This window comes from Lycorma delicatula, chromosome 2 (genome assembly GCF_047948215.1).
Source record: "Lycorma delicatula isolate Av1 chromosome 2, ASM4794821v1, whole genome shotgun sequence".
Classification (NCBI taxonomy): Eukaryota; Metazoa; Arthropoda; class Insecta; order Hemiptera; family Fulgoridae; genus Lycorma; species Lycorma delicatula.
The window spans coordinates 93,166,192-93,454,549 of record NC_134456.1 but is presented as its reverse complement, the minus strand read 5'-3'; the positions used below and the strand labels follow the sequence as shown (position 1 = coordinate 93,454,549).

The 288,358-nt window shown below is 30.5% G+C and overlaps 4 protein-coding genes across 10 annotated transcripts in view; 2 read left to right on the top strand and 2 right to left on the bottom strand.

Annotated features, from left to right (window-relative positions):
• The window catches only part of LOC142319002 (solute carrier family 23 member 2), a 130,016-nt gene extending 62,525 nt beyond the window's left edge, over positions 1-67,491 (top strand). For both annotated transcript variants that reach the window (XM_075355786.1, XM_075355785.1), the window contains exons 2-15: positions 5,007-5,147; positions 10,457-10,614; positions 17,552-17,757; positions 24,600-24,726; positions 27,747-27,867; positions 32,988-33,129; positions 35,840-35,953; positions 39,828-39,967; positions 43,735-43,882; positions 47,966-48,045; positions 50,036-50,177; positions 53,142-53,265; positions 56,170-56,376; positions 67,355-67,491. In XM_075355786.1, the coding sequence (XP_075211901.1) occupies positions 5,007-5,147; positions 10,457-10,614; positions 17,552-17,757; positions 24,600-24,726; positions 27,747-27,867; positions 32,988-33,129; positions 35,840-35,953; positions 39,828-39,967; positions 43,735-43,882; positions 47,966-48,045; positions 50,036-50,177; positions 53,142-53,265; positions 56,170-56,233 (1,707 nt within the window). In that variant the 3' untranslated portion in view covers positions 56,234-56,376; positions 67,355-67,491. The remainder of the gene's footprint in view (positions 1-5,006; positions 5,148-10,456; positions 10,615-17,551; positions 17,758-24,599; positions 24,727-27,746; positions 27,868-32,987; positions 33,130-35,839; positions 35,954-39,827; positions 39,968-43,734; positions 43,883-47,965; positions 48,046-50,035; positions 50,178-53,141; positions 53,266-56,169; positions 56,377-67,354) is intronic.
• Fib (rRNA 2'-O-methyltransferase fibrillarin) lies at positions 67,195-91,176 on the bottom strand. Of its 2 annotated transcripts, none has more exons than XM_075355787.1 (6): positions 91,085-91,176; positions 86,748-86,981; positions 78,191-78,342; positions 74,792-74,962; positions 70,590-70,835; positions 67,195-67,505 (listed from the first exon to the last, which is right to left on the bottom strand). In XM_075355787.1, the coding sequence occupies exons 1-6, from the start codon at positions 91,095-91,097 to the stop codon at positions 67,332-67,334; spliced, it is 990 nt and encodes a 329-aa protein (XP_075211902.1). In that variant the 5' UTR covers positions 91,098-91,176; the 3' UTR covers positions 67,195-67,331. The 2 variants fall into 2 exon arrangements, with proteins under 2 accessions (XP_075211902.1, XP_075211903.1); XM_075355788.1 differs by having other exon boundaries at positions 86,760-86,981.
• Positions 91,177-110,811: 19,635 nt separating this feature from the next.
• On the bottom strand, positions 110,812-126,034 carry Ntmt (N-terminal methyltransferase). The gene is made up of 4 exons (XM_075355784.1): positions 125,733-126,034; positions 117,480-117,663; positions 114,790-114,895; positions 110,812-111,162 (listed from the first exon to the last, which is right to left on the bottom strand). Exons 1-4 carry the CDS (start codon positions 125,922-125,924, stop codon positions 110,913-110,915), a joined length of 732 nt encoding a protein of 243 aa, XP_075211899.1. The 5' UTR covers positions 125,925-126,034; the 3' UTR covers positions 110,812-110,912.
• Positions 126,035-126,542: 508 nt separating this feature from the next.
• Positions 126,543-280,486, top strand: Ge-1 (Enhancer of mRNA-decapping protein 4 homolog Ge-1). 5 transcript variants are annotated; one of them, XM_075355778.1, is made up of 22 exons: positions 126,543-126,651; positions 137,577-137,655; positions 145,274-145,479; positions 152,137-152,360; positions 164,168-164,299; positions 179,250-179,435; positions 180,827-180,936; positions 189,706-189,895; positions 191,405-191,570; positions 193,381-193,539; positions 195,503-195,681; positions 200,828-200,932; positions 201,285-201,406; positions 213,962-214,084; positions 221,330-221,441; positions 229,256-229,484; positions 239,667-239,782; positions 243,705-243,870; positions 255,098-255,236; positions 262,901-263,075; positions 269,616-269,779; positions 279,157-280,485. In XM_075355778.1, exons 2-22 carry the CDS (start codon positions 137,594-137,596, stop codon positions 279,338-279,340), a joined length of 3,249 nt encoding a protein of 1,082 aa, XP_075211893.1. In that variant the 5' UTR covers positions 126,543-126,651; positions 137,577-137,593; the 3' UTR covers positions 279,341-280,485. The 5 variants fall into 5 exon arrangements, with proteins under 5 accessions (XP_075211893.1, XP_075211896.1, XP_075211897.1 ...); XM_075355780.1 differs by lacking the exon at positions 126,543-126,651 and adding an exon at positions 126,658-127,059 and having other exon boundaries at positions 279,157-280,486; XM_075355779.1 differs by lacking the exon at positions 126,543-126,651 and adding an exon at positions 126,658-127,064 and having other exon boundaries at positions 279,157-280,486.
• Positions 280,487-288,358: the final 7,872 nt, after the last annotated feature.

Sequence of the window (288,358 nt, the reverse complement as noted above, 5' to 3'; positions counted from 1 at the left end):
CTCCTCAAGTTAAAATTGTTACAAAGCACTGTCCTGTATCTACCGGTGAAATGATAGTGGTTTCTATTACTTCGAACAAAGGTGAACATTGTTATACAAATTTGAAATTCGTATTTAACCTGATCATTAGGTTTGAATACTATTTTTTTGCTTGTACTCAGCTTATCCCCCTATGCGAGTCGTTATACCGGTTAAATCTAGGATAAAGTTCTGAGCTGCATCAGGATCTCTGTACAATGACGATTCGTGAGGTAGTACCAGATAAAACTGGTACTACCCCATGACCGATCTATGAGCCACAAAGTACAGGCCACAACTCATAGGCTCAAGTTCCTGCGTAACGTGTATATGATTCGATGTAAATGTAGGATGATAGGGTACAGACTTCAATATGCATTCGAAGTCGGTGATGAGACAGGGAAAATACTTTCATAGTTCTTAAATCTCAGCATGGATGATCCATCGTTTCAGGTTGAGGCATTCTAATATTAACCAGCTTGTTTTGTACGAATCTCACAAATGTTCTTCCATTTTTCTATTAGTGTTCCGATGTTTACGGAACAATCAGAAATAGTGCTTATTACCTCATGATTATCCGTTGTCAACTACGAACGAACAGACGTGAGAAATCTTTTAAATAGCAGTAGTAACTATCGTTTCAATCTTAATGTATATTAAATCTTAAAGATTTATTTTTTCAGCATCGCAAACAAAGGTTTGCGATGCTGAAAAAACAATGAAATCAAGCCGCTAAAGAGCGGCTTGATTTCATTGTTTTTTTAACGTGTATACATTTACCGACATGTCATTAGTTTTCTCGAAATTTAAAACGTCTTTGATTTCAGCTGGAAATTTAACCATGCTAAAGTAATATTTATCTAACGCTCAGTATCGCTTGTCTAATCACTGCTTGTCTAAACATGCTGATGATTCCGTCCGGTTGGACGGAATCATCAGCATGTTTAGATGGTATACCTCACGTAAAGTAGTAACTGTGATAAAGTTTTAATCTGATAACTGTTTTCTTTCATTTGTGGCGGTTCGGTAAATCTATTTACGTCAAACTGCGCAAAGGAAAGTGTTTGTTCACACGTATAAACGTTTAGATGGTTATCTCCAGACAGGAGTTTCCAATCGCTCCCTTTGATAACGAATTCCGTTTCTTCATCGACTAGTTTATTAATACTCTTGTGGAGTGCTTTGATAAAGTCGTTTTTACTAGGAACTGAAATGTGTTGTGCTTTAAAGTTTGTGTCTATCGTTTCGTAATCCTGATTTGCATTCACCATTAGCTGAAATCTTTCACGGGTACATTCCAAGAACAGGTTGAACTCTAGTGATTTCTCATCGTTAAGCTTTTCGCCAAGGAGGTCTATGATATTCTCTTTTAAACTGCGCATGAAAATGTACATATCGTTTACTAAATCATGTTTGTTACTGCAGTAGTATGTTATCAGATTGAGAACGAAAGTGTTTTCAACAACGGTAAATAATATAGGTTCACATATTTCCAGTCTGATTTTTTCGATTGTCGCACGTTGAAGCTATCAATTTACCGTTCTCAATTTACCATGATCCGGTAAACGCACCCTTTTACAGTTTACGTTTATTCGGAGGAGTAAGCTATCTAAAATAATAAGATGAAGGTTCTGCCGATCTAAACCCTTATCACGAATTAAGCGGAATACATTTATAACCGATTCAATTAAACCGATTTCGTTTTTCGTCTCAATGTCACCCGCCACCGTTATCAAATTCTATATCTCCTTGTTTCCATATACGATTTTTGTTTTAAACAAAAATTGTCCTTTTAATTGAATCCATCAGCGGTTATTTGATATTCTTCCGTATATTATTAAGAAAGGTAACAACATCTTATTTACCGATAATGAGGTTTTTGTACATGTATCTTTCTAAGTTACACTTCTGAGGTGTTCTTGCTTCGTAACTGTGTAATTTCGAATCACAAAGCTCTAGTCCAGCCCGTTTACTTAGGGATGTATCCAGTAGTAGTAGGAGCCCACTTTTAAACTTCATGACTCATTATTATCGTTGGATGAAGATTGCAACTAGCATAGGGTATTGTAATATACCTCGTCATTCGGTATCGACTCTGATGACGTCACAGCGCAGCAGTGTGTCGGTAGTAGCACAGTTTCAAAGTCATATGATTTCACTACAATCTAACCGCTTCTTCACTGCATGGAGCTCGCCGGTGGGAGGGGGGGATCTGTGTGAACTAACTCAAAACCAGTCACGATCCCTTACGCACTTATATAGACTAAGGTATCGTCCGTGTCTGTCTTTAACTCTGATTATACCAGTCGTCCTTCAGTCATCCTTGACCTTTAAATACTTGCTAACAGCACTAAACATGGTTCCTAGTGTGCTAATACCAAAATTAGACGATTTCCCGCACACCTTCACTTCCACTAAGTAAAGTCACCAACACAGATCAAACCGAATCGACCCTGTGACCTTCAAATTTGAGCTAGAAGCGGTCTGTTGTACCAACTTAAACAAAAATACGCCTATATCGAATCTGAAACTTGCTGTCGGGTGTAATCAATCTTTGTCTATTTAAACTTAACTATCGAACAGACTTCTCGTCTTAGACGATCGTTTAACTATCCCTCGGTAGCTTACAACTGACAGTGATAGTAATAACACTAATAAAAACATTATGAAACTATTCATTTACTCATAGGGTTTTTTTTGTAAAAAAGCTTCCATGCAAACTAAACTACAGAATAACGGATTCACAAGATTAAATATATCTATCTATTCTAAACAATTTATTAGATTAGATCTACTATCTTTTTACTTTTTTTACCAATTTCAAAAGAAGAAAAGATTCGTTTTCCGATTCGAATATAATTCACTATATCCTTTTCAAGTAATCAAGTTTTTTTATCAAGCAGATTAACCGACTTCGAAAATAATTTTTTATCTTACGCAGAAAAGTTTAAGCCGAATCATTTAATGATGTTTTTAATCGAAAAAATACATAATCTATATAGGTAATTCTAAGATTTTTTTTCATCACTGCAAATTTTTTTTCTCTTTAACCTCCGGGTCCACCGTTAGATTTTTCTGTATTCCTTTTTATAATTTTATCAAGATGTTGATCTTTCGTCGTTATCAATTTTCCATTAAGCAATTTATTTAATCTCTAATTAAAAATGAAACTAAAAAAGTTTAAAATAAAATTAAACCTAACAAAGATAAAACCTACTTCAAAAAATGTTTAAATGATTTTTTCAATTATTTTTAAAATGTTTAGTTTTTAAGTCGGTGACAAATTAACAATACTGTATATTGATTGCTGCTATGTTTTAATTTGGTAATGACTCAAAAAAGGCCGGCCTCAGTGGCGCGAGAGGTAGCGTCTCGGCCTTTCATCCGGAGGTCCCCGGTTCGAATCCCGGTCAGGCATGGCATTTTTACACACGCTTCAAATCATTCATCCTTTGAAACAATAACTAACGGTAGTCCCCGGAGGTTAAAAGTACATTAAAAAAGACGCTAAAAAGTATACATTTTTATTCATAAAAGTGGTAAAATTCTTAAAAAAAGAATTAAAAAAGTTTTTTTTTTTTATTTATAAAAATAAACAGACAAGAGTTCATATTTAAGAACAGCAGACGGTAGCAAGATCGAAAATTCAGTTTAATACTAGTATTTAGGGTCTGTATAAAAACTATAACATTTAATTTTTTTATAGTATAAAGAAAATCGCGTATGAATATTAATTAGTTTAGGTTAGTTATAATTCATTTTAATAAATAAGTATTAATAAATAAACAAATTTATCTTTTTTCTGACCGGAGCATAATACATTATGTACGATGACCACGTCAATATAAGATAAATTATATACATACAAACAAATTACAAGATAAAAAATATATTTTTTTTAAAGTCCGTATCGTATATGTATTTGAATACAAACACTTACAATAAATACAAAACTTACTACAAATTAATTCACAATTAGAAACCGCTAGACCCTATTGAATCCCGTTCAACGTGTTTTATATACACGTTAAACGGGATGCAGATAAATCATGATTTTTTTTTTTTTTTAATTTTATCGATAGAATAATATTGTCTCCGTAAAAGAAAATATTTTAATCGCATTTTATTTTAAATAAATTGGTGGGAAGATTATCCAAATCGGTCGGAAATTTATTAAAAATGGCAATTGTGACATAATAAGGCTCTTTCTTGTAAGTAATGTGTTAAGCGAAAACAGTTCCGTTGCCTGTTTGCTAAAGATGGATATCATAATTTTTTTTAAGAGTAACTGATATTCTTTTTAGCAAAGATTGTACATTCATAAATATAAACATAAAGATAAGATAATATATTAATTTTTATTAATATTCAATTTTCTTGATTCACTTTTTATCTTAAAAACTCGTTCTGAGATTTTGAGGAAGCCCAAGATATGACACATTATACTCGTACTTTATACGAGAATATATGTAAACATAACAAATATTTAATAATGATGACAAGTTAAGCGTTTTATTAAGGTGCTTCAGAACAAAACAGTATGACTAGACTTTGTTACAAACGAATTCAGTTTGATTTTCCCGCGAGAAAATGTGCATCAAAAAATACACAGAAATTTTGCTTTGTTGCTACAGAATACTATCGACATCATTAATAGGAATTCTATCCACTTGATCAGCAATACTACATCTATTTGAAAAGCATAAAATAATTTAATTTACTATATCCATCTAAATTTTTTTATAATAGGTGATTTGTGACTTTTATTAAATTTCTCAGGTATAATTTTGAATACAACATCATTAATTAATTATGTAATAATATATATATATATATATATATATATATATATACAGTTAACTCCCTCCCTAACTATGCAATCTCATATTTTTTTTACGAGTAACAAACTTAATTACAGTTTTAAATAAGATAATGTTACGAAATTATATTTTTTTATAAAAAAATTATTGGTTTAAATCTCATTTCAGACTCTTCAACTGGTAGAAAATGGAGCAAACACAAAAGATTCAATGAAAAAAGAGGTTAAAAAAGCTACTAATCAATCCAACATTACATATGGTGTTAATGATATTCCTCCTTGGTATTTATGCATCTTTATGGCACTACAGGTATATTTTATTCTACATAAAATAATTTAACTTAAAAAAATGCCAAGTGTTTTATGTGTGTGTGTGTGTGTAAAAAATGCCACAGTGAAAATTCATCCACTAATAACTTCTGATAATAAAGAAAAAGTTTTTAAAAAAATAATGAAATGAAAAAAAGCAATTGCATCTTTTGTATCTTACACTACAATTGCTCATGATCTTAAATTTCATTCCATGAGGTTAAGATCATGCAATGTTTTATGGCGTTTTACCACTTACATGAGAAGAAAAGAATCTCCCATGCTATATCTTGTCAAAGTTTAGTTGTTTTTGAGGTATTATTTTCTTATATGGTATTATTCTCTCATAAATCTGTGGTGCCAATGCATATAATGCATAAATTATCTAAAACTAGTACCTATTTTGATTTTTAAACAATCATTATCAGTAAATAATTAGGAATTATATTTAAAAAACAAATAAAGGAAAAAATAATAATTATTGTTACCTATTTTGATTTTTAAACAATCATTATCAGTAGATAATTAGGAATTATATTTAAAAAAACAAAAAAAGAAAAAATAATAATTATTGTTAACAAATAAAAAATATTACCAAAAAGTGTAAATAACCTAAAAACAGTCTACCACAGAAAGTTTCAATGGTTTAGATTGTTTTTTTGGCTAACTTTATACTTTAAATTACAATAGATTATTTACTTGCTAATGTGCTGTTATTATTATTATTAGGTCATTACGTACATTAGGTACGAGGTCATTAGCCGTCGTCACATTCTTTAAAAGAAATTAGTATCACCATCGGGATCGTCATATATAAGGGTGTAAAGGGCCCTTACATTTTATTTAAAAGCACAAACTACACAAAACATTAAGACACAAAAGACAAGTACCTCACACAACACTTACGGGGTGTAAAGGGCCCCAATATTAAAATTTGAGATAAGGTTCTCAAAAGACCATGAAATTAAAAAAAAAAAACAACTTATCAATACCATTTCTTTCTTTCTTTCTTCTACGAGTCTCGTTTATAGTTTGTTTAAGCACCCTCGGGGCGACCAGAACCGCCGTTTAGCAGTATATCAGTCGCGCCAGGGTGCCGTGGCAATTGACTCCTTATAAACAGGCTACAGGCATGCACCGCGCACACCCATAGCCTCGCGCCCTCAATCCACCCTTGAGGGTCCCCCTTGCCATCACCGGACACACCCAGACTCACTTCTCTTGAATGCTGGTGAGCCAAAATGGCCTAGGCAAGAGGGCTATCTCCCGTTACTACACGTGCCACGCTTCGAGACTTCCACATTTAAATGAAACTACCTCTTAGAGATTCTTTAACACAGCTTTAAATTTTTAACTTTTACAGACTATTTAGAAGTCCACTGGCGTGTAAAAATGCAACTATCTTTTCTTCATTTCCATTATCCAGATCAGCAGTAATATCATTTCTAAGACGGAACCTCTTTCTGAGGTCCTCATATATGGTACACTCTTCTATTAGATGCTTGATTGTCAGTGTTTTATTACAAACACCGCACATTGGTCTCTCTTCGCCGGTTAACAAATATGAATTTGTCAATCGCGTGTGACCGATTCTAAGTCTGGTCACCGCTACTTGTTCACGGCGAGTCAAGTTAAAGTCGCTTTTACATTTATATGGAGAAGTTTTTACTGAGTTTAATTTTGTATTTAAACTCCTCCATTCAGTATTCCACTTGTTTTTTACTACGTTAGTTAGACAGTTTTTAACATCTGCCACTCTTACAGGAAATGCATACAAATCATTGCAGACTGTTGCCTTTCTGGCAGCTTCGTCTGCGCTCTCATTACCTGTAACACCAGCATGCTCTGGAGTCCATACAAATACACATCGCTGTCCTCGTTGATTTAGAACGTATAAAATGGACAGGATGTTTGCAATTAGGACATCCTTAATGTTCTTGTTCCGAATTGCGACAAGTGCACTTAAAGAATCGGAACATATTAGCACTCTCTCTTCGCAATAGTTTTCAGTGTAGCGAAGAGCTTGCTGAATTGCAGTAAGTTCTGCCGTGTAGACAATGGCCACATCTGGCAGTTTCCAAAAGTGGGCTTCTCCATTTACATATATGGAGCATCCAACACCATGTTCGGTTTTAGAACCGTCAGTATAAATTCTAATATGTTCTTCGTAACTACTGACGGTTGCCAAAAATTCCTGTTGGATGATCACTGCTGGTTTCTTTTTTATTTCTCCTTGAGAGAGATCCAACCTTGTATTTACCGCTGGCAAGAGCCATGGCGGTATTTCTCTAGTAGAAATTGCTAATGTATCTGGAATGGCAATTTCGTATTTACTTGTTAATTCGTGGTACCTAATTCCGGCTGGTCTGGAATAGGTAGCACGACGTTCGTATAATGCAGCCATGGGATGATTCGTAAACAATTTATTATTTATATGAGCAGGGAAAGCCCATATATTTGCTGCATATCTTAACAAGAGGATCTCTCTTCTATAATGTAGTGGCATTATTCCGGCTTCAGACATCAGACTAGCCGCCGGACTTGTGCGGAAAGCACCTGTTGCGTATCTTATTCCGCTATTATGAACTACGTCTAACTTTTTTAAATGCGACTTCCCAGCGGATGAATATACAATACATCCGTAGTCTAGTTTAGATTGAACCAATGCATTATACAATCTCAATAATGTCTCTTTGTCTGAGCCCCAATTTAAGTTCGATAAACATTTTATAATGTTTAGGGCTCTTTTGCATCTATCACTCAAGTCCTGTATATGTAATCCCCACGTAAGGGATTTATCCAATACTAGTCCTAAATACCTTACGCTGTCTTTATATTGTATTGGATTATCATCAATTGTCAACGCAGGACTTTGATGAGGAATTCTCTTCCTACAAATGTGTACACAGCACGTTTTTTCTGGTGAGAATTGGAATCCATTACTCCTTGCAACTTCGTTTAGAGCATTGATCGCTCGTTGCAATTTGTATCTCACCATAGCAGTCTTGTTGCTGGCATATACGATTGCCAGATCATCAACATAGACGCTTTTGCTGATTTCTACTGGAATGGCTAATATCAATTTATTAATGGCAATGGTAAACAAGGTACCGCTCAACGGCGAACCTTGTGGTATGCCATTTTCCAAGATTCTTTCACATGAATATTCATTGTTGACGCGTACTTGGAAGGTACGGTCATTCATGTAGTTGCTGAGCAGTATAGGCAGATTGCCACGAATGCCCCATTCATGTATCTGGAGCATTATACCATGACGCCAGGTCATATCAAAAGCCTTCTGAAGATCAAAGAAGACTCCGACACAATGTTTCCTTTTAATAAAGCTGTTATATATAATGTCCTCTAAGCTGATCATTTGATCAGTGGTAGAATGGTATTGCCGAAAACCTGCTTGATACGGTGATATCAGGTTTTCTTTTTCCAAAACCCAGACGAGTCGATTATTAATCATTTTTTCCAATATTTTCCCCATAGCACACGTCAGAGAAATAGAACGGTAGCTATTGGGGTCTGTTAAATTTTTATTTTTCTTTGGTACTGGAACAACATGAGCTTTTTTCCACTGCTGCGGGTACATTCCATCCCGGCATATTTTATTATAAAGTTCTAATAATCTACGCTTTGCAGTGGTATTCAGCTGCCTGATCATATTATAGTGGATTTCATCTGGACCAGCAGCTGTGTTACCTGATTTTTCCAACGCTTTCGCGAATTCTTCCATTTTAAATGGTACATTATATGAGTAATTATACTCAGTTCTAAAATTTAGTAGACCTTCGAGTTCATCTTTTTTTGTTCGAAAACCTTCCTCGTAGTTGGCCGTTTTGCTGGCCTTTTCGAAGTGATTGGATAACAGCTCTGCAATTTCATATGGAGTATCTTTTATTTCATCTTCATCTTGAAGGCTAGTTATGGGAGCAAAATCATTACGCCCATAAATCGCCTTCACTTTCCTCCAAACATCTGATGCAGTAGTAGTTTTGTCGATGGATGACACGTATTGCTGCCAGGATCGTTTTTTCGAATCTATCATAAGACGTTTTGCATACGCCCTGTATTTCTTAAAGGCAACAAGATTTTCTATACTAGGACGCTTCTTAAAGGCGTTATACGCCCTTTTCTTTCTTTTTGTAGCTTCACTTATTTCATCGTTCCACCATGGAACGGGTTTCTTTGTAAGTTTCCCAGATGTTTTGGGAATATATCTCGATGCCGACTGAATTATTGCATTTGTTATGGCGTCGACATCGTCTCCGATAACTCCAGTTGTTTCTGGGAGTATCGTTCTAGCTGTGAAGCTCGTCCAGTCTGCCTTATCAAATACTTAAATTTACTCTGGTCTCTTTTCATTACGCATAAATCTTTCGCCTTTTTATTATTATTATTATTATTATTATTATTATTATTATTGTGGCTTCATAATAATTTTTCATTTACTTATATACATTGCACACCTGACGCAAGACTATCAAAACTCAAAAATTTACGTATTACAATAATTCCTTAATGTATCTTCAGTACAACAGTATTGTATCTCTACAATTATTTAACTTCATTAAGAAATATAGGTGCAAAATACATTTCTGTAGTTTAGTAAATGAGATTTGCAGAGCTAAACTTATGAAAAAAACTTGTTTTTTTTCATAAACAAAAAACACTGTTTTCTCAAAATTCAGTTTTTATGCTTACAAGAGTCTTGCAAAACGTATAGAAATATTAATTTTTTACTTAAATAGGTAGTAATTTCTCAGTATCTATTGAAGATAACTGTTTAACCATGTAAAATGAACATCTAGTTTTAGATTTCAAGTTATCGTTTTTCTGTAAATGGTTTTAGAGTACAGTAACTCTTAGTCCATAGCTCTTTGTATTATTTCATGAATTACATAAGAATTTTAAGCACTTCTAATTTTATTAATTTACTTTTTGAAATTAATTGTGTATTTTATAATCCAGCTCTGGTCAAGGTTTCTCCTTGATTTACCTAAGTAAATGCTTTGACAGTTCCATTTTTATCCAAAGAGTAGCACCTGCCCCTTACTTTATGTTACTAAATGGTACATAAAAATAAATTTAAAAAAAATACAAAATTTATAATAGAACTGTGCTTTCAGAAAATATTTTCAGAGCTACTGTGCAATTTCTTAGTCAGTGTTATTAAAGATTGTACAGGTAATACATAACAAGTTATAATTTTTTAGATTAAACTGTTTAATGCTCATGAATAAATTTCACAATAATTTATACAAACAATTTTTGATTTGTAATTGATTTTTCTATCTTTTTAAGCATTACCTCACAATGATTGGTGCCATTGTTTCTATTCCATTTATACTGACCCCTGCTTTATGCATGAAAGAAGATGACCCTGCACGAGGACATATCATTTCAACAATGATATTTGTAACTGGAATTGTTACATATTTTCAGGTCACATTTGGATGTAGGTAAGTTGAAAAACAAATTTACATATTATATAAATATATATATAATATAAAATGCATATTTACATACTCATATATTACTGTGTGTGTGTGTGTGTGAGAAATCACAAAATATGATGACATGTAAAACTAAGTTGAAGTAAAGCAAGTTGGACACCAGTAGTTTCAGATGATTTTTTAAACTTAACCGTGCATTCCTTTTATTTTTCAAGTATCTGATTACTACCATTTAGAAATATTTTCAGTTTTACTTTTTTGAAGTAAAACCTTTCAATGCTGAAAAGTTTGGAATATACAAATATAAAAGAATATTAATTTTTATCAACCATAATTTACTTGTCAGTTTATTCTGAGTCCCATCATCAGTTCTTGTGAGTATATTGTTAAATCAAATAATTATAAGCAAAATAAAATTCCATTTTATTTTCAGATTAAACTTTAATTGCAGACTGCATCAAAAGTATATTACACTACATTACTTCAATAATGGAAAGTTTCTAGAATAATCTATATATCAGGTATAATAGAGAGACAAAAAATCTATTATTCATTCAGGTTTCTTATCTTAGCTTTTAATTATTCCAGTACTTTGCAATTAAAATTTTACTTGAAGAGTGTAATTAATTTTCTTACATAATCAACTAATTTTAATTACTGAAATTACTTTTATAAATGACAAAACACATGTTATTTAGATAAGATAGTACAGTGTTACATAATGCCAATACAAATAAATTAAATAAAATATTCGAGTGATCCTTAAGTTAAATGAATTTGTTAATGAAGTAATGAATCAATTCATAACAAGTTAAGCAAGATAATAAAGTATTTACAAACAAAAAATGTTACATACATATAATTAATCATGAGAACTATCAGTTTTTATATGTAATAATGTTAAAATATTATGCGATATAAAGTACAAATGATGAATTCATGGATTTTAAAAGATTTTTGTATAAATCAGGGATGTATCCAACTCAAAACGGAAAGGAACAGCTTTCTGAATTTAATTTCTTTCATTCAGGAAGGGTAGTCCACGAGGAAGTGCTATGCAATAATACACAATAACAAAAGGAAGAATAAAATATTTATTTAAAAAATAAATAAATTTGTAACAATAGTTTTCAAGGATTAGATGAAAATTGTCTAACCACAGCTTCAACTAATTGCTCCTTGTTACAGGAAAGCCATTGTCAGTGAATGTTGTCCCATATAAACTGTTTTCACCAATGGTGCTTCTTAGCCATGTTTCAATTCCGCAAGGAGGTTAAATGAATGCTCGATAGTACTTGTTGTGCGGGGCTGTGATAGCAATATCAGAAGATCTTTCTAATAGTCAGGAAAAACAATTAGCTCTTTTTTAAAACTCAATTACGTCTGGCGTTTCCTGTACTCATTTCACATTTTGAACCACAGTTCCCTTTCTCTATCAATGCCTTGTACTCTTTACGCATTACCTCAGAATAATGCGTAATAATAAGACCTCAAGAGGAAATGTTATCACCAGCGGCTCGATGAGTATTTACCATGGCTAGCTTACTCAAGACGAATCAAAGATGCTTTCTGTAAATATTGTGCACTGTTTCCACCATCAGCCACAACAATGAGAGGAGGTTGGAGTTTTTTCCGTCAGACCTTTCACTAAGTACAAGGACTTGCACGATTATTGTAAAGCACATGTGCAATACCAGGGACATCAGACTGATATGAAATCTACAAAATCGTTCATGCAGGTCATTCCAGTGGACATCCAACTGCACCAGTATTCATGAAAATTAATAAAAAAACAAAAAAAAATGCTGTCCTTAATTGTTTCCTATGTCATCTTTTACGGCATACATGATATACCTCTCGTAAGCAAAAATCTGGATGAAGGTGTACTTATCAACTTAGACATCGAAGTAAGTGAATCACAACTAAAAGACTATTTAGTAGTAATGCTTAATTGTAAAAAGTTGCACAAGAAGAAGAATTTCATTCAATTATTCTAATGAAACACCTATCATGTTACTTGGATGGAAATTTATCAATGAAAATACAGGCAATTTATCTGGAGAAAATCCGACTTCTAAAGATGATAAGAAATAGAGAAATAAAATATGAATAAATTTTTATATGGATGATTGCTTTTATTCTTCTGTCGAACAGAAAGGAGAGTGACGGTTACATCAACGTTCAAATGCATTGCAGTGTCGCCTGTTTCTTTAAAAACGGCAGTCGTGACGTTCTCCGCATCTTCCCGATGAACTCATAGCATGTCAAGAATAGTTTGAATGTGCTGGTCGGCTTTGACTGTATTGAGATGTAATCGCCACAGCTTCCAGTATGGCGAAATACTTAGTAGCAATTAATGTTACAGACACAATAAATGAAGATCTGCAAGCCGCTGCATGCATTTGATAGCATTTGTCTTGTTACTTCATTTCCCTCTTCAGCCAAGGTCTTTTTTAATGCATTAACAATATCAATGAAGTGATGCTTAAAAACAGGGTTGCTTTTGTTTTTCTCTTACCACCTATTCTTACACAATTTAAGAATGCCAGCAATAAGCTTGTGTCTAAAACGGACTCGCGAAAAAGTGATTATTTCCTTGATAGCTCCAACGCAGTTTCGAATTTCTGGAATAATAATTAAGTCGTTCACGACAAGGTTAAGCTTGTGAGAAGTGCAATTTAAATAGAAGGTTTTTTTTGTACTTTTGTCTCAAGATCGCCTGCACATCTCCTTCTTTCCCAAACATGGTGAAACATCCGTCGAAGCCTAATCCCACACACTTATCAGGGTCTAGGTTTAAGTTTATCAAAAAATCTTCACTGGCTTTGGCAATATTCACGGCAGTAAGTACTTTAAGCTCTACAAAACCTAAAACTCTTTCTTCATTTTTGTTGACCTTTTCATCGAAGAAACATAATCCAATAAACTGCACTGCTGTTCTTTGCCAGAAATCTACGGTTTCGTCCGCTAAAATTCTGTAAACGCAAGCTTTTTAAACCCCTGTAATGATGTGTTTCCTGCAGCGCTACATAGATCAATTATTACATTTCAGATGATAGGTGATCGAAATGATGTGTTTTTCGATCCAGGCCCAAAATAGTCTTTAAGTTGTGTCACCTGCTTCAATGCGTATGTTGATAAGTACGCCTTCATCCAGATTTTTGCCTCCGAGAAGTATGTCATGTGTACCGTAAAAAATGACGCAGGAAACAATGGACATCACTTTTTTGTTTTTCTATTAATTTTCGTGAATACTGGTGAAGTTGGATGTCCACTGGAACGCTCTCCATGAAGGATTTTGTAAATTCCATATCAGTCTGGTGTCGCTAGTATTGTACATGTGCTTTACAATAATCGTGCACGTCCTTGTACTTAGTGAAAGGTCTGACGGAAAAAGAACCCCAACCATCTCTCATTGTTGTGGCTAACGGCGAGAACAATGCACAGCAATTACAGAAAGCATCTTTGATTCGTCTTGAGTAAGCTAGCCATGGTAAATACGCGTCCAGCCGCTGGTGATTGAATTTCCTCTTGAGGTATTTGGCATCTGCCGCAAAATCGTAGTAAAGAGACATTTTTTTTCTTATTAACCGGCATAGTGCTCGCCAGGCCAACGAATTTACCAATATCACCTTCATGAAAACCGCCGTCTTCAATTTCACATTGGTTTCAACCGTAGAAAAAGACCCGGCAGTCGCAGAGTTTGAACCAAAGGGTGGATGTATTTCCTTGCCCTTATCTTCGTCGCTACCGCTGGTATGTTTTCGTTTTAAATTCACTGCAAATAACATTAATTTAATCTGACAAAACGTTGATGTAGACACGGGCATGGCATCTCGCTGCGTTGGTTTGACAAGTGAGGTTCTAACTGACATTTTTGTCATAATTGAATTTTATAAGGCATATGACTATACTAGTTGAACTTAATTAAAAAGCGATTCTTATTATAATATTGAAAACTTATGGAATTATTAAGTATCAGACAAACAGACTTTTTAAAAACTATTTTTTTGACTGAGGGACCCAAAAATGGATATTTCCATATTATAATCATAAATTTGTAACAAGGTCTTTACTGACGAAGTCAAGATAAACTAGAATAGAACTGATTTTACATATATAAAAACCGAGGAATTGCCAAAAGCAATAATGGTAATTAGGCCACGTTTTGAATTATTTTTAATTGCTCATCAAAAGTATTGTATTGAATATTTAGAAGATAATTTTTGCTAATAACAAAAAAACTATAAAATTAGCAAAAATTATAATCTTAAATGTGAAAGTTTATCTTATGTTGAAAAATCCTAAAGAACCCCTAATGATACAACTCTTGCAAGCATAGAAAGATAACTAAAAAATAACAAATTTTAAGTTACATGCTTTTAAAGCAAGAGGGCAAAGTGCTGCGTTTATGTAAATTTACGGTACATAAATTGAAGGTTAAATAAAAGCATTTAATAAACATCACAGTAGGCTACTTACCAAAATAATGTCCTAATAGTCATTCGTTATAGTAAAGTGGATGGCTGGTGGCCGGCATGAAAAAATAAACTTAGTCGTAAAAAATTGCATACACTACTTACACACTTGTGTAAAAGCAAAACTGCACTAACAAAAAATACGTGCCCTCATCTACTTAGTAAGTAGCGGTTGGAATATTCCCGTCGTTTCGTGAAATGAGACGAGACTATTCTAGAAAACTGTTGTTGCCGAAGTACGATTAAAATAGCGTAATGTAACAGTAAATGTTCTCACAGATGATCCGAGTATCTCTATTTTGTAATTAGTGTCTTTCTAAGTGTTGTTTAATTTTAAAGGTTTCAAAAAATTCTTATTTATATACATTTTTTTCAAACTTGTAAAGGGGGGGGGCAGCTGTCTCACCTCTGCGCTCTACGCGCATGGTATAAATTGATAACTTTATATTAAATCTGCTATTTTGATGTAGCCATTTGCAACTTTATTAATTAACAAAAATCATTTATGAACACACAAAAATATCAATATATGTAAATCAATGAGAGCTTAAAATAAATTTGCAAATTTATACAAAACTTACGTTCGGTTGGGTACAAGTGTTAGGGTTTTGGTACCCCAATATAGATTTATAATGGGGTGCTTTATAACTAGGCATCAAGGAATGGCGGCTCTGCAGGAGCACAAGAATGGCTTTTAATACTGTAGATCCTAAAAATACGATAGACTTCCCACTGAATAAAATGAAGGCAGTCAAAGACAATTCAATTAGCACCAAAAATTTTTCTGTAAAAGCAGCTTTTGAGTGACGTTAGTCATTTATATGTTAGTCATTTGTTGCATCATATTTTTAATATAATTCAAAACAAACAAAACACATGAATGAGTTTTTTAAACATTTATTATTTCATGATAAACATATACAAGGGATTACTAGATCGTTTAGCCAGTATGAGAATGTTATCGTTTGGAATTAATCATTCATGTTATTACACTTCTGATCTGGATTTTATTTTATTTTAGCAATTTTTTAAAATTTACATTCTGTGAATTTTCAGGGAGCCTTGAATTATAAAACAGAATTTATGAAAAGGAAAATATACAGGCTTGTCAAGTTTCCTTTGCCTAATACATTTGAAATCAGTCGAATCCATTATTGTAGTGCAAAATTGAATAATTAGTTTACTACATAGTTAAACACTTTTTCCAAGCTATGCACAATCTATTTCATTTACATCAGCTTTAACGTAAATGTGTTAATTTATAAATGTAAACAACTTCAATGCGGGTACATTTTTGACGGATTGAGTAGTGCACAGTATTTGTTACACAGGAACTGAAAATTTACAATTTTAGTGTGCAATTCAAGGAAATGGATAGTACTGGTAGATATGGCTGCAGGGGTAGATCTGAAAACAGTGCCTAGGATGGCAGCACCTCTAAAGCCAGTTCTCCATGATGATGGATAATTTATGTACAATATTCATTTACTGCATACTAATTGTTATTTTTATACAATTAATTTTACTTGTAATTATAGGATATCATTTAAAGGAAACTTGTTCTAAATCTATTTTTAAATTAACATTTATTTTTTCTTTTGATATAAAAGCACTTATCTGTAAGGTTAAAATAAAGGCATAATTTTTTTACAATTAAGTCTCTACATAACCTTGAAGCTTATCATGGGAATATGAAATGAAAATTTTGTAGCTTATGAAAAATGCCATGCCTGACCAAGATTTGAACTCGGGACCTCCAGATGAAAGGTAGAGAAACTACCACTCTGCCATGGAGACTGGTGACATAAACATTAAAATAATATTTTAAAAATTCATAATTATAAATTAGCAGCTCAGCGAGAAGAAATGCTGACTGACTGAGTTTCTGGCTGAGAAAAGACTGACTGATATCAGTTCTGGCTTTGAATTTTAATCTATATAAGAGGATTTTTTTTATATAAACTTTTTCATTTAACTATTTGTTTAATGAAAAACAAATAGTTTAAAATTAATATATGCACATCCGAAGTAACTGAAAGATTTTTGTTTAGATAGTATTGTTTGAAATTATAAATATTTATTATCAAAAGAATGTGGGAACCTTTTATATACTGTTTAGAATATGAAGTTAAAATTTATAAATTATAATTCAGTGCTCTTTCCAACATTTTGTATGATAATTTTTGCAAATGAAATTCTATAAAAATTTTTTTATCTTTCTAGTAAATGAATACTCCTAAAAAGTAAAGAAGCAATTAATAAGGTGTGACAGACAATTATGAACAAAATTATTATTTACTACAATCTATTCATTGAAAATATCACTTAATTTGAAAATAAACTTACAACTTATTATTTTCCTTTTGTATTTTATTTAATGTATTTTTTGTTCTGTTTTTCTTAATTTGTTAAAGCTACAAACAACATATGAACCGATCATTATGTTTAAAAATGATTTATTTTAGATTACCAATAGTACAAGGAGGAACAATATCATTCTTAGTGCCAACACTAGCTATTCTCAGTTTACCGAAGTGGCAGTGCCCTGCTCCAGAAATCTTGGATGCTATGAGTCTAGAAAATAGAACAGAGTTATGGCAAGTACGAATGAGAGAACTTTCAGGTGCAATATCAGTCTCAGCCTTACTTCAGGTTTTTATAGGCTACTTTGGTACGTTATAAAATTATTTTTTTTTAAATAAAATACACTTTCACCTTATCAATACATCTTTTGTACATAATCATTTATTTTACTCGCACAACTTATTCAGTTCAGTAATTTCTTAAATGTAAAGAAATATATTTCTTTAAGGAGTCTTTTTTAGCAGTTAAGACTTTCTTCATTAGTGGTGTCATAGGAAAAGTTATATTTTTATAGTTCAACTGTAGTTAATATATTTAACATTAATCAATTCTATTTTTTAAATATCCGATATATTGTATTTATCATTCATCATATTAGTAAGAGATCTTACAGAGTTGGTTAGAAAATCTCTCTAGTTTGTAGAAATATAATAAAACACCTGTGAAAGATTTATTTTTCAAAGATGTCTATGTCTAATAACTGTTTGTAAGTAAATTTTATTGTTCTTCTACATTTGTAGGTCTTTTTTCTTCGTTTTTGAATAGTACCTTCATCTAATTTGTCCAGTCATTTATTACAATTTTTGGGGTTCATTTGCAAATTTATTCTTCAGTTATATTATGTGGTATGTCTTAAAAAAAACAACAAAGTGATTCTTGTTTCTGAAAATATTAATAATACTATTTAGTTATATATACTGAGTATTTCAAGAAGTTCTGCCATATTTTGTGACCATATTACTCTCATCAGAATAATGAAAAAAAAACATATATATATATATATATATATGTAAATATATAAATATTTTCATATTTATAAATTCTTATATTCAGACTTATAAGACTGGAAATCAATTGTTTTCAAGCTACATCTAGTGAAAGATTTTGTCCAGAATTCTGTTCTAAAGGTCAAATAACGCTACATTAAAACTCACAAATTATTAATTTTATGTTTAAGTTTACAAGAAATGAAAATTTGAAGAAAAAAATGGTTCTCAAAACTCTATCTCTAGTAGTTTCAAAGAATATTGTAAAACTCAAAAAATTTGAATCAATAAGCTTTTAAGGTTTTGTATAAATTAACCTTATTAAATACCCAATAATCACACATAAATAAAACTTCAAGACAAACTTTGTTGGGAATCTAATTCTCAGAAAATTGATAAAATTAAAATTAGTAAAAACTAAATACAATTGTCAAAAAAAATCCATTTTTATTGAAAACCAAACAAAATTCTGAAAATTTTTTTGTGGTATCAAATTTTTTATTTGTACATAATACGTTAACTAGCACTTAATGGTTTTAAAGAACAATTTAGGTACAGAGTAACAGTACAAGGTGAATAGATAAAGATGCTTCGAATTGCTGATGGTATAGTAATTCTCGCCGAGAGTAAAAAAGATTTAGAAAAAACAGTGAATGGCATGGATGAAGTCCTACGCAAGAACTACTGCATGAAAATAAACAAGAACAAAATGAAGGTAATGAAATATAGTACAAGTAATGTAGATGAACCACTGAATATAAAAATAGGAAGAGAAAAGATTATGGAGGTAGAAGAATTTTGCTATTTGGGAGGTAGAATTACTAAAGATGGATGAAGCAGGAGCAAAATAAAATGCTGAATAACACAGGCAAAATGAGCCTTCATTCAGAAATATAATTTGTTTACATCAAAAATTAATTTAAACGTCAGGAAAACATTTTTGAAAGTATGTTTGGAAGGTGGCTTTATATTGAAGTAAAACTCGGACAATCGGAGTACCTGAGAAGAAAAGATTAGAGGCTTTTGAAATGCGGTGCTATAGGAGTATGTTGAAAATCAGATGGGTGGATAAAGTGATAAATGAAGAGGTGTTGCGGCAAATTGATGAAGAAAGAAGCATTTGGAAAAATATAGTTAAATGAAGAGACAGACTTATAGACCACATATTAAGGCATCCTGGAATAGTCGCTTTAATATTGCAGTGACAGGTAGAAGGGAAAAATTGTGCAGGCAGGCAACATTTGTAATATGTAAAATAAATTGTTAGGGATGTACCGAATTACATTTATTTCAGGTATACCGAAATAAAATAACTGGCACTAGATAGGGAATCTTGGGGAGCTGCATGAAATCAGTTAAGTAACTGAAGACAAAAAAAAAAATGTTAATTAGGTCATATCAGGAAAGAATAGTTATGCTACTATTAACTCTTTTCTGTCAATTTAAACTTTAAAAAATATCCTCTTTCAGTCTGCCTATGAATTCTGTAATTTATTTATTTTTGGATTTATAATGTAATATTTTTTCAATTATTCTAATTCACTAATATTAATATTTACTCCTAAAATTGATATATTTTTTTCTGTGTTATTTATAATGAGTTCTTTATGAGGTGATAAGTTATTTTGTATATTTTTATATATTCTTTTGTATGACCTCATTTGTTCTAAAAGTCGTGTTTGAAACTTATGAATTTTCCTATATAAATATATTTAACATTAATCAATTCTATTTTTTAAATAACCGATATATTGTATTTATCAATCATCATATCAGTAAGAGATTTCAAATAATGTGGTTATTAGGTTTAAATGCCATACTACAAAGTTCTTTATTATATATACTTTAATTAATAACGTTTCTGTTTTTTATTAATTATTCATATTTAAATGTATATATATTTTTTTTCTTTACTTCCAGCATTTTTCAGTTGTATTTATTAAATATGTTTATATACTTTCTGTGCATCATGCTTATAAATTTCTTGATGTAACCATTTTATTTAGAGGTTTATTTTAAGTGTTGTTTTTAAAAATTCTAATTTTTTTATTTATGTTCTATACAACATGTTGGTTATATGTTAATATAATATTAACATATAATATTAATATAATATTAAATCAAATTAATTTGTTTATTATCAAAAGTGGTCTCACACACACAAACACAAAAGATAAAGATTACAATAAAAATTCAAAACTGGAGATGATCTCAGGACTGACAGATGTCTCTCAGTTTGTGATTTCTGTTCGTTTAACTTATTTGGAATTAATTTGTTATTTTTTTATTGATTGTGATAACCAATAGAACTAAGAGGATAGTTTATTTAAATTAGTTTCAAAATTAAGCTGTATATTTTCTGACAACAGCTGTCTTTTGATTTTGTTCTGTACATATATACAAAATGAGATTGTCTAATAGTATAGTTATGTAGTTATTACTAGGTATTTCTTCGTGTTGGATTTATAATTATAGTCATATACTTGTAATGGTAGTGATAAAAATCTCAAATCATAATTTTACCACAACTGTAGTAATTCAAAACTAATTAATAAATAACACTAAATACTACATTCAACCAGGCTTACTTATGTAAATTTATTTCTAGCCTCCTTGCTAAAGCATTTTTATACCAATTTGAAAACCTGTTTGTTCTATATAGTGAAGAACATACTGGTATAATATTTTATTCTTATAAAAGAAAACATATATCAATATTGTCGCGTGTTTCTGTGGCTCGATCAGGATATTGAGAGGTTACAATTTAGAATGTTGATATAATTACAGTTTATTGGTTTAAAATGTTTATAATTGAAACCAGACAAGTTAATAATAATAACAATATTGATAATATATAATAATAAGTGACAATAATAAATAATTAATGAACATAAATATTAATATAGTAATTACAACCACAATAATAATTAGGATAATAATAGTAAATGATAATAATATTACATGTCAGAAACAACAAATCAAACAATTAATATATGACATAAAACATAACATAATCAAAATAGTAAGCATGACATAAAAAGAGAGCGTAATCAACAAAGATTAGGAATCAAAATATTACACATCAAATAGTGATAAATATCATTAGTAAATAATAAATACAGATTACACACAAGACAGAGTTCAAAATAAATAATCGTTCAGAATTTATTCTAGGTAGACAAATAGAAAACTAGACCCATTAACAAAAGAAACCGCTAATCTTAACCCTTTTTAACCACTAGTCTTGTATTAACCATATAGTGTTCATTTATTTACCTTTGCTATCAGTTTATTGCATTATTTCTTTCATTTAGTTTTACTGTAACTCGCCGATAGTATTTCTGGTTTACTGCAATTGCTCTTGGCATCATCTTACTCTTATTGAACGGGATTCAAGACTGTCCTTGCTGGACTGATGTCTCGCAGATTCACACCTGTGACTCTCTGCGCTGCACTAACGTCATAACTCTCGCTGGATTGGTTCGCTGAACTCCAATGAACTCACAGCCTCTCCTCGCTGAACTGCCCTTGTGGGACTAACGTCGTAACACCTCCACACTGGTTCTAATAGAACTCTTTTTTAGGTGGTCTTCTCCTGACTATTTATACTTCTAGCCTCCTTACCTACCGGAGCGGATCTAAGTCGAAGCATGAGAACAGTCAACCAAGGCTTTTGTTCTCATGAATTCAAAACCTGGTCTCGTTTCACCGTACAACAGGTGTTCATTGTGTGTTAGCGGGCAGTATAACAAAAGACAATTGTAAAACGGGCCTATTCTTTACAAAAAGGGTTCTCCTTTTTGTCCCTTTCTGTATTCCTCCAATTATTATATTTTATATTACTTTCATGTTAATTGGTAGAAATCCGTTACTCAGGCCTGCTATACCGGTCTTGCTACAATATCATACAGCAGATGCTGCATCATCTAAAATACTCACTCCGTAGGTAACGACTCATATAAGTACTTAATTTTGTTTTTTTTTCAAAAACCACACTTCAATACATTAAAAAAAATTAACTCTAAATCTTACATTTTTTTTTGTAACAATTTCTCCCAGTTTTCTAGCAAAAAATTTGTTTGCGTTACAAAAAAATTTTTATGTTCCTTATTTATACAATTAATTTAATTTTTATTCAACCAAAGAAGTAAGATCATATAAGTAAGAGATAACCAAACTCAAAAGATGCTTCTTAAAAACGTTTAAACTCAACAAGTAGAAAAATATATCAAAGTATCTATGGTCCACTTTAGGATGATTGCCTATCTAAGATTAGATGTATTGCAAAAATTTATGAATAAATAAACTTATTGAATTGACACTTTTGCTCTTTCTTTAAAACCAAGGAAACCTCAATAGAAGCATTAAATTTTCTCTTAAGTTATTGAATAATGTGCTAAGTATCATCTGGATCAGTCTATCTGTTTTCAAAATATTCATGGCCAAACAAATCATTTATACCATAGTCGTTCAGAAAGTTCTTGGTTTGACACATAGATGGGGCAAGTATGACCAAATAATTATGACATTTTCATCAAGCATGATGAAAAGTTTCACACGTATTAATTACTTGTTTATGGTGATCGAGTGAAGCAAACAAATTTTGACATTTTTTGTAAAAACCATAAAATTAAAGTTTGAGCTGTTATGAAGCACTTTTTTTTTAAAAGGTTTAATTCAGACAGACATAAAAAAGAATTAGATTGTACTATAAAGGATTCTTTCCCTTCATTTTCAATGTTAAGAAAGTAGGCTGCTGAATTTAAATATGGTAATATAGCACTATTCAATATGATGAACACTCATGATACCCAAAAACTGTATAATTAATGAAATTGTCACAAAATTCTGTAATGACATTAAATGATTGTCGACTGAAGGAATGCAAGCTTGCTTACATCGCAAACATCTCGATAGACCATTTCCACTAAACATGTTTGTTAACAGCTGACCAAAAAGGCATTAGATTTCACAGGAATGACTTATTTAAATGGGATTACACTGAGTTTCTTTAACGTTTTGTAACTGTAGATGAATCATGGATTCACCAATGTATGCCAGAGAACAAACAATGGGTGGAAGCAGGTGAAAGGGGCCAAAGAAAAAACAATTTCATCTGAAGGAAAAGTTATGGCTAGTTTTTTTTTTTTTAATTCTTGTGTTGTGATGCTCATAGACTACCTGGAAAAATGCAAGACCATTACTGGGGAATATTACACTTCACTCCTGTGCCAGTTGATGGATGCTATTCAGGCTAAACATCCACATCTGGCCAAAAACAAAGTTCTCTTTTACCTTGATAACGTGCCTATACACACATATCTCAGATTGTAGCTCCAAAACTCCACAACCTAAGCCTTGACGTGCTTCCAAATGTACCATATTTGACTCCCAGTGATTACTTCCTTTTTCCAAACCTGAAGAAATGGACCCCTGGGCAAAGATTCATTTCAAATGATGAGATCAAAAAAATCTTTTTTTAATTTATGAAAAATCTTGTATTTTCTGTGTCAGACTGAGTACTTTCATTTTTCTGAAGTCTAATTAAAAAACAAAGCAAGATCTAGATGCAATATTAATATGTGGATACTTCAAACTGACTTGTGTGGTAACTTAATTTTGAGAATTGAAATATATATAAATACTTAATTAATTAGAAAGAAAGTTTAAAAATTAGAAGAAATTTTATAAATAAAAATTTAGAATAAAAAATATTTTCTTTTAAAGTACTTCGTACAAAAAATAAAAATGAGCTTAACTTTCTTCAACATACATTGTCTCCTCCTCAGTTTTATTTATTTAGTCACTTATTCATTCTACAGGCATATGCCCAGTTACAGTGATCATTATTCTTTTTCAATTCATGAAAATAAAATAATTAAAAAATACCAGACTCTTGCTAGATATCACATCCAGAACCAGTTTAATTAAAAGCCAGTACGCTGATTATTACATCAACTGAGCAGTCATTTAAAGCAGATTTATATGAGTACCCTATTTTATTCTTCTTCAGAGTACACCATAGTAAATAATCAATAATAGTAATTCTCACAAAATATAACACTTTTATCTTTTATAAGCTTGAGATTTGTTTTAAGCTTTATATGCTACAATTACTTCAGAAATTTATTTTTTAAATAATTAATATTGTGTTTTGTTACAGGTGTTATGGGAGTACTGTTACGTTTTATCACTCCATTGACTATAGTGCCAACAGTTTCACTCGTTGGTTTATCACTTTTTGAAAATGCTGCTGATGCTGCTTCTCAACAGTGGGGCATTGCTATAGCGCAAGTATCTACCTCTTTTTTTTAAATTACAAAAAATCTACTTATTTTGCTCTTATGGTTTCAAAACCTACCTAGTACCATACTGTATATTGCATATACTGCAATGTTGAACTGAAAAAAAAAAGTTTACTAATTGGATAACTTTTAATTTTAATCTCTTGACAGAGAAATGAAATAGTTTTTGCTATTATAGTATAATTATTAGAATTATAGTATAAGAATAGAAAATAACATATTACTACAATATAAATCTTATTTAAAGAGCAGGTTAAATGAATATTTTTGTATTCAAAAGAAATTGTAAATCAAAATATTTAATTTCTGTGATCAGATCAGACAATCTCTAGTCATACCTGATAAGTAAGTCTAAACAATTATGAATGGGAAATATATTTATTTCTGACATCTAAGGAGTAGGTTGGAATAAAATAACCCAACTAAAGTTTTTTTTTCTTTTAAATTATTCTACAGGAAATGTAAACTTGATAGAAAAGAGTTAAATTTTCAACAGATGATTTAACATGTCACTCTGTAACTAATACAGCTACAGTGAAATAAAAATAAATTTTATCATGGGACACATATGTTTTATTTGCTCAAGGTTCTAAACTGAACAAACCGGATGCAAATTTAAGTCTGCAATGAAGAGGCACCTCACAATAATATACATTCAGCTTTTATTAATATCATAATACAATAGCACTAAGAAGTACTTATATATTTTAACTAGCACCCCCATTGTGTTGTCTTCATCTGTACTGTATGGTTAGTTGCATTTCCCATTGCAGTAAATTTTTTTTATTTTATGTTCTTTCGTCATATAACCAGAGGCTATATGACTACAGAGACTATATTTTTTATATATACAACCAGTCGCATTGCACAGTAGCAGTGGCAATGGGACTGTGTTGGTTGAGCCACCATTGCACCCCATAAAATTTGAAAAAACGTGAAAATGGTTTTTAAATATTTATCTTAAGAGTATTTGCAGGCCTAAATCTACTGAATTTCTCGTTTAGAATAGCCAGAAATGTGGAAAATTTCTGATCATAGTTAAAAATTTTTTTACCTTTCTTCACCCTTTTCAAGATCAAATTTTGAAAATCTAGAAAGTGGTTTTTGGATATTCACATAAAAATTACATACACCAAAAATCAAGTTGATTTTATCATTTGTTACAAAAAAATTTTTTAAAATAGTCTGGTTTCAAAAAAGATTCAAAAATCCATTTTAACACTTTAAGCACACAATTTCAAAAAATCCTTTTGTATGTGCACATAAAAATACGTATACAGATTTTCATCAATTTATCTTCAGTAGTTTTTACTGGGCGTTGATTGTGAACCAGTCACAGGTTGTTTTATATACATAAATAATATCTAAAAAAAAGTCTACATCTGAGTACATTTGAATAATAATATAATGTCTACCTGTCTTGGTAAAAAAAAAAAACATAATAAATTTGGGTGTAACCACACTGAAAAAAAATGTGGTGCTAATGTTACTGAAGATGATCTCATTAATAAACTTATACTTTGCTTAGCTAAAAGTTATCTAATATGCTTGCTTATAATAATGAAAAATACTGCAGAATACATGATTTTGATAATACATAAAGGTACAAGGTGGCTCACCTTTTTATATTTTGACTTAACTGATACAATAGCTTGCTCATTATAACAATTCATGTAATAAATTATTTATTATACTTTAAAATTTTATTTTAATTTATCATTCAATTATGTCACATTATTAAAAATAGACAACTGAGGCTATTTATATTTTACCACAGTACTTTATAATCTACAAGTTAGCTTTTATTCAGAGTGTAGTATAATTGAAAACATTTCTACCCAAGTGAAAAGTGGTTCTGTTAAGTCCAAAAAATGTTTCCGCTATTCCAGTTTTATAACATAATTAAATATCTCAGCACAAAATATTCAAGCTTACTCATTTAGAACAGATCAAAAATCATTCTGGTGTTCTTTTCAAGCAAAAGAGTCATTAGATATTAATGTAATTGTTACACAAAACAATATATAGTGACTAATATTATGACAGATAATGTCAGATGTATTGAATATATGGATATCCTGTTTTTTATTATTAAATTATGTAATAATTCAATCTCATCCTTCTTTATTTGTAGATGTTTATTTATAAAACCCTCTAACAAAAAAATGTAACAATTCATAGGATAGACCCATCATTAGTACTCTCATTTCTTGCAAGAAAGATTCCGTTCTTTTAATAAATTGTAAACATCCTTGGTACAACAACTGTAATTGTCAGAACGCTGCATCAGACATAACATGAAATAACCAAAAATGAAAACTCAATGTACTCCAACAGATTCAGTGAAATGAATGCATTAATTTCTTTTACATTTTCATTAAAAGTTAATCATTCATAAGTCATAAATTGTCATAGATTAATTACTTAAGTTAATCAGAAAGGCGACTCTAATAACAACTTTTTTCAATAAATACTATTCCTTTAATTCTGTATCAGATAATTTTTATCTATACATTCTGTATTAGTGGCATGTATTATCATTCTAAAACTTAATCAAGGATCTAATATTAAAAAAAAAAAAATCAGAATAATAAAAAATAAATATTACATGTAATTATTATTAATTTTTTATCATAGTTTGGTTAAGCTATTGCAAGGAAATAGGTTAATTCAAATGTATACCTACATTTGAGTGACACAACCTACACAAATCAGTAAACATTTAGGTATTAGCAATCATTAAACTTTATAGATTAAAATAAACATCTTGTTGTTCTAAGAAGTAATATTTCAAACAAATTTTTGGTTAAGGCATGAGTAAGAATATAATTTAGAAGCCACTGCAACTGAAATGGTTCATTCATAGAGCAAGACTAATTCATCAAAAATATGTAACATTTAACATTAAACTACATACATCAATGAAGCTAAATTATGCTTATAGAAATCACAAAATTAATATTATTTTCTGATTTGATAAGAAAAAAAAATTATTCTTGTTTCAGGACAATAATAATGTTGACAGTATTTTCACAGTGTTTGACTGAAGTAAAGGTTCCTGGTATAAATTACAAAAAAGGAGTTGGTTTTCGTATAGTATGGTTCAACCTTTTCAAATTATTTCCGGTCAGTTTTACTTCAGCATTTTTATTATTGTTTAAATATTTGTACTTCTATTCAGACTAATTTAGATTAAAAAATCAGCTCTAATTTGAAGTGTATTTTTGTTATTACTTTTAGACTTAGCTAGTTATAGTAGAAAATGTTTACATTTATTTCAATACTCAATCCAAAGACATCATAATCAGCAGTAAAAGCCAAGGCATTTATAAGAGGGTGGATGTAAGATTTGCCTAGAAAATGTTATAAATTTAAAAATGCAGAATTATGTGCATAATAAGTTCTATTATGAACATTAATAACATCTGCTGATGAATATTTTTAATTAATGTAGTATGTCAACATTTATCAACCACTCCATATACAAACAGACATTAATTACAAATCCTTAAAAATTGTAATATTCCACAAACACATAAAAAAGAACTACATATTAATACATTTGAACATTATAAAATAATGTTAATGTTATATGTAATCTTACATATTTGAAGATTATAAAATATATAAACATACAACACTATACTTAATCAACAAACACAATTCTAATTAAACACATTTTTCAATGTCATTCTAAATATATGTCTATGTAATTACAAAAACTGACAGCAGTAACATCAGCTCATGTTGGTAAAGAATAACTGTACCAGTTACAGAATATTTTTTTAAGATTGCTACAAACATTTCGTAATAAGTTATTAAACAATTTTACTGCAAAATCTATTCAGTTTGTCATTGAAAAAGTTAAGATTTTAAACAATAATCTTTTAAATAAGAATTTATATTGTTTAAACATTCAAATAAAATCTTAACTAAATCTAATTATATAGTTATATTTTTCTTAAATATTATTTACATTTGCATAACAAAAATTGTTATATTGCACCTTATACTTGTATCGTTAAAAAATTATAAGTTATAAAAACAAAATAGTTTTATTTGTTATCACTACTTATAACATTTACTTTCTGTATTTTTTACTGTAGTTTACAGGATAACTTTTTTTTTATAAGTGTTAATGTTCAAGTAACTTAAGTAACACTGAGAGAAACTAACAATTAGTTAAATTTAAATATTTATTAACATAATTTCTAATTATGTTTTATATTAACTATTTAATTTAATATAGTATTAGTAACATAATAACATTGGTAAAATGTAATAGTAATTTTGTAAAAACATAAAATACATACTTACTGATTATTAGGCAACAAAAAATAATAAGATATGCACATTTTACACTAATTGTTGCTTACATATCTATTAACTACTTAAATAAATGCAGACATGTATAAAAAAATAAAACATTAATAATAATTTATAAATAATAATATAATAAACTGTCAATAAATTCAAACAAAAATCAACCACACATAATCCACAAAAAAGAAGCAAGGAAAGCCTCATGTTAATAATGCAAAACAAATTACATTAAAAAATCAGAATATATAAAATTGAACTAGAATTCAATCCTACATGGTGGCACATGAAATGTTCCAACATTTGGTTTTGCTAAAAAATATTTATTTGAATGGCAATACAGAAAAGTAAAACACGAGTTTACTATATACCTGGAGATTATGTTCTGCTCACATGTTCAATATGACTACCGTCATGTCTAGCAACTTCTTCAACACGAACTCCTATGTTGTTAATCACTTGATGACACACATCCTCGGTTATCTTGTTGCACGCATCCATGATCAATCAGCACTCATAGTTCCGTCACTGTATGAGGATGTTTTTTTTGGTTTGCTTGGAATTTCTCCTTCTACCACCCCATTCAGTCACCCTAAAGTATAAGACTGAATGTCTGTGCCACAAATGGCTAATGAGCCTCTAAACACTTTAGCAATCAGTGTCCTAAATAGCTAATAGAGCTTACCTAACAGCGTGAGCGGACTAACATGGTGCCATACACCACTGGCTTACATGTCCCAACCGCTCACTTGTCATATATAACTAAAATGGGTCGGCACACCCTATCAAATACTAAAAATATATATGACTTCAATAAATAAATTTATATCATCAAGACAGCAATTTGCTGCCACGCCTAAGTCGCTGAATGCCAGCAAGTACCTGTCCACCATTTTATAATGCTTGGAGCCATAATAATTGACTGGTGGTCAGCCATACTCAGGGTTAGCTTCCCAAGGCAATGCGGTAAATCTTTCCCTTAAGTAAACTACGGGTCCCAGTTGAACAAAGCAACCACTCTAGGAACTCCCACACGGTCCAACAATGCAGCTCTCACCACATTGACTTGCTGCTTGTGAGTGGCTAATTTTCCCCTTGACCTCTAAGTTTCAGGGTGGCTTGGTAGGGCAGTCAAACATCAGGTGTTCATTTGACTGGACCATCCCACAGATGCACAGGTCATCAGCTGCCAGGCAGAATCGAAAAAGATATTGGATCAAGTTAGCGTGCCCGGGTGAGCACCCGGGCAACCGTTGCTTTAAAAACGAGCTCGAGGCATACCATCCCCAAATCCTGAATGAACATACAAGGATCATCCCTTAGTCGTGGTGTCCCATTCCAGATCCCATGCTTCCACCGCGAGGCTCTGCAGCTTCTGTATGAGGATGTTTAGGGGAAATCTTTTCTTTAGATATCCCCAAGGAAAATAATCACACGGATTCAAATCAGGGCTGTTCGGGGGCCAGTTCTGTCCAAACGCAAAACGATTAGGAAATCAGTTTGAAATGACGTTTGCATTAAAAGTTTCATGCAGAAAGTCTAAAACATTACCCGTGTGCGGTCTGGCTCCATCCTGAATAAACCACTCGTTTTCTAATTGAAACCCTTTTGCAAGACGCAGAGGAGCAAAATTATGGTACATTATATTTGGATAAATCCACTGTCTGTTCAAAAAAGAATGGCCCTATTACTCTATGAATTGAGATAGCTGCCCGTACCGTAATTCTTGGAGCGTGATGCACCTTTTCATGAAGACGTGTGGATTTTCTGAAGCCCAAAAATGCACATTTTGTTTATTAACAACCCCGCCTAGGTGAAAATGTGCCTCATCTGAAAACCAAACATTGTTCAACAATACGTCATAGTTCTCAGCCCGTTCAGCGAATGCCATTCTTTGAAGTTTGTTGTCAACAGTTAATTTAGACAGCACTGTTATTTTGTACACATAAAATTGCAAATCAGTTTTTAAAATTAGCTGCACAGATGACCTTGAAATCCCAAGTCAGCTGCTGCTTTTCTTGTTGATTTGCCCGCAACACTGCTTTGGCAGCTTCGACATTCTTTGGAGAACAAACATCGGCAAGCCGTTCGCGCTTAATCTTAAATACTGAATCGTCACTAATAAATTTTTCGTTAAGTCCACGTAGTTTTAAATGAGGGAGACCACCGAACCTGAAAATGTCACAAAACCGTCTTTGTGTAAGCACCACACTTTTCGTTTCATTAAAAAACAACACAGTCTTTACGCACTGTTCGTCAATCTTTCTTTGTCAGCCATCTTGAAATGATACACAAACAGCGCACTCGGAAAGAAAAAACTAATATTCATGAACTGCTGTTCATTCTGCCAACATAAAACACAATAATTATTAACCTAAACAATTATTGCCAAAGAAAGTGTTGGGTTATTTTGTGTGTCACTCTGTACATTAAAATAAAAAAAAAAACATAATAAATAATACTTAATTGTTTAACAACTCAAATATTTAATTAAATATACCCTTGACATATACAGTAGAAGCACAACTTAAATACCACTATGAAGACACACCAATTAGATTGTCAGAATACATCACTGCACCAATGCACACTCTTAAGTCAGCTTTACAGATCAATCAATTAGGTCATATTTAAGCATTTGAATTCAGCTTGTAGACAAATAATACAAAACAACTTATCTCACAAAATTATGAATGTATACATATCACACAACTTTACATTTGCATTCTACGATGATCTAATTTTACATTATAATTACTGTACAATATAATACCAACATATTACTGAAAAACTGCTAAATACTACCACCACCAGAATTCTTAACTGAAATCATAACCTTAACACAATCCATAACAAAACAAAATTACTTCACATACAATAACAAATATGCATTCAACCACCAATCAATACAATAATTGCTACTCCCATTGCTGAAAAAATTTTACAATACTTTGAAAACACTTACATACTGTACAACTAAATAATGTTGATAATATTATATATTAGCACTATTACATTGATAATAATACCTCTGTATAAAGGAAACATAAGAAAGACAGTGTTGCACATCCCCTGCATCCATCTGGTGAAAGATGTGAAGTTATACGTTGACCTGTTAATGGACAGGATACAGCTTTTAAGTTATATTCCGGTTTAACTTTTAACTATAGAATACGATTACAACAAATTTACTTTATTAACCTCATTTTGTCTAAAATGTACTCATTTAAAATACACTCATTTTACATTTTTTAACTGGAACTTCTAGACAAATCTAGAATTTTCAAAATGTTTGTACAATACTCTTGAGCGGAAGACAAATTAAAATCTAGGAAAAATCTCTTCAAAAACAGTTATTTTAATGTTTAAAATACTCATGGTCAAAACACCTTTAATAAAGTCTAAATGTCAGAAGAAACTTCAAATGAAAAAAAAGTTTATTATTTATAATATTCTAAGCATTTGGCACCGATGGTATTAATACAATTTGTATAAACTAATGTCTCCATTTACCAACAATTTTCACTGTATGTGTCCTAGCACTTTTGGAGTCACTTCTCCATCATCAGGGAGTTTATTGAAGTTATTAATTTAATATTCATATGTATAAATTCTCTATGTATAATTATAAATAAATTTAAGTTAAAATTGTTATGTTCATAATAGTTGATTGTTGAATAATAAAATAATTTATTCGTCAATAAGATATTAAGAGAATAAGATGTAATATCATGTCCGTAAGATATTTGCAACTATTATCTAGATAGATAATAGTAACAAATAGTAACTGAATATTAACTACTTTAATAAAATCCATGATGATGGAGAAGTGACTTCAAAAGTGCTAGGACACATATATTTAAAACTGTTGGTAAGTGGAAACATTAATTTATAATAGTGTGTTTTTTTTTTTTAATCTTTTTAAGGTCCTTCTCACAATTCTTATAATGTGGGGTATAAGTGGTTTATTGACTTACTATGATGTTTTTCCATATGGTCACCCAGCTCGAACAGATGTCAAGATATCAATTCTCAGAGATTCTTCATGGTTTAGAGTTCCATATCCAGGTAAAAATATAAAATTATTTGTATCAACAGCACTCAAATAGTTAAGAAATTTCTTTAGAATTTATTCATTTAACATATTTATTCTATGTTGTTTTGTCAAATTTACAAATACATTAATTTAACACTAAAAACATTATATTAAATCCTAGATTGATATATTAACTAAACTAACTGCATACCAAGAGGATTTCCTGAGCTTTTCAATTAGTAATTGTGCCAGTTACAACAACTACACCAGTAATTCCACTGAAACAGAATCTGCATAATTAGTTTTAAATGTTCCTTTTAAAGAAAGACTCCCATGTAATTTGACAGTATTAAATTACTAATATGGTGTTGCACAAGGAAACAGGAAATTTTGAAGTAACTTTCTCAAAAGTAAAAAAATGAATTTACAAGTTTTATTGTTGAAAACCAAAAGTAAATTACATGCCGTTAAATGTCCCAACAAAAAAAATTTAAATTTCTAAAAACAATGTCCATAAAATGATAGCCATTCGAACGTATGGTTTCCTGGAAGTGAATGCTTTGATTTTGCATGGCACTTTGAAATACTTCAATGGGAATTGCAGTGATTTCTTCTCAGGTCCTCATTTTCAACTCGGTGATTGTCAATGGGCAAGTGGTGTACTTTACTTTTTAGGTGCAACCACAAGAAAAAATCCCACACCAATAAATCTGGTGATCTTGGGGACCAGTGAATGTTGCCAAACGATGAGATTACATGATTACTAAACAGCTGTTGAAAGGCTGATATTGACATTCTCGCAGTACAGGCTGTGGCTCCATCTTGCTGAAAACCAAAGATTATGAAGATCAGGAAAGTTTTGAAGTTGTTCTCAAAAAAATTTCAAGCATATCAACATGTCATTCATACATTACTGACACTGCATTCCCTATCTCATCCTCAAAGAAGTAAGGCCCAATCACACCTCGCATTGATAGGGCACACCAAACTGTAACCTTTTGGCTGTATATGGTCATTTGTGCAATCGACAAAGGTTTCAGTTGCCCAATATCTGCAATTCTGCTTGTTTACATACTCCCTGATATAGAAATGAGCCTCATTCAACATGGAAAGGTTGTTAACAAAATTGAGGTCATCATTAATCTTTTCAATCAATTTATCACAGAAATATTGTTGCACTATGTAGTCTGATGGTTTCAATTCCTGTACAACTTGAATTTTTTAAGGGTGAAACTTCAAATCACTGTTGGAGTATTTGGCGGACAATTGTTCGGTCTAGATTCAGTGCTGCTGCAAGTTTCCTTGCCGATTGTCATGGGCTCCTTCCAATCGAGACCCAAACTGCTTCAATGTTTTCTGGGGTTCATTGAATTCATTGACCTCCTGGTGGTTTCTTTTTTAGTTTTGAACCTATCTCCTTGAAATTCTCAACCCATGTCTTGATGGCATGGCAAGATGGAACGCAACCAGACGTCCTAAATTGTAATGATGTCAGAATTCCTGATGAGCAGTACTTATACTATCATCGTTCTTGTAAAATGCCGTCATGGCAAATGCATGTTATGTACCGACCCACTGGTCCATAATACTAAATGGCAGGTAGTTGTGCACAGAAGAATGCCACTTCCACCTTTCTACAAGCTCTTCAAGGCTGCCATTACTATCAAAATTTCCTATTTCCCTGTACCAGTTTGTATTACAAAACAATGAAAAAAGATCACTGAAAAAAGGAAGGTATTTCAACTATTTATTTATTATCTCCATAAAAATAAATATGTTATAATTATTTTTTAGTTGAACAGTTTTATTTTGTTAGTATTTCAAAGCCATTACTACTGCGGTCTTTTATCACCAAAAAAAAGTCTACAGAAATCAGAAAACTTCACCAGCATTTCCAAACTTTGATAAAATCACTTATGGAAACCAGTTATTGAGTATGACTTTGCTATCGACATTTTACCTTACTTCACCTTAATTTTCTAGAATGGTACTTCTTGATATGTTCCAACTGTTGCAAAACCATCAATTGTAATTGTATGTATAAAAAAAGTAAATTACCATCTTATCCAGGATTCTGTATGTTTATTTTGTTTTGTGTAGTATGAGAAGTCATACATAAAATTTAATCATTTTGTGATGTTTGGTAATGAAAATGAACAAGATGCCATATGTAGTTTATTATGATTTAAAGCTATAAAAGCTGTTATGATTTAATAGCTGGTTTTTGTTTTGGTTTTGTGGTTATGGTTTTATAGCTTTGGTGTTGTTGAACATTTTTTTAAATGTTCAAGAGTGCTTAAATCTCATCACATTTAATGGTAATATACAACAAAAATGAATTAATAGCCATTTTAACATTTTTTTTTTTTAATTCCAATTGCAAATTTTACATTATGGCTAGTTTTAAGATCATTTTTATGAGTCTACATAAAGCAAATGTTGATTTTTAATAAATGCAAATTTTATCAAGGAAAAACTATTAATACATCCTCTACCAGTTTATATGAATATGTGCTGATGTTACACATGTGAAAAGAGGAACAACTCTGATCAACTGCAGTAAGGAAACTGATGGGTAGAGAGTGAAGCAGGCAAATACCTGATAATCAATACTAACTAATACACTCAAGAATTTTAAAAAGTTATCTGTGTATAAAAGTTTGGTGTCTACAAAATAATCTCATGCAAGTAAACGTATACTGACTTTCAGTGTTTCATTTATATTCTCTACTATTGTTTCAGGTCAATGGGGTATTCCTACTGTTAGTGCATCTGGTGTTCTTGGTATGCTAGCTGGAGTACTTGCTTGTACAGTTGAATCCATCAGCTATTATCCAACAGTTGCCAGGATGTGCGGTCAGTAAGAATAATGGATTTATGAATAACAAATTATTACTCAATTAATTTTATTACTTACACACAATTTATTTCTGAAGATTCCATTTTAACTTTCTCAAAATATTTTTACTATGGGTGCAATAGAAATAATTCAAGATAACATTTTAAAAGTATGAGGCATTTTTGTCAACAGAAGGTCTATATTACATTTTTGTTTGATTTTATCTGTAACTGTAATTACACTGTAATTACAACTGTGATTACTATCATTACAGCGATAATAAAGACTTTATTTCCTTAAGAGTAAAATCCAAAAGAAAGGAAACTGAAATTCTCAGTTTTCCTTATAAGTTTGCTATAGGATGTTTATTATTTTTAAGAATGGCTGTGCCATTTTCAAATGTGACATACAGACACCTACTTATTAAAAACATCAGAGCAGTAATTTTTAATTTTCCCATTTTTGCATAGTTATACTGTACAGATAGCTATACAGTACACTATAAAATGGAAAGTATGTTAATTAGGTCAAAAATTTGCCTGTGAGGTTTTTGTAGATCTTGATGTTCTTATCCTGCTTTAACCAAAACATACAATTTTAGCTTTGAAAAATTTCTGAAGTATGCATGTTGGCTTGATATCCATACTGGATGGTTCAATTTGAATGAAATTTGGCATGATAATTTCTTTGTGTAATTGATTCCATGGAATTTAGGTTACAATTGATCAAGGGGACAGGGAAAAATGGACTTCATGGCTTTCATATCTAAAATTAAACTCAAAGTATAGGTAAATTTTTTCCATAATTTGATGTCCTTAGATAATTAAGATACTTTCTGATGGTGTCTGGTCTTATTCAAACCCCCATAAAAGTATAAGAGAAAAAACAGATTTTTTGGTGGTTTCTGGATTTAATCGCATTCTTGTAGTAATTAGATGATTCCATTAGTGTAAATTTGGTTATATTTGGATAATTTTATTTAGGATGAGGGATAATAAGCCAACCTTTTTGCTTTTTTCTGTCAGTTATTGTTTTGCTTAATATCTTCCGAGTGGTTAATCAATTTTTATAAAATTTTGTACAGTGGTTTCTGAATACAGGTCATTGATGACATTTAATTTTGGTTACAACAGGTCTAGAGATAGCAAGATAAGTCATCATGAAAAAATTTATTGGCTAAAAAAAGTCACATATTAAAAAAAGATTGTTATATAAGCTAACTAGCAGATCCGGCAATGCTTCGCTATTGCTAGATTTGAGTATACACAGCAAGTTTCTCGAACTAAATTTCTGTAGTCGATACAAGTAGCGCCATCTCTCGGATAATCAAGGAACTATGTAGCACAATGTCTGACGAGTGTATGGAAAAAATTTCATCACGTTTCGTCACTCCAGTCTCGAGTTAAATTCGGCCGCGTACTTTGTGTTCATGGTTCATGTGACCTTTTGTAAGCTTGCGACATGGAACGAGAAGCGCGATAAAATTTTGTGTTCGATTTCAAATCTATCGTTGAAACTTATTCTATAATATAGCAATCATTCGGTGATGAACTGCATCTCGTACCACAACATACACATGGAGGAGAGGTTTAAGACGGTAGAGAATCGTTGAATGACGACGAACGAAGCGAGAGACCATCAACAGCTGTTCATGACGAAAACGTTGCGAAAGTGCACGCACTCCTGCTCGAACAATCTCATCTTATCCTTCGAACCATAGCAGAAGAGCTAAACATCGGTAAAGACGCGGTACGTACTAACAGAAAAAGTGAACCGCGAAAGGTGTGCTCCTGTTTAGTTCCACAGTTCTTGACCGAATAACAAAAACAGGTGTGTCTTTCTTGCGCTCAAGACTTCGTTGAAACTGCCGATAGCGACCCGAATTTTTTTGCAGGCAATTGTAACTGGGGTTGAAAGCTGGTGCTTCATGTATGATCTACAAAAGAAGCGTCAATCCACTACTTGGTTGAGTCCTGGAGCACAAAGACCGGCGAAAGTCAGGCAGCAAAAATAAAGAGTGCAAACGATGTTGACTGCATACTTCGACTCAAAGGGTCTGATTCATCATGAATTTGTTCCAATTGGTCAAACCGTATATATATAAATTCTATTTGGAAGTAACGAAATGTCTGATGCGTCGCATTCGTCGAATCCGGTCCGAGTACCGGAAACCGGGAAGTTGGACTCTTTTGCACGAAAATGCCCCGGCACACATGGCAATCGTTTTAACACGTTATTACGGTACAAATCAAATAACCGTCTTATAGAACTTGGTTCAGAAGACTATTTTCAGTTCCCGAAACTCAAGTTGAAGATGAAAGGCCGCTTTTTCCACGACATTCTGGCCATCCAAAGGGCCTGCACTTAGCAGTTGAAGGCGATCCCACAAAATGATTTCTTCAGAGCGTTTGACGCGCTCTACCGGCGCTGCAATTAAAGTATAACTAGGGAAGGATTCTATGTAGAGGGCTGATGTGAGTAAATTCGTTTATCATTAAATCTGTATTTTTATTTAATTTAGTTAGGGAAATTTTCTGTCTGAAAATTGATATATATATAGATTAAATGAACACAATTGAAAGTTTTGATAAAATATTAGAAAACTGAACATTACGGAAATTCACAAAATTTAAACTTTCACTTTATAAAGGTCAGAATGTACATAAATCCAATTGTCAAAACGTTACTACCTTTCGGATTTAATTCAAACTACTCTCTAAACACAGTAGTTGATTCAAAATAACCTTAACTATTTTTCTACTGGTCAGATCCAGGATTTCAAATGCTTTAAACCTGTACCGGACAACGCGAACTATTTTGCAAAAACCCGCCCGTAAATCGGTCCAGTAGTTTTTCAGTCAATAGCGGGCACACATACGAACATTGCCTTTTATGTATATAGAAGAAGAAAGTCTGTTTGTAAATTTGTTTGTTTCGTATCTCGACACCGGCGCCACCGAGCGGGTATAGTTTTTGCAAAGACTTTTCTTTTCTCGTAAATAATGTATATTCTGAATATGAGCCACATCGGACCATAAATTCAATTTTTCAAAATATCTCAACCGCAACTTCATCCAGCGGACCCAAACTAATTCAGAAACCTCGAGGGCGTGCGCACAACAACCTACAAAGTTTCATCGCCATTGGACGAACGGTATAGGAACGCAACAACAAACAGACTTTAATTTTTATATATATGAATAATGTCACTAGAGGAAACATACTATTTTTCAACAGGGTCAAGACTGAAAGTGTACGGATAAATCAGTTATGAATTGCCTTAGTGATTAGGAATTTAGTATTTTATATTGCAACCATAAAGCCTAAATCTTAGTCCCATATAAAATTAATGTCCTGTTAAAAAAAAGCTATTGCTTATGTGGAGCCACCAAAATTGATTAACATTCTTTGTAAGAAAATCAGAGAGAAATGGGATTCATTAAGAAAGATTGTAAATTAGAATTAGTCAAAAGTATGCTGAAGCAAATATATAGTTATTAGAGCTACAGGCTTATTAATATTTTTCCCCCTAATTACCTTAAGTATTAGCCGAAGTTGCATAACTTTTAAGTAAAACTATTTGGCAGATTTTTTTTTTAAGCAAATTTAGTAAATTCAAAGAATAATAGAAATAATGAAGCATATAGAGAGATAAAAATTTACTGAGATAGGCACTACATCTCAATTATTATAAAACATAAAATCATTTAATTTATAAAATGTAGGTAAAAATGTTAAGTTAATTAAATGTAGGCTAAATGTTTTTATTATAGACTTTTAATGGCAATTAATATGTTAGAATCTATTATAAAAAAAAATCAATTGAATCAAATAAATTAATTTTTTCCATTAATTATTTATGTCATTTTATAGTTAAAATTATTTCTTTAGGAGCTCCACCACCGCCAGTGCATGCAATCAACAGAGGAATTGGTACAGAAGGTTTAGGTACTGTACTTGCTGGACTTTGGGGCAGTGGTAATGGCACAAATACATTTGGAGAAAATGTTGGTGCTATTGGAGTCACTAAGGTACAAAATAAGTAATATAATGATACACAATATTTTTAAAAAACAAGTAATTAAATGAATTGTTAACTAAATACGTACAATGTTATATTGAGTACTATTGAATGCATAACACTTCTATCTTTAAATGGATATTTGAAGTCAACAGTACAGTAATTCAATCTATCAATTTTTAGTAAATTTCAATATTTATAACATTACATCAGGTACAAATTATATATAATAATATACAACATAAGAATATAAGACTACATAAGAGAAAAACATTAAAATTACAGAAAAGATAATGTTAAAGTCAAAGTTGACAAAGCAACCTGAGTAAAATGTCACAAGATTTGCTGTTTTTGTCCTTGTTGGCCAGCAATGATATTAGTTTAAAAATAAAAATTTCTGCAATGACAAAACAAATGAAATTCTATAATAAATGTTTTTAAAAACTTATTTCAAAACAATTTTACTCATCTTTGCCAACATCTTAAGTGAGTGGTTAGGTACTATTTATTATTTTCACACTAGCATCAGCTGATGTTCTTACAGGTTATTTTTTAATTAAGCAGACGGATATTTAGAATGTGGTCAAAAAGTGGGCTGGATTTGATTCGTGTCTTATTTATAAGTTTCATGGAGATTCCTATGTCCTGTATAACTTCATATAATTTTGATCTTAAATATTGTCGTCTTCTTCTTCTTCCTATCCTGGATAGATATTAAATCTGTACTAAAGTTAAGCAGAAATTTTTCCTCTTGGTGTATAATTAATTACTTGTTTAACCCATCTATCATTATCCAGTCTAGATAAATGCTGAAGCCAATTCTCCTCAAAATGCACAGTTCATTCATTAAGAGAAAATATATCTAATTCTTGTCTTATATCATCGTCCTTAATTCGGTTCCGTCTAAGAGATTACATTTACCAAACTAAGAAATCACATCTTTACTGCCTGAATGTTTGACTCGGTCCTCGTGTAATCAACCCACACCTCTCTTCCATACATTATCAGAGGGACAGCCATTACTTTGTATAACTTCAATATTGTATCTGTTTTAACTTTATTGCGAAAGGATCTTCTTATTCTTACACATATTTTGAATTTTATTTTCTACATCTATATCTGATCTGAAGCTGATATTGCATCCTAAATATTTAAAATGTGAAACCTGTTCAATCAGTTTGTTTCCAAAATTATTTTTGATCTTATTGTATATTTGCTCCAGAAGGCCATAACCTTTGTTTTATTCACTATATTTTTAAATTATATTGACTACATATGTTATTCAATTTATATAAAGATCTCTGTAAATCTTCTTCTGAAGGCTACACAATAAGCTGATCGTCTGCAAAGAGTAATGTATTTTAAAACAGAAATCTGTTCCTGGATAGAGCAATAAATATTACTTTGTCATTGTCTCCCAGTGTTATTAATGTAAATATTAAAAAGTGTAGACGATAAACTACACTTATACCTGTGTTAGTATCTACCAGTCAATTACTGTTAAAGCTATCATTTATTACAATTTTTATTTTAAAATATAAACCTTTAAACGCTTTTATAAGGTAGAGCATATAACACCTTTTTATCATAATTTCCCAGACCTTCTGCCTTAAAACATGATCAAAATCTTTTTCATAGTCAACTAAATGCAATGTGTGATTCCAACAAACTCTCTCCTCTTTTCAATCACTTGATTATAATTACATTATCATTGCAAGATCCATCTCTACAAAAACCATTTTGTTCCTCACCCAACATTCCATTAGTCAACATCGATGGAATTTTCAGCTTGTGAACTGGGAGTTTCGGAAGAGTCTTGATAATTCTGTTCAGTGGATTCCCCCAATTCCATCCAATTATGAGCGATTTGTGGGTGCAATTAAAGTTAAAATTAAAACAAAACTTCTTTTCCTATCTTGTCCAGACCTGTGATCAGAACCTATATCTTCTCCTCGTCGCTTCAGTACAACATTTTCAACTACTGACCTCAACTTATCATTCACAATAATATAATTTATCATTGATCTAAGACCATGAACCGACCAGGTATATTTATAGATATCCATTTTCCTGAAAAAGGGGTTATTTATCTTAAATTTGTTAAAGCTAGAAAACCTTCTCAGCTCAACCCCACTACTATTCTGACAACTCTCCTCAAACACTAACACCTTCAACTGGTTGGTTTCTGATCCTTGCATTGAAATCTCCATAGAGAACTAAACTATCACCCTTTAAATTTATCACATTGTTTCTGTAAATATTTATAGAATATTTCTGTACCCGACCTTCTTCTGGAGCATATATTCCTACAATAATTATACTATAATCTATAGTGGTTACACCATTATAGATTATATATATGATCATATAGTGGTTATATATAGATATAGATTATATGATCTGTAATGGTTACACCACTATAGACCATAGTATAATCTCCACATTCTATAATTCCCCAAAATTTTGTTTTTCTTTTGGTACAGCAATATCAACTTCTCATCTTTTTAATATTTCAACTAGCTCACTGTCTTTGATTCTGAAGCTGTGTACATTCCAAGTAATTAACTTTATTTATCCGTTATCCCTAATCTTTTATTTTTACATTTCTGGTTATTGTTATTGCCAATAATCCTGTCCTGATTTCTGCTTGAAGGTTGTGAGTAAGAAAAGAGTTCCTCTCAAAGTGCTATTAATGCTTTGTAGAGCAATACTAATGCTACCGAAGAGCTTCTGGAATCACTCTGGGTTTCATTTGGAGACCCTCTAACATCGGGAATTTCTTCCTCATCCACCTTCAAGGCCATTGACCCTTAATTATAATAATTGGCCGTATCAGTCATTCCTTATCCTTGCCAATGTATTTCCTGAATGACTAGTATGTCATTCTTGTACCTGGTCATTTCATTTCCTACTTCCTGCATTTTCCCCAGTACTCTCATTGTCCTCACATTCCATGAAGCTGCCATTATATTCTGTTTTATCTGCTGTCCATAATTCATATCAATATTTTTATTCTGGTTCATTTCTGAATAAGGCAGTCCACTCCAAGGCTTGTTTATTGGTATCATGAGCAACATTTTACTTGGTTGGATTGTTGGTCTGACACATAACCCTTACGGTGGTTAAGGGTTTTAAACAAAACCCTTAACTTGGAGGACCAAGTAATTTTTTGTATGGGTTTTCCCCCTACCCTTTGAAGAACCAACTTCTAAACGCAAGGCAGCAGCCCTGATTTTAGTCCACTCTGGGTCTTTTATTTCCACTATATCTAGTAAGCATTCCCTAATTTAGCACCTGGGGAGGTGCTGATGGTAGATCAAGAACTCCACATGAATTTAAAATCGGTTTTTTAATTATCTAAAATTGATTTCTATTTGTATTTCTAAACTGATTTGATCGATTTAGAGTAGAACAACACTCATTTATATTTAAATAAACCAATGATGTACTTAAAATAAAAATCTGTCAAGGACGAAGCTTTAAAGTTATGAAACCCTTTGTTGCCCTTTTTAATTAAATAAGAACTCAGATTAATCTATAGACTGTTAACATATCTTGAAGTGTCCAATATCTTCCAGAAATTTTCTTAAGAATATGCTTAAAACCTGAATTGCATGCAATCATTTCAATTATCACTGCATGTTATTTATATTGCACCATTGTCATGCAATCAAGTAAATAATTAAAATTTTGTTTTATTAATTGTTAGTTAAAACACTTTTTTTCATAAATGCTTAAAACTTTGTAATGAAAGTCTAAATCATCATTATGTTATAGGTTGGAAGCAGAAGAGTAATCCAGTTTGCATGTATACTGATGCTTTTACAAGGTGTTATCAATAAATTTGGTGCAGTCTTTATAATTATACCAGAACCAGTTGTTGGAGGAATATTTTGTGTCATGTTTGGTATGATAACTGCCTTTGGTAAGTAAAATTAGCAAATTTATTGAAAACAGCACGTTACAGTATAATTGTTAATAACATTAGCCTCCAAATTCAAATGATAAAGTAATTATTATTAACACAGTATTGCTCTTGGCGACACCCTAATTATCAGATTTATATACTTAAAGTAGCACAAAAATATTGTACATTACTATGAATGAAGTGTATTGTCAAATAAGTAAAAACTCTTCCTGGACATGTTAATATATACAGTGAAGGTTATATTCAAATATTTCTTTATATGGTTTATGTTGTTAGTTATGTCAGTTTAAAGCAGGATACTCCAAAATTCTCTTCGATAGTTCATTAATTTAATGTACTTTTAAATTTATAATATGAAAAAATGTATTGAATGAGCTAATTTTTTAATATTGCTGAAACTTCTAGTAGATTTAAATTATTTTCATATATGGTAAATGTATGTATTTTTCACACAAATTTTATACCACATTGGCAAGTTGTGAAGAAATTAAAATATAATTTAAGTTTGTAGCAATGTAAACCTATTTCTTTAGTTGATAAATTTTATGGATTATAAATGATAAAATAAAAATAATTAATTACTACCAGACAGAAGAATTTGAAAGTGATGACCTGCTTAAACTGACATTGTTGACGAACATAAATTCCATAAATGACTTTTTGAATGTTGCTAAAGAAGCATGTTCCTGAATAAAGGGCTACTGATAGTCCACTGTCACCCTGACATCTGTAAATTTCATATAGACTCTTCAATTTCACAAGCACTTGTTTCTTAGCTCTGATAAAGCTTTCAGTATGAATCAACATAAGTAATCCCTGTGCCTGATTCCAAGTTACAAAATTACAGGAATTCTTTGATAAACTTCTTCAATTGAAGATATATAGAAAATTTGCAAGGACACATCTTTAGATTTAATGTCTATACTGTATTAATCCATACTGGTATTGTGAGGCACACACATGTATCCAGTCAAAGTAAATGTATGGGCAGGTACTGTTGGTGGATTATTGATAGGGCCTATATTTATTGTCGGAGATTTAAACGCAGTAAAGTATGAGGGATTGCTTCTCAACCGTATCATTCCAAACATTGTTGGCTCCAAATTCCAAAATATTTGATTTCAACAAGATGGTGCCCTGTCTCACTTCGGTCTTCAGGTACATAACATTTTGAATGTATTTTTTCCTGGAAGATGGATTGGTCGAAGGGGTCAAATAGAATAGAATGGCCAGTGAAATCACCCGAATTGTTAATGTTGGATTACTTTCTATGGGCCCACTTATTGTTCATAATATGCCCCACAAGATATCAATGATTTACAAAATAAAATTTGAGAGTTAGCACAAAATATCACTAGGGAATCATTGAATAATGCAATATCATCCTTTTATAACAGACTGGGATACTGTCAAACAGCACAGAAGGAGGAAATTTTGAACATTTATTAAAATGAAATGCAAGTAAATAAGCAAACATAATCCTTAAAAAATTATTTTTTTTTTTTAAATAAAATTATTTGATAATATCCATTTAATCAATTTTTATAAATTTATTTATTTGTGATAAATAACAGTTCCTTAAATTATCAAGGTAATTTTTTTCAAAATCCAAACTTTATCCTGTCGCCATTTTGGGTATAGACATCGTACCAACATTTTATTTACACCATTTTTCTTGTCTTCAAGAGCCCTTTAAAATGATTTATCACACAAACGATGTTATCATTTAAAATATCTGAGTTACAACCCCTGGGCCATCCTCCAAGGGGTTGAAATTCTGTTTTTTGTTAAAAGCTAAAGAAGTTGACTGATACCTTTTCCTGAAACTTAAAATATTCTGTCTGGAACGTTTAAAGTTGTTGAGGGATTTCCATACTTTTGACTTGCTGTATATATATTTTTTTATTAATTACTGGCTCCTGAAAATACTTTCCATCAGCTCTCAATTATTCATTAACCAGATGTAGTCTCCTCACTATGATATGGCCTCATATCATTGCAAGGACAAATAGAATACAGAAGAGAATATTTTAATATAATTTTTACTACTGATTATATGAGCAGGAACAACTTTTAATTACCTAAAAATTCTCTTTTTTAATAGTACAGTATAGTATATATATATATATATATATATATATATATATATATATATATATATATATATATATATATATATATATTTAATTTAACTAATGATAAAGCTTCCTCAAAAGCAGAATTAAAATAGATTATGTAAGTGGTAATAACACTCACGTTATTGCTCTACTGTGATGGTTATATTAATTATAAAGTTTCAATAATATTTTAAAACTTTATATAATTATATTTTATAAAAGTATAAAAATCTAACAATTTTTTTTTTTAGTTATTTGATTATAAAAAATTAAGCTTCTAACTTACTTTATTCATCACAAAGAATATAACTAAGACAATTCAAAATAAATGAGTTACTAGTAAACAAATAATTATATGAACAGCTGATTTATACAAAATATTAATTTTTTTTTGTCTTCAGTCATTTGACTGATTTGATACAGCTCTCTAGCTGGTTTGATGATTCTCTATCTAGTGCTAGTTGTTTCATTTCAGTATACCCTCTACATCCTACATCCCTAACAATTTGTTTTACATAAAAAAAATATTAATATTTTCAGTCTATTGTTGTGACGAAAGACGTAAACAAATTTTTCATGAAACAAGTTTTTGTTGTGAGTTACAAAAATGAGTGAAACTAATTATAAGTAACGTTGTGCAATCAAATTTTGTGTTAAACTCAGTGAGAATGCTACTGAAACTTTTTCAAAATTGAAAAGGGTGTATGGAGATGACGCTCTGTCATGAGCCAAGGTTTTTATGTGGTTTAAAGCAATTTCAGCTGGCTGGGAATCAGTTGCAGACGTGCTCTGGAAGACTGTTAATGTCAAAAAGTGACAATGTTGAGTGAATCAGACACTTGATATGGTACGAATGGCAATTAACTATCAGAATGATAGCAGAACAATTGAATTTGAACCGTATCATAGTCCATCAAATTTTGACAAATGAATTGGACATGAAAAAAGTGTGTAAAATTGGTCTCAAAAACCTCACTGCTAAACAGAAAAACAACAAGATTTTTCTGTTCAAATGTGTTATATAACACATTTGGAAAGGTTCTTCCAGGGCAAATTGAAACTGATCCAGATTTTCCAAAAAAATGTTATTACTGGTGATGAATCTTGGATATTTGAATACAACCCAGAAACAAAACGCCAGAGCAAGGAGTGGCACACTCACCATGTCCCAAAAAAGTAAAAATGAGCAAATCAAAAATCAAAACCATGCTAGTTTGTTTCTTCAACAGCAATGGCATTTTCCATAAGGAGTTTTGCCGACTGTAAATCAGTATGTTTAACGAGAAATTCTTGAAGGACTACGGAAAAATATTAGTTGCTCATGTGAGACCAGCCATCAAAGAAAACTGGATGCTGCATCATGATAATGCACCTTATTACACTTCACTCTCAATTAATTAGTTTTTGGCAAAGAAAAACATTCCTGTAGTTCCTCAACCACCTTATTCATTAGACTTGAGTCCCTGCGACTTTTTCCTGTTCTCGACTTTAATAAAACACCTCAAGGATACCACTTTGGAACAGTGAAAAACAAAAAAAAAATGTAACCAACCATCTGAAGGATATTCCAATTTTTGAGTTCCAACACTACTAAGAAGAGTAAGAAAACTGTTTGAAGTGTTGCATGGCTTCCCAAGGGAACATTTTGAAGATAATAGAGTCCATATTTAATTGTATTGTAAATAAAAAGTTTTTCTGAACCAGTCTCATTACTTTATTTACAGACCTTTTATGTGCATATATATCTATATATATATATATATATATAGATTAGTGATATACTATTAATAAACTGAAATACATTATAGAACCACAAAATTATATTTTTTTAAATACTTTTAAAAACACTTTCGTTATTAGTTAATTTATAAACTTGCAGATTGAACTTTACTCAACAGACAAAAACTGAGATTTTACAATTTTATCTTACAGAATTTTTGGTTAATCCTTTTTTTTATTCCAGGGTTATCTGCTTTACAGTATGTTGATCTGAATTCATCACGAAATCTATACATAATTGGATTTTCCATGTTTTTCTCTCTGGTAAGAAAATATCTTTAAATTTAACTCTATTACTTAAGTGATTCCATATAGAATCACTGATTATGATGTACAATAATTGTGAAGCAGAACTTAAAATTATGTACATCTCTTCTTCAACAGGCATATAAAATAATCCTAAAAAAATTATAATAAAGAGCTTGAATAATTAACAATCTTTCATATTATTCAGTTTATTAAATGAGTAATTAATTGAAAGACACTACATGTGAAGCTTTTAAATGGGTTTACATAGTATCAGATATCACAGTTCATAAATAGTGAATTTCTATGAAATCATGATATTCAATAGCATTGAATGCATTGAATAGCTAATGTGATTTGGATGACATATTGACCAAAGGAAAAATAATGTAAAACTAACACTGATGAAAAAATTTTAATGTTTTTTTTGGTCAATATTACTTGTATTTAAACATTTATTCTTACAATGTAGTAAATAATTCTTCTTTAAAATTTAGTATTATTGACATATTTATAATTTCAATTTATTTCATTAACTTGGAACTAGCATTAGTAATCTCTTAACAATTGTTAGTAATCTCTTAACAGAGATACTTTGCTATTATGAAGAAATGTATTTTGTTTATAAACAATTCCTTTACTTTAAGAATCCATCTAAGATCTCAATCTTAAAAAAAGATAAAATGAAATTTAAAAATATACTTAATTCTAAAAGCGCTTGAAACTAGTGATTGTTGATAAAACATAAAATTCACTATTCCCTAAGTCTTTTTGTAATTACATAAAGGTATAATAAATGTACTACTGGAGATGTATACATTTTGATGTTCTAAAACTAATTTTACCAGTTTCTTTATTGTGGGTTGGCTTAACCTAAGTAAGAGTGTTCTGTGTTCAATTATAACATCCTAAGATCCAGAAAAGACCAGTATATTGTGTGGTATCATGAAACAAGATCTACAACAGCTCAATAAAATATCTAGACCAAGTACTGAATAGTCTCACAGATGTGAAATACATTTTAAAATGGTAAATAAAATATAAGATGAAAAACATCTATGTTCATAAAAACATCCATAAAATGGGTGAACTGAATGAGAATGCTAAAGCAAAACAGGTTACATTTATACGGTTAAAACAGGTATTCAGACACAAAGTGCAAGTATTATTTAAATTTCAATTGCCCTGTTCTGAATTTTATAAAGTTTTTTTAGATGGTTATTATTACAGGCATACAATCTAAAATAAAATCATGCGATCAATTGTACCAGTTACCTTCAACATTATTATGACTGCAATTTAAATTTTGTCATGAACTTATAATTATAATGGTTATCTGAAGTATGTTTGCTTTCTGTATGAAGGAAAACCTCTCATCATTGTTATGGTGGGCATAGATAACATACATGTATGAGAATCCGAGATATCAGAACGGTGTTGGGAGACCACGGACAGCCTAGAAGTAAATGTTTGTATAAATAATTGGGTCAATCTTTTTTGCTGAATACAGTACACAACACGGTCTGTTTTATCTCAATTGTTATTGGATAACTACACCTATCCTGATGGTGCCTTTTAAGGCTACTGGATTAGATGGAATAGTACAACAATATGGCTAACCGGAAGTTAATCAGTTTAAAAAATTCGGTAGTAAGTGGCATACTGGTAAAAAAAATAGACACTTTGAATCACATAATAATTTCTAACCATAATTCTGCGTTAATTTATTTATTTTTTTATGAAATATACACATTTTTTCAATAAATTGTTCTCAAAGAATTTAAAACTAAATAAATTCTATATTGATAATAATCTTTAAATTATTACAGTCACTGATGGATTGTATTGCATAATATTATGAATATGCTTGGACTGCCTTCATTTTAAAAGTAATGAAAGTTAATATCATTAAAAGAATGTCTTAAAAAAATAGTGCAATATTTTTAAAATGCACATAACTAGATTTTTCCTCTAAATTCACTTTTTTATAACTAAAAATTCTGTTTAGGTTCTTCCAAAATGGATGGTAGCTCATCATGGGATAATAAACACTGGAAGTGAAGTAGCTGACAGCATTATCACAGTATTGCTAAGTACAAGCATCCTTGTTGGTGGTTTAACTGGTTGCATACTAGATAATTTAATTCCAGGTAAACAGAGTTGTATTTCTAAAGAAAAGACTATCTTTATTACTGTAAAGTAACAACAAAAGAAAATTTATGTATTGACTAAGCTACAGAATACTTCCATTGCTTTAATACTCTGTAATGGCTCATCAATTTAACCATTTTGGTTAAAGTAATTAATCTTTAATCATATACTTTAAGACTAATATTATCTTTCACTGAATCATTCCCTCGACACAATATGATCAAAGCCAAGATGTATAAGTAAGTAGTTTTAGATATTAACACATTTTCTTCAGAATTTCAGTCAAACATTTCACCTACTGGCATTTTTTACATAATTATTAAAATGTTTCTTTAAATCTAAAAAAAATTAAAATTACCACAACAGTTAATTTGACAACCTTCTAGATTTTGAACAATGGCTTAGTGTAACCATGCATTGCATTAAATAAAGAGATAATAATAACCAGTTTACAAATATTTCACAATAACATCACAAATTTCTCCATATAAAAATCAAAACTTCTGTTTTTAAACCCATAAAATAGTAAAGGAAATAATTTTGAAAAACAATGTGTATTTTCACATTATATAATACAGGATAAAAACAACATACAAGAAAATAAATCTATAAAAAATGTAAAACCTTTTAAAATTACTTGTAATATTATAATTAAAAAACTGGCAAAGTATTGCATGACTTTCCTGGTTACACCAGTCAAGTCATACAATACTATGCACACATTTATTATAGCTTTTTAACAATAAAAAATAAGAGTAGAGTTAAAAAGCAGAAGTAATTTAGGGGTGGAGTGAAAAGATTTTTAAATAATATTTTCTAAAAATATTTATACACAGGTTAGGCTTAACAAATTTTCTTAAGTAAAGTATTCTCTAAACCTAACACCCCCTTTGAAAAAGGCTAAAATGAGAAAAAGAAAATTTTCAAAAAACTTTTCTGTGTTTTAGTTTTGGGATCTATATAAAAAATAAACAATAATATCACAACAATAACAAAAATATCAAGTAAAAAACATTGTACACATTTCTTGGAAGCTCACTCTCTCTCTCTCTCTCTATATATATATATATAAATTAATTTCAATTAAATTTTTTATAGTCCTTTTTTACATTTAGACTTCAAATTATAGCTTTTTACTTTTATTTTGTAAAAATTGTTTATTGATAAAAAATTTAAAAACATTTTAAAATTCAGACAAATATTTGTTCAGCCAAGAGAATGAAAAAGTATTACACTAACTATTCAATAGCTGACTGAACAAATATTTGTTCTGAATTTTAAAATGTTTTTAAATTTTTTATTAACAAACAATTTTTACAAAATAAAAGTAAAAAGCTATAATTTAATGTGTAAATGTAAAAGATAAGAATTATTAAAAAAACATCAGTGAAGATTGGCAAAATGTTTTGAACATGAAAAAGTAAAGGTAAGAGTGTTCTCTAATTCTGTACTTTGTGGAGGCTAAAAAATGTTATATATTATATATATATATATATATATATATATATATATATATATAATATATTATTTATATTATTTTTCAAACTTTTTCTGAAAGTCTGTACATATAATTTCAAAAAAACTTGAAAAATACTTAAACTGAAGGGAGAAAGAGCAAAAGAACAAAAAATAAATTTTCAGTTTTAAGAGATGGAGTTAATTTTTTGAAAACTTTTTTTGATTTATATATGTATTATAAGTAACAAATTTTCTTCTCTAAAACAACTCTGAAAAAAAAACAATATTGGTTTTATCACGATATTCCCCACCCCTTAACAAATTTTCAAAAAAAAATTAATATGATTAATGACTCATATATAGAAATATTTAAGCCAAATTTGAAGAAAATCAGTATGGTCAATACTGAGAAATGAAGTCAAAAGCAGTGCAACATATATGTATGCACATACATATACACATGCTTTTTGGTCTAGATGAACTAGTTGGATCCTAAAATGTAAAGATTTGGTAAAACCATGATATCCCATTTTTGACATTAACACACACTGTACTTTTACCTTTAATATAGCTTCTCTATATAGCTATATTCATCAGTAAAGTAAAAATATAAGTAATACATATATTCTTTTCAGTTTTTCAGTAAGTAAATTAGTATATTTAAATTACATAATAAATAAATTTTTAATAACACAATGGACCTCTTGCAATTTTATAGTCCTGCAACACTTAAACATATCAGCAACACGGAAAATGAAAAATGTGAATTAAGGATATAATTCAAGTGGTCAAAGCTACGTTTAATATGATTTGCTTTAAACAACTGAAATTAAAAGAACACTGGATGCAAAAACACTGTATGCAGATGGCATTTTGTAGTAGCTAATGCTCATAGCCGATGATGCTATATTAAATAAATAAAACCATGTATGAAATGCAAATATAATGTACTTAAGAGTTGATAAATATCTTGAAATACAATTTCTATTACAATTTTTTTTTAGTAAAAGAAAAGTCTGCCAAAATAAATTTCAAATTCTCTACTTTTCTTTTCATTCCATAATAAGCTTACTTCGTTATGTTCAAAGTATTATTAATCAACGTAAAGCATAAATCAAAATTATATAAATTTAAAAGAAAAAATATACATTTGAAGGTCACAAATTTCAGAAAAAATAATAGAAAGAAAATTGAACTGAATTTCACAATTGAACTTTGAAGAATATAATAAATACTACATCTTTTTCCGAGTGCCCTATGAATTAGAATAGCTGCATAAATAGTACAACAATCTACAGGCCTTTATAAGGGAGAATACAGATTGATATGAATGGAAATTACAGATTGGCTATGATTCACACTAGTGTTGTGATTAATTATTACAGTTAATTATAAATTACAACAGTTTATTACCTTATTATTGTTATTGATATTAAACTTCTAAAAATCACTAAGTAAACTTAGAATGGTAAAACAAATAATGTAACCGCTTTTTTATTTTTAAGGAACACCAGAAGAAAGAGGACTCATAGCTTGGGCAAATGAGATGAAACTAAGTACAGAACCTGGTGATGAAGACAATGATGACGACACTTATAATTTTCCTGTTGGAATGGGTTTTGTAAGAAAGTAAGTAATTTTAATATTAGCTGACCAAATAATACAATAATAATTTTGGATAAATACATATAATCATTTATATATGAACAGTTAAAAGGAAAAAACACAAAATTTCAGGAACATTTCACTGTAGTTATATGAAATTTGTCAGAAGATTTAGCAAATATTTCAATAAAAAAAAATTTTTTGGCAAAAACTCAGAGCATATCATAAGTAGTTAAAGTATTATTGTAACTATTTGAGACTATATTGTTAATAGTCTCAAAAAGTTGTTACAGGCAGAAAAAAACTCTAATTTCATCTTAGAAAGGGAAATTATTAATAACATTAAATTTTTATAAGTTAGTCTACAGTTTAAAAGAATCATTACAATTTATTGTTACTGCATCCTTTTACAAGAAACAAATTCATAAAAACCCAATGATGAATGAAGTGATAACTTTGGAAAATATTTCCAAAAACCCTCCTTTCAATGAAATTAGTTAAGATTTAACCATTTTGGTGATAAACTTTCCTAACCAATAAAATATTAAAACTGATAAATGAAAACAATTATCTGATATTTATATATTTTTTTAAAATACCAGATTATTCATGCCAGACCTTTCATGGAGAGTTATTACATTGATTCTAGACCAACAATAACATGAAAGACAGTATTTAATACTGCATTTATACAGATCCTGTTTAAGCTACAACATTCAAACAATACAAATATTGAATTATCTGGTTCAAAATGTGTTAACATTAAAATTTATCTTCATTCATGACTGAAGTATAAAGAGCGAAATTATTCTAAGCAAAACTAAATTACCAAGAGGATAATAAAACACAAAATAAAAATGCTTTCACACCATTCAGAACAGTTGCTACTTTAAGTACAGTACTCTAATTTTACAATAGTTTTGCTTATGTTGTGCTAGAGATATTCTTATAAAAAGAGATATTTATGCGACATACACAATTAGGTTATGCCTAAAAAAATTATAGCAATAAATAAGAATTTTTGTCATGCAAGATTAATTTTTATGGTATACTGTCATTATTTTTCATTTATGATGTAATAAATTATAATTTTTCTAATAAGTTAAATTTCTAGCTAGTAGTAATTAATATCTACCTCCACATTGGTCTACTGGTGAATGCATCTTCCCAAATCAGCTGATTTCAAAGTCGATAGTTCTGAGGTTCAAGTCCTAGTACAGTTAGTTATTTTTACATGGATTTGAATACTAGATCGTGGATACCGGTGTTCTTTGGTGGTTGGGTTTCAATTAACCACACATCTCAGAAATGGTCGAACTGAGACTGTACAAGACTACACTCATACACATGATTTACACTCATACAAATCATCCTCTGAAGTATTATCTGAAAGGTAAATACCAGAGGCTAAACAGGAAAAAGAAAGTAATTAATATCTAAGGACGGGGTAGGAAAACAACATGATTCTTGATTGATTTTTGTACATGTGGTGGGGGTATTTGGGACTCCATTTCTCACTAGCTCCCATTTCAGTCACAATGGAACCATGTAACACTATGCACATTTTCACAACAAAAGTTATCAATGTTGTTACAGTAAACGTTACACCAATGTTGGCCACCATGGTCCTGTACCTTTTCATAACACAATTATATTGTTGGAGAACTACAGGACAGCATCAGCATTAAATAGAAAACCATTTGGAGGCCCTAGATCTATATGATTACTGGAGAATATTGAAGACATAAGAAAGGGAGTTGAAGGTAACTCCTGGCATTCAGTGCATCAATATTCATTCACTCTGAACTATCAGAAGAATTCAGCAATCTGACTTCAATTTCCATCCCTACAAATGGGTGGTTGTTGAAGTACTCAAAACTGGAAATGCCGAGTTTTCCCAGAGATGTTGAAAATTATGACAAAAAACAAAACAGTAATCCTTATGAGTGACAAACCCTGTACTCACTTCTTGGCTTGTATTTAAAAACAGAACTTCTGGTACTGATTCAATACAAATCCAAGAGAACTACATGAGCGTCCATCCACTTCATACCCAGTGGTTACAGTGTGGTATAGGGAGGAAACATTTAGGGCTATTGGCCTGTATTTCTTTGAAGAATTTGATTAGTCACACTGAATGCAGAATGGCAAACTTCAATGCTGCACAACTTCCTCACTCCGGAACTTCACAGAAGGTGCATAAACAGCGATTCCAATAAAGTGGGACAACTATCCACATTGGTAGAGTTTTAATGGAAGTATTAAGAATATTTTCACAAAACGGCTGTCAAACAGATATGTGCTGGAAAATGTAACAAGAAGTTTTGGCTACAAACTCTCTAGCTGTGTATTGATCAAAACAGACATTTGCGAGATTATTCTCTACACTTAATGTTAGTAGTGTAAATAAAAAAATCTGTTTTTCAACCATAATCGAATACATGTGGCTTTAAGTCTAGCACATGAATAAAAACAAGCTCTTTATAATTATGTTATACTATTCTAAAAAATGGTTAGTTTTTCTGTCTCACCATGTATTATGTACTATTATTATTGTCTCAATAATAATAATTGCTTGTAACATATAAATAAAAACAAGTTTTGTTCACCAAGTAAATTAGTTTGCCACTTGGACCATCTACAATGCTGTTGTGACATGTAAATAAAAATCTTACCATAATAGAATAGTATCAACTACTCAAAACATTGAGCAGCCAAAAGGTATCACTGGAACTGTGTGAAACACTGTATGTATGATGCTTAATATTAATGGATGGCCAATGGCAAGCAGTAATATAAATAAAAGTTAATGGATTTAGAAAATTCTCTGTAAAGAATTTTGAAATCCTATTTCAAGTTTAATCTTCTTAATTATATAAATAACAAGTGTTATTATGACTTACATAAAGTTATGTTTTACTGTTTTAGGTGCAAAGTGTTTTCATATATTCCATTTATGCCAACTTACAAGACTGGACGACGACGCAATTGAATGAATATAAATAGAACACTTTAATATACACAAACTATGTAAAAAGCTACAAAAGTTAACACTTTCAAATGTGTAATAACTAGTATAGTATGCACATTCTGTTAAAATAAAAGATTTACGAATCGGACATGGATTTCTTATAGGTATATTTAAAAAAAATATTTATACATTTCTTTTGACCTTCATAAATTTAAAAACGTTAATTAAATAACATTCTTTTATTAGTTTATTATATGTAAATTATAACTATTTTTTTTTTTTAAATTAATAATTAATTTTAAAAAAATTAAATTAATAATTTTGAAAACAATTATGAAAGAAGAGTAAATATAGTAATATTAGAAAAGGAGAGGAATTTATATTTAAATTAGAAATTGTTAATCACCGTAATGGAACATGTAGACCAAGAGAGAATAAATATTACAATTTACAGTGAAAAGATTGAAGACTTGTTTCACATAATTTGACATTAAACTTGTACCACTTTATTTTGTAAAAACAGCAGAACCATGTTCGTGATACTATTATAAGTATGGCCTATTATTTATTGTTTTCACAGAAAGAAAAGTTAAAACAATATTCTACTAAGTTTTTAAATACATTGACTAATGTTATACTAATGATACTTAAGCATTTCAATTTATTGCTAAGTAAATGAAACAGGCTACCTCTTATCAGATCACTTTAATGATGAAAATTAGAACAAATATTGAGATATTTGATTCAAACAAATTCAAGCATTAGATCTATTTCAATTTCAGGTTCTAAAATTATGATACTCACATTATATTCTTTAAAAATTATACATGTATACATATTTTTTGTACTTTAAGTTAAATAATTTATACATGTCGGTGTTTTATGATGACAGTAAAAAGGTTTTAATATACATGTCGGTGTTTTATGATGACAGTAAAAAGGTTTTAATATACCTAAAAACAAAGTATGATTGCAACTGCTACTAAACCAGAAGTTCAACAATCCAGAACTTGAAACTACTAAAACAGATAAAAAACTACCAGTAAAAAAAAAACATTGTTCAATAATTATTTTTACATTGAAATTCTCAAAAATAGCACGCACTTAATTAAAAGTAAAAATCATCACCACTGTTCATTTAATTAAAAATAATTATGTAAATATGCTATATGTTAGATATAAGAATAAAACCCAATATGGTAATGGGTATAATGGTATAACAATATTGTAAATACACCTAAACATATGTAATTTATGAGGATAGCAGTGAATCATTCCCAAAATTAGATTTCAATTATCTCTTGGTGTAGTTAATAGTTTACTATATATATATATTGTATATAATTGAAATTTACTTACTGTATAATATTTTAAAATATTGATATAAATAATCGTTTTTGGCTTATTTACTTTCTTTCCTGCATAAATGTGAGTTTAATCAGAGCATATAATAACCTATATACGACTACTTATCCACATTTTTGTCACAGATTTTAATTCTTCCCTAAATATTACTAATTTAAAAAAATGAAACTTACCTACCCACTTGTTTCCTGCATGTCTCGGACCTTAACACTTTTTTTTTTTTTTAAGATTTTTATTCAAACCATTTACCTGTGGCAGCCACTTTTGTTATGGTGCGTACATCTATTTTTGTGATTGCAAGTGTTTACAGAAAAAATCATAACTAAAATCGTAACGGAAGGATGAAACAAAAACCAATTTATTCATATTTTTTCAAGGTAAAAATTAGTCCAGTGGTTTATTTACCTATATCTCTTCTTTCTATTAGAAAATTACCAATAAAGTTGAGCATGAAAAACAGTGAAATTTCACTTTTGATAATTTTTTTCAAGAGGCAGGGATGGCATACATAGTTTGAATTATTTTTTTATATGTAGGTATATATATGCTTTAATAAATAATATTAATGGTAATATACTTATCCCTAAATTTTTATGAAATTTTGAACTCATTTTTTTTCAAAAATTCAAATTTTGGCATCAAATAACTCTGATGGGGCTGGTGATAAAAATCTCAAATTTGCACAACTTGCAGTGTTTTTGTAGATGTTTATGGCAAATATAAAAGTTTCTTGTATACTGTGCTAATTAGAAAGTTATAACGTCTCAAAAATCAATGAAAAACCTGTTATAAGTGATATCATTTCGACTCGCTAAATAAGTGCTGCAAGGGGGTTTCTTGTCTTCTTGGCACTTTAATAATTTTATACTTATTACTATAATTGAAATGGACTTGTTTGAACCACTCAATCGCAGTGCTCATGTTTATAACAATTGCTTGAAGTCACTTCTAGTCATCAGGAAAATTCATGTTGTAACATGCTCATTTATGGTTGTTTCATCAATTAGCTTTGCAGTTACAGACTGGTCAGTCTGATATCAGTCAGTGACCTGTTCACAACTTTACAGAGTGTCTCAAATTTCATCCTGTGTTTGGAAGTGTTTATTAAATAAATAATTTTACTTAATATTATATTTGCAAATTTTAAAATCAGTTAAAAGTTTACATTATTTTCAGCTAATTTCACATAAAACAATGTTCCATAGGAATTTATGTGAATGAAGAGCATCATAAAACAGTGTATTACAGTGTCAAAAGAACTCATTAAAATTTGTGGATTTACTGATGAAAACCAACAACTTATTTTTTTACTGTTAATTCAGATGTCATTAGTCAGTAAATATCGTGAAAAAATGTTTTTGTCAAAATGCAGACACCTGTATGGGCAGTACTGTTGAGGCCCTTTGAGAATTCATATAAAACAGTTAGGAAAAATTTTAGACAAATAACATTAGAGCAAGCTCTTAAAGAACACATTTTTTCAAATTTAAATTTAGTTCCTGTAAAGTCTCTTTGTTAACTGTTTCAAAAGATTTTTTTTCAGCATAACAAAGAACTATATCAATCATTCCATTTTTCCACCCAGCTGGACCACGTACATCATTTCAAAAGAAGGTCCTAGAAAGTTGACATCACTTGAACTAACTACAGTGATGATGTTAGCACACAATTTCAAGATAATTATCACAAGAGATAGCACAGCTGTTGGTTAACCACACTAAATAATAAACTTTCATTGCTACAAAAACAGATTATTTTTTTGAAGAATAATTAAAATTTTGTTACAATTTATTTTTTCTTCGATAGTGTTTGCAAAAAACAAATCAATATAAAAGTAAAAATGAATTCTTGAAAAAAGATATAGGCTACTAACTGAAATCTGTTTGGGTAATTTTACAAGCATTTTTGAACCAAAATTGTGTTAGGTTACTGGTATTGGTTAAGTTATTAAATTATGACCTATCATTAATAATTAAAAAAAAAAAACTATTTTAATAATATAGTGTAAAGACAAGAAACCCCCTTGGAGCACTTATTTAATGAGCATTTAATATAGTATCGCGTTTAACATGTTTTTTGAGAGGTTATAACTTTTTTATTTGTACAATACACAAGAAAATTTTCTATTTCCCATAAACATCCACAAAAACACTGAAAGTTGTGCAAATTTGAGATTTTTATCGCCAGCTCCATCAGAGTTATTTGAAGCCAAAATCTGAATTAAAAAAAAAATTTTCAAAAATTCATAAACATTTAAGGGTAGGTATATCATCATTAATATTATTTATGGTAAAACTACTAACATATACCTACATATAAAAAAACTGTATATGCAATCCCTGCCTCTTGTAAAAAATTACCAAAAGTGAAATTTCACCATTCTTCATGTTCAAATTTATTGGTAATTTTCTCATAGAAAGAAGAGAAATAAACCACTGGACCAATTTTTTACCTTGACAAAATATGAATAAATTGGTTTTTGTTTCAAGTTTCCAAGACCAATGGTTTTTTAGTTATTTTTTCTGTAAACCCTTACATCACAAAAACAAGTGTGCGCACCGTAACAAAAATGGCCGCCACAGGTAAAGTTCTTAAATAAAAAATTAAAAAAAAAAATAGTTTTAAGGTTCTGAAACATGTAGGAAACAAGTGGGTAAGTTTCAACTTTCTTTGAATTGGTCAAGCAACCAGCTAGTTTTTTGAGATACTTCAAATGGATTGATCCACTAACGAAAAAATATAACAGCAAAAACCAAAATAACAGACATGAACTAATTGTTAAATAACTGAACTTACCATTCAGTATTCATGACAGCAATAAATATTAGTTATTAAGTTGTAAATCAGCAGAAATTACAAGTAAGGGTTAATATCTGCTATAGGATCTGGGAATCATAAATGCTTCTTCTTCATAGTTCAATGATTATATAAGGTCATCATTTTGTATGATTACAATTGCATGTGCCATTTACCTGACCCACAAACAAATGCAATGCTATTTTTACAATCTTAAATGTTCTATTTTATGCTATTATAATGAAATCAAAAGATAATTATATCATGTTTCAAAGAATGAAATAAAAAAAAATCTGCAAAAATACAGAAAAAATATGAACAAATAAAATAAATGCTCTCTAAATGGATACTGAATATATTACAAAACAAGAAAACAACATTTATAAAAATTTTACTATAAAACTGGATGACCATTTCAACTATTAAACAATCAACAGTACACACCAAGGAAAAATTATATATAAGAAAATAAATCAAATGAAAAATTAATAGTAATACTATTAATAGTGTTGTTAGACATTTCAGTTATTAATGTCAATTTAGGTATTTCAATCAAAAAATAGATTTACCTTAGACATCTAGATCACTAAAACCTCCAAATTCAGATTGCCTACTACTATCTTAAGTAATTTCCAGTTTCCAGAGAATTAATTATGTTATTGGAAATGATAGTTTTAAAATGTGTATATAATAAACAGAAATTTTATATAGCTGAGAAATTACTTATTTTGTCAATGTGATGATGAAACTTCGTTGTTGAATAGAGGAAACCAAAATCTAATTAAGTTTTCAATTTTCATAAAATTCTGTTTATGGAAGGGGATCTCTCGTTTAAAGTGCATGCTACCTCTACTTGTAATCAATTTTTATCTAATTATATTACAAGTGTGTGCGTGCATTAATTTGTGATGGATTATCCGAGTTGGAGATTTTAATGATTTATATATTTTTAAAAGTTAAACTTAAGTTTTTGACAAGTACACTTATTGGCAATATTTTTTATAATTACTTACTCCTTTTACATTTATGAGTATTTATTGACTTTTATGTATGTACCTTTTTCTTAGTGTCAGCTGAAGATGACCGTTTTCAACAATCAAAATGCCCATCTAGTTTTATATTTTCTGGTGTACAACAGAATTCATAAAAACCAAATACTTATCAAAATTTTCTCTAAGACTAAAGAAATATTTTGATGTAAAATAAACAAGTCACTTTCACTGCTTAAAAACTGAATTACATTTCTGTGAATTTCTGACATTTAAAAAAACAAAATAAAATGATAAACAACCATTTTTCTTTTAATAACACTTTCAAAAAAAGAAGAGCGTTATAATTTGTCCAGATCATCATGCGTTATCTTAACACAGGAGCACCATCTTCTTTTCACATCAGTATCACAACAACGCATATCCCAATGTACTTGAAGTCTATTTCTTTTTTCATTATTTAGCTTGCACTAGCATTTACCACCTAGATCCAGTAAGATTTCATTCATTAATATACACTGGACTATCTCGAGAATATCCTAGATTTCTTGCTGGGTTGCACTTTACCCTCCTCTTTCGCAACCATAGATTTTAAAATTCTTGGAGACCTTTTTACACCCCTATTAAATGACTTAAAAAAATTAGGGTTCAAATACAGAGATAGAAGAACAATTGCTAACATGTACAGGAACCAAACAGCAACAATAACAATTGAAGAACATAAGAAAGAAGCCCTAATAAGAAAGGGAGTCTGACAAGGATGTTCCCTATCGCCGTTACTTTTTAATCTTTACATGGAACTAGCAGTTAATGATGTTAAAGAACAATTTAGATTCGGAGTAACAATACAAGGTGAAAAGATAAAGATGCTACGATTTGCTGATGATATAGTAATTCTAGCCGAGAGTAAAAAGGATTTAGAAGAAACAATGAACGGCATAGATGAAGTCCTACGCAAAAACTATCGCATGAAAATAAACAAGAACAAAACAAAAGTAATGAAATGTAGTAGAAATAACAAAGATGGACCACTGAATGTGAAAATAGGAGGAGAAAAGATTATGGAGGTAGAAGAATTTTGTTATTTGGGAAGTAAAATTACTAAAGATGGACGAAGCAGGAGCGATATAAAATGCCGAATAGCACAAGCTAAACGAGCCTTCAGTAAGAAATATAATTTGTTTACATCAAAAATGAATTTAAATGTCAGGAAAAGATTTTTGAAAGTGTATGTTTGGAGTGTCGCTTTATATGGAAGTGAAACTTGGACAATCGGAGTATCTGAGAAGAAAAGATTAGAAGCTTTTGAAATGTGGTGCTATAGGAGAATGTTAAAAATCAGATGGGTGGATAAAGTGACAAATGAAGAGGTATTGCGGCAAATAGATGAAGAAAGTAGCATTTGGAAAAATATAGTTAAAAGAAGAGACAGACTTATAGGCCACATACTAAGGCATCCTGGAATAGTCGCTTTAATATTGGAAGGACAGGTAGAAGGGAAAAATTGTGTAGGCAGGCCACGTTTGGAGTATGTAAAACAAATTGTTGGGGATGTAGGATGTAGAGGGTATACTGAAATGAAACGACTAGCACTAGATAGGGAATCTTGGAGAGCTGCATCAAACCAGTCAAATGACTGAAGACAAAAAAAAAATTAAATGACTGTCTATGACATACATCAATCGCTTCATTACTTAGTTGCAAATCCAAAGCAGTTCCCACCTTCTTGATCACATGCAAGATATTCTTACCATTCTCATATGGCACTCCATGGATTTCAATTGTATTCAATCAAGATACTGTTCAATATCATCCAATTTATTTTCCAAAGTCTTAATTTTGTTTTTGTCCAAAAACCATAATTTTGTCTGAGATACAAACATATTACAGGAAATAAACTTTTATCACATAATTATTAGTTATTTTCAAAATGAAATAATTATAGAACTGGATGTTTGGTTGTTTAAATTGATAAAAGATAGCTTTATCATTTGAAACTGAATTAAATACAGTTGACATGTTAAAAATTATCAAGATATGTGCTTCCATCTCATTGACAGTGTAATCTGTATACAGGCTCAGTTTTTGTTCTAACAATATTTTTATCAGAGAGTTAGGAAATATTTTGCAAAGTATATTTGATAAGAACTTAATGTTAGTTGGAGTTTGAGATTATATTTGTTGAAAAAATCAAACGTATTAGACAGATACCAACAATTACTTTCTTTTTATGCTTTGAAATAAATAGGAAACAAAATTACTACAGATAAAGGAAAAGATGAACCTTCCTTATGCACTGATAATTATGTTTTTAAAAGTAATAATACAAAATATATGTCTTTGATTCTGATATATCTGATCATAATTCGACTATGAGGAGTTAAATTTTGAAAAGAATGAAGTCAAAAATTCTGATATAGAGGACAAAAAACTATAACAATGATTATAAATTCTTTGGATAAAGGCCTAAAACTTATCTAAGTAAAGTTTTTTGATATCACCAACCGTTAGCCCAGGGAGGTGGAAAAAGTGGGGTTTTGAAGACAAAAAATCATACTTCCCTAATAGGCACAGAATCAAATCGGTTTAAAGTGTTTGTTAGTCTTCTAAACATTACCTAAAATTTTTGTCTGAAACAATTTTTGATATGAAAAACACTTACGGGTAGAGATGACCAAAATGTTGTTGAAATTGTAAGAAGATGGGGCTTGTCATATGCTAAACATGTGAAACTTTCTTTCACACGCAACCATTGTCATATTGAATAAATTTGAATTTTTTCTTAAATTTAAGGTGGAAATCTTTTTTATGCCCAACTTAGCACCAGTGAAATCTAACTCCGCCATCCAGCATGCCAAAAGGGATTTTTTTTAATTAAAGGAGATTTTTTCAAACAGTTCAGATTCAGAGAGTAGGAATATAGGTATCTACAGAGAGTAGGTGCTCTTTTTGATTTTACTACAAATGTTAAAATTTGAATGAAAACAAAGTAAATGGTGTGGTATTTATTGACATTAAAAAGGCATTCGATACAGTCGAATGCCTTTTAATGACTTCTTTTTTATTTTTTTTTGTATTTAACATAAAATTTTATTAAATTATATGTGGAGGATAGGCATTAGGTATTCCCTATTCTTGGTTTAGAAGCTATTTAACGGGAGAGGCCAAAGTTCGAGTGGGTTCAGCTGTCAGTATATTGGAATTTGTGACTTGTGTTCCATAAAGTTCTGTTGGGCAGTCTTGTTTTTGGTATATGTAAATAATTTATGTGTGAAAAAGTTTGAGGGTTATCTGATAGTCTTGAAGATGATATTGCTCTTATTTATGAGGCAGATTCTGTGATCTTAGAATTAAGATGCTAAGAGACCTAGACAAACTTAAGATATTGGTTTAATGCTAACTGTATGGTACTTAGCAACAAAACAAAATTTTAAGACTTTCAGTATAAGTAAAGATATTAAATTTGATGAAAATTATATTACAGAAATTAAAATGATATTGTAAAGCATGTAGCTAATCATGTTAACTGTATTGTGATAGAGCAGGTTGAAAACATAAATAAAAATTGAGGGTTAATAATTGATCCAATATTTTCATGGATCAATCATATTAAGAAACTGAAAATCAAATAAATAATAATTTTAGAATGTTGTATTTTTTTATATTTTTACATACCAGAATCAGTTAAAAATGTTCGTATCACGCACTCATACAATTGCGACTGCAGTATGTAATTGTAAGTTGGGGTGGAACATATTTAAAAAGAAACATATGGTGAAAGAACATAAGGTGGCCAAGTATAATTTGCAATCTGAATTTCATTGTCTTTTATGAAAACCTAAAAGAGAAATGTCTAAAAGAACTTACTCTTACTTTGCCAAAGTTATATAACTGCTGGTGTATATAAAGGAAAATAGACATTGTTATTTCATCTAGTCTTAAGGACTGAATTTTTAAATTTTCTGATGTTGAATTTCTTTTTAATACAATAGATAGAATATGTTTTAGCAATTTTGATAACTGAAAACTGTGATGGAGTAGGATTAAATGAAGTTTCCTGTCTGAAGGAAAGCTACTAGTTAATATCTTATGACAGTAACAGATCTTTACTCTTGAATATAGAAGTAGTTAATCTACTCATACAGAGTGAGGAAACATGAAAGTGACTGTAACCTCAACTCTAGGATTTCCTTTGGGATACCTAAAGTCCAAAGAATTTTTTATTTTGTTTTTTTCTTTGTAGACGACTAAATGTTGAATAGTGCAAAGTTTAGTTCAGATGTATTATACGAATGAATTATCTTAATGTAAAAATACGTAATATAAAGTGTAATTAATTGTATTATTATAATATGGAATTCTTTAAATATATAGATTTTAAGTAACATTTCTGTAAATGGTTATTCAAGATTTATTCCCTACATTATTCAATATATATGTGGATATGTTTTGAATAAGGAATTTTTTGGTTAACTCAGATATTCAGCTCTCTAGACATATTTACAGATTCATTGATGTACACAAATGGCAAGCTACAATACAAGAAAATGCAGATAAGTTGCAAAGAGTGGTATTTAAACTGTGTTGCACAGGACTATAATCTGAAAATTTCATTGGAAAAAAGCAACAACACCTTTTCAAGCAAAGTATCTAAGAACAAAGATATTATTAAATGGTAAACGTAATTGAACAAGTCAAACATTTTAAATATCTTGGAAGTGATACATCTTACACTTCTGATAATGATGCATCTGTCAGTTTCCAAGATTCTGTCAGATTCCAATATGGAAACATATACATTTTAAAATAATACAATTAGAAGGACACAAGGATTAAATTTTATAACAGTTTTGTTCCCTTGTTTTTATATGGTAATGAATCATTGTCCAAATGGTCTCACAAAAAAATTGATAGTAAGATTCAGTCTGCTGAAATTAGGTCCTTAACACAGCATGTATGGATGTACTATAAGAGATGGAGCAAGAAACGATAACATCAGAAGAGTAAATATATAACAACTACATAAATAAAGCAATAAAGAAGGCAAAAATGGTATAGTAGTAAATTTTTATTGTAATATATGGCTCTATTATAGGCACAATTAGAAAAACCCATAGAATTATGTTTAAACAAACTGAATCTTATCCGATAAGTTTAACATTTTTATTCAATACACTCTACATTATGGACTCAATATTGTCTATGAATCTTGAAAATTTTGGACTACCTGATCTTCTGATACCTGCCATTGTCTAGTACCTTCAAATTTTAGCACCATTATACAGTTTGGTTGCATCACAGAGCGAGTTCCTAGTAAAATAAAATCTGAATTTCATTTGTGTAAAGGAAATCATCCTCTGACTTTTAAGATAAAAATCTCTATTTTAAGTATTTTGAGCAGTGTGTGTTTTATATATATATATATTTATATACATACACAAAAACAAACTTTTTCTTAGGTTAATAATAAAAAAAAATTATTAACTTATTTTGATAGGAAGGGCCATCTTATTATAGCTAGGACATCAACGATTATGTTGCAATGCATGTCTCTGAGGGAGAACTGTTCACTGTAAGTAATGGACCATGAACACTTATAATGCAAGCTAGATTTTCTACAGCATCTAATAATAATAAATTTCAAGCAGAAAAATCATTCTATAAAACTATAAACAAATAAAGTAAAAACATAATTCTGTAAAAAATTTTGTACTTTTTTCAATAATCATACAAAATTGTAGATTACAAGTGTTAACAACAGATATTTTTTCCCAATGATACGAAAAAAAGACATCACTACTTTAAAAGATTGAATATATCACTCACTAGAAGTATCTCCACGAAAAACTGTTTAATGAACAACAAATAATAAAATATCTTGGCGATACATAAAAATTATATTTAATGTAATTAATCACTCTCTAAAACAATAGAAAATATAAACATAACAAAATTATTTTAACATTTCATTATTGTCCTTTATTTTTTGCAGGTGGCCGATAAATCCCCACCACAACTGCATGGTCTCTTTCATAAGGTTCTAATGTCAACTGTTCTACTGGTTTTAAACGTTCAGATTGCATTTTTTTTACTTCTCCAGCAAATACAGCTTCTGGCTGCGCTGTTGAATCTATGCAGTTAGCCTACAAAAGAAACAAAACAACTAAGTCAATACTAATAAAAATATACATCTTTTTTACCGATTGTACATAATAATATATTATATAGATAATCAGGAATGCATTAATATATATGCTGCTTAGTTACTAATTAAAAAAAGGAAAACATGACTGCTGAACTTAAAATCCTAAAATATAACAATGTCATTCCAATATGATTTCCTTCATATTTTTTGAAAACAAAATTAAATGTAAGTTATTGCTGTCAACAAAATAGGTATAAACTTACAAGTTATGAGAAGTATTGGCATCCTACGATTGCATATATCCCCTCAGGAGATCCCTTCAGGAAATTTTACTTTATCTCGAACCCATTTTTTCTAAAATTTCTTTGTTCTAAACCATATCCTGATGTATAGAAGGCTATACATCACCACATACACCATAATCATAATTATCATTATGACATCCATCATTATAACTACATATAAAAAATTCTATATATAAAATTTCTGTAAAAAAAATGCTCTTAAGGGATCACCAACCTATCATAAGGTTAAACAAGTTGACCTTGTGAATCAGAATAATAAAATTAACTAAAAAAGTAATATGTGTAAACTCACAATGCAACATTAACACATCTTATAATTAAAAAAATCCTGAAAAAATTGCAATTGTGAATTTCATGTAATGTCCCTGATTTAAGCTTTAAAAATAACTACCTTGTCAGCCACATTCAAAATGTCCTATATAAAAAAAAAACATTTCATCCTATATAAAAAAAAACATTTCATGGAAAAATCATTAATCACGTTTAAAGAAAATAGGTTCATTTGTTAAGTTACAGCAGGGAATAAATAAGCAAAAATGTTGTAATTGACACCTATATCAATGATTTCTTCTTACCAAAATCAATCATATTAGTCATCTGAGGACCAAAGGAAATAATTACTTAACATCTTGTTTTGATAGTACAATCGTTCTTCAATTAGGAGATAAAAAATATGTAATTATAAAATGTAGGTACTCTACTAAATCAATAACTTGGGCTAGGGCTAATTTGCTTAACAGAAAAGAAAATTTTTACATGGATAGTACCTTCAAAAAGTGCATTCATTGAAACCCATGCCTGCCAGTTTATATTTACATTCCATAGCATTTTATGAATCAAAATAAATGATATATTCATATAATCTACTCAGTAGTTCTGTGCTGACTTGAAAACAAATCTTGAACAAAAAACAAACCCTTACAAAGTATTAATGATAGGGATTCTACAGGTGTTAAAAAGCAACTGGAAAAATGAGCGAGTACGTTACAATAGTAGTTAAAAGTGGCCTCCATAATGAGATTCACATTTTTTAATATCTTACAACACATCGTACAACATTTGTTGAGGAATTGCAGTGAAACATTGTTCAATTTCGCTCTGCAATTCAGAAATGGTATGAGGATAAGTTTAGTATGCAGCATCCTTAAGGTATCCCCATAAGAAAAGACAGGATAAATCAGGAGACTGAGGTGGCCACAACCCCTTCGAAATCAATGTTTATGAAAACACTGATCCAAGAAAATCAGTTTGTTGGCTGAATGAGCTGTGGCATTGTATAGCATTTACATACTGTTGCACTATCTGTATGTAGCGTTTAATGTTCACTGTGCTGTGAAAGAATGTCTTAAAGATTCGCCGACATGATATTGCAAACAACCACTCTTTGTTTGCAGAGGAGTCTTGTGCAGCTGATGTGGATTTTCGTACACCACATGTGAGAATTCTGTGCATTCATGTATCCATCAACGTGGAAACATGCTTTGTCAGACCAAAACCTATTCCCCATCTGGTTATACATCTGATGACATGAACCTCTAACAGAAAGCTACAGTCTGTAGGTAACACGAATTCTCTACGAATGCATACTTGAACACTTGTGCTATGCCGTGTGGGCACAAACAATGGCAAGAACAGGTTGACTTGGTAGGCGTTGCACTGACTTCTTGGGACTAACAGAAAATGCAGCTTGCATGTCGATCAACTTTCATGGTGTAAGAACTTTCGATCAACTACTTTTGGCTGAATCTGCCACATTCCCTGTCTCTTAAAACTTGTCATACAAGTGACAATCCGCTTGATGGATTTGTTTGGTGCATCCAGACCATACTTTTCTGCGGAGGCATTCTGGGTCAGGGCATATCTGGCAGATCTAATATATTGGGAGACAATGAATGTTGTTTAACCTATTTTTCCTCAATTAAACATGCAACAAAAGAAGGAAATATTCTTCCTTTAGGTCATGTCACTTTCTGAACAATCTGTATTATACATTTTAAACACAGACAAAATAAAAAAATTAACAAGTTAATTTCAGATCAATTTTCCAAGTGTATTGGGCATTTTTCCTCAATCAACCCAAGAATTAACAACATATCCCTTTACCTTTGAAATATTCTTAATCCATATAATAAGTGTCAATGGAATTTAACAAATAGTATAACTTTTCCTCTTTTAAACAGAAGTTTGTTTACAAGGTTACAATTCTAAAAACATTCTTTTTTTATAAATCACAGGAAATAATTAAATTAGTAATTCTTTTTATACTTAAGTTTTCATTGGCTACAATCTAGGTTCTGCATAATTTTTAATATTAGGTTTAAAGCATAGCTCATTGAAGACTACATCTCCAATGTCATGAAATTTTAATTGCAGAACATTCTAACCTAACAGTTTGATTGATATAACATAAATTTTAATAGATTGCATGATCACCAAAGCTGTGCAGCAAATCCAGCCAGACTTTTCTACAGATTTATAATCGACAAACACGAATAATTCTAGTTTAATTTGAAGAAATTATTACTATTACTATTATTATTATTAGTTCATTATCTGAAAGTAAGTACTACCATCTACTGAAAAATATTTACTTTTGCAGTGTACTATGGTTCTGGGGGGAGGTCAATTAACAGAACCAGCTCAAAAATGGTTAGCCTTGTGGGAAAGAATAATGAGTTTTCTGTAGTAACTTCAGTCAGATAATAAAGTGTAAAAATAAAAATAAATAATACGCAAAATTACTTTTTTAATTTAAAAAGAGTAAAATATATACTAACCTTAATTGATATAACAAAATGACCACTATTTTTCAAGAAATGATGAGCATTAAGTGCTACGATTCTAGCTTGATCTGGCTGAGCAACATCAGCAAATATTGTGTCAACCATCCCGACCAACATACGATACTTATGTGGGTGTCTGGCATCTTCAATTATTGGAATGATGTTAGTTCTTTTCTTAGCTACGTTTAGCAAGTCACGCCCTGACCTATGTGAAAATTCTACTGCATAAACCAGTCCCTCCTGCAGACAGAACCAATTTGCAGAATTACAACAAAATCACAAAAATTAAATAATGAAATGAAATTAATATGAACAATTAACAGCAGAAGTATTCATAAACTTTACTACTAAAGAATAAAACTACTAATCCACATCCTGGGTACGAATCCCAATCAGGTATGGAATTTTCATATGCTACAAATTGTCCGTCTCACCCTCTGAAGCAATACCTAACAGTGGTCCTAGAGGTAAAAAAAAAAAACAAAAATGAACTACCCACCCCATAAACTCTTTACCAGTGTAAATTTTTATATTTTAAATTTGAACCAGCAGTAGTCAGATTATAAATATTTTCAGTGTTACAAACCAAACCATTATTTTATCTGAAAATGCTGTTTTATTTACACATTTAACTGTAGTTATCAATAGTAACTTTTAACAGTTTCCAGTCTGTTATTATATAAAGATTTTTTTAATAGGATATATATATATATATATAATGGAAATAATTAAAAGAAATGTTACAAAAAAAAATTAGAAAACCATAATTAAAATGAAACAACAGAATTAAGAAACATAACTCCCTCGATTATAATAAAATACCATAAACTGAATAAAGCTTGAATGTTCAACTTTACCTGAACACATTGAAAGAGTTTATAGCCATTACAATCTTTTTTTTTTTTTTTTGAGGGCAAAATCACTTTTGCTTTATCATCACCCGGAACAATATATATATATATATATATATATATATATATATTAAAAAAATATTTAATTTTATATATATAAAATATATTAAAAAACTAAATCTTACACCAAATAACACAGATAACATATCACTAAAAACTAATATCACAATCAAAATCTTAACAAGATGAAAATATAAAAAATTTAAATAAACACAAATAGAATTTAACAAAGTCTAAGAGTGATGTAAGAGTCTCTTCTTGGATAATAGAAAAATTAAATAACAAAAAAAGTAAAATACACTAAAAAAAGTTAAAAAACAAACTATGTACACAAATAACAAAAATGAATGTTTTATATAACGAAAGAAATATTAAATTTTACGCGGAATACTAATACTTCATAGAAACAACACACCCAGTCTAAAACTTACTTATCATTGCCCAGGATTCAGCATTATGTTTCAGGACAATTTAAATTTACAACGCAAGTCTGCATAACATATGCTATCCACAAGGATGTAGCGCACAATCAACAGGCAGTCACATAGTACACATAGTGGTGCATTTTCTGCTGAATTCAGATACCCGTGAGTGTCTCTGGTATGTCCTATCCGCAATCAGCAGAGGACCACTTCTTCCCAGTGGATTTTTTTGAATGAAGAGTCCTAAGGCAACACAGTATCTTTAATGTAACATTTATTATCCACTGTAGCAGTCCAATCACCTGGCCACTTAGTGATTTTATTAATGATTCTGCTGCATCTTTAGCAGCAGAATTTGCATGTTCATTACCTGGAATTCCCACATGGCTAGGAATCCAGCAGAAACTCAGTTGTGTGTTGCAGTGGTTTAACTCGGCAATTGAATTATAAATGTCAGTGAAAATAGGATTTCTAGAATACAAATCTTCTATAGCTTGGAATCCATTTTATGAGTTGCTACAAATACGGATATGAAGGTATTTTGGGTGAATGATATTCAAAGCCTTATTGATAGCGTATAGTTCAGGAGTACATACACTTGTAATACTAGGTAGACCAAACATATAGGTTCTGTCATTAACAACAAACACGCATCCAACGGTATCATTCTGTTTTGATCCATCTGTGTATACTACTGTGTCTGGGTTTGTATTGGAGAATAATTGGTAAAACATTTGCTGACAGACAAAAGAAACTGTTGATTTTTTGTGTATGGTAAGACCAAAATTAATATTTACAGGGTTCATTCTCCACAGATATGAACAGGGATAAGCTGGAAAAATAGGTGTCAAAATTTAAAAGGTGTAATAAACACCAGGTATGAACACCCATGGGTGCTGTATAACATGGATGGTCCTCATACATTTGTAAATAAGTCACCACAAGGACTGCTTTAAAAATCGGGTGATTCGGTTGTCCTTTAAGACAGGCAGAGTAAGATGCTAGAAGTTAGTCCCATCCAACACAAAGTGATGATGACTCACTGCAGTCAACAAGTATGCTTGTGACACATACGGCTTGATCTAAAGGCAGCTGTAGGAAGATGAAGGAAAGCATGATGTACAGCATCCAGCATTTTAAGCTCTATACCATTACAATCAATTCTTAAAGTAACACAATCTGTTATTAAAAACATTACTTGACAAATTCATCACAGCTGATTCACAGGTTTTTTCCCCATATTCTATTGTAGTCCAAGGGCAGTTGTTAATTTACTTTCTAACTATTCACTATTAAAAAAAAAGGTGATATTAAACATACAGTGTATGTATTATTAGAAATAGAGCAGTAACAAAACAGAAATAAACTTGTACAATTTCAAGTAGCCTGTCATAATCACAGTTTCTCACAGAGAGGTGTATGTAAATTTGTTGCTTTACACTATCTGTTTTTATTATGACTGATACACATGAAAAGCAACTGATGTCTAAGTGAAACATCCCAGGTCTAAGTGGAGGCCCCGGGTTCAAATCCCAGTCAGGCATGGCATTTTCACACACTACATTTTCATGCATCTCATCCTCTGAAGCAATACCTAACGATGGTCCCAGAAGTAAAAAAAAAGGATAATAATCAGAGTTTTGTTTTTTTCCACAAGTAAAGTGTTTATTACAGTCTACCCCCTGTAATGAATTTGTAGGAGTGCGTATCATCTTGCACATATTTGACACATGTAAGGGCAGTGCGAAACACTTCACTCCTTACTTTATTTAGTAACAGGATCTTGTGTAATAACTGATAATGATAACACCATATCTAGGAGCGACTTGTGATTTGTGTCAAGTCAACCACAACCTGATGTATGTATTTATGTTTGTTAGGTTACAACACCTAACACGCATATACACGATTAGAAATTATTTTTAACATGCAGTTATAAATTAATTATATAAAAATACCAATGCTTTGTCAGCATAAATTTTATCTTATTTCATAATAATTACTAATTCTTAATCCATTACATAACTCAATAGTTTAAATACAAAGGAATTATAACACGTTTTAGTGGTTAGTAAACCCAACACACAATGAATATCAAACCAAAAAACAACTGCATAATAAATTGTAAGCTTTTTTATTAAATGATAGGTAGGATTAAAAAACCATTAATCATTCTAACTCCAATAACATAAAAAGAGAGACAGCTATACAGAACAGTAGGACTAAAAATAACAGAAATGTTGCAAAATGAAAATCTAAAAAACTGAAAACAACAGGTTACCAATAAAAGTTACTTTCATAAAGCACAAGAACGTTTCCTGCTGTATAAGATGAATGAGCATGGTTAAGTGTGTGTGTACCTAAAGAACCAATTACACAAAATTATAGTTACTGTGAATTATTTACTCTATTGGGCAATTATGCAGGAAAGAAGTTGGTAAACTGTGTTTTTCCATAGAACAGACACTTCCATAATACATTTTAATGAGATTGGCACATTCTACTGTATATTACTTTTATGACAAATTATAATGATCAACAAGTGACAAATGAACACAATCGAAAATTGCTGCCATACACAACCTAACAGATGTGGTAGCTATTATTGGAAAACACATTGAAAGCAAAGTAATTTCTAAAACCTACAATAAAAATATCAAAAAATGATACTGAAGCTTTCTGAGAAGTAATTTAAAAATGACATTAGTTAATAAAAGGATCAGAAATTAACTGTGTAAGTGTTGGCACTGTGGGAAAATTATTTAAAATTGATGGGTGTTGTATACCATTTTCCGTTTGTCAGCCACTGTTAATAGAGACTCTATTATAATGAAGCTATATTACACTATTTTATATTACTTACAGGTCCAACAATATCTGAAACATGTGAAACAGTTGTTCCAGATGCTGCTCCAAGATATAAAACTTTACTTCCTGGTGGCATATGTATCTGATCAATACCTCCTAATATAGCAGCAGCTAATTTTGAACGGAAAGGATTCCATACTCTATATTCAAGTTTTTCCCCTTCATTCTGAAAAAGAACAGGATAGATGATATTTATTATTAAAGCAATTTTAAATTAATTTACTCCTTTATTTTAATTTACAGATTTCTTTTTTTTTTTATAAAGCGAGTCAAAAATTATCTACTTTGCATTCTAAAATTTTTTTTACACAAAGGTAGGGAAGGGTCAACATATACATCATTTTTCTACCTAGTCACCATCCTTGTCAATGCAGTTGGTCTAGCAGTTCACAAACTTGCATATTCTTTCCAAGAAGATTTGCAGTTGGTTGCTAAGCCACTTTTGCACTGCTTCCTGCCCATCTTAGTCTGTGTAAAATCAACACCTTGCAAAACATCCTTGAATGCCCCAAACAGATGAAAGTTAGAGGGAAAAAGATCTGGGTTGTAAGGAGGGTGTTGCGGTACATCAAAATTCAACTTTTTGATAGTTTGGTGTGGCGAGCTGTGTATGAGTAGTGTTACTATGCAACAACAACACTTTCTTTGACAATAGACGTTGACGATTGTTGCAAATTACTGGCTTTAGTTTATTTTCCAACTCACTGTAACTTGCACTGCTGATTGTAGTCCCCTTTTCATAAAAGCTTCCAGTACAGGACCTTTTGCATCCCAAAAAATGCTTAGCATAACCTTTCCTGCCAATGGCTCAGTCTAATTTTCTCTTTGCCAGAGATTTCGGGTGTTTCTCCAGTTCATATTCTGGTGTTTCAACCCTGGTTCATATTGATAAACCCACATTTCATCACTGGTGACTATTCTGCTCAAAAAACCTTCCCTGTTAAAGTGATCAAGAAAGTGTTGGCAGATGTCAACATGTTTGAGCTTGTGTTCTGCAGTAAGCTGTCTAGGTATCCCCCTGTGCAGACTTTTTTGGAAGCCAAGCTTATCATCATGGATGATTTGATAGGCAGAACCACGACTGATGCACAAAAAAGATATCTTATCGATGGTAATTCGCCTATTCACCAGAACCATCTCTCAAGCTTGTACAATCTTGTCGTCCGTGATGGAGGTTGACGGACAACCTGATTACTCCCTCTTTGTGTATCATAGTTGTTCAGCCGCTTTTAAACTTCTCAATCCATGAAAAAATAATTTTGTGATAAATGAATTTCAATCACTTTCCCACCCTCCAACCAGAGAAATTTAATCACTGCTCATTGTTCCTCCTTGGTGCAAACAACTAGCAGAGCAGACATGTTTTCACTGTAACAGAAGGCAAATGACGTGATCAAGATCAAATTTCACATATAAGACTGCAGTCATATCAATTCTAAGCATGCATGCACAGAAGACAGTAAAGTCTTTCCTGAAGGCAAACCTGTAGATAATTTTTGACTCACCTTTATAAGTTACTAACTTACAAATCCTACATTTTTAATGTACTGCATTTATTAATAACATACTTAAATTTGCTGCTGTTTAATTAATATTTTAATGGTTTCACAAAATAAATCATCCTACGCAAGTTTAAAATGAATTAAACAATTGTAAAAAATACTAATACTACTTTGATTAAACACAGATTATTTCTTATTTTAATTTAAAAAAAGAAAAAGGAGAAAGCGGTCCATTAGCTCAATAAAAAAAGTTAGAAAAAAGATATTATTATTATTATGTGACATACACAAATTATCCAATTTTTGTGGTAGTCATCTATCAAACATTTTTCTATTCATTTTTCATACACCATTAATTTCACAAAAAACCAGTAAATTACCCACAAAACCTGTAAAAAAACTTCTAAATGAATATCACGAAAGAATATAAGCATACCAGAGAACATACATTTAACTCCAAAATACAGATTTCTTAACCATTTTCAGACATGAGAATAAGTTTTTTTTTTTTTAAACAAACTACATGAGTGTCTTAAAAAGAAAATTAGAATGAAGAGTATCACACAGAAACAAGAACTAGTACTCACAAAAAACACAAAACATGAAGATTAAAATTAATTGTTTATAAAGTCTGAAATGCAATAGTTGTCGCAAATGCAACATTATAGTCAATATTACCTACAATGCTTGTATGGTGTTTCCACAAGTAGGATTATGTAATTTACACAAAATAAAATGTCTCAATAGTAAACATTACAATTAATCTGAAACCAGTTTAATAGTTACTACACAGAGGAGGCATTATAAATAATAATTCTAAGAAACTTTAAAATAACAATATAATTCAGTGTGAGTCCGGACAGATCTGCAAGTAGCCACTCACTAAGCCTTGAAAATACTAAGAACATATAACTCAACAAGATCCTCAAAACTTTAATGTATATTTAATAAGCAACTAGCAAAGAGCAACTGAAAGAGAAAAGGATTACTGAAAAGTAAAAGAGAAAGATAGTGTTATAGGGATAATATTACCTACAATGCTTGTATGGTGTTTCCACAAGTAGGATTATGTAATTTACACAAAATAAAATGTCTCAATAGTAAACATTACAATTAATCTGAAACCAGTTTAATAGTTACTACACAGAGGAGGCATTATAAATAATAATTCTAAGAAACTTTAAAATAACAATATAATTCAGTGTGAGTCCGGACAGATCTGCAAGTAGCCACTCACTAAGCCTTGAAAATACTAAGAACATATAACTCAACAAGATCCTCAAAACTTTAATGTATATTTAATAAGCAACTAGCAAAGAGCAACTGAAAGAGAAAAGGATTACTGAAAAGTAAAAGAGAAAGATAGTGTTATAGGGATGATCTACTTGAAAGGAAACCAAAAACTTAAACAAAATACCTCATCCTAAGGAGTACTACGGGCCCTAGTAGGCAGTGAGCATCCACCCCACCCACAATCTTAAGCAAAGCGTGAGAGTAGCACATCATTGATCAAAAATTTTGTGGAGACCAGCTTAAAATAAATGCTGTGACAAATTACTTTTCTTCCAGATTCTGAAGAATCACCTTTGATGCCACTGGCTCCTGGAAAACCCTCAACCATACTCAAAATTGTGACATGATAAAAACACATCTACAATGGAGGGTTAATTTAATAAATATTTGAAAAAATTCCACATATGATTTTATACAAAACATATTGAAAGTATTAAATTGAGTAAATTTAATAGCTCGCTAAATATTAATTCAGATGAATTCAGAGAACTTAAAATAATAGATAATTAATTATAATGAATCAAAATATTTGATAATAGTATATAATTAAACAAAAAAAGTAATATAATTAATATTAAGCACAAAATAAAACAAATTACCTCAACTGATATCCTCTTTTCACCATATACAGCGTCTCCAGGAGCCATATTACGAGTAACAAGTGCATCTTCTTTACCCCTAGCAATAAAAACTCCAGGATGTCTATGAGGTTCTATAATAACATTACTACCACCTTTCATACGCCCTCCACCTATCACAAAAACAATGCCAAATTGAGGTATGTAAAATTTGATAAAAAAAAAAAAAACAATGTAAAATTAGTATTTAAATGTTATAAAGTTAATATAAAAAAAAAAAACTGGATACCTGAAAATCATATGCACTTAACTTGTCAGATGTTGGGATAAATGTTAGGATTTTATTTAATTATTGGCAAGCATTTTGAATAACTTTCTATCTACTTAGAATGTGAGAGGACTTAGTAAAAAAGAATGCAAACGTTTTTAGAAGATGAAACAGAAAATATTAACATATTGGTAGCAACGGAAACTAAAAAGAAATAAAAGGGAAGCAAAACACACAGAAACTACAGTACGTTATTTAGTGGTGTTCCTTTGTAAAAAAAAAAAAATTGAGCAAGTGTTACTGTAATAACTGACAAAATATGGGAATCAAAGCTTGATAAATTGTAATTATGTAAATGAAAAAATTATTTCTTGTAGATTTAAAATATATAGGGACCATTTTATGGTTAATTATGTTAAACTAAGACATTTTATAAGGTTACAGAAGAAAATAACAAGTACAACAAAAGGGATGGTTTAATGGTAGAAGGACACTTAAATGCCATAATAGGTGACCAACTGATCAATTGATGGGTCCTGTTGGAGAGACTTTTTAATGTGGTCATCATTTGGATGTTTTTCTTCTGCAAGAATAGGGAATTTCTTCTTTTGGAAAAAACAGATTTATTAGTGCACATGGAGTATAAGGGATCAAGATTGATAAGATTATTTTTTATTAATTGGCACCTAACTTCTTTTTTTCAATGATGGATGTACAAGTACGTAATGCGGAGGTTCTAAAATAGGTCTGATCATTTCCTTTTGCTTGGAAAATTTCGTCTTTTCTGTAGGTGGAAAAAGGTTAAGCCAACTTCAGGTGATGGTATTGGACTAGTAAATAAAATATTTTGTTGCAAGATGAGATATCTTTATCGAAGGTTGGCAGGTAAAACGTTATGTAGCTCAGTATAAGGAAATGTTGAAGATGAATGGAAAACCATAAAAAGGAGATGTTACATGAAACAGCAAATAAAGCTCTGGGCCAAAAAAGGAAATACAGATGTTTGAGGGTCATAAAATATGGAATAATGAGATTGTAGATACAATAAAAAGAAGGAGGTATAGCTTACATTTTTCAGGGTGGTGCTGATGAGGATAGGCTGGAGTATAACAGGAAGTGGAATTTCACGGTAACTAAGTAAAAGTGGTTGTAAGGGGAGCTTATCAGGAAAGTTGGGACTGTTTTGTTAATTTTGAGGAAAACCTTCACGAGAGGCAATCATTAGTTTATAAGATTATGAAAAATTTTGAAAAATCACAGGATTCTTTAATATTTAATGAAACTTAAGCTTGGCTAGAACATTACAATTCTCTTTGTTGTAGAATGGATGAGGGGGATATTGAGGAGGATGAGCGAGGTGGCTAATTATGGAGCTGATGAATTATGAACAGAGGAAGTTACAAACGTGATCTGTTCCATGAGGAATCGAAAGGCTACAGGGGTGGATGGATTAAATATTGAATTTTTCAAAAATGATGGGCCTGTGTTTCTGAATAAGACTACGCAGATTTTTTAATCAGTGTTAGGAACAATGTATGGAATAGTAGTACCATTGTTCCTAACAATGTTAGGAACAGTAGAATGGAATCAAGCTATTGTAAAAAAATGTTTTCAAGAAAGGTGAAAAAATTGCAAAAATTACAGGGGAATTATTATGTTGAATAGGTGAGATGGCATTTATTTTAAAATTTTAAGCAAAAGATTCACAAATATTTTTGACGCAGTTATGGGTGAAGAACAAAGTGCTTTCAGACCTGGGAGGTCTCCCATAGATGATATTTTTACACTGAAATTGTTAGTCGAAAAAAGATATGAATTTAATTTAGAAACCAACTGTGTTTTTGGATTTTGAAAAAGGTTTTGATAGGACTAATTGGGCCCTTATATGGATAATTTTGAACAAAAGAGGCTTTCCAAAATAATTGATCGCAACAGATCAGAGCATGTATAAAAGAACAAAAAACTGACAAAACAGTTGTAGGATTTTCCTGTTATGCAGCTTAATTCACATTCCAGGAAAGTCCTACAAGTGTGGGTTGTTTCTGACGCACAGCTTACACATACAACTTAATTTAAAATATTTATCATTTTATTTAAATATACTATTTTTTTGTTTATTTAATTCAATGATTCTTATTAAATCATACGGTATTTAATTCACGGTGTGGCGGTACTAGCAGCGATAGTCAGAACTAACTAAACTAATGTAATTTCTCACTACAACATTTCTCAGTACAACATATTTCGCTTGTGCAGCCAGTAGACTGGTATAGTCGTGAGGCTTAACGCACTAGGTACTGACTCGACCAGGCAATGGAGTCAAGACCCATCCAGACTGAGTTACTTTTTTACACTTTAAATACTACTCGTTTATTAATTATATCGCTCACCTGTGATGTCACAACAAAGCAGTAGCTTACAGCATTTTTTGAGGTGACGGTGCAATTTTGCCCCCAATATCATCATTTTTTTAAATATTATTTTTTTTAATTGTTAACAAATGTGCATAAGAAAAATATAACCACAATTAAATGAAGTCTTGAGATACTGAGGGTGACCTTGCTCTAAAGCCTCACCCCAGTGACCTTTAAAGTTGAAAATTTAATGGCATCAGTGCCCCATATATAGAAGTAATCTGACCAAGTTTGATCATCCGGAAAATTTTCATCCAGTTTTTTGAGTTCCATAGGTGTCAACAAAATATCAAGATCCAGTGAAAACTGTGTATTCCTAAACTGGACTGATTACAATCAGTCCCTTATGGAGCTGTAGCACTATCAAGATGGGAAAGAAAAAACTGACGAAGACATAGGTAAGAAGTTGCTGAGTTAGGCAAGGTTGCATTATGTGCCAATCCTTTTTAATTTATATATTGATGAATTTTAAGAGAATAGAAAACACAAGATAACAACTGGTATTCCAGTAAATGAAAATTTTATTACTATCACAATCCTGTTTGCAGATGACCAGCTTCTAATTGCGGAATCTAAGGATGATCTGCAGGGATCAATTCACCAACTTCAGCTCCTATGTAAGACATGCTTAATATATCAACAGAGAAAACTATTATGCTAATTTTGGGGAAAAAGGAAGCTGAGAGTTCAAAGATAGAACTGAATGGAAGTGTTATAAAAGAAGTTAACAACTTTAATTATTTAGTATGTGAAATCAGTAAGAATGCAGAGACAGATATTACAAGAAAGCTAGGTAGATATCAAAATATATGTGGAACAATAAGAAGAATCCTATGAAATAAGACCAGAAGAGATATCCAGTTGAAACAGTATAATGTTATGGTCATTCTAACACTGCAACATGGTAACGAGACATGGATACTCAATAAAAGACATGGGTAGAACATAAAAGCTGCAGGAATGAATTTTTAAAAGCAGTTAGGGATGTTACTAACCAGATCACCTTAGAAATGTGAATATTCATAATGAGTTGGAAGTAACTAGTATCCACGACAGAATATAAAGATACCGAGAGAGATGGAAAAATCATTTTCAAACAATGGGGAGTGATAGAATTCCAAAAAGGTCATGAATTATAAGTCATTAAGCAAAAAAGTGTGGGTCGACCAATTAAAAGACGGGAGGAGAATTAGCAATGACGAAACAAGGCCTAAACTGAGAAAGGCAAAAGATGAAAAAACCCAATTTTGATAAAAACTTGATGTCAAGCAGTTTAAAATTATACGTACCCTACATCCAATATTAAAGAATCTGCACAATATAATGATTTTCAAATGTAATAGAACTGGTATGAAAAAGAAATATAAATATTCTATAATTAAAATGTCTTAACCTAAGATGAACTGGCATTTAGCAAATCAAACCAACTGTAATACAGTTTTAATGAATATAAATGATTCTGCAGAAGAAAATTGTATATCAATCTAATTCAAGAAGATTTTTAATTAAAAAAATAAAAAATGTTTAAAAAGACCTATTTAGTTTTTAAATGTAAAAAGGGATCTAAAAATAGGCCTATCAAATTTTAAGTGAAGTGATATGACTACACACCACTAGCCTTGCATAAATTTCTATAAAAGTTACAGGAAATTAAAATTTCATTAACCTAAGTGGCAATTGTATATTACTACAATGTCTTAAAAGCAGGCTTCAGCAGAACTCCTAGGAACAAAAGAAGTTAGTATTCAGCACCTGCAAGTTACTATTTTTACTTGCAGCTTTCTGGCTTGGTTAGCCTTGACTATTTCTCAGTGTTGTAGTGTAACACAAATCTGGCAACAGTAATTTTCTCTCGAAACCTATCTGACTATAAAATATGGATCTATACCATTTGGATCTACAATGTTTTTCCGTTAAGTAATCAAATTTTATCAAACTACACTGAATTTGGATACACTTTTATATTTTTGTTATTACTTTTAAGTGTTATACTTAACACTCAGTGTGCTTTTTTCAACAACTGAATAATTTTTTTTGTTAAAAATTCTGTAATAACACACCTTCATGGATGATCCATCCTGATAAGGTATGAAATTTTCTCAATTACCTTCAGTGATTTACACAGCAAGTGATAAAATTTAATAATAATAATAATTCCCAGATAAATTATGTGCGTACTTTGAAATAAATTTAATTACTATTTATTTCATTACCATATATTTGATAAATTACACAAAAATATTTTTTTTTTGTTAAACAGGTAACAGGTAAGGTGTTAGCTATAATAAATCTTAGGTTTGCTTGTTGGCAACTCTTTGTTGAAAATAAAAAAACAATGTTTACAATATGAAAACAAAATATTGAAAACTACTCTGAAAATTATGGAAACAAAAAACTAATACTAAAAAATATTGTTTTTCTACAGCTGTATAATGTTTCAATTACATGGCTGGAACCTGTATCACAATAAGGGCCATTATGAAACAGATTTTCATTATAATACCAGTGGTATTCAACCAATCAAATGCCCACTCTTTTCAATCACTACCAATCAGAAGTGGGTATTGTTTAATGTATCAGCTGTTAATTTTGTTAATTCTGAGGAAAATTACTTTAAAACCGACCAATATTAAAGAAAAGGCAAAACTTATGTCTAATAATCCAATGCCACAGAATTAAATTGTTTAATGTACTTTTTGAAAAATTAAAAAAAAATATCTGGTAAACAATGTATTCTAACATTGTTTTAAATCAGTAATCCCAATGTTTTCTCAGCTACAGAAAAAATGCAGTATGCAACTCTTAATAATGACCACTAATACACTCTTGCATAGTTTACAACACTTGCCAAGGCTTTTGTCATAACTTAATTCGCATTTGTGTATCAATGACTATCATTAAAGGATTGCTGCATGATATACGGTTATAAAACATGGAAATGAAGAATGCAAAATTAACAATAAAAGTTCAACAAAGCAACTGGTTACCCACAACATCCTGTCTCAATGCAGTATCTCCTTCACTGTAGTATTAGCAGAGATAATACTATTTCAGATACAACTACTGCACATCTATGTATTTACACTTTCTAAACTTTCAAGAATAATGCAAATTTGTAATGATATGATAAAAACCGAACATTTTCTAGAGATCAAGAACTGTACATAGTCAAATAAACGTTAAAGATAATCAATCAATGTGCAAATTAAACATCTTAAAATACTGAGTTGTACAGCGTTGATTTAAGGCTCGAATCGAAAAGAAAAAAAAGGACATATTTAGTTGTGCAGATGGCTGCAGACTGATTCCCTGTCTTTCAACTGACAGTACCACTAGCAAAACGGCAACTCCTGAACAGAAAGCCTTCTGTGTTTTGACGTTTGCTAGATGTGAATCTATAGTTAACCTTCTCCCATCACAATGATCTGTGCTTGATTAGCGCTCCGCGAAAATATGTTGGTATCTGATTGCCTCCCTTCATAGTCTTATGCTACCCCCTTGTGAAAAAAATTTCAAAAAATTACAGTATATTAAAGAGATTAAACAGATTCTGACAAAAAAAAACTGTTATGATTGGATATTTTTTATGCCTGTAACAAAAAAAAAAATTGAAACAGTATAAATTACGATAATTTAATTGCAGAATTTTTTTTCGCATTTCTACCGCATTTTTTATTAGCAAAATTTTTTTTGTTTTGGGTTTATGAAACATAGTTTGCTGATTTTAAAAATAATACTTTCAAGCAAATCGGTTGAAAATTGGGCAAAATATGATGAAAAACCCGTGTCATAAATCACAGATTAGTAACATATGTTAGTATAAGTGAAAGTATATTCAGAAAAGTACGTTTTATAAAAATCCCCACCACTGAAAAAGGTAATCAGATTGACAAAAAACAATTTTTACTGTATAGTGTTATTCATTACGAATCGTTGTGTTACATGTTTACCGATATTATTTGTCAGAAAAGATATTTATAGACCTCAAGTAAAAGTGACGTATTTATAACCACAAATTCCTTCTTTTTTTTGTGTGCCGTATAACATAATTTATTATCTGTTTCAATACATCGATATGTTGCTAATATAATAAGCTATTTTTTTAAATAATAAATAAATGCGTAATCCTCATAGCAATTATAAAACACAAGTCACACACATACACACACACACAAGCACATTTCTGAGAAAAAAATGGTCATACTCTTTCTAGTCTAAATAAAACATTTTACATCGTATAAACGTCGGTCAAATTGTGTAATAAAACTGATTCCTTTGTGAATACAAAACAAAATAACAGATGCCATATAAAATGATTTTGTAACAGCGTTTCCAGTTTTACTAGAGAGCTTAAATTAATGAGTTTTTTTAGATGTGAAAATTTAACTGTAATCCAGGTTTCTTATAACCATGGAAGATAAAAGGGCTATTTTTTAAGTAAAGTCCAATTGGTTGTAGATATGTAAGTTTTGAACAGCTCACCAAATGCGCATGCATACCGGCTCCCAGAATGCGTTTGACAATTGCAGATGTCATTTGCAGTCGTAACATCATTGTGTACGGTTTATAAATGTAATTGAGCAGCCCACATATTGTGAAATACAATTTGTGAATCGATTTTTGACTGCAGGGACCATGTCAGTAGTGACTCTGATTGCCAGATATGTGAGGTTTACAGGCCTAATTAAATCAGTGACAATAAAGTGCATAAATGGGTAAGACTGTTCAATGACAGCCGAGACAGTGTCCATGATGAACTGCAATCAAGCCAACCTTCTGTAATCACAGATAATTTGTTGCGCGAAGTTGATGCAAAAAGACCAGCAATTCATGATTTTCACTTTGTCACTAATACTCCCACAAGTTTCAAGGTCAGTGTTATACAAAATTGATTCTGAAATCTTGCAGTTCAAAAAACTGTGCTCACGATGGGTTCCCAAGTTGCTTTCTGAACACCAAAAAAGGAGAATGGCTAGTGCTTTAACATTTTTGATCTGATAAAGTGAGGAAGATGAACTTTTGGACTACACTGTCAAAGATGATGAGACATGGGTTTCTCACATTACTCCAACATCAAAGTGACACACAACATCTCCAGTCAAAGTGAAAGCCAAACAGACAAAGTCAACACCGTAAGATTATGGCAGGTAAGATTTTGGGACAGACATGGTGTCCTATTAGCTAATTTTATGCCCCAAGGAACAACAATAAACTCGGCGGCATACTACGAGACCTTGATGAAGTTCTGCGTGCCATACAGAATAAGCGACGTGGCCTATTGTCTTAAAAATAGTTTTGTTGCTACATGACCTCATTCTGCTGCTCAAACACTAGAGTTAATCAGATTTTTTGGTTGGGAGCAAATGCACTACCCACCATATAGCTCAAACCTTGTGCTGAGCGATTACCACCTGTTCTGCTACCTGAAGGAGTTTTTCAGCAATCAGCAGTCTGACACAGATGAAGAAGTGAAAACAACGGTTGAAGACTGGTTCTCTTCATAAGTAGCTGATTTCTATGATGTAGACATACACAATTTAGTAAAATGCTATGATAAATGTTTAAACAAACACAGTAACTGTGCAGAAAAGCAGCATAAAGTGTAAAGAGTGAAATAAAAAAATGTTTTTAATGATATCTTTACTAGTTTTGTTTGTATTAAAAAATGGACCTTACTTAAAAAATAGCCCATGTATATTTATTATGAAAATTTACAATTATATTCTTCCTACACGAACACCAGATAAAGTATTATAAATTTATTTTGTTCTATTTTTAGGTTGAATGTTTAGATAGAATTTAAGCAAGGTAGATAAAGATTTTTATTTTAATGCAACTCTATAAATGGAAAAAATATAAACTATCAAAGCCAAACACTACTAAATAAAACTGTTACCTCCACGCCCACCTCTACTACCACCTCCACGACCACCCCCACCTCTCTTGAAGCCACCTCCTCCTCCTCCTCCTCCGCCACTAAATCTTCCACCGCCACCACCTCTGCCTCCTCCACCGCCACTAAACCTACCACCTCCTCGACCACCACCACCACCACCTCTTCCTCCTCCGCCACCTCGACCGCCTCCTCTGAAGCCACCTCCACCACCACCCCCACCTCTTGGGGAAAATCCTGTAATTCAGAACATACAAAAAGCAACATGATTAATTTTTATGTTTACATAAAGTAAAAATACTGATATCAATTGCACAAACTAAGAAAGCAACAAAGTAATAAATTAATATAAGGGATTCAACATAATTCATTTTATTTTTCTAAAATCCTTGAATGAATTCCGAATATTTTATTAACATCACAAACAGTAGTTCTGAACAAAAAAAAAACAACACCATTTTCCAATAAAGTATAAATGCTCTAACAATATATCAAAAATAAATCAACTCACCAGAAAGGTCACTTTACTTGAAAAATATCAAACTGTAGATTTTTACAAGGCTGCATTAAGAAAAATAAGGTAGAGAAAATTACAATTGAAATAAAAATTAGACGTCATCTGCAAACTACTACTGGATAGTAAAGTAAATATTCTATATTTAACAGAATATTATTATCACTACTACACTCATCTTCACTTTAATACAATCAGTAGCAATTTAAAATACATTTACTTTAACTGCAATATATTCAAAATTTACCTGACTTGTAATATTTATTTACCTTCAATATTTTTTAATATAATTACAAGCATTAGCTACATAGCTAAATTTATAAACAGAAAATATGCAGGTGTTTTAAGTCTGTGCAGGATAACAACCACAATATCTTTTGGGTTACGGCAGAGGAAGATTATTTTCCTACAGTTATTTTACCACATGAATTACCATAAATAAAATGCATTATGCCCATTGCAGGAACAAAGATGTAAGATTTATGTTTCAAAATTACTAGCAAAATTACGTTATTAATGGTGCTGGAAACAGTTAAAATTTAAAAGTCATTTACAAAATAAAAATATAATGTAGATGAAACACTACCAAACACTGTTTAACAGAGTATAAATAAGCCTAGAAAATTTGCTTGATTGCCACACTTGACCACAACCATAGATTTTAATGCCACTTATTGTATAAAACATGGCACTGTGAACCACATTTGTCCAATAGGTAACATGTATACCACAGTATATATCACACATAATATAATCATTATATAATAAATTGTCATCATGAGAATTCCTAAGCCCTATTTCCAAACAATCACAAAATAATGAAAGGTTAAGGAGATCTGTTGATCTCAAACAATAGACACTCTGATGTTAGATAGTAATCATCTGAGTTCTTATTGCACAATCAGCTCAAACCTTACACTAATCTATTTGATGTTAATTTACACAACATTGCTGTCAACTGAACTCCTGCAAAAGTACGACTGATTTAGTTAATACATCAGTTATAATTTACAAAAATACAATCAGTATTATGATAAACATGTTATACATTGACAAGTATAAGCCATTACATTATTACTGGGGCTTCATGTATGTAATAAATAAATATGCTAAGTAATAAATCTTCTCCCACAATCTAAACAGGCTATTACAGTGAGTGTAATGTTTTGAATCTGTTTCAATATTCTCATGTATTTGCATTTTAAATCAACCAATTAAATATTTAAGGTTAATTAGACAAAGTTGGTGAACAAAATTATTATTAGGTTATGTTGATATTGTATGAAGTTAAGTACACAGAATTTTTAGTAACCTAACCTAACCTTAACTAATTTATAATTAACTACATAATTTTTTGATTACAATTATGTGACTTCAGTTATTATTGATAGATTGTAGTAAAACATTAACACGATTAAATTACAAAAATGTAATTAAACAACTTTCTCGACTTCATATGTATCAGCAAAAAAAGCCTAATGCTCACTAGTCTTGTCTAATTAAAAATGGACCTTTTCCATTATATGAAAGCATTTGTGTTTTTGTTTATAGTATAAATGTGCCTCAATACAGGCTGGAATGACATCATCGTTGCATAATCCACTCAGTGCTTGGCCAGCTGGACACAACTTGGTGGCGGAAAATTATTGTCAGAGTAATAATGATTCAGTATTCTGTTTTCTGTATTTTGTACTGATCACAATATTATTGCCTTCTTTAAACTTTTTTTTAAATGGTTTTTTTCTTGCTTGATGAATTAAATCACCCACAACAGAAACTTACAGAAAAATGAAAAAGTTAATAAATACTACTTACTTTATTTAATAATAAATGTACACTATAAAATAAAAATCAACATACACTATACAAAAATAAACATAGGAATGACAACAATGAATGAAGGATTCAGCTCATATGAATGTTTTCTGAGGAATGGAATATTGTAAATAAATTAATTATGGCATGATAGCAAAAGCAATGACACGCCATGCAACCATGATGTTATTCCATCCCTTTTCAAGACACATTTACACTATTCCCATCAAAATGCAAATGCTCCCACATAACGGAAAACATCCTTAAAAACTATGGTAGTGACACTTTTTTCTTGTTTACTGATAATTGACCAAGATATTTAACAGGTATGCCTAGATTATTGACTTTTAAATGTGCATCATCTTTCTAAATAATTACTTACTATTGTACTCACAATTCCGTAATGCATAGTTAAGAGTACTGCTGTGGAATTCACTGAAAGTGATGTAATCAAGCTAAATCAAATTAAAATTTGTAGACCAACAAATTTCAATGCACTTTAAGGTTAAAAAAATCCTAAGATGCAATAAAAATCTAAGACAAATATAATTATGTTTGAATCTCTGATTTCACAAAATAATCTACTTCCGAAAACTGTTTAAACATTACAAACTAACTTAAAAATATACAAACACTTAAAGTTTTACATGGGAATTAGGGATGGTCTATTAAAATATGAACTATTTTAATTTTGGTTAATGGGTCTGGCAGTAAGGAATGCACAAACTTCTTTGTACTGACCCCAAGACCACACATTTAAACTTTACATGCATTAAATTGACTAAACATTTAACTGACTACATGCATTAAATTCTCTTCCTGATAATTTCTGAATAAAACTAATAAATTCTGACACAATTCTTGCACAATTGTAGAATGACTAGCAACCCATTCTCTACGGAATTTAACCCAATAACTATATATATATTTGCTTTCACTAATACTTGCACTCTGTTTCATCTGGAAAATGATGGGTTTGTATCATGCCACGGCTTGGCATTTTTCCATCATTTATCATTAAAAAAAAGGATTGGAGTAAGAAACTGAATTGGGCACAGGCCTGCGGTTACTGGTGAGAAAATCAAGTAATACTCTTATTCCATAACGGTGACTCAAAGCCAGCCAGCCAGCCAGCCAACAGTGGCTGAAATTTCACTTCATATAAATGTCTTATTATGAGATACGACATATTAGAATATCATAACTGGCTGCAACGTTATAAGTTTACACCTCAGAGAAACTAGCTATATGCCTGAATGTGCCTAATTTCATAATTATTTAAAAACTGGATCTACTTGGCAGTCTTTTATTCGGGTTTAGGAATTTTATTCAAACCAGCTACCAGAAATTCTAGAGTAAGGTTTGAATCAAGTTGTAATGCTGACCAACTAATTTCTTGATTAATTCTTTTACATTACATAATTATTTAATAAGAAGTTTTGAGTAATCAACCAAATGGAGTAATTGTGAGATAGTACTTAATTACTAGGCTAAGCAATTTAAATTAATAAAATAAAAAACTGAAATTCTGAAAATCCAACATTTTCATAAATCCCATGTAAATAATAATAAATAACACATCAAATACACATCTTAATCACAAATTGGTGATTTAAATCTTTAATTAAACCAATACTTTATTATTTGCTCTCAATCTAGTTCCACTCTTGCAAGCGTAACGTAAAAGTCCACTACAACTTGTTTACATTACGACCAACAACTAACCTGCTGCTATACGATGCTACCTTCTACATAAAATTTTATTGTAAATTAAAAATTATGAAACACAACATATAAATAACAAAAATATACGTAATAATAACAACAATATTTTTATTAACTGCAGTAAATTTAGTTATAAAGAAAAAAAAATATATATATATATATGCGCACGTAGTTGTTTTCATGCTACACTTAAAATTAAAAAAATTTAAACAGAATATTATTGCTCCAACCTTTTTAAGTAATCGGATTGAAATTAAAAAATAGTAAATAAATGAATTTTAATTACCTGGCTTACCCATGTAAAATATTTAAAAACACGTGAACACCATAAACGACGCCGTGCTCCGGCAAACTAAGAGGTTATGAACGGAAACAAATATTGTCCTGCTAGTGACGTCACTTCAGTTCCGTTCTCCCCTACCATTACTAAGATTTAAACCTAATACTAAACGTAGCTAAGTAAATGTTTGATCTTTGTGAAAAACATATAGAAATTTAATTCATAAAATAGTTCACTTTTTACTGGTTATTTAATAATCATTGATAATGTAGAAAATCTACCGAATGTCATTACATCAATACATGCGAAAATGTGCAGCATAGACATCCTTGGGGAGGTCATTGTTATAGTGTCCCGGGAGGATTCTGCTGAACTTCATAAACGAAATTATCTCATTAAAATAATGAAAAATGTTCGTATAAAAATGGGTCCAAAAACGCTTCGGTAGCGAGTTCCGGCTAATGAAAGATTTCTGATCCTCCGCTGAAATGAAGCCCTACTGAGATTGTGGGAAGGTAAATTTAGTGGTTTCTTATGGTTTTTGAACCGAAAAATTTAAAAAGATTGGTTCCACAACTGTATCACCATTATTTTCCACGAAATAAGTATAATAAGCAAAAAATTGAGTTGAAAAGTTTGTTAGCTTTGGTGTAAAATAACTTTGTTAAATTGTCAATAAACAAATAAAACTTATTGGCTAAATTGATAGAAAATTTAATTTTGAGAAAATTGATGTAAATTATCTACAGTCATCCCACAACAGCAGTTTACTTTCATGTGAGACAATAAGAGAAAAATTACACTAGATAGATTAAAAACCCAGTTTTCATTTCCTCCTGAATAAAATTAAATAACAAGATCTGAACTGAAATAATTTATATATGTTATCATATAAGAATTATATTAATAAATAATGTTGACAGTGAAAAATAATTTACAATAAAATAGATGTTGTAATTAACAAGTCATTGTTGTAAAAATAACTAAAAACTAATATCGTTTGTATTTTACTACTTGCCGTTAATCTAGTCACTTCAAGAGATTTTGTCATAACTTTGTTATTTATGAACGGATTTGAATAAACAAAGTGTCATGATATTGATTGAATAAATGATATGATTGAATAAACTTTCTTTGTCATAAAATGCTTAACATTTTTTTGTAATAACATAACCAGCAGTTATATTAAATGTAATAACATTTAAATAAACCAGCGGTTGCAAAAATATTAACAATTAAGAATTTTATGTGATTGCCATTCTGAAATCAATTGAGAAATCAGGTTCATTATTTTTGTACAAGTAATCCTTTAGGTTTAACCTAGCAGTTGTGAAATTACAGTTTGATATGATTAACCATTCCTGAGAAATAAACTTTTATGTTAAAAATACAAAATGGCAGATAGCTAGTAAACCCAATGTTTCCAGTATTCAAGATATTTTCAGACAAAAATTCAAATAAATTGAAAATCAAGAAATTAAAAACATATTCCTTAGCATTAGAGATAGCTTTAGCTCAAACCAGTAGCACTTTCTTTATAATGTTTCTGTTTCATTTTGTATATGTTTTCTTTTCAAGATTCAGGTTCTTACCACTGTGGTTTTTGCAACAATTTTTTCCTTATGAGAATCAAAATAAAATAGTCTTAAAAAATTAAATTGGCGAAAACTTATTTTAAAAAATGTTACTTTAAATAAGTTCTATTAACATTGTACTTTATTTAGTGGAACTGTAGTTGTAAGACATGGTGAGATAATTTAATTGTTTTAAACTGGTTAATAATTAACAGATCTCTATCTCAAATACGTACATATCAATATTACTAAAAAGTATTACTAAAATTTTAAAATTTCTAAAAGTAGCTGAAGAAATATATATGAAAGTGATATAGATGTAATTGTCAAATTAAATTTAAATTCTTAAAGTAATTTTGCTCCTAATTTCAATTCATAGTTTTTTATTCACAAATCTTTGCAAAATCAAATGACTGACCAACCTCTTTGCTTAATCTGTCTTCTAGGAATTTGAGTAACAGTTAAAATACTAAAGTTAAGGTAACTGTATAAATATAAACCATTGATGTGTAACAGTTTTTCAAATATTTATTGAAAATTGTTATTTAGTTTTTAGAAATTTTAGCAAAAAAGATGACTTTTCCAAAATTCCCTCCACCTCTTAAACATCCTAATAATTGAAGAAATATTTTATTATTATTAATTATTAATTAATTAGTTAGAATTTTATTATACACACTAAAGTAGTAGAAGACTTAGTTATGGAGTTGTCTCCACCTTTCATATAATAGTTTTGGATACAAATCCATTCAAGTTCACCATTCTTCACAAAATCTATATTCACAGCTACCTTCACAAATCTATATTTCAGATTTTGTAGAGAATTATTGGATTTAAAAATGTGAATATCTCAATTTGGATATTTTTTTAAAATGTATTTTGTTGCTGTAGCTTTGCTTAACTCTAAATTCAGTGTATTAAATTTTCATAATAAAAAAATTTGTAACTACTTAATATTATAATTACTAAAATAAATAATTACCTAAAGTTATGGCTGTAGATGCTAAGGAACTGGCAAGGCTTTTTTCTTTAATTCCTAACAGATATAAAAATTCAGACAGAACAGGTGACTGGGGAGGATTGGTAACTTATGTATTCAAAGATTTTTGGATAAATAAATAAAATGAAATCTTTATTCTGATCAGAAGATAGTGATAGATTATATAGATCACATCAACATTATATAAATCATAACCATGAAAACAAATATTATAAGATAAAAAATGATGTATTTGAAGTCCATATTAATTATTTAAATAAAAATACATGAAATAATATTAAGGTAAGTACATTAAAAAAAATAAAAAATTACTAAAAAATAATTCACCATTCGGAAGTAGCTATTGAAAGTTATTTTGATCACCTATTTATGTACGTGTTGAATAGGATGCAAATAAATATTTTTTTTTATTATTATTTAAAAATTCAAAAGAGTAATATTGTTTCCATAAAATAAAATCTTTTAATTGTATTTTAAATAAATTAGCAGACAGATTTTTCTCATTGTTCAACCATTTATAAAAAATAGTAACAGAAGCATAATAAGGCCCTTCCTTTCTCATAAGCTGAAATATTATGTTGAGTTATATGAAACATTTCGCTCTCTGGTTGATAAAAAGGGATATTGTTAATTTTTAAGAATAAGTGGGAACATTCTTTTTAGCAAAAGACTGCACATTCATTAATTTAAACAAAGGATAGGTTAAAATATTTAATTTTCTAAATATTTTTATAGGTCTACACAATTCATACTTGTGGGTGCCAGATAATAATCTAACATGCCATATTAGAGATATGCCTAAAGAGATGACATTATACTTTGTATGGGAATTTCTATTGGGATAGTTGATGAAAAACTTAGTTTTATTAAGGTGATGGAGAGGAAAACAGTATGGCTTGATTTTATTTTTAACAGAATCAGTTTGATCATTCCCATGAACATTAAGTAAAATACCCAGAATTCTCACTTTGTGGACAACAGAAATACTCTCATTTTCATTAATGGTAATTTTACCCATTCAATCAGCAGTTTTGTCAACAAAAAAAAATTCCATACTTAAAGGTAGATGGTTACAATCCACCCAGTGAACGATTTTTTAAGCTGCTATCATAGAATTTTTAATTTCTTTTAAGTAATTATCTCCAGATATAGATGCAGTTATGCCATTTGTGAAGAGGGTTATAATGAATGGCTTAAGATTTTGAGGCAGGTCATTAATAAACATTGTAAAAAGCAAGATGCTAGAGAAGAGAACACTTCTCTAGGTCACATCACATTCTACATCTTGAATTAAGGACCTAAATTTCACATTTGTATTCTTAAATAAATATGAAATTCCAACTATTTGTTTATAGCTGGTAAAAAATGATTTTAACCAATTGTAAGCAGCTCCTCTGATACCATAGTTTTTAAGTTTTTCGTCAGTAAAAAGATGTGGAACTAAATCCAATGCTTCAGCAAGATACAAAATATTGAAAATGAAATTTTTTATATATGGAATTTAAAATATTTTCCAACAACTGATAAACTATTATTATCAGTAGAATTTCTTTCCTAAAACCATTTTGAAAGTTTGTTAATGTGTTATACTTTTCAAGAAATGTTAAAAGTAAAATTTTCATAATTCTTTTTAAATACAGTCAAAAACTGGTTTAAAATGTTGTATAGCAAGTGCTGAACCTTTCTTAAGGAGGGAAATAACAATATAATTCTTAAAGCAGTTAGGAAATATTATAATTATTATAACAAGTGAGAATTTAAAATTGCACTGTGGATGTTAAGAAATGTGCTTGGCTGTTTTAAAATTCATAAAAAAAAGTACAAAAATGGAAATAAATTGGAAGCAGTTGACTGTGAGAAGGAATGGTAACTTAGAATTCAAACAGTTTCAGATGAGCAAGTAAGAAGATTGATGATTTGAAGAAGGAAAATGTAAACTTAAAACACTTTACAAAATTAACAATAGGAATTAATGCAATTCACAGGCAAAATAATTTGACTTTTTATGTAATTAATGAGTTAGTAGGGTAAATTTCTGAAAGTATGCAATACTTTTTTGAAAATTTTTAATATATTAATATTAGTGCTATTGTCTGTAAATGATCTAAAGTAATGAATGGATCAAGACTAGGTATTGTATTTTTTTTCTAATAAATGATTTAAAAAATTAAAATTCTTCAGAACTTTAACAAGAAACAAAGATTTTTTGTTGGTGAAGAATGTGACAAAAGAACATGGAATTATTAAAAGATACTTAAGAAAGTTTCAAATAAAAGTAAGGGTTCAACCATAATAATAAACTGAGATGGACTGGTCTGATAGCAGAAGGAAAATGTATACTGATTATTGTTTATAAACTAGCAAAGAAAGAAAGAAAGAGAAGTATTAGAATAAAATAATATAAAGTCCAATTTTAATTGAACATCCATTCACAAATACATATTTAATTGTTAGCTGAACGAACTTATTGGTAAAATAATTACGTTAATTTAAAATGCAGTAATGTTTTTAAGTTAAATTACTGAAAAAAGCATTACCAAGAATTTGCAGAAGTACTACAATAAATTTATTTTTTAAAGTAATTGCACAAAGTTTTTTTGGTTCTTTATTGTCAAAAAGTCTGTTGCTGAACTTTCTTGAATTTTTTCAAGATCTTCCATTTTCCACACCTCATTCCTCAACGAAAATGAGTGTTGTGAGATGAAACGGCTTCATCACAGCTGTTGATGAATTCAATCACTAATGCCTGCTTTAATACTTGACTTGTGCTTTACCCTACACTCACTTCTTCAATAATTTCATGGTAACTAATATCAGTATTTGTGCTTTCAAGAAACAATATAAAACATACAGTGAAACTTGTCATTAGACTTGACTTAATCAGCATTGATAATTGCCTTTGATGTTGGAACTTATTAAAACTAAAGAAATTTCATTTTTTAGTTTGCTTATATGTCAATAAAAAGATGTTCTTTTTTATAATCTCTTCATTATTTTGATAATAATTTGATTTAGTGGTTAGATGAAGGGGATTTGTATTTTTTGGTTAAAACATAAACTTAGTGTTGTAAAACTGTGCTTCATTTCTCAACAAAGAAATCTTCATTTTATCAAATAAAACAATTCAATAAATTTTCCCCCCAACACTCGCAAATGCGAATATTTTTGATACAAAATTGACACCCAACCATCCCACTTCCTAATCCAATAATAATAATCTGTATGTCTTTCTCATCAACGGAACGGAACGGATCGCAAGGATAACGGTTGTTTATTATATTCCTAATAATCGCAGAACAAATATTCCTTGCTGCTGTGTCTTTCGTTTATCGGGCGGGTCATTTATTTAGCGGCAGTTATAGATTTTATGTGTTTTATTTATCGACGGATTTGGTATTTGCAATCTGGTCCTTTAGACGAGTAAGAAATAATTGACTGGGCTGATCGTGAGAGGCTAGGCGCTTATGAGCTTCGTACTCCCGGCGTCCGTCCCCTGAAGTCCTTTCGGTGCTAACGCCTTTCGGCCAACAGGAATACACCTTCCGGTGGCCCTAGTGTTTGGAGGAAGCAATGCGCTCCCCTTTCCGGAGGGAGTCGCATGTGCTGGCTGGGGCTATAATTGTAAGAATTAGGTGAATAGGATGGTGAGTGGTAAGCGAGTTGAAGTCTTCCTTTGCTGCTGGGTTCCGTCGTGCCGGATTGCTCTTCGAGCTGGCGAGCTGATTTTAATTCTTCTTTTCTTCTGTAGCCTGCCTTTTCCGTAAACCGGCTGTAAATTTACAAACCGTAAACCTTGAATAGTCCGTGACTCGGAAAGAGCAGCCCCTTGCTTCCGTCGGGTGGCTGATGGGCTTTTCTTCCACAATCTTCGCTGTCTGCCGGCTGTCTTCTTGGATTAGTAAATGGGATGGTTGGGTGTCTTACAATTTTGCATCAAAAATATTCGCGTTTGCGAGTGTTTTTGGGGAAAATTGATTGAATCGTTTTACCTGATCAAGTGAAGATTTCTTTTGATAAAAATTTAATTTTAAAATCATTCAGACATGTGTGTCCGGGAAGGGTTTGGTGAGACCGCGTAGCCGCCGTCTTTGATCTGGTTTACCTGTAACATAGCTGAGACGAACAAAACAAAAAAGCATGTCCTGCATTGCAGGAAAGATTTGTATGTTGTTTTATACAACATAGGATAACAAACCTCATTACGGACAATACGACAAACCTCACACGTAGCCTCCAAAGCGAAATAACGCGGTCATGTTTTAACCTTCCTACGTATTGGGGTTTCATAAAGTTTAGCTTGTAAATTTTGTAGGATTTATATTTTGTAAGGCATCATATATATGATGACAACCTTGTACGTCCACTTCGTGCTTTGAACGCTCTGACTCGAAAAACCGAACTGTCGTAGCATATTTGAGCCAAAATGTTCCCGCACAAAAAAACGTATATTACCTATAATACCGAAGAATACTAGATAAGATAGTATTGTATTAAATACAGATTCAATAATTTTGAATAAATGCTAACAACAAAAATGTTTTTATTTAATTTATCTTATTTAAGAATTAAGTGTTTACTAATAGCGAACACTAGTCAAAAATACATATTACCTGTAATATTAAAGAATACTAAAATAGGAAGGGATTAAATTAAATACTAATTCAACGAATTATGAATAAAAGGTTTACAAAACAATTTTTATTTAGTTTATCTACTTGATGAATTCTGCTTATGTGAAAGTAGTGACAATGAAAAGGGTTCGGACAGATAGCGGCGTCTACCGGTTTCCTGTTGAGGTTACCTGCAGAGCACAATACAAAACAACCAAATGATTAATTATGTTAAGTACTATACAGAATATTACATTTTATCTATATCGATATTGTAGGGCATTACAGTGGGGTAGATATAATAAATACTGGTTCAAATATTTATTTGAATGAAAGGGATAAAAGAGAATAAAATTAGTTCCGTCAAGTAGCGGCATCCTTAACGGGTTCCTGTTGAGGTCACCTGCGGAACACAGCACAACACAATTAATCCCACCCACTGATATGTATATGGAGAAAAAAACGCAAAACTATCTGTGTAGATAGAACTATGCATCTGTTATAGGTATAATTTAGGAATTTAACATTTATGAGCATCGTGAATCCTACCATCTTCGTATATATAGGCCATATAAATACCATACATCGGGATTAGACCGGACAGTCCTGGTTTTTTAGTGCTGTCCGGGATTGCGAAAATGTCTGGAGTTTGAGAATTTAATGATTGCGAGGATTTTTTTTAATTTTAGACCTATATGTTGGATATTGCGTTTTTAAACATTTTCTTACGGCCGTGCATCTCTCAGTCGACCTTGGAGCAAGCGCAACGTCGATTTTGACGGAGGCGTGGCTACAGAAGAGTCTCGCCACAACTTTGTCTTAGTCATTTGGCAACAAAACAGGGGCAGGCAATGTGTTTATGTTGTTTTCATGTGTGAAGTAACTTGTCTACACGTTTTTCATCATTTTGTCTCATCGTCTGGCAATGGGCAAAAGTTTAATGTTAACCTGCAACAGAAATACAAATTTTTGAAACTGTGTAATGACAGTAACAATGAACGTGTTTGTTGCACACTGTGTACGGGAGAATTTTCTGTTACACATAAAGGAAAGGGGATATTGAAGACCACATGAAAACAGCTAAACATAGAAGTGCTACTAATGCTACTGCTTCAGCAAACATAAGAGATTTTTTTTAAAGCCAAGTATGGGACTTACAATAACAGTGATCTGGAGTGTACTGCTAAAGAAGCTACATTTTCATACCACACTGCTAAACACGAACTCAGTTTCAAAACATCAGACTGCACTTCTAAATTGGTTAAAAAGTTACATGACCCAACATTTTCATCCGCTAAAACCAAAACCGAGGCAATTATTGTTAACGTTATTTCGTCATTTGTATTTGATAATGTGTTGCGTTCTTTGGAAAACATTAATTATGTAACAGTAATGACAGATAGCTCAAACAGAAGTGAAGTAAAACTTGATCTGATTGTTGTAAGATATTTCAGTCAGGAGGAGGGAATTCAAGTTAAATTTTTAAGTTCGATGAAGTGTCAGGTGAAACTGCTCAAATTTTGACTTTGTATCTATTGCCGTGTGTGAAAATATACAAACATGAAGAAAAGTTGGTTTCCTATACTGCTGATAACACTAACAATCATTTTGGTGGTGTTAGAGAAAAAAAAATTTGTGGAAACAGATTTCAAAAAAGTATTACTCATAGAAACACAAGGTTCTTTAGTTTGTTAATTGCAATAGAAAGAATTATTTCCACTTTTGTTGGTCTAAAATCATACTTCTTGTCTTGCGACAAATGCCCAATAATTATTTGATTTTTTTTTAAATCTAAAAAGTAAACTGATTTTGAAATTTCTATATTGTACTCTACAGTTATTTAATAATGTAGTTCTGAAATCGGAAGCTAATTCTATAACAGCAACAGAAGCATTTCAAACATATTCTGAACTAATTTGTCAGCTTCAGGAAAAAACTCACAAATTTATACAATCTTCTGCCAAATTGTTATGCATTCTAAAAGAAAATAATGATCAAGAACAAAAATTCTTCTCAAGTGTAGACAATTTTTAATATTCTAGTATCTATCACTTAAAATTGTGGAGAACCAGTTTTGATAAAGTTAGTAAGTTTCAGTGGATAAATTTATAAACTGAAATTGTCTGGTCTGATTTAGAAGAGAATGCACAAGTTTTTAGTAAAATTATAAAAGATTCCATAAATATTGATGACCTATTTGATGAATGTACGTTGTTGAACCAGGTAATTCAAAACCAAAAGGGTAAGTTGTGGTTCAAGTTCTGAAAAAGTACCAGATACTATTGAAGAGAGTGGAAAGCAATTTTTAAGATGATTCAAAAGACTGATATTTCATGTTACAACATTTCTGAAATAGTTGAGTTTGTAATGTCTTTGCCTGGGACATCTGCTCCAGTTGAGAGTGTTTTTTTCAATTACAGGGAACGTTTGGTATGCAGAAAGTGGTAGACTTTCAGTATCTACTGTTAAAACTTCTGCTAAATATTAAAATTAATTCAGAACTTTGTTGTTGTGAGTTATATGATATAATTAAAACAAACAAACCATTTCTGGAAAAAGTCATGTCTAGCAAAAAATACAACTGAATAAATAAAGTTTAATGTTTTAAGTAAACTGTTAAGACTTTTAAGTAATTTCTAAAGTATGTCCTGCATTGAACCCACAAAATATGGAGAGCCTACCTATATTAATATCTGAAAGGGAGATGTTCCCTTTATATTGTCTCATTCTTTTCAAACTGAGAAGCACAGGGCTAATTCAGTTCCTGTTTACATGTAAATCTAATTACTTGGTCATCAAACAGTCTAATTCATGTTTATTACATGCAAGTGATAAGAATAATAACCTATAAGTTGTTAACCTGTTCTATGATGGTGCAGGACACAGATTCAACAACTACTTTTAACTGCGACTGAATATCAAAATAGTTAGTAGTTGGTGTTGCAGTACTGAAAATGGTAAACACTATCGGCCTGAGACTGAGTAAGAGCAGCTGCCATACTGCAGTATCAGGTCTGCAGATTGTTAAGGAATAGTGAGATTTCAAAAAAACAAAATTTTGCCTGACTTTCTGAAATAAAGGATTTGATGTATTTTGTGAATACAGTACACTTGAGGCCCTAAGCGAAAATTATTTTTCATTATTAGTTTAGAATACAAGACCCAAATACCAGTAAATCCAAACATTTTATTAAATCAGAATTTAAATTGTAAGAAAACCAAGAGATAAAAGTAGTGTGTAAACTTTTTCTTATTCATTACTAATAATAAAAAATTGTTAATAATAGTAATACATTTTAATGAATAAGAGTAAACTAAAAAATTGAATAATAATGTTCATAAAAATATTCAGAACCATGTAACTTGAATGGGTCTGGCCATTTAAATCTTTGTTTACTTAAAGGTGCCCTAGGACACAGGCAATATGAAAAATTACTTTAATAAAAAAAATGTTAGAAATATAAAACGTTCATCTAATTTGATCACATCACTCCCCTATTTCTGTGTTACTTTAAATCTCTAGTTCAGTGCTGCATAATGCGAACCTCTACAGCATAGTGGTATCATTGATATCTTTTATTTAAACAGTTCTTGGTTTGAATACTGGTTGAAACAGGCCATTCCAAAAATTCATCTCCCATTAATGATAACTGTAGTTAGAATAATATGTATACAGAATACTATGTTGAAATAATATGTGTATGTAATTAATAAGTGTGTTGAAATTTTGGATTTAGGACTGTTGTAACATCTAGTTATGCACCCCCCCCCCCCCCTTTTGGTTGTAATCGACTGAACCAAAATTGTTCAAAAACCCAAAAATAAAAAAATTGGATTTTGGACTCTTTCTTAACTGCAGTAATAAGCTCTCATTGAGAACTTTTCAACAATATATCATAAGTAGTACTTATTTTCATTGGTTCCAGAGTTATAGCCAAATAAAATTTTAATTAATGAAATATTTGTATCTTCCAAGGGGAATACACATCAGTTCGAATCAGACTTCATCTCATTGTTTTTTGTTTTTTTTTAATTTAAATATATTGATATATTAATAATTATTAGCCTCTGATTGTAAACAAGTTTTACGATAAATAATATTTCAATAATAACAATAAAAAAAATATATGAAAAATTATCAGAAGTTACAAATGAAATAAAATTTGATGTACTTTCCTTTTAGAAAAGATGTGTATATGTAACTTAATGGGTGTACAAGTAAGTAATTCGTGTGGTGTCCACATCAAATTTTTCATCCTAGGTAATGCATTTGCATGAATTAACACAGAAATAATTACCGATATCAATTCATCATGAATTCATTTTGCATCCACTAAATTTTAGTTTTCCTGCCAGAGGAGAGAACATGCAATGCTGAAACTATGTAATTGTATTTAGAATAATAAAAAAAAAAAACGTTAATATTTTTATTAAATATTTAATTAAAAGTTTTGGTTAATTAAAATTTTTTCTCATCAAATTCATTCAACAGGTATGAGCTTAACCTGATTTGAACCAAAACACACACAAAAAAAATAATATTACTGAAGATGATGACTGCAGAACACTGGTCCCTGCTGACTGGGTAAATAGGGACAAGGTGGATATTCCCCCCCTTAATGATAAAGTATTAATTCTTTTAATAATATTAAGAAACTTTTATATCCCTTTTGAAAAAAACTGTATTTCCTTTATGATCTAAAAACTAATTACATAAAATTAAAAATTAAAGCAACTACTATGGTTAATAAAATTTAAAAATATACTGAATTTAAATGACAAAATTAATAAAAATACTTGTTAAAACTTCAACTAAATTTATCATTAAAACTTAAATCTTAATAAAATTAAATTACTATTTACTAATGAAAGTGCACAAAATAGTATGATATTAATATAGATCAAATTGATATAAAAAATAATAAACATACTAAAATAAATTTAAAATTGTAATTTTGAAAAATAAGCAATATTTTTAATTTTGGATGTGCAGGGAGGGATTGAAGTCAAAGTTGAAGCTGTAAACTGAAGTAAGTAGAAGGCTGATGAAAAGATGACTGTAGGCACCAGATAACAAGGACCAAGAAGTACTTCCCCCTTAATTAAAAATATATAAATGATTCCCTTCATTAAATGAATTAATATAATCAATAAAGAAATAAAAATGAATTTACACTTATAAAAATAAACTTCTTCTTAAATAATTAAAAAGTATTATATTTTTATAAAAAAAATCTAAAAAAAATAATTTTTATTAATATATGTATATTAATACAATGAAAGATTTATTTTTAAATAATTAATATATAATTTTGAAAAAATTGTTTAATTTCTACCCCCAATGGGTGGACAAATGGGAGGACTGCTGCTAATGAAGCTGGAATTATACCTACAAAGAAACAACACAAAAATACATATGGGTGTTAACATTAGCAACACTCATCTTATACCATTTCTGTATCCACATTACAAATTTATCCAAAAGTCACATTCTAGAAAAACTTAATTTTTATTAAACATGTCAAATTCATTTAAAATGAATAAAACTCATTTCACTGTATAACTCTATCAAAGCACACACACACACACACACACACACACACACACACATATATATATATATATATAAAATTTAAAGAAATAATACAACTGTATTTTATAATTTTAGTCAAAGACATGTGCCACGTGTCTACTAAAACGCAATAACCAGTTATGTTAAGTTTTTCTTAAATTATTAAATTTGGAGTACTTAAAACTATATAATTACTTTATTTCTCGCATAACTAAGCTGGCTTCGGTAAGCTTACCCTAACTTTATCTTAAAATCATGGTCAGTTTACATTTTATTATAAAGTAACAAAGGATTTCATTGATGTTAACAGTTCGGTAGTCAAGACGAAAAAGTGATGTACGTAACCGATTTACGTGTATAACTAGATAGTGGTTATCATATCTTTAACTTATTTATTTTTTCTTAATTGAATCTAAATTTAATAATTTTATTTATTTAGGAATTTATATTTAATTTTCACCCAACACGGTTCTGCTTATTAACCGTATCATAATTTCTTTTACAGGAATGATATTACTCTGTTGATGAATTTTTTAATAATCTAATTTAAAAAAAAAAAAAAACTTTCGCGCAGTTCTGCGCAAGAAGACCGATTTTTCGTTATTTTATTTTGATTGCGCCGCTCAAATTTTTTCAACCTTAGAGCGAGCGTAACTCAATAACGCTCAAGCAATCTTCGTCATACTAAATTTAACGAATTTGATCCAGTAGGTTTGAAGATTTTCGAGGTACAAAATTTTATACACAGGCCTATATATAGATATATAAGGAAACCCCATTTGAAGTGAATCGTATTTTCATACTGTCATATTTTAAAACGCAAAAAAAACATTATTTTTTATCTTATAGTTTGATTTTGTATTTATCTTATATTGACGTGACTTTATATAATGTATTTTTATGTTCCGATCAGAAAAAATACTAAATAAACTGTATTATAAACTGTAAAATATTCCTAAAAAAGTTTATTAGAATTTGTATTAGGCTTCGCAAGGTTATTTTTTTTAACTGTGATATTTCGTTTCTAGATATAACTTCTTTTTAAATGTTACACTAAATATATTATCAATGGGTACGAAGAAGTTGATTTATTTAAAAATTTTCCAGTACCTAACCCAGAATCGAACCCGAGACCCATCGGTTTAATAAATTCGGCACGCTTCTATCGAATCGGTTATTTAATCTTTGTGATTTTTATTTTACATGATGCATTACTATACGAAATTTATTAAATATAAAATTTTCAATCATTTTTATTCATTAAAAAAAATTAAAGATTCCGCTCGCTGGTAATTGTTATCTTCGTATAAAACTAACATTTTTCGTCATTTAAAAGCTGGCAACGAATTTCCTACATTTTTTAAGTAGATTTCATAAGAAGTTACCTATTGTAATGGATACCATTTTTCGACTTGCGGAAAATTTCGACATATTTTCGCGTTTCACATCCTCCAGACCCAAAAACCATCGTCAACTCATAAGTTTATATATACATTTCACTTTCTTGTGGACACGGTAACTGTTGTAATTTAGCGGCAATCACTTTCAAATTGTTCTTTAAAAATAACTCGTTCCAAAATCTCGGTCGAGTTCGTTAACGGCCAAAATTGGACCATGGGCGTGGAAATAAGGGGGCTTTTTCGAAAAAAACAAAATATCGCTATAACTTAATTATTAAGTAAAGTTTTTTGATATCGCCAACCATTGGCCCAGGGGGTGGAAGATGGGGTTTCGAAGATAAAAAAAAAATCATACCTTCCTTAATAGACACATTATTGAATCGGTTTAAAGTGGTCGTTAGTACTCTAAATATTACCTAAAATTTTTGTCGGAAACAAATTTTGATATGACCAACCGTTACGGCAAGGTATGACCAAAATGCTGCCGGAATTCTAAGAGTATGGGGCTTGTCGTATGCGAAACTTTTTTTCACATGCAACCTCTTTCGTATTGAGTAAATTTGAAAACTTTAAAGTGGAAATCTTTTTATCCCCTACTTAGCACCGGTGAAATCTACCTCCGCAGAAAGGGATTTTTTTTAATTCAATCATTTTAAGTTCTATTCGTATTTGTATGATAAAATTCCTTTTAATCAATTTAATCAAGAAGTTGAGATAATAAATTTAAAAAAACTTTTTAAAATCGTTTAAAAAATTTAAAGATTTTATTCTAAGTAAACATAGTTGTAATTTACTTTTTAAGATCAACATAACTGGCTAATTTTTTTTTTAAGACTAAGATATATAAAAAATTTGAGATTTTTACATTTTAAATGCAACGGGTAGCTTACAAGATGACTAAATAAAAAAAGTAATTTTTTATTTATATATCAATTTAAAAAAATGTTTTAATTAAAAATATATTTTTTTGTTTCCACAGATCGTTGGAGTGGGATGGATAAAACATTTTTATAATAGTTTGAAGGCCTGTTAATATAGAAAATATAAATTGAAAAAAAACGCCCATTAACTAATTTTCTGAAGCAAAATATAGCTGAAAAAAAATATATAGTCATTTTTTGAGAAGGGGTGAATATTAAATAAAAACTTTTGGCAATTTGTGATTTTGAAAAAGACTTCAACTTTCATAAGGAAAATGTTTTGCTAAAGTGCTCTAGTAAAGATTTGAAATTTTATTCGGCCACAACACCCTCACCCGATTTCCAACTTTTGTAGAAATTGAATACATTCTTTCCCTCCGAAGGTAGTTCCTGTGTACTAAACTTTAAGAAAATAGGTCAACAGGGTCCAGAGTTATAAGACCATATACAGGTTAACACACACATACATACAAACGTTCGTCAGACAAAATTTTTGACAGATTTTTTTTGGACTTTGTAATAAAACTTTTATTCGCAAATTATTTAAATCTATTCTTTTGTTAAAATCAAAAAGACATGTCTCCTTAAGTCGCAAAACTAAAAAAAAAAAAAATTTTCTTAAATTTTTTTTTTTTGACCGATCTATATACGTTACTTTCCCATTATACCTATAGCCGGAAAAGCAAAAATCGAGTTAATTGAATTAAACACTGTTTTCTACATATATTAAAAGTTTTTAAAAAACTGTTCAAGGACCAGGGGATGGTTCACCATATTGAAATAAAGTAAAAACTATATATCAACATATGTCTGGAAACACTTAGTTTACTGGCTATCAACATTTTGTATTTTTAGGAATGCGTTACTCATATCCAGCTGATATTTCGTATACTACTTTGGTAACCTAGAGATTTTTTTAAAATAAAAACAATTATCCTGACTTCTCGATCAATTTCAAATGGCGGCCACTTAAAATTTTTAATTGTTAATACTTTGTAGCTGCTGACTTAATTACAGAAAAATGTTATGCGTTTTATAATAACGCTCTAGAAGCATGATTGCATGCAAAATAAATGAATGTGTTATTTCAGCAATCGAGACGGCGTCTCAGAAGCAAGCAAAAAGTTGTCCGCAGAGTAGTTTTTGAGAACACCGTGCTCTGGGTTGTTGAATTCTATTCTTTGATGCGGTTGGGGTTACCCAGTGGATGCCGAGTGATCGCGTTTGCTGGTTAAAGGACATCGAATTCAGGGCAGCACAGGCTTGCAAGATACTCCATTTGTGAAGTTTTCAACATAAGATGGTGTTTAGCCCAGAGAAAACAATGATATTGCTCAAGGGCAGACTAGCTGCTACATGACGACTTCATGTATCAGTGGCAGGTTATCAAAGTTGGTATGCCTCGTTGCAGAAGTATCTAGGTATTATGCTTGATGAAAATGTATGATTCAAGGGGCACTTTCAATATGCTGTGAAAAAGGCTTGTTCTGCTTTCTTCAGTGTTTGGAGAATAGTTCACCCCGACTGGGCGCTTAAATTCGGAACCATGTGTGTTCTATATAAGGATGTATGCAAAGCTGTAATGCTGTATGCTGCACCTATCTGGGCTCATCAAATGAGGTACAAATGTTATAGGAATAATTTGTTGAGAACCTAGCTTCTTCTATTGTTAACTGTGATTAGTAAACCACAGGAATGTCTCTCCAAAGGCAGTTCTTCTTATTTCTACAATCATGGTATGATGCTAAAAAGCATCATACCACTGGGTACATAAAAGAAATAGATGATCTGGGTGTTTATTTATGGGAGGTCAGGTGGACTAAATCGCCTTTACATGGATGGAATTCCTGAAGTAGAAGTATTCTGGTAATTAGGTGGATTTCCCCCAAAAGGCATATTAATAGTTTCTTCCTGGATATGATGCTTTTCGAGATAGGTTAGCCAGATTTGGTTTGATTAATTCAGGCCTTTTGTCCAGAGTGTTAGGCCATTGATGATGTGTGCCAAGTCTTATATTTCTGCCCCAAGTATGAATTACTTCAAAACATTTTCAATTGCCTTTGCAACTGGTAATGCTGTTCTCATCCCAGTGTTATTGTAAACAATTTGTTTTTTAATTAAGCACACAAATTTAGAATGTGGTTGAAAAGTATGTTGCATTTGAATTATATCTGTTAATTTTATATAGTTTTTCTGTGTTTATATAATCATAATGTTCCAGTTGTTAAGTTGTAATCCTTTTCCATGTATATTTAAAACATTAATCTTGTTATTAATATAAATGTATGTAAGATGGTTGACAAACATTATGTTATTAGGAGATTTTTTGGGTTCATTGAATTTGTTTTAGCCTTTTTTCTGTTTGATTAATTTAGAACATATGCAGTCAGAACAATTCAGTTTAAGTATTCCTGGATTATAATATGTTATTTATATAGCAATTATTTTATTTTTGTTGATTTGAAAGTTACATTTTTCAGAGTTATTTTCTCTCAGGTTTTTTTTACATAATGTTAAGAACAAAACAAATTAACAATCTCTTAAATTTTTTTATTTTCTGTTTCTAAATGAGTCATTAACAGAATGGAAATAGTTTTCAATCTTTTAGGGGGAGGGTTTATTTAAAAATATTTTGAAAACAATTTTTTTTAGCTAGTAACCCAATATATTATAAAATGTTTAATGACATCTTTACTGCTACTTTTAAGTCACAGTTCCACTACGTGAGCAGCCAGGCACAATTAGCATTGTGCCTATTGCATATAGATGCATAAAGGTCAAACATTATGTGCGTTGTTTTGTGAGGCATTTTATAATTAACCAGAATTGGATCAGATGGCAGCAATAAATAACTGAAATAAAAAAAATTTGAAAAAATAACCTTTATATGATTCCTGTCAAAACTTCATGACATACTGTAGATTAGCTTTTATCTTTAGTCATTCAAGAAGTGATTTTTGATTAAGAAAAAAAATTGTGCAGCGATTATATACTTATTTCTGAAAGTTTTAACAACTTTTTTGATAATGTGTGATATAATTACAAAAGATGAAATACATACTGGTTGTTTAAATAATATAAAAAATCCAAATCATTTAGAATTGTTTAATAATGTGTGATACTACTGACATTGTTAGATCTCAGCTGATTGTGTTTACAATATCTTATGTAAACGTCTTTATTATGAAAAAAACTACCAGTAAGATAGGTCCCACATTTGGTCACAATTAATCAAAAACACAATCAAATAATCACATCTAAAGCATTTTTTAATAATGTTAAAATATAATCTAAATAAATTTCCGTAACAATGAAACATGGAATCATCACTAAATACTAGAAATCAAAGGACAGCTGAAACAATAGGTAGTTGCTTCATCAGAAAGGTTATAGTAATTCACAAAAGCCATAATATTAACTGACATTTTAGAAAAGGAAAAACTATTACAAGAGAATGATACGCAGCATTATTAGATTGACTGAAAGATGAAATCAAGCAATAATGATAGTTAAGAAAGAAATAAGTGCTTTTTCGTTGTTTCAATGCACCAACTCATGTTACACAAACAAAATTAAATTAATTATGCAATGAATTTCTTGCATATTCACCATATTTGGCACAGAGAAGTTTTCTTATTTCCATATATTAAAAAAATGGCTTCTGCATAAAAAAGTAATCAATGAACAAACACATATTCACATAAGTGAATTTTTTAGAATTAAGTTTGATGAATAAACAGTTGTGACAAATATTTCTGTGAAATTGTATTCAGTTGTGGCAAACATGTTTTGTGAGATATGAATGTAATAGGTACAGATTAATAAAAGAAAATATGTATTTTTTTTTGCAAATTAATGGTCATGCAATATGACAATGTCTTTTTGATGATTTTTTTATGAAGCTACTAAAAACTATAACATATATTGGACAAAGTGTATTACGGTATGTACTGATGATGCAAAGTTATACCAGGAAAGAACAATGGATTTCTGAAAAAATTAAGATTCTTTTTAAAGGTAGAATGGACCACTGCTTCCTTCACAAACATGCTCTTACCACAAAAAATATGCCATCTCAAACAAATTCTTTGTAAAGCTGTAAAAATGGTTAATTTTTTAAAAATAATAGTCTGTTTGCTGAACTAAGCAATGAAATAGGCAAAAAGAAAAAATCTCTTCTTTTCTATATAGAAGTAAGTTGGTTATCACTTATGGAAAAGTGTTAACCTGGTTATAGGAATTGAGAGATGAACTAATATTTTTTCATGATAAACAAACACCATTCTCAATTTTTTTACAAAATATTGAGTAAATGTTGCTATTGGCTTAATTAGCTGATGTATTTTTGAATTTAAATGACTCGAATGTGAATTTACAAGGATGTGATAAAAATTTTTTATTAACGACATGTAAAGTTCATGCTTTCATTAAGAAGCTTGATATCTGGATTATTTGCCTTCAAAGTAAAAATTCTGATATGTTTCCACTCACTTCTGATTATACTGAGAAAAATTTGGATAAGACACTATTTACATCACAATATAATCTAAATTGTGGTCTGGAAATTCTCCAAACTGTCTTCAGTACTTCACAGCCCATTGTGTATTTGCTAATTATATTATCTGTGTACATATATACATATATAAACACACACAAATAGAGAAAGAAAACAAACAACAATTTACTTTCAATATTTACATATTTTTATATCGATTATTTGATAAAACAATTTTAATAAATATAAATATGTATTAATTTTTATTGTGATGTTGCCTCATTCTGAAGAAGCTTTGTTGGTCTTAAAGCAAACATATCAACTCTATATAAAAATTTTGGAAAGTTTTTTTGCTTTGTTTCGCAAATACATGTTAATCCAGCAGCAGTGAACAACTTCTGCATTAAAGAATAAGGCCTAGTAACACTAGAATCTTCTTCATCCATTTCTATTGAATCACTTGATGTAAGATTTTCTTTCACTACTATCACACCGCCAGGCATCAAATGATCTCTGAAATTATTTCAAAGAAAGACTATAAAAAAATATATAGTAAAATAAATATAAGGAATCTGTAATAAAAATATATATTAAAATAATTTATGTAAGGTCAACAAGAACACTGACTGAAAAACAATATTTATACAATAACTCCCCAAATCTACATTTTTTAAACTAAATAACAAAATTCAGAATTATAAGTTATAAAAGTGATATTAGTTAAACACAATAATATTTGTACCACCGAACTATTACAATACCCTGCAAGAGAAATTCTTTTACCTCTTGTTTTATTTACACATTAATATAATAAAACAGGGGGGATACTGGGCCTTCAAATGATTTTGTGAGATTTGGGGCATGATCCTGACACAATGGTTTTTTGAGTTATATAACATCTGAAATACTCAAAGAGCAATATCTCGGAAAAATACAGTAAGAGAACAAGGAATTAAAATGTCAGCAGCCAAGGCCACATTTAATGAAATGGTTCCTGCATATCGTCAAAGTTAAACAACACTACAGGTAAAGAGTGGATTAAAGAAAAGTGTTCAGAAGTGGAAAGAGAAATGAAGATTGGTAAAATAGACGGAGCATACAGGAAAGTTAAGGAAAATTTTGGGGTACATAAATTAAAATCTAATAATGTGTTAAACAAAGATGGTACACCAATATATAATACGAAAGGTAAAGTCGATAGATGGGTGGAATATATTGAAGAGTTATACGGAGGAAATGAATTAGAAAATGGTGTTGTAGAGGAAGAAGAGGAAGTTGAGGAGGATGAAATGGGAGAAACAATACTGAGATCTGAATTTAAGAGAGCATTAAAAGATTTAAATGGCAGAAAGGCTCCTGGAATAGACGGAATACCTGTAGAAGTACTGCGCAGTGCAGGTGAGGAAGCGATTGATAGATTATACAAACTGGTGTGTAATATTTATGAAAATGGGGAATTTCCATCAGACTTCAAAAAAAGTGTTATAGTTATGATACCAAAGAAAGCAGGGGCAGATAAATGTGAAGAATACAGAACAATTAGTTTAACTAGTCATGCATCAAAAATCTTAACTAGAATTTTATACAGAAGAATTGAGAGGAGAGTGGAAGAAGTGTTAGGAGAAGACCAATTTGGTTTCAGGAAAAGTATAGGGACAAGGGAAGCAATTTTAGGCCTCAGATTAATAGTAGAAGGAAGATTAAAGAAAAACAAACCAACATACTTGGCGTTTATAGACCTAGAAAAGGCTTTCGATAACGTAGACTGGAATAAAATGTTCAGCATTTTAAAAAATTAGGGTTCAAACACAGAGATAGAAGAACAATTGCTAACATGTACAGGAACCAAACAGCAACAATAACAATTGAAGAACATAAGAAAGAAGCCCTAATAAGAAAGGGAGTCCGACAAGGATGTTCCCTATCTCAGTTACTTTTTAATCTTTACATGGAACTAGCAGTTAATGATGTTAAAGAACAATTTAGATTCGGAGTAACAGTACAAGGTGAAAAGATAAAGATGCTACGATTTGCTGATGATATAGTAATTCTAGCCGAGAGTAAAAAGGATTTAGAAGAAACAATGAACGGCATAGATGAAGTCCTACGCAAGAACTATCGCATGAAAATAAACAAGAACAAAACAAAAGTAATGAAATGTAGTAGAAATAACAAAGATGGACCGCTGAATGTGAAAATAGGAGGAGAAAAGATTATGGAGGTAGAAGAATTTTGTTATTTGGGAAGTAAAATTACTAAAGATGGACGAAGCAGGAGCGATATAAAATGCCGAATAGCACTAGCACAAGCTAAACGAGCCTTCAGTAAGAAATATAATTTGTTTACATCAAAAATGAATTTAAATGTCAGGAAAAGATTTTTGAAAGTGTATGTTTGGAGTGTCGCTTTATATGGAAGTGAAACTTGGACAATCGGAGTATCTGAGAAGAAAAGATTAGAAGCTTTTGAAATGTGGTGCTATAGGAGAATGTTAAAAATCAGATGGGTGGATAAAGTGACAAATGAAGAGGTATTGCGGCAAATAGATGAAGAAAGAAGCATTTCGAAAAATATAGTTAAAAGAAGAGACAGACTTATAGGCCACATACTAAGGCATCCTGGAATAGTCGCTTTAATATTGGAAGGACAGGTAGAAGGGAAAAATTGTGTAGGCAGGCCACGTTTGGATTATGTATAACAAATTGTTGGGGATGTAGGATGGTATACTGAAATGAAACGTCTAGCACTAGATAGGGAATCTTGGAGAGCTGCATCAAACCAGTCAAATGACTGAAGACAAAAAAAACAAAAAAAAAAAACAGGTAATTATCATTTATTCTGTTGGGTAACAGCACAATGAAGGAAATACATATAAAGGAATAATTCAATTTTAAAGTAGATTGCTATTTCAGACAAAAAAATTATTACAATATTTGTTTTCAATGATTCTATATCTGTGAGATGGTTCCATTATATGTGAGCAAAAAGCCAAAGAATGTGATGAGCAGTGAATTGGAATGAATGAAGACTACATTCAGATTCTGTTAAAATCAAAGTTCATCTTAAAAGGTAAATAAATCAATCAGATTAAAAATGGACTTATTTCAGATTGAACACCTTGTATAGTAACCAATATTACTTATCATAAACAGATCGCTAAATACAGTATTACTGCAATCATTTTACTTGAATTGAATTCACAAACTAAGATGCATATTTCAGTATTTAGGTCACCTTCATTCTTGATTTCTTGTTATATATAGAGATTATTACAAGAAATATTTCTTTACCTATTCATGATCTGAAAAAAAAAATTTAAATAATAGTTCAGTTAATTTTTTTACAAAATTAATCAATAAATTACTGATTTATTGTTTGGCGATTGGTTTGGGATAATTAAAAACCACGTTACTGCATTTAATGAGCAAACAGAAGCAGCTAAAAATATTTCTTTTACATTGAAATCAGAAATTCTTACTCATTTTCTTCAGGAATGTATAAATGAATGATTAAATTATTAACACTTATTTTTCCACTAACACTATTAATGGTCAATTCATAGATCGCATTATTTACTGTCTTCAATAACTTCAGCTATATTAAATGATTCTATTACTAGCAGAAAAAGTAAAATTTAATATTTACTATTTATTGAAACCATTAACAATCCCAATAGTTGGTATTTTCTACCGTAAAAGTATATCCACTAATATGATCCTTTTAGGGAGTGAATTTTGTTTTAAAATTAATAAAAAAATTGTTTAACTGAATGATTCATCCCATAAGTTAACATTTTTTTTTATAAATACTACAACATTATATAAAAATATATATATAAACTTTACTAAATGTTTATAAAATTATAAATATTTATAAATTTACAAGTTGTAAAAATTGTGGCTTTCTTTCTGAAACCAATTACAATATAAATACAAAAATACTTGTTTTAAAGAGAACGAATTAATCTGGGATCAAAAATGACTTTTTGATTTTTCTGGAATATGTTATTTCCTTTTGAATGGACAATTAAACTAGCTGCTTAAGTTAGATAAGCAGTAAGAAAAGTGTGCACTATAAAAAGCAACATCTGATAAATATTTTAATTTAAAGATGATTAATAAAAATGATGCAGCCACAAACCTGCATTTTATAAGGAACTCAATTAAATCTTCATCCCTGAGATGTCCCAAAACCCACTGGGACCAAATAACATCATACTGTACACTCGGTTTAAAATTTTGCAAGCCTATTTGAAAAAAAAAAAAAAAATAGAAAATTAGTTTACTTGTAAAAACAAATTACATCTGTATCTGGTACACTACCTAGATAAATACCTTTTATCTAATCTATTGCTTAAAAATAATTTATTTAAAATTACCAACTCTTTTTAACCAATTAACTGTCTTGGTAAGAGGTAATGGTACGACATACAATGATAAAAATTATGTTTCATTGCTGAAATTAAACAATAAAACTGACTGAAAGTAAGGTTTTTTTCAACTTTGTTCAAATTATATTAAATTGATTACACTATATTATTATTATACAAAATTGGTTACACAAATAACAATCACTCTGATCTATGTCTTGAATAGATCAGAATGATAAATTTAATGTTACATCTACGTAACATATCTTAAAATAAGAAATCAACATGCAGCAGTAAATCTAGAGTGTATGAAAAACCTTTAACAATGTTCTTTAGGAAACTTCATGGATAAATAGTTTGTTATAATAAAAGTTGAGAATAGTAAATGATATCCCCCCCCCCCCACCTACAAGTAAGACAGTAAACTGCATCCATTACAACCTCATGATTCTAAAAAAACCTGCAACATCTCAGGATCCTGGAAAACTAAAGATAATGGATAAGGATATCAAACCTTTTAACTATCTTTATTGTGGTGGTATATTTTCATATACCTAAGGACAAAATGACAATGGCTGAGCTATTGCCAAGTTTAATAAACCATTTCCTATAACTCATCAGAGTTAAATAACACTGGTTGCAGTGCAATGTGAAAATTACACTAGTAATTTGGTATTATCTAATAAATAAAAATGGATGCAATTCATTAAATTTTTTGGCAACATATTAGTTCATAGTTTAAAATTGTGGTAGGATATTCAGAACCATGTGAGTTTTCCCCATTTTGCTCTTTTAGATAAATGATTAATTTAATTAACTGTTTCCTGTTGGGAAAAAGTTATTTTCTAGTTGATAACTCGTTTTTTATTCATGCCATCACTTCTTACTTTGTTTCTTGCCTTCTTTTTGTAGCCAAACTCAATAATTTCATTGCTACATCATTAATGAAGGGGAAAAGTACTTGTAATGTTAAACATGTTTATATTTAAAAAAAATAATAGTATCAGTTTTTTAATACACAGACTTTCACAGCAAACTTTATAATATTAAATAAAGTATTTTTAATATAGTTAAATTGCAATTTACAACATGAAAAAGGGTTATGTATGCTTTGATATAGAGAAAGATTTGTTATTTCAGAGAATGATGCATATAAACTTTCAAAGCAATTAAAATTAAGCAGTAGTCATTATCTGTATGGTAAGAAGATAGTAGGGCAAAATTTACCTGATAAGTTAGAATTTGTTGCAGTTAGTGATGATTGTTAGCAGTAAATAAATAGTTTAGAGCAAGTTAAACTAAAAAGATATGAAGTAAGAAGAAAACTTCTTTCACCAGTCACCTCAATTGGGGAGGAGAATCCTTTCAATAATATCAAAGTAAAAAAGTCTTGGTGTTGTTTTGAAGAAAGGATAAGGAGTGTTATGAGCAGAGAAATGCTCTACTATTTATTCTAAGTATCCACATAAGCTGTACTTGATAGCACACATGCCAGACATGTTTTATTTTTATCATTTTGGTTACATTATATAACTGGCTATATGTATTTATTTAAGACTAAGTTAAAATTAGAAGGTGACAGCCTATTCAAGTTTATGTATTTAATACATTTATATCAGTTTGGTTGTATTATGAATGAAATGATATGTCATAAAAGAAACCACAAGAATATAAGTTAGTGAACACTTCTTTTTGAAAAATATATTGCAAATATATGCTGGGTATTAAACCATAGTGATAAGCTTTAATAAGACAAAACTGAAATCCTTGCTTGTTCAAATTTCCATCTCATTTACATTCTGTCAAACAAACCTGACTTGATACATTTCTTTTTTGGATCATTTATTACATTATTAGATCAAAATTTGCTAAACAGTTGGATATTGAGTAGGTTAGTATAATTTTGATTGTGCTGATAACTTAAGAATAGTGGTAGAAACAAATTAAATTAAAATTCACAGGGAATTGTATCACAAACAAGGTAAGCAGCAAGACCTAAAATTTACTGCAAGTGAATGTCGTAAAAGCAAGTTTAATAAACCATTTCCTATAACTCATCAGAGTTAAATAACACTGGTTGCAGTGCAATGTGAAAATTACACTAGTAATTTGGTATTATCTAAGACAAAACAGGAAACCAGCTTTATGTGAAAGGCACTTCAGTTTAATGTGTAGCCACTTACTGGAAAGGCTTACACACAAACCTTCTCACCAGATCATGCCTAAGACCTGTTGTAATAGTTTAATGATGCAAAGCTCTTTTATATACCCACTAACTTACAGTAGTAAAGATGTGAGAAAAGATCATCTACCCACATAGAAATTGCAGCATAAAGAAAACAACCTCATGCAGAATATCTGTTCAAACCCCTATTAGCAGCTGATACCTTTACAAACATTCACTGCATTATATTCCTATTAGACTTAACAAAAATAAGACAGATTGCTATAAAATCAATACCTATATTATAAAAATTCCCAATTCGTTCATTTTGACCAATATAAGATTTGGCTTCTTCAATAAATGTTCTATTTTGTTCTACCAAATCCACAATATTAAAATGTTTAGTCAGCAAATTCTTTGAAATTCTGCCAATTCCAGCTCCACAGTCAAGAGCTCTTTCTTTTCCAGGAGGAAACTGCATCTGGAAAAATAATTAATTTAGATAACCTATCCAATAACAAGATTTGTTTTAATAACCAAATTAAATGCAGAAGTTTTTCTGAAAATTCTTTTATTTTATTTTTATTCCAAATTCGTTAGTATTTTTTTTTGGATTTTTTATGAAAAATTGTCGAATTTATCTGATGTCTTTATCAGTTATATTTAACTGATGGTTCCAATTGAAATTACTTCATGCTATCTTTGTCAATCAACTGCATGTATTTAGGATGTAGGTAAAAAGTATGTGATCTTCTTTTATTTAGCTATATTTATCTTTCCCTGCAAGTAACTCCCATAAAATTTAAAATAGATGGCCTATTGTTTATTCAGTCTTTTAAAAAATCTGGAAAAGTGTGAAAAAATTCCTGATATAGCCAAGAAGTTCAGCTATCAGTAATTTTTAACACTGTCAAAATATTGTTCTTTATTGACATTTCTATTCTTGGAAAGAATAAGAGTCTGGTGAATATAATGAATAAATCAGTTATTTTTTTAGGAAAAAGATTCTTGAACAAGCTATAATGTGCAAGCTGGTGAAATTTTCAGGAAATATCTTTACATATATCTGCCAGGGAGAGGTCTTTGCAAAAACTAAAATACTTAATTAGTATTCTTTATTGGGAGTAGGTATCTTGGCATAAAAACTTAAATTCAAAATAACTTGATAATTTTATAAGGCAGTAAAAAGAACTAAACATTTTATTGAACTTAAGACATATTTTTTTTCAGTTTTCCCTTATCTAGAAACTTTCATCGAGATGACTGAACCAATTCCAATGTTGTAGCCACACATCCAAAATTTTTTGAGTTGACGTGTTTCACCAATACTGGGAGGTTAATGAATGAATTCAGCAATTTCTTCAAAATGCCATGATCTTTTAAAAAGTAGCCAAAACTTCACCTTTAGAAAAAAGATGCATTGTTCTGCAATTGTGTTAATTGCCCAAACATAACAGAAAATTTTCTACATGGATGTTACGAAATACTCTAATTTAATAATATGGATTGTTTTCCATTTTTGGGATTAACTTCCCAAAGATTGATAAACAATTTGCCATGAATTTCCTTTAAAAAAATAACATTTTTTTCCAATTTTTAATGGTCACTAATGTAATTCAAATGATTCATTTTCACCTTACTCATGAACATCTTGGAAATATTTGTACCAATGAGAAACCGGCTATTTTTTTTATACCACACTTGACAAAATCTTGTTGCAATATTTAAATCATTTTAGAAAATGTTATTTTATATTTCTGATTATCCATTATAAATGATTAAAGAAATAACTTAATACAAGAAAATCAACTTACTTATTTGTCTATCAAATCTAAATTTGTTTCCACTAAGGCTACGGACATACAGAAGTGCAGTGAGCATCAAAGCGATAAAATGTAAGTGGTCCTACAAACATACTGGTAAGCAACAGAGCAGCAGTTGGTAGCAGCATTTCCATTCAGTTGCGATCATGCCACTACCTAGGTGGGTTAGATGAGAACTTCTATGGGAAAATTGTTTGAAATATTTTAACTTAATACACCCTGAAAATAAAAGAAGATATGGAGTTCATCCCATAAATAAGTCGCTCTATCTATGGAGAAACCCAATGGTTTAGCCTAGTGGTTAAACTTGTTACTGCAAAATCGGCTGATTTTTGAAGTCAAGAGTTCTAAGATTCGAATCCTTGTAAAGGGAATTCTTTTATGGGGATTTGAATACTAGACTGTGGATACTAGTGTTCTTTGGTGGTTGGGTTTCAATTAACCACGTTGGGAAGGCAATGGCAAACCATCCGTAATAACTACCAGGAAAACTCCTACATGGAATTGCCAAGGATCACGACCAAATGGCTAAATTTATTTATGGAGAATACCATCTTTATTGTACTCTTTGTAATTTTCCAGGGGATTTTTTACTGTACTTATGTGTCGGTGGAATGCTTTGATTCACTACTAGAAAAGTGAAAAGAAAAATTGAGAAATGGCACACAAGCTGGAAAAGACCGATCTGTCCTGAAGAATGACTATTTATAAGGCAGGTAAAACAATTTATAATAAACACATTTGAAATATTTTTAAATGCATTTTTGTTGTTGCTTTGAAAAAACTCTTTATCCAAAACAGCTAATTACAAATAAGTAATCAGTGTAAAGTAATAAGTTTTCAATATGAAAATAAGACAGATACATTCAATTGGAAAATAAATTAACATTTACAATAATAAAAATGAATTGTTGGTTCATTTGCATACATGACGTCATTTCTTCATTCATTTGAGTGACATTATTGCTGTTCAAGTACATTTGTTTATATTACAGTTTGTTAAAGACGAATAGCTGAATATCAGCTTGTAACTCCAACTTTTCTATTTCTGTAAATGACTTCATATATGGAAGTACATTCTTAAAAAACTGGAAGTTGGCGTTCTCAGCTTCTCTTTCTTTTTAGGGTTATGTAATAACCCTAATAGCTTTTCTTCTAGTTCTAAAAATTTTTTCTATCTGTTTCTCTGGTATTTGAATTTTTAATTCTCTTTTGTCCGTGTAGAAATGGACATGCTAGAAGGAAACATTGAGGCTGAATTATTTCCTTCTGTAATCTCATCTGCTATTTCTGCAAATAGGAAACTTCATGATCATTGAATAATTCTGGTTCTTGTAAACTTCCTTCACTGAAGATAGGAACAACATAGTCCTGAACAAATGACATCAATTTAAAATAAGGCCATTTTATTGTAATTTGCTCAGCTGCAGGCCCATTTTTGCTTACTGGTAACTTCTGTAGTTTTTTCTTGTAGGTATCTTTCAAATTTTTCTTTCAATTCCTTCCCTGGAACAAATATAAATAGAACCTTGTTTAAGTAACATTTAATATAGGCTACTATATTTTATTTTATTCTTATTACCTATTTTATTTATTTAAATAAAGTAGACATATTTTTATGAAATCATTTAATTTTTTAGTTTTATTTATTGATCCCATTTCTTGCTTGTTCTATTGCAGATATCTCACAATTGGATATGCCTTTCATTCTCTAGCTTTTGCTTTTCGAGTTTGTAAAACTACAGGAAGTGACATTGTACTGGAGAAGTACTACTATTTGGGATGAACTAAAAGATGAATTCATGCCTCAACCAATGACAGAACACCTGCAAAATATTTTAACAGCTACTGCAAGTGATGGAAATTCCCAAATTGCTTTGGAAGTATTGATGGCAAGCATTGTCAAATCAAATGCCCAAATACCAGATCGAAATATTTCAACTACTTATGTTTTTATTTGATATTCATGAAGCTGTAGAAGATGTAGGTAAGAAATTTATTGCTATAGAAGCTTGTGGAAAAGGAAAGCAAAGCAATAGGGGTACATTTATTGCACAGACTCTTTTTGACTTTTGGAAAGCAGAAAGTTCAATGTTCCTCCTCCACAAGTGTTACCAGGGTCTGCCACAGCCCTACCCAATGTTTTAATACCTGATGAGGCTTACCCAATTAAGCCGTATTTGATGCATCTATATCAAAGAAGTTTTAACTGCTCAGAAAAAATTTCAATTATTGATTCATTCTGCCAGGAAATGCATTGAATGTGCATTCAGAATTTTTTACAGTAAATGGCACTTGCAAGAACGACAAATAGCAATGGCAATTGGGCGACCAGTCAAAGGGGAAACAGTATTAACAACTACAGTCAAGCAGTATCTACAATTTGAGATGAATTTACTAAATATTTTTGGGATCACAGAGATTAACTAGACACAAACTTAGCTGATAGTACAGAATTTGTAATAGAATATATCCACTGTACACAATCAGAATTTGTAATAAAATACATCAACTGTATACAATATTGCATTATGTTTTGTACATAATTATAAAGATTGTAATAATGTAGATGAAATAATGGTATGGTGTAATAATAAATACAACATATATAAAAATAAACAAACTCACCTGTACAAGCCAGATCAGTTTTTCTTCCACTTCATCACACAATTTGTCAGTCACATTTTTGTTTTTGTATTCTTTTCTATAACTTTGCCACAGAACTGGTTGTGACTGAACAGCACACATCAGAGCTTCTATAAATTAAGTTTTTGTCACACATGTTTACTATTCGACACTAAACTAAAACTAAACTAATTCGACACAGAACTAAAATAAATTTTTCTAAATCTATAAATAAACTAATCTAAATGTTTTCATTATTTTCTAACTGTAGTAACCAAACTTTTGTCACACATGTTCACTATTTGCTGCTCACGAATGAACTAAAATATCAAACAGAACCTGCAACTCTCTGCCTCTTATGTCCAATATGCCACTGAAATATTTTTCAACACGGTTTGAAATATTTTCTTGATGCTCAGTTGCTTAGTGCTCATCGCTCTGCCACTTGCCACTCATCTGTATGGGCATAACCTAAGGCTGCACATGTAGGCATATATCAAACACAGGTATGTATTAAAACTGTTTTTATTAGCACAAAAAATTAAAAAGTTGTAAAAATTTTTTCTTAAATCAAGTTTTGCACAATATATAGGTATTAAATATTTTCATATTTTTATATTTTATAATGTTTAAGTTGTTATATATTTCTATGAATACAAAGAACTTTTTATAAATGGTTTTTATTTGAGGCTGCATTTATTTGCCAAACAAAAATTACAATGAATACATAAAGTGTAGCACAATGACAAACTACATTTGCTAACCACCTTAGGGGATCAGATACATATTAACATTAAAAATATTTTAAATATTCTTAGGTTTTGTTTGATATAAAACCAACTAAAATGTTACCAGGTTTTCATATCACACTTCTACAGTTTTATATTACACAAAATTTTATTTATATAACATCCCTAGGTCTTAAAGAAAGAAAAATCTGAGCTAAAACATCTACATTAACATAATTTAAAGCAATTACAAAGCAATTACTAAAAAAAGGTATAAATTAAAAATCATTTAAAATTTCATTAGACATATTAAAATTAACAATGATTTTACTTTATCCATTCTCTAATAAAACAAAAGATGTTTAAAAAAATAATAGAATCAAATTTTGATAATGTGCATTGAATAATCTTTTCACCAATAAAAGACCAAACTAACAAAAATATTCACATTACAAACAAATTTAATTTTACAAGGTTGAAAAGTGATTTTTTTTTCTAATCTACATACAGGTTCTAATCAATTTCCAAGTATTTGTAATAAAGTTTTTTTAATTTTATTTTCAATATTTAGTTTTCAGTTCAAAAGACAAAGATGGTTCTGAAAAACTATACTTTTTAGATGTAAAATAAAATATGGTACGGTGTATGGCAATCTTTGTGGCCAGAAATCTAATGTGATCAAGCAAGCATCAAAGAATTCTTGCAACATATCTACTGATTCAACAAGAGATAAATATTAAAAAAACATGATTGCCAAATAATGTCCATTTCTGAGTATATTAGTTAATTTTTTTTCTGTTTTGGTTCTAATATGATTTTGTATTAAACTAGCAAATACCCCATTTGAATTTTGAAAATCAAAAGACTGGTTGTGAAGATATAACATTTCCGAATAACCATGATCTGCTAGATCGAGAGTGTACCTTATGCATGCAAAAGTTAGCCTTCAACCTACTAACAAATACCCCATTTCAATTTTGAAAATCAGATGATTATTTGCAGATATTATAAGAACAGCCCATTGCACCTTCCAAAACAGAGCCCCAGGAGTACCTTGTATCTTTACCAGTTGATGGTGATGATTGTCTAGTTTTGCACGAGGTGCTTGCATTACTTCCCACTCTAACCTCACTCACAGTACATGGGAAGCCCATTATTATTAATTAGAAATTTTTTTTATTTATTAACATCCATACCGTGAGATAACAAACCAAACACCAATATATATATATATTGCAATGATTTGTCATGAAGTGTGAAATTTTCGTCACTCTGTATTCAACTATTTAACTATACACACAGCCATTCAGATAAAACTAAGCTTAAAATAAATATAATTCAAATCCCTCAATCCCATTCTCATTAATTATCACTATGGATTATTTCATCATTTTGGAAACTGGTCACCGAATTTACTTTATTACAAACAAGAGTTTAAAAAGATTTATGTAATTAACAGGAGTTAGACAGCAGATAAACTTAAACTATTAATTTATTTCCGTTATGTTGAATATTTTTAAGTGAAGGGATGGATATCTCTTTTAACTGATCTGAAACGCTATTTTCTTGATTCATGCTCTACTTTACTTGAAATAAGTTTTTATTTAAAAGGCATGAATTAAGCTGCAGTGGGCAATCTAAGACAATGTTTCAATTGTTTAGATGTTTTTAAGTTATATTTATGCTTTTGATTAAAATTACCAAAAACAGTATCAGTTTGTATTTTACTCTATTCAAAATACAGAGTCAGGTTTTATGATATTATGTAAATATTGTTTATTTTTCAATTATTTATTATTTTATTCATTAACTCGTATGTACTGATGATAATTATTTAACAATCAAAATAGACATCTAATTTTAGATTTTGAGTAAGATTTTTTGTTAACTGTTTTCTTGTTTTCCAATATTTCAAAAACTGATTAACATAGCTTATTTTTTATAAATATGTTTTTATTTAAAGATTGCAACAATACAACCTTGTACACACAATGAATATAACAGGCATTAACTTACTCAACAAGAATGAACAAAAATAAAAGAAATATAAATAAAATGTATTCATAAAAATTCAAAGAAAACTGTTGAAATTTGTAGGTCTTGCAATATAATCTACAGAACATAAATACAAGACACAATGCATCTATGATAATAAAACTGCTACTCCAATTGCATAATGTTCTACATTGGACAAATAAGATACAAATTCAAAAAATATATAATTAACACTTAGTAGTACAGTAGATGGTTGCAATCATTCTTAGAGGCATATAAAAAATTCCACCACCATTAACTAGGCTACCTTGATTAAAAGGTAGCCTATAAATTATATTATAATACATATTTTAATTTAATTATATTTTTTGTATAAAAAAGTGTAGGCTACTTTTACACAAAAAAGGACAACTTCTTAACATGCTCACACATTAATACACTGCATATAAATATAGAGAGTGTATGATCCACTAACGAATGATCAAACTCAGCACTTTTGAGTAGGTTCCTAAATATGTATCTTTTTATCTAAAAAAAAAAAAAAACTGCTGGTAATAACATCAACTGCTACCTTCAATCATTGAAGGTAGCAGAAAAAGCAAATATATGTATTACGAGATAAGTTTTGTGATTTTTAAAATATATATAAAATAAACCTATTTAAAACAGTTTTACAAAATTTTCATCTGTGATCTTCATGGACGAAAATGTGTAAAATGAATACTTACACAATCAATACGAAATATAGTGTCTATGCAGCATAATGGTGTTTTTTTTTTGTGTAAATAACTATAAAATATCTAGATTGCTCTTAATTTATTTTGGTATGTTTCTTTAAGAGGTCAATATAAGTCTACATTATTGGGGCTTTTAAATGCTAACTGAACCTTTTGAAACTGTGACCTATTTGAGCTGTTGAGTTTGTAATCTTCTGAATGTGCTTTCAGGGTGATGCTTGTTTAGTTTTGGATGTTATATTGTATACTGTTTTACAAAATTGGTAACACATTTTTTACCATAATCTTTATCTGTATGCAAAATATTTTCTGACCTGGGTTTAAGTTCGTCTAGAAGTAAAGTAGCTCGTGTAAAACTACTTGTGAAGATTGGTATCAAGTTCTTTCATTTAATTTTTTGGTCACAAGGGTATTGAGTAGGTTATGTTTAAAAAAGATGGCAGTTTATATAAGGCTAAGGTTATTGGAGGAGATAATTATAAATCTTCATTAGAACAATTAGCAAGATCTGCACGTAAACAATAATACGTTGAAAATATAATTTAAGCGAAATAAAGTAACAGGTACAGAATTGAACGTTACAAAGGCTGAATTTACTGTAAAACATCGAATTTTTATTTGAAACATAATATAAAAACCCACCTGGAATAGCGACTTTAAGAACTTATCAGAACCTTTTATGTCAACATCCGAAACAAATCCAAATCCAACAAGCATACCATCGACTGTTGCTGGTATTTTTGACCAATATTTTGCTGCCCTCTCATAATTTGGAACTTTCTCTGAATTAGTCGAAACGAATGTCTGGACTTTAATAGAATCACTATCAATCATTATTTTACACAGATATGCAGAAAGGTTATGTGGTTAAAAACATGTGTGAAAAGAGGCATTAAACAACATGACATATGGTAGGCCGCTTGCCGCGCTTCTGCTTTCCGACCATCGAACTTCAACAAAGAAGAATACAGTTATGAAAGAAGTATATAATAATACCATAATTAAAATATATCTTTTAATTGTATATTTTGTAGTTTTCTGATAATGACGGCATTGGTGCTTAGGGAATTTTATTCGGCTGATCTCGAATTAGTATTCTAAGCAATTTGAGTTGTTCATATAGAAATATGAACAGTTTTACTAATTTATCAAAAATATGTTTCAAGTGACACTTATGTTATAAAACTACAACCGATTAGCAAAATGTTTATCCAAGTTCAGGCACGGTTAGTGTTGTATTCACTTTACATTCATGTCATTAAGAACTGCTTCAGTGTACTTAGTAAATTACTTTTTACCACAATAATGTTTCTTCACTATTTTATGACAGAAAAATAAAACTGTTCCTTATTTAGTGTTTTGTTAATCTTTTTGGTGTCGATTGAAATTATATTATTAATTGAATTACAACTTCTTAATAGCCTTTTAAAGCTAGTTCTTGTTTTAGTTCAACAGGAAACCGCTGCAATCGTGTTGCCGAGTCTTCTTGATTTTCCGTGCAGCGTTAGTCGTTCTAGGAGAGTACCTGTTTTGTCGTTTTTAGGTGGCACTAGTTATTTTTGTAAGTTTTTGCAGTATTTGTTTTAGTTGCACTTAACTCGGTTATTGATAATAAAAAAATAATTTGTTTTTCATCGTTATGAGCATGTAAAAAATTTGTTACTGTGATATTTTTATTTTTGTGTGTTTCGTACGTTACATTTTTTACTTGATGTTAATTTTTTTAAAATTGCTGATTACGAAGTGTGTCTAACTGAATTATTTATATTGTTTACTGTTATAAAATAAAATATGGGATTAACTGTATTATGATAACGTGTTCGGGTGTTAGGGTTAAGTAACCGGTAGTTAGGTTTCCTGGTTTGATAAAGGTTTTTCACTCTGTGATGTGTTTTGATATAACATTATTGTGTACCCACTTCTTTGATCCCAAGTTGTTTGACGGAATTCGGTCTTAGTTTTTAAAAAAGTAAGGTGTGTTAACCTTTTATCATTTAGTTATTGTTTTGATGTATAAGCAAGGTAGTATATTTTTTAAGTTGAAGTATTGTTTATCTTATTGTATTCTAATTTGTGTATCTGATTCTGTAACTCATTTAATTAATGCCTATAAATTCCGTAAAAGTAAATTTCTGTTAGGAATGCAGTATTAAATAAATCTAGAAGAATTTAGTGTAAGTTATCCAATGATTCTGGTAGCTTCTCTTGATTTGCATAATTTTGTTTTGAAAGGTAATTGATATAAAAATATTTGCCAATCTTTTATATTATTTGAATAGTTATTCAGCAAAATTAGTTTAGATTTTATTCTTGTATTTACGTTTTGGATTATGGTCTGGTGTATCTTGTTTGAAATAATTCTGATGAGCTAGTTTTGAACTATTGATAAGTATTCTGGTGCTGTATATAATTTAGTGCATAAGTGAAATGAATTAGTATTACTTTGTATTAGTAAGTTTGTTCAGTTTTTTCATCAATTGTTTCTTTGTGGCAAAACTAAGCTTATTTTTCTGTAAAATATAGTTGTATTTTTTGTCTACATCTTTGACAACAGTGCTTGATTTCTGATGTCAGTTTTTGAATTTGTGTTCAAATCTATATTTAAATGTTCGCAAGAGCAAATTTTTTCATGACTTCTGAAAATGAATGTCAAAACTGTTGTGAATTTACTAATTATACCCTACTGCATATAATAAAAGAAAAACACATATTTTAAAAAGTGTTATCTTTGCTGGTCAAAGGAAGTAATTTTTAACTTGTTACTCATAACTTGCAAAACACAATAGTAATTGTTACGGTAAAATAATGCTAATGTGCAGTAGCATATTTATTTACAGTTGCCCTTAAAGCTTTAAAGGTCATACAGAACTACTGTTTGTTTAGATTTTATTTTTAACAATTATGTGATTCTTATTAAATATCTTTATAATTTTCCTCATTCATTCGGCCAAATGTTAATAATAGCTAGAGTTACAATGCAAGACTGTGTCAAATCACATAAACAGTAAAAATTGTTGTGAACTAACATGTAACTTGCATGGTAAAACAGATGATAATTCCCAGAAAAGCATAATAATATACATAAATGGTTATAATCCAAATTTCTCATGAGTGACAGGGCTTTTTATAATATATTACAAATTTTAAGTCTACAGATCCTGACATACACTGCTGTTCACCATGTTTGCTCCAGGAAATAAGTTAAATAATCCTTCACCTGATATCTAGTGTGAATATATTTCCATGCTGGTAGTATGAATGGATAGTTGCGCAAACTTAGATTATTTTACTTATTAATTATATACCAGATAAGATGTTTACATTTTAGTGTAACTTGGCCAACTAAACAATCTTAAAATGAAAAATAATTGCTTTCACACTGCAACTGAAATAGGTAACATTTATATATTTCGGGTAAAAAAAAAAATTGCACATTATGTTTGATTTTAAGATGCCAAAAAATTTATTTGCAATTAAATGATCAGTTGCAGAAGTTCAAGGGATCATTTTATTTGATATGATTATTAAATGATGATATATTAAACCCAAGTAGAACAAGCATGAAACAAACTTTGGTATAATATTCCAATTTCCTATTATTTACTAGTAAGAGTTCAATAATACAGTCACCAGTATTATTAAGTTCAGTAAATTAATTAAAAAAAAAAAAAAAATGAAGTGTATTAAGTTTGATAAATTATTGTACGTTCATTAAAAAACAAATAATTTTTTTTCTTGTGCACCTGAATAAAACTGCATTATTCTACGTTGTATTATAACCTCTTATAGCTTAAACTGTCTACTCGATAATTTAATAATAAGCAATGTAAAACACGTTTCTTTTAGCACTGAGTTATTTTATTTATAAACTACAAGATGATGTCCAGTTACATCTACCTTCTGCAATTTTTTTTTTTTTTTTGTAATGAAATTCATTTTTTAGTGATGTGTTGACATTTGGATTACGTTTTTTTTACAAAAGTGTAGGTGTTACATTTAGGCATTATTTTATGACAGTTTACTTGGTGAAGTAAGCTTTTAAGCCTGGCTGATATTAACTAATTCCAGTTAGTCAATTTGTAGTTGATGTTTAGTGAAGTAATAATATTTTAAAAGGAAAGAAATTGGCAATGAAAGAGCAGTAATAAACAATCACTAACATTATTTTTTTGAATTAATTTTTTTTACATACTGCTTTATTCATAAAACCGCTAACAAAATTCTAATACAATCCATAGAGTTTAATTGTTGATCATCTGTTATTATAAAATTTTGAAATGAAAATATTTTCAGATTCTATTTTAGCATTATGAAAAATATTCTATTTAAAATTATAATGATTTTCTTACAAATTTTAGTCTTTTTTTGTTTTGAATTAAAGTCAAATCCTTGAATTTTGTGTTTGTTTTCTATTGACTTTCTCAAATTTTTTTGTAATTAAAGCCTCTATGAATCTTGTTAGAAATTTTTATTAGTTTATTCATAATTTATTCAGATTAATTTATCTCAAACCTAAGAAGTGTTTTTTTTTCTTTTTTTTCCCCCAGTTTTTTGGGCTTTGCAATAATTTTCTTCTAAGCTACCAGCTATACAATTCTGAGACCTGTTGGTTCAGTTTTCAGATCTAAAAATTTGAAACTACCAAGTGTCCTGTAATTTTACTTCTAATGATTTCAGTTTAGCTTCATTTTATGTTTGTAACAGAAATCTGTATGAAATATTATAAATATTTGTATCTTTTAAGTGGAAACAATATGTTTATGGATACTAGTTCTAATGTAATTTGGTTTGTAGATTGTTATTCCAAGAGAAGATAATGAAAGGATTAAAAATTTACTTAGCTATAATTAAATTAGCTGTTATTAAATTATTAATTTACTTAAGCTATGAACTTATTTCAGTGCTGATTGTTTAAAAAAAACAACATAAAATTTGAATATTTGAAAATATACAAATTTTCATCAGTTTTTTTTTTGTTATTTTTGAATTTAAGAGTCAATTTCAGAATTTAGTTATAGATATCAGTAAATGAGTTTACTCTCCAATTTATCCTTTTAATTTTATACCTGGGAGTCAGATTCAAGATAGAATTGAGTTTGCTGGGCTGAGCTGATTGAATCCTGCTTAGAATGGTTAAAATTTGTTACCTACTGGATGAATCCCCAGTTAATTCAGTTGTAGTTGGTGTCTAAAATTTTTTTAATGAGAGAGATTTAAGGCAGTAAAATGACTGGTGATTCTGTGATAGTTGCACATGTAACAATTACATACATATCAAATTTGAACTTACACTGATAAGGGAAACATGTGAACCTTGCCTTATCATTCAAATATAAAGAGTAAGATTTTACTGTTAAAATATAACCTCAAGTAAATATAAATTAATTTAAAAATATAAAAAATTAAATAGAAAGTAAAAAAAAACCCTTAAAATATTGCATGATCCTATCAAGAAAAGCAGGTTGAGTCTGCTAGACAATAACTGTATGTCTAATTATCACTGTGCACCATTCATGTTATGAGAATGTTAATCACAACACCTGCTTATATCTTATTGGCTGTGAAATGTGGTTGCTTCCTAGTTTCATCCCAATACTTCTTCATTGGATAAGAGTATATTAAAAAAAAAAAAAAAAACTTAATGTTAATTATATTTGCTGTTAATGATATTCTGTCAGTATTATGTCTGATAAAACATAGCCTATTAGTTGGAGTAGCTTTATTTTAATATTATTTAATACTACTTATACTTAAAACAGAGCTAAATTACTATGTCTTCATGTTTAATTTATGATGTAATAGCCATTATTATTGTTATTACTATTATTTAAATATTAAGTACATTATTGCTTTATTGATATGTTACATAGTTATGTAGTAGAATTTCAAGGATTTTTATTATCACAATATTTTGGACTGAGATAAATATTATTTATTAAAGATATTATTTTTAAACGTCTATTATTTAAATCATTTAATTAATAATTTACTTCAGAATATTTCAATTTATTAATCTTAGATATTTTCTCTTCATTATTTCGTTGTAGTTCTTAAATGTCAAAAATTACAATGTTCTTTCATTTTAAAAGAGAAACATTTGTGAGATAAACCTGTTACAAAAAACTGGTTTATTTCTTTTTATTAGGAAATTGGTTCAATTTTAAATTGATTAGCAAGACAGTATTTTTATATAATCTTTTAAATCCAATATTTTTTGTCTTAAAAAGGTTGCCTTATCAGACTTGATAGTTTAGAATGTTATATTTGGAAGATAGTAGTTACTGTAATGTTAGTAATATTTTATATCTTTTTTATTTTCGGATGTAAAATAAAAATGGATGCAATTCATTAAATTTTTTGGCAACATATTAGTTCATAGTTTAAAATTGTGGTAGGATATTCAGAACCATGTGAGTTTTCCCCATTTTGCTCTTTTAGATAAATTTAATTAACTATTTCCTGTTGGGAAAAAGTTATTTTCTAGTTGATAACTCGTTTTTTATTCATGGCATCACTTCTTACTTTGTTTCTTGCCTTCTTTTTGTAGCCAAACTCAGTAATTTCATTGCTACATCATTAATGAAGGGGAAAAGTACTTGTAATGTTAAACATGTTTATATTTTAAAAAAATAATAGTATCAGTTTTTTAATACACAGACTTTCACAGCAAACTTTATAATATTAAATAAAGTATTTTTAATATAGTTAAATTGCAATTTACAACATGAAAAAGGGTTATGTATGCTTTGATATAGAGAAAGATTTGTTATTTCAGAGAATGATGCATATAAACTTTCAAAGCAATTAAAATTAAGCAGTAGTCATTATCTGTATGGTAAGAAGATAGTAGGGCAAAATTTACCTGATAAGTTAGAATTTGTTGCAGTTAGTGATGATTGTTAGCAGTAAATAAATAGTTTAGAGCAAGTTAAACTAAAAAGATATGAAGTAAGAAGAAAACTTCTTTCACCAGTCACCTCAATTGGGGAGGAGAATCCTTTCAATAATATCAAAGTAAAAAAGTCTTGGTGTTGTTTTGAAGAAAGGATAAGGAGTGTTATGAGCAGAGAAATGCTCTACTATTGATTCTAAGTATCCACATAAGCTGTACTTGATAGCACACATGCCAGACATGTTTTATTTTTATCATTTTGGTTACATTATATAACTGGCTATATGTATTTATTTAAGACTAAGTTAAAATTAGAAGGTGACAGCCTATTCAAGTTTATGTATTTAATACATTTATATCAGTTTGGTTGTATTATGAATGAAATGATATGTCATAAAAGAAACCACAAGAATATAAGTTAGTGAACACTTCTTTTTGAAAAATATATTGCAAATATATGCTGGGTATTAAACCATAGTGATAAGCTTTAATAAGACAAAACTGAAATCCTTGCTTGTTCAAATTTCCATCTCATTTACATTCTGTCAAACAAACCTGACTTGATACATTTCTTTTTTGGATCATTTATTACATTATTAGATCAAAATTTGCTAAACAGTTGGATATTGAGTAGGTTAGTATAATTTTGATTGTGCTGATAACTTAAGAATAGTGGTAGAAACAAATTAAATTAAAATTCACAGGGAATTGTATCACAAACAAGGTAAGCAGCAAGACCTAAAATTTACTGCAAGTGAATGTCGTAAAAGCAGATGCCGCCATGCTGTTTCAGAATGTAGTAGTTTTTGTATTATTTAATTAGTGTTTATAACGAAAGTTACAGTAAAGCAGGTAGATTGTGGATTGTGGTGTTCTTTGGTGGTTTTTCCCCCTACATCCCTGGGCCGGACATCCACTCAAGTATACACGGCCCAGGGATGTGTCCTTGTGACTCTAAGGGGGCCTCCTCACCCACCGGCTGTACGTCCGGCACGGCAGATCAGGCCTCCCGGTTCTGGATCTTTTCTTATTGCTGCCCGTCTCTAATCCTCTACATGCAAGGGAAGGTCTGGCTATGCCGTCCCCCCTCATACGCAGAGAATCGGGTCTCGGGCTTTACTCTTTTATGCTTGCCTCAAACCGGCGGCACCAGCCCCAGCAAGCACCGAAGCGCCCTCAGGACCGACACCGCCGGCCGGGACTCGGTCTTTTATTTTTCCCTTTCAAGCAACCCTAGGAGTTCCCACCCCATCACCGGAACCGCATACCTAAGCATACGGGCCCTCCAGGGTGGGACTGCCCTCCCTGCCCTATCCTCGCACCTATCGTCTGTGATGCCTCTCCTCTTCCTCTTTAGATTTGAGGACGGTGCTCGCAAAATTGGAAAACCAATCCCAGTTGTTATTGGATTGCATTAACCAGCTAACCAGGGTGTCAGGTTATTATGCCTTATTTCATGTCTGAGACCCTCCCATCTATAGCAGATGAATACGGTGTGTACCACGTCGTCTTCTTCCTGACAGTACGGACACCTTGACGTCTGCCTTTTCCCGATTCTATTAAGGTATTTCCCGAACGACCCATGTCCAGTCATCAACTGAGTGGTGTGGAAATTTAGTCTGTCTTTCTCCCTACCCAACCACTCTTTCAGATTGGGAATAAGTCTCCTTGTCCACTCACCTGCTTGAGCGGATGACCATGCGGTTTGCCAGTTGCTAACGACTGTGTCTACCTCGGCTCTTGGCACACCTGCCGCCCTCATGCTTCAGCCTTTTATCTGTAATTCAATGGGAGGCGTTTCTGCTAAGACACATAACGCATCGTAAGAAATTGTTCTATATCCTGAGACAACTCGTATTAGTGCTACTCTGTGCACGCTTCTAAGTTTGCGTTTATTGCGTTGTACATTCATTGCAGTGCCCCAGGCTGGTGCCGCGTATAAGATAGATGACATCGTTGCCATTGTGATCAACCTTCTGACCACTAGTTTCGGTGCACAGTGGTTATTAAATAGAACTCTTAGAGCCTTAATTGTTGGGGCAACCTTTTGACAAATCATATCTATGTGATAACCATACTTTAGACTCTTATCTATGAATACGCCCAAGTATTTGACGTTACTGACTTCACGAATAATTTCCCCCCTTATTTCTATATTTATTCCTCTGACCCTTCTTCTACCAGAGAGCAAAATGCATTTTGACTTAGCTGGGGGCTACTTGGAGTTGGTTGTTATCTAACCATTCGTCTAATAGTTGTAAGGCCTGATTTGCCATAATTTCAAGACGGTCCACTTCCCTATCTTCCACCAGTACCACAACGTCATCTGCATAGCCGACAATCCTCACTCCTTCTGGATAAGGAAGCCTGAATATTCCATTATAGAAATCATTCCAGAGTATGGGTCCTAGAACGGACCCCGTGGAACACCACCAAACATCTGAAAATTTACCGTGCCCTCAACAGTCTTGACCTCAGTATGTCTATCGTGTAAGTGCTGATTAATCTGATTTACAATTTAATCACTGATGTTCATGTTTATTAGAGCATCAATAATCGCCGGCCACGGTACAGATTCAAATGCGTTTTTTTACATCCAGTAACACAAGTAATGGAAGACTTCTAGATCTCCAAGTACCGCTTCTGGCTGCTGTTGCCCATTCCGTAATACTGTTTCCCATCCTCATTCATCCTCTGAAGTAATACCTTACGGTGGTTATGGAGGCTAAACAGAAAGAGAGAGAGAGAGAGAGACAGGTAGATATTAGATAACAATTGTACAAAATGATATTATATGGTGCAAAAACTGTTATCAGGTAGGTCAATATCATGAAGATTAGACTCTGCATGAGAAGCAGTTCAACATGGATTTATAACAGATATTTAATAATTTTAGATATTATGAAAATACATACTGTATTTATTTAGAGCAATTTGCTATTGAAGGTTATACAGATAATATATTAATAGATTACATTGATAGATCTCCAAACTTTGTGTCAATTTCTATTGAGTTAAAGGCTGGAATCAGGAGTGGCAGTTCTAAAGAGGCTCTTGAACAAGTTAAGAAATATGCAGCAGGAGTAAAAGCAAACCATAAGAAAGTTCTGACTAATAACATTGACATCATGTAGGAATGAATATGGATTATCCTACTCGTACATTTATGCAAATGAAGTTGGTACAGCATGATTGAAGTGATACCAATAGTACAATATATTGTAGGTTCATTGAAGAACTCATAGCAAACAATTATGATAATTTAGATGATTGGTCAACCAGTAACAGTGCACCACAATACTAGCAGTTTTAATAGGCGAGTCTAATAATTAAGGAATAGACATATTTTTGTATATAACTGGAATAATCACATAGAAACAGTAATAATTACAGATTCTCATTATACACATAAGACCTAAAAATCCTGTATTTTTTTCAGTGTAATTTATAATCCAGTTTTGTAGGAGTGAACCCATTCTTTGTAAGGCTTGTGTTATGAAGGTGGAGATTGCTTGGCAACTTGAAATATTTTTTTTTTTTTAGTCATATGTATTTTCTGTTACTCGGTGAATGAGTAAACTCTATGTAATCAATATTTGTGATAATCCACACAGTTTACTCAATAGTTCCTGAACTTCTGATTTTTTATGAAATTTTCTTTTAAGCATTTTCTCATCAATACCTTGCTCAATTTGAAGATGAACTGAATTCACTCAGCTTTTAATGCTTAATTAAATTATATGTACTTATAAAATATTACTTTCTCTTTAAATTAAGTTAAGATTTAAAATAAAAATAACAAATCTGACTACCTAACAAGATATTCCTCTCTTGCCCATCCTCTCTCTTTCTCACTCACTCTCTCTTTTTTTTCTGAACTATTCTATAGGAGAGTAGCCTCAACACGAGCCACAATGAAATAATAATCTGCCTTGTTGGTATTTCAAGATGCCGGAACGGCATCATAGAAGGAGCCTGGGTAGAGGCTAATATTTTGCACATGTACCTATCTGATAAAGAGATGAAGAAAAAGAGTGGTAGTGGAGAGGGTTCAGTAGTTGTAATTATTTTAGTAGTATCTTATTTCTTACTGTATAATTATAATTATTTGCTGCATAATTATTTAATATGCAGATGAATTTAAATGGAAACACCTTTATTCAGGTAATTTCATTAATATGAAATTAGTGCAGCTATTGAAATTCCTTCTGTTTATTTTTTCTCTTTTGTTCTTTCTTTTTACAATATTGCTTTTGATGTTAACAGTAAATAGTAGTACTAGTATTCTGATTATGATTTATTGAAAAACAAATTGCATAATGCTGCCAGGTAACTATATTAATTTAGTTGTTGATTCACAACAACTAACTGATGCAAGATCCGATAGCTGTTTCAGCAGGTATCTGTTTTTTTTAATAAAATTCTATTTAAATGAATGATTAATGATAATTTAATACATTACTGCCGGGTTGCTTAGAAAAAATTAACCACAATTAACTTTAATTCAATATATTGTAATTAATCTATTTTAATGAATTGCAACTATATTTTTTTTAAGCGAATTAAATGTCATTTAAAAGAAAATGATGAGAAGAATGTAAAAAAAAAAATGGTTACCAGTGTTCAATCAGCTGCAACCTCCCAAGTTGCCAGGTGTAAACAGGTATGTTATTGTTAATTATTTACGCTCATTGTGTTTTTCAAAAACATTATGTACAAAATTGAAGTTCAATTTTTTCTGTACACGAATAAACACATGGTTGCCCATAAAAAAATGGCCGCAAGTAGTAGTTGCCATTATTTGAACTAATTACTTTCAGTCTGGACGAGTGTGAACAAGAGAGAAGGAATGCGTGCGCTGCTTCATGTTGTAAATAAAGACGCAGTATGACTGTCATGTACAGAAGAAATTAAACTTCAGTTTTTTTTAAAAACATGATGACTGTAAATAATTAAAATTAACATACCTGTTTACACCTGGCAACTTGGAGATTGGCATTTTCTTTCAAATGATGTTAATTTACTTAACATAAAATATGGTTGCAATTCGTTAAAATAAATTAATTATAATATATTTAATTAAAGGCAATTGCGGCTAATTTTTTGTAGGCAACCTGGCAGTAATGTGTTAAATTATCATTAGTCATTCATTTAAATTGAGTTTCATTAAAAAATTATAATTATAAATTATGCCTTAACTTCATTTGTTTTTTATGATATAATTCATTAAAATTTATTTTAGGGTTTTATTTAATAGATTGTTTCATATTGGGATGATTTGTTTTAATTAAAAACTTAACTATTTTTAGAAAGCTATGTTTATTTTTGGACTAAATTTTAGGGTATGTCTAGTCTTAAAATTAGTCACTGATCCTGCTTGACATAGTTAAATGTCCATTCAATTTTAATTCTTTAAAAAAAAATATATTTTTTCATCTTAATATATATTTAAAGTATTTTTTTAAGCTTTACCAAAAGCAGATTCTAGTTTACAATATTTACAAATTCTATGTAAAGGTCAAAATTATAATGTATATAAATTTAATGAAATTTGATACATTATTTACTTCATATGTTTATTTATTTTTTTTCAGGTTTAATAATTGTATGAATGCAAACAAGCACTATGCAAGCAATAGTTGATCAGGAGCAATCTCCTAAGTACCAAAAGATGTAAGTTTTGATGAAATTTTAATTAAGATTTGTTAATTTGAACCTTTTTTATTTTTGTTATTATTATTTTTTAAATATAGTTTTTAGTTGTAGCTTATTCACATTAAAAAAGTTTTATAATGAGAATTGGTATCTAGATTTAATTTTTAATCAGTGAGGTTCATACATATTGTTAAACTCATTATTCTACTTTGAGCATAATATAAGATTCCCTCTATTTTAGTGTAGAACTTATTTGTGTTTAGTTGATTTTTTTTCTAAAGGCCAATTTATAAATAGTTTTATACTTGAAAAAAAATTTAAATAGATCATAAAACACTAAAAATAACTAGTTGATTAAATTGTTAAAATATATTGTATGACGTGAATTATTAGAATATTATTTATAATAATATTACTCAAACTTATCAAAAATTAAATGTTCAGTTTAAATTTTGTGCTAAAGGTATATACTGGGTTATAAAAAATGAAATCTATTAAAAAGTTATTATTGGATTTTGTAAAAAAAAAACTGAATAACTTTGTGAAAAGTACGAAAAAAGTGAAAGTATATTTGTTTATTAATGAATCAAGACCTTAATTGTTTACTATGTTTAATTTATAAAACTCATGGAACAACTTATGTGGCCTTTTGTAGAGGAATTTTAAACAAATTATCAAATACAATACTTTTTATCATATTTCCACCCACAATCCTTCAAGCTTATCTGATGAATTATTTATAAAAAAAATCCTGTTTTAAAATTGTCGTTAGGAAGACTGAAAAGAATAGCTAGAAAAATTGATACTGATGCTACTGGCTTTCCACTATTAAATGAGGATGAAGTTATAAAATCCATAAAATAAATTTTTGCTGAGTGATGAGGAGGTAGATACATCATAACAGATAAGTGTTAAAGCGCATTAGAGACTTTGGTTAGCTTGTCAATCTGAACCTTGACCAACATATCAACACAAATTTTGGCGAAAATGTGAGATCTTAAAGCTTAGAAACATTGAAACAATATTAGTGCTATAAAGTATTAGCAGTTATTTCAAATGTTAAAACATTTTTCATTTATGTACAGCCTATTTTTAATTAGTCTATTGAAAATTATAGAATAATAAAACCTATTTTTATTAATATAGATTAAAAACAATAAAAGAACTAATTGTAGATGTAAAGACAGTTTTTACATAGATTGCTTTGATCATTTTGTCCTATGAAAATGGACATTTTTCATACGCTAATGTATGAGAAATGCTATCTGAGTGGGATTCAAACCTGGGACTTCTGGATGAAAGGCTGAGATGCTATTACTCCACCAGAGATTGGCTGTATCAGATTTTAAAAATAAATAATTTTAATTTTGTGGGATGAATATCTTTAAATTATACTGAAAACTATGTTGGCCCAAAGACAAACCACAAGTTTATATTTTCATTATCAGTACCATTCTCAATTTCAGTTCACTATCTGCATTTATTTATATATTTTTATTAACTTAATTTCATTTGAATTAAAATGTCAGCAGTGCAGTGCACTGGTATAAAATTTATCTATGTTTCTTTATTGAATAAATAAAGTTTCTGACTTTTGTCATTTTTCTTTAAATAGTCTATATAATTGTAGCTTCAGTATACAGATGAAAATGGGAAAACATTATTTCATAACTCTTTCTTTCTTTTTATTTGGATGTTTATGTTTTTCTTTTGTCACATTATTATAAGTAACAGGATGCTGAAAATAAAGTAAGCAGTATGTTGTAGTTAATTATCAAAGAGAATTGCTCAAGAACTGTTTGTAAAAAATAAAAAATTTAAACCTGCTGTACATTTCAATCTTGTAAGTTACAAGTAAACATACAGAAATTGATGAAAAAAATTTCACTTTGTATTTATTTTTCCAATTCCTCTACTGATAAATAGAAAAGTAATATGTGTGTAGTTTTAGATTTAATTATTTGTTTTTTTTTAATAATGAAGCTTGTGCATAACAGCATGAAATTGAAGTATTGTTTTATTATTTCACTGTCTAATGCCCGGCATGTGTTGCAATGCCACTTAAAGAAAGAAAGTGTTTGTGTTTTAATTCTGTTTATTGAAGTGCTTTTGGATACACAATATTTTTTATTTCTTCCGTCTGGTGTGTAAATGAATAAATCAGGTTTTCTGATGCATGAACAGGCCACATACAGCTGTTCATGTGAGAAGCATAGATTTTCCAAATTTAGTCCACACACTTGTAGCGATTGTCCCTGTGCTTTGTTGGTGGTCATTGCAAATGCAAGTTGCATCTGAAACTGCAAACATTTGAATTTGAATGGCATATTTGTGTCTGAATCAGTGGGATGCGTGGCAACAATACATTTTCTTTAAATATTCCATTTAAAATTGTAGCTTTGATGATATTTTTCATTATCTTTTTCACTGAAAGCCTGGTACTGTTGTAAAGTCGTGGTGGATTGATATTTTGGAGAAGAATGATAGGCACACCAATTTTCAATGTTAAAATGTGCATTGGCATCCTGGGAAATCAAGAATTCAGTTACATAATTGACAACTTCATCTTGATTAATTACAGTGTCAGTTGACTTATACATTGTTGCTTGGCCTGATATTTCATTTTGAATACTGCAATTGATGGCATTGACATCATTATTTTTGGCTGCTAATATAGCACATGCACTGAGCCACTGATGATTTTTGTAATTCTGTGCAGTATTTGGGAAAACTTTGTGAACCAATTCATCTGTGGTTGCCATAATTTTATACAAGTTTGTTGGCAATGTGATACATTTTGTCAATTCATTGATTGTCATTTTCCCAATATCCAATAATTGTTTTGTGAAACATTCAGCAAATGCATCATGTTGTAGGTATGTATGCATATTGGTCTTCAAAGTCAGTTTTTGTACATGTCGCCATAAAACTGATGATATGAGACATGCATTAAGTTCATTAGTGGGTGTTGAATGTGTTATAGGCCGTAACTGGTAGAGTTTGTTGAAAATCACCAGACAATAAAATGAGTACGGCACCAAAGAGCTGTTCATTCTCTCTCAAATCTTTTAGTGTTTGATGAAGCGCTTCTAATGCTTTTTTGTGTGCTATATAGTACATTCGTCCCATATAATGAGTTGACATGATTTGAGTAATTTACCCATTCCAGAATTTTTGTTGATATTGCATGTTGGTGTCTCAGTGATTTACATATTCAACAGTAATTTCAGTACTGAATGCACTGTTTGGCCACCATCCAAAAGAGTTATCGCAATTCCAGATGATGTGATTGCCAGTGCAATATTTTTTCGTGATCATATGTTTCAAAATAAGTGAAATGAGAGAAGTTTTATCTGTGCCTCTGGACACATCTAGGATATCCGCCGCTTTGGCTTGTAATTACATGCATAATTCTGTCATATGCTATGCGTTGCTCTGGAACCAGTTTCGGAAGATTTGTTTGAACAAATGTACGCAATTTGTTGACATTGAAGTGTGTTTCTTGTGGCAAATCATGATCGAAATGGTTGTTTGTAGATTAATTCAGCGCAGTCATTCCCAATTGTACCAGTGCTTTGTTAGCGATTGCCAAACATATGTCCTCAATCGAAACCAGTGCCTCATTACATACGTTTGGTGTGAGTTGAATGTCCAGATTTTGAGTTGTTGCACACACAACAATGTAGGATGTCTTCACTCATGTAGTCTTTGTATTTTTCCCAAAGATATTTTGGATTGGATGGGAAACACATTCCAAGTGTGTTTGATTGCAAATAATGTGTGTATTTGCTGTGGTTAAGTTATATTCGATGCATTATCGATTGAATTGTCCCAATTTGTATCATTTCCAAGGTTTAATTTTTGACAAGCTTCACGATAAATTGCACATACTTGACCATTTACTGTTCTCAGTTCTTGGAAGGATGTCGGTCCACATACATTAATTAACAGTAATCGCAAATAAAAGCATTCAACATTCTATGGGTGAACAGTATACAGACAGCCTAACACATCAGTCGAATATAAATTGGGATGTCCTTCAAATGCTTTACCTTGTTTGCGATGTTGAAACTTTTCCGCTGATGCATTCCATGTGTAGTATGTTGGCACTTCAGAGTAAAGTAGCATCTTTGCAAACATATCATCCCTGCACAATGAGAAAAGTGCAGTTAACATTGTCGGCAGTGGTGACAGTGCTCTTGCATGTGCATTACACATTCTTGCATGTGAAGTACACATGTTGTCCGTTTTCAAGTTGCATTGCCAAATGAACAACTGTTGGATGTTTTTCATAGACTGGAAATGATAAAACGTGCCATATTGCTTCATTGCTACTAATGTAGTGACCCAGTTGATATGATCAATTTCATCGATAGTTATAGTTGCATTTCTCACTCCAAAAATTCAATATTGCTTTTTTGTTGACATGTTTGCAATTGTACTTGATCTATTTCACAAAATTGCAGTACTTGACATTGATGTGTGCTTTGTATATTTTTGTGAATAACTGTGAATACAGTACAACCCAATGATTATATAGACTTCAACATCATTGTTTTGTATTCTTAAAGTGATGGATTTGCCGCCATCTTCAGTTGATCATCAACGAAACGGTGTATATCCATCATTGCCAGTGATAGTCTCTGCAAGTAAGTCTCTTGGGTATCGTTTCATGCATTTCCATCAGACGTGCATGGTGAATTGTTGAGTAAGCCACATGGACAGTGAATCATGTTTTTGGTGATGACTTCAAATAGTCTGGATCAATGTTGACATCTGGTATTTCTGCTGAGATGACTTCATCAATTTGATCTGGTGTGATTTTTTTGATCAACCAAATCAAAATGTGTGCATGTGGCAATTCTCTTTTTTGCCATTCAGTGGAATACATCCAACAGTGTCTCCTGAAAAACATGGTGCTTGACAGTTAAACCCATTAAAGACTTCAATTTTTGTTTGAACACTTGCGTGGAAATATCATGACGATTCTGTGATGATTGTCTAGTTAACATAAGTTCTTTTATTTCATCTCACGTAGGATTGTATGTGAATGTAATAAACAAATTTGGGTGGCCATATGTGCTAATATACGTCATTGCATCTTGTGTGTATTCATGCATGTGCCGTGGACTACCTGTAAATGTGGCAGTAGTATGACCATTTTTCCCAATTCATTGAGATTCACATAGCCGTCATTAACAACTGCTTCATGTAAATGTATGTATTCTTCGGAATGCAACTTGGTTTGATTTAATCGAATGTACAGGAGTCATTTGGTTTCGATTTTCACAATGTTTAAATCTAATTTAAACATATTAAATAAGATTCATGCTTTACAACTAGGAGTTTACTGTTATTGCCAACATTTTCCACTTGATTACCTGTTAAATCATTAAATGCTAACTAGTTTTCTAATAATTTGTATTTCTTTATTTGCTACATTAAATTCATTTATTTGTACTATACAGTCACTGAAATCAAGTTTTATGGTCAGTATATTATGATTTGTATTATTTTTTTTTGAGATAATGAAAAAGCAGGTGGTTGAAGGATTTTTGATTAATTTTGTGTGCAATTGTTTCTTTTGTTTACTTAGTCCAAATATTAGGCCAGGACACTTTCTACGCAGCTGTTTTTTCCTCATTAGTTTTATTAAAGTAATGTATTTGTCCTTCTTTATTGATTTTCCATCGGATAGAATAAGCTACTGCAACATTTTAAAAAATAAAAAATTTCTTTGAAGTACATGCCGTAAGTTGGAATATATACTAGTAAATACTTTTTTTTTGGTACTTCTGTAGAGTATGGAAGCTTGGTCATGCTCCGAGATATCAGTGGAATATCTGAGATATCAGTTGAAAGCTTTTGAAGTGTGGCTGTAGAAGATAAGGTTTTGAGGGTCAGCTGAGTATGTGAAGAATGAAAGTGTTCTTGAAAGGAAGCGTTTACAATAAAATGGTTTTATATGTATTATAAAACTGTTTGGTTGATAGTTAGAACCTAATGTTCATTTATAATGTATATTTTTATTTTTTCTTGTAAATAAAAAATGAATATTTTCATGTAATGCCTGTCTGTATATTCTATGGGGAATGTCTGAAATGCATTGGGATGCAATGGGAGATAGAGATAGATAGAGATTTGGGTGCATAGGTTGGAAAGAAATCAAGCACTTATTTAAAATTTAAGGAGTACCCAGCGCAGAGCCTTAATTGTATGCACTGGTGTTTTTAAAACAACCTCCTACGAGGCTACCACTGTATTGGGAAAGGCTTTCCCAATAGTGGTGAAAGTTCGTGCGGTTATGTGGAAATTGCAAAGAGGCAGGGAGGCCGAGGTATTTAGGATGTGGTTTTGAGCCGGACCTTTATGGGAGTGGAACGGTGATCTTAATGATCTCTAAATTTTGAACAATTGCCCATCTTCTGCACGCGGAGGAGGCTTTACAGCCTCATGATGGAAGCATAGCAGCAAAAATGGCACGCCACGACTAAGGGAAGGTCCTTGTATCGATTTATACAGGATCTGGGGGATGGTATGCCTCTCCTTCATTTTTAAGGGCAACAGGAGCCCAAGTGCTCTCCAACCTTGTAAATTTAAATCAATATTTGTTCAGTTCCACCTGGCAGCTGTTGAGCTGTGCGTTTGCAGGAGGTCCAGTCAAACAAACACATGATGTTTGAGTGTCCAGTTCTTGAGGGACCAGAACTTAGGCTACCCTGGAACTTAGAGATCAAGGGGGAAAATTGGCCACTCACAAGGGGCAAGTCAATGTGGCAAGAGCCGCATTGTCAAACCGTGTGGGAGTTCCTTGATGTGGTTGCATTGTTCAACTAGCATCAGCAGTTTACCTAAGGGAAAAGGCAAAACCTACCTAAAGGAAAAGGGAAAAGGGTACTGCTAACCGAGAGATATGGCTGGCTACCAGCCAAATTAAGGCTCCAAGCGCTTTAATGGTGGACAGGTACTTGCTGGCATTCAGCGGCCTAGGCGTGGCAGTGAATTTCTGTCTTTGATGAGATAAATTAATTATTGATAATCATATATGTTTTAGTAATTGACAGGGTGCATCTACCCATTTTTGTGAAATATGACAAGTGGGCTGTGGGACATGCAAGCGAGTGGTGTATGGTACCATGCTTATTCCGCTCACACTTTTAGGTTAGCTCTAGAAGCTAGTTAGGACACTGGTCGCTAAACTGTTTTGTGGCTCGTAGCCGTTTGTGGCACAGACATTCGGTCTTATGCTTCAGGGTGACTGATTAAGGTGATGGCAAGAGAAATGCCAAGCAAACAAAAAAAAATGTCTCCATTTGGGAGTTACAAGCAACTGTGTATTACATTTCAGCCACCCCTTGCAAGTATTGTTTAAGTGTAAAATTAATTATTGCTCCAAAAAAAAAATAATGTATTCTGTAAAATGAAAAGCAATGACTGGTATTTCTATTGTTAGATTATGTAAATGACTATTTTTCATCACCAGCCTAAATAATAGTATTTTACTACTATATGTTTGGAAAATAAAGTATAAAATTGTCATATTGAGCAATGAGTTTTACGTAATTCTTCTTGTACTAAATGTTTTGTCCATCATTCCATTTGACATTCCAGCTACATTAATAATATTTTTTCATAGAGAGTTTCAAGGAAGTGATGACAGTCATACAGTTGAAATATGTGATACTGATGTTACAATAATACCTAGTGCTGGTGACCACAGTACTGGAAGTTCAAAAGTGAAGTTGCAGAATGTAGTCGATTACACATGGGAAGAACGATTTTATACTGGACAGCTTCTTGCTGTTCATATGGCTGGAAAATATTTAGCGTATGGAATTAAAGGTATTTACTATTTTATTCTTAGTTCAATGTGCAGTACTAAATTTATTATCACTTCAGTTATTAAAATCATTGTCATTAGTTAGTTGTAACCAATTGATTGCGTGCGTTGCCTATTATTATTTTAAGGAGTTATAAGTGGGCTGTATAAAATGTTTTAAACAATTTTATACAGCCCTAATAAAGAATAAACCTTATTTAAAGAATACCCTTATAAATTGTGTACCTTCAGGGTAGTATGGGTTATATGGAATGTTCCGGGATGTATTAGCTGTACTTCAGGAACTGATTCATGACACCAAAATGATAAAAATGTTCATATCATTTTGTATTATTTAACAAAAAAATTATTAATTAGTAAACCTTGTTTAATTAAATTTGGCAGATCTAAGACTAGTAGTGGCTTGTTCTACAAAATAAAAGATTTTAAAAATGCCACCTAAACAAATTTCAAAATGGCGGCCATCTTCAGTATCTTTGTAATTATTTGTTTGATCAAATTTTTACTTATACATAATTTATTAAGCATTTATAAATATATATAATTTGTAAATATCCATTTACAAACAATTGAGTTATTGCAGATAATTAACCTGGCACTACGCTTGTACACCGTAATGCAAGCTGATAATTTTTATTAATTTACTTTTATTATTTAATAATATTTATTACATTTAGTGGAGGAAATAAAAGCGAGCAAACAATTTTAGACATTATTATTTTACATTATAATGCATATAAAATTTATCTGAAAATTTGTTACCATAACAAAGTAACTTTCTTAATTTTATTTTTATGATGACACTCATGTCATAAGTGCTTGATTGGATTTTTTTTAAAGAAATTGTTGTAAAAGTAGTCAATATAGGATTTAAAACTTGGTGTAGCATTGCTATTTTTTTGGCATTCCTAGAGGAAGTATTATTTTTTAATTTCCTTGAGCAATGTGTTCTTTATTCTCACATTGTAAAAATTTTATGAATTTTTGGTTAAAATAAGATCTAAATGTTAAAAAATAAGCCATATACTCTCCAGATGACCTTTGGCTATCAAAGAAAAAAAAATGATTGCCATTTTGATGCTACTAGAGAAAAAGCTGTAAAGAATTGTACCTCTGTTTTTTATTTTTTTTTTACACAGTTTCCTCAAAAATCTGAAAAAAATTATACTGTTAAGAATTCACTGCTTTAATGACATCATAGAGGTATTTAATCAGAAGAACAGTTTTGTATTAAAATAATTTATAGATTAATAAATGTCTGTACTTACAGTGAAAATAATATTGGATTTACTGATTTACATTCATAGTATGACAGTAGTGTCAGTTACAACTTCAAGCTGATTTTAGACGCAACATGATGTGTGTGAAGGATAAGAACGCACTGAGGTTATTTAAAATGATGGAGAAGGATTCTAGGACCATTAAGATTAATGCAGAAGTAGAGATTAAGAAACAATAATGAGATGTTGGGTTTTCTTGATAATGAAGATGTCTGCTTCATTAAATCTGGATAATATTTTAGTTTTGATATGCACAGAGATTGATGGAAGCAAGAATACAACAGTTAATGATGAAGAGAACAGTCGAGGAAAAGAGAAATGGAAGGAAATAATCTCAGGGTGTTTTGAAGATTTTACGTATGCAAAACTAGTAGGAGACATCCCAACCCTGTAGGGGGAGACCCCCACCTTGTGATGTTACCGGTTGCTGCACCACCCCTTCTGTTCCACTGGTAGGAGACATCCCAACCCCCATAGGGGGAAGACATCCACCTTGTGATGTTACTGGTCGCCTCATCACCCCCTCTATTCCAAGCCCTGAGGGGCTTTATTGGAGGTCGTCTTTTAGACCTTCTAACTGATTACATCTCACAGTCATCAGCCAGGCCTCGGTCGCGATGACACTGATGTAAATGCCTTGGCAGACATTTGCATCAGTAAAATACATATTGAATTTTGCCTTCACATAGGCTTTAAATGGACATCTTCACATCCAACCCTCAAACTAACTGACCGAAACTGCAGAAGTGTGAACCCCGCATCTAGTAAAGATTTGACAACACTGTTCGTGACTACCTCGGAAAACAAATGAGTTTAAAGTTAAATTAATGCAACACTCATACCAATCAAAATTATGTTTTATGCAACATAGAAATTCAGAGCTACACCCAATTAAGTCGACCAATTTAGGTCACCTAACAAAGGGAATGAAACCTCATTCCAGTCTACGCAGGAGCCGGGGACAAACCCTGTACCCCCACTCGGTCCTATCATTGTGTCTCGCATGGCATTACCAAGAAACAATCACTACCGCCACCAGTGGAGGGAAGCCACATCCCTGGTTGTACGGGTTAACATACACCGGCGGTGCGGCCACCCCCCACCAGCGGAAGCCCCAAAGCGAATCACAAACAATACCAATATAACCGTGGCACAATGCCAATGCGCCTACTTCCAACCAATCCAATACCTAAGCCCTAATCTAATGCCCTCACCACCCTGGATCCTACCACAATCAAGTACTTATATTAAACTCCCTCTGCAGACCTACACACCGCAAGGGCACAAAGAAAACCAGCCACTAATAGACCACTCCTCGCAGATCATCCAGTTAATACGGAATTCCAGAAAGGAATGTATGCTCTCAAGTTCCCTAAGAGCTTGTGAATATTTGACCTCATATTGGGGACAGACAAAGAGGATGTGGTCCACTGTATCATCAGTCCCACAATCTGGGCATTGATTAGAATCCACCAAACAAAACCTAGTCAAACTCTCTTGAAAGGAACCATGCCCAGAGAGAAACTGTGTGAATACCGATTGGGAGAGACCAATCCAATCACACCTAAATCAGACACTATAGGAAATATACCGTGCGTGTAGCAACCTGTGGGGGATTTTTCCCACCTGATCTGCCAAGATGAAAGGCCCCAGTCTTTCATCAATCTCCTGCTTTCATTCTGACATCAATAGGTTATTTACCTTGGAAATGTAGTGTTCCTTACGCTCATTAGCCATGATATCCATTGGTTTGACTCTGGCCATAACACAGACTGCCTCCTGCGACACTGTTCTATAACAGCCAGCAAGAAGAGTCGCTGGGCCCGCATCAAAATATCCGTGCAATACCTAAAAGCCATGCGGTGAGCCCGGACAGGTGCAGCATAAAGCATAATAGCTTTGCTGACAGCTTTGTCAAGGATACACATGGTACGGTAATTCAACCCCCAATCGGGATGAATGAACTACGGATTCCATAAAAAGCATCAGTGGCCTTTTTTGCTACATGCTGTATGTGTTCCTTGAACTGAAAATTGTCATCAAGGATAATGCCCAGGTATTTTTGAGTAGTAACGTACCGAATGGGAAGACCAGCCATCTGGACCCGGATTTGTCGGGTAGCAGCCAATTGACCCTCAAGCAACATCATTGTGGTTTTCTCTGGGCTGAAAATCATCTTATGTTGAAGACTTCTCAGTCGGAGTGTCTCACAAGCACGAGCAGCTCAGAATTCTATCTCGTTACTTAAATCCCCTTCAATCAGTAGCAGTGTGTTGTCAGCATAAGCGATGACATGGCAACCTTAAATGCAACATCAAATCAAATTCTATGATCCAAGAAGGGGACTCAGAACACTGCCCTGAGGACATCCTTTACTTAAGGTCTTACGAACCTCCAAGCCGACATCACGCAGGGAAACGGTCTGTTGGCTGAAATAACTTGTTAGCACTTCTAGTTCATTTCATATACACTTACGCTTCTGCATCTGAAACAGGGCAGAGGGCCACCGTAAGTTGTTAAATGCCTCGGATATGTCCAGAAAAATCCCTAATACATATTTACATGGACTAGAGGAAGCTATATCAATCATCTTAGTGGCATCCTCAGTCCTCTTGTCCAGTCAGAAACCATACTGGTTGTCTATTAGCAAATGATCAGTGGCCAATAACATTATTATGCAAATATAGGACCTTCTTAAAAACCTTGCCAATCACAGGCGAGAGCGTTAATGGACGGTAAGAAGAACTAACAGTAGGATCTTTGTCACCACCTTTGAACAACACCAAGTCTCCAAGTGGCGAGTGAAGAGCAACCACTTATATATTCTAGTTAGAGGACCAAGAAGGACTACTGGAAGCGCTTGGATGAGGAGCTCCACTTTGATACAGTCATATCTGGGGGCCTTGTGCCATGCCATACTACAGATCACCTGGTGCACTTCCACCTTAATGATCTCAGAAGATTGTAAGTCGGTCTTGGAAATCGTGACTACCCGCCTGACACGCCAGTGTATGAAACCTCACCCACCATAGTGTCATCCGGGAGCAAATCATTCAGCAAAATGTTTAGGACACGGTCCTTATCAATTACTACACCCTTGCGGTTTGACAAGACTGACAAGAGGACATCTTTCCTGCGCTTATGTCCAAGGGATCTATACACAACACCCCATGGATCTCTATTCTCTTGCCCCTGAACGAAGGAGCGCCAGGAATTACACTTCAAGGACCTAATTCTATGAAAGCACCTAGCTCTCGCTCTGCAGTTAGGGCCGCACACCGATTGGGATCACACTCTCATTGTGCAGCCCTTCTGAGTCAGTTCACAGACTGCTTTAATGCTGTCAGATTCTGAGACCACCAACCTGATATACATTCCTGGCCAGTGCCTCAAATGGCAGCTTCAGTCATCACCACCACCGCAGAAGTGAAATTTTTTGCCAGGACATTTAATGCCAGGCTGTCAAGGTCTCGAGAAAAAATCTCCAGTCTGGACTCCAACAAAGAGGAAAATTTCAGCCAATTTCGCCCTCCTATGTAGAAAATGCCCCTGGTAAACATTAAAGTGCCCCTCATGGCCATCGCGCAGCTCATCCGCTATTTCAAAAAGTATCAACTGATGATCACTAGGACAGTCGTCGACCACAGACCAGTCAAGGATCCTGCTAGGGATGTCCCCACCAATGGTGATGTCAATATTTGTACCTGAAAAGGCTCTTAAGTGGCCAACTGGTCTGCAACATTGAAGACCTCAAAATTGTACTGCGCAATGAAACTGTCCATTAGGCCACCGACAAGATCAGTGATCCCACTGTACCAGAAAAGCAACTTCACATTAACATCAGCACCAATAAGGATTGGACCATTACCCACAATACAAAGGATCCTGTCCCATCTCGCTAGGTGTTCCTCACTGGGATCCTTGTATTGGAAATATGAACTAACAACTGTAAGGTTCTGTCTGCGAATGGCAAGTCTGACCACAACATGATGCACATCAGAAAATAAAGACACTATCAAGTGACTTCCTGTATAGAATAGCAGACATACAGGTATGCCCTACACAAAACGTTTTACAGCTGTGAAAGCCTGGCAAATCACCCCTAATTATATATGGGTACTGTAGAAGGACAACATCGAGGCTCCATCTCTCTACAATCTCTACTAACTCAACCTGGACTACATAAGCACCCTGGGCATTTAGTTGACCGAACCTAACCATCTAAGGAATTAAAGTACAGCGCAATGACCCTTATGTAACAGCCACACTCCCTACTAACAACTGGGTGCTCATGATTCTTGTGCAACCTCTTACAGTTAGCACAGGCTGGAGTCTCGGATCTATGCAAACAGTTGTCACACTTGTGGCCCTCCTTGCCACAATGGGCACACACCAAGGCAAACTTACAAAATTTAGCTCTGTGACCATCTCTGAAGCACTTGAAACATCTTTGGACATCCGAATACTCTTTTACTCGGCAGGACCCTAAATTGATAAATAGTCTGCTTGCAGATGTAAATTTTTGAAAGAGACCAGAACTTACCTCAAAGACTCCGTGCTATTTCTGGGTGTCACGCCTACCTGTTTTAAAGACCAACAATCAGTTCCGCCGGAAGGCGGCTTCATCCAAATCAGTGTTCTGCTCCCTAATGAGGAACGAGACATCTTCATCGGTCAGGTTACGGTCAACATCATAGATTAAAATATGGGGCATACGTGTTCTCCTCAAGTCTATTTTCACATTTAGTCACTTAACCGCCATGGAATGTCTAATTGCCTGAATGGTCTCTTGCCACTACTGGATCAAATGTGTGAAATCAAAGTTTAACACACAGTTACAGATTACGGCCCCTGCTCTAAAAGAGCATGAGCAGGAGTAAGGGTAAAGGCCCCTTTGCTCATAACAGGGACTTGTGACCAGGAGTCGTTGCCACTCTTTTCACTGAGATGAGGCGGGGGCTCAAACAAATCGTGTGCCAAATCCTCTGAATCCCTGCAAAATGGGTACGAATCATCTTAACAGTAAGGGCGCAAACCGTTGTAACAATTCTCAGACAGCAAGATTGTAAAACTGGGGAAGGTACACACTCGACCACCAGCTCAAAAATAGCACTGAAAAAGACTTAATACAGTGGAAACCTCTGCTTGTGAACAGAGACCAGAGGTTAGGAGACAGCAAAGAATCGAGAATAGTAGAGATGAGTTAAAGTGGAAGTGAACATCCACTGAGTTCTATTGAGCTGGAGTGAAGTAAGCTAAAGCTTATATTTATTGTTTATTATTATTATTATTATTTGTTTAAGTAATTATATAAGTAGGAAAACATTAGTTTGTGTATGCTTTTTTTTATTTAACATATTTACTTTTTATATTTTGTAGCTGCAGGAAAAACCACAGGTGTTGTAAGGGTACTAAATAGAGAAACATCAGATAGAGCTCTTATTAAGGGTATGGATGGTATGGTGCAAGACATTGCATTTGCATATATTCCGCAGGAGATATTGCTTGGTTGTGTCGATCAAGCAGGAAATTTATTTGTTCATCAGGTTATGGAAAATAAACCATCTGGTCTCATTTGTACTCTTCTGCTTCATGTAGTTTCTGTAAGTTTTGCGTGTTATTCATTATATGATACAGAGAGACATTAGTCTCTTTTTGGGGTAATCTTTCTTAAATTCTAACACATGATTTTTGTATTTCTTTGATCCAATAACCTAGGTAAACTTTTTATGAATCTTAACTTGGAGAGATTATAATAAATTAGAAATATCTTTTTTATGTTTTCAGTGATCAGAATCAAGAAAGGATCATGGAACATGGATCCTGGGATTTGCTCCCTGCAAATTACCCAGTTCCTATGATCTACCTATGGATATCTGTATTGTCAATGAACTTCATGTATTTTTAGAACTCTCAGGAAAAAAAATAGTGTTGCATTTTGCTGTTTTTTTAATGATAATAAATTCTTCAAATAATCAGTTTCAAAATTGTTCAAATGAACATTAAAATGGAATGGCAGTAGTAAATTTTTTATATTGTACAGGATGTCCCATGAAGAAACAGAGAAACTTTCAGGACATGGTTTAACTGGTGAAAATAATGAAAAAAGTTCATACAAACATAAATTTGGTGACACTTTGTTTTCAAGTTATGGCTAGTAAAAGATTTTGCCCTGATTTTAGCTGTTTAAATAAAAAGAAGCCCTACTGTAATTTTTGGGACCCAAATTAAGGAGTAAAGTTTTATCTATATATTACTGAAGTTTCTACTTGTAAAAATTTATTTCTAATTGTTTACAAAAAAAAGAAGAACATATGATGGGAATATAAATAAAATGAGAAATAATTTTGAAGAGAATAAAGAACTATAAAAAATGGAAAACTGAAATAATTATTTGTTTGTTGAAAAGTTGAAAAATATTGGTAAAAAGTTAATAATTACTGTATTGTTATAATTATTGAATAAATACTTTAGAAATAATTATAAAAATAAAGACTTCAAAATCTGATAATAGGAAAAAGCCAAGAGAGAGAAATTTTTTATCAATCTAAATAAATCTAGCAAGTTCCATTAACCCATCGGGTTTGTGTAGTGGTTAACGCGTCTTCCCAAATCAGCTGATTTGGAAAGTCGAGAGTTACAGCGTTCAAGTCCTAGTAAAGTCAGTTATTTTTACACTGATTTGAATACTAGATCGTGGATATACCGGTGTTCTCAGGAATGGTCGAACTGAGAATGTACAAGACTACACTTCATTTACACTCATACATATCATCCTCATTCATCCTCTGAAGAATTATCTAAACAGTAGTTACCGGAGACTAAACAGGAAGAAAGAGCAAGTTCCATAAGAAATTAGTACAGAAAATTTTTAAATAACATTTTACTATTAAGTTATTTTGAAACATTAAATATAATTCATTTATTAAACAAAAATTACTCTTCTCAGAAATATAATACAATCTTTAATAAAGAAAAAACTAGAAAATTACAATTTGTAATGTAAAATGTGGCCACTGTAGCAAGAATTTAGCCCAGTTAACAAAACTCAATAGCTTAGTTCAACTTTACAACCAAAACACTGTTTGTTATGCAGTTCTGAATGTTCTGGCACACTTGCTGTTGTAACTATCACACTGGTTCATGTGACTTTGCACAAGTGATTTAAAACATTTCTATACATTTTAAAATATAATTTAAAATCTGTGAGTTATTAGGAATGAGTTTTATTAGGAAAGTTACTGTTACTTATGGCAAGTTTTAATGAATAAATTAATTCTCATTTATAACATTTATTAATATCTGTCATCCTAATTATTCTTATGCTCTGTTTTTTTATTAATCCCAAAAATTAAGAATTAATGTCATAAAAACTGCAGAAGTTTAAATTTTTCATATAGTAGTGCTAGCAGAGATTATTCTTTCAACTAAATAGTTTTCAACTAAATAGTGGAAGCAAACTCTTAAAGCCTGGTTAGTTTAAAAATTGTTATCTTTCAGTTTTGTTATCTTTTTCAGTTTTATTAGCTTTTGTTGACTAAAGAAGTCAAATACACCTATTCTTTTGCATAATAGGAACAAGTTTGTCTCTGTACCGCTTGGTCATTCAGTACATCTAAAAGAAAGTTTTATTAGTTTAAAACTGGTACTTACTAAAGTAAAATGTAAAGAACATAACTGGATGATTTCTGAAGATCATATTAGGTCAGCAGAGTGGTTATACTTAGTGCCCATGTTTCATATGTGAATGGTACAGCCGAGCAAGATGTTAAAACTTGATACAAAAACACTGCAAGAAAATCTCTTGAAACAGAAGCAAGAATCGTTGAGCGAGTCTTTTTGACTCAAAGAAAATTTCTGCTGCTACTCCATATAAAACTGGGTCTTGTGAAGCAGTAATGATGAAGCTTTTTGTTAAAACTTTATGAAAAGAAGAAAATTGCTTTAAGTACTTATACCTGTATGCCTGAAGTTCTCTTACCTTAGAGAAACTAAGCAAATGAATTTATATTTTTGGTCCAGATATATGAGGGCTTATGACAGATAAAAACTCATTGCCCATAATGAATGATATTGAAAAAGATGCTTGGGCTACTTTAAAGATGTTATTACCAAATTCTTAGGAAACACCAAGGAACCAGGCTGCAAAATAACTTCAAAGTATCCTGAAAATTTTCAAAATATAAGATGTTATTTGTACATAAAAATTTACTATTTATACACAAATTTGGACTTCTTCCCAGAAAATCTTAGGGCTGTGAGTAAAGAAGAGGGTGAACACTTTCATAAAGATATAGAAATGGAGAATAAGGTACCATGAATGGCAGAATATCAGTATGATGGATTCATAGTATTTGATGGTGTATTGGGATGATCAAGATTTATCACATGAGAAACAAAGTAGAAAAAGGAGTTTCACAGGCAAACAAAATAAAAACATTATAAAGCTTTCAATTAAGGTAAACATTTTTACATTACTTAAATAAATACATTTTCAAATGAAGCTTACATTTCCTTTCACTTTCTATAATTTTCATATACACAGTCGATATGACTTGTAGATTGTGGAAAAAACTGTGCTTTTTGTGAGATGAAAAAAAAAAACGGGTGATATTTGGATTCATACCGCAAAAAACAGTATATTCAATATATATTTTAAATTATTTAAAGAAAAAATTTCTATGAGCTTAAATTTTACAGATTGTGATAAAGTTATGTTCAAGAGATATTTTTAGTTAGTGGGGTATATATATATACACACACCCCACTGGGCTGGTCCAGTGGTTAACTCATCATTGCAAATCAGCTGATTTTGAAGTTGAGAGTTTTAAGGTTTTAAACCTAGTAAAGCCAGTTACTTTTATGTGAATTTGAATACTAGATCATGGATACCGTTGTTCTTTGGTGGTTGGGTTTCAATTCACCACACACCTCAGAAATGGTCGACCTAAAACTGTACTAGACTACACTTCATTTACACTCATACATATCATCCTCAGAAGTAATACTTTACAGTGGTTCCAGAGGCTAAACAGAAAAAGAGAGAGTTTTATATATATATATTTCTAAACTCAATCCTTTCAACACCCATGTCCCCTGTACTAATAATATACAAATGTAAACCAAATTGATTCACCTAAGTACAGAAATATACATTAAATAAGATGACACTTACCTTAGTTTTTCATATTTTACAAAAACGTTTTCATGGAAATCCACTTCTTCAATTGTAATTTATTTTAAACTGTTTATATCAAATTAAATAACTACACTCAAATACATTCAAATTTATCAAGGTAAATATACATTTTTTTATTTTATTAAATTAAAATTTTTTTAAAACATAAATTATAGAAATTAAAATTTAAAAACTACATATATAAAATTTGACGTCATGTTTTATATATGTAGTCTTAAATTTTAATTTCTATAATTTATATTTTAAAAATGTTTTTATTTAATAAAATAAAAAATTTATATTGATAAATTTGAGTGTAGTATATATATATATATATATAATATTGTGTATGTGGCTTTTTTTAAAGTAAGATTCATTCTCAAATAAAAACAAAACTAAAAAATATAAATAAATTTATTACTTACACATAAAAACTAAATTTATTTACTACTTTTTTGCATTATTCCCTTCAATTTCAATTTATTTTTCATAGTGTTTTACTTTTTCAAAAATTCCATTGCCAGTGACTTAAACAGACAGCAATGCCATTTTTCAATTTATTGTCATTAAAACCTTTATGAAGCAAGCTAGTTTGAAATGAAGAAAAAGAAAATAATCACTGGGACCTAAGTCAGGGCCATATGGTGAATGTTTGAAGATTTTCAAAGAAATTTTTCCAATTGCCTCACTGTCTGATTTATTGTGTGTAACCAGGGATTGCATGCAAAAACAAAATCCTGCAGGATAGCATTCCATATCATTTGTTTTTTATAACTCATCTTAAGATTTTTTAATGTTTGGTAGTACATATTCACACAGCAATTTTGCAATTACTAAATTTGTGAAGAAGACACCCTTGTTCTGAAGCATAAGCTTCTTAACTGAATGTTTTTGTTTGAATTCTTCGGTCTAACATAAGATGAATGCAGCTGGCATGATTGCGTTGATTTCTGCTTTATCTTGGTGCTCAAATAGAAGATTCAGATTTCATTTTTAGTAACAATGTGATAAAAACAATTTTCAATTTCATTTTCATAATGCTGAAAAAATTCTTGCACTGCAGCAAGACTATTTTCCTTGTGTATGATGGTTAACATCTTTAGCGCCCATCCGGCAATTTTTTATAGTCAAAACTTCATAAATTATAAAGAATATGAAACATTTTGATGTCTTTGGACAATTGCGAAACATCGGTTTTCTCAAATAAATTTTTTCAATCAAATCATCCATTATCACCGGCAGCCGGCTGCTACGTTCTTCATCATGAATGTTTGTTCTGTCTTTTTGAAATGAATGCCACTACTGTGTTTAGCATTCTGCAAACGTTTCAAATTTGCACAGTTTCAGCCACAGAATTGTTTTTTGCCATCAAAAATCAGATTATAATATTAGTTCTATCTAAAAGAAGTCTTATTTTTTCTTTTAAATGGTATATTATGCTGTGTAATGAGAAAATACAGAAATTCAATTTTTTAATTAATTAAATATCAACTCGGAAGCTGAAAAAGTGTAGAAAGTAAAAAAGATAAAAGGAGGAAAAGATTGAATTATATGAAAATATAAAACTGTATGAAAATTTCTGAAGATATAGATTAAATCAAATGTATTAAGATTATAGAAGATTAGCACTGAACAAAAAATAATGGACTATGGATTGCTAAATATCAGTCAAATGGTGACAAAAAATGTTATTGTAATGACTTTTACTAAAATGTAACCGATCATTGTATCTATATAAAAATTATTTAGTTAGATTAAAAAATTGTAATTATTATTAATTATTGTTATTCTGCTTGTATATGAAGCAGTTCAAAAAGCATCTGATCCTAGGCCATAAAAAAAACTTTCAAACCAGGTCTTCATTGAAGTAAAAAAAATAGATGACTGGCAGCCAGCTGCTGGTGAGAGCCCTTGTGACTCCAAATACTTAATGCAGAATTTCTTTCGTTCCTGAACATTTTTCTAAACACTTTCAGTGGGCTTCAGCTTTGGGTACAATCAGAAATCACAAGGTGCTAGGTTTAGTGAGTAAGGTACCTGATGAATTTAATCTGAGGAACTCCATGCCAGATAAAGAAATTCTGAATTAGAAGTGACAAATCTATTTATATGTTATCATGATGCAATTACCACATGCATTGTTGCCACAGGTTTCTTACATTAAGCTGCAATGTGAAGATAATTGCAGGATCTCCTGATTATACTGTTTGTAAGTAGTGTGACCTTTAAATATGTAAAAAATATGCTCAAATACCTTTTGAACAGATCTTGTACATTCCTGACTAAAGTATATATTAGACCTTAGGACTACTTCTAAAGTTGTGAAAAGTTAACCGGGTCCAAACGTGTTATGGCACATTTTTCATGCAGACTTTAATTTAGAAAATTAAATTGAGACTGGTGTAGCTACTGCCACCTGCCTGCCTAGTTTTAAATTATTTTTTTTGACAACATAGCTAAATAACTTTTTTAACAAAACCAAGTTGGAAAAATGAGACCGTACATGCAAAATAATTTTGTTTTAGGAAAATATTTCAATTAAAATTTACCTTCGATAAACATTTTATTTTATCTAAGAATTTAAAACTTAGGATCAATTGATCCCAAGTGGTTCAGAAAAAAAAAAATTGTTTGCTTGACCATCTCAGAAAAAAGTCATATTTTGCTCATATTTTTGTTCAAAAATGGCGGCCATTTTTATTTTAACTCTTATGTTGTTTTTTTGCATTCGCAGGCATCTAAGATTTTCTAAATTATTCATCACTGGGTTGTCCTAGGCTTTTAAAATAAACTGCATTGTGTTCAGTACATTCTGGCTTACAAATCAAAGCCCTACCTGATATGAGTTTGTTCAGATATGCTTTGTAGCCATAAGATATTGAATGTGAATGAACAAAATTCAGTTTTTGCAGGGTATTTTCTCAAAGAAAGGAATACTTTCTAAGGCTCAATTTTTTCTGTGCTTTTAATGCAAGATATAATTTTTATAAAATATCAATGGTGAATAGCATACCCGTTAAAAAAATTAATTTTTGAATTTTTTTCAATTTTTCATCTGCAGTTTCTCTGTTACGGACCAGATAAAATTCTGAAAATTGTACATGTAAAGGTCTTTATGGTATGAAACTTCAGTATAAATTTCAACTTCGAGATTCTACTCAAAGTAAGTATAAAAAAGTTGTCAATTTGAGCAAAAAATGATTTCCACATTCGGGATAATTGGAGATAAGGAATTATTCTATTATTTCTAAAATATTTTAAATGAAGCAAACGAGATTCCTTAAAAATAAATGAAGTACTTATTATAAATAAGCATGTTGATTGCCCAATATATCATTTTGAATTATTTTTGATACAAAGTTTCCGTTTATCAAAGTAATTTTATCTTGAAGTTATCCTTTGCTAAATATTAAAAATTGTTTATAAATGATAATACAAGGTCTGTTCAGAAAATAACCAAACATTTTTAATTACGAGCCAATGGAGATATTTAGTGACATCCAATGCAGCCAGTGGCAGCGGTGTATTCCACATAACCTCCTCTGTAATCACATGTTCTTAAATTGTTGATATCTCGTTTAGTTTTTGTGTTATTGTTATTTGAGTGCAATGTGTTTAAGTGTTAGTAGCAATTTTTGGGAGCAACAATACAATGTAAAATTTTGCATGAAACTGGAGAAAACTTTCGTGGAAACGTTTCATACTGTCAAGGTGTTTTACAACAGTTATGTGAAAAAATCCGCAAAAAGAGACCAGAGTTGTGGCGAGACAACTCATGGTTCCTTCACCATGACAAGGTGCACCCACACACTGAGCTTTGTTAGTTCATCAGTTTTGTACCAGAAATCAGATGACTGTCATCTCTCAGCCTCACTGCTCGACCAGACCTGGTTCCTTACGATTTTTTCTTATTTTTGAAATTAAAATTGGTAATGAAAGGACACTATTTTCATAGTATTGATGACATTAAAGCAAATTCGCCATGGGTCTTAAAGGCCATTTCAAATGAAGCTATCCAGGATTGCTTCGTTAAGTGGAAACACTGCTAGAAAAAGTTGCCGAGTAGGGGAGGGGAGTACTTTGAAGGAATAAGAACCAATAATCTATAAAATTAATAAAGATTAATAAAAGTTCAGTTATTTTCTGAAGAGACCCTGCAAATTAATTTATTATTAAAAAGGAGCCTAAATTAATTTGCTCATTAATCAGTAAGTTAGTCTATATTTGTAAATCAGTGGAAAACCTATTAAATTATAGAAGTGAATAAGCATTATTTTGAAAGAAACTATTATGTGAATGATTAAATTAAAAAAAAAGAAAAAAAAATATATATGTAGATCTACAATTTATACTGTTAATAGTTATTTGTGCTAATGAGTCATAATTCCCTGTACAGGCTCACTCAAGCACCTGCAAGTCTGTGCCTGCACTGTATGTTGTCTTCCCCTCCACCAATATTATTCTCACTTTCCTCTATGCTCTTAGTGTACAGTTGTGACCTTTTATCAAAATGGATGGACAGTGTTCTATAGACGTTTGGTAATGAAGCTCGCTATAAAACTGTGTATGGAGTTCTTAAGACATTAAATCAATTAAAGATTATAATGAAGAAGAAAAAGTACTTTTTGCTTTAAGAATGAACTCTGAGATCATTTCAACTTTTAAATATCATGAAATAAAATACTTGAAAAATTTTCATCATCTCAAAAACCAACTTGAACAACCCAAGTACAGAATTATAAAGCAAGTGAAATGACACTTACCTTATTTTTTATTCCAAAAAGACTTTCGTGTGATCCCGCATCACCAGTTGTATATAAAATTACATATCAAATATAAAAAATTAAAAGATTAAAATTACAATCAATCATATATATGTATACAATATTTTGTATATAAACATATGAAGTCAATTAATCAAAATAACTACATATATATAAATATGACATCATAATTAAAAGATAAAAGATTTAAAGTTAAAAATAAAATAAATAGAAAATTTATACTATGTAACTTGGCCTGCCAATTTTACATTACTCATTATTTGAGTTTTATTTTTTAAATTTAATTTTAACTTAAATTTTTTAATTATGACGTCATATTTATATATGTAGTTTTATTTAATTGACTTCATATTTTTGTATATATGATTGTAATTTTAATTTTTTATGTTTGATATGTTATTTTATATAAATATATTTTATATACAACTGATGATGTGGGATCCAGCAAAAGTGCTTTTGGAATAAAAAATAAGGTAATTATCATTTCATTTACTTTGTAATTTTGTACTTCGGCTTTTCAAGTTGGTTTTTGATTATAAAAATACAATATATTAGGACAGAGGAATATGGGTCTTATAAGTATTAACTTTAGAAAAATATATCTACGCTGTTACAAAGTAGATTTTGGACTTGACATAGAATGGGATTTTTTTTACATTGCGTCATGGGAAAAATGTCTGTGAAGCCATAGGGGGTAATACGAAGTGATCCGTGATAAAGTTTAGTTTACAGCAGCCCTATAATCTTGACAGCTCAGGAAATGTTTAAATTTTGTAAACAAAATGTTAAGGGAATTACATATGTTTTTTTGTGAAAACTGAGGAAATCAAAGACCTCAGTTCCAATACCTTAGAGGAAAGGTATAACACTTGTCAGAAGATTATAGTCACTAGATCATTTCACTGTATACCGTAATCTAGAAAGTTTGCTAAACTGTGTACACAATATCATCTGGTAGTGAACTTTATCAAGTTGCAAAAGTAGTGCTATTAATACTTCAAAATAAAGACACAGTTGCATGTATTTATGATTGACAGTGGTGGATTGTGGAAGTGAATAATATAGATGATCAAAAAAAAAGATGTGCATGTTATCATCCACCAGGAGCAGGAACTTCATTCAAAAAAAATGAAATGGACCAAGTTATGGTGCCAATCAAAAGTATATTGAAAAAGCTGATCCCCTGATATTTACCACTGTGTCTGGGCATACTTTTAATATCACACATAAACTTTGTGAAAAAATCTCATAGCTGTTAATCAACATAAAGTAAAAATTGATTAAAAATGAGAAGATGTTATATAGTTGTCAGTTTATTAATTGTTAATTCAGTGCTAAAGTAGTTCAGGGAAACAGTTTATTACATTTTACCTGATTGTTGTTTTAATTCTAATTTTATATTTCATTACAGGTTTTAAATTTATCATTACATAATATTGCAATCATATTTATTACACATAATTTGATATATATCCTGTATTGTATCAAAATAGCTATCTTAGTTTGATATATGTTTAAATAATTGAATTATATTCTTATGTCCACTGATCTGGATATGTAAATCGGTCATTTTTTGTTTGATTTCACAATTACAATCTCAAAGTTGAAATTTATATTGAAGTTTTGATACCATAGAAAAACCCTTTATGTGTGTAATTTTCAGAATTTTATCTAGTCCCCCAATAGAGAGATATTACAGCTGAAAAATTGGAAAGAAATCAGTTTACAAAAGGGTGTAATTTTTAAAGAGTTTTCTGTTCAACATTGATATTTTATATAAAGTAATGTCCACTAATCTGGATGTGTAAATCGATCATTTTTTGTTTGATTTCACAATTACAATCTCAAAGTTGAAATTTATATTGAAGTTTTGATACCATAGAAAAACCCTTTATGTGTGTAATTTTCAGAATTTTATCTAGTCCCCCAATAGAGAGATATTACAGCTGAAAAATTGGAAAGAAATCAGTTTACAAAAGGGTGTAATTTTTAAAGAGTTTTCTGTTCAACATTGATATTTTATATAAAGTAACTATACTCTTATATTAATAGCACAGGAAAAATTGATGTTTAGAAACTATTCCTGCTTTGAGAAAATACTCTATGAAAATTGAATTTTGTTCATTTGCATTTGGTATCTTTGAGTTACAAAGCGTACATGAATAAAATCATATTAGGTAGGACTTTGATTTGTAGACCAGAATGTACTGAACATAATGCAGTTTATTTGAAGTCTAGGACAATCCAGTGCTGATTGATTTAGAAAATCATAGATGCCTGCTAACATGGAGAAGAGTATGAGGCTCAAGTAAAAATGGCTGCTATTTTTTAACTAGATACAATAAAAATTTAAACAAATTAGTTTTGTATTATCAAAATATTAGGGTATGTACCTGTAGAATATGGCTTTTTTCTGAGATGGTCACATAACCAATTTTTATTTATGGACCACTTGGAATGGATTGACCCAGTAACCAGAATTACATTAAAAATTATGCACTTTTAAGTAAAGTTAGTAACAAACCTGCAGTCCTAGTAATTATTTAAACTAATTTTGGAAAGAAATCTTTTATTTATTGTTGAAAAGTACGCTGGCATCAAATTAACATTTTACATGCCATTACTTGTGTACAAGTTTTGAAACATCAGCATTGCTATAAGCTTTAACAGTTTAAAAAATAAGTTAAATATTAAGTTTTTTTAATCTGATTTTTCTTTTTTTCCCTATTGAAATAATGTTTACTTCAACATTTTTGTATCTCTTGTTTCTTAGATATGTTATGAAAAATATAAAGATTGCATGCCATAAACAAATAATTTAAATGAAGAAATATTACATTTTTTTAAATTTAGTTAATGATATATTCAGATTTTTTTTTTGATGTTGAAAAATAGTCAAAGAAATTAAAATGTTATTTTGCTGATTTAATATCTAGGATTATTGATAAAATTAACATTTTTTTTCACTTTTTTTGTTTGGCATGAAAGTGTAATCAGCCTTTTTTTATTGTTAGCGTAAGGTTAATAATAAAAAAAATTGTTTTAAAAAACTAAATTTAATGAAAAGAAAAAACATCTTGTTGTAACATGTAAAGATACTGAGTTTTTAAACATTATTAATTAATTATGAGGGATGTTTAAAAAATAATGTGCACTTTTTTTTATTTAATTATTTTATTTATATCTTTTTTATATCTCTTTTAAGCCTTCAGATACCATTTCTAGCACTAATCATTTAAAATAGTATACTTTAGGTTACTAGTGATCAGATTTATGGATTCCTCAACTCTTCAGCTGAAACCAGTGTTACTTTTGACTCGGATTGCATTTGAATTCCAGATAAACTGATGACTGCAATGTTATAACAGTTTGCATTATTTAGAAAGTGCCCCACATGTATAATTTTTATTTTAACCTGTATAAATTATTTTTGATTTTCTGTTTTTAGGATAAAGATTGCCCTCCAGTACCATGTCATCGTGTAGTTTGGTGCCCATACATACCAGAAGATGGTCCTAAAAATGCAGTGTCTGTTTATGATGATGTTGCAGGACTACTTGCTTTAACAAGAGGAACTAAGGTTTTTATATATTCATCTTAAGAATTCAGTTAAAACTAGGTGAAGTTAAATTTTATGAAGTTTTTCCAGGAAAAATAATCTCATTTAAAACTATTATAACAAACTGCTGCAGTTTTTTTTTTATATAGAAGAATTGGACATTGTGAGATATTAATTAATAAACTATATTTAATGAAATTGAAAAAAGTTGTTCTCCCTCTTTTTTTTAAATAGTTATTGCTGACAAGCTGGTTGATGAGTTTAGGTGAACTAAACTTGTTTATATTAGTCCTGAAATTACTATTAACTACTACAGTAACTTTTTGGGATAAAATTAATATTCCACTTGATAGCTTTTTTTATATATTACTTGTTTCAGTACTGTTAATCATGTCTGATTTCGTTATTTGTTTACAGTATGTTTATGGGATTTTCAGAACCACTATTTATTTGATAATGTTGCAATTAATTTATTGCTGATTTAATGTTATAATTTTATATCTTCTATAAAAGGGATATAGACACTTATGATGATAATGTTTTGAAATTGTTAAGGTACGATGTATATTGCTATTGTTGTTAGGAACTAATGGAAGCCTAAAATTTATTAATCTTCATTCCATTTAAAAATAATTACATTGCCCAACAAAAAATTTTTTTTTTAATGTTTCCTTCAGTTCATGAGTCAAATCTTACTAATTTTGGGTTGAGAAAAACAAATATGACAAAGAAACAATTTTTATTAGTTCTAGTTTCTGTGATATACAGTAGGTGAAGTATTTTATTTTAACTGATACATTTTAACGATACATTTTTTTAATCACATATACCAACAACATAGAAAGTCCATTTGACATTTTTTTAATGACAGTTACATTCTAAGAGTTCTCAATTGATGGAAGAGTACCTGGCAGTTGGTTGTGTCTGAAGAGAATCTTGTGGTGGCTTCATGAGATCGTTGTCTTTTGGCTTTCCTCTTGTAAGTGAGTTCCAGAGCATCCCTACACACAGATCAGCAGTAATCTGCAAGCATTGCTTCATTCCAACGGCCCTGATATCTTTGTTCAACTATAGAAATATTCTGATGGAATCTTTCTCAGTGTTCATCACTGACAACTCCACAACTAGGAGGGAAAAAGTCCAGGTGTGAATGGAGAAAATGGATTTTAAGGGACATGTTGTATCTGAGTTGATAGTATTTTTGCAGAAGTACTGTCACAACTGACTGTAGTTTTCATCTCTTATGTTGCCTAAAAATCCATGAATGACTCCCTTTAAGGCTTCCCAACTATCCTTTTCTTTTCCACATCCTTCTCAATTCATGCTTTTGACAAAATTTTTCATAAAACCCAGCTTTATATGAAAGAGTGGAAAAAGAACAACTTTTGGGGCCACAAGAGGCTTGGCAACAACATTTTTCTTGCTACAGTTAAGATTTCTTGCAGGCCAGTCTGCATGAATATAATTTGATTTCCTATCTCTACTGTCCTACATACATAAAAGCCCAGTATTTAGTGTATTCCAGTTGCATTCCTAAGAGTGCATTCAATTGCCACAGATTTTCCACTTGTGTTCAGCATATTTGATTTAGTCTAGGAGGATTGCCATGTTTGCATAAGTCTTCATGTGAACTGCATGACCAACAGGAATATAAGGAAGACGGTTGTAGTGAAGTAATACAGCTTTCAAACTAAGCTTGGAGGAATTTATAGTAGCCTCCAATCAGTTGGATTGTGATTCAGATTCAAACATTTCATCAAGCAGCAAACAACAAGATTGTTTTTCTTCTCAAAAAAAGAAAGCAGATCCCTGTGACGATGTCTGTACTGTGAGACCCTGACATCACGTTGGAGAAGATTCCATTGCTGTAGTCGTGACCCTAGAAGTTCTACAGTCTCCTTCGACAAATCAACATCTCAAATGAGATCACTCAAAAGATGAGTTTATCATCTTTTTTGTCAAAATTAGACTCATGGGATGTGGAAGGCTTGTTGGGTTCTTCTTTCACACGGTCTTCATTTTCTTCTTCAAGCTCATAATTTTGGGGTGTAGTAGGAACTGATAAATTATCTGATTGTGGAATAGGTTAAATAGCAGATTGAAGATTAGGGTATTGAACTGTACCTCTTTTCTTCATTGATAGTCCTGCCTTTATAGGTGGAGTCAAGCAGAAATAGCAGTTATCTGTATGGTTTGTAGCCTCCCGCCAAACCATAGGCACAGCAAAAGCCACAGATCATTTTTATTTTTCAGCCATTCTTGTAGTAAAACTGAATAAGAGTTGCAACATATATGTGAAGCCCATGACTTATCCTGGTCCCCCTACCTTTACACCAAAATAATGCTGATAGGCAGTCTTCACAAGAGGTGTCAGATTGCATTTCTATGACGAAAATGTTACTTCACTACAAATGTAAAAAAAATTATCCATTGAATTTACACATTTTCTTCACATTTTGATTTAACAAATTTTTCACTTCGTAAGTACTTGAAAACCAGACATTGTGCACTAATTACGACACAAACAATATGAAACTCACAGTCAAAGCAACATTAATAATGTTTATAACCTACAAACAGATGAAGGACATTGTGTTTTGTCATTTAACAGGTGTGACAACTCCAAAAAAAAAATTACCCCCAACTAAAAATTTAAATTGTGTAAAAAAATGACATGTCACTGTATCTCCAAGCAAGAGCTAATCGGTCATTTTTATGGTGATTTTTGAATTCAGCAGAAGGAAATATATAAGAAAAAGCTGTTTTTGAGCTCGAAATATTTTTATTTTTGGGCAGTGTTATCAGTCCAAAAAGAAAAATCTGTATATCACATAAATCAGTGTCATATGATAAACAATGGTTTTTATTTATTAGAATAATTTTGTTAGTTTGTGTTGTACAACAACAATTAAGATAGAACGTAAATGTGTATATATGACTGAAGAGTGTTCTAAAAGATTATATATAACATAAATGGAAGTTGTGCTACTGCCTTGAAAAATGGTGCGCTATATTATGTTATGTTTTATACAGACTTAATTGCTAACCCTTGCCTGTAATGGTACTGTTTTAGTCTAGCTAAATGATTAAAGTATTTATTTTTGTACTATCAAGATCTTTATGTGATATTGTTTAATGAATATAGAGCAAATATTGTACTTTTAAAAAGGTTCATTTAGTAATAGAACAACCTAATTTTTTAGCGTTGCCTCTTACAATATATTATGTGTACTTGTTCTTTCTTATTAAATTTTGTATACCTATAGCAAAGAAAATTTATTCATCAGTTAGAATCCTTGTTTTAATTTCTTTCAAGCTTGACTATGAAGTGATGCTTTGGGTAAGCTAACAGAAATTAATTTGTAGAAGCAAGGTCATCATCACCTGGACTGATTAGATGTAACCTTGGCTGATTTGGCAGAATCTACCAGTTTAGTTTTTCAATAGCTTAAATTGTTGATTGGTTGAATGTTTACATGAAGAATAGGTTCTTCTCTTCTTTGTCAACCGCATCATTTCCTTCCCCCAGCATTGGAGCCTTTACCATAGTGGTGAATATTTTATCTAACTGTGATGTCCCCCATGGATAGGAAATCTTTTTTTTTTTGATTTTCTAGCTCTCTTTTATCATTATCAAGACTATTAATGATTTATTTCCCCAACACCACACACAAGATATCAGATAAGTGCATTACACCTGCATTATCATATCACAGGGTAGGCTGTATATTGTTAATTTTTGTAATAAAGAAAGAAAAAAGTAATTTACATAATTGTTAATTTATTAATCATTTGTGTTTGTTCGCTACATCTGAGCTTTAATTTAAATATATCAAATTTTCATGACTTTTTCTTGAAGGTAGGACAGTAAAAATATAGAAAATCTTGTTTTTACAAAATGTCAAACTACCATAATTCAGAGCAATGATGAAATATATGTTTTTATTTACCTTGACTTTGTCTATTTGATCATTTTAAATAATTTTTATAGGTGTTATGGTTAATTAGAAAAAATATTTCTTTTATTAAACTGTGGTTCGACTGTATCAGATTTCATACAAAACCAGTCATCAATGAAAAGTCTAGTAAGACTTTTCTGAATGAATGTTCATATTATTATTACTGTTCTTTCAATTATTAATTCATTTCTTAAGTAATTGTAATTTGTTAAATTTTGTTAATCTTAATTTATAGTCTTATGTGACGGTTCCTTTTCAGTATCTATTATAATTAACAATTTTTTTATACATTTGTCTAATTTTAAATCTTTCTAAAAAATCTGCAGTCTGTGCAAATGGATTTATTCATGGTTTTAATAGATGTTTATTGGGGTCACATGTACGCTAAGTAAATATAAATTATTTATTTTGTTTTGGTGTTTTAATGAAATTTTTTTTCAATTATTGAAAAGTTATTTTTTCGGCTATTTTCGAGTCTTACATGTGATTTACAAGATTGATTTATATTTTATGATTTTCATAAAGCTTACATTAGTGGGTTTGAACCAACTTGAAAGATTACAGTATTGTTGCATAATGATTATTAAAAAATTTTAATTTTGGCAGCCATTTTGAGGTGAACCTGACAACCGATCGTGACCATTTATATTTTTGTAATCTCTAACCCAAAATCATAGACAAAAAGTGTTCATACTTGTTCAAACATACATATTGAATTCAATAATAAACTATTCGTTTGTCGAAAATTGTTTGTTTGACATCATACAAACACACATGTTGATGAAAATAAATTGTTTTTTTGGTAATGTGTTTGCATGGTTCACTGCCTGTGTAATTTCATATGCATTCATATAAATATTTTGCTTTTTTCTTAGTATTCGTGTACCATTTTTTATAAAGGTAGTGGATGATATTTAATGAGTTGGGATATAATTGTTTTAATCGAATAAACAAAAAGAAATATGGTTAACTATAATTTAACTTTTAATAGTTGCTGTGTACCATATTGGAAAAAGTAATCAAATATTAATTTAAATGTGTTGGATATTGAAAAATTAACACTTTCAGTACAAGAAAAAAGTCTTAGTGGTTTTAAACAGATAAAAAATATCACAATTGAGATTGGTGAGAAAAATTGTGAAATGAAGTAACATAATATGAACGGTGCAGGTGAGTGAAATTTTAAAGTTTCTTTAGTAACAGTTTTATGATATTGTATTAAAGTTAAAAAAAATAAATTATTAGAATAGTTATTTTTATATTGATACAATTGAAGTATTTCATACATGGTTTTTTAATTTCATATGCTTTGTATGTTGCTTGGTTGAAATTTTAATTCTTGTTATTATTATTATTACCAATGTTATTGTTTTCTATTTGAGACCATTTAGGATATCTTATTTGGAATATCTTTTGAGGCCTCCAAATCTGAAATAGATTGTTATATAATAAAAAAAAGCATTTCACAATTTTATTTATATTGATTGGCTCAATTTTAATTTCTGTTAGAAAGTTTTTATGTTTTTTGTAATAATTAAAAGCACATTCAACAGGTCATCTTGGCCAAGAAAGGTTATGGTTAATAATTTTTCTTCTTTGGTTAGTATCTTTCTAGAGAAAGGTCTTACCAAGTATGACTCAAGTATATACTTATCGCCATTAAATACAAGGGGTGCAACATCATTTACATTTGGTAGGGATTTAAATTCCATATGGTATATTTAAATTCTTTCATTGTGGTGAAATAAAGATGAGTGGACAAAAAACCTGCGTCAAGTTATAAGTAAAAATGTGATGTGGATACCACATGACTTCCTTGTAGTATGCCTATTAAATTACATGTACATATTTTTTTTAAATGAAAGGTTCTTAAAATTTTATTTTATTAATAACTTCTGGTATTTTTTCACTTTATTTTTTTTTATTGCTATTATTGAATTATTATTTATTGTAAAAAAAATTTACAATCAGAGATTAATAATTATTAATAAAGCAGTATATTTAAATTAAAAAAAAAGGATACGAAGTTGAATTTGAACCATTCTTGTAAGATTCAAATATTTCATTAACTAAAATTTTATTTGGCTGTAACTCTGGAACCAATGAAAGTAAGTACCACTTATGATATATCGTTGAAAAGCTCTTAATGAGGCTGATTACTGCAATTAAGAAAAAATCCAAGATCCAGATTTGTTTGGATTTTGGGCTCTTTTGGACACTTTTGTTTCAGTTGATTGCAATCAAAGGGGGGGGGGGGATGCACAACTAGATGTTGCAGCAGTCCTAAATCCAAAATTTTAACATCCTACAGCTAATCGTTTTTGACTAATTTGAGATACGTATGTATAGAAATCATGCCAGAACTATTTAAAATGGGTTCAGGGGCTGTCAAAATGGATATTTCCATTGAGATCTGAAAACCGAAATTTATCGCGATCACAATACTTCCTTTACTTCATACAAGGAAGTAAATGAATGAGGGATTGTAATTGTACTATTTGAATTATATAAAGAGTATGTTTAATATTGGGTACGGCTGTCTGATTGGAAGGCTTCCTCATATAAGATACATTGTGGGTTAAAATTGTTATGATTTTGTGTGCTTCTAAAGCAGTTTTTCTTAGCCTTTGAAGTTAGCAGGACCTTTGGGAATATCGTTAAAAATTTTTGGCTCCTTTCATTGAATTTAAAAAAAAATTTAAATATGAAATTAAAGTGTAATATTTTCCCAGGAAAAAGTTAAATTATTCTTCAAATAAATACCTACTGCAGTACTAATTTTATTCATTTCGTGAAAGATAATTTAATTAACATACATAATAGAATACAGGTTACTGCAATGAAAATCGCTGAATAAAAATATATCAATAGAGTTTTGTTTGATTAAGCATTAATGTGAATTTGTGATGATGCTAAGAGCACTGATACTTGATATCAGTCCTTACAGTTGACAACTAAACATGCATATTATCCTCAAAATCTTGCAGTTTTTTCTTGCTTTGGATTTTATCGTCACCATAGCAGAAAAGGCTTGCTTTTATAGATATGATGTTGAAAAGAGCAAAAGTGTGTGTTCATTGCTTCTTTCATTAGGTTAGGATATTTCTCTGTCAGTCCAAGCCAAAAAGCAGCCACTGACCTACTCTTGGTTAACTTACCTTTGAGTGGGGAATCAGCGGAAAGATCAACAAATTTATCATGTTTGTAGTTTGTGAAATCTATTTTTATCGCACTGCTTACAAAATCAAATAGTGAAATGGCCCAGTCAAGATTCTCAGTGAAATAAAATGGAAAGTACATGTCTATTGTACCTTGAAATCTTGATAAATGATCACCAATGAGCTTTTAAGTTTTAAGTTTTAAGCTTACTCAGATCTTTATCTCCTGGCAGATAAGAAGAGATGGAAAGTTCAACACATCTTTCTGAACTGCAGACCTCCAAAAACCAAGTTTTATTTTAAAACCTTTCATTTTATTGGTTGAGAAAATTATTGTTTCCTGTTGACTACACTGAAACATTCAGTTAATTCAACTTATGAAAAATATCTGCCAGATACCACAGTTCGAAACTCAAGAATCACTTAGTAACAGTTCATAAAATATGCCTTGATTTTCATTCTTGAAATAAAATTTTCACCTTTTCTTAAGTTCAAGAAATCTGTTCAATACATGGCCTCATAATAACATCTCACTTCTGGATGAAATAATAATAATAATAATAATGTGAGCATTATCTGTTTTGCGACGTACTGTTAAAAAATCCTGAACTTCAAAAGCAAAAGTTGAGACTTGATGTAGTTCACTGTTTTCACAACGTTGTTAAAAACTGCTGTAAATTCATCACAAGCATTCATGACGATGCCTCCCTGTGCCAAAAACCTTGAGTTATAATGGATGAATTTTCATTGAGAACTCTGGCAGTAAAACCTTTAAATTTCCCAGAAAGATTGTACACTATCTGTACATGGAGCAAAACAGTCTTTCCATGAAAGATCATGCTTATTGAGATAGGGAGATAGGATTTAATAAAAATCAAAATATGTAGTTGTAGTCTCCAACAGTCCACTGAACAGAAACTGCTCATTGATATCTTTATCATCAATATATCTGATAAGCCCAAGGAGTTGCGGTTTGTCACCAATGTTAGTACTCTCATGTACTTGCAAAACAAATTTTCTAAGAGATTTTATTTTCTTCATGAGTTATTCATTTATATTGGATGACATTTCAGATATCTTGTGGCTGATTGTATTGTGAGAGAGGAACTTTCTAAACTTGCAGCTGCTCCTTGCCAATGATTTCCTCTCCAAGAGGACTCTTCTTTTAGATTCCTCTGGATCCTTGAGGATTCTTTTCTTTTTTTTAGCTATCAGTTCTGCTACTTTAAATGATGCTTCAAGGGTAGTTTCAGTTCTGATGACTCTTAACCATTCTCAGAGCAGCTTTCTTCTCCCCTTTTAGTACATTTTAAAAATATGTCAAACTTTTCTGTGACACACTGTGATGCTTTGTTGTAAGATGTTGTTTCAGTTTGCTAGTAACCATGGCTTGGTTGCTAAGTTTCCCTACAAACTATACACATAGAGAGAGGTTTTCCTCATTCTTATGCCGCGAAAAGCCATATGCTAAGTAATTGGCCATATGTTCCTTCCTTTCTTTTGTCTTCATTTCTATCATTATGTTTTGAAGTTAACCATCTGAGAGAAACTTAAGATTTGGCTTAAAGCAAGCAGTAGGAGCCACTGTTCACTTTCACTGACCGGGAGTTGACCTTTAACCTTTTCAGATCATGTAGCCTTGGAACTGGCTATGTACGGCGTCAGTTTTAAAACAGTGTTAACAAAATCATTTTATATGGCATCTAAGTCGATTATTTTGTTTTATATTCACAAAGGAATCAGTTTTATTACACAATTTGAACGAGATTTATACAATGTAAAATGTTTTATTTAGACTAGAAAGAATATGACCATTTTTTTCTCAGAAATGTGCTTGTGTGTGTGTGTGTGTGACTTGTGTATTATAATTGCTATGAGGGTTACGGATTTATTTATTATTTACAAAAATAGCTTATCTTACTAGCAACATATCGATGTATTGAAACACATAATAAATTATGATATACGGCACACAAAAAAAAAAGAAGAAATTTGTGGTCATAAATACATCACTTTTACTTGAGGTCTATAAATATCTTTTATGACAAATGATGTCGGTAAACAATGTAACACATATCGATTCGTAATGAATAAGAGTATACAGTAAAAATGGTTTATTGTCAATCTAATTAGCCTTTTGAGTGGTGGGAATTTTTATAAAACGTAGTTTTCTGAATCTACTTTCACTTATACTAACATATGTTACTAATCTGTGATTTATGACACAGGTTTTTCATCATATTTTGCCCAATTTTCAACCGATTTACTTGAAAGTATTATTTTTAAAATCAGCAAACTATGTTTCATAAACACAAAGTAAAAAAAAAAATTTTGGTAATAAAAAATGCGTTAGAAATGAGCAAATAAAATTCTGCAATTAAATTATCATAATTTTTGTACTGTTTCAATTTTTTTTTTGTTACAGGCATAAAAAATATCCAATCGTAACTGTTTTTTTTTGTCAAAATCTGTTAAATCTCTTTAATATACTGTAATTTTTTGAAATTTTTTTCACAAGAGGGTAGCATAAGATTGTGAAGAGAGGCAATCAGATACCAACATATTTTCGCGGAGCGCTAATGAACCGCAGATCATTGTGATGGGAAAAGGTTAAGAACGTATCTATCTATAGCAAAACATGTTAACATTATAGCGTTGTGAATCAATAATTTTGTTGTTGATAATTTTGTATTGTTCTGAATCAACAGGATTGTGAAAACAAAACTAAGTGGTGGGAGAACTCATTCACTTTTATATGTTCTGTTGAAGTTTCTGGAATGTTTATGAGGAACTGAGTGTACTGAATCAAATCTTGGGAATGATCACAAGGGATTGGTTGTAATGTAATCTGCCAGATGCAAGGATGAGGGTCATTCAAATATAAACACAATTTGTATACATAGCTTTGTTGATATTATATAAAATATCAAATAAATTACCCTATTTTTCTACATAATTTCCTTCAATAGAAGTACATTTTCTCCACCGGATAGCTAGCTCCCTGTGGTGCACATAATGCTTGACAGCAGCATCAGCTTTGAATCTTTCCCCTTCTAAAACTTCTTTCAGCAAACCAAACTTGGAAATCACATGGTGGCAAACCTGGACTGGTGTGTTTTAATGGTGTCCAATGAATTTTGGCGAGTTTATCGTGAGTCTAAGCTGCTGTATGCAGCTGTGCATTGTTGTGGAAAAGGAAGATTTTTCAAAGCAGTTTTTGGTGTAGTTTGTTGTGGTAAGCAGCCCTGACATCCAACAATAGGCAGTAGTATGCCGCATTTACCTTTATTTGTTGTGGAAAATTAATCAGCAGCATACTATCAATCACAAAACACAGTTGCCAGAACTTTTCAAGCTGACAAGCATTTCTTGGCCTTGATCAGTGCCCCCTCCCTACGTTTTCTTCACACAGTATTTATTCTCTTGCTTTCTGTAGTGGTGGACCTACATTTTGTCATAGGACACAATACAGTCCAAAAATGCTTCTCGTTCCTTAAAGTGATCAGAAGCTGCTGATAATGTGTTTGTGGATATGTATCTGTACCTCAGTGAAATGTGGAACCCACCTCGCTGAAATTTTTCTGTAAGAGTGTCTGACAACATTGTATTCATACTCTTAACACTCATGTCCACCTCTGATGCAATTTCAGTGACACTTGTTTGGCAGTCACCTTCCACAAGGTCAACGAATAGCCTGAATGTTGTCATCATTGACATTGGTCCACCCATGATATTCATGACTAATTCTTCAGTTCATCATGGTTGCTACAAAATGTTTTGCTCCAAATACTTTAGTTTTTGACAGGTTAGCACTTCCGAACTGTGCCTGGAATAAAGTAAAACTTCCAGAGGATTTAACACCTTCATTAGTGAAAAATCAGATTATAAATTTTTGCATAATAGATGATTGTACCTCCTGCTCAGACATTCTGCTATTATGTGGGAATGTGATCTATGGTTGTGGCTGGGTGGTTGTTTTCCTCCATACAAATCCAACTAACTACTCGCAGCGCCCCATCACATTTACTGCTTATCCTTAGTCTGGGCGGCAAAATTCCAGTTTACATTTGAATGACCTTCGTATAATTAATTCATTGAAACAGATCAGTCGGTGTCAAAATTTGTCATGCATGAGAGCAATTAATTTGACCTAATTTATTTTAAGTGGGCCGTAATATTTTTTCATTTATCACCATATCTTGTAGCACCCCTTAGCTGGTATTGCAACATACTGATTGGGAAACACTGCTCTAAAGTATTAGATTCATGTCTCTATAGAGTTGTTTTGTGATGCATAATTTCTGAATTTTGTTTTCTGTGAACCATTTGAAAGAAGAGAAAATGATAGGCCTGGGGAAATGTGAAAAATCAATTTTCTTAAAAGTTGATTTTTGTGTCCTATGCTTCCAGTATGTAATGTTATAAAAATGCAATTAATGTTAGTAAGTAAACAAACATTTACTCTTGTTCAGTATTACTAAAACAACCTTGTATAATATGTGGTTTGCCCTCTAACTTTGAATTAGTTACTAAATAGTAAAAATTACAGTAAGAATGTACATTTTTTTCAGATGTTGTTGTATGTAAAAAATGGAGATGACTATGAGATACTTTTAGAGTGGAACTTCTCAAAATGACTAAAAAACAAAGTCTGGATTCTAATTCTGAAGATATTTCCAAATGCCAATTTGATGAGAACATATTACTTGTTATTGACCATTTTTTTTTTTCAAGAAAAACAACTCTATGTAATCTGTTGTTTATAGTACTTAATATCACATATGAAACCCAGAAAAAGGTAGTATTTTTTGAAAATCTATAGAAAATAATACTATTGATATAGCTGATACTCAAAATGACCAAATCAATGAGACAAATGATAGCCATGTGCATCATTAAAGTTACAATGAAAAGGAAGATAAGAAAACAAATGGACAAAAAATGTTATACTTAAAAATTTTCTACAAATTGAATAACAGAAATTTAACCATTATAGAGAATTTCTGTGGTGATAATTACTTCTTTCCTATGAGTCTTGAATCATATTTTAGGTAACTAAACATAGAAAAATGTACACTTGAATGAAATTCCAAAAATACTTGCTCAAGAACACAAGACTTTATATCACAATGAGTATCTTCAAACAACAGTTCATCATATTTTTATGTCAAAAGTAGTTTGCACTGCTTTTGTTGCACCCTGTGTAATCGTATGTGATTTCAGAAAAATCTGGTGGCAACATTATGATTTATTCTCTGAGGAAAATTCACCTCAACAAACGTATGTTATTGAGGAAATAGCTTTCAAAGTGATACATTGTACAAAACATTATTACTATTAATTACAGCAAATAATATTTAAATATTTAGACCAGTTTTTAAAAATTATTTTAATAAAATTTTGAAATAGATTTTAATTAAATATAATATTTATGTTATGAAATTTTAAGTTCCTTCACTTACCTTAATGTGATCATTTATTTTTTCCCACGGCAAAACCCTCCTGAAAATTATTATATGTTTTTATGTATAATTCTCTTACATATAATATGTATTTAAATATTGATCTGTCATTGTGATATATTAAGAAAAAGCTATTTTCTTAAACCAAGCAATTCAACATATCACAATCTACCCTCGTCAAAAATTTATTGTTTACTCACTTATTTTTATGATTTAAACTATCAAATATCTTAATAAACTGCTATTCAAGAAAACATTTGGTATTGGAAATTCATTTTCAACAACTACTGTATTTATTCAAAAATAAGACCCCCTCGATTGTAAGACTCTCCAAATTTTGCAGGAAAATTTTTAGAAAAAAAATTTGCGAATGTTAGACAATCAGTTTTTAATTCCTAGAAAAACAGTTCTTCAGGAATTTCTTTGTTATTGTACATACAATTAGCTGTTGGCCAAGGACAAATTTTACCCTTTCTGGTGTTTGCAAAACAATGCTATGGTATTTGTTGGAGGGGGCGGGGTAAGACATTGACTTTCACACAGTAGCAGCTTCAATCCCACTACTTGCTTCTTTCCTTTTACTAGCAAAACAAGACCTTTGGTTAGAACAGTAGCAGCTTTATTGAAAGTGAGTTTCTCTTGTATTTTTTTTTTGTTACCGGTAAAATATATTCACGGAAAAGTTTCACTGTAGGGTTTAAGTTGCATGTTTTGGAATTTTCTGAAAAAAATGGTGTACGAGCAGCGGGTTGAGAATATTTGGTACAACCAAACATGATTCGTTACTGGAGAAATCAGAGATAAACTTAAAGCCGCAAATAAATTATCTTGATCTTTTTGTTGTCCTTAAAAAGGACGTCATCCCACAGTGGATGATACAGTGATTGAGTGGGTGGGACCTGTGAAATGATACTAATGAAAGGGCATGAAGTAGTGAAACTTTAAAGCCAGTCGTGGGTGGGTGGTGCAATTAATGAGAAGAAAGGGATTCACTTTGGCGGACAACTTCTTTGTGCCAACGACTACCAGCAAAATATACTGATAAAGTTTTGGAGTTTCAACAATACATAATATGTGTAAGAGGAAAAAAATCAGTACTTCATATCTCTGATTGGAAATGCTGATGAAACACCTGTCTTGAAATTCCGTGGAACACTAACTGTAAACAAGGTGGGTGAATCCAGGGTGCTGGTGAAAACAGCTGGAGCAGAAAAAATGAGATACACAGTTATGTTAGCCATTTGTGCAGATGGAAATAAATTGCCTCCTTATGTCATTTTTAAAAGAAAAACTCTGCTAAAGGGGAAACTACCAAGAGTTTATATGTTCGCATACAAGATAGAGGCTGGATGGACGTGAAACTAATGTGCGACTGACTAGAAGTCATTTGGAATTGTCGCTCTGAAGCAATGTTAAAGAAATAAGGACTTCTTGTTTTAGATAGCTTCCATGGTCATCTTGAAGATTCTGTGAAGAATCGAATAAATAAAATGCACACAGATGCTGCAGTTATTCTTGGAGGCCTCATTTATGTGCTGCAACCCTTGGTGTCAGCATCAGTAAGCTCTTCAAGGACCACGTTAAAAAGTTTTTCATGAAATGGATGGCATAAGGAGATCACACATTCATGAAGTGTAGACAAATGCTCTATTGAAGGTTACTTAATAGAGCTTTGCAAGTGGATTATCAAAGCCTGGGAGGAAATTACCCCAAAAATGATAATCAAGAGTTTCAAGAAGAATGACATCTCCTGTGCATTGCATGGAATGGAAGGTCATCTCATATTCAAGGATTTTGGCAACACAACTGAGGGAGAGACTGACATTGATGCTGTTTCAATGTGAAGACTGAGGATGATGATGAACGCAGCAGTGACTCCGACTAATCAAGGTAATTAAAACACAATTCCAAACTTTTTACATTGTTGTTAAAATAACTGCAATTAGGTTGAACTATAAATTCATAAGTCATTCATTTCTGTTTTCAGACATACCGATACCTGTGAACCTGAGCAAAGCCACACCTCTGATGTCAAATACCATGCATCCTCAAATAACAAGACAAGTTATCTGTATAACTTAAATAGTTAGTGTTTAATAAAATATACTAAATTCACAGTTTGGTAATACAGTTATTTTTATTTTCATTTTCCAAAATACTCGTTTGTAAGAACTGCCTCGAATATAAGACCCCCCCCCCCAAATTTTTTATCATTGCATTATAAAAGAGGTCTTATTTTCAAATAAATATGATATTAATGAAATGATTACAATTAACGTAAATATAATGTTACAGTAAATTAATATATAATTTTTTATGAACAGTTTGTATGAAATCTAATGCAGTCTAATTAGTCATATGATGAAAAGTACATTTATGTTAATTTTATCAGGTAGAGTTATGGAATGTGCCTATGGTTAAAAATAACCATGGGGTTGGTCCAGTTAAACCTGGTGCAGTAGAAGAAGGTTATCTTGAGGTAAATGAACATTCGCAAACCATAGTGGATGCAGCATTTTCACCGGATGGTACTGCTATTGCTACAGCAAGTTTTGATGGGGAGGTAAAGTTTTTTCAGGTATGTTTGTTTAATATAACTTGTGATCTTATCATCTACTATTTATAAGAATTAAACAAATTGTTGCTTTATTTTTTAAAAAAATCATTAATTAATTAATAATACTCACCTTAATTAGTATGTTTTTCATTTAGCTTTGAACATCACTTATTAATGTATAACAGTTATATTTTAAAGTGGACATTAATTAATGGTTCTGTGAAGATTAAGACATTTTGGATGAGGAGATATGTAGTTTTGGTAGGATTATAGAGGAAGGATATTTTAGACTGGTAAAAAGCGTTATGTTAATTTATCTAGGCACATGAACATTGTTCATTCAACCAGAAACAAGTAAATTTGTATTTTCACTTTGCAAGGGATGAAAATTTTGAATAAGTTCTCTTTTAAGAATTGTTTAAAAGTGTAGGTCTTCGATACGATATTATACTACATTTTTTTATTAACTGATGGTTTCACCTCGCATGAAATGTTTCTGTTAAGTATCTAGTGAATTGAGGTGTGTGGTGGGGGTAAGGAAAATATACCCTAGAGCTGAAGCTACATTCTTTAGATTATCAGTGTTAAACAATGTTGGATGCGTGTCTGGTGCATATATTAGCATATTTTAGTTGTCAGTGACTATTCATATTTTAAGTTATGATGCATTTGTTTATATCTAACATGTACAGATTACATTAGATAAAATTTGTTAGAGCTGTCTGATATATCTGATCTTAGTAATAAAAATTACTTGCTTTATTTAATTTGCTTATTCAGTTGTGATTTAATGACTTTCTTTCAAGATATATGCTATTCAACCTCATTCTTATAGATAATTGTAAAACCTTTTTGAACTTGTTTTTTCATGATGGGATGCTAATTTCATAACCCATGAGATTAATGCACATATATGTGCAAATGGTTTCATAAAATTGATCTTGTTTTGTTGAAACATTATGAGAAAGATTGACCTTATCAGTTTTCATAACATATTGGTTTATGTAATTGGGGTAATGTGTAATGGTCAATTTCAATTTCGGAATTTAATATTTAAATTGATGCTCTTTAAAATTATTAAAAACTAAACTTGTACAAGTTACAGGAAAACATTTGTAAGTAATATTATTAAAACTGTGTAAATCTTGAATTCTCTAATGAAAACTGTTTCTGATATGTTCACAAGTTTTTCTTTGTAGTCCTATATGTTTTTATGAAAAAATAAAACACCATGTTAAACTAATAATTGTTGTACATGAATCTGTAGAATCTGATTATGTTAAACTGAAGGACTGATAAACGTTTTTTTAGATGTGAATTCAGCATAATTATTGTTTATTAACTTCATATAAATCTTATTTATATAAGTTGCATTGTATTCAGTTAATTTGAGTTAATTTCTCTGTTAAAAGGTATACATGCAAAATGGTAAACCTCGTTGTTTGCACCAGTGGAAACCGCATAATGGTAGACCTCTGTCTTCTCTATTTTTTTTGGATAATCATAAGAATTACAATCCTGAGTAAGTAATTCATTTATTATACATAGCAACACTTTTTTTTTCTATTTTTATAAGTTTTTGTAAGTTATGCTATACTGTTATCTAAGTATTATACTTCCTGGATTATGGTTTTGTTGCCTTTATTAAATGCATTGTTAGGTTACATGTCTGTGGTTTCTCTGTGTGTTAGAAGACAAATCATAAATTAGTACTTCTCAGTTGTGTAATTTTTAAAAAAAAAATTTGTTTTGGTATCCAAAGCTGTAAACTTTATCAATGAAAAACAGCCAAAACTCACAAATCATAACGCTTTCACTTTCTTGTCTATATACTTACACTGTTCAGGAATATTACTATACTGCTAGATTTTTACTAAGTATTTATTTTATTGCTTTATATGGGAAAAGTATGCTAATTGGGTTAAAATTTTGTATTTTAAGGTTTTTACAGGTCTTGATATTTCATGATCCCTTCTAACCAAGAAACACAATTTTTGCTCTGAAAAATTCCAGAAGGATTCATATTCTTTGTGTATTGTCTCCAGACTGATGAACTGATTTGGATGATATTTTACTTGATGATTCCTATAGATGAAGCATTAATATTGCCATTTACTTTTGATCATAGTTGATTAAGGGAACAGGGACATATGGACATTATCAGTCATTTATCACAATATTTTACTTCTACAGTAGGTAAATGTTTTCATATAATTTAATGCCCCTTAGCTAATTAAGATATTTCCTGATGGTGTTTGGCCTTATTCAAATCCCATAACCAAAAACAATTTTTTTTTTTTTTTTTTTTTCATTTTTGGATTGAAAATCATATTTTTATAATAATAGATGATATACATTAGAATGTCACTTTGGTTATCTATTTGAGCAATTTCATTCAGGGATTGGGGTAAAAAACTTAATTTTTTTCTTTTAATCATTTATATTGCTTGATATCTTTAAACCAAAATTATTCTATGAACTTTTAGACATTAGTTTCTCAATATGGGTTATTTATGCAATTTAATTTTGATTACATTTGGTTGAGGGGATAGGGAGATGTCTTCATGAGTCTCATACCTCAAATTTTACTCAAAGAGAATAATTTTTTTATATAATTCTTTATTTGTATCTTTACATACTTAAAAGTTCCACTTTATTTTCCTCCTTAGTATTTTAACAGGAAAGCCCTTGGTAATTGAACATAACTTTAAATTTATTCCAGCTTTTTTATTGATCTTGCAGAAAAATCATTTTTATGTGAGATTTGAAAGTATTATTCAGTCACTGCTTTCAAATCACTTAACAAGCACCTCTCAAAATGAATGATTCACATAACGAGCAAAACAAAATGTAAAAAAATGACTACTTAACCAGCGATGTTTTGCAGAATGAGTGACAATGAGACATCACATCCTGTCTGCATCTCGGCTACCAGTCTGTCTTTAGCTCTATTCAGCTAACATCTTACCGTCGCTTGTGAAAGTGGCATTCAGACACATTATTCTGTATTTATTTTTTAGTGCAAGGTTGTAAGCATACTTATATGTTTGTCCCCAAAGAAAATGCCACAAGAAGACAGGGGTAAGAGAAGAAAAAAATCACTATAGAAGTCAAATACCAAATCATTGAAAAGCGAGGTGTGAGCATGGCTGACCTGTGCTAGGTCAGCCATGCTCACACCTTTTGTAAGTGCATACTGCACATACAATCGGTCTACATCAAAAACAAGGATAAGATTAAGGTGATTGATGTTTCAAAGGTGTCACAAGAATTTCTATGCAATGGCCACATATTCTCGACGATGTTGAAAGATTGCTTCTCATATGGATCAACAAGAAGCAGATGCAAGGCGATACTATAAATGAAAACATAATGTGAGAGATGAAACTAATTTTTGCCGATTTCATTAAGAGGCACCAGGTTCAACAATGGATGAAAAGAAGCATTCAAGGGAAGCTGTGGGTGGTTTGAAAAGTTTAAGAGAACTGGCATTCACAGCGTTTTGTGAGGTATAGAGAAAGAGGAAGAAGTTCTGACATAAAGGCAGCCGAAAAAAAAGGACAAAAAGGCAGCCGAAAAAAAAGGACAAAAAGGCAGCCTTCATTGGTGCATTCAAGAAGCTTGTGAATTTTGAGTTATCTGCTGCAGCAGATTTTTAATTGTGATAAGATGGTTCTCTTCTGGAAAAGATGCGAAAGTGAACTTGTATAACAGCAGAGGAGAAGGCATTGCCAGGCCACAGGCCAATGAAAGACCGCCTCATACTGCCATTTTGTGCAAATGCAAGTGGCTATATGAGAATTAACCATGGCTGCTCATTTACCATTGGGACAATCTGAATGATGTATAAAGACCAGAAGAGCAGGCTAAATGTCACGTGGAAGTCCAAAAACAAAGCTTGGGTAACATGTTACCTCTTTACACATTGGATCAATAAAGTGTTTTAACCGTAAAATATCTGCTCGAGATGAATTTGCCACTCTGGGCCTTGCTTGTTATGGACAACCCTCCGCATATCCTCTGGTCTAGAAGATAACCTCCTTGAAGAATTAAAAATTCATCAAGATCCAGTTCCTGCCCTCCAACACCACTTTTGCACGCAGCCCATGGACCAGCAGGCTATTTCAAATTATAAAAAGCTCTCACTAAAGTGCTCTTTTGAGGTAATTAAAGGAACCAATTTCACTCAAGAGGTTTGAAACGACCACTTTCACATTGTTGCTTGCCTCAAGATGATCGACAAGGCTTGGGACATGGTCACTAAGAGAATCTTTATTTTTGCATGGAAGAAGCTTTGGCCAGACAGCGTTGTCAAACACAACTCCTAGAGATTTGAGCAAGTGCCTATGGAGCCTGTAATCAGTGAGATTGTGTCTGTGGCCAAGATTATGGGGCTAGAGATGGGTAGCAATGACATCAATGAGCTAGTGGAAGAGTATAGCCAGGAGCTGACCACTGAAGAGCTTATGGAATTGCAGTCTGTGTTACAGCAAGAAGTTGTGGAGGAGATTTTGTCAGGGGAGGAAGAAATAACAGCCTCAGCAGAGCAACAACCTTCCAGTGAAGTAAGAGAGATGCTGAAAGCATGGAAAACTGTAGCATCATACATAGAAAAATATCACCCTAATAAGGCAGCAGCTATGCATGCTACGTATTTATTTAATGATAATGCTGTGCCTCATTTTCACAAAATTTTTAAGCATAGGCAAAAACAGATGTCTTTAGACAACTTTCTTGTAAAAAAGGATGTATTATAAATAATAAATTACATTATTATAAATTTAAGTATTTTTTTTTTTGGAATGGTTTGCATTTTCTGTTTTTACATTGATTGCTATTGTAAAAATTGTTTCGCTTAACAAGTTTTTCACATTACAAGTAGGATTTGGGAATAAATTATGCTCATTAAGCGAGGTTCCACTGTATTTAATAAATTTGGTTCTCATTTTTCTTTTTAAAAAAAAAATTATGGTTTTAAGTAATTTTCATTTACAGCTATCACAAACAAAAATATAGCCAAATAAATCTCTTTATCTACTTTGTAGCCTGAGTGATTATATATTTTTTCGTTGATTGTTGCTTCATCAGGATATTGAGAGATTGACAATTGATAGTGTTTATGTAGTTACAGTTTATTAGTTAAATAAAATAAGAACATAAATAAAATAAGACATCAGTTGTAATAATAATAATAAACAACTCACAACAATAATCAGAATAATATTAACGACAGCAATCAGAAATAACAATAAACAAATAATAATCATAGTAATCACAACCACAACCCAACAATAATAATAACAGACAGTGATTTTACATGCAAAACAGAATTTAAAGTAATCATCAGGATTTATTCGCAGGTAGTTAAATATTGAAAACCAGAATTCAGTCCCATTGACAAAAGATATTATCATGACTGCTAATCTTAACACTTTTTAACAACTATTAACTATTTAACAACTATTTAACAACACTATTAACAACAATAGTGCAATAGATAAGACAAGTATAAAGTCCTTTCACTGCAAATACCTTTGCTGTTCACTAACTACCCTATCAATTTATGAATGAAATTTAGTACATTATCTCTTTCACTTATCTAACAGTAACTCACCAAACCATTTCTTGTTTTCATGTACTGGAATTACTCATGACATCACCTTAATTGTGTTGAACCTGCACTAGAAATTCGCGCCACTGACCTCACAGAATACGTTCGCTTCAGACTTGCATAATAGCTCTTCGTGTAGAACTTTATCATAGCACTCTCTTGCAGACTGATTTTCAGCTGGTCTTCCACAGAGTATTTATATTATTATCCTCTTTACCTGCAGTACCAGACCCAACTTGAAGTGTGAGAGTGTCGTCTACCCTCACATTTTCTCATGAAATTCCAAACCTAGGTCAGGTAACTCTTCTCACAGAACAACATTTCTTTAGGTGTGTCAGTGGGCAGTATTCAGTAACTCACTGAACCATTTCTTGTTTTCATGTCCTGGAATTACTCATGACATCACCTTAATTGTGCCAAATGAATTATACACTAGAAATTCGCTTCTTCGCTGACCTCGCAGAATACTCTCACTGATTGACCTTGCAGACTCACATCATGGCATTTCGCTTAGACCGATTTCGCAGAACTGACCTCTACTGGTCTTCCCCAAAGTATTTATACTCCTGGCTTCTTCACCTCTTGGACCAGACCTCCCTCCAGTTGAGTGAGAACGACCGATCCCTTTTGTTCCCATGCATTCCTAACCTGGGTCCCGGTAACTCTTCTCACAGAAGAACATCTGTTTAGGTGTGTTAGTGGGCAGTATTATAAAAAACATTTATTAAACGGACCTGTTACCTTTATTAAAAGGTTTTCTTTTACCCCCTTTCTGGATTCTTCCCATTATTAATTTCCTACTACTTTCTTCTTAATTGATAGGAATCTGTTACTCAGGTCTGTTATACTGGTTTTGTTACAATATTTTTGTATATTTATGACCGAGGATATTTTATATGCACCCTTTGTTATTTTATTTATTATTCTAAAAAGATGTCCATTGGCAGAACATCTCTTATGAGATAAAGCCTTTTACTTTTGATTTTTTTTTAGTATATTTGCTCTAAATGTATTTTATCTCGGAGTTCGTTAGAACTTAATCGGTTAGAGGTGACGAAGTCAACAAACTACGTTTACAGTTCTAAACATGACCTAACCTAACAGTGAAATGAAAATTAAAAAAAAATAATAAGCGTGAAAACATATTACAGTTCAGTTAGATTAGTAATAAAGAATACTTTAAAAAATACCTTGAATTTTCTTAGAAAACGTTTTTTTTACATTTGATGAACTGCGGGTCTTGAATATGCCATTTTATTCATTTTTAATGTGTTTTTACGAATCGCACTGCTACATAGCATTACCGGATACTACTAGGTAGCATAAAAAAACTTGATAATGTACTTGAAATAATAAAATTTAAAAGAAAATAGGCTACAGTTTTTTTTTTAATAGTAAATGCTGTTATATAAATGAAACTACTGAAGATGAAAAAAATTTTAATTTCCATCACTTCTTTAAAAAAAATAAAAGTATTAGTTTACAAGAGATTATACTAGTTTATTAAAAAAGGAATAAAAAATACAGATATATAATTCCATTGGTAAAATCAAATTTAACAATAAAAATAGAGGGTTACACTTACAATGTAATAGGTGCAATATTACATTACGGATTTTCGATTTGTGAAGGCTTTACTAGTTTTATTAAAAAAAAGGAAAAATATGGTATGAAGTGAATGATATGACTGTCAACAAAAAAAATTGGCCATGAAATTCAATTTGTTTATTCTAAGCCAATAAATTTTAATAATAAATCCATAAGATAATAAGTAATTCATAAAAAAAATAATCTAATAAAATGCAGTGATATCCAAAAAAATTACAATGAAATTGTAAACCATCTGGTCAGTCTCACAGGTATCATTTCTTCTACTTAAAAAACAAGAATTTCTGTCACATAAATAAAACTGTTTTTAGCAAAACTATACTGATATAAAAAAAAGGTAAGACACTACATTTCTGTTATCAAAATCTGTTATAAATTTAGAATTTTCTTTAAAATATATATATATATATATATATGTTAAGTATATGTAATAGACAATAGATATACAACAATAGATAATAAACAATGTTTAAGCAGTCCATATAATAAGCAAAAAAATAAAAATTTGTTACAAAACTCTTACCGGGCTGATTTCATTTATATGTAATACATGTCTCATGCATATCACATACGTACAAAAATAATACAATTCTTATGATTATTCATTGTTTAATAAATGAAATCGGGCCAGTAAGTTTTGTAATAGATTTTTTGTTATTTTATTTTTTTTGTTATATGGAACGCTTGAACATTATTTATTATCTACTACTGTATATCTATTGTACATATATTTAATTTTTTTTTTTTAAAGAATATTCTAAATAACAGATTTTGATAATAGAAGTATAGTGTGTTACCTTTTTTTATATCAATATAGTTTTGTTAAAAACAGTTTTATTTATATTACAGAAATTTTTGTCTTTTGATTGGAAGAAATGATATCTGCGAGACTCTTACTGTATGGTTTACAATTTCATTGTAATTTTTTTGATTAAATAAACAGATTCAGATTTCTTTATTATTTATTCTTCATCTGTGTTTGAGTTATTTTTTTAATGCTATGTTAATAATAATTAGAATATTTTTATTATTTATTTTTCTCATACATGAAGTTTGCCAAAGAGTAAGTATAGTAGTTTTTCTGTAAATTGTTAATCAGTAATTGTCAAATTTTGAAATTTTAGGAAATTTTTGATACAAAAATTTTTTATTTTGATTTTTTATATAATTTTGGTCTTTCTGACTAATTATATCCAGGAACTGTAGGTTCTAAGCCACTGAAAATCAATGTTTCCAATTATTTGCTTTTTTACAGGAGAATGGTCCCTTAGTATTTTATGAACATGACTCATTTCCATTAACACAGAATGGTAGATTTTTTTAATAAAAAATGTATTTCTTGAAACCAGATCTTGAAGTTGTATTGTTTTGAACATAGAAAAACTTTTGTTGCTGTGGTTCTTGGACAGTAAATTTATTTGCAATCTTATTCTACAGCACCTGAGCATTTCAGGAGTATGCTATTTAGAAATAAGAATGAGAGTCAATAAATAATTAAGACACAGATTGCTGTGGAGCTGAATCTGTTTATTTAATCAATATGACATTTGTTTTCAAATTTCAAGATAATTTTTAGCAACATTAATACTCTTGCCCTATCTCTGAATTAGCTTATTTATGCTTGCTGCTAAGAAATCCTTTTCTTGATGACTGAGCCAATTTAGCACATTTTCTTTGAGGTTGTTAATGCCATTAATCTTCTTACCGCATAGTGTGTCAAAGTGTGGATCGAACAAATGGAAATCTGTAATGGAGGCTGAGGTAATACTCCAATGCAATTTGTCAATGGTTTCTTGAGTTACCTAAACTGTGTGAGGTCGGTTTTTATTGTGAAGCAGAATGAGATGCCATTGCACTGAGACCCAGGGCTTTTTTTAACATTGCTGGCTTCACTTTGTCGATAAGCATGTTACATAGTATGTGCTGTTTATTGTTCACTGATGTTCTAGAAAATCTACAAAAAAATCTAGGCCTTCTGCATCCTAAAAGATTGTCATCATGATTTTTCCTGCTGATGGTTGGGTTTAGGATGTTCTTAGTCTCTTCCTCAGATGTTTTAGATGTTTTCTTAGTTCCTTTCTCAGTTAATAAAATATACTGAAATTAATTAATGTTTATTGTAACATGGTAGCAGCGACATATTTGTTAAACAATACATCTATTACGATGGATGATTATAAGCAACAGTCATTGGTGAAGAAAACTGGGCAATGTGGAAAGTTGTTGTGAAAACTATTTTAGAATGTGATGCAGGTTTTGATGTAGTTTGTGCTACATTTATAAAAACTGAACCAGGAACTAAAGATTATGTAAACAAACTTGATATTTGGAAAAAGGCAAATTTGAAAGTGAAAAACATCTTATTTTATCTCTCAATAAAAAGCCATTACTTCATATAACTGGATGTGATATTACAAAAGATGTCTGGGATAAATTGAATCAAGTTTATGATGTTCAGCCTACTGATAACATAGATTTGCTGACTAGGAAACAGGAATACTTTAAACTGTCATGGAATCTATCATTGTAATAATTCAATTGTTGGATTGCGAGAAGCTGTTTCCTGGTCAATAAGAAGGTCTGATACTAATCAGGCATTTAGCTAAATCAATTTGCAGATTTTCTGAACATTTTTGTATGTGATGTTAAATTTAATTGAATATTTCATCATAACCATGAAATCACAAACACCTCTTTTGATGATTTAACATTTATGTATGTACATTTTAAAGATTTAGGAGTTGTGATTTTACTTTATGCTTATTACGGGCAATAATTAAGCTTTTTTAAGTAATCACTAAACTGGAAATGGAATTTCTGGACTAACCTACAAAGTAAAGGGTTTACTATGATGTTTATCCAAGAAGAAAAGGAATTATACTTTTTCTTAAAAATTGTTTCATACCCTGTTTTCATTGAAGTAATGCATTTATGAAGTTTATAATGTATGTAGAAGTTTACTCAGGTATTTTAATATTGTTTATTTTGTTGTAATATATATCTTATATCGTGTATTTACTTGTCTAAAGTAATTTGTTTATATAAAATATAGTTTGGTTCTATTTATTTAAGGGCACAGTTCTGGAAGTTTGCAGTGACTGGTGCTAATGAAAATTCTGAACTAAAATTGTGGTCCTGTGAAACATGGTCATGTTTGCAGACTATACGGTTTATGCCACGTAGCGATGGAGGCAAAATCCAATTAAAGGCTTCAATGGATTTAGGTTCAAGTTATCTACTTCTTACTGATCATGTTCATAGGGTGAGTAAGATGACTATTTAGGACTTTGACTATTAGATGTGTACTACAACTACAGTAGCATGCAAATTAATCCAAACACAGGGAATCTTTTGTTTATTTTTATATTGAAGCTACACTGCTTGACCACACTCATTCTTTAAGTTGTCTTTGTAATGTGAGATTATTGTTCTTTAGTTATGTAGCTATTTTCATGTTATAAATAGTGTCCTATGAAAGTTTATTTACTTGATTTATTCTATTATAGATTTATTCTTTATAAGTTTACTTGATCATATTTGTGTATTTTTTGTTCTATGTGTTATAATGATGATATAATAATGGACATAATTCCAAGAAAGTGTTTGAAGATTATTTTTCTTTTTGAGCATACCAATATGATACAACAAAAATAGCTTCGATGTGGTATTGGACTATGGACAGTGAATGTGATGAAATCAAAAAGTGTATAGTATACTTGAATTGATGCCAAATCGTGTATGTGAAGTGATTAATAATAAAGGAGGCCATATTTAATTGCTAGATATTCTCAAATTGTTTGGCTACCATTTTTTTTCTAAATAAAGTTACTTTTTATTAAATAACATCTTTGTTCGGATTAATTTGCATGCTACTTATTGCATGTTTAAATCCAGTAAATTTTTTAATTCTCATTTCAGACAGAAAAATGGAGCATTACATAAAATTTATATAAATTGACACATCAGAACTGATCTGTAAAATGAGTTTCTAATACATACATCCATGCATACACATACACGCGCATGTGCATGTATGTTGTGTCTACTTAAATTAATTTTAATTAATGCTTCATTAATTAAATTAATTTATGGAGTGAGTAGTGCTCCACTTGTTTATTTTGAATTTATAATTAAAAGTTTGGTTGGATTCGTTAAAAAATTATACTGTTGTAGGAGTCTGGTAGTCTAAATTTTTTCTATTATTAGCTAAAAAATGCCAGAATTATATGAATGCAAACTATATACACAGTTCAGCTGGAAATACAGTCAGTGTCATTTAAGTGTTGATCTGTGGGAACAAATTGATTAAATATATCTTCAACTACTATTTCTACTTTTATTTGTACCTAAATTACCTTTGTTTTTAATGAATGTCTCCCTGAAACATTCTTTGTGTTTCAGAAAAATAAGATTTAAGTGCAAGGTTAGACAGATTATTTTTCTGTTAGGTAACAAAGAATATGTACATAGTAATGTGAAATAGGAAGTGGCTAGATACTATTGAAGTTATTGCACAGTTAGGAAAAAAGTCCATCCTCAAAAGGTTCATAACACACCCCATTCATCTTTTGATTAATGATTATTGGGAATTATTTCAATATCTTTCTATTAATGGAGAAAGGTTTGGTTTTTTCTACTAGTCTTACTGTTGTTTTTAATTAATCAAAAATATCATTTTAGTTAAAAATTGTATTATAAAATTCCAAAACTGTTTATTAAGTTTAATGTTGTGTATAAGTTTTTGTTTTAATTGTTTCTTTTTTGTTTGTAGGTATTGTTTGTTATGCAAGTACAGAAAGATGAGACTGAAACAAACTGTTTTTTTCAATCTGTATCTGAGTTTTCTTTACCATACCCGATACTAAGTTTTGGAATTGTTGATGCTGGTTTAAGAAGATTTAAATCTGATACATTCACATTTGATGATTTATGCAACGGTTTGTAATTTTACTAGATATTAATAACTTGTATATTTTACAGTGAAATTTTGCATAATGTCAGTGACTGATTTATATTACTTAAGTTGAATATTTAGTACTGTCGTACATAGTATCAACATAGTTTGATATTAGATAGTAACATAACATTGGGCCTGTACGGATTGCAGCCCAACCATATGATAAGTTTAGGGAGCGTGTGACTTGACTATATGACCAGCCACATGATTTTTTTTTTGCAAAACAACCAAAGTGCCTGGTTTCATAGATAATTATTAACTCCCTGTGATATGGAATTGACAGAACATTCACTCCACATCTGATTGAGGTTTGGAATTTTGATGAAATAGTAACCCTTGTCACTCAGGCTTGGAGTGAACACTGGTCTGCCTACGTTGCTTTGTGTGTTTCTGCATCACACTACAGGCAAGACCTATACTCCTACACTTCATACTGGTGGTCCAGGCTAGGTCAGATCCCTATGATCAGTTGATCATTGATGGAAAGATGTTATGCTTTGTGCATTTAGTCAGCTGAATGACTGCATTGAGTTTAGCCATGCTTGTAGCCTGTGGTGAGCCACAGAACAGAACTTTCCCAACAAAAATCCATTAATCTCAGCATTGAGCCTCACTCAAAACAGTGAGACTCTGGGACAGGGGTTATTGAATGTCCATTAACTTCGATTGCATTCGATTATAGCAAACGAAAACATAACAGCATGAATACTAATTTAATTTAGCGTGATCCATATGAGCAAAAACTTTACTTTTGGCATAAAAATGAAGTAAAAATAACTTGTAATAAAAAAATTAGAAAATTGTGAAAAAAAAGATATATTAATCTTAAAAATAAAATATCTCATGAAATTTGCAAGATTCCGGATCTGGACAGTAGGTGGGTTTTCTCATATGTTCCTGTTAAATTGGGTGTTTATGAAGCCATAAACACCCTACTAAAATGCTACTAATATACATTGTTATATAACATATTAATGCTACTACTATGGCATTGTCATAAGAGCTCTATGTCTTTTGTCAGTTTTCTTGACAATAAATTCTTTTTTGTTTTTCTGAGACTCCTCATCATTGTACTGTCTGCTTCCATATTAATTATATTGCCCTTGGGCATGAATTTTTTATCTTGATAATTCATGAATAGGGCTACAACATGGAAGAGTTCAGATGTAAAAAGTATGTACGTTCCAAGCCTGAACCTTGTTTCATCTTTCATGAGAAGTGGTAGATTTAAAACTTGCCATTATAATTATCTATAAATTTATGTTTTCTTTGATATTGGTCCAAAAATGAGAAATCTGTTTTAAGATATTGTCTCTTATACTGATTTGATAATACATGAAGCATCCAATTAGCATATACTTTACAAAACTCCAAGTTGCTCATGGATATTTTAAGTTTGCCAGTTTTCATGAATCGCATCATTTATTTGCAATGTTGTACATTACTATAGTTAACAATGATCCCTGCTAGTGTTCATTGTATTTCTCTGCTCACTGTCAAATAATGTTCATAATTTTGTCATCATCTGTGGTTCAGAATGGTTCTCGAAAATCTTCATGAAGTTTTTGGTTAGTACTTTTGGTTTTGGTTAATACTTTTTATGAAACATGGATATTATTTAACATAGAAAGGAAAAGAATAGTGCTCTTTAAATGAAAAAAAAATATTAATGTGAAATTGTCATTAAGATGTCATAATTTTAAGACTGTTAAAGGAAATTGATTTATTATTATTATCATCATTATCATTATTTATATAATTATTGACTTGGCTTTGTTTTATGATAATAGGTGATGGTGATGAAGAAGAGCACTTACAATGTGCAATAGTTATACGAATGTATTTAATGCAACCAAAATCACTTCAGGAGTGCCACATTGTGTTCCAGCCATCTGCTCCTAGAATGTCTGATGAGTCTCCAGTCAATTTGGTTTCTCAAGAGTCATTGGGTTTGTGATTTTAAATTAATTATTTTTTTCTTTTGTTATAAAGTTTTTTGTTATTTATCATTTATTTGGGTTTAAACACCTTTGTTATTGGTGTTCCAATATTAATATTGTACATGTGATATTCTTGGTAATATATGATGGTGACTCAGAGGATTAGTGTTAACAGTCCTATACAAAAGGCAGTAAAGTCAAGCATATCGTTTTTATTGGAGTGGTGTTAGCTCCTCAGAGCTTTCTGCCAGTCTTCCACTCTCCGTACTGAATGTAGAGTGTGATTAACAGTGTTAGAGTTTGATTAACAGTAATTCTTGGCTTGGTAATGCATTGACGTTACAATTTACAGGTTCACTCATTACTTAAAGAAGAGACTATCTGCTACTTCTGATAAGATTTAATTAAAAAAAAAGAAAAAAACTGGCTTCTCTTTACATTTGAGTGTTTGATTGTCATTAGGGATTGAACTTCTTTAATTTCCTAATATTGAATGAGAGTACATTGATCTTCTTAGTAATGAGTTCAGATGCTGTAGTAATCTACAAGTCTACAAGCCACGTAAATGTCATGAATTCGATTCCCAGCACCCAGTTCAGATTTGAAATTTTTTCATTTCCAAGCTGTTTTCGTTACCTAAAAAGTGGTCCAGATATCATTTTTTTATTGTTTGTTTATTGAAATCTTAGTAATATTTGTTTTATTTTATAGTTCTTATGTATTTTTGTCTTAAAGCATAATAGGAAAAACAAAATGAGAAAAGAGACCTTCGAATTGCGGTATTATGAGAGGATGTTGAAAATTTAGATTTATCAATAAAGTTTAAATAAAAAGATCTTAAAATGAATAGGAGAGGGAGAAATTTGTGGGTAAGTCATCTTGTTAAATAAAATAGGTTGATGGGCCACACATTAAAACATTCAGGTTTAGTTAAACTGAATACTTGGTAATAGAGAGAGAGACCACCCTCTCTATTTGGTAGAGGGATGGATATATTGAAGTAAAAACTGTAAAGGAAGATTAGTATGATAAAACAGATAGTTGAAATGTAGATTGTAATAAATATGTTAAGGTAAAAAGGTTAGCAGAGAGCAGAAAGAAGTAGAGAATAACTTCAAGCTAGTCACACGACTTGATGACAAAAAAAAAAAACACTTTTTTAACATCTTTGTTAATTTAGTATTTAGTTAATTTAGTTCAACATTGTTGATTTAGTATTTTTTTTCTGATCTGTAGCATCAGATTAAAAAAAAGAATTGCTTTGGTTTTGTACTGGTGAGTGGTAAGCAAACCTTTTTCTAACATTTAGTATGACTGTTTCATTTGGTTAAATATTAAGCTGTACAGAGAATTTCACTATAGATGTAAAGGAATTAGTTTACTGCAATTCTAATGTATTTATAAATATTACTTTTTTAATAAGAGGCATTTTTTAAATTATACTTTAAAGTACTGAACTAAACATTAAGTTGAATGGCTTGTCAGATTTTGCTAAATGAATAACCAGAAGAAAATTTGCACTGTCTTCTAAATCTCATATATGGGAACCACTTATTTTTCAGTGCTTGATTTTGTCAGATTAAAATTGTGTTGATTAACTAATGGTTTTAATGAGGGCAAAATGTTAGTAGTCACTGGTACTTGGAAAAAAATCCTTGATGTTTTATTCTGTGCTTGGAAATTATTGTTAAAATTTCATATGTATGCATTTATAATTAAATAAAGGTTGAATTTATACATATATATCTATTCGTTAGTTATGCTGTCAGTTTGTAAGTAATTCATTCTGGGATACCTTCTTTGTATTTTAAAAGTTAATTAGTCAGGAACATATTTTGTAGCTGCAGCTATTTTTTTCTTTGACGTCAAATATTTATCTATACTTTACATAATTTTATATTACTTCAGGAAAAAAATTATAAAAAGCCAATATTGTGTATGTAAATGTCTATAAACTTTGTATTTTGCTCAGGTTATCGTGATGAGCTAACGGAATTGCCCACAGCTTTACCAGAATCAGTTCCTGTCCCACCAGTTCCTCCAATAGCTGCAATGCCAGAGCCAATGACCAATCATAACTCATTACAACTTAATCTTATGACACCAGATGCTTTTAGTTCTCCAGTTAAACGAGAAAGTCCTGCATCTTCTGTAAGTTCACAAATTTTTATTTTATAACTAGTGCTAGAGGAACTGTATAATAGTATTATTTTGTTGTGCTAGTTTATTTTTTCTCAAATGTGTTTATCTTTTCAGTCAAATTGAAAGTTGTTAAGAAGTTATGAATAACGTAATAATAATTATGAATTTCAACCAGTCCTCTTTGATCTAACATTTTTATTGAAGTAGTGGCTAAACTTACCATTCAAATACTTTGAGATACAAATGTAATCTGTGGTGCAGGGAAATGTTCAGTTGATTTTGCAATAGTTTTTTATCCAAGTTAGTGACTAATAAATTAAAAATTATAAATCATAAAGAAGTAAATATAACATCTTAAAGAACACTGCTTTAAATAGTTATACAGCATTAAATTGTACAGTAGCAAGTACCACCCATTGTTTTTAGAAGCAGTGGGACTAAGAAGCATTTAATTAAACGTATCTTTCCTGTTCCTTTCATTCAAAAATTTGAAAATTCTTTAGCGTATCTGTAAAAAGAGTGATAATAGTTTGTCCAAACATTTATTGTGAGTGATTAACGTTTGTGTTGAAACATGTTAACTGAAATGGGAAAGAATTTCTTTGTTACTTACTCACTGCCCCAGTTAAATGAAACTTAGAACAATATTCACTAAGCAAAGTAAGGTTATATTTTTCAGATTAATTCCAGCTGATGTTCACAAACTGTTCATCTTTGATATAAGTTTAGTAAATTCCTCTTCTGATCATGCCTTCAACTGCTTAGACAGTGCAAGCCTGGATCCAGTGTCTGTTGTCCTGCGCCATGATCCTTTCATTCTTGCACTGTTTCTTTCATGGCTCTTCTGATCTTAGAAACAAAAAGTAATCGATGTATTCTTAGAATCCAGAACCATTCAGTTTTTGGATTCAGACATTTTGTGTCTCACCTAATAAATATGAATCCACAGTCTCTCTACTCCTCAAATAACTTTTTTGTGACAGTAGTTTCTTTAGGAACAGATTGCTGATGAATAATTTCATTTGATAGTGATAAAGGCAATCAACATTGTTTTCAATTGTGATTTTTCTTAATGTGTTTTGCTTAATTGGAAGTGTTGGAATTTCATCTGAGTTATGTTGTTTTATTTCAGAATTGCTTTGAAACGTTCTACCATCAACACTTAATAAATCTATTAAAATAATATTAAACATTGTGAATATGTGCCATCAAACTTTTGGTACAATCTACCAGTTTCATTGCTCAGTTTCAATCTACCAGTTTCAACCAAAACACCTCATTGAAATTGATTAATTTTCATGTAAACGTTTTTCACCTTTTTGACAGTTTTTTGATGTTTGGATTGTCAATAGGGTCAAGAAACATTTGCATTTTTTTCCAAAAACAAGACAACCACTCCAAAATTTGAACAGACATTAATAATCATAAACCATGAACTTTTTTAAAATTGCTAAATGTTTTCATGTCATTATCCTAGTTAAAATTAAAATTCTATTACTACTTTAATCCATTACTAATCTTTTGACATACTTTCCAATAATGCTTACTACTTTAATTATAAATTATTAATTGCAGCTCGCATAAGTTTCACTTTACACTGTGTTGAAAAGAGTACACTGGTATCACCAAAACATATTAACAGATAAGACCTAAAAAAAACTAATATTGTTAGTTGACTTTTGCAGGATCCCACATTATCAGTCTACACAAATTGTATAATTACACAAAACAAATATAAAAAACTTAAAATTTAGAAAACATAAAACACTGCGAATAACCACAAAATCTGTACGAATAAACAATTCCACTGCCATTACTGGGATGATGGATGTAAATTCAAAACACCATACTTTTCTTTAAAAAAACTTTACTTATAAATAAAATAAATACAAAAAAGAAATAAAGTAAATATCAGTATTTTTATTGGTTTTGATGATAAAATTATAGAAAAAGTTTATAAAATGCAGAATATAAAGTACCACGATAAATTAGTAATAGTTTTTTCCTAGAACGTAATTATACAAATATGATATTAGAAAAAATTATTCATGTGTATGATAAAAATAAATATAAAAAAGCATATAAACCCAATCACCATATAAGGTATTTAAGAAATAGCTATAATAAAAATAATAGAGAGGACTTAAGGGGAATGTATAAAATCAAATGTAACGAATGTAGTACAATTTTTGTTGGTAAAACTAACAGATCATGTTAAAAAGTTTTTACAGAACATTATACTGCTTGCAGAAACAAAAAAAAGAGTTGTATCTAATGTGGCTGTTTATTGCAATGTAAGCATAGTATTAGTGATTGTAAAAATAAAGAAATTTTTTTGAGGTTTGTAATAACGATAAAAAATTAATAAACTTTTAAAATATTTATAAATTTAAATAAAAGTATGTAATGATGACCACCAGATCGTATTTGAGGATGTTTTAATTAAAGATATAATGGGTTGTAGCAGTTTACAACAATGATATTACGAACAAAGGAAAGTATTACATTTTGAATTTACGTTATTCCAATAATGGTAGTGGAATTGTGTTTATCATACAGATTTTGTGATTATTAATAATGTTTTATGTTTTCTAAATTTTAAGTTTTCTAATATTTGTTTTATGTAATTACAGAATTTGTGTACGAACTGATGTTGCGGGATCCCATGAAAGTCACCTATTGGTATTAGTTTTTTTTCTCGATTTTATCTGTTACTGTGTTTAGCTGGTTAAGTGGTTAATACTGAATTAAGCACAATGGTCAACATGTTGTTGATTTATTATTTGAATTTTCAAAATAAACACAAGTTAATCAAACTAATTATATGTAAGTGATAGTTGTATTAGTTGTTTTCAATTTAGACACATTTCAGTGTTCTGCACTAACCAGTAGTTCCCTTTAACATTTTATATGTGTTAAAAAAATAAAATCTTGATAAATACAATAAAACAAAATTTATTAAAACTTTGGATATAAACTTTAAAACCAATTCAAATCTGCGAGCTTACTTCTAAATTAAAAAAAAAAAAAAAAATTTAAATTTGAAAAGCTCAAGTGAATCAATATAAAATAAAAGCTCAATCACAAAACAATTCAAATTAAGGGGGGAAATAACGAAAAATGTACTAGGGCTATGTAGTCTGATCACATGTATATTATTAAAATTAAAAAAATAATTAACATTAACAATACGAAAAATAATTTTTTTAACATTAATTGAAAATATTAAGCATATCAAAATTATATGGAATCATATATTTTGAATCATATATATGGAGTCATAGAAAACACATTTCCACACTACTCGTCTGTCATATTTAAAAAAAAATATCTTGATCATTAATTTTTCTCTTCATATACATAAGGATACTTTCCTGCACATATAAAAATAATGATGACATCGCATCGAATTCACCTATTTACCCAGTCTCACTGTCCTGTCTGATCGAACAAAGAACACATCACCACTTCCGTGCGATGCAACTCAAAACACGTCTCCACTCCATGACTGCTAAATTCACACTAGTCCCGAAACAAAGAATGTCAGGCTTCCCCCACCAGATGCCCATTGGTATTTATGCGCGTACACACTTTTTTTTCTGAGAATGTGTACGCACTCACCAGTCCACAATGACATCACCGTCTGGCTATATCCAGACCATGTCAGACATCAAAAAACAAAGTTATGCAATACAATTTCTTATCAAACTAATTACGTTTGTGTAACTATTAAAATAATGTAATACTATCTTGCCTATTTTCTGTTTTTAATATCAGCTAAGCCGAATGAATATTATAACTACCTTTTAAAATATTGAAACTTTTTTCTTTATGACATAATATATATTGTTTGTAACCCACAAAATTTATAATGGTTACAAATCAAAAAGGAATTAAAATTAATTTTTTTCCTTTTAAATTTAAGATTTAAAATCAAATTAAAAAGTTAAAGTTAAAAGTTAAAAATTGCATATGTAGAAATACATCGTCAAATAAGAAAAATATTAATTAAAAGTTAAAATTATAAATATGTTAAAAAAGAATTAATGTGTGTGTGGTTTGGCTAGCCAATATTATATTGCTGTGTAGGATTTTAAATAGATTAAACTAAAAATTAAAAATTAACAATATATGATAAAGTCCTGCTATCTATTGCAGTAATTTCTAATATTTCCAAATTAGTGTAAATATCAGATATTGAATGTTTAATATCAATAAACAATGAGAAGATGATTGTTGTTTATTATCAATTGTTTGATTATCAATAAGATGATCAGAAACATTAAAAAAATTTCATTTTTATAACATCTGAAATGTTTAGAAAATCTGGTTTTGAAAGATCTAGTGATCTCTCCTATATAAAAATGGTTACAGTTACATTTTATTTTGTAAATTCCACTCAAATTATAAACATTATGTGAATCAGTATGTCTACTGTTTTTTAAATGTTTTAATATGTGATTGTTTATCTGGTATGCAGTTTTAAACTTATTTTTATCATAAACCTTGGTAATGTTTTCTTCATCTATGCTGTCAGTATACATATTTTAAATATACATTGTCAATTTTATGTGGTTCATTTATTGATATTAGACTTGTATTATTGTTAATTTTTAATATTTGTTTTTTGTCAAAAGTAATTTAGTTCATTTTCTTGAATGAACAAATATTTGTTCTGAATTTTTAAAATGTTTTTGAATTTTATTTATAAACAATTTTTACAAAATAAAATGTAAAAAGCTAATAAAATTAATGTGTAAATTTAAACAAATCAAGAATTAATAAAAAAAAATATCACTGAAGATGGGCTTAGGCGTGTAAGTGTTTTGATAAATGTAAAAAAGTAAAGTTCTCTAATTGTGTACTTTGCAGAGGCTGAAAAAAAAAAATGTAGTTATTTAACATACAGAGGAAAAAGAAAAAAATTTACTATAAAAAATTTAATATATATATATATAATAGTATTATTTATTATCTTTTATTTATAAAACAGTTAGTTAGTAATGTATTCCAATGAGTTAAATCAAATGAAAAAGTTTTCTTTTTTTATACTCATACACACAAAAATATCTATAAAAGTGTGTCTACATCTGGTTTTTTCATGGTAGTACATAATGTACATCTGTATTTTTCATGGTAATATTTTTTTTTTCAGGTGATTCCTCATCCCACAGACACTGCTGTTCTTCTTAGTGAAACAGTGTACAGTACTAGTCCAGGGATGGTGTCCAACTCACAATCTCCTATACCTGATTCCGGGGTTAGTATTCTTAAAAATTTAGTTGATAAATAAAACTTATTTTTAGTTAATAAGAGTTACATTGATTTCTGTAGTATAAAAATGATTTCAAACCATTCTCATGTAGTAGCTGTAAGTCAGAACTTTGATATTATTTTGTTATTCACATTTCATATATTGTTGCGTTTTTTTTTTTACTATTACAATTTTTTTGCTATTATTTTCTTAGTTTTCATCATACTTTTAATTATTTTACTAATACTTTAATATCCAAAAAGAAACCTCTTGTTATTATTTTAACCTGGGCGATGTTAACGCAAAAATTTTGACTGATATGGTTAAATTTCCTAATTTTGCTTTATTTATTTTACAGCGTATTGAAGGAGTGGTTGGTTTTGCTAGCGGTGGTAGTAGTCCAAGTAGGGAGGTACAAAAAATATTCTCTCTACAGGGAAAATGTTACTTCCCAGAAACTGATAAGCCACTTCCACAACAGTAAGTAACAAACTAGTTTTTTCTTTTGAAGTACATCTGTTTGGCTTCTCTGCAGTATATTGAAAGAATTTTCTTTAGTTAATGTTATTTATTGTAGCTGTGTATCATTTTTGAGATTATATGTAAGGTTTTATTTCTCTGTTCTGGTTAATGTTTATTATTTTATAAATTTTTATTAAGTTCTTAGAAAACACAACATTTGTGACAATTTTTTTTCTTTTCTTTTTAAAAATGATTATCATTATCTTTGCATTATATGAATAACATGTACTACAGTATAGGTGTGTTTTTCTAAGAAAAGGATTTATCATTAAAGTTTTTTATTTTTTTTAAATTTAATTTAAACAAATTTTTATGCACTCAACTGGATTTAATACTTAAGATCTGTTCCATATTAAGGGATCAATGTTATTGGCTGATTTAATTTGATAACACAGTGAAACCCTAGTAATCCGTCTGAAATCCTAATATTCTGAACAGACATAGAAGAAGAAAAATATCACTTATGTTAATTAAAATTATGTTTTAGTTTTCAACTTCTATAACTAAAATTGCTTATTGAGAAAAACTAGTTCATTGACAAACTTCATACAATAAATTATAATGTAAATACTCTAAAATATGATATGAACTCAATTTTTAATTTTATTGAATTAGTCTGTAAATGCTTAAGTATTTCTATATTTGATTATGTTGAATTGAAATTGCATAATACATAATCAGTAACGATTAAATTTCTCAAGACATTTTGAAATTACAATTTATATCTGTTTCATGTTAACAGATCAGCCCCTATAAAAGGAACTGTATTGTACACCAAGAGACTAGCAGTATAATGTAAACAGGTGTTAGACTAATGTATTTTGCACCATGATACATTAAGGATAATAACAATAGAATGAATTTTTAAAACAAAATTTTCCAGATTAGATCAACGTAAGAAGTTTTAAAGTATTTAACTAATGAGAAATTAGCATGTTTGTTTTTGACATGCTGTCTAGTCTCCTGACATGCAGTAGTGATATCTTTCTGTCACTGAGCTGATGTACTTCAGGTAGTTGCAATGTCTCTTCACTGCTTCATAAACATTGCATCATTAAACATGGCCTTTGTATGTTGCTCGATATATCTAAGGATTACTTCAATTGCTGTTTTGCCTTTGGTATGTGAAATTATGGTGCTAGTTAATCAACATTGCTTTCATCAGTTTTACTTCCAGTTTCCCTGGCATTAATAATATAATTTCTCTGTTATGTCATTTACATGCTTTCAGTTGTTTTGTAAGCTTCAGTATATCAGTTGTATGTCTATGAGAACCGGTGGTTCATTTGGATCAATCTTTATTATTTCCAACTGTAGTTTTTTCTTTAGTTTTTTATTTATGAATTTTACAGTATTCTGAGATTTGTTTGGAAATGATGTCTGTTATTTTATTAATTTTAATTTATCAACTATTGTAAATGTTTCTTCAAATTCTAAAATAAATTCCAGAAACTTAATTTTTTGTAGATTTCGTAATACTCTCTGGTAATTGGGCTGTAATAATGGAGTAGAGTAACATTTGAAGAATAAAGCTGGTTTTAAAATCAAAAATAAGTGGTAAAATCTCTCCCTGGTTAATCCAAACATAGATTCTAGTTAAGTTGCTTTACTGGGTTCTTACTATACTGCATTTAATTTATAATTTAGTCAAGCAGTTTCATCAAAGCATTTACTATTGACTTTGGTTTATGTTAGTTTGCTTTGTATGTTTAAGTCGGTTCGTGATTGTCTTTTTATAAATCAGATTGCCCTTACATTTAATTATTTGTTTAACTCTGATGTTCATTTAACCTTAATTGTGATAAACATCTCAGTTATAATGTAACTACAGCAGAAATATCATTATTGTAGCATTAGTTGCAAGGCAAGTAAACCACTTTGTGTTTTTATGGTTTCATTATTATTCTCAATATTATTGTATGTTTCAGCTGAACATAAAAAACTTCTTTTAGGATTTTTTAATTTTGATTGTGAGTTCCATTTTCTTTAATTGGTAACATAGTTCCTACAGGCAGGAAAAGTCAGGAATTTTTAAAAAAATCAGGAAAAATTACAAAACATTTCAGAGAATTGCATTTTCAGAGGTGGCTTTTCCATTAAAAAATGTCTTGTGTAGAATTTGCAGGAAGAGACAATAATTTATCAAAAAAGGTTTTTATGCAATTGTAGATGCTGTAGGCAAGGACAATGTTTTCATTACCAAAAAATTGCTCACTGAAGTGAGAAGCTCTAGAAGGCGACATGAAGAATTTCTTGTAGAAAAAAGAAAATAAAGAAAAATGCAAGCAAAAATTAAAAAACTGAAGGGAGAAAGGAAAAAATTGATAACTATAATCTTGGCAGAAGAAGAACACATAGCTGCCAAAATTATACTGTTAGAAAAGGTCAAATCAATAGGATCCAAAAAATGTTGAAGTAAAGTTCCCTATGTTTTATACATAATACGTATGTAATGAGATCTCATATTATTATTCTTTTAATTTTTTGGTATATGTTAGAATAATAATGACAAAATATTTTTCAAGTAAATGTTAGTAATGTTTGTTTTCTATGTAAAATAAGGTGTTCTGTTCTAGTTTTCTTATTTGTACTTCTAGTCACAGTGATTTTAGTTTCCCTTTAAGTTGTGATCATACTTATTTAAAAAAAAATTGAAATCTGTGTTTAGCATTTTTATGCAAACCAAGTTATTAAATATTATGTTTCTTTTATACTTTGCAAAATAATGTATACTAGTTTTGTGAAAATTTTTTAAGCAATCTTAGGTGTGAGCCAACTATTTTTAAAAATTGCTTTAGATTTTATTTTGTATCTGTGTTAGTTTTAGTTGCCATAATCATTTTTATGCAAGAAACTTATTAAATATTGTTGTTTTTTTTAGTTTTTTTTACTTTGCAGTGTAATTTACTGAAACAATTTATCACAAAATATAGCCTTAACTTTAAATGTATGTGTTTATATTGAAAAAAATAATTAAAAATGAATGTAGTGATAAATAATAAAGACATGAATTGGGCAGCTATGGGGATGGTGGAGGTTGGAAAAAATAAAATGTGTATCTCTTTTGCAGAGTAAACAGCAATAGCATAAATTATGAGTCAGAAATTTTTTTCTAAATTGGTCAGAAAAACTGAATCTTAAAATTCGGTGGGAACTCTGGGTAAGACTTAGAGATACATTATTAGATAATTCAGTTTGTTATACTTTGAAGTTCAGTTAAACTTTACCTAATTTAAAAATCAACTAACCTTTGGTTTTCTTAAAAGTACATTTTTTGTAATGTAACTACTGTTGAGCGTGAACTAAGAAATCTGAAACTAATTTGAACTTGGAATCGGGGATTATTTCTTTCTTTTACCTTATGTTTGTACATGTACATTAATGTAAAATATAATAAATAAAATTGCTTAGGAATCGCCTGTCTGTTATCGTAAACAATTTGTTGGGAAAATGTACAAATAAAATTCATGAAAACATGATTTACAGCCATGCAAGTAAGTGAATCTCCAGTTGTTTTGCATTCAGTGGTTTATACAATTTTAATAGAAAATCTGGATTACAGAAGGCTGTGTGCCTGGTGGGTGACAAAATGTTGACAGATGGACACAAGGAAAAACATTTTGCTGCAGCTTAAACATTTTTGTAGCGCTACCATAATGAAGGAGATTGAGCACTTAACAAAAAATTAAAAAATTATGTTTGAAGATTAGACATAATTTATCTTGATTCTCATGGATTTCACGTACAGAAAAATATGTTGAAAGCTGTTCAGTTGGATTTTGTTTCTACTTTATAATGCTTAACAAAAATGTTTTTTTTTTGTCTTCAGTCATTTGACTGGTTTGATGCAGCTCTCCAAGATTCCCTATCTAGTGCTAGTCGTTTCATTTCAGTATACCCTCTACATCCTACATCCCTAACAATTTGTTTTACATATTCCAAACGTGGCCTGCCTACACAATTTTTCCCTTCTATCTGTCCTTCCAATATTAAAGCGACTATTCCAGGATGCCTTAGTATGTGGCCTGTAAGTCTGTCTCTTCTTTTAACTATATTTTTCCAAATGCTTCTTTCTTCATCTATTTGCCGCAATACCTCTTCATTTGTCACTTTATCCACCAATCTGATTTTTAACATTCTCCTATAGCACCACATTTCAAAAGCTTCTAATCTTTTCTTCTCAGATACTCCGATTGTCCAAGTTTCACTTCCATATAAAGCGGCATTCCAAACATACACTTTCAAGAATCTTTTCCTGACATTTAAATTAATTTTTGATGTAAACAAATTATATTTCTTACTGAAGGCTCGTTTAGCTTGTGCTATTCGGCATTTTATATCGCTCCTGCTTCGTCCATCTTTAGTAATTCTACTTCCCAAATAACAAAATTCTTCTACCTCCTTAATCTTTTCTCTTTCTATTTTCACATTCAGTGGTCCATCTTTGTTATTTCTACTACATTTCATTACTTTGTTTTGTTCTTGTTTATTTTCATGCGATAGTTCTTGCGTAGGACTTCATCTATGCCGTTCATTGTTTCTTCTAAATCCTTTTTACTCTTGGCTAGAATTACTATATCATCAGCAAATCGTAGCATCTTTATCTTTTCACCTTGTACAGTTACTCCAAATCTAAATTGTTCTTTAACATCATTAACTGCTAGTTCCATGTAAAGATTAAAAAGTAACGGAGATAGGGAACATCCTTGTCAGACTCCCTTTCTTATTACAGCTTCTTTCTTATGTTCTTCAATTGTTACTGTTGCTGTTTGGTTCCTGTACATGTTAGCAATTGTTCTTCTATCTCTGTATTTGAACCCTAATTTTTTTAAAATGCTGAACATTTTATTCCAGTCTACGTTATCGAATGCCCTTTCTAGGTCTATAAACGCCAAGTATGTTGGTTTGTTTTTCTTTAATCTTCCTTCTACTATTAATCTGAGGCCTAAAATTGCTTCTCTTGTCCCTATACTTTTCCTGAAACCAAATTGGTCTTCTCCTAACACTTCCTCCACTCTCTTCTCAATTCTTCTGTATAGAATTCTAGTTAAGATTTTTGATGCATGACTAGTTAAACTAATTGTTCTGTATTCTTCACATTTATCTGCCCCTGCTTTCTTTAGTATCATTACTATAACACTTTTTTTGAAGTCTGACGGAAATTCCCCCTTTTCATAAATATTACACACCAGTTTGTATAATCTATCAATCGCTTCCTCACCTGCACTGCGCAGTAATTCTACAGGTATTCCATCTATTCCAGGAGCCTTTCTCCCATTTAAATCTTTTAATGCTCTCTTAAATTCAGATCTCAGTATTGTTTCTCCCATTTCATCCTCCTCAATTTCCTCTTCTTCCTCTATAACACTATTTTCTAATTCATTTCCTCCGTATAACTCTTCAATATATTCCACCCATCTATCGACTTTACCTTTCGTATTATATATTGGTGTACCATCTTTGTTTAACACATTATTAGATTTTAATTTATGTACCCCAAAATTTTCCTTAACTTTCCTGTATGCTCCGTCTATTTTACCAATGTTCATTTCTCTTTCCACTTCTGAACACTTTTCTTTAATCCACTCTTCTTTCGCCAGTTTGCACTTCCTGTTTATAGCATTTCTTAATTGCCGATAGTTCCTTTTACTTTCTTCATCACTAGCATTCTTATATTTTCTACGTTCATCCATCAGCTGCAATATATCGTCTGAAACCCAAGGTTTTCTACCAGTTCTCTTTATTCTGCCTAAGTTTGCTTCTGCTGATTTAAGAATTTCCTTTTTAACATTCTCCCATTCTTCTTCTGCATTTTCTACCTTATCTTTTTTACTCAGACCTCTTGCGATGTCCTCCTCAAAAATCTTCTTTACCTCCTCTTCCTCAAGCTTCTCTAAATTCCACAGATTCATCTGGCACCTTTTCTTCAGGTTTTTAAACCCCAACCTACATTTCATTATCACCAAATTATGGTCGCTATCAATGTCTGCTCCAGGGTAAGTTTTGCAGTCAACTAGTTGATTTCTAAATCTTTGCTTAACCATGATATAATCTATCTGATACCTTGCAGTATCGCCTGGCTTTTTCCAAGTGTATATTCTTCTATTATGATTTTTAAATTGGGTGTTGGCAATTACTAAATCATACTTTGTGCAAAACTCTATAAGTCGGTCCCCTCTTTCATTCCTTTTGCCCAGCCCGTATTCACCCACTATATTTCCTTCCTTGCCTTTTCCAATGCTTGCATTCCAATCTCCAACTATTATTAAATTTTCATCTCCTTTTACGTGTTAAATTGCTTCATCAATCTCTTCGTATACACATTCTACCTCATCATCATCATGGGCGCTTGTAGGCATACAGATGTTAACAATCGTTGTCGGTTTAGGTTTTGATTTTATCCTTATTACAATGACTATCGCTATGCATCTTGAAGTACTCCACTCCTCCCTATCTTCTTGTTCATCACGAAACCTACTCCTGCCTGCCCATTATTTGACGCTGAGTTAATTACTCTAAAGTCACCTGTCCAAAAGTCGCCTTCCTCTTCTTCAAAAAACAAAAACAAAAATGTTACACAACTTATTTTAAAAAGAAGTATAGATGGAGGCAATGTATGAAAAATTTCAATCAATTTTTCTGTTCTTTATTCAAACTTATAAAACTTGAATAATCTGTGCAGTACTGTCCTCACACCTAATGATTATTATGTCTCTCTATTTAAAACAATGGTTAAGCATTATTGAAGTTTGAAAATTATAACTTGAAAGGTGAAGTAATAATTGGTTTAAATCACTGACTGAAAAACCTTCTGAAGATTAGCAATACAGCTAGTAGAATGATATGAAAAATATGTAATACAGCTAGTTCAGCTAAACGGTGATACAGCTAGTAGAATGATTAAAAAAATCTTTTGCACTGAATAACGACTATGTGAAAAGTAAAACTTGTATGTGAAGTTATTTTAATAAAGTTTTTCCTGTGTTGCTCACTGTTGTTTTTATATCAAAATAACCTTTGTTTAAGGAACATACCTTGTGTATTTTTTTTAAATTTCTGTTGTTAACTTTGTGCTTTACACAGCTACTCTGCAACTTAATGAGCATGTTAATGTGTTGAAGATAAAACTTGGTGTTGAAAATATCTTACTTTTTAAGTAAGTAAAATCAACTAATATCATTAAAATTTTTAGTGTTTTTTTTCAGTCTGTTTTGAATAAAGAACAGAAAAATTGGTTGAAATTTACTGTATACACATTGCCTCCATTTTTACTTCTTTTTAAAATAAGGTGTGTAACATTGTTGAGGTCATAATATTAAAATTAAGAAATATTAAGCAAAAGATAATCAATGTGATATAGATACATATTTCTATATAGATACATATTACACTGTTAGAAATGTTAGATCATAAACTATCTGCCTTCTGCTCTAATTTTCTGTTTGACTTTCCCATCCTCAGACATTTCATAACTTAAATACCTGAAAAATTCAACTAGAAATTTAATATTAATAATTAATGGAGTAATCGTAATACTAATTATAATTTTACTCTAAGGTTATCTATTCATAGTCTAGAACCAATATTAACATTGCTTTATAATATGATTTAATATTTATTACTTAACTTAACTTAATTATACTTAATTTTTATGATTTATATTCGGAGGTGAGTTTTGTGAAAGATGAAAGATTAGGTGGCCACAAGGATCTTGCCCATTTTGTGGCACTATCCCTTTTATATTAATCTGTTTAGTTAAGAAAAAGGGGACAAAAAGGAAGCAGTTTTATCTTATATAGGAGAATTACTTTTGGTTCAATTCATGATTTACTCTGGCAGAAACTTTTCTATTCTGCAGTTAAGTATAGAGAAGATCAATTGTTGTCAAATATTTACGTATACTAATAAAACTTTCATCCAGTGCTACCCATTAAGTTATATATTTAAAAAATTTAGACCAATAGTATAAAGCATTATAATTAATTATATATATAATCATAAATCATGTAATTACATGGAATATACTTTCAGCGTCATCAATATTAATTAGCCATCGTCTTAATAGCTTTAAGAAAGTGTTTAGGTTCCTACTCGTCTTTATATCATTCCTAATGTTTATTGAATTTGTAAATAATCTCTTCCATTTTGATCATTTCATATTGTTAACAATACTTTACTTTATGTTTATTTAAATCCCTAGTGGATTTAAATGTTGACATTTTAACTAAAATAGTCAGTATGTTCCTATTTCTTCTATCAATGCTGTAAGATGATTTTAGACTGTGTACTCTTTTTCTCCCCCTCTAAAACAAGAAAAAAAAAACAGTAAACAACCATACTCTTGCTATTTAGCTTTTTATTTTACTCCTTACCTGTTTATAAGTCTCATTTAACAGTGATAAAGGGGCTTTAGTCCTGACACTGTTGGGACTAAACAGTTTAGGGGGTGAGAGCCCAACACTACCATCTGTGCGGGTGTATGGTGTTTGTTAGAGATTTCCCCTCCTCTGATGTAATAAAAAAATCAGTGATAAATAACAAAAGTAAGAATAGTGCTTTATTAATATCTACAAAACTTATAATTTGCTTTTTCTCTTAATCTGCAACTCTTCCCAATCACCTGTTGCATGGCAAATATCTAATTCATTATGGACCCATATTATTTTTCCTCATAGAGGTGTTTCAGTTTTTCTCTTACACTTTTTCCAGTATATTCAGAAATATTTTACGATTAAGTAAATAATAATAATTCACACAGATAATTCTCACAGGTTTTGTTTTGTTATCTTTATTGTGAATAGTATTACAGTAGGACCCCAATAATACATCACCTCTGGGACTAGGGGGTGATGAATTAACGAAAATACCAAATATATTTGGTAATTACGAATTACCAAATAGTGTAACAAAAGTTGGATTACATAAAAATTAACGCTGTACTGGCCTAACTGTTACTCCCCCCCCTCCAAGTTACTAAACATGTCATAAAAAGACTGCAAACTAATGAAATTTAACTACAGTATTCTACTGAACATTTAGTATTTTATTATACAGCAACATGTAGTAGTATACTTAAACCATAAGTAAACCATTCTCTTTACACAATTTTTTATAAAAATTACGTATATGCTGTACTGTACTTAAAAAAGTCACTACACATACAACACTATAATACGTAAGTCAAAGACTTGCACACAGTTACTACAGAACATTGTAAGTCTATGTTTTTTTATTTAAGCAGTTTTATCTATAAAACCTATAACCTAAAAGGTACTGTATTTAGATTTATGTTTACTTGTTTACACTTCATTTTACTTTCTTAAGAAATGTGTAATTTTTCTTTGCACTTTAACATTCTATTCTTTTTCTAATGCGAATTGAAAAATTTGTTGCATAGTAATTAGCTTCGCCACCTGTACTTCTTTTTGATGGAAATATCATTCTATGCATTTCGTTAGCATCTCCACGACTTCTTTGCAGCTCATTTTAATCACTGGATTACCATCGATTACTTTATTGTTGGCACCTTCATTTAAATTTTCTCTATTTTTAATATAATTAACAATTTCTTCATCATTTAATATTTCGTAGCCTAAATCTGTGTCGTCTAATTTTACCCATTCTTCTATCTGCTAATTCGTAACATCATTTAAACCAGGAATGCTGTCACAAATTTCTTTTAATTTCAAATTTTTGTCTGCATTTCCTTCTTCAGTTTCTGGTTCTGGTAGCTGGTCAGGCCACAGTCTATTGCAACTCAACTTTAACGTCTTTTCCGGGTTGTCTTGCCATGTTTCAGCAATATTATATATTGCATCCTTTATGGTGTACGTACTGTTTCCTAAAATCTTCTACCTGTGATTCATTTTTGCAGAAAATTAAATTTTGCATCAAGATTTTTCTATAACATAGCTTCATACTTATTATGACCCCTTGGTCCATAGGCTGGAATAAACAGTTTGTGTTTGCGGTTAGAAATACGGCAATTATATTGAAATCTAGTGCTTCCAGTTTGCCAACCAGATGGCAAGGAGCATTATCTATCCATCACAAGTAACCTTTGCTTGTAAATTATTTTCTGTAAGATGTCGCTGGACTTCAGGCACAAAACATCATAAAACCACCAGCTAAACATTTATTGTCATCCAAGCACTCCATTGCAAAAAGTATTTCACTGGTAATAAGTCACGATTTATATGCTTAAAAACTCTTGGGTTTTTGACTTGCCAATAACATCTAGAGGAAGTCGATGACAACTTGCATTGGAATATACAAGAATTGAGACACGTTCTTTCCTTACTTTGTATGCAGCCGCAGAGCTCTCAAAAGAAGATGCTAAGGTTTTCTTAGGAAGCACCTTCTGGGACAATCCCACTTTGTCACAGTTATACACCTGTGCACGACTCAAATTAAGACTTTTTTTTAACTAAATTTATCACAGTAGTCAGATACAACCTGACTGTCAGCGCTTAATTTTTCATCCTAAATTGCAAGCTGACGAATTCTGTGCCTCACTTTAAATCTATTTAGCCAACTCTGGCTGGCTTTAAAATCTGGATCACTATTTAATCGTTCATTCATTTGAAAAGCTACCTCAATAATTAATGAACCACTTGACTATGATGCTGTGTGAACCAAATGTATACTGCCTCCATCAAGTTCAGCATTTTCTGCTGTTCTCATTCTCTTTTTGTTCGGTAAATCACCATAAGTAACTTCCATTTTACTCATAAATCCTTATATTTTATCAGCATTTTTTTTAATATAGTTTATTGACATACAAGGGATTCTGAACTCCTGTGATAATTTAATGGCACTTTCACCCTTACACAGCTGTTGAAGAATCTCAATTTGTCAATTCTAAACCTTTATAACTTCCATGTTTCCTAGACATTACTTGTGGCATCACCTTACTTGTATCTAACTGGATTCAGGACTCTCCTTGTTGGACTGACATCTCACACTCTCATCTCGCAGACTCACATCTGCAACTCTCCTTGCTGGATCGATGTGGTAACATCTTGCTGGACTGGACTGGTTTGCAGAACTCTGCTGAACCCACACAACTTGCAGCCTCTCCTCACTGGACTGATGTAGTAACATCTCACAGAACAGAACTGATTTTCAACTGGTCTTCCAGAGCTATTTGTACTGCTAGTGGCTTTACTTGCCAGACTGGACCCAAGTCGAAGCGTGAAAACAGTCGACCGAGGCTTTTGTTCCCATGAATTTCAAATCTGGTCTCTTCTCACCGTACAATTGGTGTTCATAGTGTGTTAGTGGGCAGTATAACAAAAGAAAATTGTAAAACGGACCTACTTTATACAAAAAGGCTTCTTCTTTTTGTCGCTTTCTGGATTCCTCCAATTATTGTACTAATTATTACTTTAATAATAATTGGTAGGAATCCGTTACTCAGGCCTGCTATACCGGACTTCTTACAATGTTTCTGTACCATTAATATAAGTGAAAAATAAAATTTGACATTAAATTGAAAGTTTCATCTTAACAAATTTTGAAATTTGTGACCTAATGTCATTTTAAAATCCTGAATTTTATTCTCATCAAAATTTTTCTATTGCTTAAGTGAAAAACAGCTGTTTAATTGTTATTTTTGTAACTACAATGTCTAAAATGTATTCAAAAAAATTCTGCAGTTGTACTCCTGTTAATTTTTCTTTTAAATTTAAAGCCTTATATATGTAAAAAATGGAGAAGTTATGTTTTTTGATTCTCTTTATTATGAGATTGAATGATGCTTTTAATAGATTCTTCATTAAAAGCTACTTATTGACTTCATTATGTCTGTTTTAATAACGTGTGTAATGTGTAACTTTTTCAGACTTTTTTGAAATAAAAAGGAAAACTTACTGGTTTGTAATTTTTTATTTCAGAACTTGTGGATTTGGTAGTTTTGAAATTTAGTTAGAAATTTACCCTGACTGACATAAGTATTTATTAACTTTTTCCAACTTTAAATTATTGATATGGAAAAAACATCTTAACCTCTTACTTATTCTCACCTATTGTAGATCAATAATGGTGGACTGTAAAATTTCATTTTTGTGTGGTTCCATTTCGTTTGGTGATAGCGGATGCAGTTTAGTTGTCTCTGCATTAGTTTGATGATAGACTAATAATAATAATAATGTTTTATTATGTGAAATGATATTCCTTGAATTTACTAGTTTAGTTTCAACTCACGAATATACTTCATACTATTTATAATTTGAATATTATTTTATTTTTTCCTGTAATATTAACTCATTGGTCTTTCTTACATAATTTTTAATTTTTGATAAAACAATATATATACTTAGAAAAATTTATGATAATCAAATCATGGTTATATTTTGACCTATTTGTGCGAGTTATTTGGAAAAATATACACATGTAATTTTTATGAAACTTCTTCAAAAATTTCTCTAAAAAAAATTTTTTATAAAAAAGAAGTATTGAAAAAGTATTTTTAAAAGATGTTCTTTCTATTCATGAAAAGTTATTTTATTACAGAGTTGATGATGAGTTAGTGATACCAGATTCAAAACCAGAGGAATCTGAGTGGCCAATGACACCAATGGCACCTGTTATAAGAACAAAAGAAGCAAGAACTATTGAGGATGAACAATTGAATGGGTATTTGTTATTGTACTATTTTATAATGTTATTTGTATAACAGTATTACATTAACCTATGTGGATATTTTAGTTGTGAAAATAAATTAATTTCTATTCTTAGCAGTTGTAATTTGTTGAAAATTCTGCTCAGGTAATATCTAATTTATAAGGAAAAAAGTGTATATTTGTAAGTGCGCAGAAATACACATACACACACACACATATATATAAACCACCAAAACACAATAATTAGATAAGTTAAGTTACCATATTAATTTCCAATAACTTGTTCTCATGGTGTCTCACATCTTCAGTTGGTATTAAATTCTGTATTTGTTTTAATAAAAGTCTGTATTTTTACATTAAAACATATTCTTTTGTTTTCATTTTATTTGAAATTATGTTTTATGTTTTAAAATTTCAAATAATATTATGAGTGTACATGTAAGTTATGCTGTCCATATGTATATGTATTTAATATTAAATGAAATATAAATCACAAAAACACAATAAATAGATGAGTTATTAACTTATATATTTACTGTGTTTTGGTGTTTTATATTTTATTTAATATTAAATTTTATTAGTACAGTGGAGTCAATATGTTAATGAATTTGAATTTTCAAAAAAAAAAATGTGTGTGTATATATTGTTGCCGAATGGCTTCAACAGCACGTGGCACCTAAGAATTTTATAGTAGCCTGAAAAGATTTATTTTAGATTTGTATAGTAATGGTTCTGAAAATGATCATTTGTGGGTTTTGTGAGGTAATCCTGAGAAGGGCTGTTGGGTCCAGAAGTTGATCTCAGCGATGTCGGCTCAGCTGTAGTTGAGGAATTATAGTTCATCTGGAATCAGACAAACCTTCCCCTCAGTGGCAGTTGGGTCCTCACTGTAGCATGGCAGTAGTGGTCCCCAGAGTCTCGCAGTGTCGGATCGGTGTCGTTCATCTTCTGCTAGCATGGCTACCTCAGCAATAGACAAGCACCACCTCGGTGCTTGTTCAGTTCCATCTTCATCCCTAGGCCTCCTGACACTAGTAGGCATCATGCTGGGCCAGCCAGGACACTTGGAGCCTGGCAAACTGAGGCAGGAAAGTAGCATCCACACTCAGCGGGGCTTAGTCAGTAGGTCAGCCAGGCCTGCTGCTCTAACAAGGATTTTGGCCTCTGCCAGGAGGTCCCATGTTGGGCCAGCTAGGAAATTTCTTCTGACTTCTTATTGGTCTTCTTTCTTCCGGGGAGGCCAGTGGTAGAATAATAATTCATTCTGCTGGAACGGTCTTTTATAGGTGCCTGATAGTGGTGGGACTTTTATAGAGGAGAGTTTCACAGTTAGCTGGCTTGGTGGGGAGGAATGTGTGTACAGGTGTATAGGTGAATTGCAAGTATCCCCCGACATCTACCAGCTAACGTTGCACTCACAGATAGTAAGCACAGCATGTGGAAACTATATATATGTATATATACTGGGTAATACTGGATATATATAAAGGTGTGTGTGTATATATATATATACACACATACACACACACACATACACATATACACACATTTTAATCCTCCAGGCAATTTTCTTGTAAACTACACACAATAGAAAAAAAAAATGATCTAGACTACAGTTACTCAGACTGGAGGGGAACACCTGTGATCTTGGATCTGATCTTGACCGTTTTTTCAAGGTTAACAGATTTTTTCAAGTGGAGTGACCTATTTTTCACCCCACCAATGAAAAGAGCAGAAAATTTTATATTTAAACATGTGGTCATTTATATGACATTGGAACTTTTTTGAAGGTCATATGCCTAATTATCAGAGTTATTTTTATACAGGTGCTTCATTTTTTTTTTGTGTGAAAAGTTGTGTGAATAGAATTGCTATTTGGTACTCCCTTCAAAATTCAGCAAATTGTGTTAATCGGATACTGTGTATGATTAACACCTGAACCATGAACTTCAAGACGCTAGAAGAAATAAAACATAATCATAAAACGCCTTGGCTAAATTCAAATATGTTTACGTTACATTTCATGCTCTTTCCATTGATGCTATCGAAAAAGGCAATTTCATTCAAAAAACCTCGATGAGCTTGGAACAACCTTCAAAGGGGAACTCAAGGTCACTGTTGGATGTTCCCCTCCTGACCACATAACTTCTGTAAAATCATTTTTATGCTATATCCCATAGTTTGGAAGATAAATGGCTTGGAGTATGAATATTTGTATGGTCTTCAAAATGTCTAACCCATATAATTCTATCTCTGTTGGTTAACCATATAACCTTCAGAAAAAGTTCCAAGGTCATATGTGTGACCATGTATTCCAATGTAAAATTTTCCATTCTTTTCATTGGTAGGGTCAAAAATAGGTCATACTACTTGGAAAAAAGGTTAAGGTCAAATCCAAGATCACTATGAGATGTGTCTTCCCTTCACAGAGTAACTTTTTTTTAGGTCATTTTTTGTATTGCATGTAGTTTACAAGAAAATTGCTTGGGATGGATTAAAATGAAAACCTATATATATATATATTTTTGTTTTCCTGAAATCAATCCTTTCAAGATTATATCATCTCTGCACTAGTAATTTAAATGTGTATAACTCAACTCAATCCACTCAAGTACAGAAATAAGACAACTGTTATTACCTTATTTTTTATTTTTCATATAATTTTTTACGAAAGCACTTTTGCAGGAGCCTACATCATCAGTCATGTATAATTAATTTATATAAAATTACATATCAAACATAAGAAATTAAAAGACTAAAATTACAATTACATATACAAAAACATATGAAGTCAATTAAATAAAATAAAAACAAAAATATATGACATTTATACAGCTAGCCAAATATTACAGTACTGTACTATTTAAATAAGTATTTCATGTAATATCTATAAAGGTGCTGCTATCTACTGCAGCTTCTGAGTGTATCTCCTTCAAATTCTGTCTGTAAGTTAAGTTTAATTAAGTTGAATCTTTGTTTATATTTATATGTATTTTTCTAAAATATCCAGATTTCTATTTATATCTATTTTTTAATTTCTAATATTTCCAAATTAGCATTAACATCAGAAATAGAATGTTTATTGTTTATTAGGTGATCAGCAACATTAGAGAAGCCCAAATTTTTATTCTTGGTAATACCTAATACGTTTATAAAATCTGACTTTAAACGATCTATTAGTTTTACCTATATAAATATCCTCAGTCATTATACTTTATCTTATAAACCCCACACTAAATTGTACACTAAATTGTACAGATCAGTATTATTATTGTTTTTTAACACATTTGCTACAGTACGGCTCATATATGTGCCATTATAGGGAGTTTCTGTGTGCTTGTCATTTGCGTAATTTCAGTACAGTGTAGAACGGTAAGTTATTTTAACTCTTATGCTGAATGGGCCTCATTATTGCTGTATTGTACTAGATGACTATGCGTTACAGCATATAATGTGCTGTATGTAGTGAATATTTATTTCTCTTCATAACTAAAAATATTTTTTTAAATGATTTTATAGTCTACGATATCTCTTAGAAAATATGTGAACTAACTCTAGTTGAAACAATTCTTTTATACATTTTCTTATTTAGCGTCTATTATTAATAATTATTAGTAGTAATTTTGCTGGATTATTCCATGCCGGCATCATTCTTTTATTAAAATATGATATTTACAAAAAAAAATTTTTTTATTATGTTTATAATGGTATATAATTAATTTAATAAAGATGACAAAATAAAATTAAGAATTTCAGACTATAAATGATAAAATAGCATTTGATGTTTATGAATTTAAAAAAGCTTTTTCAAAATGATTCACAAAATAGATATGCTGAAAAAAAAGTATTAAGTAAAAAATTAATCAATTTATTAATTATTTAATAGTTTGAATGATGTTTATAAGCAAGCGTATAAACATTTTATATGAAGCAATTCAGACCCAATTATTTGAAAATAAATTTTATGTTTTATCCAATGTTTTTATTACTAAAGTATACATTTGAAAGGATGTTTTTTTAAAAAAAAAATATTTCAACATATATTTCATTTAGGAATAAAAGGATGAAAAATCAAAACTGTGAGTAATGGATTAGGTACGTAATATAATTAATCTTTATTATTTTATTTCTTTAAAGTTATTTTCAATTTTATATTGTTTCATCAAAATATATTTTTCAATGCACATGATAACAAGTGTATTAGTTTTTCCAGATTTTAATATGACAATTATTTTCAATAGTGAATAAACTTTTCTTTTTTTTTTATTAAAAAGTGGCTTGTTAATAAAAGTTTTACCTTCAATTCTATGGATACTGTTACTTATAATTTTATATAACTGTTGTTTATCAGAAGGATTAATTTATAAATAAAAACAAGCATTTATAAGATTAAGTAATATTATGAAGGTCTTATTGTATAATTTATTGGATAACTTGTAATAAAAATATATGAAATGGAAATAAAATTGTCAGAAAGAGATATAAAACAATGTGATATGCGGTACGGCAGAAATGTATACCAATGAAAATCCACTTTCAAACAGTTCAGCATATAGAGTAAATTGATATAAAAACTATACACACACAGTACTAAACCTCAGGATGGGCAAATATGTGCTGTAGTGCACAGTAGGTATATATCATCATAGTTGCCCGTACAGCAAGATGGTTAAGTTCCCTGTTTTATCTGCTGCAGCAAATGTATTATGTTTTATTATGTGGTTGTTAATTTTATGTACAGGTTTAAATTTATCCTTGTCATAAACTTTAGTCATATTCACAATAGTATTGTTGAATATATAACCAATTTAATGTATATATATTTTAAGTAAATATTATCAATCTTCTGTGTGTTATGTATTGGTCTTAAAGTTATTCTACTGTTAAGTTTTTTTTGTATATATTATCAATTAACGAGATACTATATAAATTTTGAGATACTCTTCACCATAAAAAAATTTAGCACCAAACATCATCTTTTTGATAACGCAATGTCTTTTCATGATAAATGTGAGATTTTCAGAACTCTATACTCAATAGTTTTGGGTCCAGAAAGATTAAACCTCACTTTATTTGAATAAAGAAACATTTTGCAAAATATGCAACCATGTCAGGTTTTCAAAATTGTTTCACTGCTTGAATTTTGTGGGGTATAATTTGAGTTCTTTTGTGGGTTTGTGACTGACCAAAAGTTCAGTCTGTTGAGAATTTTTCCTGGAGAATGTTAGAAGCAAAATATGAATGTTGTGTAAACTGTAATCATATAGCATTACATTTACGATCAGCTACATTTCCTGTTTCACAAAATCTAGACGCTAAAAAAAAATTTAATTTTATGTGATACTGCACTTATGGGAAAATAGCCGTAAAAACATTCTGGCATTCAAAATAAGTTGCAGATAACCAAACATCGGGCTTATGAAAACAGCATTCTTGTACTGCTACAAAATTACATACAGATGGAGGAGCAAAAAGTTACATGATCTATATATTGAAGTTGTCTAGTGAAGTCCCTGCAAAATATCTTTCTTGCCATATACCCTGTAACAATAAACTTTTTAAATATAAATTAATATAACTTAATTGTAATATATTTAGTAACATTTGATTTCTTATGAGTTAAATATAAAATTGTGATGATTACTGTCCCATGTTAAAATTGTTTTATCTGTGCAGTCGACAAAATTGAATAATTGCAGTAAATTGCACACTCAAACTGAACACCATTTGTTATTCTTTATATTTCAGTAATTGTAACTGACTATGAATGTAAAGTTTTTTGCTCAGTTATTTATTCCTAGAATGACCTCTTATGTTGGAGGTTGTTAAACTGATAATACTACACATATTCAGAATAATGGCCTATTTGTGTAAATTTAGGATGACTGTGTAGAAAGTAAGTTACTATATTTGTCTGTTAAACATATATAATAACTTTGCAGGCATTGTGGATTTACACAGGCAAGAAAATGAATTTACAAGATTGACATAATTGCATAATTATTATTAATTTTATGTTCACAACTGTGCTGCAATTTAAAACTTTATTCAGTGTTGAATAATTGAAGTATACTTACAATAATTATTATTGCAGGTTATGATTACTAGTTAAAAAACAATAAAAATGTTTTAGTACATATTTTCCTTCTTGCAAAAAGATTGCTAACATTACACATTATGTTTACTACAAATAATTTGTAATGAAGACACACGTGTAATTGTAGCAAACATGTACACTGCATCACATTATAATAATAAGCATAACACTAATAAGTTATCATTTATCAACATTTCTTACTGATTGTCATCATTTATTTGACTAATTGACATTAAGTAACAGTAAACATTCATGTTTACAATTTTGCACCTGTAACAACACTTCAGGCTCATTTTTAACCTGATGACAACAAGCTGTAACAGCAGATTTTTTTGAAGTGTTTTTGAAAGAATACAGAAACATGAAACATACATTATGCTTTTGTCTCTAGATACTTTCATATTATTTAATTTTTTACAACATATATATCTGTCTGTATTGACACAAACAGAAAAAATCATTGTAATTATTTCTGTTGTCAGTCTGTATGTTGTATTCTAAGTATTATTGCTCCTATCAATTAACAAAAAACCACTAAATACTGTGCTCATGTGGAAGTGTAATTTGTGGCTGTACCAGTTCTTTTAAAGGTGTTAGGATTGTTTATTAGTTAGAAATGTTTTTATATACAAGAAACTTGGTTGTTGCAAACATGAGACTTTCTCTAAGCTTTTAGTGCTACAGAAAAAAAGGTTTTGTTGTCTGGGGGAAATACTTAAAACTAGTAATACTAAAAACAGGTTTTTTAATTTATATTCAGACATTCCAACGCAGAAACTAGCAATTTTATTGTAGTATTAATAGTTGTTAAATAACTAATGATTATAAGAAAACTACATGTTTTTCATGTATTACAAGACAAAAACAACTTATTATTAATGTATATGAAATGTCTGTATACACAGTTTAAGAACGTGTGAATAAGGTAATTAATTGTAGAGCTCTATTGTGTATAAATCAGAAATATTTATGAAATCTATATAATAATAATAATTATTAGAACAATTATAATTTTTACAATTATTAGTTTTTCTATTAAACTAATTTTTACGACTTGTTTAGTTATCTCTAAACAGCAAAGAACTTGTTGGTAGCATTCTGGTTTCTTTTTTTAGATTTAAATTGATAATTTGAAAATGTTTTATTTATTTTTTTCTACAGGAATGGCAATGTTGATCAGTTGGCGTTCGATTTTGTTGATTTCAAAAATAATGTTAATGAAAACTTGGCTATTATACAAAATATGTTACAGAAGCAAGATGAGGAAATTAAGGTATGGGCTAATAAAATATATTTTTGTGTATTTATTTTCTGTTTTGTATAGTATAATATAAGTCAATTAGACAATTGTATAATATATTTGTACTTGTGATTACTTACCATGTAAGTATCACATATTTATTTTAGTGGGCTGCTTAATTGTATATATAATGCTGCCAAATATTCGCTGGTTTTAGATGCCAAACTGTTATTTGGTTATTTTCTATATTAGAAGTTTATTATTTGCTCTAATTGAGGGAGAACTGTATTTCAAATTGTATCAAATTAAATTAAAAATAATTGGTTAAGATACAGTACTGATGAAACAAGATTTTTAAATAGCACATAAAACAGTTTAAATACCTCCAACACAAAACGTTCTTCTTCACCTAATTCTGATTTTTCCTCCTTAAAAAACTGTGCTTGTCACAAAATGGTGAGTTTTCAGCTTTTCCAATTTACCCACTACTAATGATAAAAAAAACTCATCTTTGGTCTTAAGATCAGTAATCATATCTGCCCTATCAGCTGTTACCCACTGTTTGTACATTATTGTATCTGACAACACATCATATCCTTTGGAAAAGTTGATTATGTCAAACACTGCCTGCTTACCTGGACCTTTGGTGCACACATTCATCATTCAGATGTAGTTCTCCTTTTCACAAACAAAGGTTAAGTTTGGTACCATCAATCATGAGTTTTATGTTCTGGTGGTGAGGGCAGACACAAACTGTATGAGTCCCAGATCCACTAGCCATGATACACCATTTTGGATGGAGTTTGCAGAACTTTGATCTTCCAATTTTTTCCTCAGGGTTTTCACTTCTAAAGGAGACATAAAATTCATTTAAGTTTACCTGAATAAGGCGCTTTTGCTTATGCACTTTGTCCCATCAACACGCATGCTAATAGAATCCTTTTTACCAGGACACAGCCTGCTATTATTTTTATATTCATAAAATAACAGCTTTTTTAATTGTGTCGTTAACTCCTGTTTTATGTCATTTACCTAACTCCAGTAGAATGCCTTGCTCATTAACTAATTCTTTAGTAAGTCTAACCGATTACTTAGGGACATATTGAACTCTGATATTATTTTAACCTTATCTTCTTTAGAAGCAAGAATCCTATTTCTTTTAGTTATAAAATAAGATCATTATATTAATCTGAAGAAGATTGAGCTGGATTTTCATTTTCAGAAACTTTTGAGTCAAAACACAATTCAAGATTCTTTTTTAATTTTTCACATACCTTATTTATTTTAAACTTTAATGCTGATGGCCTTTGATCTGTGCGTAATTATTTCAATTTTCATGGAGGTGATAACACCCAAAATGCTATAAGCAGCATCCAGTTTTTCAATATTGTGATGTGGGATAATGTACTGTTCTTGGTCTTCGCATTCATAAAGTTCTTTCTTCTGCTGAGAAAAGATACTTTTGAAATAATTAACACAAAGAGACTTTCCAGGAACTAAATTTAAATTTGGAAAAGTGTGTTCTCTAATGTTGTTTGTCTTAAGTTTTTTAATTGTTGTTTTATGAGTTCTCAAAGGGTCACAACAGAACTAACTGAATTTTGATAAAAACATTTTTCATGATATTTTCAAACACTAGTGACATCTGAATTAACACATCAAAAAATAAGTTGTTGGTTTTCATCTCTAAATTCACTCATTTTAATGAGTTCTTAGAATAATTTTTTTAAAAATAATGTAAACATTTAACTGATTTTAAAATTTGCAAATATAATATTATTAAGAAAACTTATTTATTTAATAAACACTTCCAAACACAGTATGACATTTGAGACACTCAGTAAAGATGTGAACAGGTCACTGATTAATGTCAGACTGACCAGTCTGTAACTGCAAAGCTAAATGATGCAACAAGTATAAATGAACATGTTGCAACATCAATTTTCCTGATGACTGGAAATGACTTCAAAAGCCTGTTATAACATTAACAACAGTTAATAACATTAACAGTTCAAACAAGTCTATTTCAACTATAGTAATTAGTATAAAAATATTAAAATGCCATGAAGACAAGAAACCTCCTTGGAGCACTTATCTAGTGAGTCAAAATGGATCACTTTTAACAGGTTTTTAATGATTTTTGAGAGGTTATAATTTTTTAATTAGTACATTACACAAGAAACATTTTTATTTGCCATGGAAATCTACAAAAACACTAAGTTGTGCAAATTTGAGATTTTTATCACCAGCCCCATAGAGTCATTTGAAGCCAAACTTTGAATTTAAAAAAAAAAATTAGTTTTCAAAAATTCATAAAAATGTAGGGCTATGTCACCATTAATAATATTTGTAGTAAAACTACTAACATATACCTACATATAATAAAATAAAATAACTGAAACTGTGTATGTCATCCCTCCTCTTGAAAAAAATTACCAAGTGAAATTTCATCATTTTTCATGTTCCATTTTATTGGTAATTTTCTCATAAAAAGAAGAGAGATAGGTAAATAAACCACTGGAACAATCTTTTACCTTGAGGAAATATGAATAGATTGCTTTTTGTTCTATTCTTCCAGGACCAATAGTTTTTTCGTTATGATTTTTTTTTGTAAACCTTTACAATCACAAAAATAGCTGTGCAAACTGTAACAAAAATGTCCACTATAGGTAAACTGCTTAAATAAAAAATTTAAAGAAATAGTTTTAAGATTCTGAGACATGTAGGAACAAATGGGGTAAGTTTCAATTTTTTTTTGAATTGCTCAAGCAACCACCCTTGAGTCACTTCAAATGGATTGACCCCCATGTAAAATAGCCACCATAAAGAAGTGTTCTGTTACTTTGCATTTAAGTTATACTTGATGTGGATTCCTTATGATGTTTATTGTGCCACGTAACAGTTCATCAGATTTCCTTAAATGTGTACATTATGGAGTATTGCATCATGAATCTATACTCACATGGAATTTGTAGTATTTTAGGTGATTAGACCTGAAACTGACAAACTGTATTATAAAATCCTTAAATCTGTCGACTTAAATATAAATTTTAATGTATTTTCAGCCATTAATCATTTAATTGGAATGCTTTATACTCACACCTCAGTAACATGTAATTTTATGTATATATAAAATAAACTAAAACTGCCTATTAGCAGTATTAAGTTTTATACAAAAATTACTTTTTCATAAAACTATCACTTTTAACATCTAACAAGTGTGTATATATATATATATATATATATTTATATTACCTGGTAATTTATTACCTGATATAGTATTTTAATAACTATTAATCCATGAATTCAAAAATTCTGTGTATATAAATCTGTAACACTCATCAACACAAAATTTGTATCTAACATGTTACACAACATTTTCACTGTAATTTTGGTGCTGATTTCAAATATGCTATTGAAATTGTGTTTACGTAAATCATAAATTTGTAAGTATTTTTTTATAATAAGTTCACTTTGATCAGCTACTGGTTATAGTTAAGAATAGTTTCTGTATTTTTACTTTTAAACAATATGCATACGTATTTAATAAAGAAAAAATAAATAAATATATATATATATATACTGTATTATGAGAAGTAGACACATACGAGGTGCTACCCAAAAGTTGGGGAAATTTTACCATAAAAATAAAATAGCTTTCCATAACTTGTAATTTCCACTGTCTCCTTTAAAGTAATCCTCTTGGGCATTGACACAGTGATCCCAGCATTTTCCCCATGATTCCATGCATCCTTGGAAGTCTGCAGGTGTAAGTATTCCAAGCACGTTCTGCGTTTCTTCCTGAATCTCCTCAATTGTGTTAAAACGATGGCCTTTTAATTGAAATTTTATGTTCAGAAAGAGAAAAAAGTTGCATGGGGCAAGGTCAGGCGAATAGGGTGGGTGGAGAATCACTACCTTCTTTTTGGAAGCCAAGAAATTCTGAATGGCTAGTGATATGTGCACGGGCGCGTTGTCATGGTGCATTACCCAGCTGTTGTTACCCCACAGATCTGAATGTTTTAGCCTAATGCTTTCACGTAACCACTTCAAAACTTCACAATTGAACAATCCCATTGACTGTTTGACCAAGAGGAACAAATTCCTTATGGATAATGCCTTTGATGTCGAAAAAAACAATCATCATGGACTTCACATTGCTGCGAACTTGGCGTGCTTTTTTTGACCGCGGTGAACTTGGCGACTTCCACTGCAACAACTGCTTAGTTTCAGGGTCATACCCGTACACCCATGTCTCATAACCGGTTATGATGTTGGAGATAAGTTAGAGTAATCTCTTGCTGAGTTTTTCAATTCACTACCGACAGCTATGCGATTTTGTTTCTGGTTGCTGTTCAACAGTCTCGGTACGAATTTTGTAGCAATGCGTCTCATGTTCAAATTGTCCAACAAGATGCGTTGCACGGACCCATATGACATTTGTACAATTGCACAAACATCATGGATTGTTTGTCTACAATCTGCAACAATAGTCTCTTGCACTTTCGTGATGTTTTCCGGTGTTGCGCTTGTTGATGGTCTTCCTGAACACTCATCGTCATCGACTGTCATACATCCATCTTTGAATCGTTTGTACCACAAAAAGTTTTACTTTTACTCATAGCATTGTCACCAAATGCTTCCACAAGCATATGATGGGTTTCTGCACCAGTTTTTTTAAGCATGAAGCAAAATTTGATGCAGGTTCTTTGCTCTTTAAAATCTGCCATTTAGAACTTCGCCGTAGCAGTAAAACTGCACAAAAGTCAACAATGCAGCCTCTTACCGTCACAGCTGTTGGAACACTGATTCACAAAGAGTACTGTTAGCCACATCTAGTGGCAGCAGGTTGTACCAGCAATGGTTCGCGCGCGAAATTAAAATTCCCTGAACGTTTGGGTAGCACCTCGTACAATCATGTCTGCATGATGATCATACACATCTGTTGTTGCCTACTACAGAGCTTAAATTATTATTCAGTCTAGCTTCACTTGTCTATACTGTATGTTGTGTTTCACACAGTTATTAGTGTTTTGCTATATTTTCATCAATTTTTTATAAGAAAAGTGATTTTTTTTATTTTTAATTGCTACAATATGACTTCTGAAAAGTTTGTAGATGCTCAAATCATCCAGACAATTTTTGTTATGTCTGTGGTAAATTTACCCCTAAATCTCAATGAAAGGCTATTTCTGAATTGATAAAAACAGTTTATAAATTTTATTTTGATTGTGCACTTGGGGATCAACATAAAATCTGGAAGCTTCATGTTATTTGAATATCATGCTCAGTAACTCTTCAGTGAATAGTTGAAGGGGAAACAAGTCATGCCATTTACTGTACTGATGTTTTGGTGTGAACATAAGTATCACTTCACCAACTGCTACTTTTGTGTGACAAATTGATTTCATTTTCATTTCAAATTGATTTTGATTTTCATTCAAAAATAGAAAGTTCATAAAATATGCATTTATATCATCAGCTCTAAAGCTGGTACCACATGGAGAGGAGTTACCTGTACCTGTATCACCATATAATCTGACATTGCTAGAACAGTCTGAAAATGAAGCAGATGATGTAGAGGATGTTGAAGAACTTCTTCCTGTATCTGATGAAAAATGTCCTCATTTAATTCAACGACATCAACTTAATGTGACATAACTTAAAGTTATCAAAGCAACAAGCTGAACTTCTGAGGTCTTGACTGCAACAGTGGAATCTTTTAACAAAAAATAAAAGTTACAATGTTTAGAATATGAAATAAAACTCTTTCAACATATTTTACTGTGAAAATTCATTGTGCGTTTGTACTGATGTTGATGGCCTGATGAAAAGAGCTTGGAATTCCCTTATCCCTGTAGAATAACGTCTTTTAGTTGAGTCTTCTAAATTTAGTATGAAAGCAGTTTTATTGCATAACAGTAACGTACAGTCATCCATTCCATTAGCTCATGCAGTCGACATGAATGAAACTATGGCATCAATATTAGAAGCAATATATTATTGCTTCTATACTTATTAGAAGCAATATATTATTACTTATATACTTATAATTACAATAATATACAAAAGGCATTGTGGCAAGTTTGCATTGAACTGAAAGTTATTGCATTACTTCTTGGTTTACAAAATATTGTTGTTTTCTTTGTCTTTGGGATAGTCGTGATGCAAAACATCATTACCAAGTGAAGAACTGGCCATTGCGGCAGAACTTTGTGACTGTTAAAAAACCATAAAGCATTTATCATTGAGTGGTAAAATCAGATTGCCACCACTTCACATAAAACTTGGATTTATGAAAAATTTTGTAAAGGCTCTAGACAAAGAAACACCACGATTTAAAAATAAGTTTTTCTAAATTGAGTGATTTTAAGCTAAGGAGATTATATTTATTATTCTGCAAATCAGGAAGGACTCAACTTTCGACAATAAACTTAGTGAATGTGAACTAGCTGCATGGAGTCCTTCAAAGACGTTGTTGGTGGTTTTTTTAGGAAACGGAAAAGATGAAAACTATTTTTTTTTTGGAATAAACTTAGAAAAGAGTACAAGTGTAAGATGTCATTAAAAATTCATTTCCTACCCTCCCACCTAGACTTTTGTCCCAAAAATTTGGGCTCCATCAGCGATGAGCAAGGAGAGAGTTTCCATCAGGATATTCTGACCATCATCAAAGAAGATGGGTGAATATTGTTTACAATTATTTAGAGAAACTGATCAAACATCGTACAAGCGAAAAAGTTTATCAGCATAGTTTAAAAATTAAAAGTAAGATAATTCTAATGATTTGAACTATTAAAAACTGTTATTTTAAAGACATTTCCATGGATTTAGACCTTTAGAAATTATTTTAAAATTGTATTAATGTTTTTCAAATTTATCTGTGTTTGAATAAATCAAATTTCAGTTGATTTAAACAAATTTTAAATGAATTCACATAAATAATAATTTTTTTAAATATTGATTTCAAGTGATATACAGTTATTGGTAAATAAATTGTATATCTAAATCTTATGTATCTAAAAAATGTGATGTATACACAAATTCTGATAACAGTTTTGAATTCGGCACCCCAAAATTAGTTAAAATCACCATGTACAGTTCCAGATAAAAATTTTTTTTTTTGTTTAGTTTAATTTTTATATTAAACTTGCTATTTTGGTATGCTAATAAGTTAGTTAATTTATCACAGAAGCTTTGAAGCGTGTACGTGGAAATATGGAAATGGAATTTTGTAGTGTATGAAAACTGCCATTCCTGACTGGGATTCAAATCCAGACTCCTGGATGAAAGGCTGAGATGTGCTGATTTTTGCTAATATTATTTGTAATGCACTAGACTAGATGATTACATGTGTGTGCACATTTTTTAACTCTCCTATACATTGTACACTGCTATATATACAATGTTACTTTTTCAATGTTTCCTGTTTTTATTTTTACATTTACCTTTTATCATTTATTAGTTATTTTGTATTTCTCCGACTGATTTTTTTTTATACCTACCTTGCTTTTAAATATTTATTCAGATGAATGATTACTTGAAGAGAGGGTTGTCTCTTTACAACCCTGTATTGTTTCTTCAGAAATTCTGATGTTTGTTCTTTTATGTCTTCTCAAATATGATTTTTCTAAAAATGTATACCACAAAATCTTTCTTGCATGGCTATTTCATTGTAAAAGGCCCAGATTTTTAGATAAATATTTTACATTCTGAAATTTTGATTGTTTTCAGATGCTTGATGTATATAAACATTTTGTAGAAAACTGTGATGAGCTCACATGACTCGTACTGTTTTTTTATTTTTATTATGTCATTTTTAAATAAAAAATAATTTTTTTTTTCAGAATTTGAAGGAGGATTTAAAAAGGCATAATAACATTAGAGAATTAGAAAAAGCATTTACTAGACAAATGCAACAACAAAACTCAATCATTGAAAGTGCATTATCAACAAAAGATAATGACCAGCATCAAGAGGCATTATTGTCAGCCATTTCACAGACCGTTGATAACATAATTGCTACCAAGCTTGATCACATAGTAACATCTGAAATAAATTCTAACATTTTACCTGGTAGGTGGTGTTTTTTTAATACAGTTTTAATTTATGGTGTATTCTCATTTTAGTGTTTTATGTATCATGTTAAAACAGCTTCACTTTGCATTTTACTTTTTTGGCTTTGATTTTTTGCCAATATTTTTCATTTTGAGTTTTTTTTTTGGTTCTGTTTTAGGTTTGCCTCTTTTCGTTCTTGGTTTTTCCTGGAAACTGTAGACTTTGTATTTTTTAAACATTTCTGTACAATACCTCTTCCTCTTATGTCTTCTTGATCCCTTTGTCCTCTTATGTCTTGATTTTCTCTTCCTTTATGTTTTTTTAGTTCTTGGCTTCTTAAAACCAATTTTGTTTGCTCCTAATTTTAATTAGTTCAATAAATATTTATTTAATCTGTTCTCACTTATTATTTTTAAGTCCCAAAAGAAACGTAATTTCAATTTCCATGTCGAGTTTGTAACTTTTTCAAATTTCTGATATAGCTTTTTGTTTGATCTTAGAATATTTTTATTAACTTTGCACCATGGCCCTAATATTTTCCTTTCCTTTTTTAAGGATTTTTCCATTCTTGATTTATTTGCTAGTGTCATTGTTTCTGCTGAATGTAAATATTCAGTTTTTATTGTAAATATTTCTTTTTAACAGATATGATTCCATTTTATATTTTAAATTTTATTAGACTTGTTTCATACACACACGTGAATCATGAACATGGCACTGTTTTCACAGTAAAGGGATGAAAGAACAGACTGTGCCCTTCACATACATATGGCACCATTTAGATGGGAGATGGCAGTCATGTTGTCACCATCCCTCTCAAGGACTGTACTTGGCACCATAACTGTTTAAATGGTACCAAGGATGATATTCGCTGTGCTGCTTTTAACACATTCATGTACATTTTCTCCATGTGTGTTGTAAAGTATTGTGCTTTTTTCTAAAATATTAAGTACATAATTAAGAGTGTTATTTTCAGTTGTTACTAAATTATCATAAAATAACGTCTGGTGTTTAAAAAAAAGTTATGATCTAGATATGGATTGTTTAATAACACTAGTTCAAGAAAGGTCAGTTATAGGAGACAAGACATCATTATGTAAAGATAAAATTGAAACCAAGAAAATCTAGAAAGAAGTATTTTTACTGCTCCACAGTGAATTTGAAGAACTGGAAAATGATGAAAAGAACAATTTTGGTAAGTTATATCTTTTTATTTTTTAAGATATATAGAAATGTATTATATACTATGAATAATATTTTTTGCATAGAGGAATTGGTAGACACAGTCGTTAATGTTTATATATTGTAAATAAAATTATATTTTTGACAGCTGCCATTTTACACACCCAATATCCCTAATATCTGTATTAAAGTAATCGCATAAGATGTTTCCTCACTAGTTGTAGTTTCCCTGCTCAATGAATTTTGTTTACTATTATTTTTAAATCCAATTAGAATAAGTGTGTCCTCTACCTTGCAACCATCTCTTTCCCAGACAAAATTATGCAAGACCGCACAAGCTTTGACAATGTCTACTACAAAATTTATAGACCAATGTAAAGTTTTCCAAACATGCATTCGACATATCTGCGAGCTCTACATAGATGGTAATTGAAAATTCTTTGTTTTATTCGTAAGCTTTGGCCTCCTTGTGGTTGAATTAGGTGTTTATAAAGGCCAATTACTTCATCTCCAATCAAAAAGTAAAGTACCCTAGAACTTGACATCCCTGGAAGACACCTTTCTTCAGGAAATGTGTTTATTTTTTATTGATTTCCACAGGGAGGCATTCTTAAAAATATTGGAATCACAATCTTTTCCATAACTTCCAATGTCAACATAAACAAACCAGTAGTCTGCCATTAGAACCACTAAAAAGTAACTTTTATAATTGAAGGACATCAAGGCAATTGGGTTTACAATTCTTATGTTTCCTGTCTACAGTTCCAATGCTGTACGGGAAATCTTGTGGTTTTTTTGTTAGCAGGAGAAAACATAGAATTCTCCATATATAGTACAATAGACTTCTCATACAATCTTGCTTGTGGTAGAAATACATAGTCATAAACTGTAGTGTAGATCTGTAAAAGTCGAACTGCATGCCAGATATCTAAAATTAATAAGGAAGATTGTAATTAACAGTTAATTAATATATATGTAATTAACTAGCATAATTAATCTTCATGATTGTAATGATACTGTATAGACTTATCTTTCATTCATATTATTTAAAATTTATAAAAAAACATTAATTTCCACTTAAATTAGGACTTTTAAAATTTAAAGATCTTTGGCTTTAGTCAGATTCACAGTTAGCTCCGTACAGTTTACACAGCTCCTTTCAGATGCACTCAGCTCCTGTCAGCATCTCTCAACTCTTTACACTTCACTCGACTCCTTTTGCATGCACTCAGCTCCTGACGATTCAGCGACTTCATATATAGTGTATAAGCATGCTCGTCATTTCATTCAGACAGTCCTCACACAATCCTATTCAATTCTCATGCAATATTCTTCAAGTCTTAAGACTCAACTAGTCTCATTACATGATATTATATTTATTAATACAATAAGTTTACATAAATTTAATAATATTATACATATGAATTATTTACAATTACAATAAAAATAATTATAATTGCTAGATCTTTAAGATTTAATTTATTTAAAGAATCATCACCAGACGTAAATTTCCATGATTTTAATATTATTATTAAATTTGGAATGAAAAATGAATTTGAATTGAAGTTTTAGACCAAATTTTAAATCATTTTCTTAAAGATGTCATACTTTCACATTTTCAGTACATAATTTTTGCTATTCTTGAATACTTTACTATTTGACTGTTACAGCAACACTGATTCATTATTGTAATTTATTTATTTTATGTATTACAGGCAAGTTCGTGAAGAAAAAATGGACAAATATAAGAGATTCTTTTTAAAAATCTCGTAGGAAATAAAAATTTACCACTGGATCAGCAGTATGGACTTTCAAATCATGTGTGTATTATAGTCATTTGCAATTCTTACTGAAATTATTATGGATAGCCAAGCTGAAGTATTCATGTCATCTGATTTACAACAATCACAAGCTGCAAATGAGCAACTTCAGTAAGAATCACTTAAAAACTCAAAATGATCAAGAATGAAACACCACAAGATACTCTGGCAAATGTCAACAAAACAAGAAAAGCAACAATACCAAAAACGAAAGTTGGATCCTATAGAATTGAAAAAGATAGACGCTCTTTAGAAGTAACTGGATTGTCATCTACCTTTCTTTAAAGAATTATCCTTTCATTTATCCTCGTTTGATGACGACGATATATTGGAATTCTAAATAGGGGTGTTGAACAAAATAAAAACTATTAAGCAGTGGAAAAAATAGAGTTCTATACATCTTCCAAACACATCCAGTATATAAGATGAAATTACTCTGACTGAGAGTCTGGATTTTAATAACATATTTCTGCCATTGTGCACAACTGATGCAGGAACAGCAATATCACTTTGTTGGCAACATCACATGGCACCTTCAATCAGTAGGCAAATACATATCACACATTATGACCTGTTAATCCAGTTGTGAATACAGCGATTATGATTTCATCCATTAGTCCCTACTACCAAAGTACCAATCAGCAGTTTTTAGATTCACCCTACAGCCCGTCAGAAATATCTGAAACTTCTAGAGAATCAATGGACTTCACTACATAAATTGTCTAATCTTTTAATCTCATTTCAGTAAATATTATATATGTTATTTCAAAATTTTTTTTTTTTTCATTACTCATTTTATTGTTTAATTTCTTCAAATTATTTTCATTACTCAGTTTGCATTGTTTTGTATAATGAAGTCAAATAAAATCATTAAAACAATCTAAAGTGTTACTTATCTTTTACTTACTAGATTTTAACCACCAATCTATAGGTTGGATGTTTTCTCTTGTAAAAGTGTTTTTATGCTGAAGAGAATCCTTCAATCACTCTTATAACTGATCAAAAATTGATACATTCATTTTAAAATAAGTGAAAAAATCATCTTCATTATTCCTTAGATCACTAAAAAGTACATAAAGGTTCGCTGAATCTTTTCATATTTATTGTATCAACCCGTTGAAGTTTATTCTCCTTTGTCTTTTTAATCGCTGATATAAAACCATCATTACTGTAATGTGTTCGTGCTCCATGTAGATAGTGTGACTAACCCAAATTTTTTTATGTATATAACTAATAATATGTATATAATAAAATGTGACTAACCCGAGTATGAACTGTCCATGTTTGGAAAAGTGCACTTACATGGTCATATCATGTAAACGGCACCATGCTCATGGCCGCCATGCATGTGTGAAACAAGCCTTAATATAAACTACCTAGTACAGAATATTGAGATCAGATATATCTTACCTTAATTTTACCATGAAAATACTTTCACAGAATCCTGCCTCTTCAGTCATGATTGAAATATTTAATTAAATTCCATATTAAAAATATTAAATTAGTGAAAATTGCAAATTAATTTATTAAATGAATGCTGCTATCTGTTGCAGGTTTTATAAGATTGGCTCCCTCGAACACTGTTTGATGGTTTACCAAACTGAAATTTTGTTTATATTTATATATGTAATATTTTTCTAATGCATTAAATTGTATGCCATCTTTATTAATTTCTAATGTTTCTAAATATGTTTTAATATCAGAAATAGAATGTTTATTGTTTATTAGATTGTCTGCCATTTTTATTATTTTTGTAATGTTTTTAATGTTCAAGAAATCTACTTTTAAAGGATCTATTTGTTTTTCCAATAGAAATAGCATCACTATAGTTAATTTTATAAATTTCACACAAATTGTTTATTTTGTATTATTTTTTTAAAATTTGTTATGTGGTTATTAGGTTTGTATGCTGGTTTAAATATATCTTTATTGTAAGTTTTAGTAAAGTTTTCAATGATATTAGTGTATAAATACTTTATGTATTTGTTGTAAGATATTTATGTTGGGGTATTTTGTTATTGTATTATGATAGTAGTTTTTATAAATATTATTAAAATAATTTCATTTCTATTTTCAACTGCTATATATTTTATGATGTTTATTTCATTATTTAACTTTTCTTGTTATGTGTTTATTTGAATGCTGTATTAATCATATTTGTAAAAGTATTAATTTGATGAAACCAGTGGTGATTTGGTTTTTTATGAATTAGATGTAGATTTTTCAATATACTAAAGATTTTCAATTTTTGGTTGTCCTAGATTAATATTTAATTTGTTTAATATTATTAGATGTTCATTTATTACTGTGTTTTTATAACATACCATGTCCGTATTAAAACTTCATGTGTATGAGTGATATTACGCACTAATTTACTCTCAAAATTCTGTAAATATATTTCTGACATAATTGCTGATATTGGTTCCATAGATAAGGTACTTTTTGTGTATATTATTTGTTATTAAATTCAAAAATATTTTCATGGTAAAATTAAGATAAGATATATATTAATAGTGTTATATTATCCCAATATTCTTTACTAGTTTTGGTTTATATTAATAGAACTTAAAATATAATTTTAACAGTACACAGGAATTATATCAGTCTTAAAAAGATTAATTTCAGTGAAATAATAATTCCATTTTATTTGCTTAGCTTTCTAGGTTTAGTTTTTCCATAGTGTTTTGTATATTTCTCCTAAGTATTTAAATTTTTCAGTTACTTCAATTTTACGTCATACTGAATTCTAAGTTTATTTTTTATTTTGAAAATACATCCAGTTTTTCCATAGAATATTTGAAGATCTGTCTTTCTGCTATTTTCTTGAAGGTTTCTTTATGCTTTGACTATAAAATCCTTTACAATTATGGCAATTAATTTATGGTTTACAAAGGAACATATTTAATAGTTTTTATTAATGTAAATGAATGATAAAGTAATACTTAATGTTAAGTTATGGTTGATTCCTATAAATAGAATTTATAAACCACCAGGTTGGTCTAGTGGTGAACGCGTCTTCCCAAATCAGCTGATTTGGAAGTCGAGAATTCCAGTGTTCAAGTCCTAGTAAAGGCAGTTATTTTTATACAGATTTGAATACTAGATCATGGATACCGGTGTTCTTTGGTGGTTGGGTTTCAATTAACCACACATCTCAGGAATGGTCGAACTGAGGCTGTACAAGACTTACACTTCATTTACACTCATACATTTCATCCTCTGAAATATTATCTGAAAGGTAATTACAAGTGGCTAAATAGGAAAAAGAAAGAAATAGAATTTATAAAACAACTAGGAGTAAGCTTTTACAAAAAGGTAGTTTCTGTTTAGGGTATCATTTCTTATTGTAGTTGAACAGTTTTTCTTTACTTTTGAGAATTTAAGACTTTAAATTAATAAAAAATAAAGTAGCCTGCATACTAATCCATACAGAGAATTTTTGTTTATTTCTGTTGTCACTATACTGCTTGACCACACCCATCCTTTAAAAGTTGTTTGTGGAATATGAGAGTTATTGTTCTTTGGTTGTTTAGCAATTTTCATGCTATAGTGTTTTGTGTAATTTTATTTCATTTTTTATTAGAAGATTATATTTTTTGTCTGTGTGTCTTAAAGTACAAGAAGTTATCTCTAAAGTAAAGATCGTTTCATTGTAAAAAACTTTATTCTGAAAACTTTATAAATATTTTTTATTTCTCTTAAACTACAAACCTTATATTGTTTACCACTCAAAAATTCTTTCAATTTCTCAAACAAATGATAATCAGAAGGAGCTAATTCTGGATTATAGGGTGGGTGATTGTAAATTTCCCGTAAAAATTATCTCGATAAATCACATGTTGGACCCATAACATGTGGACATGCATTATCGTACCACAGGAAGATGCCATAACTTACGAAGAGTTTCACAGTAGGCTTCTGCATTTATAGTTGTTCCATGTGGCATGAAATAAATCATCAGTATGCCAAACTGATCCCAAAAGATTGGGGCTGTCAGTTTGCATTCAAATGGCTGTGGCTTGACCTTTACGGTCTGACGCCGTTCACTTGACTGCCACTTTCTCTCTGGCTGGTAATAAGAAATCCATGTTTCATCAACAGTAACAGTAGAATTAAGGAACACATCATCTTTTGCTCTATAGCGCATCAAAAATTCCAAAGCAGATCCCATTCGGATTTTCTTATGATGTTCTGTTAAGATCTGCGGCACCCAACGTGTACAAACCTTTTTGAAGCCTAAATGGTCATGAGCAATGCGACCAATAATAGCTCTTGAAACATCAGGAAGAAGGGCCAGGTTGGAAATTGTTGAGCTTTTCTGATTTTATCATCAATGCGTTTCATCAAGTTCTCTGTGATTACCGAGCGCCTCCCTGAATGTTCTTTATCGTGCACATTAATTCTGTTATTTCTAAACCTTTCATACCATTTTTGGACATTTTTTTCATTCATTACAATATCACCATACAAAGCAGCCAATTGCCTATGAATTTCAGCCGGCTTAATGTTTTGATGGTTTAAAAACATATGACTCCATGTATTTCACAGTCGGCAGCAACATTGATTTTCGTATTCATTCTATAACGTAATAACTCACTTGTAATCAAAGCTACTGCAACGCAACAACTAATAAACAGTAATGCAATATGTACATTACTAGCTTGACCATGAACGACAGAGGTTCGCCAACCTTAAGGAGAGAAATTTTAGAGATATCCCTTACATAATAACGGACATAACTCTAAGAAAGTGTTTGAACATTTTTTCTGTTTTTGAGGATACTAGTATGACACAGACAAATAGCTTCCAAGTGTGGTGTTGGATTAGGGACAATGAATGTTATTTTAAAGCAATTTAAAGAAACTGGTTCCTTTTCATTTTAAAGAAAAGGCAGATGTTGCCATGAAAGAAAAACTACCCCATCGCAGGATTGTTTATTAGTGAGAAAAAGTAAACTTGATTCAAAATTATCTGCTGTGGACTAATCATGAATTAGCAGCCAGTGGAACAAATTTACATGTGACAACTCTTAGACATAGATCTTGCAGCTGGATGTATGCACCTGCATAGGGTGCATGGTAAGCTTGTCAGCCAGCTAAAAAGCAGCTTTTAACACCAACATTGCAAAAAAAGGCTCTTGTGGACCAAAGTACTTGCTAACTGAACCAAAGAAGACTGGAAAAATGTTATATTTTCTTATTAGTAACATTTTTATGTGTGCTCCGTATATTAGAAAAGCATCAGACGATAATGCATCATTTGCTCATATTGAGCAATCATTTAAACAATTTAACTGTATCAGTTAAAATGTTTTGGGATTGCTTCACATTTGAAGGCTCTTGTTCATTACTTCCAGTAGATTGTATGTTGAAAAGTGATGGATGTATCAAGATTCTGAAGGATAGAGTTGTGTCACAACGTTAAAACAAATTCCCATAAGGGAACAATGTTCCAACAAGATTTGGCCTTACTGACAGAAAGTGAAAAAAGTTTTCAGAGAACGAAAACGTTAAAGTCCTCCTTTACCCAGGCAACTTCCCAGACTTAAACCCAATTGAAAATGTGTGGGCAATAGTCAAAAATGAATTGTATCACAAAAATTGATTTCATTAAAACTAACATCAATATGGTTGCGTGATAAAGAAATCAAAAAAATGCGTAGTACGCTTTTTGAATCTATTGCCAAAATGTTCACTTGTTCAATTGTCGAATCATGTACATGAAAGTGGTTAACAATAAAGGACATATTGCTAGATAATCATCAATTGTACAGGGATGATTTTTTTTTTTTTTAATAAAGTTATTTTATATTAAATAACATTGTGTTCAGATTAATTTGTTGCATGCTACTGTAGATAAATTCTCAGCTAACTTTCTTTTTGTTGAAACATTGTATTTGTTTGATGTAAATGATAGTTCAATGTTGCAATGTCATGAAATCAAACTGTTTCAATATAAACAAGAATTTTTCCATATTTTTCATGACTGTATGGTGTGATAGCATACTTGTTCAAAGTAGTAAATATAATGCCTTTAAAATGTTAAATTTTATTGACTGAAATATCCTAATTATTAATCTATCACTCACTAAGTGCTAATGATTTTTTTTTGAAACTATTCATTATAAAATTTTTCTTGCAACAAAGGGTCAAGCTCCTTATATAAGTTTAAGAACATCATGTAACAGTTTGTTTTCTAGCTTGTGTACAAAAAGCGGCAAAACTTTTTACTGACGCACTATTGTCAGTATGTACTGAAACAGACAATTTTTTTTAAATTTCTAATAGTTTTAATGTCTGAATTTAAATATGTTTATGTATTGACTTTTGTATTCCAATCAGGTGAGGTGAGAGTTTATATCACTGCTTGGGTTTGTTTTGTTTTATATACTGATATATACTATTAAATAAAACAAAATAATACTTGTACGTGTACATGATTTTAAAACTTATATGTACATCTCTAAACAATTTATTTTAAACACAGTTATATGTATTTAGAATAAATTTTTAATTCATTATCGTTGATAGTTACATCAATAAATGTATGATTTTATCAATAAAGCATTACCAAAAGTTAAGATTTTCATTTTCTGGACTTACTTCAGTTCACGTTAGCTGATTGAAAAACTAATAACAATTTGATTAAAACAATTATAACCGAATAGGAATAAGTTGTTGTTGATGTACCACTCAGATAAGTTTCTAGACATTTTCTGACATAACAACTCTATTAAAAGAAATGAATAATAATTATAAAAATAATTATAACAGTATGTTAAGATAATAAGTTTGCAAGTTTTTATTTAGAAATGGAGACTTTGAGAGAGTGAGAAAAAGATAAAGAGGATAAGAAAAGTTATATGTTGGTGGCTGTTTTGTTAGAATGTTTATAATTAGTTTAGAGACTATTATATAAAATCACTGTTGCAGTGACACTTTCTGTTAGGGTATGTGTACTTAAATATATTCTTCCTCTTGCTACCTTCCCAAACCTTCTCACAGTTCTTCATAATCCATCTCATCTGTAAAAAAAAAAAAAATAATTTTTGTTTTGAATGCTTAACATTTTATCAGTCATTAGGTTCTAATTATCTTTTAATAGATTTTTTAAATATTCCAAAAACTTTTTTTTTAGTAAAAGGTGTTAGCATTAATTTTTATCTATAATTATTTATTTTTCAATATATCTCTTTCAGCTGTTGTTGAATCAATGGAAAATCTAAAACAAGAGCTTCACATAGAAATGACTCAGAAACTTAGTGCTACTGATCATTTACTTAAAGAAAATATTTCTAAGTTAGTCAATAGTAAGGTAAGTTCATAAGCATTGTACAATATTTAATTGTAATTTTCTTTTTAATATAAAACCATTATATTTCAAATTTTAATTGAGTTACTTGTCGTGTAAAAAAATTTCATGACAATTCCTGATTTGGGATAAATAAAATGAAAAATTATCTCAAAAACAATTCTATAGAGAGAAGTTACTGTTGTTTTTAGTTAAACTCTTATTCAGGATGTCTCACATAGAAACTTTTAGGACGTGTTCTACTGGTGAAAGTAAAGAAAAAAGATCGTAGAAACGTAGGTCTGGAAATGCTTTGTTTTCGAGTTGCTGCTAAGCGAAAGATTTCCCCCAGATTACAGCTCTTCTAATAAAAACAATTCCTACTGTAATTTTTATGACAAATTAAACAGTAAAGTTAGTGGTTTCTTACGTAATTTAAGCTGGCAAATAGTATAAAACAGATCTCAGAACTATAACTCTAGTAGTTTTTAAGATATCCAATGTAAAACAAAAAACTTTGTGTCACAAACATGTTTTTTTAGGTTTGTAATACAAAAGCTTTGTTCAGTGACGAATCAATGCAAAAGATTTAGTATCAAAACTTGTAAAGAATTTCATTTTGAGGAAATTAATGTAAATACAGTCAATAAAAAGTAATTAAAGACTTTAAAAAATTGGTTTTTTATTGAAGCAAAACAAATGAAAAATAGACAGAAAATTATTATTATTCTGTATCTAATAAACATTATTCTTAATATAACAAAACCAAAAAAAAATTACATGAAATGATAAATGGTAACAGAATAACAAACCTCAGGTACAGCAATTGTTAGAAATTCCAACCTCCACAATATATACAGAACTCTGCCTGACATAAAATATTTCTGGTGACTTTCCATATCATCTCAGGATCATTTCTTAGAAATTCAATAGCATTTTGTATTTTAATGAAACTCTTCTTTAGTATTAATTTTCTGTTGGTATACTATCGTTTTCTTATGGTCCCGAATGAAGTGATACAGTCAGGTGATCGTGGTAACCAGTTGATTGGTCCACTACGTCCAATCTAGTTTAAGAAATTAGCATTCAAGTGATTTCTAGCTATAAAGAAAAATGTGGTGTTGCACCACATGTTAATAAATCATTTGCAGTCTACTTTGAAAAGATACAATCTCCAAAAGAGCAGGCAAATTATTTTTCAAGAAATGAATGAATGCATCTCCAGTAAGTTCCAATTAAAACAAATGGTCTCAGAATTTCATTATAAATAATGCCACACCAAATATTAATTTGAAATCTATGTTAGAAACTAGCTTCTGCAGTACCATGTGTATTGTCTTCACTCCATAAATAACTATTTTTAGAATTGAAAATTCAATTTCTCATAAAATTGTTTCATCAGTAAATAAAATTGAACTTATTTATAAGTGTTGTGTAGAAGCCAGTGACAGAAGTTTAATCACTGGGAGTAATCTGTTGGCCGCAAATTTTGAACCATCTGCATATAAAAAGGATAAAGATTTTCTTTCCATAGGATGGGCCACACTTTGTGACAAACCAGAGCGACATGAAACTCACTTGGCTACACTGAATATACTCAGTCACACATGTTAATCATTAACACGATGATTTACTTGGCACTGAACGGAAAACAAACACATTGGAAATAACCCTTTCATTTGTAAATACAAAAAGTTTTTGTATTTGGAATCCACCTCCTAGGAAATCTTTCCTGATATTCACATCGAGCAGCTTTAGAATTTCAGTTACAAAATCCATAATTATTTTGGCATATTCCTCATTAGAAAATTGAAACAGCATTTTTACACTATGATGTTCACTTATGATATTTTCACACAGCATTTTTCACTATGATAACACTACACTTTGTTTATCTGTGTGATAATTTATGACAACATACTCAAACAAACTACACAATTTTCTTTGTTGACCAGCTGTTGATATTGCCAGCTATACAATAATTTTTTTTTTTAATATTTCTAAAGTAATGTACATTTCAATTTAGTTTTTTATGTAATTATTCTCTCACAAATTAAATTCTCTACAAGTTTTGTTATTAAATCTACCACATGAATTAGTGGTTTAACAAAGCTATTGAACTGTAAACCTTGTAAACTTGTTTTTCTTCACTGAATTTTGTGTTTTATCTTAAAAACTACTGGAGTTACTGCCAGTACTTATAGGACCTGTTTTATCCTATTTCCCAGCTCAAATTACACAAGAAACCACCTACTTTACCCCTTAATTTGGGTCCCAAAAATTACAGTACGGATTCTTTTTATTAGAAGAGTTGAAATCCAGGAGAAATCTTTCACAAGCTGTAACTCGAAAGCAGAGCATTTACAGACCTATGTTTATATGAACTTTTTTTCATTATTTTCACCAGTAGAAAATGACTGAAAGTTTCTCAGTTTCTTCTTCGAACTCTGTATATTCTTGTGACAATGGTGTAAAAACTGAAATCTGTTACGGATTTTATTGGAAGGTTGACTTTTATCATTAACTTTTTTTTCATATTAATTCTACCAAATGATTATGGGTCTGATAAAGTATCTATAAATACTATCTTGCTATGATTAAAGTAATGAAAAAATATTTCTAAACTAATGTTAATATTTAATCCTTATAAACATTTTTATAGTAAGATTATTTTCCTATTAAAAGAAATAATAAAAATCTATTATTAGATGATTTTCATTCTTTGTTTTATTGTCATGAATTATGTCAATTGAATTATGGAGTTTATTTAAAGTTGCAATGAGATGGTTATTACAGCTCAGTTTGGATCATGTTAGGTGTTTTCTGACAAACAAAATGAACGTTTTTAATAGAGAGTTCTTTTTATAATTTTAACTGGGTATTTTCTTACTAAAATTTTATTACAGGAAAGTAAACTATGATTTACGACTTCATTTCTTTAGTTAACATATCTTTTCACTATAATACGTAATCATAATTTTATCTGTAATAATTTAGTAAATTTGTTCTTCAGTTATAACCAATCCATCAGCTGAATGTGTCTCTGATCCTGCTGGCCATTGTGGGAATGTTATTGAACTCTTCTCTCCAATACAAGTTCAGTTTAAGCTAAGCTGTGACACTGCGGACGTTTGTATTTTTTATATGGTTTCAAAATGTGTGGCAAAATAGAAAATCCTACCAAATGCGAATTGTATAGTACGATTCAGTTTTTGAATGCAAAAATGTTTTGGCCCTTTGAAATTTGCAGACAAATAAAAGAAGTTTATGGTGATAGTCTGAATGAAGAAGATTATTATTGTTCATTCATCAAATGCATTAAATGGTGCATTATGTTTAACGAACAAATTTGCACAATGATGTATGTTCTGGTTGATCAGCCCTCATTACTTAAGAAAAAAATCAATGACAAAGTGCAGGAGGATAGAAGTTTTATGTTAGATGGTTTACATAGTTTCATTCCTGATATTTCAAGAGCTTTATTTCATAAATTTTATTGTTAAAGCTTAGTTTAAAAAAATGTGCATGATGTTTGTTTACAATATTGTTCTACCACATTCAGCTACACCAACTAAGGCTTTACTTAAATGTTTTGGCTGGGATGTTTTTCCAGCATCCACCATATCACTCTTGAGTTGGTGCCTAGCAACTGTCCCAACTATCTAAAAAGTTTTTAGAAAGTAGGCACTTTCAAAATGATGGGCAGAAAGAAGTTAACAATGAATGGTTGAAGAAATTGATGGCAGAAGTAGGGGTAATTAACTTAGTATTTTAAAGTTTGTTATATGGTTCTAATGCCTAAACAAACTTGTTTTGAAATGTTAACCATGTATAGTTTCTTTTTATGGACTTATACATTGTTTTATTGTGTTTTTGTTTTATTTCATGATATGCTTTGATAGTGGAGGATTAGTTGTAGTAAAATTAATAACCTACGTTTGTTCAGTCAGTAATGGATGTCCTGAGTAATGCTTTGGTCACTGCTATGAAACCTTGTCTTGCAGACGCTTACAAAGAAAGTTTTATGAATGTAGCACTTCCAAGTTATGAGAAGGCTTGTGCTGCAATGTTTAGTCAACTCAACGAGACATTTTCAAATGGAACAAAGGAATGTAAGCAATATTTTAATTCATTTTTAGTTTATTACAACATTATTAGATATTAAATTTAAGTCTATATCATTTTTAAATAGCTGAGCTTTTGAAGTGTGACAACTAAAATAAAAAGACTTGTTATTAAACCACACCTGCTTGGGGCCTGAGAAAGCATTAGACAATAAAGATTATTGTGGGGCACACAGGAAAGTTTTAATGTGCCTCAATTTTTTATCATATGAAAAGCATGTCATATTATATTTCTAATAAACTGTAAAGCTAGAAGGTTATCTATAACCTTTCTGTATTGCTGTTATCCTTGATAAATGCAAAAATTATTTTGATATCATGTTTTTGAAAGCAGTGTTAAAGTTTATGAAGACAGATTCATGTTTTTTATTTTCATAATAATACCTATTCTGTCATCCTAAAATTTTATTCATACAGTTACTGTATTAAGAAATAGGCTCTTTCTATCTTTGAATTACTTGATAAGTGATATAAAAATGATCCTTCAGTTTTTGTAATATAATTTTTTGGAGTTGTTTTTTCTTGTTAGTTGTTAAGTTACAATAAAAAAGTAAGATTAAGATAAAAATTAACATGATAAAAATTCAGTTAGATTAAGTTAAATAAAGATGTAAGATTAATTTATCGTAAAACTAATTGCCATCAGTTATAATCAGAAAAAACTAATTTTTGAGTAATTTTATTTAAAATTGTGACATAAATGTAATCATTGCTCATGTGATAATATGTTAATGCATTCAGACTTGCCTGCATGTTAAGGCTTTGTAGTCTTTAATTCAGCATATTAAGCACAACTAACTATTGCTTGTGCATAGTTGAAAAATGTTTTTCAATATACAGGATGTATCTAGCAAGGTTAGGTAGTCACAGATTTTCTTCTTAACTTTCTTAGTCTATACTTATTTTATGTTTGCCATTTCTAAATAGCATTTGCTAAACTCAAGTTATAAAAGTTTAAACTGTATGCTTTTAACAACTTTGAAAAGTTGAAGTCATGAAAATGAAAAGTATTATTAAACAATAGTTTTTTTTAAATTGGGTTAAAATATTTGTACTTTTACTGATACTCTTTTATTTCCTTATACTTTTATGATAACTAGATTACAATGTAAAGGGTAGAGCAATGGAAACTCATGTTATTCACTACTGAATAGCTTTGCTTGTTTTAATTATAGAAAAATAAGTTTTACGTTAAATAATAATATTTTTATTGCATTTTTGAAATTAACATACCTTAATTAGATTCGGAAAATAATGTCAGTAAGATGACGTCCTTCTTGTCAGAGTCTCTACTCAAAGCTCTACATGGGTTTCTCCAACATTTCATTCAACATAGCTTCAATTTCTTGATGAATGGAAACTTTCAGGTCTTCAATTGTGTATGGCTTGTTCACATACACTCTTGATTTCAGGTAGCTCCACAAAAAGAAGTCACAAATCGATAGATCAGAAGAGCGTTGGGGGCCAAGAAACATCATCGAATTATGAAATGACATGTCCAGGAAAAATTTGTCAAACCTCTTCACTCGATGCTCTTGCCGTGTGAGTTATGGCACCATCCTGTAGGAACCACATTTCTCTCATGTTCAATCGATGCCTTTCCCGTTCTGGACACAGGAAGTAGTTTAGCATGTCACTATAACTGCGGTTCCTCCCTCTTCAAAAAATTAAGAACCAACAATCCCCATCTTGGAGACTGCACTTCACTGTTACTTTTGAGCTGTGGAGAGGTTTTTGATGTAGTTCACATGGGTTCTCCAATGCCCATTATCGACATTTCTGTACATTTACATAGCCATCCAGATTGAAATGGGCTTTGTCACTCATCATTATTACGGCATTTGCATCTTCCGTAAGAATGCCATTCTTTGTGCCATAGAATTTTTTGCATTGCACAAAATCCCTTTCAGTTATCTGCTGGACAATCATTATTTTGTATGGATGAAATTTGAGATCACCATGTAAGATTTGATGAAGCGAACAACGTGACATACCCAGCACTACAGCCTCATTCTGTCTATCTTTTCTGGAGTTCGGACTGAACAGGGAAGGCCAGGTGAGTTCATCGTTCTTCATCGTATATCCAGTACTTCTAAACGCTTCAATCATCAGAGTATGGTGTTTCGATCTGAAACTGCACCTTGATGTTTGACATTAAAACTTCGAAGGAAAAGATGTTAAACTGTGACCACAGAATCATTGTTTCTAAAAAAAACTGCTTGACAGCAAACGCACAATGTTTTACACTCCACAATGACTGAAACTGCATAGTCTGAGCTGTTTGCCAGTACCCCCAAGGGTACTGTAAGGTCAGTACCCCCACTTGCTGTTGAGTAAACTAGTGGTTTAAAAAACCTCTAAAACCTGTTTTTAAAAACTGGGTAAATGCGTTTCCTCTGTTCCAATCTCTGTATATTGCTCAAGATCAGAAGGACAATTTACTTTTTCATTCCTGTTGTTCATTCAGTAAGTATATATATTTGTGAAGTAGAATTGTAAAAATTATATTCATTTATTCAGCAGATGAAATTGAAGCTAAAGAAGCAGCCATTCAGTTTCTGCTCGTTAAAGGGCACAGAACACAACTACCCTCAGCGGTCTTCTAATGGGCATGAATTGGCACAAGTTGAATGTCACATTTTTGGTTGGATTACAAAATAAGATATATTTATGTACTGTTGTTTGAAAGAGTAGACAACCATTAAATTTTATGAGGATGAATTAAAAGTGAGTCACAGCACAAAGGTGTATTGATATTGGTGCTCTTTTACGCATGATGTTTGTGAGTTGACAATCATGAACAGATCGGTTGTTATTGGTGGACTTTTATAACGTTTAATGTTGACAAAAGTTGCTTTTCATGAAGGTTATACTAGAAGGGTGGGCTGATCCAAAATCAGTGGCTTTTCGGTATATGAAAAAAAAGATTGGCTTTTATTGCAGTACCAAATAGGAAAACTGAAACTCTGTTGCCAATTGTAGTTCTGATTGTTGTTGCAGGAACAACATATTGACTGTTAGTTACCACTACCATTAGAGCCCATCAAGGCTAGGAATAGGTGGCGGCGACTGGAAGCGTCACAAAGCAGGTGTCTTTCCCTTACAGGGTTGGGATGTTTAGTTACCACTATAAAAGGTTACCTCCAATTTTTAATATATTTTAGTGTATCATTTGTATTGTATCAAACTCGTAACCTTGTCCACACTTACTATTAAAGTATATAGGTATTATCACTAAGTATTAGAATACAGTTCAAGACAGCTATTAAGAATCATTGGAGAACCTAGTTGACAAAAATACTAGATAGTTACTTAGCACTTAGGTGAAAGTGATATTCAAAACAAAATTTGTTTGACCTAACACTACTAAATATAGTATTAAGATTTTACCCCAAAAGCTAAAGGTAAAAATTGTCTAAAGGTACAGACAACTTCTTTGCCCAAAATTAAACAAAATAAATCATGGTTTGTATACCTTATCGTTTTTTTTATTTTAGTTTAATTACTTTTTTACTGAGTACATTAAATCTTGTAATAATATAAAAGTACAATATGTATATTATAGTAAAATATTGATAGATATTGGCATTGAAAATTTACGAATTAAGGTATCTCAAAATACTTTTCTCAGTATGTTTAATTAAATTATTATTTTTTTAATAATAAATTATGAGAAAAAAGGTTCAAAAAATTTGAATAATTTTTGTCAAAGTTGTTTTCACATACAAAGTAATAAATCAGAAAAAAAGATTTTGAGTTTTTACACAAAATTATGAATAACTAAACAGATTTTGTATTTTAAAAATTATAATAAATTAAAAGATTATAAATGACAAATTTCCCAAAAATATGTTTTGGTACAACGTTTCACACCATTTGGTCAAATAAATTTTCTCTTTCATATTATTATCACATTGTGTGTACACCTCAGCCAAAAACTTTGACGTGATTACAAAATAATTTCTTAAGAATTTGGAAAAATTAAAAAAATAAATTAGGGGTTTCCATTTTAATTCAACAAATTTTCAAAAATTTTATTGCATCACTATTTTTGATTTTGATGATATTTGATATACGATAACTATCCACCTTGAAGTGGTCAAAAAAATATTTTTTTTTATTTAAAAAAAAAATATTTTTTATATTTTTTTTATTTAAAAAAAAATTTTTTTTTGAGTAATAGACTTTTTCTAACTTGCCAACAGGTAAAACAGCCATTTTCATCACTTTTTCCATGAGCTGTAGTTGTTATTTTATATCACACAGAGCTGTAGCATTGTTATTTTTACATCACACAAAAAGGGCTTTTTGGAAAGAGTAAAGATGGAACTTAGTATACTCAAAATTCATTTTGTTAACCAAATCGTGTAATGTTTACTGAAGTTATTGGGTTTTTTTTTCAAATTTTGGGCCCAAAATAAATAATGAAGGGCTTAGGGTAATAGGCCTGTTTTAGGTACTAACTAATAGTACCTATAAAAAAAATCAACTGTTACCGAGTGTCAATTAAAAAAAATGGCTGCCAAATCATAAGATTTTAAAAATGTCACGTTTTTGGGGCCCAAAAACCACATGTTGGACAGGTGGCAAAAATCTGAAATGTTTACAGCATTAAGTACTTTTTATGTACTTTAAAACCATATAAAATTTATTTTATTACTCATGGGGGTTGACAAGTAATGAAGCCACCAAAACCGCTAACAACACCGTTCCTTTTAACAGTGAACAATGTATCCAAAAAATTCACAGCATATATTTTTTCAAATAATAATGTAGGCATACTATACGAAATATTTTGATATGTCTATAATGAGATATTCCCTCTATGAATCATGAGACCTTGACGATGGTGAGGGGGCTTGAGAGCTTAATGATACAGAGTAACTGAACCGAAGGTGCAACCATATCGGAGAGGTATCTATTGTAAGCCAGACTGAGGAATGTTTCCTGAAAGAGTAGAGCAGCTCTTTCAGTAGTTGTTAAGGGCGTAAGTCAGGAGGACTTAAACAGCCACTTCAACATCACTCACATTCTTCTGAGTACTGCGCAGCTGAAAGCAATGAAAAACTAAGGCTGTTAATTTTCCAAAAAAATGTAGCTGTCTACATTTTTATGTAACAAAGATGGAGGAGGCGCCTTCCTGGGTAAAATATTCTGGAGATAAACTAGTCCCGCTTTCAGATCTTCGGTGGGGACTATTAAGGAAGGGGTCACCAGAAAATTACGATATAACATTCTACAAGTCTACAGTCTACAAGTGTGGAATGTTAGAAGTCTAAAAAAGGTTGGTTGCTTAGAAAATTTAAAGAGGGAAATGGATGGGTTAAATATAGATGTAGTAGGAATTAGCGAGATTCAGTGGGAAGAGGAAAACAACTTTTGCTCAGGTGATTTTAGAATAATTAACTCAGCATCAAATAAAGGGCAGGCAGGAGTAGGTTTCATAATGAACAAGAAGATAGTAGAGTATTTCAAAAAGCTTTGTGGTAGAATCATTATAGTTAGGATAAATTCAAAACCTAAGGCGACAACGATTGTTAATGTCTATATGCCTACAAGTGTCCATGATGATGAACTAGAGTGTGAATACGAAGAAATTGACAAAGCAATTAAACACATAAAAGGGGATGAAAATTTAATAATACGTGGAGACTGGAATGCAAGCATTGAAAAAGGCAAAGAAGGAAATATTATTGGTGAATATGGATTGGGCAAAAGAAATGAAAGAGGCGACCGACTTATTGAGTTTTGCACGAATTATAATTTAGTAATTGCCAACACCCAGTTTAATAATCATAATAAAAGAATATACACATGGAAACAGTCTGGTGATACTGCAAGGTATAGATAGATTATATTATGGTTAATCAAATATTTAGAAATTGAATCTTCGACTGTAAAGCAGCATATCCTGTAGTAGACATTGATAACGACCATAATTTAGTGATAATGAAATTTAGATAGGGGTTTAAAAACCTGAAGAAAAGGTATCAGATGAATTTGTGGAATTTAGAGAAGCTTGAGGAAGAGGAGGTAAAGAAGATTTTTGAGGAAGACATTGCAAGAGGTCTGAGTAAAAATGATAAAGTAGAAAATATAGAAGAATGGGAGAATGTTAAAAAGGATATTTTTAAATCAGCAGAAGCGAACTTAGGCCGAACAAAGAGAACTGGTTGGAAACCTTGGATATCAGAGATTATATTACAGGCTAATGGTTGAACATAGAAAGTATAAGAATACTAGCGATGATGAAGAAGGTAAAAGGAACTATCGACAATTAAGAAATACTATAAACAGGAAGTTCAAATAAGTGAAAGAAGAGTGGATTAAAGAAAAGAAAGAGTGTTAGAAGTAGCAAGAGAAATGATCAGTAGTAAAATAGACGGAGCATATAGGAAAGTAAGGAGAATTTTGTTGTACATAAATTAAAATCTAATAATTTGTTAAATAAAGATTGTAAGATTGTACACTAATTTGTAATGCGAAAGAAAAGGTCGATAGGTGGGTGGAATGTATTTAGGAATTATACAGAGGAAATGAATTAGAAACTGGTGTTATAGAGGAAGAGGAGGAAAAGGATGATACAATACTGAGATCTGAATTTAATAGAGTATTAAAATAATTGAATGGCAGAAAGGCTCCTGGGATAGACGGGATACCCGTAGAATTACTGTACAGAGCAGATGAGGAAGCAATACATACATTACACAAACTGGTGTATAATATTTACGAAAAAATGGGACGTTCTGTCAGACGTCAAAAAGAGTGTTGTCGTGATACCAAAGAAAGCAGGAGCAGATAAATGTGAGGAATACAGAACATTAGCTTAACTACTCACGCATCAAAAATCTTAACTAGAATTCTGTACAGAAGAATTGAGAGGAGAGTGGAAGAAGTGTTAGCCTTCAGTCAGAAATATAATTTGTTTACATAAAAAATTAATTTAAATATTAGGAAAAGATTTTTGAAAGTATATGTTTGGAGCATAGCTTTAAATGGAAGTTAAACTTGGACGATCGGAGCACCTGAGAAGAAAAGATTAGAGGCTTTAGAAATGTGCTACAGGAGAATGTTAAAAATCAGATGGGTGGATAAAGTGACAAATGAATAGGTGTTGCAGCAAATTGATGAAGAAAGAAGCATTTGGAAAAATGTAGTTAAAAGAAGAGACTTTAATAGGCCACATATTAAGGCATCCTGGAATAATCACTTTGATATTGGAGGGAAGGGTAGATGGAAAAAATTATTCAGGTAGGCAACATTTGTAACGTGTAAAACGAATTGTTAGTGATATAGTGGGTATACAGAAATGAAATGACTGGCATTAGATAAGGAATCTTGGAGAGCAGCTTCAAACCAGTCAAATGACTGAAGACAAAAAAAAAATTGAGATAGCTTATATTCTTGTTACTTAAAGTATGATTTATACACACAAACTCATGTTTAAACACGAAAGTCAATAGACATGCATGGACATGAATGTTTGTATAATCCTTAATGTAAACGTTATAGAAGGCTCAGTTACCGTTGTGATTTCTATGTGATATGTTATATTTTTGCTAATGTTAATACTGTGGTTAGGTAATATACATTTGTTTATAAAGTAATTTTATTAGCAGTGAACTTCTGTTTTATGCAATATCTTTTGGAACAGAACCAAATAGTGGATCAACATTGGTACAGTCCGTAGTAGTAATAAAAATGTTAAAATTACACATTCAGCAAATTTATTTTAAGCTCAAACATACTATGCCGTGTAAAAAGAACAATAAACCAATACAAATGTAAATCAGAAGTTACATTACATAGGTAGTTTTACAATTATTTTAGATCATCTATAACTCTAAAAAAAAGATTCCCCCAGTATTGCTGGTAAGCAAGCAAAATAAGTGATAAATTACAAAAAAACAAAAGTTTAATAATAAAGAATATAACTTGCAGGGTTATAGATTAATATGAAGAAATAATTTTTATCAAAACTAATTTTTTTTTTCATAAAATTACTAGCTGCAGGGCATGCCTAAGGCACATCTCTGCAGCTAGGCCCTCTGGGTAGGCGGCATCTCGGAATGGGCTTATTAGGTGTCTAAAATTGATTACCTCTAGTGTAAAAATTTTTATTTTTAATGATGAAAATTGATATAGTGAAAGTTAAATTAGAAATTTAACTCTAGAATCTGATACAAATAAATAATAATTCATGCAATTGATTAAATCTTGATCGAATCAAGATTTTCAACTAGTGATCAGTACATTCTGGTGCCTACTTTTTTGTTATAGTTCATTATTTTATGAAGAAAAACAATCACATAAATAAAAAAATAAGTATTTAAAGCACCACTCTTAAATTAAACACACAAAAGATAAAAAAAATTTTATGATGGTATCTCAGAATGGATTTGACTATTAGCTTTGATGGTGATATATAAGATTATGTGAAAATCATAGCTTCAAATTAAAAATTTGATGGTTTTGCATGTTTTTTTCTTATGCATGTTTGCACCCCACTCTTTAGGCCATTCATTAATCATGCATAAGAAAAAATTGGCAAAAACATCAAATTTTTAATTTGAAGCCATGACTTCACATAATCTTACACATCACTTTCAAAAAGCTTTTGTTGTCAAATTCATTCTGAGATACCGTCCTAAAATTATTTTTTACATTTTAGTGCATTTAAGAGTGGCATTTTAAACATTTTTCTGACATATTTTTTAATTTCTATTTTTTAGTGCATTTATTACAAGAGTGGTTTTTTAAAAGTTTTTTATATATTTTTTATTTTCTACTTTTTAGTCTTCATAAGTTTATACTTTACACAGAACTTTGAATGTATTTAGCAAAAGATTCGATTGGTACGTTTTACATTGGGCAACTACAATTAAAACAGGACTACAATGGTTTAATTTTCGCATAACCAAGATCCAGTCGATCAAGAGCATGCCCAATGCATTATATAGTTAGTGCTTGACCTTCTGATACATTCACTATTTGAATTGTGAAAATCAGACGAGCGGTTGCTAAGATAATATGGTGGTACCCTATCGTACCCCCTCGCCAATTTCCAAACAGCGCTCCAGAGGCACTTGAAAATATTATCATCCAACGGGTACCACTGGGAGTGGATGGGGTGTTGTAGAGGGGGGTCGAAACAATTTTTCAGAATGCTAGGACTGACTGTTTTCGAGATATTTGCAATTTTCATCCGAAAATTCATATCCGGTTAAAAAGTACTAAGTTTTCCCAAAACTTCAATTTACAATAATATAACAAGTATACACCTGACCACCACAAGACATGTACTAACAAATCGGGATTTTCCACTGGTGATCAGTACATTCTGTTGCTAAGCTAAGGGAAATACCATTTAATAGGGTAAGGTAATAGTCTTTTTTTTCTTCATTTGGACAAACTCTGAAATTTAAAGCTCCTTTTTTATTTCTGCCATTTTAGGCTTATAAATCAAAATGTAGCTTGTGTATTCAAGTTAATTTGAATTTTAATCCATGAATGGAATGTATTAATGATTACCTGAAGTTTTGTTGTTTGCAAAATGCTGTAGTAAGATAGTCTCCTTATTTTATAGTTAAACTGCAAATATCTACCTCTTCCATCTCATAATAATGGTTTAAAGGGAAACCAAAACATGTTTTCATAGATTTTGTAATAATTGTGTAAAAAAATCATGATTCTCAAACATGAGGGCTATTGCACAATTTCTGTTGGGTATAAAATAAAATATATTTCTAATAGCTATCAGCAGCAGTCTGTTGGTTAAAATACTTATTTTGTATTACATACAAGGGTGGATGAATAAGTAGTTGTGTTTGAAGACAGTTGGCTTTGCTGAGGAAAGTTGGCATTATTACAGTATATTATCATCTATAAAACAACACCATACGAATTTCAGACTGATACATAGGTTAGTTTTTATTTGGCAGCTGTTTGTATTAAACGTATTTGGTGTTTTTCCATGCAATGGAAAAATAATATCGATCCGTAATTTGTTTTTTATTTTTTAAGTTCTGTCCTCGAAGTGCTTCCTTTAGTGGCCCAAACAAATCACAGGTCGGTAAGTCTGGACTGTACAGAGGGTGCTCCAGTGTAGTCCAGAATAAGGATGCAGTTTGAAGCCAAGCATTGTCATGAAATAGAATGACATCTCGGGTTAGAAATTGACATCTTTTTTGACTATATGCAAGTTTTTCTTTGTCTAAAATTTGGCAGTAGTATGAAGAATTCACTGTACAATGTTCATGGAGAAAATCAACATGCAAAACTCCTTTGAAATCAAAAAGTATGTGGCCAGAACCTTTCCAGCTGACAGTTTAGTTTTGACTTTAATGGGTACACTAACTCCCTTTTTTTACCACTTCATAGTTACCTGTGCACCCAAGTTTCATCATAGATCATGAGTTAATGCAAAAAAAATTCTCCTTCAGCTTTGTAACGACTCAGCAACTGCTGGCACACCTCTAGCTGATACAGCTTTTGGGGTGAGAAGATGAGGGCCTATTGTATTGCCACTTTTTTTAATCAAAGATCACCACTAATGATTGCTTGAGCACTGCCATAGCTTATTCTGATCTCAGAAGCAATTTCTGCAATTGTTAATCGACAGTCGTCTTCGATAAGGCAACAAATCATGAGAATGTTTTCAGCAGTAGCACTTGTCTTTGGGCAATATTGGGGTGACCTTTATTTTCAACTAGTTCTCATCCTTCCAAAAACTGCTTATGCCAATCATTCACTGGAGTCTTTATCAGTTTGTTCCCCAGTACTTGAAGTCTTCTCAAAATTTTGAATAGTTTCACACCCTCTACTGTGAGAAATTTAATAATAATACATTGTGCATTGCATGATGATACCTCCTGCTCTAACATTATGATACAGACTAGATAAAATAGTGAGGTGGCTTTCTAAGAGTGGGATCCCCTCCAGGCGACCCTACATACAACACTGAGAAGACTCCTCACCCCTCTCCATTAGCTGTGCGTTAACAACAAAAATTCCAGTTTATATTTGATTCAATCTCATATTAATTTTAGCTATAATTTCAAGTAATATATATGTAATATTGTTCTTGCATTGTATGTGAAATAAGCTGTGAAATATGATAAAATTCATGAATGTTATGTTACTTTTGATAATGATACTTTTATTATTTGATGCTGTTGAACTTATTAATCATTGTCATCTATTTTATGATTTTCAGATGTTAATGCATTAGAGGGTCTTTCAAGAAAGCTTAATGAACGAGCTAGGGATTCAAGTGAACAAATCCAATCATCTGTTGAATTAATAAGAACCACAGCTCAGCAAATGAGTTTAGAAGTTAATAGAGCTGTTTCAAGGTATTATATACTTATATGTAGCCATATTATCTGATATGTTTTATTGTATATACATTCATTTAAATGATCACATACAGACAACTCTGTTAAGAAAATAACTGAACTTCATTTTTTTAATCTTTATTATTAATTTTACAGATTATTGGTCTTTGTCCCCTTCGAAGTACATCCCTCTCCTATTCACACACTTTTCCCAGTGATGTTTCCATTTCGCAAAGCAGCCCTGAATAGCTTCATTTGAAATGGTCTTTAAGGTCCGTGACGAATTTGCTTTAATGTAATGAATAGTCTCATAACAGCATCCTTTTTTCATAGATTTTAATTTCAGAAATAAGAAAAAATCACAAGGAGCCAGGTCTGGCAAATAGGGAGGTTGAGGGAAGACAGTCATCTGATTTTTGGCACAAAACTTACAAATTGACAAAGCTGTGTGTGTAGGTGCATTTTCATGGTGAGGGAACTATGAGTTGCCCCATGATAGCATGTCAGTCGAGACTGACATGCTTTCGTGGGGTGTGGAGATCCTTTGCCAATCCATTGTGATGATTGAACTTTTGATTCGCTTTTATACTCATAAACCCAGCTTATTATCCTTTGCATGAAAGTTTCATCGTCATTGGCTTGTTCAAGAAGTTGCTGACAAAGGTCAGCTCGATGTTCTTTCTGCTGTTCGGTCGTTAAACAAGAAACAAACTTTACTGCATGTTCAATTTCCAGTAAAAATGTCATAACATGATCTGATTGAGATGAAAACCTCTTCTGCAAGTAATCTGACAGACAATCAGCGACTTGCATGAACCAGATCATTGATTTTCTGAAAGTGGGTGTCATCACTTGAAGCTAAGACCTTCCTGGTCAAGGGTCATCTTCAATTGACTGATAACCACTTTTAAATCATGAAAACCATTTATAACATTGCGTACAACCTAGAGCATCATCTCTGTAAGCTCGTTTCAAAAGCTTAAACATTTCTCTGATAGTTTTCCCCAGTTTTATGCCAAATCTTACATTGTTTATTGCTCCCAAAAATTGCACATTACAGAAATTTCTACAAACACGTAATACATTGCACTCTACATTTCCATTGGCGTGTAATTAAAAATGTTTAGTTATTTTCTGAATAGACCTCATAATTATCTGGTCTGGCTTGAGGCTGGTTCGATGCACCACGTCTGTTTCCATTCTTTTTTATTCCTAAGTAAATTTTAAGATGCTTATAATTCCATTAGGACTGTTTAGTTCTTTTTCTTGTGTTCTGATCTTTGTGCTCTTTCTAGTGTTGAAAATGTCAGTGTTTTGAGTTTTATCTTGTGAGTGTGAAACAAGTGTTTTTGTTCTTGATTTTCCATATGTCTTGTCGCGTATTTTTAGCTTGATCAGAATATTGAGAGATTGGCAATTTAAAAATGTTTGTATAATTACAATTTATTAGTTTAATAATATAGAACATAATAAATAAAATAAGACAAAAAAAAAATATAATCATAACACTGGGGAGCAAAAGAGAATTTTTTCTTTGTTTCAGGAAGAAAGATATGTAATTCTGATAGTATTTTTCTCCTGAATTCAACTATGATATCAGTTTTTCCTCATCATGCAAGATTTCCAAGAGACAAGCATTTATAATTTCAAACATTTGACTTGCCTAGAAAGTAATAAATGATGATTTTCTGCTATATTTTGCATGTGGAGCATCCCTCTTGATGGTCCAACAATAATCAGCCTTGATGGTCTAACAATAATTGGCCAGAATATTAGGATTCCATTTGCCTTGATACCTCTTTTCTACAGCTGAAATCTCCTGATGAAAGTGTTCAGAGGGGGTCCTTGGAACAGAGGGGGGTGGTGTGGCAATCGGTAATATCACAAGGTAGATGTCTTTCCCCTACGGGGTTGGGATGTTCAGGAATGAGTGATTCACATTTAGGCCATTCTTTTCTAATGGAATGGTGTTTTCTGTCCCTACTATCCCATTTACACAAAAAACAACAGTACTTTGTGTAACCAAGCTGCAGACCAAGACTAAGTTCAATTACCTTCAAATCACCACAAATATTCCATTCATACACTTCATATTTAAGCTTTCCTAATATAAATTTAAAGTTTTCATATGTTTCTTTCATACTAGCAGAGTGAGCCACAGGTACTGATGGGAATTTGTCATTATGCAAAAGCACAGCTTTTAAACTAACTTTAGAGGAATCAATGAACAAGCACCATTCTGTTGGATTATGTTCATTACAAAGTGTCTCCATAAGAGAAGAAATGTTATTACAAAACACTAAGCCATTTTCTTCAGAAAAAAAGTCTTTAAATCCAGAATGACAATTACGATAAGTATATATCTTTGTATTCTTTTGAAGAAGATTCCATTCTTTTAGTCACGAAGCAAGCATTTCAGACTGTTTTTTTGGATAACTTTAAATCTCGATTGAGGTCGTTAAGATTTTCTTAAGTCAGTAAATGAGTCTCAGATAAACTGCTTTGTTCAAAAGTTGTACCACCAGAATCGTGTTTCTTTTTCTTCCTTACTTCCATCAGACTTTGAGCTCTCTTCATCTAATATCACATGTTTTGGAGGTCCCTCCAAATCATAGGGATAGCAAATGGTATGTGGCGTGTGCCATTTTTCCATGCAGTGAGAAGTCTAGAGCACGATAAACAACAGATATGTTGGGCCAGGCCCTTGTTTATATTCCCAAATTTACACCCAAAATAAAGTTCATAACACTTTTACTAATGGAGTAAGGTTTTGCATTTGAGACTTGAGTGTCACTTCACCACATACATAATAAAAATTGTTAGTATGATTTAAACAAACTTTAGGCATTTTGTAACTAACGACTAATTCAAAGAAATAAAGTTGTAAATATGTAATACTTAATAATTCAGATACACAAAGCCCTCACAGTAACATGTTTACTGGTTTCGTTCTGATGAATGTGTGCGATCATGTTTGTACATGTCTGAACCTGCACAACAGTAGCATCGCTACCCAAATGAATTCACTCATTTGGTTCCATCATATTTACAATGCTCTAGGAGCTTTTACTTGACAGTGGACAAATGGATGAAAAACATTTAAAAATATTTAAAAAAATTAAAATAAAAAAAAACTGTGGTTGATGGAGAAATTCCGTATACATATTTGAAAACAGGATAAAAAACTGCATAGTACACATATTGGTTCTTGTGAGACAAAAATCATGTTGACCAGTGTAATAATCAACAATAACAATAATAATAGTGATCACAACCACAACAATAACAATAAATGATTACATACCAAATAGAATTTAAAATAAGGTCAGAATTTACTTTCATGTAGTAAATCGTAAAATCCAGAATTCAGTTCAGTTGACAAAAGGCATTATAATGGCCCTAATATTTACACCCTTAACGACTTGTATTGTATTACTTTAAAGATAAGATTAGTCTAAAGTTCATTCAGTTCAATTCACTGCACATATCTTTGCTATTCAGAAATAAAATTACCCTATAGTTTATGAATGAATTTAATACTTTACTCCTTTCACTAATTGTCTATTGTTACTCACCAAACAACTTCCTTCATTCCACCACTGTCCATACTGGAATTATGTTGACAGATAACGCCGTCTTACAATCACATCAAACACATGCTAATACTTGCTTCATATACTAGCTGAAACTCCTCGCAGAATACTCTTGCTTAAACTCTTCGTATAATACTGGTCTTAACTTGTATTTCCTAGAGTATTTATAGTCCTATCCTCTTGACCTGCAGAACCAATCCCAAGATGAAGCGGGAGAATCATCGTCCGAGTCCTTAACATTTCCCCTTTTTCTCATGGAACAACATTTGTGTAGGTGTGTCGTTGCAGTATTACAAAGAACAATTGTTAAACGGATCTGTTAGCCTTAGAAAAATGATTCCTTTTAGTCTCCTTCTGGTTTCCTCCATTATTATATTTTCTGTTACCTTCCTCTTAATTGGCAGGCATCTGTTAGTGAGGTCCATTATACCGGTTTTGTTACAATATATATATATGTACAAAATAATATTTTGTATAGAGTTTTATATATATAAAACAGAAATAAAAATATAAAAACCATTTACCACCAAGAGTACAGAATTCAATAATGCTTTTTATCTTATGCTTATTATTTTTTTCTAATAGCACTTTCAAGGTTTTCCCTCATCATTAGTTAAACTTTTTCTTCCAAATCAGACATTAAATTCAAACCACTAAACTTATTACATAAAAATATGCAGTCATAAGTATTAAAAATAAAAAATTGAATTTTATACTTTCAATATTTAAGACTACATATTTTTATATATTATAATTTTAATGGTTTGAATTTAATGTGTGATTTGGAAGAAAAAGATTAATAGATGATTAGAAAAAACCTCGAAAGCATTATCAAATTCAAAAAGACAAAAATATAACAGCCATTTACCACCAAGAGTACAGCTCTTGGTGGTAAACGATTATTATATTTTTGTCTTTGAGATATTAGTACAGAGGGGAATATGTACAAATACAATAACAAAAAAATTGTTTTTGCTAAGTTAATATATATATATATATTATTTTTTTAAACCTATTGTCCTGTGTGTTGGATTGGAATTAGTATTTATGAACCTCCAGATACACACAAATAAAGCAAGACTGATCTTACCTTCAATCTAATAAGGCCTTTTCAAATCCTATAGATTCATCATCAGTTATTAAAGTACTATATTTATCGTTAGCAATAAGCTATTTCGTCAACCAAGTCATGACCGATTAAAATTTGATTATACAGGCCTACCAATTTAAACAGATCATTCTTCTCAAAATTTACCTGGTGATTTATTAAATTGAAATTTTTATATTTATAAATATAATATTTTTATAATAATTCGCACGGGCTACCATACCCCCCCGGCAGTGCAGCCACCCCAACTAGCGGGAGCCCCAAATCGAATCATAAACAATACCAATATAACCATGGCATGATGCCAGTGTGCCTACCTCCAAGCAATCCTATGCCTAGGCCGGAACCCTAGCCACCCAGGATCCTGCCACTATCAAATATCATGACTAAACTCTCCCTCTGCAGACCTACACACTGCAAGGGCGTGAAGAAAACCAGCCATTATAGACCACTCCTCGCGGATGATCCACTTAATACGGAGATCCAGAAAGGAATGTATTCTCTCAAGTTCCTTAACAGCTCGTGAACGTTCGACCCATATCAGGGTCAGACATAGAAGATGTAGTCCACTGTATTTATTATCAGTCCCACAATCCGGGTATTGACTTGAATCCACCAAATGAAACCTAGCCAAACTTGCCCGAAAGGCACCATACCCAGAAAGAAACTGTGTGATAAACCAATTGGGAAAACCCATCTAATCGCACCTACATCTATACCACTATAGGAAATATACCATGCATGTAGCGACCTGTGGGCGATTCGTCCCACCTGAGGTCAGGCGGGACGAATCCCCCACAGACTGGGGCTTTGTGTCTTGGCAGGTGCCAAGACACAAAGCCCCAGTCTTCAATCTCCTGCTTTCATTCTGACATCAATAGGTATTTACCTTGAAAATGTAACATTCCTTACGCTCATTAGCCAAGATATTTATTGGTTTGACTCCAGCTATAACACAGACTGCCTCCCGCGAGACTGTTCTACAACCACTTATAACAGTCAGGAAGAGGAGTCGCTGGCCCCACAGCAGAATGTCTGTGTAACAGCTAAAAGCCAAATGGTGAGCACAGACAGGTGCAGCACATAGCATATTAGCCTCATCGACATCTTTGTAAAGGATACACATTGTATGGTAGTTCAACCCCCAATCGGGATGAATGACTACAGATTCCATAAAAAGCAGCATCAGCGGCCTTTTCTACTATATGCTGTAGATGATTGATGTTCCTTGAACTGAAAATTCTCATCAAGGATAAGACCCAGGTACTTTTGAGCCGTATTATACTTAATGGGGAGACCAGCCATCCGAACCCAGATTCATCGGGAAGCAGCCAATCGGCCCTTAAGCAACATCACTGTGGGTTTCTCTTGGCTGAAAATCATCTTATTTTGGAGACTCCACAGCTGGAATGTCTCACAAGTATGAGCAGTTCTGAACTCTACCTCATTACGTAAATCCCCTTCAATCAGTAGCAGCACATCATCAGCATAAGCAATGACACGACAGCCACATAGCAACCTCAGATGCAACATGGAATCAAATTCTGTGTGATCCAAAGAAGAGAACTCAGAACATTGCCCTGAGGGCATCCTTTAGTTAAGGTTTTGTGAACCTCTGAGTCGCCATCACACAGGGAAATGGTCCGATTACTGAAATAACTTGAGAGAACTTCTAATTCATTCTGTGTACACTTACACTTCTGCATCTGAAACAGGACAGAGGGCCACCATAAGTTATTAAATGCCCCGGATATGTCCATAAAAATTCTTAATACATATTTGCATGAACCTAGAGGAAGCTATGTCCATCACTTTTAGTATGGCATCCTCAGTGCCATTGCCCGTTCGGAAACCATACTAGTTGTCCATCAGCAAATGATCAACAGTGAGTTCTTTTATAAGGCGTATTACATCTACTACATGTGTGTTTTGTTTTTCCTACTTAATGAACAAACTAATATTAATGCACAAATATAGGACTTTCTCCAAAACCTTGTCAATTGCAGGCAAGAGCGTTAGTGGACAGTGAAAAGAACTAACAATAGGATCTTTGTCGCCACCTTTGAACAACAGTACCAAGTCTCCACGCTTCCAACACGTCGGAAAGTGGCCGGCAAAAGCAGCCTATTATATATTTTAGTTAGAGGACCAAGAACTACTGGAAGCGCTCGGATGAGGTTCTCCACTGTGATGCAATCATATCAGGGGGCCTTGTGCTGTGCCATACTGCAGATCACCTGACACACCTCCACCTCAGTCATCTCAGAAGATTGTAAGTCTGTCTTGAAAATCGTGACTTCATGCCTGACACGCCAGTGATGTGAAACCTCATTCTTTTGATATGCCTGACTGGGTGATTGTGTATTGTTTTGTGAGGGCGGTAATTCTGAATCAGTTGATCTATTTCTTTGTGGTGATTTTCATTGGCCACAGATTTTGGTTGACCACTGCAAGATTTATCCTCAGTATTCGCTTTACCAACCTTTGATGCAAAATTTTATTGCCCATCTACACTCAGTACTTTGATCAACAGTTTTGTCATCATAAATGACTTTTAGATGACGATAAATGTTATTAGCATTCACTTTTTTCCACTGTTGAAAAATTCAGTCGCTACACATTTTTTTAGAAGTGTTGACTAGGCATACTCTATTCTATTAATGAGTTTTAGAATGTTAGTAGCAAGAGAATGAAATTACGAGGTAATATGGGCTCAAATAACCTGTTGCTTTGTGCAACCTTTTTTTCTATCGTTGTTACATTCCAGTATGCATTTTAGCTACTTTTCTTACCATTGACAGATTTATAAATAAGATTTTACTTCAGTTGCAGACAATAAATCAATTCACAGCAATAGAAAAAGTGCTTAAGTGAATGTACTTAATGTATTTTACAATTTTTTGTAATCTTCAATAATTTGATTTATTTAATGATATTTAAAGTTTGTTGTAACGCATATTCTTTATTGGTATACTTTACAGTATTGAGACCAGAATGGGAGAGGCATTAAGAGCACAACAGACAGCTCTAGAAGGAAGTGTTCTTGCAGCAGTTCGTTCTGGTGCTTTAACTCCTGCACCCGATAGCCGAGAGGCAGCAGAAGTCCAGATTTTTAATCTTATACAAGCTGGTCATTATAACACAGCTTTTCAGCAGGTATGGAGTTCTGATGTTTTTGTTAGTTTTTAATTATCATTTGAATTCATTATAGACTAATTAAAATTAATTGGTGGAAATCAAATAATTATCAATTCTTGTATTTTACATATTTGGATTCAAATTTGCATTATTAATTGTGGAAGATGAGGTAAAGTCTTTTCTAGTACACATCCTTCATGCTTCATGTAGCTGATAATCTCTGAGGTTACCGATGATGACCCATGAAGCCATGTTACCAATGTGTAATCTCAGGTGGTGTTCATAATTTTTTCTCTAATTTTTGTCTTCAGTTCTTCACTATCCATCCTGCTAGAAAACACACCTTGTTTTTCAAATGATCTCAGAGTTAAAAGTCCTAAGTTATTGTATCTAATGATCTGTTGATATGAAAGGTTTCACAGTTGGCACCGACATCTTTGCTTCTTAAGATTGAGAAATCCATTACAGTTTTTGAGTTGTAATCACAATTCGCAGTTATTGACTGCCTATCAGCTATTTGAAGAAATATGGGCTGATAAGTGCCATCATCCCTGTACTACAGACCACAACATTTTCGCTATATCATGATATTTTATTTTGCATATGTTCAATGTCCAATACCTAAAATTCATTTATTTATGAATCCTGACAAATGAAAATTCGCCTTATCAGTAATGACTGATAAAGCAAATTTTAATTTTCTTAGTTAATGATTCTGGATCTCGCTCAAATAATCGGTTCAAGAGAAATTATCGTGCCTGAATATGTACAGCCCTTATCACACCTGCCTGTTTTTTGACTAACTTGAATTTTATATGGATAAGGGGAAGGTTTTTATTTAAAATCCTATGCAGACTCCATTGAGTTACTGTAGCATGGCTATGTTGAGCATCTTAGGGTTTGAATTATAACAGCTCATAGTCATTGTTGTAGGTTCTTAATGTTGTTTGTGAATGTGGTTTATTTAGAATGATTGGTCTGGCATACCACTGCTTAACCCATTTCTCAATTATTTTGCAAGTAGGAACTTGTCTGTCATGGTGTTTGTTTTTAAATTTGTTCCTAAACATATTCAGTTTAAACTTGTTACCATGGCATTAAAACTTTTGATTTGGTTTGAATAAACTTCTCTACATAAAATATATATGTTCTGTGGTTACTAAAGTCAAGGTAAATGCACACTCACCATAAGCTCCTTTTTACCCTGTTTATCCAACGTTGTAGTTGGATAAACAGGGGATAAAAAGTTAGATAATCAAAAATACTCCCAACTGTAATTCTGTGATAAGGTGCAGATTCGCATGATTGCATGTTAGTTTTAAGATTTTTAATTCTATTCTGCTTTGAAATATTAAAATATACGTAAATTCTGTTTCATTGTCACATAGTTGAAATAGTTTTAATTTAGGAAATGAATTCAATTTAATTATGGAGTAATTTTGATAATTATAGGAGAGGCAGTGATCTCATATTATGAATCTGAGAAAATCTTCAGACCAAGAAGAGGAGGAAATGAAGAGAGATATAATTTTGTATTTCAAAATGTTTCTTATCCTGGTTTTTAAAAGAAAAGAATTCATTTATTAAGTACTTAACCATACTTTAATGAATTAAATGCTCTTTTTTATTTTGTAAATGCTATTGGCCAAATTAAATTTTTTAAGCTTAAAATAGCACAAAATGCTCTTTTCTATTTCATAACCCTATGCACAAGTTTCCAACTTTTGTGGTTAATTTATCATCTACAAAAAACAATACTTTTTTTATATAAAATTCCATCCTCATCTCTTCAATAAAACAATTGCAGAAAATGTGAAGTTTTACTGTTACATTAAATTTAAATTATCCATTTGTTATTGTTAAAGAATAATGGAAGACCTTCAAAAGAATTATTATCTTTGCATTCAGATAACAGTTTTTTACATTATTAAAATAAAATTGTTTATTACAGAAATTTAATAATAGTAATTATCATTAAAATTAGAATCATATTTATTTAGAGAATGTAAAAAAATTAAGATTATTATAAATATATTGTTTTACTTTATGTATGAGAAAGAGTCAAAATATATACACTGTAGCAGTGTAAGCATGATGATAAATCTTCTGAAAATTGACAAGTTCATGTTTAAAAGCAATTCTGATTTTTTTATTATTATTATTATTATTGTGTAGTAATATTACCTACAATTAGAAAAGTGAAAGAACTGACTTAATCATGAGCAGTTTCTCCCTCTTTCAGTCACTTCACTGAACAATGAATTCTTAACAAATACAGATTCTTAAAAAATTCAGTATTTTTTATCAAACATTATGTACTTAAATTTAAAATAACAAAGGTAACTAACTAGCTAATTTTGTCATATGTTTGTAAGTAGATCTAAAGATAATATGGCGATATGTATTTTTTTTTTTTTTTTTTTTTTTTTTTTTTTTTTTTTTTTTAATTAAACCTCCAATTTATTATTTTTTTTGTGTATTTGAGTAATATTGAGTTTCAGTAAATGAAAATAATGTTTTGATGATTAGAGCTCCCCCATAGAAGGCAATTTTAGAGATCTGCATGATCCAACCTCACTCTTTTTTCACTTCTCTTTCAGCCTAGATCATTCATTTCATCACTTAATTTATTTTATTTTTAGTTATATACAAAATATATATATTACTTTTTTTAAAGTGATACAGTAATTACCATTTCTTGAAATAATTTAAGCCTGAAAATAATTGTTCAAATTATGAAACTGAAAATCATTATTGTAATACTGTTTTTAATATAGTATTTTTTTATAAAAATTTTCTCATAAATCTGTTTACAATTAATATGCAAAACAGAAATATCAGATAATGGCAATAAAAACTATTAAAAGATATGAAAAGAGATACGGAGCTATTAGAAATATAAAATTTGAATAATTATCAAATTGGAGGAATAAGATTTTAAAATATTGGCTAATAATTACTGTGATTATTACGTATGTTAATTTATTTAAATGAAATTAGAAATAATTAAATTAAAAATGGTAAAAAAATTTGAAGGCAGAGAAAAATATGAGAGAAAAAGACATAAATTCTTATGAAACATAAGTATTTTAAAATTACCTTAATTTGTTTCAGAAGAAATTGGTCAGAAAATTAAAAAAAATTACATTAAATAATATAAATGTTAAAACATTAAAAAATAAATAAAATGTGCAGTAATTTTGAAGTAATTTATAGTTTCTGACATTTAGTAAAATCTTTAAATAATGGATTTAATGAATTCCATAAAAAAAAATAATAAATTTAGAAACTAAAAAAAAAATTGTCATATTACAACAATATACTATACACAAACCTAACTGTACTACTCTAACCAAAAAGCAATATGTTTGTCATATCCCTTTGGCACAAACTGATTAACTACAGATTTTTTGATTTTTTTTCAAAATTTTATGTAGTAACTTCATTTTGATATAAAAGACAATAGCTGTTGGAAAATTTTAAATTATGCCTTTAAATTTATTTTCTGTGTAGTCCTGAAATAAATTGGGGCACTTGTCACATCTGTGAATGAGATTTTTTATCCCTTCATCAAAAACTTCTGCCACCTTGTTTTTCAGCCATTTTTTGAAATCCTTCAAATGCAAAACCCAACTGGTTTTGGTAACCCAACTGTTTCATCACAACTTCATGCAAAAGACTACATGAAATTTTGGGAAATTTAAATGAAAGCGCTGCAATGGTAAAGCACCGATTAGCACAAACTTTTCCACCAGTTCGTCAGACATAACACTGGGCTGGCCGCATAATTTTTTATCATGATCATTTGAGCGACTATTTTTTAACATGAATACTACATTGCCTCACTGCACCTTCTGCCATTACATCTTTTCCATAAACATCATATAGTTACCGATAAATTTTGGTGGTTTTTTTTTAGTCTTTTGCTAAAAGAAACCTATCTAATAACCGATCGAGTGGCAGGATTTTCTATAACAGCACATATTTTTATTTTAACACTTGTAATAAAATCAACAAGACATGTCATACTCCTTTACATAACGCAGCTTGATACATACTGAGTTAGGCTAGCAACGACCACCAAGATAGCATCGCTACCCCCACTCCTTCATGAGCAACAGTGAAACGTAAGTTACTTTCTAAATAGTCTTTGTATATATGAATTTTTTAAAAATTATTTTATCTGATTCACTTATTTCTGTTAGCCAAACTTGAGGTTGATAGCATATTTAAATTTTCTTTCAACTGTTGTAACTATTTAAACGTATAATACTTAAGAAGTACTATCTTTTATTTTGTGTACTAGATAGTGTACTGAAACAATTGGTTCTAGTATGTATATATATATATATAATTTTATATATCCATTAGTGCATTATTATTTTAACGAGACTTAAAAAATGTCAGTTGTTGCCAATATTTTTTTGTACATAACATTTTTAAAAAATGGTTTAATCTTTTAATATTAATTAGGGTTTTCCTGAAATGTTTGGATGTTGTTTAATTTGCCAAGTATTTATAGTCCACTGATTAACCACATTAAAAAACTAACCTCCTTTTTAGAATTTTACATTACGTAATGACAACTAATAATATTAATATTACATAATTACAATTAAGAAATAATTTGATTTGCAGCTCAACAAAAAACATGTGTAATTTTATTGTAATATCATTCATTGCATAAAAATAGATTAAAAACACTGCTGGGTTTATTATGCTCGCATAATTCTATACATTAGTCAAAAGAAAAAAAGTTGTTCATGAATCAAGTTTAAAATTATTAAATTTGGTTTGAGGATGAAAGTCAGTACAATTGAATTTGTAAACGTAAGGATGGATGATACAAGATGGTTAGGCATTTTAACTTATTACACGTGAAATAGAATAATATAGTCATTAAATATCTTCTTTTTTTTAATATATTGTGTAGTTAGTGTGTTTAACTTGTTTAATAGTCAAATTTTCAGTGCGTTAAAAAAATTGATGTTTATGCAATGAAAAGTGATATTTTATCAGTATTTTTGTTTTAAGATGTAATAAATGCTACTTGAAATTTAATCAGAGATAGTTCTTTGGGTTTTTATAACTTTTGTAAGGTTGTAAAATAATCTTGAAATATAATATTAGACATTTAATTATTTGTGACTACTCTTTTACTACTTTTAATTAAAAATAAATTTATGAACATTATATTAAACAAACATAGATCAAACATATTATTCAATTCACACTAAAATAGGTTTCCTACCAAACTCTTTTAAAATACTATTACTCTGTTCAAGTAATAGCACTGTGTAATGAAATGTGTTTGAAATATTATTTTGTTTACTGCATATTGCATCACTCCACATTGTCATTTCCAATCTGTAAGGATGTAATTGAGGTGCTGGTTTTGTGCTTGTGGTGATTTTTTGATGTTAAAGCAAATAAAAGTTGTTGGAAGAGCTGTGAAATGTTCTTTCAAATTGTATTTTTTTTAATTTGAATGTTATGAACCATACAGTATTAGATTGATATCAGAGCCATTCAAATGTGAATTATTTATATTTGTCTTTTTTTACTGGAGCGATGCAGTTTATTATGAGTACGTCCTACATGCTCAAGCATAAGTAATAAATTTTAATTGGAAATAATGTAGCATTTGATGAAGGCAGTGAGAAAGAAGAGACCTGAATTTTAGGCAGATAAAACATGGATTTTAATTTTTGCAATGTTCCTGCATGTTCAGTGATCCTTATTTGAGAGGTTTTGTTAAATGTAAATCTTTTTTACCCCAGCTTCCCTACTCATCTAATTTGGTACCTGTAGATGTCTTCTGCTTCTGAAAATGAAAACTGTGCTGAAAGGACACAGTTTTAAAATGGTAGAAGATTAAAAAAAATGTGTTCAGGACTGGTGTGCTATTCCACAAAAAGTGATGGTACCAGTGTATTTGCTAGTGAAGAATAGTGCTTTCAAGGGGAATTAACTGCATGCAAGTAAATACAATAACTTGAAAAATATTTGATAATTTTTATTGAAAATCTCATAAATTACTTTATCAGATCATGTTTTTATCTGAATTTACAAACATTGTTTTCTGTGTCACATTTATGGTGGCATAAATATATTTATTAAAACTATTTATACTACTAAGATGTTAGTGAAAATTTTCTTGTCAGCCATATAAAATATCTGAATCAGCAATGTTAGTCTGAATTTAAAAATAATTTCTTTGAGTGTAACTGAATAATGTGTTATTTTATTTGTGTTTTGCAAATTATAAGTATAAAATGGCTTGGATCAGACATGAAATGTCCTGAAGAACCACTTCATTCATAGTTATGCAAGGTCCTTGTGCATGCGCGCGCACACACACAAACACACATACATACATACATACATAGAAGTGTTCTTATATATCTGCATACATGTATGAAAATGTTAAACATTTTCATTTGCATTTTTTAAACACATTTTTTCCTAACAATTTTGATATCACTTTTGTAGTTTTAAATATATGTTAATGGCTTTTTTTTTTACATAATGAAATGATAAATATTAATTATATTGCAGGCATTATCTGCTTCTGATTTGAATTTGGTCATATACGCTTGTGAAAATACTCAACTCCAACAACTATTTGGTCAATCTGAGTGCCCTCTGCATCAGCATGTACTTTTGTCACTGATTCAACAGTTATCTGCCGATATGAACAGTCATACAGAACTTAAACACAAGTAAAATAAATTAAATATAAGCATTTTTATTCTATAGATCTTTGTTAACTTTTTTAAGTTATTCTTGTGTTAGATCTTTTTCAGTATATCACAGCTTATCTTCTTCTAGTTTATTTTCAGTTGTTTTTTTTAGTTATTCCTTTTATCTTTTATTTAAAGTAAAATACCATTTTTTTACCTTTTTTTAGATCTTGAACATTTTAGTTTTTTTTTTCATGTATTTTCATTTTATAAAATGTGAGATTTTCTGAATTTTGTATAAGTTGATGTATAAATTTCTTCAGTTTAATAATGTTAAATGCATGACTTTTATTATTGCATGTATTATTCTTTATTTAACAGTTTATAACAGCTCGTTTCATTTTTGTGATTTCATTTAATGTCATGATATGTAATGTATTAGTAATTAGACTTACTTAATAGTTCAAGCACTGTAGAAGCATTTTAAGTTTAGGAATGTATGCTTTGCCAATTTATTCAAAAAGGAATTAGGATGCTACTTAAATGCTTACAGAAGATAGAAAGGACAGTCCAAGATGGACAATAGCGTATTCTTGGAAACGTTTGATACGTATCCTTATAAACAAATAGTTATATTGTTCTAAAACTTCCTTGAAACAATCTAGATATGTTTCATACATATCTGGTTATTGAAATAATCTAATAAAATTCTGAGAACTTTTCGCAATAATTTAATATTTAATTTCTATATACGCTCATGATGATTGTAAGATAATAAAAATATAAAGAACATAAATGAGCAAGTTTGAAGTAAAAGTAATAATTAAAACTAGAGAATGATGTGTAAGCAAGCAGGTGATCTAAAATCACCAAAAAAACTTCTTACATAGTGCTGGAATAGCTCAGAGATATTTTTCCAGATTTGACATCATATTTCAAAACAACTTTAGCAATTTCCTCTGATCTTGATTTTCAGTTCCTCAGAAGTAAATTGATTATAATACCACTTTACGTTTTAGGTGACCTCCCATTTAAAGAAATCGCACATTGTTAAGTCAGATGTTGCAGCTAACCATGTTCCAGATAGTTAAGAAATGTCACTATAATTTGTGATTCTGATTAGCTGTTGTAAAGCTGCCATCAATATTTTTGCAATGTGACATCGGCCCCATCTTGAAAACAAGCTTTTAGTTCACTTATAAAAATTTCTGCTATTTGTAGATAAAAATAGTTTGTAATGTCATGATTTAATGAGTAATTTGACAGTAGTCATGAGACTTTCATCATTCTCTCAAAAGTAAGACCTTGCAATAACACAGTGTATTTACACTGATTCCTTGCATCTACATGATAAACGCAATGAACCTTATTAGAATTCTGTTTGAATAATAACAATTTTGGTTATCAGCAAAACCATTAGAATGAAAGTAGGCTTTATTCAAGATCCATCGATTGTAAATTAACTCTTGATCCACTTTAATTTTTTTCCTATCATTTGTTTGCAGATTCTTTCTTCATTATTTAAGTGTTCAGTTTGAGTTTTTAGCTAACAAGTGGCCATCTGTCACTTGTAAAAATGAAACTTCTTAGAAATGTTTTCATCATAAAAGAACATTCTGCATTACTATTATTCCATGATAGAGGACTGATAAGTTGATTGTATGAGTAGGTTACCATTATAGATTTTACAATTTTCCATTTTTCTGAGCCTTGTAGTACATGTAGTTGAGATTTTTAAGGGATTTAACTTTTCAATTTCTACTCTAGATATGTATGAAAAGTATAAAAGTATCCAAATTTAGTTCCCTAGAACTAGAATGCAATTAATTTTATATTAAATTATTAAAAATTCAAATTATTGAATACTTTACAATACTGAAATTATAAATGTAAAAAATTTATTAAATGAACTAATAATTTCTTAGTTTATTATTTATTAACTAAAGTATATTTTCACTAATTACTGACTTGATACAATTAGTTTGTAAACTGTGTGAGAAGTGAAAAAGGATTCCATGTTAAAAATTAAATACCATTAAAACTTAATTCCCACAGAGAAACAACATAATGTAAGTGATACTTCATGTAAATTTATGTTATCTGTGATGTAATCATTTTTTTAATTTCCTGATAATGTCGATAATTTTAAGTAAAAAAAATGCTAACAAAAAAAGTTTGTGTACTTCACGATATGGTTGTGCACGTATGAAGAAGTCTTAGATTATTTAAGACTTATTATTTTCAAGTATTTATTTATTTTCCTAATGTGTTGTGTTGAAATGTATATAATATATATTTCATTGTACTATGTATGTATATATATAATGTACATACAGATGTTCCATGAAGATTTGTAGAAACGTTCAGAACAGTTCTACTGGTGAAAATAATGAAAAAAGTTCATATAAACATAGGTCTGGAAATGCTTTGTTTTCAAGTTACAGCTAGAAAGATTTCGCCTGGATTTCAATTCTTCTAATAAAAATAATCCGTGCTGTAATTTGAGCAAGGAAATAGGATAAAACAAGTACCAGAACTCGTAACTTCGGTAGTTTTTAAGATATTTGATGTAAAACAAAATTCAGTCTGTGAAAGTTTCTTTCTAGGTTTGTAGTACAGTAGCTTTGCTAAATGTCTAATAAAATTGGAAGAATTAATAACAAAACTTGTAGAGAATTTAATTCTGAGAAAATTAATATAAATACAGCCAATAAAAAGTAAATAAACATTTTAAAAAAATAATAATTTTTTACTGATACAATACAGACGAAAGTGAAGAACAAAATAAGTCAGAAAATTGTATTATTCTTTCTGTACCTAATAAACTTTCTTTACTGTATCAGAATTCACAAACAAAAGGATTATTCCCAACATGTTCGTTTCTGTTGAACGCCAAGTAAATCATCCTGTTAATAGTGAACATCGTGTGATTCAGCATAGCCCAGGCACTAGTACAAGGCGAATTTCATGTCACATTGGTTTGTCAAAAACAAAGTTTGGTGCATCCTATGGAAAGAAAATCTTTATCCTTTCTGCCTGCAGATGGTTCAAAATTTGTGGCCAACAGATTACCCCACAGTGATTAAACTTCTGTCATTGGTTTCTAGACAGCACTTATAAGACAAGTTCAGTTTTATTTACTGATGAAGCCACTTTTATGAGGAATGTAGTCTTCAGTTCTAAAAATAGTTATTTATGGAGCGAAGACAATCCACGTGGTACTGTGGAAATTAGTTTCCAACATAGATTTCTCATTAATGTTTGGTGTGGCATTATTTATAACAAAATTCTGGGACCATTTGTTTTCAGTAGGAACCTTATGGGAGATGCATACATTCATTTTTGAAAAATAATTTTCCTGCTCTTTTTGGAGGATGTACCTTTACAAACTAGATTGCAAATAATTTTCCAGCATGATGGTGCAACATCACATTTTCTTTAATAGCTAGAAGTTATTTTAATGCTAATTTGGTGGACACAATCAATTGGCCACCATGATACCTGACTTAACGCCAATAGATTTCTTCATTTGGGGCCATATGAAAACAGTAGTGTAGAAGAAAAATTAATATTAAGGAAGAGTTTCATTAAAATACAAAATCCTATTGAATTTATATGTAAAGATCCTGAGATGATACGGAAAGCCACTGGAAATATGTTATGCCGAGCAGAGTGCTGTGTACATTATGGAGGAGGGAATTTCGAACATTTACTGTAACTGTGATTTGCTATTCTGTTACCATTTATAACTTCATGTATTTTTTTTTTTTTGTTTTTGTGTATTAAGAATAATCTTTATTAGGTTCAGAAATAATAATACGGTTTTCTGTCTATTTTTCATTTTTTTCTTCATTAAAAAACCTATTTTTTAAATATTTTTTTACTTTTTATTGGTTGTACTTATAGTAGTTTTTTCAGAATTAAATTCCCTACACGTTTTGTTAGTAAATCTTCCACATTTATTAGTTATTTAGCAAGACTATTGTACTACAAACTTAAAAAAACCTGTTTTTCTATATTGAACTTTGTGAATACAAAATATACTGAAATTTTACTTAATTACTGAATTTTGTTTTATCAGATATATTAAAACCTACTGGAGTTGCAGTTCTGGGACCTGTTTTATCTAATTTCACAGTTCAAATTACATAAGAAATCAACAACTTTAATCCTTAAGTTTGGTCTCAAAAATTACAGTAGGGCTTCTTTTTATTAAAAAAGCTGAGATCCGGGTGAAATCTTCCGTTAGTTGTAGCTCGAAAACAAAAACTTTCCTGACCCATGCTTTTTATGAACGTTTTTCATTATTTTTATCAGTAACAACATGTCTTGAAAGTTTCTCAGTTTCTTTATGGAGCACTGTATTTATTTTTCAACCTATCTGATGATAGGTTTACAGCTAAGCTATTTTACATATGGCATATGCTAGAATGTAATATACTACAATAATTGTTAATGCCATATTCATGGCAGTGAAATTTTTTATTTTCTTATAAAATATAACTAATATATATTGGTGCTCAGCAAGAACACAAGTCAACAATTTAGGTAGTAAGCTTGTAAAACAGTACTAAACATATCAATCGCAGACAAAAATAATAAACATTATTGTACTAAACATATCTCTATAAGATATCTAGATGATCTTATAGAGAAAAAAGAGTTAGAAAAATCATCAATACAAGATGGAATATCATAAATAAAAACTTAAGGTATAATAAAAACACACAATAAAAAATGTTTACAAAAAGCTTGAAAATTATACATTATAATAACAGAGTTATATTTGTGTTAGTGTTTAAATATAGAGACCTAGGAAATATAGAAAAGAACAAAAGGAGGATAATTAGAAAAATATTAGGTCTTGTAAAGGGTAGAAAAAACACATTTAAAATTAGAAGCTACTATAAAATATAGAAAAAATAATGGACACAATGAAAAAGCAAAGATTATTGTTCTGCTCACCTTTTTGGAATGAATAAAACAAATTAGGTTAAATTTTGATTTCCTGTATTATAGTAAAACAGAAAAAAGTGGATAAAATAAATTTAAAAAAAGGCTTCAATTTTAAAAATAAAGACATCTTTAAAACCAAAATTATATGGTTTCCAAGAACAAAAGATGAGAATATTTGAAATGAAGTTAATGAATGCAAAGAACAACATGCAAAGAGAATGAATACATACTGGGAAAAGAGAAAACAGTAAAGAAGAAAAAATGAAGGAAATTGGAACATGGGACAGAAAAAAGATGGCAAAAATTAGTTAAATTTCTATCATAGAAAAACAATAAACTGTAGAGAAAATAGTTACCATTACAAATTATTGTGATGGAATAAGTACTAAACTGTAATTTAACAGTAACATGAAAGTAAGCTCTTCAAATTAACATTAAGGAAACCATACACAATTCCACAGCTTCTGTTATGTAGCAGTAATAGCAAAAACGGCATTGAGTCAACATGAGATATGCAGAAATCATATTGTGAAAGTGTAGCAATTATCTTGAAAAGAATTCCAGAAGGATGTGGCTGTGTACATCATGAAGTAATAAAAAATGTCAGGCTCTCTGTGTTCATTCTTTGTGTGGGGCATCCAGAGCCAAATGAAAAGATGGTTGATCATGGTAATCAATTCTGCATGCATAGCCCCTTCAAATCCACTCCACTCTATGTGAAAGCTGACAAATCTGTATTTTATAACCACCAGTTCATGGCTCACATGAGACTGAAGGTTGAACTTTAAAATGCTGAAGAAGTTTGCAGTTAAAGATTTTGTTGAATCATTTAGATTGCAATGAGTATGACAGACTTATTGAACATCTGTGAAGTATGTAAAAGAATAATTAAGAAAATATACATTTCAATGCAGTACAGTTTAGAATCTTTCATAATTTGTTTATTGTAGTTATTTAAAATGTTTTTTATGATAAATTACCTTATATAATTTTCAAAAAAATCCATTTTTAAATAAATAAGTAAAATACAGATGATATTTATTATTTTAAAGAATAAAATAAAAAATTATTATTAATCAAAATTACCTTTTATTATTCACAAAACAACTAAGAAAATGACAATTAAAACTTAGGTCTTAATTACGAAAATGAAATATAAATAGATCATGCAAAAGGAACAACAGTTAACTACTATTTTACATATGTAGAATAGATATGACTGAACAATAAAGGAATTTGTTAGGACTTAATTAACTGAGACAGATATTGTGTGTGAACCAGGACAAAGTTGTTGTCCAGCCATTTTGTCCTCTGTCTGTGAAGCCAATATACTAGGCCTTTGAACCATTATATTCTATAGCCTTGAACATTGTAATTCATCATCTGCTGCTCTCTGTCGACTTCTTAATTGCTGCCTATATTCTCAGACTTTCATCTGCCTTGGAAGTCTCCTCTCATCTGGATTTAACTAATCCACTACACTAAATGTTTTGCTACAATTGTTCCTTCCTAATTCCCTTTTGATTTTAACATTCCTTACTTTATCCCAGTTTATTTTACCCATAATGCTTTACAGTTTTCATTCTCTCATCCTGAATTCTACAACTCCAATCATATTTTGTGCCTGTTGCACATATTGCCAAGTAAAATATAGAAAGAATTGAATGTTACCATTTTAGTCTTTCAAGTCACACTTCCTACTATTACAAATGTTTAAAAGGTTGGTAGAATTTCCTTCCCTAGTAAAATTGTACACTGTTACAATGCTTCTTTGTACTATTTCCTTTTTAGATGGGAAAATGTGAATGAAACTACTGACCGAATAGAACAGACAGATATATAATCACTGACTAAACTGCTGATCTGCAGCTACTTATAATTAATAAAATATTTCCTTTTGTGAAGCATACAGTGATTAAAAATGTTTGCCACATATTGACAATTGGATTGAATAGAACTTATTATCTATATTCTTCCCAAAATTATATACAATTATATCAGTTTTAGTTGCCAAAGCTTCTTTATATAAAGATTATTTTATACTTATTATACTTATTATTTATATTTATTATTGCTCTCGTTTACTTGATTTAACTTATTTATGATTAAGTTAAAATAACATTTATGGTGAAGTTGTTTACTTTGTCTTTGTTTATGGTTTATTAAAATTTCATTTTAAAAATCAATATTCAGGCATCCAGTGGTGTGTCATCTAATAGTTCAGCACCCACACATATCATGACCTTCGCACTGTAAGCTTCATTCAGCTACATTTGGAAGTGTTCTCTGGTTTTGCCATTGCTATTATATAAGGAATATAACTTTAGGAAAATTAGTGGCCAAAAATTATATAGAAGAAAAAAAAGGCAGCAAAAGAAGTGGAGAGACAAAAAAAGATACCAAAGCTAACAACAGCAGTTGGTATAAAAGGCCATGTAAAATATTTATAACGGAATATAATATTTTCCAAATATTACATCTATTAAAACATTATAGAAGTAGTGAATCTTCATTACTCTTTGAAATTAATTTTTAAAAAATAGCTGAGTACAAAAAGTGGGCCAAGATTTGAACACTTTAAAAGGGATTCAAATAATATTCTCTACCTGCTTTCCTTTTTTCTTTGTTATTGCTAGCGTCAACTTAATTTTAGACATTCATTGAACTACTGATATGTATACTATCAAATTATTGATAGCTTAGTGTTGAGCACTTAAAGAAAAAAGAAATAAATAACAGGCATCACTTAATAACACTTTGGTTAAATTATCATTTTTTTCCTAACTAGAAAACTAGGATTTTTCCACCTTACTGCTTGCAGATTTTGTTAATTGAGTTGGGTCTAACTGCTTAATGCTATTCTTTGCAATAATTAATCACTTTCACTCACATAATATTGGTCCAGTTCTCTATAGTTTTGATTTATAATCTTTATTAACCTTTCTTGGAACTCATCTGTGGCATGTTTACAGTAATTGAGTTTTCTAATGATTAAGATAATGAGACTTGTAACATTTATACAGGGTGATTACAAATGAAATATACACTTTTGATACCTTATAAAAGACACTGGAATAAACAGTTTCAAAACACAAGGTACTGTGTAAAAAGAAAATTGGTGGAAGACCGTTTCAGAAGAACGCATTGATTGTGTTTGTGATGTGTATCAGTGTAGCCCAGACAAATTGACTAGATCAGAAAGTTTAGAATTGCAAATTCTTCAACGGACTGTGTGGAACCCTTTGAAAATTATATCTTATAAATTACAGCCAGTACAAAGTTTAAATGTTGACAATAAAGTCTTATGTAAATATTTTTGTGTGGAGTTGCAGGAATGTGTTGAAAGTGATGCTGGCTTTTTTCATCGCCTAATTTTTGGTGATGAATGTATGTTTCACATTAGTGGAAAAGTTAATAGACATAATGTAAGAATATGGGTACAGAATATCCAAGAGAAAGTTTACAACATGTTCACAATTCTCCTAAAGTGAACGTGTTTTGCATTGTATCTCGTGAAAGGGCATATGGGCTGTTCTTTTTTCATGAATTGACAGTAACTGGAGTAATTTATCTGGAAATGTTAAGTGATGGAAGTGAATGGCTAATGCCTCAACTCAAGGAAGATAGTAACAACTTTGATTTTGTACAAGGTGGAGCTCCACCTCATTAGCATTTTAAGGGCAGAAATTATCTGGAAGAACCCCTTCCCAGACAATGGATTAGCCATGCAAGTGAGGAAAACATAGTGTTTAAGCATTGGCGACTGCATAGTCCAGACTTAATGCCTTACGACTACTTTTGATGGAGTTATGTAAAAGACAAAAGTTTTTATACCGCTCCTTCCTGTAGATATCGACGACTTAAAACAACACATCACAAATGCTGTTGCTACCATTGACCAGCATATGCTTGGACGTGTTTGGGACAAATTTGACTACTGTGTTGATATCTGTCATGTTATAAATGGTGTACACATTGAACATTTATAAATAAACACTTGAAGAATTCTTCTACATAATCTTGTAAGTAATCATCTCAACTCTTAAAAAATAAATTTTTAATAAGCTATCGGAAGTGTATATTTCATTTGTAATCACCCCTTTATTTTTAGCTGTTTAATCAATCATAATTTACTTTTTTACGTAGTTATTCATCACTATTAAGATTTAGGATTATGTTAATAACTTCTTTGTAAGGTAATTCATTGAATTCCATCAGAAATTAAACTTTGTTTTTTATTTGATGATATATCATCAAACAGTTTTTAAGCATAATCTTCTTTTCCAACTTATAATATGTTAGAAAAGAAGATTCTTAAAAACTGTTTAAAATGTGCATAAGAAATTAATTAGATTTTAAGTAAAATCTTTGTAAATGATTTACGAACATAATTTTATTTTCCAGTGTAGTATCTTGATAACCTTTCAACTTAGCAACTTATGTAATTTGATTTTTTACAGGTTTTTAGAAGAGGCTGTAATGAATCTTGATGTAAGCAACCCAACAACCAGGGAACATATGCCAATTGTATTAAATAATTTACGATTACAGCTTCAAAGGTTCATAAATAGTAATCCCAATCATAAACTTACAAGAAGTATGAAAGTTTTAGTTATGGCATCTCAGTCACTACTTGCTGCCTAACGCAGAATAATAATGTTACAGCAAAAATATTTTTCATTTAATTGACTGCCTACTGTGTAGGTTGCTATTGTTTAAAATGTTTTTATCAAGAACATTTTTACAGATACTATTAAAGACTGATGAAATAAATAATTAAGATTTGTTATATAAAGTTGTACAGTAACTATGGTACAGTAATAAGTTGAACCATAAACATGTATACATTAATTTTAAATTTTTATTCTTCAAGCTTAAGTTATATTAATATTATATTTTTTACACTATATTTATACTTTGTTCTCTAATTTTATAAAAAAAAAACATATTTACTGCATCATAGAATTTTGACAGTATTTATGTAAAACTACATTAAAAAATGAATTATCAGATCAATTTTTTTCTAAAGTATTTTGTACATCATCTATCACATTGTAAAGACTTATTATAGTAAAAGTGTGAGCAATTACTCAATTTTAAACACAGATTCATTTGTAAATCACTGTTTAAAAGGGAACTATGAGTTCTCATAAATTATTTAATTCCAACTACATTTTGTATTGTATACAAAAAAAATATATAAATTTAATGTTAATTTACAGTTATATATTATTAATATTTGTAACAACCTTTAATTTGTGCTGGAATAGTCTATTTAAATAAATTTATTATATGATACGTGTGTTATTATTGTTTTTAAGAGATAATGAAACATACTTGAAGCATAAATATATGTGAATTATTTTTATAATTAAGCATCCTGAGCTATTTTTTAATCTATAATAATAATAAGAATGATTATTACTTGTTAATGAACTGGAAAGTTTTTTTTTACTTCAAAAATTATATGAGATATGTTAAAGGAAATTTAAGGTTCATCAAGTGTTATTTACTGAAGATAGTTAAAAAAAAAAATTGAAGTTTTTTTTTAAGAAAGCATAATAGTTCTATTTTGAATTAATCAAAAGTGTAACATTTTTATATATATATTTGCAGTTATTTTGTAAAAGTTGTTTTCTTATACCTTTAAGATTTACTTTTTTCAAATCTTATGATGAATTTACTTTATCTTTTTGTGATAAATTTTTGTAATTTGTCTTGGTAAAAGTTAGATTAGTATGTAATCATAAAATTTTGTATCCTATTTAATATGATTAAAAGAAAATGTTAAAAAAAGTGACAACAAATTATATTTTAATTTATATATTAATAAACTTGTCATGATTTTTTTCCAACATTTTTAGCCTTAATTTGAAGCTAAGTATGCTCAGTAGTATTTTAACTATGACGAAAATTCTGTACCCTGATTTCTTAAGTTTTATTTATTCATTATGTTCATATTATCAATGAAATAATAAGATTCCTTTTTTTGTAAAATCTTTTATTATGCTTACTGTTATTGTATCCATCTATATAACATCACTCACTTCTGATAAAAAGTTTTAAAATGAAACGTAAAGGTTTGTTACTTTTCATACTTGTCTCAAAAGAATGAGCACTAAGGAAACACTAAAGAAGCAATATTTTACTTTTACAGACCATAATCAGTTCTAACATTTTTTTACAAAAGAAGTAAATATAGTCGGCCCTTGATAATCCAACATTCTTTAGTCTGAAACCTCCAGTAATACGGCACTTTTTGTCTAACTGCTGAGGCAATTCATGTAATGCCACTATTTTTTTATTTCTTTTGTTTTACTTCTGACTTTTATATATGCCATCACATCTGATAAAGCAGAGACGCCACAGCTGTGTGGTGAATATGATGTTTTAAGTGAGTAGGTTGTGGTTACGAGGAATACTCTAATAAATTAAAGTACAGTACTTCTGATCGTCACTGACATCATTAGCTGTGTCTGCAGTTGAGTATGTGGCAACAATGCCAGCCAGCTGTGTCACTGGCTGACAACCTATACAGTACCGGGCCCACAGACAGCATTAAACTTCTAACAGTGTATTACACATATCAGTATGGCATGATGGTGTGCTGTGTTTGTCATATTCATTGTAAGGTGTCTATTTTTCCTTATCTTGAAGTGTCCAGTTTTGTGTATCTTGGACACTATCCAAATGCCATTGTTTTTAAGTTAATATGTAACAAAAGTTTTTAAGTTAGTATGTTTTTAAAACATAAAATTTATTTCAAAAAGCAGAAATTCTTAAAAGAATAGAGAAAGGCGAAAAAATTGGTGACAGCTTCAATGTGTGAAATTGGATGTGCAATGATTTATTACTTAATATTTGTAAAAGATAATGTCAGTGGTAAAAGTGATCGGAAAACATTAAAATCAGGGATGTTCCTGATAATGGAAGATGCACTTTATGATGCTTGGTTTACCCAGGAATTTTCTAAACATTCTCCTCTTTCTGGTGAAATCATCAAAGAAAAATTTATGCTTTTCTATGAAGAAATGATAAAGAAAGAAGAAGATTTTCGTGCAAGTGATTGGCGATTCGACAAATTCAAGAAGCGCTATGAAATCCATTTACTAAACACCACAGGTGAGAAACGTTCTTGTAATTTTATTGCTGTCGAAGCATAAAGAAAAATTTATAGACATTCTAAGAATTGGGTGTTGGTCCTGAGAGGTTTATAATACTGATGGGAATGGGTTATTTTGGAGGTTGCTACAAAAAAATACATTTGTCCATTATGCTGAAAAAAGAGTGCTGTAGGTTGCAAAATATCAAAAAACAGAATTATGTTTATGCCTTGTTCAAACGCAAGTGGTACCCATAAACTTGAATTGCTTATTATAGGCAAGTCAAAAAATCCTAGGGCTTTTAAAAATATAAGACTTCCTGTTAAATACAAAAATCAAATCTGAGCGTGGATGACAATGGTAGTATTTTATGAATGGTTTAATGAGCAGTTCGTGTCATCAGTAAAAAAAATTCCTTGAAGTCGACTATCAGTAAAAGCATTGTTACTTTTAGACAGCTGTGCGGGGCACCCAGATGAGGAAGACTTAGAAAGTAAGGATGGGCTTATCCATGTTTTATTTCTTCCACCAAATTGTTCGGCTATCATTCAGCCAAATGATAGCCCTTGGAAAAATTTGTGACCAACCCATTCTCTATAACATTTATACAAAAAAACACAAAACACCTGTGGAACATGAACAAATACAAACGACATCTGAAAGTAGTGATTTCAGTCCTGATGCTGAAATAAATGACATTAGGGAGTCACTAACCCAACTGTGCAGTCAGAAGGACCTACACAAGACAATATAAATGTATGGCTGCCCGGAATTGAAGATAAAAATTATCAATTTTCATCCAGTTGAATTTTTTCATTTGACCGGGACATAATTGAAGATGGCTAGATCAGGTTGAAGACGACGATGATACTGAAAAGTGACACCTTCCCCATCAATTAGTACCATAGATCATGAAAGTGCTCTGTGTATGTTTAATGTGTGTATCAAGTGAGCTGAAGAAAATGAAGTGGCAGCTGGTGATATTTTAACATTAAAATGTTTGTGAGAAAATAATTTTAAACTGCCCATTAAAGGAAAAAAAAACATAGACTGTTGACAGTATTTTTCTGTTAAGTAATTAGTGTGTATATATGTATTATTGTTATATTCTTAATCAAATTACATCAGTTATTCAAATTAATAAATGCATATGAAAGAATATAACGTTTTCTGTTGGTTATTGCATTGAATAGGGTAATTCCAGTAATCTGACACCAGAGCTGCCCAATATGTATCAGATTATCAAGAGTCTACTGTACTTGTTAATAACAAAATACTTTGGTAAGTGAAAGTACTGGACCAAAAATTTAACATTACTACATGTGTTATATAATGTAATCTTCTGAAAAGTGAGCATTTTATTTGACTATTGTTAATATTCTCATAATTGTCGTCAATTATTATTGATTTTAAGAGATAATGAAATATATTTGAAGCATAAATACACGTAAATTTATTAAATATCGTGAAATATTTGTTAAATAATACAAGGGATGTTTTTGAAGTAAGATTCATTTTGAATTTGCTGCTATATGTGATGTAAACAGATGGTGCTTGCTTAGCTCAGTTATTTCAATCAATAGTCGGCAATTAGAACAGTAGTTTAGTTATTTTAACATTAACATATATCCATTTATGAGTGATACAATTTGTGATCCTAACAAATGTGAATTACAAGGAGTAATACCACTTTTTTATGGCAAAAAACAATTTTGTGATTAAAATATAAAATTATATATATATAAAAATGAATGTTTGTTTGTCCTGAATGCATTCCTATACCTGATTGCGATGAAACTTTGGTGAGTTGTTGTGCACACGCCTGTGAAGGTTTCTGAATTAGTTTCTGGACCTGCTAAGTGGCGCTGGGGTCAAGATATTTTGAAAAATTATGTTTGTGGTCCAATTTGTCTCGTATTCAGAATATGAATTAGTTATGTGAAAAGAAATAGTTTTGCAAAAAATGGACCTGCTGGGGGTTGAGATATTCCAAAAAATTGTATTTCTGGTTTGATTTGGTTCATATTAAGCATATATATTAGTGAAAATAAATATTTTTGTGAAAATGGCAAAGTGGGGAAAAGGAAAGGTTAAATTTTGTGATGTTCTGTAATGATCAGTTTTTTAATGTTCTATCAAACTTTCATTTATGTTCATTTAATATATATATATACTCAAATCTAGCATTGCTGGGTCTGCAAGTATATATATATATATATATATTTGTTTGTCCTGTATGCGTTCCTATACCATTCATTAGATTGTGATGAAACTTTGGTGAGTTGTGTGCACGCTCACAAAGGTTTCTGAATTAGTTTGGACCTGCTAGGTGGTACTGGGGTCAAGATATTTAAGAAAATTGTATTTATGGTCCGATTTGGATCATACTTAGAATGGTGAGTTGTTGTGCACACGCCTGTGAAGGTTTCTGAATTAGTTTCTCTGGACCTGCTAAGTGGCGCTGGGGTCAAGATATTTTGAAAAATTATGTTTGTGGTCCAATTTGTCTCGTATTCAGAATATGAATTAGTTATGTGAAAAGAAATATTTTTGCAAAAATGGACCAGCTGGGGATCAAGATATTTCCAAAAATTGTATGTAATACAATGACCGATTGGGGTCATATTCAGAATATGTATTAGTTACATGAAAGAAATATAATAAATACCTCTGCAAAAAATGGACTGCTAGATGGCGCTGGGGTTGGGACCAAAAATTACATGGTCCCATTTGGCTCATATCAGAATATATATTAGTTACGTGAAAAAAAATATTTTTGCAAAAAGGAAATGTTAAATTTTGTGAAGTTCCATAATGTTCAGTTTTTTAATGTTTTATCAAACTTTAATTTGTGTTCATTTAATCTACATATACTCAAATCTAGCAATGGCAAAGCATTGCCGGGTCTGCTAGTAATAAATAAATTATAATATAATTTTTTACAATAACATATTATATTATGTTTTTACAAACATATATTTTTTTTTTTTTTATAAAATCTGTTTCTTAGGGAGTAAGCTGTCCTAAAAGGTTTCTTTCATTCATTCTAAAGGTATAAGAAAAGGGTTTCAAACAAGCCTTCTATGCCATTATTGTCACTGATTTTCTCATTATATAAATACCTGAAAAACTTAAAAAATTTATCATAGTTATTCCCAAGAATAATAACTTACAATTATTTTCATTACCAATCCCTAAGAGTTAAATTAATTTGGAGATGTCAAGACTGGAAGTGCTGCGTTCCTGAAACCTGGAGGTATTAGCCTTATGGTGGTGTGGTTGTGATATGGTGTTAATATGGGATGGCAAATAGAATTTGATCTATTTGCCAAAATGTGCAATTTATTGTGATATTTTTCTCATCCCAGTTCCTATGTACAGATATGTAAATAAATACATATAATAAAATTAACCAAATATACAATGTATAAAATCTAAGACAAACTGTAATAATAATAATAGTTCAATAAAAGGAAATACTAAATAAAAATTAATAATACAGTTAAAAAAAAAATTACTAATTTAGCTTTCTGTTAGAAATCTTTTGTTTCATGTTATTTACAACAGTTTTTTTAAGTCAGGGTGATAAGGTGTTGACTGTAGAGAAATACATGCTGCTGAATTTTCCTCTGTTAATCTGTTCCATGCCCTTGAAAACACATTATTTAGGATGGAATAAAGACTTATGCAAGAGCAAGTGAAAGAGAAAATTGTTAACAATGATATCACTAATTTTTTGGTAGGAAAAAATGTCTGGTATACTCTCCCGTACTTCTAATATTGTGTTTTCAGTATGGCATTCTAATTCTTCATTCTGATATAATCTATGACCTAACAAATCTTCAAAAAAAAAAATATATATATATATATATTCGCAAATTTGCTTATTTTAATGGATTACTTAGATTGATAAAATTTGCTTTTCTAAATTAGTGTCAAAATACTGCATATCAGATAAATCAGGGTAAGCAATAACTTTTATTAATTTTCCACTCTTTTTAAAATCATGAAATCTTTGTGAAAATGGTTGCTTAATGAAAACTAGAATACTTGTAAATTACAAATAGTTTTTTTCAAAGATTGCATTTTATCCAAAATATTTTTTAGTTTAGGGTAATATTCAAATTTACCAGATTCGATATCTCTTAATGTAATTTTGTACTCCCTTTGTAAGCCCAGACAACTATTTTTCTGTTTAGCCTCTGGAACCACCATAAGGTATTACTTCAGAGGATGATATTTATGAATGTAAATAAGTGTAGTATTGTACAGTCTCAGGTCGACCATTCCTGAAATGTGTGGTTAATTGAAACCTGACCACCAAAGAACACCAGTATTCACAATCTAGTATTCAGATCCATATAAAAGTAACTGCCACTACTAGGATTTGAACCTTAGAATTCTTCACTTCGAAATCAACTGATTTGTAATGATGATTTCACCACTAGACCACCCCGGTAGGTTAAAAAGATGATAACTACTATCATCTTCCCATACGCTTGCAATTTTTTATTAAGGGTGTTTATATGTAATATTATATCGGTGAAAAACATTAGATTAGCCATTTTATGTCATCAAGTTCTTTTAAATCACTTAAAAATTATATTCATGTAAAAACAGACCTACTTCATTAAATTACAAATCTTACAATGTGGTTCAACACTAGCAACTACATTAAAAGAGTATCTTATTTACAATCAACGGCATTTAAAAATCTTTTAAATTGTCTTTTTATGCATAACATGTACAACAATAAAATTTATTCACTTTTTCCAACACTTCTGTTAAATCGCTAACCAACAAGGCATTTTACACAAGGCATTTCCAGGTGAATAATGCACTGAAATCCTATGATTGGATGTCCAACAATATCTTGAAATAAATTAACTAAACCTGTTGGCCAGACTAAGTCATATTGGGTGCTCCAATCTTTTTAAGAGAAATAATTTTTTTTTTAAATTGTTCTTATTCATGGATAATATTTCACAAATATTTGTACCTCTTGTTCTTTCTGGTATATTTGCTCTTCATGCATTTTGTTTCGTTTTGAATAACATACAAAAATTGCTTACTGCAGATATTACAGTCAGTTGTTGCTTTCAAACAAATTGAGAAATAATTGGAACTATTAACAATGGTCTGAAGTTGTTTGGAAATATTAATGCTCATTTTTAGAATTCTGTCTTTAATAGTATTTTTACTTTTCTGCAATTCTTAAATTCTTTGAAAAGTTTTTCTTTTTTGTTGAAATTTTTTATTATACTGGGAGCAGCTTTTTAACGTCATAACTGCTTTTAAAAACTCGCCATCAGAAAATGGTTTTGAGTAGTCGGCCACAAAAAGAAATTTCAAAACTGGCTTCTATTAAATTGTTACAGGTTTTCACAAATTTTGGTAAGTTCAATTTGCTTTTCAACCACCCTCAAGTCCTATGAAATTAATCCTCTTAAAAAAATATTTTTTTCAGAAATTTCTTGTTTCAAAATGACATCTAATAGAAGATGTTCAACATACAGTAACTCTTTTCAGAATCTTTAAAAAACTAATCAATTGTCCAAGATGGTAAAAATCTTTGAACACCTGTAGGGTTTGTTTTTTTTATTATTGAAATTTCAATAGAATAAAAAAGTAAATCTTAAATTACAAAGAAAAAATTATATCTTTTATATATTATATACTACACAGTATTTGTTACAGTTAATTGATGAGTTAATGATCTTATTTTCAAAATCTTGTTTAAATTTACAAAAACAATGAGCACCAGAAATAATATGAACCCTCTAAACATTCTTTTATCAGGAATGTTTTCAATTAAGTATAATAAAACAAGCCACAGAACATTTTGTGCAAATCCATCAAAATAAAGATCAATTATTACATTCAATCTTACGGACCTCATACTTACGATTGTACTGAATGACTCATGGTTTCTATGAAATCTGATTGAATGCATGTTCAGTTTTGCAAATGTGTGAGTGCCATCATTGTAAATCTTTACTATGCCAAGCTAGACATGTGTGTCACTTTTTTGTTATTTCTGGTATAAATTATGTGTATAATTAAATAGGAAAGGGATTATCACTGAATTATCATAACTTATTCTACAGATCTGAAATGTGATGTTTTTATTACAAAAGAATCCTCTGGATAAGGAGACAGTAAAAACTAAACTAAAAGTGGGGCACCATGTCCGGAAGAGATAGTAATTTGGAACTGGCATAAATATCCCTACTTACAGGATTTTTTCTTCACTTCTATTAATACGGATAAAAAGGGTGCAGTTGTACAAATTTAGGAAAAATTTAGAATGACAAACTTGAAATTTAATGTTTGATAATAGTAATAATCATGTGTTATGTTTTTTCTTTGAATCTTCCTAAAAGGATGAAGTTGGATTTAAGGATGGATTCAACAGTTATTTGTAGCATATTTTGAATTCGATTATGTGATAAAATTAGAATTAATCTCTGAAAGTAACTACTATAACAATACAGTAAAAAAAGACCACTTACCATTTAACTCACACTTAAAGGCTGTTAGCCATGTTAAAGAGGAATAA

Coding starts and splice junctions, on each gene's coding strand:
- Fib (XM_075355787.1), bottom strand. Junction 78,343..86,747: donor TAGTAGAGGTGGGCGTGGAG/GTAACAGTTTTA, acceptor TTTTTGTGATAG/GTGGAGGGCGTATGAAAGGT. Junction 67,506..70,589: donor ATTTTGTTATATCAATTAAG/GTTAGTATATAT, acceptor TTTCTTTTGTAG/GCTAACTGCATAGATTCAAC.
- Ntmt (XM_075355784.1), bottom strand. CDS start 125,924: ATGATTGATAGTGATTCTATTAAAGTCCAGACATTCGTTTCGACTAAT. Junction 114,896..117,479: donor TGGGAATTTTTATAATATAG/GTATTGATTTTA, acceptor TTTTTCAAATAG/GCTTGCAAAATTTTAAACCG. Junction 111,163..114,789: donor GAGTTCCTTATAAAATGCAG/GTTTGTGGCTGC, acceptor AAATAATTTCAG/AGATCATTTGATGCCTGGCG.
- Ge-1 (XM_075355780.1), top strand. CDS start 137,594: ATGCAAACAAGCACTATGCAAGCAATAGTTGATCAGGAGCAATCTCCT. Junction 180,937..189,705: donor CATAAGAATTACAATCCTGA/GTAAGTAATTCA, acceptor TATTTATTTAAG/GGCACAGTTCTGGAAGTTTG. Junction 191,571..193,380: donor ATTTGATGATTTATGCAACG/GTTTGTAATTTT, acceptor TTATGATAATAG/GTGATGGTGATGAAGAAGAG.